Here is a 288,358-nt window from a genome sequence, read left to right as displayed (position 1 = left end):
TTAGGTTAGGTTGGGTTAGGTATTGTGAGGTAAGCACGTTTTTTGGATATTTTCGCAATGTCCATTTCTTTGATTTTGGTGATGGTTAGGTTCAGATGGGTGAGGTTTGGTAGGATAAGAACTTTTTGTGGATATTTTGCCAATGTGGAATTCTCTGACTTCGGTGATGGTTAGGTTAGGTTGGGTTAGGTATTGTGAGGTAAGCACGTTTTGTGGATATTTTTGCTATGTTTAATTCTTTGATTTCGGTGATGGTAAGGTTCAGATGGGTGACGTTTGGTAGGATAAGAACTTTTTGTGGATATTTTGCCAATGTGGAATTCTCTGACTTCGGTGATGGTTAGGTTAGGTTGGGTTAGGTATTGCTAGGTAAGCACGTTTTGTGGATAGTTAAGCAATGTCCAATTCTTTGATTTCGGTGATGGTAACGTTCAGATGGGTGAGGTTATGTAGGATAAGAACTTTTTGTGGATATTTTGGCAATGTCGAATTCTCTGACTTCGGTGATGGTTAGGTTAGGTTGGGTTAGGTATTGTGAGGTGGGCACGTTTTGTGGATATTTTAATAATGTCCAATTCTTTGATTTCGGTGATGGTAAGGTTCAGATGGGTGAGGTTTGGTAGGATAAGAACTTTTTGTGGATATTTTGGCAATGTCGAATTCTCTGACTTCGGTGATGGTTAGGTTAGGTTGGGTTAGGTATTGTGAGGTAAGCACGTTTTGTAGATATTTTAATAATGTCCAATTCTTTGATTTAGGTGATGGTTAGGTTAGGTTGGGTTAGGTATTGCTAGGTAAGCACGTTTTGTGGATAGTTAAGCAATGTCCAATTCTTTGATTTCGGTGATGGTAACGTTCAGATGGGTGAGGTTATGTAGGATAAGAACTTTTTGTGGATATTTTGGCAATGTCGAATTCTCTGACTTCGGTGATGGTTAGGTTAGGTTGGGTTAGGTATTGTGAGGTGGGCACGTTTTGTGGATATTTTAATAATGTCCAATTCTTTGATTTCGGTGATGGTAAGGTTCAGATGGGTGAGGTTTGGTAGGATAAGAACTTTTTGTGGATATTTTGGCAATGTCGAATTCTCTGACTTCGGTGATGGTTAGGTTAGGTTGGGTTAGGTATTGTGAGGTAAGCACGTTTTGTAGATATTTTAATAATGTCCAATTCTTTGATTTAGGTGATGGTTAGGTTCAGATGGGTGAGGTTTGGTAGGATAAGAACTTTTTGTGGATATTTTGGCAATGTCGAATTCTCTGAATTCAGTGATGGTTAGGTTAGGTTGGGTTAGGTATTGTGAAGTAAGCACGTTTTGTGGATATTTTAGCAATGTCCAATTCTTTGATTTCAGTGAAGGTTAGGTTCAGATGGGTGAGGTTTGGTAGGATAAGAACTTTTTGTGGATATTTTGGCAATGTCGAATTCTCTGACTTCGGTGATGGTTAGGTTATGTTGGGTTAGGTATTGTGAGGTAAGCACGTTTTGTGGATATTTTTGCAATGTTCAATTCTTTGATTTCGGTGATGGTAAGGTTCAGATGGGTGAGGTTTGGTAGGATAAGAACTTTTTGTGGATATTTTGGCAATGTCGAATTCTCTGACTTCGGTGATGGTTAGGTTAGGTTGGGTTAGGTATTGTGAGGTAAGCACGTTTTTTGGATATTTTATTAATGTCCAATTCTTTGATTTAGGTGATGGTTAGGTTCAGATGGGTGAGGTTTGGTAGGATAAGCACTTTTTGTGGATATTTTGGCAATGTCGAATTCTCTGACTTCAGTGATGGTTAGGTTAGGTTGGGTTAGGTATTGTGAGGTAAGCACGTTTTGTGGATATTTTGGTAATGTCGAATTCTCTGACTTCGGTGATGGTTAGGTTAGGTTGGGTAAGGTATTGTGAGGTAAGCACGTTTTGTGGATATTTTTGCTATGTTTAATTCTTTGATTTCGGTGATGGTAAGGTTCAGATGGGTGAGGTTTGGTAGGATAAGAACTTTTTGTGGATATTTTGCCAATGTGGAATTCTCTGACTTCGGTGATGGTTAGGTTAGGTTGGGTTAGGTATTGTGAGGTAAGCACGTTTTGTGGATATTTTTGCAATGTTCAATTCTTTGATTTCGGTGATGGTAAGGTTCAGATGGGTGAGGTTTGGTAGGATAAGAACTTTTTGTGGATATTTTGGCAATGTCGAATTCTCTGACTTCGGTGATGGTTAGGTTAGGTTGGGTTAGGTATTGTGAGGTAAGCACGTTTTGTGGATATTTTTGCTATGTTTATCTCTTTGATTTCGGTGATGGTAAGGTTCAGATGGGTGAGGTTTGGTAGGATAAGAACTTTTTGTGGATATTTTGGCAATGTCGAATTCTCTGACTTCGGTGATAGTTAGGTACGGTTGGGTTAGGTATTTTGAGGTAAGCACGTTTTGTGGATGATTTTGCTATGTTTAATTCTTTGATTTCGGTGATGGTAAGGTTCAGATGGGTGAGGTTTGGTAGGATAAGAACTTTTTGTGGATATTTTGCCAATGTGGAATTCTCTGACTTCGGTGATGGTTAGGTTAGGTTGGGTTAGGTATTGTGAGGTAAGCACGTTTTGTGGATATTTAATTAATGTCCAATTCTTTGATTTAGGTGATGGTTAGGTTCAGATGGGTGAGGTTTGGTAGGATAAGAACTTTTTGTGGATATTTTGGCAATGTCGAATTCTCTGAATTCCGTGATGGTTAGGTTAGGTTGGGTTAGGTATTGTGAGGTAAGCACGTTTTGTGGATATTTAAGCAATGACCAATTCTTTGATTTCGGTGAAGGTTAGGTTCAGATGGGTGAGGTTTGGTTGGATAAGAACTTTTTGTAAATATTTTGGCAATGTCGAATTCTCTGACTTCGGTCATGGTTGGGTTATGTTGGGCTAGGTATTGTGAGGTAAGCACGTTTTGTGGATATTTTTGCAATGTTTAATTCTTTGATTTCGGTGATGGTAAGGTTCAGATGGGTGAGGTTTGGTAGGATAAGAACTTTTTGTGGATATTTTGGCAATGTCGAATTCTCTGACTTCGGTGATGGTTAGGTTAGGTTGGGTTAGGTATTGTGAAGTAAGCACGTTTTGTGGATATTTTAGCAATGTCCAATTCTTTGATTTCGGTGAAGGTTAGGTTCAGATGGGTGAGGTTTGGTAGGATAAGAACTTTTTGTGGATATTTTGGCAATGTGGAATTCTCTGACTTCGGTGATGGTTAGGTTAGGTTGGGTTAGGTATTGTGAGGTAAGCACGTTTTGTGGATATTTTATTAATGTCCAATTCTTTGATTTAGGTGATGGTTAGGTTCAGATGGGTGAGGTTTGGTAGGATAAGAACTTTTTGTGGATATTTTGGCAATGTCGAATTCTCTGAATTCAGTGATGGTTAGGTTAGGTTGGGTTAGGTATTGTGAAGTAAGCACGTTTTGTGGATATTTAAGCAATGTCCAATTCTTTGATTTCGGTGAAGGTTAGGTTCAGATGGGTGAGGTTTGGTAGGATAAGAACTTTTTGTGGATATTTTGGCAATGTCGAATTCTCTGACTTTAGTGATTGTTAGGTTAGGTTGGGTTAGGTATTGTGAGGTTAGCACGTTTTGTGGATATTTTGGCAATGTCCAATTCTTCGATTTCGGTGATGGTTAGGTTCAGATGGGTGAGGTTTGGTGGGGTATGAACTTTTTGTGGATATTTTGGCAATGTTGAATTCTCTGACTTCGGTGATGGTAAGGTTAGGTTGGGTTAGGTATTGTGAGGTAAGCACGTTTTGTGGATATTTTCGCAATGTCCAATTCTTTGGTTTCCGTGATGGTTGGATTCAGATGGGTGAGGTTTGGTATGATAAGAACTTTTTGTGGATATTTTGGCAATGTCGAATTCTCTGACTTCGGTGATGGTTAGGTTAGATAAGGTTAGGTATTGTGAGGAAAGCACGTTTTGTGGATATTTTATTAATGTCCAATTCTTTGATTTCGGTGATGATTAGGTTCAGATGGGTGAGGTTTGGTAGGATAAGAACTTTTTGTGGATATTTTGGAAATGTCGAATTCTCTGACTTCGGTGATGGTTAGGTAAGGTTGGGTTAGGTATTGTGAGGTGGGCACGTTTTGTGGATATTTTATCAATATCCAATTCTTTGATTTCGGTGATGGTTAGGTTTAGATGGGTGAGGTTTGGTAGGATAAGAACTTTTTGTGGATATTTTGGCAATGTCGAATTCTCTGACTTCAGTGATGGTTAGGTTAGGTTGGGTTAGGTATTGTGAGGTAAGCACGTTTTGTGGATATTTTGGCAATGTCTAATTCTTCGATTTCGGTGATGGTTAGGTTCAGATGGGTGAGGTTTGGTAGGAAAAAACTTTTTGTGGATATTTTGGCAATGTCGAATTCTCTGACTTCGGTGATGGTTAGGTTATGTTGGGTTAGGTATTGTGAGGTAAGCACGTTTTGTGAATATTTTTGCAATGTTCAATTCTTTGATTTCGGTGATGGTAAGGTTCAGATGGGTGAGGTTTGGTAGGATAAGAACTTTTTGTGGATATTTTGGCAATGTCGAATTCTCTGACTTTAGTGATTGTTAGGTTAGGTTGGGTTAGGTATTGTGAGGTTAGCACGTTTTGTGGATATTTTCGCAATGTCCAATTCTTCGATTTCGGTGATGGTTAGGTTCAGATGGGTGAGGTTTGGTGGGGTATGAACTTTTTGTGGATATTTTGGCAATGTTGAATTCTCTGACTTCGGTGATGGTAAGGTTAGGTTGGGTTAGGTATTGTGAGGTAAGCACGTTTTGTGGATATTTAAGCAATGTCCAAATCTTTGATTTCGGTGATGGTTAGGTTCAGATGGGTGAGGTTATGTAGGATAAGAACTTTTTGTGGATATTTTGGCAATGTCGAATTCTCTGACTTCGGTGATGGTTAGGTTAGGTTGGGTTAGGTATTGTGAGGTAAGCACGTTTTGTGGATATTTTATAAATGTCCAATTCTTTAATTTCGGTGAAGGTTAGGTTCATATGGGTGAGGTTTGGTAGGAAAAAACTTTTTGTGGATATTTTGGCAATGTCGAATTCTCTGACTTCGGTGATGGTTAGGTTATGTTGGGTTAGGTATTGTGAGGTAAGCACGTTTTGTGAATATTTTTGCAATGTTCAATTCTTTGATTTCGGTGATGGTAAGGTTCAGATGGGTGAGGTTTGGTAGGATAAGAACTTTTTGTGGATATTTTGGCAATGTCGAATTCTCTGACTTTAGTGATTGTTAGGTTAGGTTGGGTTAGGTATTGTGAGGTTAGCACGTTTTGTGGATATTTTGGCAATGTCCAATTCTTCGATTTCGGTGATGGTTAGGTTCAGATGGGTGAGGTTTTGTGGGGTATGAACTTTTTGTGGATATTTTGGCAATGTTGAATTCTCTGACTTCGGTGATGGTAAGGTTAGGTTGGGTTAGGTATTGTGAGGTAAGCACGTTTTGTGGATATTTTCGCAATGTCCAATTCTTTGGTTTCCGTGATGGTTGGATTCAGATGGGTGAGGTTTGGTATGATAAGAACTTTTTGTGGATATTTTGGCAATGTCGAATTCTCTGACTTCGGTGATGGTTAGGTTAGATAAGGTTAGGTATTGTGAGGTAAGCACGTTTTGTGGATATTTTATTAATGTCCAATTCTTTGATTTCGGTGATGATTAGGTTCAGATGGGTGAGGTTTGGTAGGATAAGAACTTTTTGTGGATATTTTGGCAATGTCGAATTCTCTGACTTCGGTGATGGTTAGGTTAGGTTGGGTTAGGTATTGTGAGGTTAGCACGTTTTGTGGATATTTTGGCAATGTCCAATTCTTCGATTTCGGTGATGGTTAGGTTCAGATGGGTGAGGTTTGGTGGGGTATGAACTTTTTGTGGATATTTTGGCAATGTTGAATTCTCTGACTTCGGTGATGGTAAGGTAAGGTTGGGTTAGGTATTGTGAGGTAAGCACGTTTTGTGGATATTTTCGCAATGTCCAATTCTTTGGTTTCCGTGATGGTTGGATTCAGATGGGTGAGGTTTGGTATGATAAGAACTTTTTGTGGATATTTTGGCAATGTCGAATTCTCTGACTTCGGTGATGGTTAGGTTAGATAAGGTTAGGTATTGTGAGGTAAGCACGTTTTGTGGATATTTTATTAATGTCCAATTCTTTGATTTCGGTGATGATTAGGTTCAGATGGGTGAGGTTTGGTAGGATAAGAACTTTTTGTGGATATTTTGGAAATGTCGAATTCTCTGACTTCGGTGATGGTTAGGTAAGGTTGGGTTAGGTATTGTGAGGTGGGCACGTTTTGTGGATATTTTATCAATATCCAATTCTTTGATTTCGGTGATGGTTAGGTTTAGATGGGTGAGGTTTGGTAGGATAAGAACTTTTTGTGGATATTTTGGCAATGTCGAATTCTCTGACTTCAGTGATGGTTAGGTTAGGTTGGGTTAGGTATTGTGAGGTAAGCACGTTTTGTGGATATTTTGGCAATGTCTAATTCTTCGATTTCGGTGATGGTTAGGTTCAGATGGGTGAGGTTTGGTGGGGTATGAACTTTTTGTGGATATTTTGGCAATGTTGAATTCTCTGACTTTGGTGATGGTTAGGTTAGGTTGGGTTAGGTATTGTGAGGTAAGCACGTTTTGTGGATATTTTAGCAATGTCCAAATCTTTGATTTCGGTGATGGTTAGGTTCAGATGGGTGAGGTTATGTAGGATAAGAACTTTTTGTGGATATTTTGGCAATGTCGAATTCTCTGACTTCGGTGATGGTTAGGTTAGGTTGGGTTAGGTATTGTGAGGTAAGCACGTTTTGTGGATATTTTATAAATGTCCAATTCTTTAATTTCGGTGAAGGTTAGGTTCATATGGGTGAGGTTTGGTAGGAAAAAACTTTTTGTGGATATTTTGGCAATGTCGAATTCTCTGACTTCGGTGATGGTTAGGTTATGTTGGGTTAGGTATTGTGAGGTAAGCACGTTTTGTGAATATTTTTGCAATGTTCAATTCTTTGATTTCGGTGATGGTAAGGTTCAGATGGGTGAGGTTTGGTAGGATAAGAACTTTTTGTGGATATTTTGGCAATGTCGAATTCTCTGACTTTAGTGATTGTTAGGTTAGGTTGGGTTAGGTATTGTGAGGTTAGCACGTTTTGTGGATATTTTGGCAATGTCCAATTCTTCGATTTCGGTGATGGTTAGGTTCAGATGGGTGAGGTTTGGTGGGGTATGAACTTTTTGTGGATATTTTGGCAATGTTGAATTCTCTGACTTCGGTGATGGTAAGGTTAGGTTGGGTTAGGTATTGTGAGGTAAGCACGTTTTGTGGATATTTTCGCAATGTGCAATTCTTTAGTTTCCGTGATGGTTGGATTCAGATGGGTGAGGTTTGGTATGATAAGAACTTTTTGTGGATATTTTGGCAATGTCGAATTTTCTGACTTCGGTGATGGTTAGGTTAGATAAGGTTAGGTATTGTGAGGTAAGCACGTTTTGTGGATATTTAATTAATGTCCAATTCTTTGATTTCGGTGATGATTAGGTTCAGATGGGTGAGGTTTGGTAGGATAAGAACTTTTTGTGGATATTTTGCCAATGTGGAATTCTCTGACTTCGGTGATGGTTAGGTTAGGTTGGGTTAGGTATTGTGAGGTAAGCACGTTTTGTGGATATTTTATTAATGTCCAATCCTTTGATTTAGGTGATGGTTAGGTTCAGATGGGTGAGGTTTGGTAGGATAAGAACTTTTTGTGGATATTTTGGCAATGTCGAATTCTCTGAATTCAGTGATGGTTAGGTTAGGTTGGGTTAGGTATTGTGTAGTAAGCACGTATTGTGGATATTTTAGCAATGTCCAATTCTTTGATTTCGGTGAAGGTTAGGTTCAGATGGGTGAGGTTTGGTAGGATAAGAACTTTTTGTGGATATTTTGGCAATGTCGAATTCTCTGACTTCGGTGATGTTTAGGTTATGTTGGGTTAGGTATTGTGCGGTAAGCACGTTTTGTGGATATTTTTGCAATGTTCAATTCTTTGATTTCGGTGATGGTAAGGTTCAGATTGGTAAGGTTTGGTAGGATAAGAACTTTTTGTGGATATTTTGGCAATGTCGAATTCTCTGACTTTAGTGATTGTTAGGTTAGGTTGGGTAAGGTATTGTGAGGTGAGCACGTTTTGTGGATATTTTCGCAATGTCCAATTCTTTGGTTTCCGTGATGGTTGGATTCAGATGGGTGAGGTTTGGTATGATAAGAACTTTTTGTGGATATTTTGGCAATGTCGAATTCTCTGACTTTAGTGATTGTTAGGTTAGGTTGGGTAAGGTATTGTGAGGTGAGCACGTTTTGTAGATATTTTGGCAATGTCCAATTCTTCGATTTCGGTGATGGTTAGGTTGAGATGGGAGAGGTTTGTTTGGGTATGACCTTTTTTTGGATATTTTGGCAATGTCGAATTCTCTGACTTCGGTGATGGTTAGGTTAGGTTGAGTTAGGTATTGCTAGGTAAGCACGTTTTGTGGATATTTTAGCAATGTCCAATTCTTTGATTTAGGTGATGGTTAGGTTCAGATGGGTGATGTTTGGTAGGATAAGCACTTTTTGTGGATATTTTGGCAATGTCGAATTCTCTGACTTCGGTGATGGTTAGGTTAGGTTGGGTTAGGTATTGTGAGGAAAGCATGTTTTGTGGATATTTTGGCAATGTCCAATTCTTAAATTTCGGTGATGGTTAGGTTCAGATGGGTGAAGTTTGGTAGAATAAGAACTTTTTGTGGATATTTTGGCAATGTCGAATTCTCTGACTTCAGTGATGGTTAGGTTAGGTTGGGTTTGGTATTGTGAGGTAAGCACGTTTTGTGGATATTTTGGCAATGTCTAATTCTTCGATTTCGGTGATGGTTAGGTTCAGATGGGTGAGGTTTGGTGGGGTATGACCTTTTTTTGGATATTTTGGCAATGTTGAATTCTCTGACTTCGGTGATGGTTAGGTTAGGTTGGGTTAGGTATTGTGAGGTAAGCACGTTTTGTGGATATTTTCGCAATGTCCAATTCTTTGATTTCGGTGAAGGTTAGGTTCAGATGGGTGAGGTTTTGTAGGATAAGAACTTTTTGTGGATATTTTGGCAATGTCGAATTCTCTGACTTCGGTGATGGTTAGGTTAGGTTGGGTTTGGTATTGTGAGGTAAGCACGTTTTGTGGATATTTTGGCAATGTCTAATTCTTCGATTTCGGTGATGGTTAGGTTCAGATGGGTGAGGTTTGGTGGGGTATGACCTTTTTTTGGATATTTTGGCAATGTTGAATTCTCTGACTTCGGTGATGGTTAGGTTAGGTTGGGTTAGGTATTGTGAGGTAAGCACGTTTTGTGGATATTTTCGCAATGTCCAATTCTTTGATTTCGGTGAAGGTTAGGTTCAGATGGGTGAGGTTTTGTAGGATAAGAACTTTTTGTGGATATTTTGGCAATGTCGAATTCTCTGACTTCGGTGATGGTTAGGTTATGTTGGGTTAGGTATTGTGAGGTAAGCACGTTTTGTGAATATTTTTGCAATGTTCAATTCTTTGATTTCGGTGATGGTAAGGTTCAGATGGGTGAGGTTTGGTAGGATAAGAACTTTTTGTGGATATTTTGGCAATGTCGAATTCTCTGACTTTAGTGATTGTTAGGTTAGGTTGGGTAAGGTATTGTGAGGTGAGCACGTTTTGTGGATATTTTCGCAATGTCCAATTCTTTGGTTTCCGTGATGGTTGGATTCAGATGGGTGAGGTTTGGTATGATAAGAACTTTTTGTGGATATTTTGGCAATGTCGAATTCTCTGACTTCGGTGATGGTTAGGTTAGATTAGGTTAGGTATTGTGAGGTAAGCACGTTTTGTGGATATTTAATTAATGTCCAATTCTTTGATTTCGGTGATGATTAGGTTCAGATGGGTGAGGTTTGGTAGGATAAGAACTTTTTGTGGATATTTTGGAAATGTCGAATTCTCTGACTTCGGTGATGGTTAGGTTAGGTTGGGTTAGGTATTGTGAGGTGGGCACGTTTTGTGGATATTTTATCAATATCCAATTCTTTGATTTCGGTGATGGTTAGGTTTAGATGGGTGAGGTTTGGTAGGATAAGAACTTTTTGTGGATATTTTGGCAATGTCGAATTCTCTGACTTCGGTGATGGTTAGGTTATGTTGGGTTAGGTATTGTGAGGTAAGCATGTTTTGTGAATATTTTGCAATGTTCAATTCTTTGATTTCGGTGATGGTAAGGTTCAGATGGGTGATCTTTGGTAGGATAAGAACTTTTTGTGGATATTTTGGCAATGTCGAATTCTCTGACTTTAGTGATTGTTAGGTTAGGTTGGGTAAGGTATTGTGAGGTGAGCACGTTTTGTAGATATTTTGGCAATGTCCAATTCTTCGATTTCGGTGATGGTTAGGTTGAGATGGGAGAGGTTTGTTTGGGTATGACCTTTTTTTGGATATTTTGGCAATGTCGAATTCTCTGACTTCGGTGATGGTTAGGTTAGGTTGAGTTAGGTATTGCTAGGTAAGCACGTTTTGTGGATATTTTAGCAATGTCCAATTCTTTGATTTAGGTGATGGTTAGGTTCAGATGGGTGATGTTTGGTAGGATAAGCACTTTTTGTGGATATTTTGGCAATGTCGAATTCTCTGACTTCGGTGATGGTTAGGTTAGGTTGGGTTTGGTATTGTGAGGAAAGCATGTTTTGTGGATATTTTGGCAATGTCCAATTCTTAAATTTCGGTGATGGTTAGGTTCAGATGGGTGAAGTTTGGTAGAATAAGAACTTTTTGTGGATATTTTGGCAATGTCGAATTCTCTGACTTCAGTGATGGTTAGGTTAGGTTGGGTAAGGTATTGTGAGGTAAGCACGTTTTGTGGATATTTTGGCAATGTCCAATTCTTCGATTTCGGTGATGGTTAGGCTCAGATGGGTGAGGTTTGGTGGGGTATGAACTTTTTGTGGATATTTTGGCAATGTTGAATTCTCTGACTTCGGTGATGGTAAGGTTAGGTTGGGTTAGGTATTGAGAGGTAAGCACGTTTTGTGGATATTTTCGCAATGTCCAATTCTTTGGTTTCCGTGATGGTTGGATTCAGATGGGTGAGGTTTGGTATGATAAGAACTTTTTGTGGATATTTTGGCAATGTCGAATTCTCTGACTTCGGTGATGGTTAGGTTATGTTGGGTTAGGTATTGTGAGGTAAGCACGTTTTGTGAATATTTTTGCAATGTTCAATTCTTTGATTTCGGTGATGGTAAGGTTCAGATGGGTGAGGTTTGGTAGGATAAGAACTTTTTGTGGATATTTTGGCAATGTCGAATTCTCTGACTTTAGTGATTGTTAGGTTAGGTTGGGTAAGGTATTGTGAGGTGAGCACGTTTTGTGGATATTTTCGCAATGTCCAATTCTTTGATTTCGGTGAAGGTTAGGTTCAGATGGGTGAGGTTTTGTAGGATAAGAACTTTTTGTGGATATTTTGGCAATGTCGAATTCTCTGACTTCGGTGATGGTTAGGTTATGTTGGGTTAGGTATTGTGAGGTAAGCACGTTTTGTGAATATTTTTGCAATGTTCAATTCTTTGATTTCGGTGATGGTAAGGTTCAGATGGGTGAGGTTTGGTAGGATAAGAACTTTTTGTGGATATTTTGGCAATGTCGAATTCTCTGACTTTAGTGATTGTTAGGTTAGGTTGGGTAAGGTATTGTGAGGTGAGCACGTTTTGTGGATATTTTCGCAATGTCCAATTCTTTGGTTTCCGTGATGGTTGGATTCAGATGGGTGAGGTTTGGTATGATAAGAACTTTTTGTGGATATTTTGGCAATGTCGAATTCTCTGACTTCGGTGATGGTTAGGTTAGATTAGGTTAGGTATTGTGAGGTAAGCACGTTTTGTGGATATTTTATTAATGTCCAATTCTTTGATTTCGGTGATGATTAGGTTCAGATGGGTGAGGTTTGGTAGGATAAGAACTTTTTGTGGATATTTTGGAAATGTCGAATTCTCTGACTTCGGTGACGGTTAGGTTAGGTTGGGTTAGGTATTGTGAGGTGGGCACGTTTTGTGGATATTTTATCAATATCCAATTCTTTGATTTCGGTGATGGTTAGGTTTAGATGGGTGAGGTTTGGTAGGATAAGAACTTTTTGTGGATATTTTGGCAATGTCGAATTCTCTGACTTCGGTGATGGTTAGGTTAGGTTGGGTTAGGTATTGTGAGGTAAGCACGTTTTGTGGATATTTTATAAATGTCCAATTCTTTAATTTCGGTGAAGGTTAGGTTCATATGGGTGAGGTTTGGTAGGAAAAAACTTTTTGTGGATATTTTGGCAATGTCGAATTCTCTGACTTCGGTGATGGTTAGGTTATGTTGGGTTAGGTATTGTGAGGTAAGCACGTTTTGTGAATATTTTTGCAATGTTCAATTCTTTGATTTCGGTGATGGTAAGGTTCAGATGGGTGAGGTTTGGTAGGATAAGAACTTTTTGTGGATATTTTGGCAATGTCGAATTCTCTGACTTTAGTGATTGTTAGGTTAGGTTGGGTTAGGTATTGTGAGGTTAGCACGTTTTGTGGATATTTTGGCAATGTCCAATTCTTCGATTTCGGTGATGGTTAGGTTCAGATGGGTGAGGTTTGGTGGGGTATGAACTTTTTGTGGATATTTTGGCAATGTTGAATTCTCTGACTTCGGTGATGGTAAGGTTAGGTTGGGTTAGGTATTGTGAGGTAAGCACGTTTTGTGGATATTTTCGCAATGTGCAATTCTTTAGTTTCCGTGATGGTTGGATTCAGATGGGTGAGGTTTGGTATGATAAGAACTTTTTGTGGATATTTTGGCAATGTCGAATTTTCTGACTTCGGTGATGGTTAGGTTAGATAAGGTTAGGTATTGTGAGGTAAGCACGTTTTGTGGATATTTAATTAATGTCCAATTCTTTGATTTCGGTGATGATTAGGTTCAGATGGGTGAGGTTTGGTAGGATAAGAACTTTTTGTGGATATTTTGCCAATGTGGAATTCTCTGACTTCGGTGATGGTTAGGTTAGGTTGGGTTAGGTATTGTGAGGTAAGCACGTTTTGTGGATATTTTATTAATGTCCAATCCTTTGATTTAGGTGATGGTTAGGTTCAGATGGGTGAGGTTTGGTAGGATAAGAACTTTTTGTGGATATTTTGGCAATGTCGAATTCTCTGAATTCAGTGATGGTTAGGTTAGGTTGGGTTAGGTATTGTGTAGTAAGCACGTATTGTGGATATTTTAGCAATGTCCAATTCTTTGATTTCGGTGAAGGTTAGGTTCAGATGGGTGAGGTTTGGTAGGATAAGAACTTTTTGTGGATATTTTGGCAATGTCGAATTCTCTGACTTCGGTGATGTTTAGGTTATGTTGGGTTAGGTATTGTGCGGTAAGCACGTTTTGTGGATATTTTTGCAATGTTCAATTCTTTGATTTCGGTGATGGTAAGGTTCAGATTGGTAAGGTTTGGTAGGATAAGAACTTTTTGTGGATATTTTGGCAATGTCGAATTCTCTGACTTTAGTGATTGTTAGGTTAGGTTGGGTAAGGTATTGTGAGGTGAGCACGTTTTGTGGATATTTTCGCAATGTCCAATTCTTTGGTTTCCGTGATGGTTGGATTCAGATGGGTGAGGTTTGGTATGATAAGAACTTTTTGTGGATATTTTGGCAATGTCGAATTCTCTGACTTTAGTGATTGTTAGGTTAGGTTGGGTAAGGTATTGTGAGGTGAGCACGTTTTGTAGATATTTTGGCAATGTCCAATTCTTCGATTTCGGTGATGGTTAGGTTGAGATGGGAGAGGTTTGTTTGGGTATGACCTTTTTTTGGATATTTTGGCAATGTCGAATTCTCTGACTTCGGTGATGGTTAGGTTAGGTTGAGTTAGGTATTGCTAGGTAAGCACGTTTTGTGGATATTTTAGCAATGTCCAATTCTTTGATTTAGGTGATGGTTAGGTTCAGATGGGTGATGTTTGGTAGGATAAGCACTTTTTGTGGATATTTTGGCAATGTCGAATTCTCTGACTTCGGTGATGGTTAGGTTAGGTTGGGTTAGGTATTGTGAGGAAAGCATGTTTTGTGGATATTTTGGCAATGTCCAATTCTTAAATTTCGGTGATGGTTAGGTTCAGATGGGTGAAGTTTGGTAGAATAAGAACTTTTTGTGGATATTTTGGCAATGTCGAATTCTCTGACTTCAGTGATGGTTAGGTTAGGTTGGGTTTGGTATTGTGAGGTAAGCACGTTTTGTGGATATTTTGGCAATGTCTAATTCTTCGATTTCGGTGATGGTTAGGTTCAGATGGGTGAGGTTTGGTGGGGTATGACCTTTTTTTGGATATTTTGGCAATGTTGAATTCTCTGACTTCGGTGATGGTTAGGTTAGGTTGGGTTAGGTATTGTGAGGTAAGCACGTTTTGTGGATATTTTCGCAATGTCCAATTCTTTGATTTCGGTGAAGGTTAGGTTCAGATGGGTGAGGTTTTGTAGGATAAGAACTTTTTGTGGATATTTTGGCAATGTCGAATTCTCTGACTTCGGTGATGGTTAGGTTAGGTTGGGTTTGGTATTGTGAGGTAAGCACGTTTTGTGGATATTTTGGCAATGTCTAATTCTTCGATTTCGGTGATGGTTAGGTTCAGATGGGTGAGGTTTGGTGGGGTATGACCTTTTTTTGGATATTTTGGCAATGTTGAATTCTCTGACTTCGGTGATGGTTAGGTTAGGTTGGGTTAGGTATTGTGAGGTAAGCACGTTTTGTGGATATTTTCGCAATGTCCAATTCTTTGATTTCGGTGAAGGTTAGGTTCAGATGGGTGAGGTTTTGTAGGATAAGAACTTTTTGTGGATATTTTGGCAATGTCGAATTCTCTGACTTCGGTGATGGTTAGGTTATGTTGGGTTAGGTATTGTGAGGTAAGCACGTTTTGTGAATATTTTTGCAATGTTCAATTCTTTGATTTCGGTGATGGTAAGGTTCAGATGGGTGAGGTTTGGTAGGATAAGAACTTTTTGTGGATATTTTGGCAATGTCGAATTCTCTGACTTTAGTGATTGTTAGGTTAGGTTGGGTAAGGTATTGTGAGGTGAGCACGTTTTGTGGATATTTTCGCAATGTCCAATTCTTTGGTTTCCGTGATGGTTGGATTCAGATGGGTGAGGTTTGGTATGATAAGAACTTTTTGTGGATATTTTGGCAATGTCGAATTCTCTGACTTCGGTGATGGTTAGGTTAGATTAGGTTAGGTATTGTGAGGTAAGCACGTTTTGTGGATATTTAATTAATGTCCAATTCTTTGATTTCGGTGATGATTAGGTTCAGATGGGTGAGGTTTGGTAGGATAAGAACTTTTTGTGGATATTTTGGAAATGTCGAATTCTCTGACTTCGGTGATGGTTAGGTTAGGTTGGGTTAGGTATTGTGAGGTGGGCACGTTTTGTGGATATTTTATCAATATCCAATTCTTTGATTTCGGTGATGGTTAGGTTTAGATGGGTGAGGTTTGGTAGGATAAGAACTTTTTGTGGATATTTTGGCAATGTCGAATTCTCTGACTTCGGTGATGGTTAGGTTATGTTGGGTTAGGTATTGTGAGGTAAGCATGTTTTGTGAATATTTTGCAATGTTCAATTCTTTGATTTCGGTGATGGTAAGGTTCAGATGGGTGATCTTTGGTAGGATAAGAACTTTTTGTGGATATTTTGGCAATGTCGAATTCTCTGACTTTAGTGATTGTTAGGTTAGGTTGGGTAAGGTATTGTGAGGTGAGCACGTTTTGTAGATATTTTGGCAATGTCCAATTCTTCGATTTCGGTGATGGTTAGGTTGAGATGGGAGAGGTTTGTTTGGGTATGACCTTTTTTTGGATATTTTGGCAATGTCGAATTCTCTGACTTCGGTGATGGTTAGGTTAGGTTGAGTTAGGTATTGCTAGGTAAGCACGTTTTGTGGATATTTTAGCAATGTCCAATTCTTTGATTTAGGTGATGGTTAGGTTCAGATGGGTGATGTTTGGTAGGATAAGCACTTTTTGTGGATATTTTGGCAATGTCGAATTCTCTGACTTCGGTGATGGTTAGGTTAGGTTGGGTTTGGTATTGTGAGGAAAGCATGTTTTGTGGATATTTTGGCAATGTCCAATTCTTAAATTTCGGTGATGGTTAGGTTCAGATGGGTGAAGTTTGGTAGAATAAGAACTTTTTGTGGATATTTTGGCAATGTCGAATTCTCTGACTTCAGTGATGGTTAGGTTAGGTTGGGTAAGGTATTGTGAGGTAAGCACGTTTTGTGGATATTTTGGCAATGTCCAATTCTTCGATTTCGGTGATGGTTAGGCTCAGATGGGTGAGGTTTGGTGGGGTATGAACTTTTTGTGGATATTTTGGCAATGTTGAATTCTCTGACTTCGGTGATGGTAAGGTTAGGTTGGGTTAGGTATTGAGAGGTAAGCACGTTTTGTGGATATTTTCGCAATGTCCAATTCTTTGGTTTCCGTGATGGTTGGATTCAGATGGGTGAGGTTTGGTATGATAAGAACTTTTTGTGGATATTTTGGCAATGTCGAATTCTCTGACTTCGGTGATGGTTAGGTTATGTTGGGTTAGGTATTGTGAGGTAAGCACGTTTTGTGAATATTTTTGCAATGTTCAATTCTTTGATTTCGGTGATGGTAAGGTTCAGATGGGTGAGGTTTGGTAGGATAAGAACTTTTTGTGGATATTTTGGCAATGTCGAATTCTCTGACTTTAGTGATTGTTAGGTTAGGTTGGGTAAGGTATTGTGAGGTGAGCACGTTTTGTGGATATTTTCGCAATGTCCAATTCTTTGATTTCGGTGAAGGTTAGGTTCAGATGGGTGAGGTTTTGTAGGATAAGAACTTTTTGTGGATATTTTGGCAATGTCGAATTCTCTGACTTCGGTGATGGTTAGGTTATGTTGGGTTAGGTATTGTGAGGTAAGCACGTTTTGTGAATATTTTTGCAATGTTCAATTCTTTGATTTCGGTGATGGTAAGGTTCAGATGGGTGAGGTTTGGTAGGATAAGAACTTTTTGTGGATATTTTGGCAATGTCGAATTCTCTGACTTTAGTGATTGTTAGGTTAGGTTGGGTAAGGTATTGTGAGGTGAGCACGTTTTGTGGATATTTTCGCAATGTCCAATTCTTTGGTTTCCGTGATGGTTGGATTCAGATGGGTGAGGTTTGGTATGATAAGAACTTTTTGTGGATATTTTGGCAATGTCGAATTCTCTGACTTCGGTGATGGTTAGGTTAGATTAGGTTAGGTATTGTGAGGTAAGCACGTTTTGTGGATATTTTATTAATGTCCAATTCTTTGATTTCGGTGATGATTAGGTTCAGATGGGTGAGGTTTGGTAGGATAAGAACTTTTTGTGGATATTTTGGAAATGTCGAATTCTCTGACTTCGGTGACGGTTAGGTTAGGTTGGGTTAGGTATTGTGAGGTGGGCACGTTTTGTGGATATTTTATCAATATCCAATTCTTTGATTTCGGTGATGGTTAGGTTTAGATGGGTGAGGTTTGGTAGGATAAGAACTTTTTGTGGATATTTTGGCAATGTCGAATTCTCTGACTTTAGTGATTGTTAGGTTAGGTTGGGTAAGGTATTGTGAGGTGAGCACGTTTTGTGGATATTTTCGCAATGTCCAATTCTTTGGTTTCCGTGATGGTTGGATTCAGATGGGTGAGGTTTGGTATGATAAGAACTTTTTGTGGATATTTTGGCAATGTCGAATTCTCTGACTTCGGTGATGGTTAGGTTATGTTGGGTTAGGTATTGTGAGGTAAGCATGTTTTGTGAATATTTTTGCAATGTTCAATTCTTTGATTTCGGTGATGGTAAGGTTCAGATGGGTGATCTTTGGTAGGATAAGAACTTTTTGTGGATATTTTGGCAATGTCGAATTCTCTGACTTAAGTGATTGTTAGGTTAGGTTGGGTAAGGTATTGTGAGGTGAGCACGTTTTTTAGATATTTTGGCAATGTCCAATTCTTCGATTTCGGTGATGGTTAGGTTGAGATGGGAGAGGTTTGTTTGGGTATGACCTTTTTTTGGATATTTTGGCAATGTCGAATTCTCTGACTTCGGTGATGGTTAGGTTAGGTTGAGTTAGGTATTGCTAGGTAAGCACGTTTTGTGGATATTTTAGCAATGTCCAATTCTTTGATTTAGGTGATGGTTAGGTTCAGATGGGTGATGTTTGGTAGGATAAGCACTTTTTGTGGATATTTTGGCAATGTCGAATTCTCTGACTTCGGTGATGGTTAGGTTAGGTTGGGTTAGGTATTGTGAGGAAAGCATGTTTTGTGGATATTTTGGCAATGTCCAATTCTTAAATTTCGGTGATGGTTAGGTTCAGATGGGTGAAGTTTGGTAAGATAAGAACTTTTTGTGGATATTTTGGCAATGTCGAATTCTCTGACTTCAGTGATGGTTAGGTTAGGTTGGGTTTGGTATTGTGAGGTAAGCACGTTTTGTGGATATTTTGGCAATGTCTAATTCTTCGATTTCGGTGATGGTTAGGTTCAGATGGGTGAGGTTTGGTGGGGTATGACCTTTTTTTGGATATTTTGGCAATGTTGAATTCTCTGACTTCGGTGATGGTTAGGTTAGGTTGGGTTAGGTATTGTGAGGTAAGCACGTTTTGTGGATATTTTCGCAATGTCCAATTCTTTGATTTCGGTGAAGGTTAGGTTCAGATGGGTGAGGTTTTGTAGGATAAGAACTTTTTGTGGATATTTTGGCAATGTCGAATTCTCTGACTTCGGTGATGGTTAGGTTATGTTGGGTTAGGTATTGTGAGGTAAGCACGTTTTGTGAATATTTTTGCAATGTTCAATTCTTTGATTTCGGTGATGGTAAGGTTCAGATGGGTGAGGTTTGGTAGGATAAGAACTTTTTGTGGATATTTTGTCAATGTCGAATTCTCTGACTTTAGTGATTGTTAGGTTAGGTTGGGTAAGGTATTGTGAGGTGAGCACGTTTTGTGGATATTTTCGCAATGTCCAATTCTTTGATTTCGGTGAAGGTTAGGTTCAGATGGGTGAGGTTTTGTAGGATAAGAACTTTTTGTGGATATTTTGGCAATGTCGAATTCTCTGACTTCGGTGATGGTTAGGTTATGTTGGGTTAGGTATTGTGAGGTAAGCACGTTTTGTGAATATTTTTGCAATGTTCAATTCTTTGATTTCGGTGATGGTAAGGTTCAGATGGGTGAGGTTTGGTAGGATAAGAACTTTTTGTGGATATTTTGGCAATGTCGAATTCTCTGACTTTAGTGATTGTTAGGTTAGGTTGGGTAAGGTATTGTGAGGTGAGCACGTTTTGTGGATATTTTCGCAATGTCCAATTCTTTGGTTTCCGTGATGGTTGGATTCAGATGGGTGAGGTTTGGTATGATAAGAACTTTTTGTGGATATTTTGGCAATGTCGAATTCTCTGACTTCGGTGATGGTTAGGTTAGATTAGGTTAGGTATTGTGAGGTAAGCACGTTTTGTGGATATTTTATTAATGTCCAATTCTTTGATTTCGGTGATGATTAGGTTCAGATGGGTGAGGTTTGGTAGGATAAGAACTTTTTGTGGATATTTTGGAAATGTCGAATTCTCTGACTTCGGTGATGGTTAGGTTAGGTTGGGTTAGGTATTGTGAGGTGGGCACGTTTTGTGGATATTTTATCAATATCCAATTCTTTGATTTCGGTGATGGTTAGGTTTAGATGGGTGAGGTTTGGTAGGATAAGAACTTTTTGTGGATATTTTGGCAATGTCGAATTCTCTGACTTCGGTGATGGTTAGGTTATGTTGGGTTAGGTATTGTGAGGTAAGCATGTTTTGTGAATATTTTTGCAATGTTCAATTCTTTGATTTCGGTGATGGTAAGGTTCAGATGGGTGATCTTTGGTAGGATAAGAACTTTTTGTGGATATTTTGGCAATGTCGAATTCTCTGACTTTAGTGATTGTTAGGTTAGGTTGGGTAAGGTTTTGTGAGGTGAGCACGTTTTGTAGATATTTTGGCAATGTCCAATTCTTCGATTTCGGTGATGGTTAGGTTGAGATGGGAGAGGTTTGTTTGGGTATGACCTTTTTTTGGATATTTTGGCAATGTCGAATTCTCTGACTTCCGTGATGGTTAGGTTAGGTTGAGTAAGGTATTGCTAGGTAAGCACGTTTTGTGGATATTTTAGCAATGTCCAATTCTTTGATTTAGGTGATGGTTAGGTTCAGATGGGTGATGTTTGGTAGGATAAGCACTTTTTGTGGATATTTTGGCAATGTCGAATTCTCTGACTTCGGTGATGGTTAGGTTAGGTTGGGTTTGATATTGTGAGGAAAGCATGTTTTGTGGATATTTTGGCAATGTCCAATTCCTAAATTTCGGTGATGGTTAGGTTCAGATGGGTGAAGTTTGGTAGAATAAGAACTTTTTGTGGATATTTTGGCAATGTCGAATTCTCTGACTTCAGTGATGGTTAGGTTAGGTTGGGTAAGGTATTGTGAGGTAAGCACGTTTTGTGGATTATTTGGCAATGTCCAATTCTTCGATTTCGGTGATGGTTAGGCTCAGATGGGTGAGGTTTGGTGGGGTATGAACTTTTTGTGGATATTTTGGCAATGTTGAATTCTCTGACTTCGGTGATGGTAAGGTTAGGTTGGGTTAGGTATTGAGAGGTAAGCACGTTTTGTGGATATTTTCGCAATGTCCAATTCTTTGGTTTCCGTGATGGTTGGATTCAGATGGGTGAGGTTTGGTATGATAAGAACTTTTTGTGGATATTTTGGCAATGTCGAATTCTCTGACTTCGGTGATGGTTAGGTTAGATTAGGTTAGGTATTGTGAGGTAAGCACGTTTTGTGGATATTTAATTAATGTCCAATTCTTTGATTTCGGTGATGATTAGGTTCAGATGGGTGAGGTTTGGTAGGATAAGAACTTTTTGTGGATATTTTGGAAATGTCGAATTCTCTGACTTTGGTGATGGTTAGGTTAGGTTGGGTTAGGTATTGTGAGGTGGGCACGTTTTGTGGATATTTTAGCAATGTCTAATTCTTCGATTTCGGTGATGGTTAGGTTGAGATGGGAGAGGTTTGTTTGGGTATGACCTTTTTTTGGATATTTTGGCAATGTTGAATTCTCTGACTTCGGTGATGGTTAGGTTAGGTTGGGTTAGGTATTGCTAGGTAAGCACGTTTTGTGGATATTTGAGCAATGTCCAATTCTTTGATTTCGGTGAAGGTTAGGTTCAGATGGGTGAGGTTTGGTAGGATAAGAACTTTTTGTGGATATTTTGGCAATGTCGAATTCTCTGACTTCGGTGATGGTTAGGTTATGTTGGGTTAGGTATTGTGAGGTAAGCATGTTTTGTGAATATTTTTGCAATGTTCAATTCTTTGATTTCGGTGATGGTAAGGTTCAGATGGGTGAGCTTTGGTAGGATAAGAACTTTTTGTGGATATTTTGGCAATGTCGAATTCTCTGACTTTAGTGATTGTTAGGTTAGGTTGGGTAAGGTATTGTGAGGTGAGCACGTTTTGTGGATATTTTGGCAATGTCCAATTCTTCGATTTCGGTGATGGTTAGGTTTAGATGGGTGAGGTTTGGTGGGGTATGAACTTTTTGTGGATATTTTGGCAATGTTGAATTCTCTGACTTCGGTGATGGTAAGGTTAGGTTGGGTTAGGTATTGTGAGGTAAGCACGTTTTGTGGATATTTTCGCAATGTCCAATTCTTTGGTTTCTGTGGTGGTTGGATTCAGATGGGTGAGGTTTGGTAATATAAGAACTTTTTGTGGATATTTTGGCAATGTCGAAACATCTGACTTCGGTGATGGTTAGGTTAGATTGGGTTAGGAATTGTGAGGTAAGCACGTTTTGTGGATATTTTCGCAATGTCCAATTCTTCGGTTTCCGTGATGGTTAGGTTCAGAAGGGTGAGGTTTGGTGGGGTATGAACTTTTTGTGGATATTTTGGTAATGTTGAATTTTCTGACTTCGGTGATGTTTAGGTTAGGTTGAGTTAGGTATTGTAAGGTAAGAACGTTTTGTGGATATTTTAGCAATGTCCAATTCTTTGATTTCGGTGATGGTTAGGTTCAGATGGGTGAGGTTTGGTAGGATAAGCACTTTTTGTGGATATTTTGGCAATGTCGAATTCTCTATTTTCGGTGATGGTTAGGTTAGGTTGGGTTAGGTATTGTGAGGTAAGCACGTATTGTGGATATTTTTTTAATGTCCAATTCTTTGATTTCGGTGATGGTTAGGTTCGGATGGGTGAGGTTTGGTAGGATAAGAACTTTTTGTGAATATTTTGGCAATGTCGAAATCTCTGACTTCAGTGATGGTTAGGTTAGGTTAAGTTAGGTATTGTGAGGTAAGCACGTTTTGTGGATATTTACGCAATGTCCAATTTTTCGATTTCGGTGATAGTTAGGTTCAGATGGCTGAGGTTTGGTAAGGTATGAACTTTTTGTGGATATTTTGGCAATGTTGAATTTTCTGACTTCGGTGATGGTTAGGTTAGGTTGGGTTAGGTATTGTAAGGTAAGCTCGTTTTGTGGATATTTAAGCAATGTCCAATTCTTTGATTTCGGTGATGGTAAGGTTCAGATGGGTGAGGTTTGGTAGGATAAGAACTTTTTGTGGATATTTTGGCAATGTCGAATTCTCTGACTTCGGTGATGGTTAGGTTAGATTGGGTTAGGAATTGTGAGGTAAGCACGTTTTGTGGATATTTTATTAATGTCCAATTCTTTGATTTCGGTGATGATAAGGTTCAGATGGGTGAGGTTTGGTAGGATAAGAACTTTTTGTGGATATTTTGGCAATGTCGAATTCTCTGACTTCGGTGATGGTTAGGTTAGGTTGGGTTAGGTATTGTGAGGTAAGCACGTTTTGTGGATATTTTTGCAATGTTTAATTCTTCGATTTCGGTGATGGTTAGGTTCAGATGGGTGAGGTTTGGTGGGGTATGAACTTTTTGTGGATATTTTGGCAATGTTGAATTTTCTGACTTCAGTGATGTTTAGGTTAGGTTGGGTTAGGTATTGTGAGGTAAGCACGTTTTGTGGATATTTTGGCAATGTCTAATTCTTCGATTTCGGTGATGGTTAGGTTCAGATGGGTGAGGTTTGGTGGGGTATGACCTTTTTTTGGATATTTTGGCAATGTTGAATTCTCTGACTTCGGTGATGGTTAGGTTAGGTTGGGTTAGGTATTGCTAGGTAAGCACGTTTTGTGGATATTTTAGCAATGTCCAATTCTTTGATTTCGCCGATGGTAACGTTCAGATGGGTGAGGTTATGTATGAAAAGAACTTTTTGTGGATATTTTGGCAATGTCGAATTCTCCGACTTCGGTGATGGTTAGGTTAGGTTGGGTTAGGTATTGTGAGGTAAGCACGTTTTGTGGATATTTTCGCAATGTCCAATTCTTCGGTTTCCGTGATGGTTGGATTCAGATGGGTGAGGTTTGGTATGATAAGAACTTTTTGTGGATATTTTGGCAATGTTGAATTTTCTGACTTCGGTGATGGTTAGGTTAGGTTGGGTTAGGTATTGTAAGGTAAGCCCGTTTTGTGGATATTTAAGCAATGTCCAATTCTTTGATTTCGGTGATGGTAAGGTTCAGATGGGTGAGGTTTGGTAGGATAAGAACTTTTTGTGGATATTTTGGCAATGTCGAATTCTCTGACTTCGGTGATGGTTAGGTTATGTTAAGTTAGGTATTGTGAGGTAAGCACGTTTTGTGGATATTTTTGCAATGTTCAATTCTTTGATTTCGGTGATGGTAAGGTTCAGATGGGTGAGGTTTGGTAGGATAAGAACTTTTTGTGGATATTTTGGCAATGTCGAATTCTCTGACTTCGGTGATGGTTAGGTTAGGTTAGGTTAGGTATTGTGAGGTAAGCACGTTTTGTGGATATTTTATTAATGTCCAATTCTTTGATTTCGGTGATGATTAGGTTCAGATGGGTGAGGTTTGGTAGGATAAGAACTTTTTGTGGATATTTTGGAAATGTCGAATTCTCTGACTTCGGTGATGGTAAGCTTAGGTTGGGTTAGGTATTGTGAGGTAAGCACGTTTTTTGGATATTTTATTAATGTCCAATTCTTTGATTTAGGTGATGGTTAGGTTCAGATGGGTGAGGTTTGGTAGGATAAGCACTTTTTGTGGATATTTTGGCAATGTCGAATTCTCTGACTTCGGTGATGGTTAGGTTAGGTTGGGTTAGGTATTGTGAGGAAAGCATGTTTTGTGGATATTTTGGCAATGTCCAATTCTTAAATTTCGGTGATGATTTGGTCCAGATGGGTGAAGTTTGGTAGAATAAGATTTTTTTGTGGATATTTTGGCAATGTCGAATTCTCTGACTTCAGTGATGGTTAGGTTAGGTTGGGTTAGGTATTGTGAGGTAAGCACGTTTTGTGGATATTTTGGCAATGTCTAATTCTTCGATTTCGGTGATGGTTAGGTTGAGATGGGAGAGGTTTGTTTGGGTATGACCTTTTTTTGGATATTTTGGCAATGTTGAATTCTCTGACTTCGGTGATGGTTAGGTTAGGTTGGGTTAGGTATTGCTAGGTAAGCACGTTTTGTGGATATTTTAGCAATGTCCAATTCTTTGATTTCGGTGAAGGTTAGGTTCAGATGGGTGAGGTTTGGTAGGATAAGAACTTTTTGTGGATATTTTGGAAATGTCGAATTCTCTAACTTCGGTGATGGTAAGGTTAGGTTGGGTTAGGTATTGTGAGGTGGGCACGTTTTGTGGATATTTTGGCAATGTCTAATTCTTCGATTTCGGTGATGGTTAGGTTGAGATGGGAGAGGTTTGTTTGGGTATGACCTTTTTTTGGATATTTTGGCAATGTTGAATTCTCTGACTTCGGTGATGGTTAGGTTAGGTTGGGTTAGGTATTGCTAGGTAAGCACGTTTTGTGGATATTTGAGCAATGTCCAATTCTTTGATTTCGGTGAAGGTTAGGTTCAGATGGGTGAGGTTTGGTAGGATAAGAACTTTTTGTGGATATTTTGGCAATGTCGAATTCTCTGACTTCGGTGATGGTTAGGTTATGTTGGGTTAGGTATTGTGAGGTAAGCATGTTTTGTGAATATTTTTGCAATGTTCAATTCTTTGATTTCGGTGATGGTAAGGTTCAGATGGGTGAGCTTTGGTAGGATAAGAACTTTTTGTGGATATTTTGGCAATGTCGAATTCTCTGACTTTAGTGATTGTTAGGTTAGGTTGGGTAAGGTATTGTGAGGTGAGCACGTTTTGTGGATATTTTGGCAATGTCCAATTCTTCGATTTCGGTGATGGTTAGGATCAGATGGGTGAGGTTTGGTGGGGTATGAACTTTTTGTGGATATTTTGGCAATGTTGAATTCTCTGACTTCGGTGATGGTAAGGTTAGGTTGGGTTAGGTATTGTGAGGTAAGCACGTTTTGTGGATATTTTCGCAATGTCCAATTCTTTGGTTTCTGTGGTGGTTGGATTCAGATGGGTGAGGTTTGGTAATATAAGAACTTTTTGTGGATATTTTGGCAATGTCGAATTCTCTGACTTCGGTGATGGTTAGGTTAGATTGGGTAAGGTATTGTGAGGTGAGCACGTTTTGTGGATATTTTGGCAATGTCTAATTCTTCGATTTCGGTGATGGTTAGGTTGAGATGGGAGAGGTTTGTTTGGGTATGACCTTTTTTTGGATATTTTGGCAATGTTGAATTCTCTGACTTCGGTGATGGTTAGGTTAGGTTGGGTTAGGTATTGCTAGGTAAGCACGTTTTGTGGATATTTAAGCAATGTCCAATTCTTTGATTTCGGTGAAGGTTAGGTTCAGATGGGTGAGGTTTGGTAGGATAAGAACTTTTTGTGGATATTTTGGCAATGTCGAATTCTCTGACTTCGGTGATGGTTAGGTTATGTTGGGTTAGGTATTGTGAGGTAAGCATGTTTTGTGAATATTTTTGCAATGTTCAATTCTTTGATTTCGGTGATGGTAAGGTTCAGATGGGTGAGCTTTGGTAGGATAAGAACTTTTTGTGGATATTTTGGCAATGTCGAATTCTCTGACTTTAGTGATTGTTAGGTTAGGTTGGGTAAGGTATTGTGAGGTGAGCACCTTTTGTGGATATTTTGGCAATGTCCAATTCTTCGATTTCGGTGATGGTTAGGTTCAGATGGGTGAGGTTTGGTGGGGTATGAACTTTTTGTGGATATTTTGGCAATGTTGAATTCTCTGACTTCGGTGATGGTAAGGTTAGGTTGGGTTAGGTATTGTGAGGTAAGCACGTTTTGTGGATATTTTCGCAATGTCCAATTCTTTGGTTTCTGTGGTGGTTGGATTCAGATGGGTGAGGTTTGGTAATATAAGAACTTTTTGTGGATATTTTGGCAATGTCGAATTCTCTGACTTCGGTGATGGTTAGGTTAGATTGGGTTAGGAATTGTGAGGTAAGCACGTTTTGTGGATATTTTATTAATGTCCAATTCTTTGATTTCGGTGATGATTAGGTTCAGATGGGTGAGGTTTGGTAGGATAAGAACTTTTTGTGGATATTTTGGCAATGTCGAATTCTCTGACTTCGGTGATGGTTAGGTTAGGTTGGGTTAGGTATTTTGAGGTAAGCACGTTTTGTGGATATTTTTGCAATGTTTAATTCTTCGATTTCGGTGATGGTTAGGTTCAGATGGGTGAGGTTTGGTGGGGTATGAACTTTTTGTGGATATTTTGGCAATGTTGAATTTTCTGACTTCGGTGATGTTAAGGTTAGGTTGGGTTAGGTATTGTGAGGTAAGCACGTTTTGTGGATATTTTGGCAATGTCTAATTCTTCGATTTCGGTGATGGTTAGGTTCAGATGGGTGAGGTTTGGTGGGGTATGACCTTTTTTTGGATATTTTGGCAATGTTGAATTCTCTGACTTCGGTGATGGTTAGGTTAGGTTGGGTTAGGTATTGCTAGGTAAGCACGTTTTGTGGATATTTTAGCAATGTCCAATTCTTTGATTTCGGTGATGGTAACGTTCAGATGGGTGAGGTTATGTATGAAAAGAACTTTTTGTGGATATTTTGGCAATGTCGAATTCTCCGAATTCGGTGATGGTTAGGTTAGGTTGGGTTAGGTATTGTGAGGTAAGCACGTTTTGTGGATATTTTCGCAATGTCCAATTCTTCGGTTTCCGTGATGGTTGGATTCAGATGGGTGAGGTTTGGTATGATAAGAACTTTTTGTGGATATTTTGGCAATGTTGAATTTTCTGACTTCGGTGATGGTTAGGTTAGGTTGGGTTAGGTATTGTAAGGTAAGCCCGTTTTGTGGATATTTAAGCAATGTCCAATTCTTTGATTTCGGTGATGGTAAGGTTCAGATGGGTGAGGTTTGGTAGGATAAGAACTTTTTGTGGATATTTTGGCAATGTCGAATTCTCTGACTTCGGTGATGGTTAGGTTAGGTTAGGTTAGGTATTGTGAGGTAAGCACGTTTTGTGGATATTTTATTAATGTCCAATTCTTTGATTTCGGTGATGATTAGGTTCAGATGGGTGAGGTTTGGTAGGATAAGAACTTTTTGTGGATATTTTGGAAATGTCGAATTCTCTGACTTCGGTGATGGTTAGGTTAGGTTGGGTTAGGTATTGTGAGGTAAGCACGTTTTTTGGATATTTTATTAATGTCCAATTCTTTGATTTAGGTGATGGTTAGGTTCAGATGGGTGAGGTTTGGTAGGATAAGCACTTTTTGTGGATATTTTGGCAATGTCGAATTCTCTGACTTCGGTGATGGTTAGGTTAGGTTGGGTTAGGTATTGTGAGGAAAGCATGTTTTGTGGATATTTTGGCAATGTCCAATTCTTAAATTTCGGTGATGATTAGGTTCAGATGGGTGAAGTTTGGTAGAATAAGAACTTTTTGTGGATATTTTGGCAATGTCGAATTCTCTGACTTCAGTGATGGTTAGGTTAGGTTGGGTTAGGTATTGTGAGGTAAGCACGTTTTGTGGATATTTTGGCAATGTCTAATTCTTCGATTTCGGTGATGGTTAGGTTGAGATGGGAGAGGTTTGTTTGGGTATGACCTTTTTTTGGATATTTTGGCAATGTTGAATTCTCTGACTTCGGTGATGGTTAGGTTAGGTTGGGTTAGGTATTGCTAGGTTAGCACGTTTTGTGGATATTTTAGCAATGTCCAATTCTTTGATTTCGGTGAAGGTTAGGTTCAGATGGGTGAGGTTTGGTAGGATAAGAACTTTTTGTGGATATTTTGGCAATGTCGAATTCTCTGACTTCGGTGATGGTTAGGTTATGTTGGGTTAGGTATTGTGAGGTAAGCATGTTTTGTGAATATTTTTGCCATGTTCAATTCTTTGATTTCGGTGATGGTAAGGTTCAGATGGGTGAGCTTTGGTAGGATAAGAACTTTTTGTGGATATTTTGGCAATGTTGAATTCTCTGACTTCGGTGATGGTAAGGTTAGGTTGGGTTAGGTATTGTGAGGTAAGCACGTTTTGTGGATATTTTCGCAATGTCCAATTCTTTGGTTTCTGTGGTGGTTGGATTCAGATGGGTGAGGTTTGGTAATATAAGAACTTTTTGTGGATATTTTGGCAATGTCGAATTCTCTGACTTCGGTGATGGTTAGGTTAGATTGGGTTAGGAATTGTGAGGTAAGCACGTTTTGTGGATATTTTATTAATGTCCAATTCTTTGAATTCGGTGATGATAAGGTTCAGATGGGTGAGGTTTGGTAGGATAAGAACTTTTTGTGGATATTTTGGCAATGTCGAATTCTCTGACTTCGGTGATGGTTAGGTTAGGTTGGGTGAGGTATTGTGAGGTAAACACGTTTTGGGAATATTTTGGCAATGTCTAATTCTTCGATTTCGGTGATGGTTAGGTTCAGATGGGTGAGGTTTGGTGGGGTATGAACTTTTTGTGGATATTTTGGCAATGTTGAATTCTCTGACTTCGGTGATGTTAAGGTTAGGTTGGGTTAGGTATTAAGAGGTAAGCACGTTTTGTGGATATTTTCGCAATGTCCAATTCTTTGGTTTCCGTGGTGGTTGGATTCAGATGGGTGAGGTTTGGTGGGGTATGAACTTTTTGTGGATATTTTGGCAATGTTGAATTTTCTGACTTCGGTGATGGTAAGGTTAGGTTGGGTTAGGTATTGTAAGGTAAGCACGTTTTGTGGATATTTTAGCAATGTCCAATTCTTTGATTTCGGTGATGGTTAGGTTCAGATGGGTGAGGTTTGGTAGGATAAGCACTTTTTGTGGATATTTTGGCAATGTCGAATTCTCTGATTTCGGTGATGGTTAGGTTAGGTTGGGTTAGGTATTGTGAGGTAAGCACGTATTGTGGATATTTTATTAATGTCCAATTCTTTGATTTCGGTGATGGTTAGGTTCAGATGGGTGAGGTTTGGTAGGATAAAAACTTTTTGTGAATATTTTGGCAATGTCGAATTCTCTGACTTCAGTGATGGTTAGGTTAGGTTAAGTTAGGTATTGTGAGGTAAGCACGTTTGGTGGATATTTTGGCAATGTTGAATTTTCTGACTTCGGTGATGGTTAGGTTAGGTTGGGTTAGGTATTGTAAGGTAAGCCCGTTTTGTGGATATTTAAGCAATGTCCAATTCTTTGATTTCGGTGATGGTTAGGTTCAGATGGGTGAGGTTATGTAGGATAAGAACTTTTTGTGGATATTTTGGCAATGTCGAATTCTCTGACTTCGGTGATGGTTAGGTTAGGTTGGGTGAGGTATTGTGAGGTAAACACGTTTTGTGAATATTTTGGCAATGTCTAATTCTTCGATTTCGGTGATGGTTAGGTTCAGATGGGTGAGGTTTGGTGGGGTATGAACTTTTTGTGGATATTTTGGCAATGTTGAATTCTCTGACTTCGGTGATGGTAAGGTTAGGTTGGGTTAGGTATTGTGAGGTAAGCACGTTTTGTGGATATTTTCGCAATGTCCAATTCTTTGGTTTCCGTGGTGGTTGGATTCAGATGGGTGAGGTTTGGTAATATAAGAACTTTTTGTGGATATTTTGGCAATGTCGAATTCTCTGACTTCGGTGATGGTTAGTTTAGATTGGGTTAGGAATTGTGAGGTAAGCACGTTTTGTGGATATTTTATTAATGTCCAATTCTTTGATTTCGGTGATGATTAGGTTCAGATGGGTGAGGTTTGGTAGGATAAGAACTTTTTGTGGATATTTTGGAAATGTCGAATTCTCTGACTTCGGTGATGGTTAGGTTAGGTTGGGTTAGGTATTGTGAGGTGGGCACGTTTTGTGGATATTTTATCAATATCCAATTCTTTGATTTCGGTGATGGTTAGGTTTAGATGGGTGAGGTTTGGTAGGATAAGAACTTTTTGTGGATATTTTGGCAATGTCGAATTCTCTGACTTCAGTGATGGTTAGGTTAGGTTGGGTTAGGTATTGTGAGGTAAGCACGTTTTGTGGATATTTTGGCAATGTCTAATTCTTCGATTTCGGTGATGGTTAGGTTGAGATGGGAGAGGTTTGTTTGGGTATGACCTTTTTTTGGATATTTTGGCAATGTTGAATTCTCTGACTTCGGTGATGGTTAGTTTAGGTTGGGTTAGGTATTGCTAGGTAAGCACGTTTTGTGGATATTTTAGCAATGTCCAATTCTTTGATTTCGGTGAAGGTTAGGTTCAGATGGGTGAGGTTTTGTAGGATAAGAACTTTTTGTGGATATTTTGGCAATGTCGAATTCTCTGACTTCGGTGATGGTTAGGTTATGTTGGGTTAGGTATTGTGAGGTAAGCACGTTTTGTGAATATTTTTGCAATGTTCAATTCTTTGATTTCGGTGATGGTAAGGTTCAGATGGGTGAGGTTTGGTAGGATAAGAACTTTTTGTGGATATTTTGGCAATGTCGAATTCTCTGACTTTAGTGATTGTTAGGTTAGGTTGGGTAAGGTATTGTGAGGTTAGCACGTTTTGTGGATATTTTGGCAATGTCCAATTCTTCGATTTCGGTGATGGTTAGGTTCAGATGGGTGAGGTTTGGTGGGGTATGAACTTTTTGTGGATATTTTGGCAATGTTGAATTCTCTGACTTCGGTGATGGTAAGGTTAGGTTGGGTTAGGTATTGTGAGGTAAGCACGTTTTGTGGATATTTTCGCAATGTCCAATTCTTTGGTTTCCGTGATGGTTGGATTCAGATGGGTGAGGTTTGGTAGGATAAGAACTTTTTGTGGATATTTTGGCAATGTCGAAGTCTCTGACTTCGGTGATGGTTAGGTTAGATAAGGTTAGGTATTGTGAGGTAAGCACGTTTTGTGGATATTTTATTAATGTCCAATTCTTTGATTTCGGTGATGATTAGGTTCAGATGGGTGAGGTTTGGTAGGATAAGAACTTTTTGTGGATATTTTGGAAATGTCGAATTCTCTGACTTCGGTGATGGTTAGGTAAAGTTGGGTTAGGTATTGTGAGGTGGGCACGTTTTGTGGATATTTTATCAATATCCAATTCTTTGATTTCGGTGATGGTTAGGTTTAGATGGGTGAGGTTTGGTAGGATAAGAACTGTTTGTGGATATTTTGGCAATGTCGAATTCTCTGACTTCAGTGATGGTTAGGTTAGGTTGGGTTAGGTATTGTGAGGTAAGCACGTTTTGTGGATATTTTGGCAATGTCTAATTCTTCGATTTCGGTGATGGTTAGGTTCAGATGGGTGAGGTTTGGTGGGGTATGAACTTTTTGTGGATATTTTGGCAATGTTGAATTCTCTGACTTCGGTGATGGTTAGGTTATGTTGGGTTAGGTATTGTGAGGTAAGGATGTTTTGTGAATATTTTTGCAATGTTCAATTCTTTGATTTCGGTGATGGTAAGGTTCAGATGGGTGAGCTTTGGTAGGATAAGAACTTTTTGTGGATATTTTGGCAATGTCGAAATCTCTGACTTCGGTGATGGTTAGGTTAGGTTGGGTTAGGTATTGTGAGGTAAGCACGTTTTGTGGATATTTAAGCAATGTCCAAATCTTTGATTTCGGTGATGGTTAGGTTCAGATGGGTGAGGTTATGTAGGATAAGAACTTTTTGTGGATATTTTTGCAATGTCGAATTCTCTGACTTCGGTGATGGTTAGGTTAGGTTGGGTTAGGTATTGTGAGGTAAGCACGTTTTGTGGATATTTTATAAATGTCTAATTCTTTAATTTCGGTGAAGGTTAGGTTCATATGGGTGAGGTTTGGTAGGAAAAAACTTTTTGTGGATATTTTGGCAATGTCGAATTCTCTGACTTCGGTGATGGTTAGGTTATGTTGGGTTAGGTATTGTGAGGTAAGCACGTTTTGTGAATATTTTTGCAATGTTCAATTCTTTGATTTCGGTGATGGTAAGGTTCAGATGGGTGAGGTTTGGTAGGATAAGAACTTTTTGTGGATATTTTGGCAATGTCGAATTCTCTGACTTCAGTGATGGTTAGGTTAGGTTGGGTTAGGTATTGTGAGGTAAGCACGTTTTGTGGATATTTTGGCAATGTCTAATTCTTCGATTTCGGTGATGGTTAGGTTCAGATGGGTGAGGTTTGGTAGGAAAAAACTTTTTGTGGATATTTTGGCAATGTCGAATTCTCTGACTTCAGTGATGGTTAGGTTATGTTGGGTTAGGTATTGTGAGGTAAGCACGTTTTGTGAATATTTTTGCAATGTTCAATTCTTTGATTTCGGTGATGGTAAGGTTCAGATGGGTGAGGTTTGGTAGGATAAGAACTTTTTGTGGATATTTTGGCAATGTCGAATTCTCTGACTTTAGTGATTGTTAGGTTAGGTTGGGTTAGGTATTGTGAGGTTAGCACGTTTTGTGGATATTTTGGCAATGTCCAATTCTTCGATTTCGGTGATGGTTAGGTTCAGATGGGTGAGGTTTGGTGGGGTATGAACTTTTTGTGGATATTTTGGCAATGTTGAATTCTCTGACTTTGGTGATGGTAAGGTTAGGTTGGGTTAGGTATTGTGAGGTAAGCACGTTTTGTGGATATTTTAGCAATGTCCAAATCTTTAATTTCGGTGAAGGTTAGGTTCATATGGGTGAGGTTTGGTAGGAAAAAACTTTTTGTGGATATTTTGGCAATGTCGAATTCTCTGACTTCGGTGATGGTTAGGTTATGTTGGGTTAGGTATTGTGAGGTAAGCACGTTTTGTGAATATTTTTGCAATGTTCAATTCTTTGATTTCGGTGATGGTAAGGTTCAGATGGGTGAGGTTTGGTAGGATAAGAACTTTTTGTGGATATTTTGGCAATGTCGAATTCTCTGACTTTAGTGATTGTTAGGTTAGGTTGGGTTAGGTATTGTGAGGTTAGCACGTTTTGTGGATATTTTGGCAATGTCCAATTCTTCGATTTCGGTGATGGTTAGGTTCAGATGGGTGAGGTTTTGTGGGGTATGAACTTTTTGTGGATATTTTGGCAATGTTGAATTCTCTGACTTCGGTGATGGTAAGGTTAGGTTGGGTTAGGTATTGTGAGGTAAGCACGTTTTGTGGATATTTTCGCAATGTCCAATTCTTTGGTTTCCGTGATGGTTGGATTCAGATGGGTGAGGTTTGGTATGATAAGAACTTTTTGTGGATATTTTGGCAATGTCGAATTCTCTGACTTCGGTGATGGTTAGGTTAGATAAGGTTAGGTATTGTGAGGTAAGCACGTTTTGTGGATATTTTATTAATGTCCAATTCTTTGATTTCGGTGATGATTAGGTTCAGATGGGTGAGGTTTGGTAGGATAAGAACTTTTTGTGGATATTTTGGCAATGTCGAATTCTCTGACTTCGGTGATGGTTAGGTTATGTTGGGTTAGGTATTGTGAGGTGAGCACGTTTTGTGAATAATTTTGCAATGTTCAATTCTTTGATTTCGGTGATGGTAAGGTTCAGATGGGTGAGGTTTGGTAGGATAAGAACTTTTTGTGGATATTTTGGCAATGTCGAATTCTCTGACTTTAGTGATTGTTAGGTTAGGTTGGGTTAGGTATTGTGAGGTAAGCACGTTTTGTGGATATTTTGGCAATGTCTAATTCTTCGATTTCGGTGATGGTTAGGTTCAGATGGGTGAGGTTTGGTGGGATAAGAACTTTTTGTGGATATTTTGGAAATGTCGAATTCTCTGACTTCGGTGATGGTTAGGTAAGGTTGGGTTAGGTATTGTGAGGTGGGCACGTTTTGTGTATATTTTATCAATATCCAATTCTTTGATTTCGGTGATGGTTAGGTTTAGATGGGTGAGGTTTGGTAGGATAAGAACTTTTTGTGGATATTTTGGCAATGTCGAATTCTCTGACTTCAGTGATGGTTAGGTTAGGTTGGGTTAGGTATTGTGAGGTAAGCACGTTTTGTGGATATTTTGGCAATGTCTAATTCTTCGATTTCGGTGATGGTTAGGTTCAGATGGGTGAGGTTTGGTGGGGTATGAACTTTTTGTGGATATTTTGGCAATGTTGAATTCTCTGACTTCGGTGATGGTTAGGTTATGTTGGGTTAGGTATTGTGAGGTAAGCATGTTTTGTGAATATTTTTGCAATGTTCAATTCTTTGATTTCGGTGATGGTAAGGTTCAGATGGGTGAGCTTTGGTAGGATAAGAACTTTTTGTGGATATTTTGGCAATGTCGAAATCTCTGACTTCGGTGATGGTTAGGTTAGGTTGGGTTAGGTATTGTGAGGTAAGCACGTTTTGTGGATATTTTAGCAATGTCCAAATCTTTGATTTCGGTGATGGTTAGGTTCAGATGGGTGAGGTTATGTAGGATAAGAACTTTTTGTGGATATTTTGGCAATGTCGAATTCTCTGACTTCGGTGATGGTTAGGTTAGGTTGGGTTAGGTATTGTGAGGTAAGCACGTTTTGTGGATATTTTATAAATGTCCAATTCTTTAATTTCGGTGAAGGTTAGGTTCATATGGGTGAGGTTTGGTAGGAAAAAACTTTTTGTGGATATTTTGGCAATGTCGAATTCTCTGACTTCGGTGATGGTTAGGTTATGTTGGGTTAGGTATTGTGAGGTAAGCACGTTTTGTGAATATTTTTGCAATGTTCAATTCTTTGATTTCGGTGATGGTAAGGTTCAGATGGGTGAGGTTTGGTAGGATAAGAACTTTTTGTGGATATTTTGGCAATGTCGAATTCTCTGACTTTAGTGATTGTTAGGTTAGGTTGGGTTAGGTATTGTGAGGTTAGCACGTTTTGTGGATATTTTGGCAATGTCCAATTCTTCGATTTCGGTGATGGTTAGGTTCAGATGGGTGAGGTTTGGTGGGGTATGAACTTTTTGTGGATATTTTGGCAATGTTGAATTCTCTGACTTCGGTGATGGTAAGGTTAGGTTGGGTTAGGTATTGTGAGGTAAGCCCGTTTTGTGGATATTTTCGCAATGTGCAATTCTTTAGTTTCCGTGATGGTTGGATTCAGATGGGTGAGGTTTGGTATGATAAGAACTTTTTGTGGATATTTTGGCAATGTCGAATTTTCTGACTTCGGTGATGGTTAGGTTAGATAAGGTTAGGTATTGTGAGGTAAGCACGTTTTGTGGATATTTTATTAATGTCCAATTCTTTGATTTCGGTGATGATTAGGTTCAGATGGGTGAGGTTTGGTAGGATAAGAACTTTTTGTGGATATTTTGGAAATGTCGAATTCTCTGACTTCGGTGATGGTTAGGTAAGGTTGGGTTAGGTATTGTGAGGTGGGCACGTTTTGTGGATATTTTATCAATATCCAATTCTTTGATTTCGGTGATGGTTAGGTTTAGATGGGTGAGGTTTGGTAGGATAAGAACTTTTTGTGGATATTTTGGCAATGTCGAATTCTCTGACTTCAGTGATGGTTAGGTTAGGTTGGGTTAGGTATTGTGAAGTAAGCACGTTTTGTGGATATTTTGGCAATGTCTAATTCTTCGATTTCGGTGATGGTTAGGTTCAGATGGGTGAGGTTTGGTGGGGTATGAACTTTTTGTGGATATTTTGGCAATGTTGACTTCTCTGACTTCGGTGATGGTTAGGTTATGTTGGGTTAGGTATTGTGAGGTAAGCATGTTTTGTGAATATTTTTGCAATGTTCAATTCTTTGATTTCGGTGATGGTAAGGTTCAGATGGGTGAGCTTTGGTAGGATAAGAACTTTTTGTGGATATTTTGGCAATGTCGAAATCTCTGACTTCGGTGATGGTTAGGTTAGGTTGGGTTAGGTATTGTGAGGTAAGCACGTTTTGTGGATATTTAAGCAATGTCCAAATCTTTGATTTCGGTGATGGTTAGGTTCAGATGGGTGAGGTTATGTAGGATAAGAACTTTTTGTGGATATTTTGGCAATGTCGAATTCTCTGACTTTGGTGATGGTTAGGTTAGGTTGGGTTAGGTATTGTGAGGTAAGCACGTTTTGTGGATATTTTATAAATGTCCAATTCTTTAATTTCGGTGAAGGTTAGGTTCATATGGGTGAGGTTTGGTAGGAAAAAACTTTTTGTGGATATTTTGGCAATGTCGAAATCTCTGACTTCGGTGATGGTTAGGTTAGGTTGGTTTAGGTATTGTGAGGTAAGCACGTTTTGTGGATATTTTTGCAATGTTCAATTCTTTGATTTCGGTGATGGTAAGGTTCAGATGGGTGAGGTTTGGTAGGATAAGAACTTTTTGTGGATATTTTGGCAATGTCGAATTCTCTTACTTCGGTGATGGTTAGGTTAGGTTGGGTTAAGTATTTTGAGGTAAGCACGTTTTGTGGATATTTTTGCTATGTTTAATCTTTTGATTTCGGTGATGGTAAGGTTCAGATGGGTGAGGTTTGGTAGGATAAGAACTTTTTGTGGATATTTTGCCAATGTGGAATTCTCTGACTTCGGTGATGGTTAGGTTAGGTTGGGTTAGGTTTTGTGAGGTAAGCACGTTTTGTGGATATTTTATTAATGTCCAATCCTTTGATTTAGGTGATGGTTAGGTTCAGATGGGTGAGGTTTGGTAGGATAAGAACTTTTTGTGGATATTTTGGCAATGTCGAATTCTCTGAATTCAGTGATGGTTAGGTTAGGTTGGGTTAGGTATTGTGTAGTAAGCACGTTTTGTGGATATTTTATTAATGTCCAATCCTTTGATTTAGGTGATGGTTAGGTTCAGATGGGTGAGGTTTGGTAGGATAAGCACTTTTTGTGGATATTTTGGCAATGTCGAATTCTCTGACTTCGGTGATGGTTAGGTTAGGTTGTGTTAGGTATTGTGAGGAAAGCATGTTTTGTGGATATTTTGGCAATGTCCAATTCTTAAATTTCGGTGATGGTTAGGTTCAGATGGGTGAAGTTTGGTAGAATAAGAACTTTTTGTGGATATTTTGGCAATGTCGAATTCTCTGACTTCAGTGATGGTTAGGTTAGGTTGGGTTTGGTATTGTGAGGTAAGCACGTTTTGTGGATATTTTATCAATGTCTAATTCTTCGATTTCGGTGATGGTTAGGTTCAGATGGGTGAGGTTTGGTGGGGTATGACCTTTTTTTGGATATTTTGGCAATGTTGAATTCTCTGACTTCGGTGATGGTTAGGTTAGGTTGGGTTAGGTATTGCTAGGTAAGCACGTTTTGTGGATATTTTAGCAATGTCCAATTCTTTGATTTCGGTGAAGGTTAGGTTCAGATGGGTGAGGTTTTGTAGGATAAGAACTTTTTGTGGATATTTTGGCAATGTCGAATTCTCTGACTTCGGTGATGGTTAGGTTATGTTGGGTTAGGTATTGTGAGGTAAGCACGTTTTGTGAATATTTTTGCAATGTTCAATTCTTTGATTTCGGTGATGGTAAGGTTCAGATGGGTGAGGTTTGGTAGGATAAGAACTTTTTGTGGATATTTTGGCAATGTCGAATTCTCTGACTTTAGTGATTGTTAGGTTAGGTTGGGTAAGGTATTGTGAGGTGAGCACGTTTTGTGGATATTTTCGCAATGTCCAATTCTTTGGTTTCCGTGATGGTTGGATTCAGATGGGTGAGGTTTGGTATGATAAGAACTTTTTGTGGATATTTTGGCAATGTCGAATTCTCTGACTTCGGTGATGGTTAGGTTAGATTAGGTTAGGTATTGTGAGGTAAGCACGTTTTGTGGATATTTTATTAATGTCCAATTCTTTGATTTCGGTGATGATTAGGTTCAGATGGGTGAGGTTTGGTAGGATAAGAACTTTTTGTGGATATTTTGGAAATGTCGAATTCTCTGACTTCGGTGATGGTTAGGTTAGGTTGGGTTAGGTATTGTGAGGTGGGCACGTTTTGTGGATATTTTATCAATATCCAATTCTTTGATTTCGGTGATGGTTAGGTTTAGATGGGTGAGGTTTGGTAGGATAAGAACTTTTTGTGGATATTTTGGCAATGTCGAATTCTCTGACTTTAGTGATTGTTAGGTTAGGTTGGGTAAGGTATTGTGAGGTGAGCACGTTTTGTGGATATTTTCGCAATGTCCAATTCTTTGGTTTCCGTGATGGTTGGATTCAGATGGGTGAGGTTTGGTATGATAAGAACTTTTTGTGGATCTTTTGGCAATGTCGAATTCTCTGACTTCGGTGATGGTTAGGTTATGTTGGGTTAGGTATTGTGAGGTAAGCATGTTTTGTGAATATTTTTGCAATGTTCAATTCTTTGATTTCGGTGATGGTAAGGTTCAGATGGGTGATCTTTGGTAGGATAAGAACTTTTTGTGGATATTTTGGCAATGTCGAATTCTCTGACTTTAGTGATTGTTAGGTTAGGTTGGGTAAGGTATTGTGAGGTGAGCACGTTTTGTAGATATTTTGGCAATGTCCAATTCTTCGATTTCGGTGATGGTTAGGTTGAGATGGGAGAGGTTTGTTTGGGTATGACCTTTTTTTGGATATTTTGGCAATGTCGAATTCTCTGACTTCGGTGATGGTTAGGTTAGGTTGAGTTAGGTATTGCTAGGTAAGCACGTTTTGTGGATATTTTAGCAATGTCCAATTCTTTGATTTAGGTGATGGTGAGGTTCAGATGGGTGATGTTTGGTAGGATAAGCACTTTTTGTGGATATTTTGGCAATGTCGAATTCTCTGACTTCGGTGATGGTAAGGTTAGGTTGGGTTAGGTATTGTGAGGAAAGCATGTTTTGTGGATATTTTGGCAATGTCCAATTCTTAAATTTCGGTGATGGTTAGGTTCAGATGGGTGAAGTTTGGTAGAAGAGGAACTTTTTGTGGATATTTTGGCAATGTCGAATTCTCTGACTTCAGTGATGGTTAGGTTAGGTTGGGTTTGGTATTGTGAGGTAAGCACGTTTTGTGGATATTTTGGCAATGTCTAATTCTTCGATTTCGGTGATGGTTAGGTTCAGATGGGTGAGGTTTGGTGGGGTATGACCTTTTTTTGGATATTTTGGCAATGTTGAATTCTCTGACTTCGGTGATGGTTAGGTTAGGTTGGGTTAGGTATTGTGAGGTAAGCACGTTTTGTGGATATTTTCGCAATGTCCAATTCTTTGATTTCGGTGAAGGTTAGGTTCAGATGGGTGAGGTTTTGTAGGATAAGAACTTTTTGTGGATATTTTGGCAATGTCGAATTCTCTGACTTCGGTGATGGTTAGGTTATGTTGGGTTAGGTATTGTGAGGTAAGCACGTTTTGTGAATATTTTTGCAATGTTCAATTCTTTGATTTCGGTGATGGTAAGGTTCAGATGGGTGAGGTTTGGTAGGATAAGAACTTTTTGTGGATATTTTGGCAATGTCGAATTCTCTGACTTTAGTGATTGTTAGGTTAGGTTGGGTAAGGTATTGTGAGGTGAGCACGTTTTGTGGATATTTTCGCAATGTCCAATTCTTTGATTTCGGTGAAGGTTAGGTTCAGATGGGTGAGGTTTTGTAGGATAAGAACTTTTTGTGGATATTTTGGCAATGTCGAATTCTCTGACTTCGGTGATGGTTAGGTTATGTTGGGTTAGGTATTGTGAGGTAAGCACGTTTTGTGAATATTTTTGCAATGTTCAATTCTTTGATTTCGGTGATGGTAAGGTTCAGATGGGTGAGGTTTGGTAGGATAAGAACTTTTTGTGGATATTTTGGCAATGTCGAATTCTCTGACTTTAGTGATTGTTAGGTTAGGTTGGGTAAGGTATTGTGAGGTGAGCACGTTTTTTGGATATTTTCGCAATGTCCAATTCTTTGGTTTCCGTGATGGTTGGATTCAGATGGGTGAGGTTTGGTATGATAAGAACTTTTTGTGGATATTTTGGCAATGTCGAATTCTCTGACTTCGGTGATGGTTAGGTTAGATTAGGTTAGGTATTGTGAGGTAAGCACGTTTTGTGGATATTTTATTAATGTCCAATTCTTTGATTTCGGTGATGATTAGGTTCAGATGGGTGAGGTTTGGTAGGATAAGAACTTTTTGTGGATATTTTGGAAATGTCGAATTCTCTGACTTCGGTGATGGTTAGGTTAGGTTGGGTTAGGTATTGTGAGGTGGGCACGTTTTGTGGATATTTAATCAATATCCAATTCTTTGATTTCGGTGATGGTTAGGTTTAGATGGGTGAGGTTTGGTAGGATAAGAACTTTTTGTGGATATTTTGGCAATGTCGAATTCTCTGACTTTAGTGATTGTTAGGTTAGGTTGGGTAAGGTATTGTGAGGTGAGCACGTTTTGTGGATATTTTCGCAATGTCCAATTCTTTGGTTTCCGTGATGGTTGGATTCAGATGGGTGAGGTTTGGTATGATAAGAACTTTTTGTGGATATTTTGGCAATGTCGAATTCTCTGACTTCGGTGATGGTTAGGTTATGTTGGGTTAGGTATTGAGAGGTAAGCATGTTTTGTGAATATTTTTGCAATGTTCAATTCTTTGATTTCGGTGATGGTAAGGTTCAGATGGGTGATCTTTGGTAGGATAAGAACTTTTTGTGGATATTTTGGCAATGTCGAATTCTCTGACTTTAGTGATTGTTAGGTTAGGTTGGGTAAGGTATTGTGAGGTGAGCACGTTTTGTAGATATTTTGGCAATGTCCAATTCTTCGATTTCGGTGATGGTTAGGTTGAGATGGGAGAGGTTTGTTTGGGTATGACCTTTTTTTGGATATTTTGGCAATGTCGAATTCTCTGACTTCGGTGATGGTTAGGTTAGGTTGAGTTAGGTATTGCTAGGTAAGCACGTTTTGTGGATATTTTAGCAATGTCCAATTCTTTGATTTAGGTGATGGTTAGGTTCAGATGGGTGATGTTTGGTAGGATAAGCACTTTTTGTGGATATTTTGGCAATGTCGAATTCTCTGACTTCGGTGATGGTTAGGTTAGGTTGGGTTTGGTATTGTGAGGAAAGCACGTTTTGTGGATATTTTGGCAATGTCTAATTCTTCGATTTCGGTGATGGTTAGGTTCAGATGGGTGAGGTTTGGTGGGGTATGACCTTTTTTTGGATATTTTGGCAATGTTGAATTCTCTGACTTCGGTGATGGTTAGGTTAGGTTGGGTTAGGTATTGTGAGGTAAGCACGTTTTGTGGATATTTTCGCAATGTCCAATTCTTTGATTTCGGTGAAGGTTAGGTTCAGATGGGTGAGGTTTTGTAGGATAAGAACTTTTTGTGGATATTTTGGCAATGTCGAATTCTCTGACTTCGGTGATGGTTAGGTTATGTTGGGTTAGGTATTGTGAGGTAAGCACGTTTTGTGAATATTTTTGCAATGTTCAATTCTTTGATTTCGGTGATGGTAAGGTTCAGATGGGTGAGGTTTGGTAGGATAAGAACTTTTTGTGGATATTTTGGCAATGTCGAATTCTCTGACTTTAGTGATTGTTAGGTTAGGTTGGGTAAGGTATTGTGAGGTGAGCACGTTTTGTGGATATTTTCGCAATGTCCAATTCTTTGATTTCGGTGAAGGTTAGGTTCAGATGGGTGAGGTTTTGTAGGATAAGAACTTTTTGTGGATATTTTGGCAATGTCGATCTCTCTGACTTCGGTGATGGTAAGGTTATGTTGGGTTAGGTATTGTGAGGTAAGCACGTTTTGTGAATATTTTTGCAATGTTCAATTCTTTGATTTCGGTGATGGTAAGGTTCAGATGGGTGAGGTTTGGTAGGATAAGAACTTTTTGTGGATATTTTGGCAATGTCGAATTCTCTGACTTTAGTGATTGTTAGGTTAGGTTGGGTAAGGTATTGTGAGGTGAGCACGTTTTGTGGATATTTTCGCAATGTCCAATTCTTTGGTTTCCGAGATGGTTGGATTCAGATGGGTGAGGTTTGGTATGATAAGAACTTTTTGTGGATATTTTGGCAATGTCGAAATCTCTGACTTCGGTGATGGTTAGGTTAGATTAGGTTAGGTATTGTGAGGTAAGCACGTTTTGTGGATATTTTATTAATGTCCAATTCTTTGATTTCGGTGATGATTAGGTTCAGATGGGTGAGGTTTGGAAGGATAAGAACTTTTTGTGGATAATTTGGAAAAGTCGAATTCTCTGACTTCGGTGATGGTTAGGTTAGGTTAGGTTAGGTATTGTGAGGTGGGCACGTTTTGTGGATATTTTATCAATATCCAATTCTTTGATTTCGGTGATGGTTAGGTTTAGATGGGTGAGGTTTGGTAGGATAAGAACTTTTTGTGGATATTTTGGCAATGTCGAATTCTCTGACTTCGGTGATGGTTAGGTTATGTTGGGTTAGGTATTGTGAGGTAAGCATGTTTTGTGAATATTTTGCAATGTTCAATTCTTTGATTTCGGTGATGGTAAGGTTCAGATGGGTGATCTTTGGTAGGATAAGAACTTTTTGTGGATATTTTGGCAATGTCGAATTCTCTGACTTTAGTGATTGTTAGGTTAGGTTGGGTAAGGTATTGTGAGGTGAGCACGTTTTGTAGATATTTTGGCAATGTCCAATTCTTCGATTTCGGTGATGGTTAGGTTGAGATGGGAGAGGTTTGTTTGGGTATGACCTTTTTTTGGATATTTTGGCAATGTCGAATTCTCTGACTTCGGTGATGGTTAGGTTAGGTTGGGTTTGGTATTGTGAGGAAAGCATGTTTTGTGGATATTTTGGCAATGTCCAATTCTTAAATTTCGGTGATGGTTAGGTTCAGATGGGTGAAGTTTGGTAGAATAAGAACTTTTTGTGGATATTTTGGCAATGTCGAAATCTCTGACTTCAGTGATGGTTAGGTTAGGTTGGGTAAGGTATTGTGAGGTAAGCACGTTTTGTGGATATTTTGGCAATGTCCAATTCTTCGATTTCGGTGATGGTTAGGCTCAGATGGGTGAGGTTTGGTGGGGTATGAACTTTTTGTGGATATTTTGGCAATGTTGAATTCTCTGACTTCGGTGATGGTAAGGTTAGGTTGGGTTAGGTATTGAGAGGTAAGCACGTTTTGTGGATATTTTCGCAATGTCCAATTCTTTGGTTTCCGTGATGGTTGGATTCAGATGGGTGAGGTTTGGTATGATAAGAACTTTTTGTGGATATTTTGGCAATGTCGAATTCTCTGACTTCGGTGATGGTTAGGTTATGTTGGGTTAGGTATTGTGAGGTAAGCACGTTTTGTGAATATTTTTGCAATGTTCAATTCTTTGATTTCGGTGATGGTAAGGTTCAGATGGGTGAGGTTTGGTAGGATAAGAACTTTTTGTGGATATTTTGGCAATGTCGAATTCTCTGACTTTAGTGATTGTTAGGTTAGGTTGGGTAAGGTATTGTGAGGTAAGCACGTTTTGTGGATATTTGATTAATGTCCAATTCTTTGATTTCGGTGATGATTAGGTTCAGATGGGTGAGGTTTGGTAGGATAAGAACTTTTTGTGGATATTTTGGAAATGTCGAATTCTCTGACTTCGGTGATGGTTAGGTTAGGTTGGGTTAGGTATTGTGAGGTGGGCACGTTTTGTGGATATTTTATCAATATCCAATTCTTTGATTTCGGTGATGGTTAGGTTTAGATGGGTGAGGTTTGGTAGGATAAGAACTTTTTGTGGATATTTTGGCAATGTCGAATTCTCTGACTTCGGTGATGGTTAGGTTATGTTGGGTTAGGTATTGTGAGGTAAGCATGTTTTGTGAATATTTTGCAATGTTCAATTCTTTGATTTCGGTGATGGTAAGGTTCAGATGGGTGATCTTTGGTAGGATAAGAACTTTTTGTGGATATTTTGGCAATGTCGAATTCTCTGACTTTAGTGATTGTTAGGTTAGGTTGGATAAGGTATTGTGAGGTGAGCACGTTTTGTAGATATTTTGGCAATGTCCAATTCTTCGATTTCGGTGATGGTTAGGTTGAGATGGGAGAGGTTTGTTTGGGTATGACCTTTTTTTGGATATTTTGGCAATGTCGAATTCTCTGACTTCGGTGATGGTTAGGTTAGGTTGAGTTAGGTATTGCTAGGTAAGCACGTTTTGTGGATATTTTAGCAATGTCCAATTCTTTGATTTAGGTGATGGTTAGGTTCAGATGGGTGATGTTTGGTAGGATATGCACTTTTTGTGGATATTTTGGCAATGTCGAATTCTCTGACTTCGGTGATGGTTAGGTTAGGTTGGGTTTGGTATTGTGAGGAAAGCATGTTTTGTGGATATTTTGGCAATGTCCAATTCTTAAATTTCGGTGATGGTTAGGTTCAGATGGGTGAAGTTTGGTAGAATAAGAACTTTTTGTGGATATTTTGGCAATGTCGAATTCTCTGACTTCAGTGATGGTTAGGTTAGGTTGGGTAAGGTATTGTGAGGTAAGCACGTTTTGTGGATATTTTTGCAATGTTCAATTCTTTGATTTCGGTGATGGTAAGGTTCAGATGGGTGAGGTTTGGTAGGATAAGAACTTTTTGTGGATATTTTGGCAATGTCGAATTCTCTGACTTTAGTGATTGTTAGGTTAGGTTGGGTAAGGTATTGTGAGGTAAGCACGTTTTGTGAATATTTTTGCAATGTTCAATTCTTTGATTTCGGTGATGGTAAGGTTCAGATGGGTGAGGTTTGGTAGGATAAGAACTTTTTGTGGATATTTTGGCAATGTCGAATTCTCTGACTTTAGTGATTGTTAGGTTAGGTTGGGTAAGGTATTGTGAGGTAAGCACGTTTTGTGGATATTTGATTAATGTCCAATTCTTTGATTTCGGTGATGATTAGGTTCAGATGGGTGAGGTTTGGTAGGATAAGAACTTTTTGTGGATATTTTGGAAATGTCGAATTCTCTGACTTCGGTGATGGTTAGGTTATGTTGGGTTAGGTATTGTGAGGTAAGCACGTTTTGTGAATATTTTTGCAATGTTCAATTCTTTGATTTCGGTGATGGTAAGGTTCAGATGGGTGAGGTTTGGTAGGATAAGAACTTTTTGTGGATATTTTGGCAATGTCGAATTCTCTGACTTTAGTGATTGTTAGGTTAGGTTGGGTAAGGTATTGTGAGGTAAGCACGTTTTGTGGATATTTGATTAATGTCCAATTCTTTGATTTAGGTGATGGTTAGGTTCAGATGGGTGATGTTTGGTAGGATAAGCACTTTTTGTGGATATTTTGGCAATGTCGAATTCTCTGACTTCGGTGATGGTTAGGTTAGGTTGGGTTTGGTATTGTGAGGAAAGCATGTTTTGTGGATATTTTGGCAATGTCCAATTCTTAAATTTCGGTGATGGTTAGGTTCAGATGGGTGAAGTTTGGTAGAATAAGAACTTTTTGTGGATATTTTGGCAATGTCGAATTCTCTGACTTCAGTGATGGTTAGGTTAGGTTGGGTAAGGTATTGTGAGGTAAACACGTTTTGTGGATATTTTGGCAATGTCCAATTCTTCGATTTCGGTGATGGTTAGGCTCAGATGGGTGAGGTTTGGTGGGGTATGAACTTTTTGTGGATATTTTGGCAATGTTGAATTCTCTGACTTCGGTGATGGTAAGGTTAGGTTGGGTTAGGTATTGAGAGGTAAGCACGTTTTGTGGATATTTTCGCAATGTCCAATTCTTTGGTTTCCGTGATGGTTGGATTCAGATGGGTGAGGTTTGGTATGATAAGAACTTTTTGTGGATATTTTGGCAATGTCGAATTCTCTGACTTCGGTGATGGTTAGGTTATGTTGGGTTAGGTATTGTGAGGTTAGCACGTTTTGTGAATATTTTTGCAATGTTTAATTCTTTGATTTCGGTGATGGTAAGGTTCAGATGGGTGACGTTTGGTAGGATAAGAACTTTTTGTGGATATTTTGGCAATGTCGAATTCTCTGACTTTAGTGATTGTTAGGTTAGGTTGGGTAAGGTATTGTGAGGTGAGCACGTTTTGTGGATATTTTCGCAATGTCCAATTCTTTGATTTCGGTGAAGGTTAGGTTCAGATGGGTGAGGTTTTGTAGGATAAGAACTTTTTGTGGATATTTTGGCAATGTCGAATTCTCTGACTTCGGTGATGGTTAGGTTATGTTGGGTTAGGTATTGTGAGGTAAGCACGTTTTGTGAATATTTTTGCAATGTTCAATTCTTTGATTTCGGTGATGGTAAGGTTCAGATGGGTGAGGTTTGGTAGGATAAGAACTTTTTGTGGATATTTTGGCAATGTCGAATTCTCTGACTTTAGTGATTGTTAGGTTAGGTTGGGTAAGGTATTGTGAGGTGAGCACGTTTTGTGGATATTTTCGCAATGTCCAATTCTTTGGTTTCCGTGATGGTTGGATTCAGATGGGTGAGGTTTGGTATGATAAGAACTTTTTGTGGATATTTTGGCAATGTCGAATTCTCTGACTTCGGTGATGGTTAGGTTAGATAAGGTTAGGTATTGTGAGGTAAGCACGTTTTGTGGATATTTTATTAATGTCCAATTCTTTGATTTCGGTGATGATTAGGTTCAGATGGGTGAGGTTTGGTAGGATAAGAACTTTTTGTGGATATTTTGGAAATGTCGAATTCTCTGACTTCGGTGACGGTTAGGTTAGGTTGGGTTAGGTATTGTGAGGTGGGCACGTTTTGTGGATATTTTATCAATATCCAATTCTTTGATTTCGGTGATGGTTAGGTTTAGATGGGTGAGGTTTGGTAGGATAAGAACTTTTTGTGGATATTTTGGCAATGTCGAATTCTCTGACTTTAGTGATTGTTAGGTTAGGTTGGGTAAGGTATTGTGAGGTGAGCACGTTTTGTGGATATTTTCGCAATGTCCAATTCTTTGGTTTCCGTGATGGTTGGATTCAGATGGGTGAGGTTTGGTATGATAAGAACTTTTTGTGGATATTTTGGCAATGTCGAATTCTCTGACTTCGGTGATGGTTAGGTTATGTTGGGTTAGGTATTGTGAGGTAAGCATGTTTTGTGAATATTTTTGCAATGTTCAATTCTTTGATTTCGGTGATGGTAAGGTTCAGATGGGTGATCTTTGGTAGGATAAGAACTTTTTGTGGATATTTTGGCAATGTCGAATTCTCTGACTTTAGTGATTGTTAGGTTAGGTTGGGTAAGGTATTGTGAGGTGAGCACGTTTTTTAGATATTTTGGCAATGTCCAATTCTTCGATTTCGGTGATGGTTAGGTTGAGATGGGAGAGGTTTGTTTGGGTATGACCTTTTTTTGGATATTTTGGCAATGTCGAATTCTCTGACTTCGGTGATGGTTAGGTTAGGTTGAGTTAGGTATTGCTAGGTAAGCACGTTTTGTGGATATTTTAGCAATGTCCAATTCTTTGATTTAGGTGATGGTTAGGTTCAGATGGGTGATGTTTGGTAGGATAAGCACTTTTTGTGGATATTTTGGCAATGTCGAATTCTCTGACTTCGGTGATGGTTAGGTTAGGTTGGGTTAGGTATTGTGAAGAAAGCATGTTTTGTGGATATTTTGGCAATGTCCAATTCTTAAATTTCGGTGATGGTTAGGTTCAGATGGGTGAAGTTTGGTAAGATAAGAACTTTTTGTGGATATTTTGGCAATGTCGAATTCTCTGACTTCAGTGATGGTTAGGTTAGGTTGGGTTTGGTATTGTGAGGTAAGCACGTTTTGTGGATATTTTGGCAATGTCTAATTCTTCGATTTCGGTGATGGTTAGGTTCAGATGGGTGAGGTTTGGTGGGGTATGACCTTTTTTTGGATATTTTGGCAATGTTGAATTCTCTGACTTCGGTGATGGTTAGGTTAGGTTGGGTTAGGTATTGTGAGGTAAGCACGTTTTGTGGATATTTTCGCAATGTCCAATTCTTTGATTTCGGTGAAGGTTAGGTTCAGATGGGTGAGGTTTTGTAGGATAAGAATTTTTTGTGGATATTTTGGCAATGTCGAATTCTCTGACTTCGGTGATGGTTAGGTTATGTTGGGTTAGGTATTGTGAGGTAAGCACGTTTTGTGAATATTTTTGCAATGTTCAATTCTTTGATTTCGGTGATGGTAAGGTTCAGATGGGTGAGGTTTGGTAGGATAAGAACTTTTTGTGGATATTTTGGCAATGTCGAATTCTCTGACTTTAGTGATTGTTAGGTTAGGTTGGGTAAGGTATTGTGAGGTGAGCACGTTTTGTGGATATTTTCGCAATGTCCAATTCTTTGATTTCGGTGAAGGTTAGGTTCAGATGGGTGAGGTTTTGTAGGATAAGAACTTTTTGTGGATATTTTGGCAATGTCGAATTCTCTGACTTCGGTGATGGTTAGGTTATGTTGGGTTAGGTATTGTGAGGTAAGCACGTTTTGTGAATATTTTTGCAATGTTCAATTCTTTGATTTCGGTGATGGTAAGGTTCAGATGGGTGAGGTTTGGTAGGATAAGAACTTTTTGTGGATATTTTGGCAATGTCGAATTCTCTGACTTTAGTGATTGTTAGGTTAGGTTGGGTAAGGTATTGTGAGGTGAGCACGTTTTGTGGATATTTTCGCAATGTCCAATTCTTTGGTTTCCGTGATGGTTGGATTCAGATGGGTGAGGTTTGGTATGATAAGAACTTTTTGTGGATATTTTGGCAATGTCGAATTCTCTGACTTCGGTGATGGTTAGGTTAGATTAGGTTAGGTATTGTGAGGTAAGCACGTTTTGTGGATATTTTATTAATGTCCAATTCTTTGATTTTGGTGATGATTAGGTTCAGATGGGTGAGGTTTGGTAGGATAAGAACTTTTTGTGGATATTTTGGAAATGTCGAATTCTCTGACTTCGGTGATGGTTAGGTTAGGTTGGGTTAGGTATTGTGAGGTGGGCACGTTTTGTGGATATTTTATCAATACCCAATTCTTTGATTTCGGTGATGGTTAGGTTTAGATGGGTGAGGTTTGGTAGGATAAGAACTTTTTGTGGATATTTTGGCAATGTCGAATTCTCTGACTTCGGTGATGGTTAGGTTAGGTTGGGTTAGGTATTGTGAGGTAAGCACGTTTTGTGGATATTTTATCAATACCCAATTCTTTGATTTCGGTGATGGTTAGGTTTAGATGGGTGAGGTTTGGTAGGATAAGAACTTTTTGTGGATATTTTGGCAATGTCGAATTCTCTGACTTCAGTGATGGTTAGGTTAGGTTGGGTTTGGTATTGTGAGGTAAGCACGTTTTGTGGATATTTTGGCAATGTCTAATTCTTCGATTTCGGTGATGGTTAGGTTCAGATGGGTGAGGTTTGGTGGGGTATGACCTTTTTTTGGATATTTTGGCAATGTTGAATTCTCTGACTTCGGTGATGGTTAGGTTAGGTTGGGTTAGGTATTGTGAGGTAAGCACGTTTTGTGGATATTTTCGCAATGTCCAATTCTTTGATTTCGGTGAAGGTTAGGTTCAGATGGGTGAGGTTTTGTAGGATAAGAATTTTTTGTGGATATTTTGGCAATGTCGAATTCTCTGACTTCGGTGATGGTTAGGTTATGTTGGGTTAGGTATTGTGAGGTAAGCACGTTTTGTGAATATTTTTGCAATGTTCAATTCTTTGATTTCGGTGATGGTAAGGTTCAGATGGGTGAGGTTTGGTAGGATAAGAACTTTTTGTGGATATTTTGGCAATGTCGAATTCTCTGACTTTAGTGATTGTTAGGTTAGGTTGGGTAAGGTATTGTGAGGTGAGCACGTTTTGTGGATATTTTCGCAATGTCCAATTCTTTGATTTCGGTGAAGGTTAGGTTCAGATGGGTGAGGTTTTGTAGGATAAGAACTTTTTGTGGATATTTTGGCAATGTCGAATTCTCTGACTTCGGTGATGGTTAGGTTATGTTGGGTTAGGTATTGTGAGGTAAGCACGTTTTGTGAATATTTTTGCAATGTTCAATTCTTTGATTTCGGTGATGGTAAGGTTCAGATGGGTGAGGTTTGGTAGGATAAGAACTTTTTGTGGATATTTTGGCAATGTCGAATTCTCTGACTTTAGTGATTGTTAGGTTAGGTTGGGTAAGGTATTGTGAGGTGAGCACGTTTTGTGGATATTTTCGCAATGTCCAATTCTTTGGTTTCCGTGATGGTTGGATTCAGATGGGTGAGGTTTGGTATGATAAGAACTTTTTGTGGATATTTTGGCAATGTCGAATTCTCTGACTTCGGTGATGGTTAGGTTAGATTAGGTTAGGTATTGTGAGGTAAGCACGTTTTGTGGATATTTTATTAATGTCCAATTCTTTGATTTTGGTGATGATTAGGTTCAGATGGGTGAGGTTTGGTAGGATAAGAACTTTTTGTGGATATTTTGGAAATGTCGAATTCTCTGACTTCGGTGATGGTTAGGTTAGGTTGGGTTAGGTATTGTGAGGTGGGCACGTTTTGTGGATATTTTATCAATACCCAATTCTTTGATTTCGGTGATGGTTAGGTTTAGATGGGTGAGGTTTGGTAGGATAAGAACTTTTTGTGGATATTTTGGCAATGTCGAATTCTCTGACTTCGGTGATGGTTAGGTTATGTTGGGTTAGGTATTGTGAGGTAAGCATGTTTTGTGAATATTTTTGCAATGTTCAATTCTTTGATTTCGGTGATGGTAAGGTTCAGATGGGTGATCTTTGGTAGGATAAGAACTTTTTGTGGATATTTTGGCAATGTCGAATTCTCTGACTTTAGTGATTGTTAGGTTAGGTTGGGTAAGGTATTGTGAGGTGAGCACGTTTTGTAGATATTTTGGCAATGTCCAATTCTTCGATTTCGGTGATGGTTAGGTTGAGATGGGAGAGGTTTGTTTGGGTATGACCTTTTTTTGGATATTTTGGCAATGTCGAATTCTCTGACTTCGGTGATGGTTAGGTTAGGTTGAGTTAGGTATTGCTAGGTAAGCACGTTTTGTGGATATTTTAGCAATGTCCAATTCTTTGATTTAGGTGATGGTTAGGTTCAGATGGGTGATGTTTGGTAGGATAAGCACTTTTTGTGGATATTTTGGCAATGTCGAATTCTCTGACTTCGGTGATGGTTAGGTTAGGTTGGGTTTGGTATTGTGAGGAAAGCATGTTTTGTGGATATTTTGGCAATGTCCAATTCTTAAATTTCGGTGATGGTTAGGTTCAGATGGGTGAAGTTTGGTAGAATAAGAACTTTTTGTGGATATTTTGGCAATGTCGAATTCTCTGACTTCAGTGATGGTTAGGTTAGGTTGGGTAAGGTATTGTGAGGTAAGCACGTTTTGTGGATATTTTGGCAATGTCCAATTCTTCGATTTCGGTGATGGTTAGGCTCAGATGGGTGAGGTTTGGTGGGGTATGAACTTTTTGTGGATATTTTGGCAATGTTGAATTCTCTGACTTCGGTGATGGTAAGGTTAGGTTGGGTTAGGTATTGAGAGGTAAGCACGTTTTGTGGATATTTTCGCAATGTCCAATTCTTTGGTTTCCGTGATGGTTGGATTCAGATGGGTGAGGTTTGGTATGATAAGAACTTTTTGTGGATATTTTGGCAATGTCGAATTCTCTGACTTCGGTGATGGTTAGGTTATGTTGGGTTAGGTATTGTGAGGTAAGCACGTTTTGTGAATATTTTTGCAATGTTCAATTCTTTGATTTAAGTGATGGTAAGGTTCAGATGGGTGAGGTTTGGTAGGATAAGAACTTTTTGTGGATATTTTGGCAATGTCGAATTCTCTGACTTTAGTGATTGTTAGGTTAGGTTGGGTAAGGTATTGTGAGGTGAGCACGTTTTGTGGATATTTTCGCAATGTCCAATTCTTTGATTTCGGTGAAGGTTAGGTTCAGATGGGTGAGGTTTTGTAGGATAAGAACTTTTTGTGGATATTTTGGCAATGTCGAATTCTCTGACTTCGGTGATGGTTAGGTTATGTTGGGTTAGGTATTGTGAGGTAAGCACGTTTTGTGAATATTTTTGCAATGTTCAATTCTTTGATTTCGGTGATGGTAAGGTTCAGATGGGTGAGGTTTGGTAGGATAAGAACTTTTTGTGGATATTTTGGCAATGTCGAATTCTCTGACTTTAGTGATTGTTAGGTTAGGTTGGGTAAGGTATTGTGAGGTGAGCACGTTTTGTGGATATTTTCGCAATGTCCAATTCTTTGGTTTCCGTGATGGTTGGATTCAGATGGGTGAGGTTTGGTATGATAAGAACTTTTTGTGGATATTTTGGCAATGTCGAATTCTCTGACTTCGGTGATGGTTAGGTTAGATTAGGTTAGGTATTGTGAGGTAAGCACGTTTTGTGGATATTTTATTAATGTCCAATTCTTTGATTTCGGTGATGATTAGGTTCAGATGGGTGAGGTTTGGTAGGATAAGAACTTTTTGTGGATATTTTGGAAATGTCGAATTCTCTGACTTCGGTGACGGTTAGGTTAGGTTGGGTTAGGTATTGTGAGGTGGGCACGTTTTGTGGATATTTTATCAATATCCAATTCTTTGATTTCGGTGATGGTTAGGTTTAGATGGGTGAGGTTTGGTAGGATAAGAACTTTTTGTGGATATTTTGGCAATGTCGAATTCTCTGACTTTAGTGATTGTTAGGTTAGGTTGGGTAAGGTATTGTGAGGTGAGCACGTTTTGTGGATATTTTCGCAATGTCCAATTCTTTGGTTTCCGTGATGGTTGGATTCAGATGGGTGAGGTTTGGTATGATAAGAACTTTTTGTGGATATTTTGGCAATGTCGAATTCTCTGACTTCGGTGATGGTTAGGTTATGTTGGCTTAGGTATTGTGAGGTAAGCATGTTTTGTGAATATTTTTGCAATGTTCAATTCTTTGATTTCGGTGATGGTAAGGTTCAGATGGGTGATCTTTGGTAGGATAAGAACTTTTTGTGGATATTTTGGCAATGTCGAATTCTCTGACTTTAGTGATTGTTAGGTTAGGTTGGGTAAGGTATTGTGAGGTGAGCACGTTTTTTAGATATTTTGGCAATGTCCAATTCTTCGATTTCGGTGATGGTTAGGTTGAGATGGGAGAGGTTTGTTTGGGTATGACCTTTTTTTGGATATTTTGGCAATGTCGAATTCTCTGACTTCGGTGATGGTTAGGTTAGGTTGAGTTAGGTATTGCTAGGTAAGCACGTTTTGTGGATATTTTAGCAATGTCCAATTCTTTGATTTAGGTGATGGTTAGGTTCAGATGGGTGATGTTTGGTAGGATAAGCACTTTTTGTGGATATTTTGGCAATGTCGAATTCTCTGACTTCGGTGATGGTAAGGTTAGGTTGGGTTAGGTATTGTGAAGAAAGCATGTTTTGTGGATATTTTGGCAATGTCCAATTCTTAAATTTCGGTGATGGTTAGGTTCAGATGGGTGAAGTTTGGTAAGATAAGAACTTTTTGTGGATATTTTGGCAATGTCGAATTCTCTGACTTCAGTGATGGTTAGGTTAGGTTGGGTTTGGTATTGTGAGGTAAGCACGTTTTGTGGATATTTTGGCAATGTCTAATTGTTCGATTTCGGTGATGGTTAGGTTCAGATGGGTGAGGTTTGGTGGGGTATGACCTTTTTTTGGATATTTTGGCAATGTTGAATTCTCTGACTTCGGTGATGGTTAGGTTAGGTTGGGTTAGGTATTGTGAGGTAAGCACGTTTTGTGGATATTTTCGCAATGTCCAATTCTTTGATTTCGGTGAAGGTTAGGTTCAGATGGGTGAGGTTTTGTAGGATAAGAACTTTTTGTGGATATTTTGGCAATGTCGAATTCTCTGACTTCGGTGATGGTTAGGTTATGTTGGGTTAGGTATTGTGAGGTAAGCACGTTTTGTGAATATTTTTGCAATGTTCAATTCTTTGATTTCGGTGATGGTAAGGTTCAGATGGGTGAGGTTTGGTAGGATAAGAACTTTTTGTGGATATTTTGGCAATGTCGAATTCTCTGACTTTAGTGATTGTTAGGTTAGGTTGGGTAAGGTATTGTGAGGTGAGCACGTTTTGTGGATATTTTCGCAATGTCCAATTCTTTGATTTCGGTGAAGGTTAGGTTCAGATGGGTGAGGTTTTGTAGGATAAGAACTTTTTGTGGATATTTTGGCCATGTCGAATTCTCTGACTTCGGTGATGGTTAGGTTATGTTGGGTTAGGTATTGTGAGGTAAGCACGTTTTGTGAATATTTTTGCAATGTTCAATTCTTTGATTTCGGTGATGGTAAGGTTCAGATGGGTGAGGTTTGGTAGGATAAGAACTTTTTGTGGATATTTTGGCAATGTCGAATTCTCTGACTTTAGTGATTGTTAGGTTAGGTTGGGTAAGGTATTGTGAGGTGAGCACGTTTTGTGGATATTTTCGCAATGTCCAATTCTTTGGTTTCCGTGATGGTTGGATTCAGATGGGTGAGGTTTGGTATGATAAGAACTTTTTGTGGATATTTTGGCAATGTCGAATTCTCTGACTTCGGTGATGGTTAGGTTAGATTAGGTTAGGTATTGTGAGGTAAGCACGTTTTGTGGATATTTTATTAATGTCCAATTCTTTGATTTCGGTGATGATTAGGTTCAGATGGGTGAGGTTTGGTAGGATAAGAACTTTTTGTGGATATTTTGGAAATGTCGAATTCTCTGACTTCGGTGATGGTTAGGTTAGGTTGGGTTAGGTATTGTGAGGTGGGCACGTTTTGTGGATATTTTATCAATATCCAATTCTTTGATTTCGGTGATGGTTAGGTTAAGATGGGTGAGGTTTGGTAGGATAAGAACTTTTTGTGGATATTTTGGCAATGTCGAATTCTCTGACTTCGGTGATGGTTAGGTTATGTTGGGTTAGGTATTGTGAGGTAAGCATGTTTTGTGAATATTTTTGCAATGTTCAATTCTTTGATTTCGGTGATGGTAAGGTTCAGATGGGTGATCTTTGGTAGGATAAGAACTTTTTGTGGATATTTTGGCAATGTCGAATTCTCTGACTTTAGTGATTGTTAGGTTAGGTTGGGTAAGGTATTGTGAGGTGAGCACGTTTTGTAGATATTTTCGCAATGTCCAATTCTTCGATTTCGGTGATGGTTAGGTTAAGATGGGAGAGGTTTGTTTGGGTATGACCTTTTTTTGGATATTTTGGCAATGTCGAATTCTCTGACTTCGGTGATGGTTAGGTTAGGTTGAGTTAGGTATTGCTAGGTAAGCACGTTTTGTGGATATTTAAGCAATGTCCAATTCTTTGATTTAGGTGATGGTTAGGTTCAGATGGGTGATGTTTGGTAGGATAAGCACTTTTTGTGGATATTTTGGCAATGTCGAATTCTCTGACTTCGGTGATGGTTAGGTTAGGTTGGGTTTGATATTGTGAGGAAAGCATGTTTTGTGGATATTTTGGCAATGTCCAATTCTTAAATTTCGGTGATGGTTAGGTTCAGATGGGTGAAGTTTGGTAGAATAAGAACTTTTTGTGGATATTTTGGCAATGTCGAATTCTCTGACTTCAGTGATGGTTAGGTTAGGTTGGGTAAGGTATTGTGAGGTAAGCACGTTTTGTGGATATTTTGGCAATGTCCAATTCTTCGATTTCGGTGATGGTTAGGCTCAGATGGGTGAGGTTTGGTGGGGTATGAACTTTTTGTGGATATTTTGGCAATGTTGAATTCTCTGACTTCGGTGATGGTAAGGTTAGGTTGGGTTAGGTATTGAGAGGTAAGCACGTTTTGTGGATATTTTCGCAATGTCCAATTCTTTGGTTTCCGTGATGGTTGGATTCAGATGGGTGAGGTTTGGTATGATAAGAACTTTTTGTTGATATTTTGGCAATGTCGAATTCTCTGACTTCGGTGATGGTTAGGTTAGATTAGGTTAGGTATTGTGAGGTAAGCACGTTTTGTGGATATTTAATTAATGTCCAATTCTTTGATTTCGGTGATGATTAGGTTCAGATGGGTGAGGTTTGGTAGGATAAGAACTTTTTGTGGATATTTTGGAAATGTCGAATTCTCTGACTTCGGTGATGGTTAGGTTAGGTTGGGTTAGGTATTGTGAGGTGGGCACGTTTTGTGGATATTTTAGCAATGTCTAATTCTTCGATTTCGGTGATGGTTAGGTTGAGATGGGAGAGGTTTGTTTGGGTATGACCTTTTTTTGGATATTTTGGCAATGTTGAATTCTCTGACTTCGGTGATGGTTAGGTTAGGTTGGGTTAGGTATTGCTAGGTAAGCACGTTTTGTGGATATTTGAGCAATGTCCAATTCTTTGATTTCGGTGAAGGTTAGGTTCAGATGGGTGAGCTTTGGTAGGATAAGAACTTTTTGTGGATATTTTGGCAATGTCGAATTCTCTGACTTCGGTGATGGTTAGGTTATGTTGGGTTAGGTATTGTGAGGTAAGCATGTTTTGTGAATATTTTTGCAATGTTCAATTCTTTGATTTCGGTGATGGTAAGGTTCAGATGGGTGAGCTTTGGTAGGATAAGAACTTTTTGTGGATATTTTGGCAATGTCGAATTCTCTGACTTTAGTGATTGTTAGGTTAGGTTGGGTAAGGTATTGTGAGGTGAGCACGTTTTGTGGATATTTTGGCAATGTCCAATTCTTCGATTTCGGTGATGGTTAGGTTTAGATGGGTGAGGTTTGGTGGGGTATGAACTTTTTGTGGATATTTTGGCAATGTTGAATTCTCTGACTTCGGTGATGGTAAGGTTAGGTTGGGTTAGGTATTGTGAGGTAAGCACGTTTTGTGGATATTTTCGCAATGTCCAATTCTTTGGTTTCTGTGGTGGTTGGATTCAGATGGGTGAGGTTTGGTAATATAAGAACTTTTTGTGGATATTTTGGCAATGTCGAAACATCTAACTTCGGTGATGGTTAGGTTAGATTGGGTTAGGAATTGTGAGGTAAGCACGTTTTGTGGATATTTTCGCAATGTCCAATTCTTCGGTTTCCGTGATGGTTAGGTTCAGATGGGTGAGGTTTGGTGGGGTATGAACTTTTTGTGGATATTTTGGCAATGTTGAATTTTCTGACTTCGGTGATGTTTAGGTTAGGTTGGGTTAGGTATTGTAAGGTAAGAACGTTTTGTGGATATTTTAGCAATGTCCAATTCTTTGATTTCGGTGATGGTTAGGTTCAGATGGGTGAGGTTTGGTAGGATAAGCACTTTTTGTGGATATTTTGGCAATGTCGAATTCTCTATTTTCGGTGATGGTTAGGTTAGGTTGGGTTAGGTATTGTGAGGTAAGCACGTATTGTGGATATTTTTTTAATGTCCAATTCTTTGATTTCGGTGATGGTTAGGTTCGGATGGGTGAGGTTTGGTAGGATAAGAACTTTTTGTGAATATTTTGGCAATGTCGAAATCTCTGACTTCAGTGATGGTTAGGTTAGGTTAAGTTAGGTATTGTGAGGTAAGCACGTTTTGTGGATATTTTAGCAATGTCCAATTTTTCGATTTCGGTGATAGTTAGATTCAGATGGCTGAGGTTTGGTAAGGTATGAACTTTTTGTGGATATTTTGGCAATGTTGAATTTTCTGACTTCGGTGATGGTTAGGTTAGGTTGGGTTAGGTATTGTAAGGTAAGCTCGTTTTGTGGATATTTAAGCAATGTCCAATTCTTTGATTTCGGTGATGGTAAGGTTCAGATGGGTGAGGTTTGGTAGGATAAGAACTTTTTGTGGATATTTTGGCAATGTCGAATTCTCTGACTTCGGTGATGGTTAGGTTAGATTGGGTTAGGAATTGTGAGGTAAGCACGTTTTGTGGATATTTTATTAATGTCCAATTCTTTGATTTCGGTGATGATAAGGTTCAGATGGGTGAGGTTTGGTAGGATAAGAACTTTTTGTGGATATTTTGGCAATGTCGAATTCTCTGACTTCGGTGATGTTTAGGTTAGGTTGGGTTAGGTATTGTGAGGTAAGCACGTTTTGTGGATATTTTTGCAATGTTTAATTCTTCGATTTCGGTGATGGTTAGGTTCAGATGGGTGAGGTTTGGTGGGGTATGAACTTTTTGTGGATATTTTGGCAATGTTGAATTTTCTGACTTCGGTGATGTTTAGGTTAGGTTGGGTTAGGTATTGTGAGGTAAGCACGTTTTGTGGATATTTTGGCAATGTCTAATTCTTCGATTTCGGTGATGGTTAGGTTCAGATGGGTGAGGTTTGGTGGGGTATGACCTTTTTTTGGATATTTTGGCAATGTTGAATTCTCTGACTTCGGTGATGGTTAGGTTAGGTTGGGTTAGGTATTGTAAGGTAAGCCCGTTTTGTGGATATTTAAGCAATGTCCAATTCTTTGATTTCGGTGATGGTTAGGTTCAGATGGGTGAGGTTATGTAGGATAAGAACTTTTTGTGGATATTTTGGCAATGTCGAATTCTCTGACTTCGGTGATGGTTAGGTTAGGTTGGGTGAGGTATTGTGAGGTAAACACGTTTTGTGAATATTTTGGCAATGTCTAATTCTTCGATTTCGGTGATGGTTAGGTTCAGATGGGTGAGGTTTGGTAGGATAAGAACTTTTTGTGGATATTTTGGCAATGTCGAATTCTCTGACTTCAGTGATGGTAAAGTTAGGTTGGGTTAGGTATTGTGAGGTAAGCACGTTTTGTGGATATTTTATTAATGTCCAATTCTTTGATTTCGGTGATGGTTAGGTTCAGATGGGTGAGGTTTGGTAGGATAAGCACTTTTTGTGGATATTTTGGCAATATCGAATTCTCTGACTTCGGTGATGTTTAGGTTAGGTTGGGTTAGGTATTGTGAGGTAAGCCTGTTTTGTGGATATTTTCGCAATGTCCAATTCTTTGGTTTCCGTGATAGTTGGATTCAGATGGGTGAGGTTTGTTATGATAAGAACTTTTTGTGGATATTTTGGCAATGTCGAATTCTCTGACTTCGGTGATGGTTAGGTTAGATTGGGTTAGGTATTGTGAGGTAACCACGTTTTGTGGATATTTTATTAATGTCCAATTCTTTGATTTCGGTGATGATTAGGTTCAGATGGGTGAGGTTTGGTAGGATAAGAACTTTTTGTGGATATTTTGGCAATGTCGAATTCTCTGACTTTAGTGATTGTTAGGTTAGGTTGGGTAAGGTATTGTGAGGTTAGCACGTTTTGTGGATATTTTGGCAATGTCCAATTCTTCGATTTCGGTGATGGTAAGGTTCAGATGGGTGAGGTTTGGTAGGATAAGAACTTTTTGTGGATATTTTGGCAATGTCGAATTCTCTGACTTCGGTGATGGTTAGGTTAGGTTGGGTTAGGTATTGTGAGGTAAGCACGTTTTGTAGATATTTTAATAATGTCCAATTCTTTGATTTAGGTGATGGTTAGGTTCAGATGGGTGAGGTTTGGTAGGATAAGAACTTTTTGTGGATATTTTGGCAATGTCGAATTCTCTGACTTCGGTCATGGTTAGGTTAGGTTGGGTTAGGTATTGTGAGGTAAGCACGTTTTGTGGATATTTTTGCAATGTTTAATTCTTTGATTTCGGTGATGGTAAGGTTCAGATGGGTGAGGTTTGGTAGGATAAGAACTTTTTGTGGATATTTTGGCAATGTCGAATTCTCTGACTTCGGTGATGGTTAGGTTAGGTTGGGTTAGGTATTGTGAGGTAAGCACGTTTTGTAGATATTTTAATAATGTCCAATTCTTTGATTTAGGTGATGGTTAGGTTCAGATGGGTGAGTTTTGGTAGGATAAGAACTTTTTGTGGATATTTTGGCAATGTCGAATTCTCTAAATTCAGTGATGGTTAGGTTAGGTTGGGTTAGGTATTGTGAAGTAAGCACGTTTTGTGGATATTTTAGCAATGTCCAATTCTTTGATTTCGGTGAAGGTTAGGTTCAGATGGGTGAGGTTTGGTAGGATAAGAACTTTTTGTGGATATTTTGGCAATGTTGAATTTTCTGACTTCGGTGATGGTTAGGTTAGGTTGGGTTAGGTATTGTAAGGTAAGCACGTTTTGTGGATATTTAAGCAATGTCCAATTCTTTGATTTCGGTGATGGTTAGGTTCAGATGGGTGAGGTTTGGTAGGATAAGCACTTTTTGTGGATATTTTGGCAATGTCGAATTCTCTGATTTCGGTGATGGTTAGGTTAGGTTGGGTTAGGTATTGTGAGGTAAGCACGTTTTGTGGATATTTTTGCAATGTTTAATTCTTTGATTTCGGTGATGGTAAGGTTCAGATGGGTGAGGTTTGGTAGGAAAAGAACTTTTTGTGGATATTTTGGCAATGTCGAATTCTCTGACTTCGGTGATGGTAAGGTTAGGTTGGGTTAGGTATTGTGAGGTAAGCACGTTTTGTAGATATTTTAATAATGTCCAATTCTTTGATTTAGGTGATGGTTAGGTTCAGATGGGTGAGGTTTGGTAGGATAAGAACTTTTTGTGGATATTTTGGCAATGTCGAATTCTCTGACTTCGGTGATGGTTAGGTTAGGTTGGGTGAGGTATTGTGAGGTAAACACGTTTTGTGAATATTTTGGCAATGTCTAATTTTTCGATTTCGGTGATGGTTAGGTTCAGATGGGTGAGGTTTGGTGGGGTATGAACTTTTTGTGGATATGTTGGCAATGTCGAATTCTCTGACTTCGGTGATGGTTAGGTTAGGTTGGGTTAGGTATTGTAAGGTAAGCCCGTTTTGTGGATATTTAAGCAATGTCCAATTCTTTGATTTCGGTGATGGTTAGGTTCAGATGGGTGAGGTTTGGTGGGGTATGAACTTTTTGTGGATATTTTGGCAATGTCGAATTCTCTGACTTCGGTGATGGTTAGGTTAGGTTGGGTTAGGTATTGTGAGGTAAGCACGTTTTCTGGATATTTTCGCAATGTCCAATTCTTTAGTTTCCGTGATGGTTGGGTTCAGATGGGTGAGGTTTGGTAGGATAAGAACTTTTTGTGGATATTTTGGCAATGTCGAATTCTCTGACTTCGGTGATGGTTAGGTTAGGTTGGGTTAGGTATTTTGAGGTAAGCACGTTTTCTGGATATTTTCGCAATGTCCAATTCTTTAGTTTCCGTGATGGTTGGATTCAGATGGGTGAGGTTTGGTATGATAAGAACTTTTTGTGGATATTTTGGCAATGTCGAATTCTCTGACTTCGGTGATGGTTAGGTTAGATTGGGTTAGGTATTGTGAGGTAACCACGTTTTGTGGATATTTTATTCATGTCCAATTCTTTGATTTCGGTGATGATTAGGTTCAGATGGGTGAGGTTTGGTAGGATAAGAACTTTTTGTGGATATTTTGGCAATCTCGAATTCTCTGACTTCAGTGATGGTTAGGTTAGGTTGGGTTAGGTATTGTGAGGTAAGCACGTTTTGTGGATATTTTATTAATGTCCAATTCTTTGATTTCGGTGATGGTTAGGTTCAGATGGGTGAGGTTTGGTAGGATAAGCACTTTTTGTGGATATTTTGGCAATGTCGAATTCTCTGACTTCGGTGATGGTTAGGTTAGGTTGGGTTAGGTATTGTGAGGTAAGCACGTTTTGTGGATATTTTCGCAATGTCCAATTCTTTGGTTTCTGTGATGGTTGGATTCAGATGGGTGAGGTTTGGTATGATAAGAACTTTTTGTGGATATTTTGGCAATGTCGAATTCTCTGACTTCGGTGATGGTTAGGTTAGATTGGGTTAGGTATTGTGAGGTAACCACGTTTTGTGGATATTTTATTAATGTCCAATTCTTTGATTTCGGTGATGATTAGGTTCAGATGGGTGAGGTTTGGTAGGATAAGAACTTTTTGTGGATATTTTGGCAATGTCGAATTCTCTGACTTCGGTAATGGTGAGGTTAGGTTGGGTTAGGTATTGTGAGGTAAGCACGTTTTGTGGATATTTTCGCAATGTCCAATTCTTTGGTTTCCGTGATAGTTGGATTCAGATGGGTGAGGTTTGGTATGATAAGAACTTTTTGTGGATATTTTGGCAATGTCGAATTCTCTGACTTCGGTGATGGTTAGGTTAGATTAGGTTAGGTATTGTGAGGTAAGCACGTTTTGTGGATATTTTATTAATGTCCAATTCTTTGATTTCGGTGATGATTAGGTTCAGATGGGTGAGGTTTGGTAGGATAAGAACTTTTTGTGGATATTTTGGCAATGTCGAATTCTCTGACTTTAGTGATTGTTAGGTTAGGTTGGGTAAGGTATTGTGAGGTTAGCACGTTTTGTGGATATTTTGGCAATGTCCAATTCTTCGATTTCGGTGATGGTAAGGTTCAGATGGGTGAGGTTTGGTAGGATAAGAACTTTTTGTGGATATTTTGGCAATGTCGAATTCTCTGACTTCGGTGATGGTTAGGTTAGGTTGGGTTAGGTATTGTGAGGTAAGCACGTTTTGTAGATATTTTAATAATGTCCAATTCTTTGATTTAGGTGATGGTTAGGTTCAGATGGGTGAGGTTTGGTAGGATAAGAACTTTTTGTGGATATTTTGGCAATGTCGAATTCTCTGACTTCGGTCATGGTTAGGTTAGGTTGGGTTAGGTATTGTGAGATAAGCACGTTTTGTGGATATTTTTGCAATGTTTAATTCTTTGATTTCGGTGATGGTAAGGTTCAGATGGGTGAGGTTTGGTAGGATAAGAACTTTTTGTGGATATTTTGGCAATGTCGAATTCTCTGACTTCGGTGATGGTTAGGTTAGGTTGGGTTAGGTATTGTGAGGTAAGCACGTTTTGTAGATATTTTAATAATGTCCAATTCTTTGATTTAGGTGATGGTTAGGTTCAGATGGGTGAGTTTTGGTAGGATAAGAACTTTTTGTGGATATTTTGGCAATGTCGAATTCTCTAAATTCAGTGATGGTTAGGTTAGGTTGGGTTAGGTATTGTGAAGTAAGCACGTTTTGTGGATATTTTAGCAATGTTCAATTCTTTGATTTCGGTGAAGGTTAGGTTCAGATGGGTGAGGTTTGGTAGGATAAGAACTTTTTGTGGATATTTTGGCAATGTTGAATTTTCTGACTTCGGTGATGGTTAGGTTAGGTTGGGTTAGGTATTGTAAGGTAAGCACGTTTTGTGGATATTTGAGCAATGTCCAATTCTTTGATTTCGGTGATGGTTAGGTTCAGATGGGTGAGGTTTGGTAGGATAAGCACTTTTTGTGGATATTTTGGCAATGTCGAATTCTCTGATTTCGGTGATGGTTAGGTTAGGTTGGGTTAGGTATTGTGAGGTAAGCACGTTTTGTGGATATTTTTGCAATGTTTAATTCTTTGATTTCGGTGATGGTAAGGTTCAGATGGGTGAGGTTTGGTAGGAAAAGAACTTTTTGTGGATATTTTGGCAATGTCGAATTCTCTGACTTCGGTGATGGTTAGGTTAGGTTGGGTTAGGTATTGTGAGGTAAGCACGTATTGTGGATATTTTATTAATGTCCAATTCTTTGATTTCGGTGATGGTTAGGTTCAGATGTGTGAGGTTTGGTAGGATAAGAACTTTTTGTGAATATTTTGGCAATGTCGAATTCTCTGACTTCAGTGATGGTTAGGTTAGGTTAAGTTAGGTATTGTGAGGTAAGCACGTTTTGTGGATATTTTGGCAATGTTCAATTCTTTGATTTCGGTGATAGTTAGGTTCAGATGGGTGAGGTTTGGTAAGGTATGAACTTTTTGTGGATATTTTGTCAATGTTGAATTTTCTGACTTCGGTGATGGTTAGGTTAGGTTGGGTTAGGTATTGTAAGGTAAGCCCGTTTTGTGGATATTTACGCAATGTCTAATTCTTTGATTTCGGTGATGGTTAGGTTCAGATGGGTGAGGTTATGTAGGATAAGAACTTTTTGTGGATATTTTGGCAATGTCGAATTCTCTGACTTCGGTGATGGTTAGGTTAGGTTGGGTGAGGTATTGTGAGGTAAACACGTTTTGTGAATATTTTGGCAATGTCTAATTTTTCGATTTCGGTGATGGTTAGGTTCAGATGGGTGAGGTTTGGTGGGGTATGAACTTTTTGTGGATATGTTGGCAATGTCGAATTCTCTGACTTCGGTGATGGTTAGGTTAGGTTGGGTTAGGTATTGTAAGGTAAGCCCGTTTTGTGGATATTTAAGCAATGTCCAATTCTTTGATTTCGGTGATGGTTAGGTTCAGATGGGTGAGGTTTGGTGGGGTATGAACTTTTTGTGGATATTTTGGCAATGTCGAATTCTCTGACTTCGGTGATGGTTAGGTTAGGTTGGGTTAGGTATTGTGAGGTAAGCACGTTTTCTGGATATTTTCGCAATGTCCAATTCTTTAGTTTCCGTGATGGTTGGGTTCAGATGGGTGAGGTTTGGTAGGATAAGAACTTTTTGTGGATATTTTGGCAATGTCGAATTCTCTGACTTCGGTGATGGTTAGGTTAGGTTGGGTTAGGTATTTTGAGGAAAGCACGTTTTCTGGATATTTTCGCAATGTCCAATTCTTTAGTTTCCGTGATGGTTGGATTCAGATGGGTGAGGTTTGGTATGATAAGAACTTTTTGTGGATATTTTGGCAATGTCGAATTCTCTGACTTCGGTGATGGTTAGGTTAGATTGGGTTAGGTATTGTGAGGTAACCACGTTTTGTGGATATTTTATTAATGTCCAATTCTTTGATTTCGGTGATCATTAGGTTCAGATGGGTGAGGTTTGGTAGGATAAGAACTTTTTGTGGATATTTTGGCAATCTCGAATTCTCTGACTTCAGTGATGGTTAGGTTAGGTTGGGTTAGGTATTGTGAGGTAAGCACGTTTTGTGGATATTTTATTAATGTCCAATTCTTTGATTTCGGTGATGGTTAGGTTCAGATGGGTGAGGTTTGGTAGGATAAGCACTTTTTGTGGATATTTTGGCAATGTCGAATTCTCTGACTTCGGTGATGGTTAGGTTAGGTTGGGTTAGGTATTGTGAGGTAAGCACGTTTTGTGGATATTTTCGCAATGTCCAATTCTTTGGTTTCTGTGATGGTTGGATTCAGATGGGTGAGGTTTGGTATGATAAGAACTTTTTGTGGATATTTTGGCAATGTCGAATTCTCTGACTTCGGTGATGGTTAGGTTAGATTGGGTTAGGTATTGTGAGGTAACCACGTTTTGTGGATATTTTATTAATGTCCAATTCTTTGATTTCGGTGATGATTAGGTTCAGATGGGTGAGGTTTGGTAGGATAAGAACTTTTTGTGGATATTTTGGCAATGTCGAATTCTCTGACTTCGGTAATGGTGAGGTTAGGTTGGGTTAGGTATTGTGAGGTAAGCACGTTTTGTGGATATTTTCGCAATGTCCAATTCTTTGGTTTCCGTGATGGTTGGATTCAGATGGGTGAGGTTTGGTATGATAAGAACTTTTTGTGGATATTTTGGCAATGTCGAATTCTCTGACTTCGGTGATGGTTAGGTTAGGTTGAGTTAGGTATTGCTAGGTAAGCACGTTTTGTGGATATTTTAGCAATGTCCAATTCTTTGATTTAGGTGATGGTTAGGTTCAGATGGGTGATGTTTGGTAGGATAAGCACTTTTTGTGGATATTTTGGCAATGTCGAATTCTCTGACTTCGGTGATGGTTAGGTTAGGTTGGGTTAGGTATTGTGAGGAAAGCATGTTTTGTGGATATTTTGGCAATGTCCAATTCTTAAATTTCGGTGATGGTTAGGTTCAGATGGGTGAAGTTTGGTAGAAGAGGAACTTTTTGTGGATATTTTGGCAATGTCGAATTCTCTGACTTCAGTGATGGTTAGGTTAGGTTGGGTTTGGTATTGTGAGGTAAGCACGTTTTGTGGATATTTTGGCAATGTCTAATTCTTCGATTTCGGTGATGGTTAGGTTCAGATGGGTGAGGTTTGGTGGGGTATGACCTTTTTTTGGATATTTTGGCAATGTTGAATTCTCTGACTTCGGTGATGGTTAGGTTAGGTTGGGTTAGGTATTGTGAGGTAAGCACGTTTTGTGGATATTTTCGCAATGTCCAATTCTTTGATTTCGGTGAAGGTTAGGTTCAGATGGGTGAGGTTTTGTAGGATAACAACTTTTTGTGGATATTTTGGCAATGTCGAATTCTCTGACTTCGGTGATGGTTAGGTTATGTTGGGTTAGGTATTGTGAGGTAAGCACGTTTTGTGAATATTTTTGCAATGTTCAATTCTTTGATTTCGGTGATGGTAAGGTTCAGATGGGTGAGGTTTGGTAGGATAAGAACTTTTTGTGGATATTTTGGCAATGTCGAATTCTCTGACTTTAGTGATTGTTAGGTTAGGTTGGGTAAGGTATTGTGAGGTGAGCACGTTTTGTGGATATTTTCGCAATGTCCAATTCTTTGATTTCGGTGAAGGTTAGGTTCAGATGGGTGAGGTTTTGTAGGATAAGAACTTTTTGTGGATATTTTGGCAATGTCGAATTCTCTGACTTCGGTGATGGTTAGGTTATGTTGGGTTAGGTATTGTGAGGTAAGCACGTTTTGTGAATATTTTTGCAATGTTCAATTCTTTGATTTCGGTGATGGTAAGGTTCAGATGGGTGAGGTTTGGTAGGATAAGAACTTTTTGTGGATATTTTGGCAATGTCGAATTCTCTGACTTTAGTGATTGTTAGGTTAGGTTGGGTAAGGTATTGTGAGGTGAGCACGTTTTGTGGATATTTTCGCAATGTCCAATTCTTTGGTTTCCGTGATGGTTGGATTCAGATGGGTGAGGTTTGGTATGATAAGAACTTTTTGTGGATATTTTGGCAATGTCGAATTCTCTGACTTCGGTGATGGTTAGGTTAGATTAGGTTAGGTATTGTGAGGTAAGCACGTTTTGTGGATATTTTATTAATGTCCAATTCTTTGATTTCGGTGATGATTAGGTTCAGATGGGTGAGGTTTGGTAGGATAAGAACTTTTTGTGGATATTTTGGAAATGTCGAATTCTCTGACTTCGGTGATGGTTAGGTTAGGTTGGGTTAGGTATTGTGAGGTGGGCACGTTTTGTGGATATTTTATCAATATCCAATTCTTTGATTTCGGTGATGGTTAGGTTTAGATGGGTGAGGTTTGGTAGGATAAGAACTTTTTGTGGATATTTTGGCAATGTCGAATTCTCTGACTTTAGTGATTGTTAGGTTAGGTTGGGTAAGGTATTGTGAGGTGAGCACGTTTTGTGGATATTTTCGCAATGTCCAATTCTTTGGTTTCCGTGATGGTTGGATTCAGATGGGTGAGGTTTGGTATGATAAGAACTTTTTGTGGATATTTTGGCAATGTCGAATTCTCTGACTTCGGTGATGGTTAGGTTATGTTGGGTTAGGTATTGAGAGGTAAGCATGTTTTGTGAATATTTTTGCAATGTTCAATTCTTTGATTTCGGTGATGGTAAGGTTCAGATGGGTGATCTTTGGTAGGATAAGAACTTTTTGTGGATATTTTGGCAATGTCGAATTCTCTGACTTTAGTGATTGTTAGGTTAGGTTGGGTAAGGTATTGTGAGGTGAGCACGTTTTGTAGATATTTTGGCAATGTCCAATTCTTCGATTTCGGTGATGGTTAGGTTGAGATGGGAGAGGTTTGTTTGGGTATGACCTTTTTTTGGATATTTTGGCAATGTCGAATTCTCTGACTTCGGTGATGGTTAGGTTAGGTTGAGTTAGGTATTGCTAGGTAAGCACGTTTTGTGGATATTTTAGCAATGTCCAATTCTTTGATTTAGGTGATGGTTAGGTTCAGATGGGTGATGTTTGGTAGGATAAGCACTTTTTGTGGATATTTTGGCAATGTCGAATTCTCTGACTTCGGTGATGGTTAGGTTAGGTTGGGTTTGGTATTGTGAGGAAAGCACGTTTTGTGGATATTTTGGCAATGTCTAATTCTTCGATTTCGGTGATGGTTAGGTTCAGATGGGTGAGGTTTGGTGGGGTATGACCTTTTTTTGGATATTTTGGCAATGTTGAATTCTCTGACTTCGGTGATGGTTAGGTTAGGTTGGGTTAGGTATTGTGAGGTAAGCACGTTTTGTGGATATTTTCGCAATGTCCAATTCTTTGATTTCGGTGAAGGTTAGGTTCAGATGGGTGAGGTTTTGTAGGATAAGAACTTTTTGTGGATATTTTGGCAATGTCGAATTCTCTGACTTCGGTGATGGTTAGGTTATGTTGGGTTAGGTATTGTGAGGTAAGCACGTTTTGTGGATATTTTCGCAATGTCCAATTCTTTGGTTTCCGTGATGGTTGGATTCAGATGGGTGAGGTTTGGTATGATAAGAACTTTTTGTGGATATTTTGGCAATGTCGAATTCTCTGACTTCGGTGATGGTTAGGTTAGGTTGGGTTAGGTATTGTGAGGTAAGCACGTTTTGTGGATATTTTCGCAATGTCCAATTCTTTGGTTTCCGTGATGGTTGGATTCAGATGGGTGAGGTTTGGTATGATAAGAACTTTTTGTGGATATTTTGGCAATGTCGAATTCTCTGACTTCGGTGATGGTTAGGTTAGGTTGAGTTAGGTATTGCTAGGTAAGCACGTTTTGTGGATATTTTAGCAATGTCCAATTCTTTGATTTAGGTGATGGTTAGGTTCAGATGGGTGATGTTTGGTAGGATAAGCACTTTTTGTGGATATTTTGGCAATGTCGAATTCTCTGACTTCGGTGATGGTTAGGTTAGGTTGGGTTAGGTATTGTGAGGAAAGCATGTTTTGTGGATATTTTGGCAATGTCCAATTCTTAAATTTCGGTGATGGTTAGGTTCAGATGGGTGAAGTTTGGTAGAAGAGGAACTTTTTGTGGATATTTTGGCAATGTCGAATTCTCTGACTTCAGTGATGGTTAGGTTAGGTTGGGTTTGGTATTGTGAGGTAAGCACGTTTTGTGGATATTTTGGCAATGTCTAATTCTTCGATTTCGGTGATGGTTAGGTTCAGATGGGTGAGGTTTGGTGGGGTATGACCTTTTTTTGGATATTTTGGCAATGTTGAATTCTCTGACTTCGGTGATGGTTAGGTTAGGTTGGGTTAGGTATTGTGAGGTAAGCACGTTTTGTGGATATTTTCGCAATGTCCAATTCTTTGATTTCGGTGAAGGTTAGGTTCAGATGGGTGAGGTTTTGTAGGATAACAACTTTTTGTGGATATTTTGGCAATGTCGAATTCTCTGACTTCGGTGATGGTTAGGTTATGTTGGGTTAGGTATTGTGAGGTAAGCACGTTTTGTGAATATTTTTGCAATGTTTAATTCTTTGATTTCGGTGATGGTAAGGTTCAGATGGGTGAGGTTTGGTAGGATAAGAACTTTTTGTGGATATTTTGGCAATGTCGAATTCTCTGACTTTAGTGATTGTTAGGTTAGGTTGGGTAAGGTATTGTGAGGTGAGCACGTTTTGTGGATATTTTCGCAATGTCCAATTCTTTGATTTCGGTGAAGGTAAGGTTCAGATGGGTGAGGTTTTGTAGGATAAGAACTTTTTGTGGATATTTTGGCAATGTCGAATTCTCTGACTTCGGTGATGGTTAGGTTATGTTGGGTTAGGTATTGTGAGGTAAGCACGTTTTGTGAATATTTTTGCAATGTTCAATTCTTTGATTTCGGTGATGGTAAGGTTCAGATGGGTGAGGTTTGGTAGGATAAGAACTTTTTGTGGATATTTTGGCAATGTCGAATTCTCTGACTTTAGTGATTGTTAGGTTAGGTTGGGTAAGGTATTGTGAGGTGAGCACGTTTTGTGGATATTTTCGCAATGTCCAATTCTTTGGTTTCCGTGATGGTTGGATTCAGATGGGTGAGGTTTGGTATGATAAGAACTTTTTGTGGATATTTTGGCAATGTCGAATTCTCTGACTTCGGTGATGGTTAGGTTAGATTAGGTTAGGTATTGTGAGGTAAGCACGTTTTGTGGATATTTTATTAATGTCCAATTCTTTGATTTCGGTGATGATTAGGTTCAGATGGGTGAGGTTTGGTAGGATAAGAACTTTTTGTGGATATTTTGGAAATGTCGAATTCTCTGACTTCGGTGATGGTTAGGTTAGGTTGGGTTAGGTATTGTGAGGTGGGCACGTTTTGTGGATATTTTATCAATATCCAATTCTTTGATTTCGGTGATGGTTAGGTTTAGATGGGTGAGGTTTGGTAGGATAAGAACTTTTTGTGGATATTTTGGCAATGTCGAATTCTCTGACTTTAGTGATTGTTAGGTTAGGTTGGGTAAGGTATTGTGAGGTGAGCACGTTTTGTGGATATTTTCGCAATGTCCAATTCTTTGGTTTCCGTGATGGTTGGATTCAGATGGGTGAGGTTTGGTATGATAAGAACTTTTTGTGGATATTTTGGCAATGTCGAATTCTCTGACTTCGGTGATGGTTAGGTTATGTTGGGTTAGGTATTGAGAGGTAAGCATGTTTTGTGAATATTTTTGCAATGTTCAATTCTTTGATTTCGGTGATGGTAAGGTTCAGATGGGTGATCTTTGGTAGGATAAGAACTTTTTGTGGATATTTTGGCAATGTCGAATTCTCTGACTTTAGTGATTGTTAGGTTAGGTTGGGTAAGGTATTGTGAGGTGAGCACGTTTTGTAGATATTTTGGCAATGTCCAATTCTTCGATTTCGGTGATGGTTAGGTTGAGATGGGAGAGGTTTGTTTGGGTATGACCTTTTTTTGGATATTTTGGCAATGTCGAATTCTCTGACTTCGGTGATGGTTAGGTTAGGTTGAGTTAGGTATTGCTAGGTAAGCACGTTTTGTGGATATTTTAGCAATGTCCAATTCTTTGATTTAGGTGATGGTTAGGTTCAGATGGGTGATGTTTGGTAGGATAAGCACTTTTTGTGGATATTTTGGCAATGTCGAATTCTCTGACTTCGGTGATGGTTAGGTTAGGTTGGGTTTGGTATTGTGAGGAAAGCACGTTTTGTGGATATTTTGGCAATGTCTAATTCTTCGATTTCGGTGATGGTTAGGTTCAGATGGGTGAGGTTTGGTGGGGAATGACCTTTTTTTGGATATTTTGGCAATGTTGAATTCTCTGACTTCGGTGATGGTTAGGTTAGGTTGGGTTAGGTATTGTGAGGTAAGCACGTTTTGTGGATATTTTCGCAATGTCCAATTCTTTGATTTCGGTGAAGGTTAGGTTCAGATGGGTGAGGTTTTGTAGGATAAGAACTTTTTGTGGATATTTTGGCAATGTCGAATTCTCTGACTTCGGTGATGGTTAGGTTATGTTGGGTTAGGTATTGTGAGGTAAGCACGTTTTGTGGATATTTTCGCAATGTCCAATTCTTTGGTTTCCGTGATGGTTGGATTCAGATGGGTGAGGTTTGGTATGATAAGAACTTTTTGTGGATATTTTGGCAATGTCGAATTCTCTGACTTCGGTGATGGTTAGGTTAGGTTGGGTTAGGTATTGTGAGGTAAGCACGTTTTGTGGATATTTTCGCAATGTCCAATTCTTTGGTTTCCGTGATGGTTGGATTCAGATGGGTGAGGTTTGGTATGATAAGAACTTTTTGTGGATATTTTGGCAATGTCGAATTCTCTGACTTCGGTGATGGTTAGGTTAGGTTGAGTTAGGTATTGCTAGGTAAGCACGTTTTGTGGATATTTTAGCAATGTCCAATTCTTTGATTTAGGTGATGGTTAGGTTCAGATGGGTGATGTTTGGTAGGATAAGCACTTTTTGTGGATATTTTGGCAATGTCGAATTCTCTGACTTCGGTGATGGTTAGGTTAGGTTGGGTTAGGTATTGTGAGGAAAGCATGTTTTGTGGATATTTTGGCAATGTCCAATTCTTAAATTTCGGTGATGGTTAGGTTCAGATGGGTGAAGTTTGGTAGAAGAGGAACTTTTTGTGGATATTTTGGCAATGTCGAATTCTCTGACTTCAGTGATGGTTAGGTTAGGTTGGGTTTGGTATTGTGAGGTAAGCACGTTTTGTGGATATTTTGGCAATGTCTAATTCTTCGATTTCGGTGATGGTTAGGTTCAGATGGGTGAGGTTTGGTGGGGTATGACCTTTTTTTGGATATTTTGGCAATGTTGAATTCTCTGACTTCGGTGATGGTTAGGTTAGGTTGGGTTAGGTATTGTGAGGTAAGCACGTTTTGTGGATATTTTCGCAATGTCCAATTCTTTGATTTCGGTGAAGGTTAGGTTCAGATGGGTGAGGTTTTGTAGGATAACAACTTTTTGTGGATATTTTGGCAATGTCGAATTCTCTGACTTCGGTGATGGTTAGGTTATGTTGGGTTAGGTATTGTGAGGTAAGCACGTTTTGTGAATATTTTTGCAATGTTCAATTCTTTGATTTCGGTGATGGTAAGGTTCAGATGGGTGAGGTTTGGTAGGATAAGAACTTTTTGTGGATATTTTGGCAATGTCGAATTCTCTGACTTTAGTGATTGTTAGGTTAGGTTGGGTAAGGTATTGTGAGGTGAGCACGTTTTGTGGATATTTTCGCAATGTCCAATTCTTTGATTTCGGTGAAGGTTAGGTTCAGATGGGTGAGGTTTTGTAGGATAAGAACTTTTTGTGGATATTTTGGCAATGTCGAATTCTCTGACTTCGGTGATGGTTAGGTTATGTTGGGTTAGGTATTGTGAGGTAAGCACGTTTTGTGAATATTTTTGCAATGTTCAATTCTTTGATTTCGGTGATGGTAAGGTTCAGATGGGTGAGGTTTGGTAGGATAAGAACTTTTTGTGGATATTTTGGCAATGTCGAATTCTCTGACTTTAGTGATTGTTAGGTTAGGTTGGGTAAGGTATTGTGAGGTGAGCACGTTTTGTGGATATTTTCGCAATGTCCAATTCTTTGGTTTCCGTGATGGTTGGATTCAGATGGGTGAGGTTTGGTATGATAAGAACTTTTTGTGGATATTTTGGCAATGTCGAATTCTCTGACTTCGGTGATGGTTAGGTTAGATTAGGTTAGGTATTGTGAGGTAAGCACGTTTTGTGGATATTTTATTAATGTCCAATTCTTTGATTTCGGTGATGATTAGGTTCAGATGGGTGAGGTTTGGTAGGATAAGAACTTTTTGTGGATATTTTGGAAATGTCGAATTCTCTGACTTCGGTGATGGTTAGGTTAGGTTGGGTTAGGTATTGTGAGGTGGGCACGTTTTGTGGATATTTTATCAATATCCAATTCTTTGATTTCGGTGATGGTTAGGTTTAGATGGGTGAGGTTTGGTAGGATAAGAACTTTTTGTGGATATTTTGGCAATGTCGAATTCTCTGACTTTAGTGATTGTTAGGTTAGGTTGGGTAAGGTATTGTGAGGTGAGCACGTTTTGTGGATATTTTCGCAATGTCCAATTCTTTGGTTTCCGTGATGGTTGGATTCAGATGGGTGAGGTTTGGTATGATAAGAACTTTTTGTGGATATTTTGGCAATGTCGAATTCTCTGACCTCGGTGATGGTTAGGTTATGTTGGGTTAGGTATTGAGAGGTAAGCATGTTTTGTGAATATTTTTGCAATGTTCAATTCTTTGATTTCGGTGATGGTAAGGTTCAGATGGGTGATCTTTGGTAGGATAAGAACTTTTTGTGGATATTTTGGCAATGTCGAATTCTCTGACTTTAGTGATTGTTAGGTTAGGTTGGGTAAGGTATTGTGAGGTGAGCACGTTTTGTAGATATTTTGGCAATGTCCAATTCTTCGATTTCGGTGATGGTTAGGTTGAGATGGGAGAGGTTTGTTTGGGTATGACCTTTTTTTGGATATTTTGGCAATGTCGAATTCTCTGACTTCGGTGATGGTTAGGTTAGGTTGAGTTAGGTATTGCTAGGTAAGCACGTTTTGTGGATATTTTAGCAATGTCCAATTCTTTGATTTAGGTGATGGTTAGGTTCAGATGGGTGATGTTTGGTAGGATAAGCACTTTTTGTGGATATTTTGGCAATGTCAAATTCTCTGACTTCGGTGATGGTTAGGTTAGGTTGGGTTTGGTATTGTGAGGAAAGCACGTTTTGTGGATATTTTGGCAATGTCTAATTCTTCGATTTCGGTGATGGTTAGGTTCAGATGGGTGAGGTTTGGTGGGGTATGACCTTTTTTTGGATATTTTGGCAATGTTGAATTTTCTGACTTCGGTGATGGTTAGGTTAGGTTGGGTTAGGTATTGTGAGGTAAGCACGTTTTGTGGATATTTTCGCAATGTCCAATTCTTTGATTTCGGTGAAGGTTAGGTTCAGATGGGTGAGGTTTTGTAGGATAAGAACTTTTTGTGGATATTTTGGCAATGTCGAATTCTCTGACTTCGGTGATGGTTAGGTTATGTTGGGTTAGGTATTGTGAGGTAAGCACGTTTTGTGAATATTTTTGCAATGTTCAATTCTTTGATTTCGGTGATGGTAAGGTTCAGATGGGTGAGGTTTGGTAGGATAAGAACTTTTTGTGGATATTTTGGCAATGTCGAATTCTCTGACTTTAGTGATTGTTAGGTTAGGTTGGGTAAGGTATTGTGAGGTGAGCACGTTTTGTGGATATTTTCGCAATGTCCAATTCTTTGATTTCGGTGAAGGTTAGGTTCAGATGGGTGAGGTTTTGTAGGATAAGAACTTTTTGTGGATATTTTGGCAATGTGTATCTCTCTGACTTCGGTGATGGTTAGGTTATGTTGGGTTAGGTATTGTGAGGTAAGCACGTTTTGTGAATATTTTTGCAATGTTCAATTCTTTGATTTCGGTGATGGTAAGGTTCAGATGGGTGAGGTTTGGTAGGATAAGAACTTTTTGTGGATATTTTGGCAATGTCGAATTCTCTGACTTTAGTGATTGTTAGGTTAGGTTGGGTAAGGTATTGTGAGGTGAGCACGTTTTGTGGATATTTTCGCAATGTCCAATTCTTTGGTTTCCGTGATGGTTGGATTCAGATGGGTGAGGTTTGGTATGATAAGAACTTTTTGTGGATATTTTGGCAATGTCGAATTCTCTGACTTCGGTGATGGTTAGGTTAGATTAGGTTAGGTATTGTGAGGTAAGCACGTTTTGTGGATATTTTATTAATGTCCAATTCTTTGATTTCGGTGATGATTAGGTTCAGATGGGTGAGGTTTGGTAGGATAAGAACTTTTTGTGGATAATTTGGAAAAGTCGAATTCTCTGACTTCGGTGATGGTTAGGTTAGGTTGGGTTAGGTATTGTGAGGTGGGCACGTTTTGTGGATATTTTATCAATATCCAATTCTTTGATTTCGGTGATGGTTAGGTTTAGATGGGTGAGGTTTGGTAGGATAAGAACTTTTTGTGGATATTTTGGCAATGTCGAATTCTCTGACTTCGGTGATGGTTAGGTTATGTTGGGTTAGGTATTGTGAGGTAAGCATGTTTTGTGAATATTTTGCAATGTTCAATTCTTTGATTTCGGTGATGGTAAGGTTCAGATGGGTGATCTTTGGTAGGATAAGAACTTTTTGTGGATATTTTGGCAATGTCGAATTCTCTGACTTTAGTGATTGTTAGGTTAGGTTGGGTAAGGTATTGTGAGGTGAGCACGTTTTGTAGATATTTTGGCAATGTCCAATTCTTCGATTTCGGTGATGGTTAGGTTGAGATGGGAGAGGTTTGTTTGGGTATGACCTTTTTTTGGATATTTTGGCAATGTCGAATTCTCTGACTTCGGTGATGGTTAGGTTAGGTTGAGTTAGGTATTGCTAGGTAAGCACGTTTTGTGGATATTTTAGCAATGTCCAATTCTTTGATTTAGGTGATGGTTAGGTTCAGATGGGTGATGTTTGGTAGGATAAGCACTTTTTGTGGATATTTTGGCAATGTCGAATTCTCTGACTTCGGTGATGGTTAGGTTAGGTTGGGTTTGGTATTGTGAGGAAAGCATGTTTTGTGGATATTTTGGCAATGTCCAATTCTTAAATTTCGGTGATGGTTAGGTTCAGATGGGTGAAGTTTGGTAGAATAAGAACTTTTTGTGGATATTTTGGCAATGTCGAATTCTCTGACTTCAGTGATGGTTAGGTTAGGTTGGGTAAGGTATTGTGAGGTAAGCACGTTTTGTGGATATTTTGGCAATGTCCAATTCTTCGATTTCGGTGATGGTTAGGCTCAGATGGGTGAGGTTTGGTGGGGTATGAACTTTTTGTGGATATTTTGGCAATGTTGAATTCTCTGACTTCGGTGATGGTAAGGTTAGGTTGGGTTAGGTATTGAGAGGTAAGCACGTTTTGTGGATATTTTCGCAATGTCCAATTCTTTGGTTTCCGTGATGGTTGGATTCAGATGGGTGAGGTTTGGTATGATAAGAACTTTTTGTGGATATTTTGGCAATGTCGAATTCTCTGACTTCGGTGATGGTTAGGTTATGTTGGGTTAGGTATTGTGAGGTAAGCACGTTTTGTGAATATTTTTGCAATGTTCAATTCTTTGATTTCGGTGATGGTAAGGTTCAGATGGGTGAGGTTTGGTAGGATAAGAACTTTTTGTGGATATTTTGGCAATGTCGAATTCTCTGACTTTAGTGATTGTTAGGTTAGGTTGGGTAAGGTATTGTGAGGTAAGCACGTTTTGTGGATATTTTATTAATGTCCAATTCTTTGATTTCGGTGATGATTAGGTTCAGATGGGTGAGGTTTGGTAGGATAAGAACTTTTTGTGGATATTTTGGAAATGTCGAATTCTCTGACTTCGGTGATGGTTAGGTTAGGTTGGGTTAGGTATTGTGAGGTGGGCACGTTTTGTGGATATTTTATCAATATCCAATTCTTTGATTTCGGTGATGGTTAGGTTTAGATGGGTGAGGTTTGGTAGGATAAGAACTTTTTGTGGATATTTTGGCAATGTCGAATTCTCTGACTTCGGTGATGGTTAGGTTAGGTTGGGTTTGGTATTGTGAGGAAAGCATGTTTTGTGGATATTTTGGCAATGTCCAATTCTTAAATTTCGGTGATGGTTAGGTTCAGATGGGTGAAGTTTGGTAGAATAAGAACTTTTTGTGGATATTTTGGCAATGTCGAATTCTCTGACTTCAGTGATGGTTAGGTTAGGTTGGGTAAGGTGTTGAGAGGTAAGCACGTTTTGTGGATATTTTGGAAATGTCCAATTCTTCGATTTCGGTGATGGTTAGGCTCAGATGGGTGAGGTTTGGTGGGGTATGAACTTTTTGTGGATATTTTGGCAATGTTGAATTCTCTGACTTCGGTGATGGTAAGGTTAGGTTGGGTTAGGTATTGAGAGGTAAGCACGTTTTGTGGATATTTTCGCAATGTCCAATTCTTTGGTTTCCGTGATGGTTGGATTCAGATGGGTGAGGTTTGGTATGATAAGAACTTTTTGTGGATATTTTGGCAATGTTGAATTCTCTGACTTCGGTGATGGTTAGGTTATGTTGGGTTAGGTATTGTGAGGTAAGCACGTTTTGTGAATATTTTTGCAATGTTCAATTCTTTGATTTCGGTGATGGTAAGGTTCAGATGGGTGAGGTTTGGTAGGATAAGAACTTTTTGTGGATATTTTGGCAATGTCGAATTCTCTGACTTTAGTGATTGTTAGGTTAGGTTGGGTAAGGTATTGTGAGGTGAGCACGTTTTGTGGATATTTTCGCAATGTCCAATTCTTTGATTTCGGTGAAGGTTAGGTTCAGATGGGTGAGGTTTTGTAGGATAAGAACTTTTTGTGGATATTTTGGCAATGTCGAATTCTCTGACTTCGGTGATGGTTAGGTTATGTTGGGTTAGGTATTGTGAGGTAAGCACGTTTTGTGAATATTTTTGCAATGTTCAATTCTTTGATTTCGGTGATGGTAAGGTTCAGATGGGTGAGGTTTGGTAGGATAAGAACTTTTTGTGGATATTTTGGCAATGTCGAATTCTCTGACTTTAGTGATTGTTAGGTTAGGTTGGGTAAGGTATTGTGAGGTGAGCACGTTTTGTGGATATTTTCGCAATGTCCAATTCTTTGGTTTCCGTGATGGTTGGATTCAGATGGGTGAGGTTTGGTATGATAAGAACTTTTTGTGGATATTTTGGCAATGTCGAATTCTCTGACTTCGGTGATGGTTAGGTTAGATTAGGTTAGGTATTGTGAGGTAAGCACGTTTTGTGGATATTTTATTAATGTCCAATTCTTTGATTTCGGTGATGATTAGGTTCAGATGGGTGAGGTTTGGTAGGATAAGAACTTTTTGTGGATATTTTGGAAATGTCGAATTCTCTGACTTCGGTGACGGTTAGGTTAGGTTGGGTTAGGTATTGTGAGGTGGGCACGTTTTGTGGATATTTTATCAATATCCAATTCTTTGATTTCGGTGATGGTTAGGTTTAGATGGGTGAGGTTTGGTAGGATAAGAACTTTTTGTGGATATTTTGGCAATGTCGAATTCTCTGACTTTAGTGATTGTTAGGTTAGGTTGGGTAAGGCATTGTGAGGTGAGCACGTTTTGTGGATATTTTCGCAATGTCGAATTCTTTGGTTTCCGTGATGGTTGGATTCAGATGGGTGAGGTTTGGTATGATAAGAACTTTTTGTGGATATTTTGGCAATGTCGAATTCTCTGACTTCGGTGATGGTTAGGTTATGTTGGGTTAGGTATTGTGAGGTAAGCATGTTTTGTGAATATTTTTGCAATGTTCAATTCTTTGATTTCGGTGATGGTAAGGTTCAGATGGGTGATCTTTGGTAGGATAAGAACTTTTTGTGGATATTTTGGCAATGTCGAATTCTCTGACTTTAGTGATTGTTAGGTTAGGTTGGGTAAGGTATTGTGAGGTGAGCACGTTTTTTAGATATTTTGGCAATGTCCAATTCTTCGATTTCGGTGATGGTTAGGTTGAGATGGGAGAGGTTTGTTTGGGTATGACCTTTTTTTGGATATTTTGGCAATGTCGAATTCTCTGACTTCGGTGATGGTTAGGTTAGGTTGAGTTAGGTATTGCTAGGTAAGCACGTTTTGTGGATATTTTAGCAATGTCCAATTCTTTGATTTAGGTGATGGTTAGGTTCAGATGGGTGATGTTTGGTAGGATAAGCACTTTTTGTGGATATTTTGGCAATGTCGAATTCTCTGACTTCGGTGATGGTTAGGTTAGGTTGGGTTAGGTATTGTGAAGAAAGCATGTTTTGTGGATATTTTGGCAATGTCCAATTCTTAAATTTCGGTGATGGTTAGGTTCAGATGGGTGAAGTTTGGTAAGATAAGAACTTTTTGTGGATATTTTGGCAATGTCGAATTCTCTGACTTCAGTGATGGTTAGGTTAGGTTGGGTTTGGTATTGTGAGGTAAGCACGTTTTGTGGATATTTTGGCAATGTCTAATTCTTCGATTTCGGTGATGGTTAGGTTCAGATGGGTGAGGTTTGGTGGGGTATGACCTTTTTTTGGATATTTTGGCAATGTTGAATTCTCTGACTTCGGTGATGGTTAGGTTAGGTTGGGTTAGGTATTGTGAGGTAAGCACGTTTTGTGGATATTTTCGCAATGTCCAATTCTTTGATTTCGGTGAAGGTTAGGTTCAGATGGGTGAGGTTTTGTAGGATAAGAACTTTTTGTGGATATTTTGGCAATGTCGAATTCTCTGACTTCGGTGATGGTTAGGTTATGTTGGGTTAGGTATTGTGAGGTAAGCACGTTTTGTTAAAATTTTTGCAATGTTCAATTCTTTGATTTCGGTGATGGTAAGGTTCAGATGGGTGAGGTTTGGTAGGATAAGAACTTTTTGTGGATATTTTGGCAATGTCGAATTCTCTGACTTTAGTGATTGTTAGGTTAGGTTGGGTAAGGTATTGTGAGGTGAGCACGTTTTGTGGATATTTTCGCAATGTCCAATTCTTTGATTTCGGTGAAGGTTAGGTTCAGATGGGTGAGGTTTTGTAGGATAAGAACTTTTTGTGGATATTTTGGCAATGTCGAATTCTCTGACTTCGGTGATGGTTAGGTTATGTTGGGTTAGGTATTGTGAGGTAAGCACGTTTTGTGAATATTTTTGCAATGTTCAATTCTTTGATTTCGGTGATCGTAAGGTTCAGATGGGTGAGGTTTGGTAGGATAAGAACTTTTTGTGGATATTTTGGCAATGTCGAATTCTCTGACTTTAGTGATTGTTAGGTTAGGTTGGGTAAGGTATTGTGAGGTGAGCACGTTTTGTGGATATTTTCGCAATGTCCAATTCTTTGATTTCGGTGAAGGTTAGGTTCAGATGGGTGAGGTTTTGTAGGATAAGAACTTTTTGTGGATATTTTGGCAATGTCGATCTCTCTGACTTCGGTGATGGTTAGGTTATGTTGGGTTAGGTATTGTGAGGTAAGCACGTTTTGTGAATATTTTTGCAATGTTCAATTCTTTGATTTCGGTGATGGTAAGGTTCAGATGGGTGAGGTTTGGTAGGATAAGAACTTTTTGTGGATATTTTGGCAATGTCGAATTCTCTGACTTTAGTGATTGTTAGGTTAGGTTGGGTAAGGTATTGTGAGGTGAGCACGTTTTGTGGATATTTTCGCAATGTCCAATTCTTTGGTTTCCGTGATGGTTGGATTCAGATGGGTGAGGTTTGGTATGATAAGAACTTTTTGTGGATATTTTGGCAATGTCGAATTCTCTGACTTCGGTGATGGTTAGGTTAGATTAGGTTAGGTATTGTGAGGAAAGCACGTTTTGTGGATATTTTATTAATGTCCAATTCTTTGATTTCGGTGATGATTAGGTTCAGATGGGTGAGGTTTGGTAGGATAAGAACTTTTTGTGGATAATTTGGAAAAGTCGAATTCTCTGACTTCGGTGATGGTTAGGTTAGGTTGGGTTAGGTATTGTGAGGTGGGCACGTTTTGTGGATATTTTATCAATATCCAATTCTTTGATTTCGGTGATGGTTAGGTTTAGATGGGTGAGGTTTGGTAGGATAAGAACTTTTTGTGGATATTTTGGCAATGTCGAATTCTCTGACTTCGGTGATGGTTAGGTTATGTTGGGTTAGGTATTGTGAGGTAAGCATGTTTTGTGAATATTTTGCAATGTTCAATTCTTTGATTTCGGTGATGGTAAGGTTCAGATGGGTGATCTTTGGTAGGATAAGAACTTTTTGTGGATATTTTGGCAATGTCGAATTCTCTGACTTTAGTGATTGTTAGGTTAGGTTGGGTAAGGTATTGTGAGGTGAGCACGTTTTGTAGATATTTTGGCAATGTCCAATTCTTCGATTTCGGTGATGGTTAGGTTGAGATGGGAGAGGTTTGTTTGGGTATGACCTTTTTTTGGATATTTTGGCAATGTCGAATTCTCTGACTTCGGTGATGGTTAGGTTAGGTTGAGTTAGGTATTGCTAGGTAAGCACGTTTTGTGGATATTTTAGCAATGTCCAATTCTTTGATTTAGGTGATGGTTAGGTTCAGATGGGTGATGTTTGGTAGGATAAGCACTTTTTGTGGATATTTTGGCAATGTCGAATTCTCTGACTTCGGTGATGGTTAGGTTAGGTTGGGTTTGGTATTGTGAGGAAAGCATGTTTTGTGGATATTTTGGCAATGTCCAATTCTTAAATTTCGGTGATGGTTAGGTTCAGATGGGTGAAGTTTGGTAGAATAAGAACTTTTTGTGGATATTTTGGCAATGTCGAATTCTCTGACTTCAGTGATGGTTAGGTTAGGTTGGGTAAAGTATTGTGAGGTAAGCACGTTTTGTGGATATTTTGGCAATGTCCAATTCTTCGATTTCGGTGATGGTTAGGCTCAGATGGGTGAGGTTTGGTGGGGTATGAACTTTTTGTGGATATTTTGGCAATGTTGAATTCTCTGACTTCGGTGATGGTAAGGTTAGGTTGGGTTAGGTATTGAGAGGTAAGCACGTTTTGTGGATATTTTCGCAATGTCCAATTCTTTGGTTTCCGTGATGGTTGGATTCAGATGGGTGAGGTTTGGTATGATAAGAACTTTTTGTGGATATTTTGGCAATGTCGAATTCTCTGACTTCGGTGATGGTTAGGTTATGTTGGGTTAGGTATTGTGAGGTAAGCACGTTTTGTGAATATTTTTGCAATGTTCAATTCTTTGATTTCGGTGATGGTAAGGTTCAGATGGGTGAGGTTTGGTAGGATAAGAACTTTTTGTGGATATTTTGGCAATGTCGAATTCTCTGACTTTAGTGATTGTTAGGTTAGGTTGGGTAAGGTATTGTGAGGTAAGCACGTTTTGTGGATATTTTATTAATGTCCAATTCTTTGATTTCGGTGATGATTAGGTTCAGATGGGTGAGGTTTGGTAGGATAAGAACTTTTTGTGGATATTTTGGAAATGTCGAATTCTCTGACTTCGGTGATGGTTAGGTTAGGTTGGGTTAGGTATTGTGAGGTGGGCACGTTTTGTGGATATTTTATCAATATCCAATTCTTTGATTTCGGTGATGGTTAGGTTTAGATGGGTGAGGTTTGGTAGGATAAGAACTTTTTGTGGATATTTTGGCAATGTCGAATTCTCTGACTTCGGTGATGGTTAGGTTAGGTTGGGTTTGGTATTGTGAGGAAAGCATGTTTTGTGGATATTTTGGCAATGTCCAATTCTTAAATTTCGGTGATGGTTAGGTTCAGATGGGTGAAGTTTGGTAGAATAAGAACTTTTTGTGGATATTTTGGCAATGTCGAATTCTCTGACTTCAGTGATGGTTAGGTTAGGTTGGGTAAGGTGTTGAGAGGTAAGCACGTTTTGTGGATATTTTGGCAATGTCCAATTCTTCGATTTCGGTGATGGTTAGGCTCAGATGGGTGAGGTTTGGTGGGGTATGAACTTTTTGTGGATATTTTGGCAATGTTGAATTCTCTGACTTCGGTGATGGTAAGGTTAGGTTGGGTTAGGTATTGAGAGGTAAGCACGTTTTGTGGATATTTTCGCAATGTCCAATTCTTTGGTTTCCGTGATGGTTGGATTCAGATGGGTGAGGTTTGGTATGATAAGAACTTTTTGTGGATATTTTGGCAATGTCGAATTCTCTGACTTCGGTGATGGTTAGGTTATGTTGGGTTAGGTATTGTGAGGTAAGCACGTTTTGTGAATATTTTTGCAATGTTCAATTCTTTGATTTCGGTGATGGTAAGGTTCAGATGGGTGAGGTTTGGTAGGATAAGAACTTTTTGTGGATATTTTGGCAATGTCGAATTCTCTAACTTTAGTGATTGTTAGGTTAGGTTGGGTAAGGTATTGTGAGGTGAGCACGTTTTGTGGATATTTTTGCAATGTCCAATTCTTTGATTTCGGTGAAGGTTAGGTTCAGATGGGTGAGGTTTTGTAGGATAAGAACTTTTTGTGGATATTTTGGCAATGTCGAATTCTCTGACTTCGGTGATGGTTAGGTTATGTTGGGTTAGGTATTGTGAGGTAAGCACGTTTTGTGAATATTTTTGCAATGTTCAATTCTTTGATTTCGGTGATGGTAAGGTTCAGATGGGTGAGGTTTGGTAGGATAAGAACTTTTTGTGGATATTTTGGCAATGTCGAATTCTCTGACTTTAGTGATTGTTAGGTTAGGTTGGGTAAGGTATTGTGAGGTGAGCACGTTTTGTGGATATTTTCGCAATGTCCAATTCTTTGGTTTCCGTGATGGTTGGATTCAGATGGGTGAGGTTTGGTATGATAAGAACTTTTTGTGGATATTTTGGCAATGTCGAATTCTCTGACTTCGGTGATGGTTAGGTTAGATTAGGTTAGGTATTGTGAGGTAAGCACGTTTTGTGGATATTTTATTAATGTCCAATTCTTTGATTTCGGTGATGATTAGGTTCAGATGGGTGAGGTTTGGTAGGATAAGAACTTTTTGTGGATATTTTGGAAATGTCGAATTCTCTGACTTCGGTGACGGTTAGGTTAGGTTGGGTTAGGTATTGTGAGGTGGGCACGTTTTGTGGATATTTTATCAATATCCAATTCTTTGATTTCGGTGATGGTTAGGTTTAGATGGGTGAGGTTTGGTAGGATAAGAACTTTTTGTGGATATTTTGGCAATGTCGAATTCTCTGACTTTAGTGATTGTTAGGTTAGGTTGGGTAAGGTATTGTGAGGTGAGCACGTTTTGTGGATATTTTCGCAATGTCGAATTCTTTGGTTTCCGTGATGGTTGGATTCAGATGGGTGAGGTTTGGTATGATAAGAACTTTTTGTGGATATTTTGGCAATGTCGAATTCTCTGACTTCGGTGATGGTTAGGTTATGTTGGGTTAGGTATTGTGAGGTAAGCATGTTTTGTGAATATTTTTGCAATGTTCAATTCTTTGATTTCGGTGATGGTAAGGTTCAGATGGGTGATCTTTGGTAGGATAAGAACTTTTTGTGGATATTTTGGCAATGTCGAATTCTCTGACTTTAGTGATTGTTAGGTTAGGTTGGGTAAGGTATTGTGAGGTGAGCACGTTTTTTAGATATTTTGGCAATGTCCAATTCTTCGATTTCGGTGATGGTTAGGTTGAGATGGGAGAGGTTTGTTTGGGTATGACCTTTTTTTGGATATTTTGGCAATGTCGAATTCTCTGACTTCGGTGATGGTTAGGTTAGGTTGAGTTAGGTATTGCTAGGTAAGCACGTTTTGTGGATATTTTAGCAATGTCCAATTCTTTGATTTAGGTGATGGTTAGGTTCAGATGGGTGATGTTTGGTAGGATAAGCACTTTTTGTGGATATTTTGGCAATGTCGAATTCTCTGACTTCGGTGATGGTTAGGTTAGGTTGGGTTAGGTATTGTGAAGAAAGCATGTTTTGTGGATATTTTGGCAATGTCCAATTCTTAAATTTCGGTGATGGTTAGGTTCAGATGGGTGAAGTTTGGTAAGAAAAGAACTTTTTGTGGATATTTTGGCAATGTCGAATTCTCTGACTTCAGTGATGGTTAGGTTAGGTTGGGTTTGGTATTGTGAGGTAAGCACGTTTTGTGGATATTTTGGCAATGTCTAATTCTTCGATTTCGGTGATGGTTAGGTTCAGATGGGTGAGGTTTGGTGGGGTATGACCTTTTTTTGGATATTTTGGCAATGTTGAATTCTCTGACTTCGGTGATGGTTAGGTTAGGTTGGGTTAGGTATTGTGAGGTAAGCACGTTTTGTGGATATTTTCGCAATGTCCAATTCTTTGATTTCGGTGAAGGTTAGGTTCAGATGGGTGAGGTTTTGTAGGATAAGAACTTTTTGTGGATATTTTGGCAATGTCGAATTCTCTGACTTCGGTGATGGTTAGGTTATGTTGGGTTAGGTATTGTGAGGTAAGCACGTTTTGTTAATATTTTTGCAATGTTCAATTCTTTGATTTCGGTGATGGTAAGGTTCAGATGGGTGAGGTTTGGTAGGATAAGAACTTTTTGTGGATATTTTGGCAATGTCGAATTCTCTGACTTAAGTGATTGTTAGGTTAGGTTGGGTAAGGTATTGTGAGGTGAGCACGTTTTGTGGATATTTTCGCAATGTCCAATTCTTTGATTTCGGTGAAGGTTAGGTTCAGATGGGTGAGGTTTTGTAGGATAAGAACTTTTTGTGGATATTTTGGCAATGTCGAATTCTCTGACTTCGGTGATGGTTAGGTTATGTTGGGTTAGGTATTGTGAGGTAAGCACGTTTTGTGAATATTTTTGCAATGTTCAATTCTTTGATTTCGGTGATGGTAAGGTTCAGATGGGTGAGGTTTGGTAGGATAAGAACTTTTTGTGGATATTTTGGCAATGTCGAATTCTCTGACTTTAGTGATTGTTAGGTTAGGTTGGGTAAGGTATTGTGAGGTGAGCACGTTTTGTGGATATTTTCGCAATGTCCAATTCTTTGGTTTCCGTGATGGTTGGATTCAGATGGGTGAGGTTTGGTATGATAAGAACTTTTTGTGGATATTTTGGCAATGTCGAATTCTCTGACTTCGGTGATGGTTAGGTTAGATTAGGTTAGGTATTGTGAGGTAAGCACGTTTTGTGGATATTTTATTAATGTCCAATTCTTTGATTTCGGTGATGATTAGGTTCAGATGGGTGAGGTTTGGTAGGATAAGAACTTTTTGTGGATATTTTGGAAATGTCGAATTCTCTGACTTCGGTGATGGTTAGGTTAGGTTGGGTTAGGTATTGTGAGGTGGGCACGTTTTGTGGATATTTTATCAATATCCAATTCTTTGATTTCGGTGATGGTTAGGTTTAGATGGGTGAGGTTTGGTAGGATAAGAACTTTTTGTGGATATTTTGGCAATGTCGAATTCTCTGACTTCGGTGATGGTTAGGTTATGTTGGGTTAGGTATTGTGAGGTAAGCATGTTTTGTGAATATTTTTGCAATGTTCAATTCTTTGATTTCGGTGATGGTAAGGTTCAGATGGGTGATCTTTGGTAGGATAAGAACTTTTTGTGGATATTTTGGCAATGTCGAATTCTCTGACTTTAGTGATTGTTAGGTTAGGTTGGGTAAGGTATTGTGAGGTGAGCACGTTTTGTAGATATTTTGGCAATGTCCAATTCTTCGATTTCGGTGATGGTTAGGTTGAGATGGGAGAGGTTTGTTTGGGTATGACCTTTTTTTGGATATTTTGGCAATGTCGAATTCTCTGACTTCGGTGATGGTTAGGTTAGGTTGAGTTAGGTATTGCTAGGTAAGCACGTTTTGTGGATATTTTAGCAATGTCCAATTCTTTGATTTAGGTGATGGTTAGGTTCAGATGGGTGATGTTTGGTAGGATAAGCACTTTTTGTGGATATTTTGGCAATGTCGAATTCTCTGACTTCGGTGATGGTTAGGTTAGGTTGGGTTTGGTATTGTGAGGAAAGCATGTTTTGTGGATATTTTGGCAATGTCCAATTCTTAAATTTCGGTGATGGTTAGGTTCAGATGGGTGAAGTTTGGTAGAATAAGAACTTTTTGTGGATATTTTGGCAATGTCGAATTCTCTGACTTCAGTGATGGTTAGGTTAGGTTGGGTAAGGTATTGTGAGGTAAGCACGTTTTGTGGATATTTTGGCAATGTCCAATTCTTCGATTTCGGTGATGGTTAGGCTCAGATGGGTGAGGTTTGGTGGGGTATGAACTTTTTGTGGATATTTTGGCAATGTTGAATTCTCTGACTTCGGTGATGGTAAGGTTAGGTTGGGTTAGGTATTGAGAGGTAAGCACGTTTTGTGGATATTTTCGCAATGTCCAATTCTTTGGTTTCCGTGATGGTTGGATTCAGATGGGTGAGGTTTGGTATGATAAGAACTTTTTGTGGATATTTTGGCAATGTCGAATTCTCTGACTTCGGTGATGGTTAGGTTATGTTGGGTTAGGTATTGTGAGGTAAGCACGTTTTGTGAATATTTTTGCAATGTTCAATTCTTTGATTTCGGTGATGGTAAGGTTCAGATGGGTGAGGTTTGGTAGGATAAGAACTTTTTGTGGATATTTTGGCAATGTCGAATTCTCTGACTTTAGTGATTGTTAGGTTAGGTTGGGTAAGGTATTGTGAGGTGAGCACGTTTTGTGGATATTTTCGCAATGTCCAATTCTTTGATTTCGGTGAAGGTTAGGTTCAGATGGGTGAGGTTTTGTAGGATAAGAACTTTTTGTGGATATTTTGGCAATGTCGAATTCTCTGACTTCGGTGATGGTTAGGTTATGTTGGGTTAGGTATTGTGAGGTAAGCACGTTTTGTGAATATTTTTGCAATGTTCAATTCTTTGATTTCGGTGATGGTAAGGTTCAGATGGGTGAGGTTTGGTAGGATAAGAACTTTTTGTGGATATTTTGGCAATGTCGAATTCTCTGACTTTAGTGATTGTTAGGTTAGGTTGGGTAAGGTATTGTGAGGTGAGCACGTTTTGTGGATATTTTCGCAATGTCCAATTCTTTGGTTTCCGTGATGGTTGGATTCAGATGGGTGAGGTTTGGTATGATAAGAACTTTTTGTGGATATTTTGGCAATGTCGAATTCTCTGACTTCGGTGATGGTTAGGTTAGATTAGGTTAGGTATTGTGAGGTAAGCACGTTTTGTGGATATTTTATTAATGTCCAATTCTTTGATTTCGGTGATGATTAGGTTCAGATGGGTGAGGTTTGGTAGGATAAGAACTTTTTGTGGATATTTTGGAAATGTCGAATTCTCTGACTTCGGTGACGGTTAGGTTAGGTTGGGTTAGGTATTGTGAGGTGGGCACGTTTTGTGGATATTTTATCAATATCCAATTCTTTGATTTCGGTGATGGTTAGGTTTAGATGGGTGAGGTTTGGTAGGATAAGAACTTTTTGTGGATATTTTGGCAATGTCGAATTCTCTGACTTTAGTGATTGTTAGGTTAGGTTGGGTAAGGTATTGTGAGGTGAGCACGTTTTGTGGATATTTTCGCAATGTCCAATTCTTTGGTTTCCGTGATGGTTGGATTCAGATGGGTGAGGTTTGGTATGATAAGAACTTTTTGTGGATATTTTGGCATTGTCGAATTCTCTGACTTCGGTGATGGTTAGGTTATGTTGGGTTAGGTATTGTGAGGTAAGCATGTTTTGTGAATATTTTTGCAATGTTCAATTCTTTGATTTCGGTGATGGTAAGGTTCAGATGGGTGATCTTTGGTAGGATAAGAACTTTTTGTGGATATTTTGGCAATGTCGAATTCTCTGACTTTAGTGATTGTTAGGTTAGGTTGGGTAAGGTATTGTGAGGTGAGCACGTTTTTTAGATATTTTGGCAATGTCCAATTCTTCGATTTCGGTGATGGTTAGGTTGAGATGGGAGAGGTTTGTTTGGGTATGACCTTTTTTTGGATATTTTGGCAATGTCGAATTCTCTGACTTCGGTGATGGTTAGGTTAGGTTGAGTTAGGTATTGCTAGGTAAGCACGTTTTGTGGATATTTTAGCAATGTCCAATTCTTTGATTTAGGTGATGGTTAGGTTCAGATGGGTGATGTTTGGTAGGATAAGCACTTTTTGTGGATATTTTGGCAATGTCGAATTCTCTGACTTCGGTGATGGTTAGGTTAGGTTGGGTTAGGTATTGTGAAGAAAGCATGTTTTGTGGATATTTTGGCAATGTCCAATTCTTAAATTTCGGTGATGGTTAGGTTCAGATGGGTGAAGTTTGGTAAGATAAGAACTTTTTGTGGATATTTTGGCAATGTCGAATTCTCTGACTTCAGTGATGGTTAGGTTAGGTTGGGTTTGGTATTGTGAGGTAAGCACGTTTTGTGGATATTTTGGCAATGTCTAATTCTTCGATTTCGGTGATGGTTAGGTTCAGATGGGTGAGGTTTGGTGGGGTATGACCTTTTTTTGGATATTTTGGCAATGTTGAATTCTCTGACTTCGGTGATGGTTAGGTTAGGTTGGGTTAGGTATTGTGAGGTAAGCACGTTTTGTGGATATTTTCGCAATGTCCAATTCTTTGATTTCGGTGAAGGTTAGGTTCAGATGGGTGAGGTTTTGTAGGATAAGAACTTTTTGTGGATATTTTGGCAATGTCGAATTCTCTGACTTCGGTGATGGTTAGGTTATGTTGGGTTAGGTATTGTGAGGTAAGCACGTTTTGTGAATATTTTTGCAATGTTCAATTCTTTGATTTCGGTGATGGTAAGGTTCAGATGGGTGAGGTTTGGTAGGATAAGAACTTTTTGTGGATATTTTGGCAATGTCGAATTCTCTGACTTTAGTGATTGTTAGGTTAGGTTGGGTAAGGTATTGTGAGGTGAGCACGTTTTGTGGATATTTTCGCAATGTCCAATTCTTTGATTTCGGTGAAGGTTAGGTTCAGATGGGTGAGGTTTTGTAGGATAAGAACTTTTTGTGGATATTTTGGCAATGTCGAATTCTCTGACTTCGGTGATGGTTAGGTTATGTTGGGTTAGGTATTGTGAGGTAAGCACGTTTTGTGAATATTTTTGCAATGTTCAATTCTTTGATTTCGGTGATGGTAAGGTTCAGATGGGTGAGGTTTGGTAGGATAAGAACTTTTTGTGGATATTTTGGCAATGTCGAATTCTCTGACTTTAGTGATTGTTAGGTTAGGTTGGGTAAGGTATTGTGAGGTGAGCACGTTTTGTGGATATTTTCGCAATGTCCAATTCTTTGGTTTCCGTGATGGTTGGATTCAGATGGGTGAGGTTTGGTATGATAAGAACTTTTTGTGGATATTTTGGCAATGTCGAATTCTCTGACTTCGGTGATGGTTAGGTTAGATTAGGTTAGGTATTGTGAGGTAAGCACGTTTTGTGGATATTTTATTAATGTCCAATTCTTTGATTTCGGTGATGATTAGGTTCAGATGGGTGAGGTTTGGTAGGATAAGAACTTTTTGTGGATATTTTGGAAATGTCGAATTCTCTGACTTCGGTGATGGTTAGGTTAGGTTTGGTTAGGTATTGTGAGGTGGGCACGTTTTGTGGATATTTTATCAATATCCAATTCTTTGATTTCGGTGATGGTTAGGTTTAGATGGGTGAGGTTTGGTAGGATAAGAACTTTTTGTGGATATTTTGGCAATGTCGAATTCTCTGACTTCGGTGATGGTTAGGTTATGTTGGGTTAGGTATTGTGAGGTAAGCATGTTTTGTGAATATTTTTGCAATGTTCAATTCTTTGATTTCGGTGATGGTAAGGTTCAGATGGGTGATCTTTGGTAGGATAAGAACTTTTTGTGGATATTTTGGCAATGTCGAATTCTCTGACTTTAGTGATTGTTAGGTTAGGTTGGGTAAGGTATTGTGAGGTGAGCACGTTTTGTAGATATTTTGGCAATGTCCAATTCTTCGATTTCGGTGATGGTTAGGTTAAGATGGGAGAGGTTTGTTTGGGTATGACCTTTTTTTGGATATTTTGGCAATGTCGAATTCTCTGACTTCGGTGATGGTTAGGTTAGGTTGAGTTAGGTATTGCTAGGTAAGCACGTTTTGTGGATATTTAAGCAATGTCCAATTCTTTGATTTAGGTGATGGTTAGGTTCAGATGGGTGATGTTTGGTAGGATAAGCACTTTTTGTGGATATTTTGGCAATGTCGAATTCTCTGACTTCGGTGATGGTTAGGTTAGGTTGGGTTTGATATTGTGAGGAAAGCATGTTTTGTGGATATTTTGGCAATGTCCAATTCTTAAATTTCGGTGATGGTTAGGTTCAGATGGGTGAAGTTTGGTAGAATAAGAACTTTTTGTGGATATTTTGGCAATGTCGAATTCTCTGACTTCAGTGATGGTTAGGTTAGGTTGGGTAAGGTATTGTGAGGTAAGCACGTTTTGTGGATATTTTGGCAATGTCCAATTCTTCGATTTCGGTGATGGTTAGGCTCAGATGGGTGAGGTTTGGTGGGGTATGAACTTTTTGTGGATATTTTGGCAATGTTGAATTCTCTGACTTCGGTGATGGTAAGGTTAGGTTGGGTTAGGTATTGAGAGGTAAGCACGTTTTGTGGATATTTTCGCAATGTCCAATTCTTTGGTTTCCGTGATGGTTGGATTCAGATGGGTGAGGTTTGGTATGATAAGAACTTTTTGTGGATATTTTGGCAATGTCGAATTCTCTGACTTCGGTGATGGTTAGGTTAGATTAGGTTAGGTATTGTGAGGTAAGCACGTTTTGTGGATATTTAATTAATGTCCAATTCTTTGATTTCGGTGATGATTAGGTTCAGATGGGTGAGGTTTGGTAGGATAAGAACTTTTTGTGGATATTTTGGAAATGTCGAATTCTCTGACTTCGGTGATGGTTAGGTTAGGTTGGGTTAGGTATTGTGAGGTGGGCACGTTTTGTGGATATTTTAGCAATGTCTAATTCTTCGATTTCGGTGATGGTTAGGTTGAGATGGGAGAGGTTTGTTTGGGTATGACCTTTTTTTGGATATTTTGGCAATGTTGAATTCTCTGACTTCGGTGATGGTTAGGTTAGGTTGGGTTAGGTATTGCTAGGTAAGCACGTTTTGTGGATATTTGAGCAATGTCCAATTCTTTGATTTCGGTGAAGGTTAGGTTCAGATGGGTGAGGTTTGGTAGGATAAGAACTTTTTGTGGATATTTTGGCAATGTCGAATTCTCTGACTTCGGTGATGGTTAGGTTATGTTGGGTTAGGTATTGTGAGGTAAGCATGTTTTGTGAATATTTTTGCAATGTTCAATTCTTTGATTTCGGTGATGGTAAGGTTCAGATGGGTGAGCTTTGGTAGGATAAGAACTTTTTGTGGATATTTTGGCAATGTCGAATTCTCTGACTTTAGTGATTGTTAGGTTAGGTTGGGTAAGGTATTGTGAGGTGAGCACGTTTTGTGGATATTTTGGCAATGTCCAATTCTTCGATTTCGGTGATGGTTAGGTTTAGATGGGTGAGGTTTGGTGGGGTATGAACTTTTTGTGGATATTTTGGCAATGTTGAATTCTCTGACTTCGGTGATGGTAAGGTTAGGTTGGGTTAGGTATTGTGAGGTAAGCACGTTTTGTGGATATTTTCGCAATGTCCAATTCTTTGGTTTCTGTGGTGGTTGGATTCAGATGGGTGAGGTTTGGTAATATAAGAACTTTTTGTGGATATTTTGGCAATGTCGAAACATCTGACTTCGGTGATGGTTAGGTTAGATTGGGTTAGGAATTGTGAGGTAAGCACGTTTTGTGGATATTTTCGCAATGTCCAATTCTTCGGTTTCCGTGATGGTTAGGTTCAGATGGGTGAGGTTTGGTGGGGTATGAACTTTTTGTGGATATTTTGGCAATGTTGAATTTTCTGACTTCGGTGATGTTTAGGTTAGGTTGGGTTAGGTATTGTAAGGTAAGAACGTTTTGTGGATATTTTAGCAATGTCCAATTCTTTGATTTCGGTGATGGTTAGGTTCAGATGGGTGAGGTTTGGTAGGATAAGCACTTTTTGTGGATATTTTGGCAATGTCGAATTCTCTATTTTCGGTGATGGTTAGGTTAGGTTGGGTTAGGTATTGTGAGGTAAGCACGTATTGTGGATATTTTTTTAATGTCCAATTCTTTGATTTCGGTGATGGTTAGGTTCGGATGGGTGAGGTTTGGTAGGATAAGAACTTTTTGTGAATATTTTGGCAATGTCGAAATCTCTGACTTCAGTGATGGTTAGGTTAGGTTAAGTTAGGTATTGTGAGGTAAGCACGTTTTGTGGATATTTTAGCAATGTCCAATTTTTCGATTTCGGTGATAGTTAGGTTCAGATGGCTGAGGTTTGGTAAGGTATGAACTTTTTGTGGATATTTTGGCAATGTTGAATTTTCTGACTTCGGTGATGGTTAGGTTAGGTTGGGTTAGGTATTGTAAGGTAAGCTCGTTTTGTGGATATTTAAGCAATGTCCAATTCTTTGATTTCGGTGATGGTAAGGTTCAGATGGGTGAGGTTTGGTAGGATAAGAACTTTTTGTGGATATTTTGGCAATGTCGAATTCTCTGACTTCGGTGATGGTTAGGTTAGATTGGGTTAGGAATTGTGAGGTAAGCACGTTTTGTGGATATTTTATTAATGTCCAATTCTTTGATTTCGGTGATGATAAGGTTCAGATGGGTGAGGTTTGGTAGGATAAGAACTTTTTGTGGATATTTTGGCAATGTCGAATTCTCTGACTTCGGTGATGGTTAGGTTAGGTTGGGTTAGGTATTGTGAGGTAAGCACGTTTTGTGGATATTTTTGCAATGTTTAATTCTTCGATTTCGGTGATGGTTAGGTTCAGATGGGTGAGGTTTGGTGGGGTATGAACTTTTTGTGGATATTTTGGCAATGTTGAATTTTCTGACTTCGGTGATGTTTAGGTTAGGTTGGGTTAGGTATTGTGAGGTAAGCACGTTTTGTGGATATTTTGGCAATGTCTAATTCTTCGATTTCGGTGATGGTTAGGTTCAGATGGGTGAGGTTTGGTGGGGTATGACCTTTTTTTGGATATTTTGGCAATGTTGAATTCTCTGACTTCGGTGATGGTTAGGTTAGGTTGGGTTAGGTATTGCTAGGTAAGCACGTTTTGTGGATATTTTAGCAATGTCCAATTCTTTGATTTCGCCGATGGTAACGTTCAGATGGGTGAGGTTATGTATGAAAAGAACTTTTTGTGGATATTTTGGCAATGTCGAATTCTCCGACTTCGGTGATGGTTAGGTTAGGTTGGGTTAGGTATTGTGAGGTAAGCACGTTTTGTGGATATTTTCGCAATGTCCAATTCTTCGGTTTCCGTGATGGTTGGATTCAGATGGGTGAGGTTTGGTATGATAAGAACTTTTTGTGGATATTTTGGCAATGTTGAATTTTCTGACTTCGGTGATGGTTAGGTTAGGTTGGGTTAGGTATTGTAAGGTAAGCCCGTTTTGTGGATATTTAAGCAATGTCCAATTCTTTGATTTCGGTGATGGTAAGGTTCAGATGGGTGAGGTTTGGTAGGATAAGAACTTTTTGTGGATATTTTGGCAATGTCGAATTCTCTGACTTCGGTGATGGTTAGGTTATGTTAGGTTAGGTATTGTGAGGTAAGCACGTTTTGTGGATATTTTTGCAATGTTCAATTCTTTGATTTCGGTGATGGTAAGGTTCAGATGGGTGAGGTTTGGTAGGATAAGAACTTTTTGTGGATATTTTGGCAATGTCGAATTCTCTGACTTCGGTGATGGTTAGGTTAGGTTAGGTTAGGTATTGTGAGGTAAGCACGTTTTGTGGATATTTTATTAATGTCCAATTCTTTGATTTCGGTGATGATTAGGTTCAGATGGGTGAGGTTTGGTAGGATAAGAACTTTTTGTGGATATTTTGGAAATGTCGAATTCTCTGACTTCGGTGATGGGAAGGTTAGGTTGGGTTAGGTATTGTGAGGTAAGCACGTTTTTTGGATATTTTATTAATGTCCAATTCTTTGATTTAGGTGATGGTTAGGTTCAGATGGGTGAGGTTTGGTAGGATAAGCACTTTTTGTGGATATTTTGGCAATGTCGAATTCTCTGACTTCGGTGATGGTTAGGTTAGGTTGGGTTAGGTATTGTGAGGAAAGCATGTTTTGTGGATATTTTGGCAATGTCCAATTCTTAAATTTCGGTGATGATTAGGTCCAGATGGGTGAAGTTTGGTAGAATAAGATTTTTTTGTGGATATTTTGGCAATGTCGAATTCTCTGACTTCAGTGATGGTTAGGTTAGGTTGGGTTAGGTATTGTGAGGTAAGCACGTTTTGTGGATATTTTGGCAATGTCTAATTCTTCGATTTCGGTGATGGTTAGGTTGAGATGGGAGAGGTTTGTTTGGGTATGACCTTTTTTTGGATATTTTGGCAATGTTGAATTCTCTGACTTCGGTGATGGTTAGGTTAGGTTGGGTTAGGTATTGCTAGGTAAGCACGTTTTGTGGATATTTTAGCAATGTCCAATTCTTTGATTTCGGTGAAGGTTAGGTTCAGATGGGTGAGGTTTGGTAGGATAAGAACTTTTTGTGGATATTTTGGCAATGTCGAATTCTCTGACTTCGGTGATGGTAAGGTTATGTTGGGCTAGGTATTGTGAGGTAAGCATGTTTTGTGAATATTTTTGCCATGTTCAATTTTTTGATTTCGGTGATGGTAAGGTTCAGATGGGTGAGCTTTGGTAGGATAAGAACTTTTTGTGGATATTTTGGCAATGTTGAATTCTCTGACTTCGGTGATGGTAAGGTTAGGTTGGGTTAGGTATTGTGAGGTAAGCACGTTTTGTAGATATTTTCGCAATGTCCAATTCTTTGGTTTCTGTGGTGGTTGGATTCAGATGGGTGAGGTTTGGTAATATAAGAACTTTTTGTGGATATTTTGGCAATGTCGAATTCTCTGACTTCGGTGATGGTTAGGTTAGATTGGGTTAGGTATTGTGAGGTAAGCACGTTTTGTGGATATTTTTGCAATGTTCAATTCTTCGATTTCGGTGATAATTAGGTTCAGATGGGTGAGGTTTGGTGGGGTATGAACTTTTTGTGGATATTTTGGCAATGTTGAATTTTCTGACTTCGGTGATGTTTAGGTTAGGTTGGGTTAGGTATTGTGAGGTAAGCACGTTTTGTGGATATTTTGGCAATGTCTAATTCTTCGATTTCGGTGATGGTTAGGTTCAGATGGGTGAGGTTTGGTGGGGTATGACCTTTTTTTGGATATTTTGGCAATGTTGAATTCTCTGACTTCGGTGATGGTTAGGTTAGGTTGGGTTAGGTATTGCTAGGTAAGCACGTTTTGTGGATATTTTATTAATGTCCAATTCTTTGATTTCGGTGATGATAAGGTTCAGATGGGTGAGGTTTGGTAGGATAAGAACTTTTTGTGGATATTTTGGCAATGTCGAATTCTCTGACTTCGGTGATGGTTAGGTTAGGTTGGGTTAGGTATTGTGAGGTAAGCACGTTTTGTGGATATTTTTGCAATGTTTAATTCTTCGATTTCGGTGATGGTTAGGTTCAGATGGGTGAGGTTTGGTGGGGTATGAACTTTTTGTGGATATTTTGGCAATGTTGAATTTTCTGACTTCGGTGATGTTTAGGTTAGGTTGGGTTAGGTATTGTGAGGTAAGCACGTTTTGTGGATATTTTGGCAATGTCTAATTCTTCGATTTCGGTGATGGTTAGGTTCAGATGGGTGAGGTTTGGTGGGGTATGACCTTTTTTTGGATATTTTGGCAATGTTGAATTCTCTGACTTCGGTGATGGTTAGGTTAGATTAGGTTAGATATTGTGAGGTAAGCACGTTTTGTGGATATTTTATTAATGTCCAATTCTTTGATTTCGGTGATGATTAGGTTCAGATGGGTGAGGTTTGGTAGGATAAGAACTTTTTGTGGATATTTTTGAAATGTCGAATTCTCTGACTTCGGTGATGGTTAGGTTAGGTTGGGTTAGGTATTGTGAGGTGGGCACGTTTTGTGGATATTTTATCAATATCCAATTCTTTGATTTCGGTGATGATTAGGTTCAGATGGGTGAGGTTTGGTAGGATAAGAACTTTTTGTGGATATTTTGGAAATGTCGAATTCTCTGACTTCGGTGATGGTTAGGTTAGGTTGGGTTAGGTATTGTGAGGTGGGCACGTTTTGTGGATATTTGAACAATATCCAATTCTTTGATTTCGGTGATGGTTAGGTTTAGATGGGTGAGGTTTGGTCGGATAAGAACTTTTTGTGGATATTTTGGCAATGTCGAATTCTCTGACTTCAGTGATGGTTAGGTTAGGTTGGGTTAGGTATTATGAGGTAAGCACGTTTTGTGGATATTTTGGCAATGTCTAATTCTTCGATTTCGGTGATGGTTAGGTTGAGATGGGAGAGGTTTGTTGGGGTATGACCTTTTTGTGGATATTTTGGCAATGTCGAATTCTCTGACTTCGGTGATGGTTAGGTTAGGTTGGGTTAGGTATTGTGAGGTAAGCACGTTTTGTGGATATTTTTGCAATGTTCAATTCTTCGATTTCGGTGATAATTAGGTTCAGATGGGTGAGGTTTGGTGGGGTATGAACTTTTTGTGGATATTTTGGCAATGTTGAATTTTCTGACTTCGGTGATGTTTAGGTTAGGTTGGGTTAGGTATTGTGAGGTAAGCACGTTTTGTGGATATTTTGGCAATGTCTAATTCTTCGATTTCGGTGATGGTTAGGTTCAGATGGGTGAGGTTTGGTGGGGTATGACCTTTTTTTGGATATTTTGGCAATGTTGAATTCTCTGACTTCGGTGATGGTTAGGTTAGGTTGGGTTAGGTATTGCTAGGTAAGCACGTTTTGTGGATATTTTAGCAATGTCCAATTCTTTGATTTCGCCGATGGTAACGTTCAGATGGGTGAGGTTATGTATGAAAAGAATTTTTTGTGGATATTTTGGCAATGTCGAATTCTCCGACTTCGGTGATGGTTAGGTTAGGTTGGGTTAGGTATTGTGAGGTAAGCACGTTTTGTGGATATTTTCGCAATGTCCAATTCTTCGGTTTCCGTGATGGTTGGATTCAGATGGGTGAGGTTTGGTATGATAAGAACTTTTTGTGGATATTTTGGCAATGTTTAATTCTTTGATTTCGGTGATGGTAAGGTTCAGATGGGTGAGGTTTGGTAGGATAAGAACTTTTTGTGGATATTTTGCCAATGTGGAATTCTCTGACTTCGGTGATGGTTAGGTTAGATTAGGTTAGGTATTGTGAGGTAAGCACGTTTTGTGGATATTTTATTAATGTCCAATTCTTTGATTTCGGTGATGATTAGGTTCAGATGGGTGAGGTTTGGTAGGATAAGAACTTTTTGTGGATATTTTTGAAATGTCGAATTCTCTGACTTCGGTGATGGTTAGGTTAGGTTGGGTTAGGTATTGTGAGGTGGGCACGTTTTGTGGATATTTTATCAATATCCAATTCTTTGATTTCGGTGATGATTAGGTTCAGATGGGTGAGGTTTGGTAGGATAAGAACTTTTTGTGGATATTTTGGAAATGTCGAATTCTCTGACTTCGGTGATGGTTAGGTTAGGTTGGGTTAGGTATTGTGAGGTGGGCACGTTTTGTGGATATTTTATCAATATCCAATTCTTTGATTTCGGTGATGATAAGGTTCAGATGGGTGAGGTTTGGTAGGATAAGAACTTTTTGTGGATATTTTGGAAATGTCGAATTCTCTGACTTCAGTGATGGTTAGGTTAGGTTGGGTTAGGTATTGTGAGGTAAGCACGTTTTGTGGATATTTTAGCAATGTCTAATTCTTCGATTTCGGTGATGGTTAGGTTGAGATGGGAGAGGTTTGTTGGGGTATGACCTTTTTTTGGATATTCTGGCAATGTTGAATTCTCTGACTTCGGTGATGGTTAGGTTAGGTTGGGTTAGGTATTGCTAGGTAAGCACGTTTTGTTGATATTTTAGCAATGTCCAATTCTTTGATTTCGGTGAAGGTTAGGTTCAGATGGGTGAGGTTTGGTAGGATAAGAACTTTTTGTGGATATTTTGGCAATGTCGAATTCTCTGACTTCGGTGATGGTTAGGTTATGTTGGGTTAGGTATTGTGAGGTAAGCACGTTTTGTGGATATTTTTGCAATGTTCAATTCTTTGATTTCGGTGATGGTAAGGTTCAGATGGGTGAGGTTTGGTAGGATAAGAACTTTTTGTGGATATTTTGGCAATGTCGAATTCTCTGACTTTAGTGATTGTTAGGTTAGGTTACGTAAGGTATTGTGAGGTTAGCACGTTTTGTGGATATTTTGGCAATGTCCAATTCTTCGATTTCGGTGATGGTTAGGTTCAGATGGGTGAGGTTTGGTGGGGTATGAACTTTTTGTGGATATTTTGGCAATGTTGAATTCTCTGACTTCGGTGATGGTAAGGTTAGGTTGGGTTAGGTATTGTGAGGTAAGCACGTTTTGTGGATATTTTCGCAATGTCCAATTCTTTGGTTTCTGTGGTGGTTGGATTCAGATGGGTGAGGTTTGGTAATATAAGAACTTTTTGTGGATATTTTGGCAATGTCGAATTCTCTGACTTCGGTGATGGTTAGGTTAGATTGGGTTAGGAATTGTGAGGTAAGCACGTTTTGTGGATATTTTATTAATATCCAATACTTTGATTTCGGTGATGATTAGGTTCAGATGGGTGAGGTTTGGTAGGATAAGAACTTTTTGTGGATATTTTGGCAATGTCGAATTCTCTGACTTCGGTGATGGTTAGGTTAGGTTGGGTTAGGTATTGTGAGGAAAGCACGTTTTGTGGATATTTTTGCAATGTTCAATTCTTCGATTTCGGTGATGGTTAGGTTCAGATGGGTGAGGTTTGGTGGGGTATGAACTTTTTGTGGATATTTTGGCAATGTTGAATTTTCTGACTTCGGTGATGTTTAGGTTAGGTTGGGTTAGGTATTGTAAGGTAAGCACGTTTTTTGGATATTTAAGCAATGTCCAATTCTTTGATTTCGGTGATGGTAAGGTTCAGATGGGTGAGGTTTGGTAGGATAAGCACTTTTTGTGGATATTTTGGCAATGTCGAATTCTCTGATTTCGGTGATGGTTAGGTTAGGTTGGGTTAGGTATTGTGAGGTAAGCACGTTTTGTGGATATTTTTGCAATGTTTAATTCTTTGATTTCGGTGATGGTAAGGTTCATATGGGTGAGGTTTGGTAGGATAAGAACTTTTTGTGGATATTTTGGCAATGTCGAATTCTCTGACTTCGGTGATGGTTAGGTTAGGTTGGGTGAGGTATTGTGAGGTAAACACGTTTTGGGAATATTTTGGCAATGTCTAATTCTTCGATTTCGGTGATGGTTAGGTTCAGATGGGTGAGGTTTGGTGGGGTATGAACTTTTTGTGGATATTTTGGCAATGTTGAATTCTCTGACTTCGGTGATGGTAAGGTTAGGTTGGGTTAGGTATTGTGAGGTAAGCACGTTTTGTGGATATTTTCGCAATGTCCAATTCTTTGGTTTCCGTGGTGGTTGGATTCAGATGGGTGAGGTTTGGTGGGGTATGAACTTTTTGTGGATATTTTGGCAATGTTGAATTTTCTGACTTCGGTGATGGTTAGGTTAGGTTGGGTTAGGTATTGTGAGGTAAGCACGTTTTGTGGATATTTTCGCAATGTCCAATTCTTTGGTTTCCGTGGTGGTTGGATTCAGATGGGTGAGGTTTGGTAATATAAGAACTTTTTGTGGATATTTTGGCAATGTCGAATTCTCTGACTTCGGTGATGGTTAGTTTAGATTGGGTTAGGAATTGTGAGGTAAGCACGTTTTGTGGATATTTTATTAATGTCCAATTCTTTGATTTCGGTGATGATTAGGTTCAGATGGGTGAGGTTTGGTAGGATAAGAACTTTTTGTGGATATTTTGGCAATGTCGAATTCTCTGACTTCGGTGATGGTTAGGTTAGGTTGGGTTAGGTATTGTGAGGTAAGCACGTTTTGTGGATATTTTTGCAATGTTTAATTCTTCGATTTCGGTGATGGTTAGGTTCAGATGGGTGAGGTTTGGTGGGGTATGAACTTTTTGTGGATATTTTGGCAATGTTGAATTTTCTGACTTCGGTGATGTTTAGGTTAGGTTGGGTTAGGTATTGTGAGGTAAGCACGTTTTGTGGATATTTTGGCAATGTCTAATTATTCGATTTCGGTGATGGTTAGGTTCAGATGGGTGAGGTTTGGTGGGGTATGACCTTTTTTTGGATATTTTGGCAATGTTGAATTCTCTGACTTCGGTGATGGTTAGGTTAGATTAGGTTAGATATTGTGAGGTAAGCACGTTTTGTGGATATTTTATTAATGTCCAATTCTTTGATTTCGGTGATGATTAGGTTCAGATGGGTGAGGTTTGGTAGGATAAGAACTTTTTGTGGATATTTTTGAAATGTCGAATTCTCTGACTTCGGTGATGGTTAGGTTAGGTTGGGTTAGGTATTGTGAGGTGGGCACGTTTTGTGGATATTTTATCAATATCCAATTCTTTGATTTCGGTGATGATTAGGTTCAGATGGGTGAGGTTTGGTAGGATAAGAACTTTTTGTGGATATTTTGGAAATGTCGAATTCTCTGACTTCGGTGATGGTTAGGTTAGGTTGGGTTAGGTATTGTGAGGTGGGCACGTTTTGTGGATATTTGAACAATATCCAATTCTTTGATTTCGGTGATGGTTAGGTTTAGATGGGTGAGGTTTGGTCGGATAAGAACTTTTTGTGGATATTTTGGCAATGTCGAATTCTCTGACTTCAGTGATGGTTAGGTTAGGTTGGGTTAGGTATTATGAGGTAAGCACGTTTTGTGGATATTTTGGCAATGTCTAATTCTTCGATTTCGGTGATGGTTAGGTTGAGATGGGAGAGGTTTGTTGGGGTATGACCTTTTTGTGGATATTTTGGCAATGTCGAATTCTCTGACTTCGGTGATGGTTAGGTTAGGTTGGGTTAGGTATTGTGAGGTAAGCACGTTTTGTGGATATTTTTGCAATGTTCAATTCTTCGATTTCGGTGATAATTAGGTTCAGATGGGTGAGGTTTGGTGGGGTATGAACTTTTTGTGGATATTTTGGCAATGTTGAATTTTCTGACTTCGGTGATGTTTAGGTTAGGTTGGGTTAGGTATTGTGAGGTAAGCACGTTTTGTGGATATTTTGGCAATGTCTAATTCTTCGATTTCGGTGATGGTTAGGTTCAGATGGGTGAGGTTTGGTGGGGTATGACCTTTTTTTGGATATTTTGGCAATGTTGAATTCTCTGACTTCGGTGATGGTTAGGTTAGGTTGGGTTAGGTATTGCTAGGTAAGCACGTTTTGTGGATATTTTAGCAATGTCCAATTCTTTGATTTCGCCGATGGTAACGTTCAGATGGGTGAGGTTATGTATGAAAAGAATTTTTTGTGGATATTTTGGCAATGTCGAATTCTCCGACTTCGGTGATGGTTAGGTTAGGTTGGGTTAGGTATTGTGAGGTAAGCACGTTTTGTGGATATTTTCGCAATGTCCAATTCTTCGGTTTCCGTGATGGTTGGATTCAGATGGGTGAGGTTTGGTATGATAAGAACTTTTTGTGGATATTTTGGCAATGTTTAATTCTTTGATTTCGGTGATGGTAAGGTTCAGATGGGTGAGGTTTGGTAGGATAAGAACTTTTTGTGGATATTTTGCCAATGTGGAATTCTCTGACTTCGGTGATGGTTAGGTTAGATTAGGTTAGGTATTGTGAGGTAAGCACGTTTTGTGGATATTTTATTAATGTCCAATTCTTTGATTTCGGTGATGATTAGGTTCAGATGGGTGAGGTTTGGTAGGATAAGAACTTTTTGTGGATATTTTTGAAATGTCGAATTCTCTGACTTCGGTGATGGTTAGGTTAGGTTGGGTTAGGTATTGTGAGGTGGGCACGTTTTGTGGATATTTTATCAATATCCAATTCTTTGATTTCGGTGATGATTAGGTTCAGATGGGTGAGGTTTGGTAGGATAAGAACTTTTTGTGGATATTTTGGAAATGTCGAATTCTCTGACTTCGGTGATGGTTAGGTTAGGTTGGGTTAGGTATTGTGAGGTGGGCACGTTTTGTGGATATTTAATCAATATCCAATTCTTTGATTTCGGTGATGATAAGGTTCAGATGGGTGAGGTTTGGTAGGATAAGAACTTTTTGTGGATATTTTGGAAATGTCGAATTCTCTGACTTCAGTGATGGTTAGGTTAGGTTGGGTTAGGTATTGTGAGGTAAGCACGTTTTGTGGATATTTTAGCAATGTCTAATTCTTCGATTTCGGTGATGGTTAGGTTGAGATGGGAGAGGTTTGTTGGGGTATGACCTTTTTTTGGATATTCTGGCAATGTTGAATTCTCTGACTTCGGTGATGGTTAGGTTAGGTTGGGTTAGGTATTGCTAGGTAAGCACGTTTTGTTGATATTTTAGCAATGTCCAATTCTTTGATTTCGGTGAAGGTTAGGTTCAGATGGGTGAGGTTTGGTAGGATAAGAACTTTTTGTGGATATTTTGGCAATGTCGAATTCTCTGACTTCGGTGATGGTTAGGTTATGTTGGGTTAGGTATTGTGAGGTAAGCACGTTTTGTGGATATTTTTGCAATGTTCAATTCTTTGATTTCGGTGATGGTAAGGTTCAGATGGGTGAGGTTTGGTAGGATAAGAACTTTTTGTGGATATTTTGGCAATGTCGAATTCTCTGACTTTAGTGATTGTTAGGTTAGGTTACGTAAGGTATTGTGAGGTTAGCACGTTTTGTGGATATTTTGGCAATGTCCAATTCTTCGATTTCGGTGATGGTTAGGTTCAGATGGGTGAGGTTTGGTGGGGTATGAACTTTTTGTGGATATTTTGGCAATGTTGAATTCTCTGACTTCGGTGATGGTAAGGTTAGGTTGGGTTAGGTATTGTGAGGTAAGCACGTTTTGTGGATATTTTCGCAATGTCCAATTCTTTGGTTTCTGTGGTGGTTGGATTCAGATGGGTGAGGTTTGGTAATATAAGAACTTTTTGTGGATATTTTGGCAATGTCGAATTCTCTGACTTCGGTGATGGTTAGGTTAGATTGGGTTAGGAATTGTGAGGTAAGCACGTTTTGTGGATATTTTATTAATATCCAATACTTTGATTTCGGTGATGATTAGGTTCAGATGGGTGAGGTTTGGTAGGATAAGAACTTTTTGTGGATATTTTGGCAATGTCGAATTCTCTGACTTCGGTGATGGTTAGGTTAGGTTGGGTTAGGTATTGTGAGGAAAGCACGTTTTGTGGATATTTTTGCAATGTTCAATTCTTCGATTTCGGTGATGGTTAGGTTCAGATGGGTGAGGTTTGGTGGGGTATGAACTTTTTGTGGATATTTTGGCAATGTTGAATTTTCTGACTTCGGTGATGTTTAGGTTAGGTTGGGTTAGGTATTGTAAGGTAAGCACGTTTTTTGGATATTTAAGCAATGTCCAATTCTTTGATTTCGGTGATGGTTAGGTTCAGATGGGTGAGGTTTGGTAGGATAAGCACTTTTTGTGGATATTTTGGCAATGTCGAATTCTCTGATTTCGGTGATGGTTAGGTTAGGTTGGGTTAGGTATTGTGAGGTAAGCACGTTTTGTGGATATTTTTGCAATGTTTAATTCTTTGATTTCGGTGATGGTAAGGTTCATATGGGTGAGGTTTGGTAGGATAAGAACTTTTTGTGGATATTTTGGCAATGTCGAATTCTCTGACTTCGGTGATGGTTAGGTTAGGTTGGGTGAGGTATTGTGAGGTAAACACGTTTTGGGAATATTTTGGCAATGTCTAATTCTTCGATTTCGGTGATGGTTAGGTTCAGATGGGTGAGGTTTGGTGGGGTATGAACTTTTTGTGGATATTTTGGCAATGTTGAATTCTCTGACTTCGGTGATGGTAAGGTTAGGTTGGGTTAGGTATTGTGAGGTAAGCACGTTTTGTGGATATTTTCGCAATGTCCAATTCTTTGGTTTCCGTGGTGGTTGGATTCAGATGGGTGAGGTTTGGTGGGGTATGAACTTTTTGTGGATATTTTGGCAATGTTGAATTTTCTGACTTCGGTGATGGTTAGGTTAGGTTGGGTTAGGTATTGTGAGGTAAGCACGTTTTGTGGATATTTTCGCAATGTCCAATTCTTTGGTTTCCGTGGTGGTTGGATTCAGATGGGTGAGGTTTGGTAATATAAGAACTTTTTGTGGATATTTTGGCAATGTCGAATTCTCTGACTTCGGTGATGGTTAGTTTAGATTGGGTTAGGAATTGTGAGGTAAGCACGTTTTGTGGATATTTTATTAATGTCCAATTCTTTGATTTCGGTGATGATTAGGTTCAGATGGGTGAGGTTTGGTAGGATAAGAACTTTTTGTGGATATTTTGGCAATGTCGAATTCTCTGACTTCGGTGATGGTTATGTTAGGTTGGGTTAGGTATTGTGAGGTAAGCACGTTTTGTGGATATTTTTGCAATGTTCAATTCTTTGATTTCGGTGATGGTAAGGTTCAGATGGGTGATGTTTGGTAGGATAAGCACTTTTTGTGGATATTTTGGCAATGTCGAATTCTCTGATTTCGGTGATGGTTAGGTTAGGTAAGGTTAGGTATTGTGAGGTAAGCACGTTTTGTGGATATTTTTGCAATGTTTAATTCTTTGATTTCGGTGATGGTAAGGTTCAGATGGGTGAGGTTTGGTAGGAAAAGAACTTTTTGTGGATATTTTGGCAATGTCGAATTCTCTGACTTCGGTGATGGTTAGGTTAGGTTGGGTTAGGTATTGTGAGGTAAGCACGTATTGTGGATATTTTATTAATGTCCAATTCTTTGATTTCGGTGATGGTTAGGTTCAGATGGGTGAGGTTTGGTAGGATAAGAACTTTTTGTGAATATTTTGGCAATGTCGAATTCTCTGACTTCAGTGATGGTTAGGTTAGGTTAAGTTAGGTATTGTGAGGTAAGCACGTTTTGTGGATATTTTGGCAATGTCCACTTCTTCGATTTCGGTGATAGTTAGGTTCAGATGGGTGAGGTTTGGTAAGGTATGAACTTTTTGTGGATATTTTGTCAATGTTGAATTTTCTGACTTCGGTGATGGTTAGGTTAGGTTGGGTTAGGTATTGTAAGGTAAGCCCGTTTTGTGGATATTTAAGCAATGTCCAATTCTTTGATTTCGGTGATGGTTAGGTTCAGATGGGTGAGGTTATGTAGGATAAGAACTTTTTGTGGATATTTTGGCAATGTCAAATTCTCTGACTTCGGTGATGGTTAGGTTAGGTTGGGTGAGGTATTGTGAGGTAAACACGTTTTGTGAATATTTTGGCAATGTCTAATTCTTCGATTTCGGTGATGGTTAGGTTCAGATGGGTGAGGTTTGGTAGGATAAGAACTTTTTGTGGATATTTTGGCAATGTCGAATTCTCTGACTTCAGTGATGGTAAAGTTAGGTTGGGTTAGGTATTGTGAGGTAAGCACGTTTTGTGGATATTTTATTAATGTCCAATTCTTTGATTTCGGTGATGGTTAGGTTCAGATGGGTGAGGTTTGGTAGGTTAAGCACTTTTTGTGGATATTTTGGCAATATCGAATTCTCTGACTTCGGTGATGTTTAGGTTAGGTTGGGTTAGGTATTGTGAGGTAAGCCTGTTTTGTGGATATTTTCGCAATGTCCAATTCTTTGGTTTCCGTGATAGTTGGATTCAGATGGGTGAGGTTTGTTATGATAAGAACTTTTTGTGGATATTTTGGCAATGTCGAATTCTCTGACTTCGGTGATGGTTAGGTTAGATTGGGTTAGGTATTGTGAGGTAACCACGTTTTGTGGATATTTTATTAATGTCCAATTCTTTGATTTAGGTGATGGTTAGGTTCAGATGGGTGAGTTTTGGTAGGATAAGAACTTTTTGTGGATATTTTGGCAATGTCGAATTCTCTAAATTCAGTGATGGTTAGGTTAGGTTGGGTTAGGTATTGTGAAGTAAGCACGTTTTGTGGATATTTTAGCAATGTCCAATTCTTTGATTTCGGTGAAGGTTAGGTTCAGATGGGTGAGGTTTGGTAGGATAAGAACTTTTTGTGGATATTTTGGCAATGTTGAATTTTCTGACTTCGGTGATGGTTAGGTTAGGTTGGGTTAGGTATTGTAAGGTAAGCACGTTTTGTGGATATTTTAGCAATGTCCAATTCTTTGATTTCGGTGATGGTTAGGTTCAGATGGGTGAGGTTTGGTAGGATAAGCACTTTTTGTGGATATTTTGGCAATGTCGAATTCTCTGATTTCGGTGATGGTTAGGTTAGGTTGGGTTAGGTATTGTGAGGTAAGCACGTATTGTGGATATTTTATTAATGTCCAATTCTTTGATTTCGGTGATGGTTAGGTTCAGATGTGTGAGGTTTGGTAGGATAAGAACTTTTTGTGAATATTTTGGCAATGTCGAATTCTCTGACTTCAGTGATGGTTAGGTTAGGTTAAGTTAGGTATTGTGAGGTAAGCACGTTTTGTGGATATTTTGGCAATGTTCAATTCTTTGATTTCGGTGATAGTTAGGTTCAGATGGGTGAGGTTTGGTAAGGTATGAACTTTTTGTGGATATTTTGTCAATGTTGAATTTTCTGACTTCGGTGATGGTTAGGTTAGGTTGGGTTAGGTATTGTAAGGTAAGCCCGTTTTGTGGATATTTACGCAATGTCTAATTCTTTGATTTCGGTGATGGTTAGGTTCAGATGGGTGAGGTTATGTAGGATAAGAACTTTTTGTGGATATTTTGGCAATGTCGAATTCTCTGACTTCGGTGATGGTTAGGTTAGGTTGGGTGAGGTATTGTGAGGTAAACACGTTTTGTGAATATTTTGGCAATGTCTAATTTTTCGATTTCGGTGATGGTTAGGTTCAGATGGGTGAGGTTTGGTGGGGTATGAACTTTTTGTGGATATGTTGGCAATGTCGAATTCTCTGACTTCGGTGATGGTTAGGTTAGGTTGGGTTAGGTATTGTAAGGTAAGCCCGTTTTGTGGATATTTAAGCAATGTCCAATTCTTTGATTTCGGTGATGGTTAGGTTCAGATGGGTGAGGTTTGGTGGGGTATGAACTTTTTGTGGATATTTTGGCAATGTCGAATTCTCTGACTTCGGTGATGGTTAGGTTAGGTTGGGTTAGGTATTGTGAGGTAAGCACGTTTTCTGGATATTTTCGCAATGTCCAATTCTTTAGTTTCCGTGATGGTTGGGTTCAGATGGGTGAGGTTTGGTAGGATAAGAACTTTTTGTGGATATTTTGGCAATGTCGAATTCTCTGACTTCGGTGATGGTTAGGTTAGGTTGGGTTAGGTATTTTGAGGTAAGCACGTTTTCTGGATATTTTCGCAATGTCCAATTCTTTAGTTTCCGTGATGGTTGGATTCAGATGGGTGAGGTTTGGTATGATAAGAACTTTTTGTGGATATTTTGGCAATGTCGAGTTCTCTGACTTCGGTGATGGTTAGGTTAGATTGGGTTAGGTATTGTGAGGAAACCACGTTTTGTGGATATTTTATTAATGTCCAATTCTTTGATTTCGGTGATGATTAGGTTCAGATGGGTGAGGTTTGGTAGGATAAGAACTTTTTGTGGATATTTTGGCAATCTCGAATTCTCTGACTTCGGTGATGGTTAGGTTAGGTTGGGTTAGGTATTGTGAGGTAAGCACGTTTTGTGGATATTTTCGCAATGTCCAATTCTTTGGTTTCTGTGATGGTTGGATTCAGATGGGTGAGGTTTGGTATGATAAGAACTTTTTGTGGATATTTTGGCAATGTCGAATTCTCTGACTTCGGTGATGGTTAGGTTAGATTGGGTTAGGTATTGTGAGGTAACCACGTTTTGTGGATATTTTATTAATGTCCAATTCTTTGATTTCGGTGATGATTAGGTTCAGATGGGTGAGGTTTGGTAGGATAAGAACTTTTTGTGGATATTTTGGCAATGTCGAATTCTCTGACTTTAGTGATTGTTAGGTTAGGTTGGGTAAGGTATTGTGAGGTTAGCACGTTTTGTGGATATTTTGGCAATGTCCAATTCTTCGATTTCGGTGATGGTAAGGTTCAGATGGGTGAGGTTTGGTAGGATAAGAACTTTTTGTGGATATTTTGGCAATGTCGAATTCTCTGACTTCGGTGATGGTTAGGTTAGGTTGGGTTAGGTATTGTGAGGTAAGCACGTTTTGTAGATATTTTAATAATGTCCAATTCTTTGATTTAGGTGATGGTTAGGTTCAGATGGGTGAGGTTTGGTAGGATAAGAACTTTTTGTGGATATTTTGGCAATGTCGAATTCTCTGACTTCGGTCATGGTTAGGTTAGGTTGGGTTAGGTATTGTGAGGTAAGCACGTTTTGTGGATATTTTTGCAATGTTTAATTCTTTGATTTCGGTGATGGTAAGGTTCAGATGGGTGAGGTTTGGTAGGATAAGAACTTTTTGTGGATATTTTGGCAATGTCGAATTCTCTGACTTCGGTGATGGTTAGGTTAGGTTGGGTTAGGTATTGTGAGGTAAGCACGTTTTGTAGATATTTTAATAATGTCCAATTCTTTGATTTAGGTGATGGTTAGGTTCAGATGGGTGAGTTTTGGTAGGATAAGAACTTTTTGTGGATATTTTGGCAATGTCGAATTCTCTAAATTCAGTGATGGTTAGGTTAGGTTGGGTTAGGTATTGTGAAGTAAGCACGTTTTGTGGATATTTTAGCAATGTCCAATTCTTTGATTTCGGTGAAGGTTAGGTTCAGATGGGTGAGGTTTGGTAGGATAAGAACTTTTTGTGGATATTTTGGCAATGTTGAATTTTCTGACTTCGGTGATGGTTAGGTTAGGTTGGGTTAGGTATTGTAAGGTAAGCACGTTTTGTGGATATTTTAGCAATGTCCAATTCTTTGATTTCGGTGATGGTTAGGTTCAGATGGGTGAGGTTTGGTAGGATAAGCACTTTTTGTGGATATTTTGGCAATGTCGAATTCTCTGATTTCGGTGATGGTTAGGTTAGGTTGGGTTAGGTATTGTGAGGTAAGCACGTTTTGTGGATATTTTTGCAATGTTTAATTCTTTGATTTCGGTGATGGTAAGGTTCAGATGGGTGAGGTTTGGTAGGAAAAGAACTTTTTGTGGATATTTTGGCAATGTCGAATTCTCTGACTTCGGTGATGGTTAGGTTAGGTTGGGTTAGGTATTGTGAGGTAAGCACGTATTGTGGATATTTTATTAATGTCCAATTCTTTGATTTCGGTGATGGTTAGGTTAGGTTAAGTTAGGTATTGTGAGGTAAGCACGTTTTGTGGATATTTTGGCAATGTTCAATTCTTTGATTTCGGTGATAGTTAGGTTCAGATGGGTGAGGTTTGGTAAGGTATGAACTTTTTGTGGATATTTTGTCAATGTTGAATTTTCTGACTTCGGTGATGGTTAGGTTAGGTTGGGTTAGGTATTGTAAGGAAAGCCCGTTTTGTGGATATTTACGCAATGTCTAATTCTTTGATTTCGGTGATGGTTAGGTTCAGATGGGTGAGGTTATGTAGGATAAGAACTTTTTGTGGATATTTTGGCAATGTCGAATTCTCTGACTTCGGTGATGGTTAGGTTAGGTTGGGTGAGGTATTGTGAGGTAAACACGTTTTGTGAATATTTTGGCAATGTCTAATTTTTCGATTTCGGTGATGGTTAGGTTCAGATGGGTGAGGTTTGGTGGGGTATGAACTTTTTGTGGATATGTTGGCAATGTCGAATTCTCTGACTTCGGTGATGGTTAGGTTAGGTTGGGTTAGGTATTGTAAGGTAAGCCCGTTTTGTGGATATTTAAGCAATGTCCAATTCTTTGATTTCGGTGATGGTTAGGTTCAGATGGGTGAGGTTTGGTGGGGTATGAACTTTTTGTGGATATTTTGGCAATGTCGAATTCTCTGACTTCGGTGATGGTTAGGTTAGGTTGGGTTAGGTATTGTGAGGTAAGCACGTTTTCTGGATATTTTCGCAATGTCCAATTCTTTAGTTTCCGTGATGGTTGGGTTCAGATGGGTGAGGTTTGGTAGGATAAGAACTTTTTGTGGATATTTTGGCAATGTCGAATTCTCTGACTTCGGTGATGGTTAGGTTAGGTTGGGTTAGGTATTTTGAGGTAAGCACGTTTTCTGGATATTTTCGCAATGTCCAATTCTTTAGTTTCCGTGATGGTTGGATTCAGATGGGTGAGGTTTGGTATGATAAGAACTTTTTGTGGATATTTTGGCAATGTCGAATTCTCTGACTTCGGTGATGGTTAGGTTAGATTGGGTTAGGTATTGTGAGGTAACCACGTTTTGTGGATATTTTATTAATGTCCAATTCTTTGATTTCGGTGATGATTAGGTTCAGATGGGTGAGGTTTGGTAGGATAAGAACTTTTTGTGGATATTTTGGCAATCTCGAATTCTCTGACTTCAGTGATGGTTAGGTTAGGTTGGGTTAGGTATTGTGAGGTAAGCACGTTTTGTGGATATTTTATTAATGTCCAATTCTTTGATTTCGGTGATGGTTACGTTCAGATGGGTGAGGTTTGGTAGGATAAGCACTTTTTGTGGATATTTTGGCAATGTCGAATTCTCTGACTTCGGTGATGGTTAGGTTAGGTTGGGTTAGGTATTGTGAGGTAAGCACGTTTTGTGGATATTTTCGCAATGTCCAATTCTTTGGTTTCTGTGATGGTTGGATTCAGATGGGTGAGGTTTGGTATGATAAGAACTTTTTGTGGATATTTTGGCAATGTCGAATTCTCTGACTTCGGTGATGGTTAGGTTAGATTGGGTTAGGTATTGTGAGGTAACCACGTTTTGTGGATATTTTATTAATGTCCAATTCTTTGATTTCGGTGATGATTAGGTTCAGATGGGTGAGGTTTGGTAGGATAAGAACTTTTTGTGGATATTTTGGCAATGTCGAATTCTCTGACTTCGGTAATGGTGAGGTTAGGTTGGGTTAGGTATTGTGAGGTAAGCACGTTTTGTGGATATTTTCGCAATGTCCAATACTTTGGTTTCCGTGATGGTTGGATTCAGATGGGTGAGGTTTGGTATGATAAGAACTTTTTGTGGATATTTTGGCAATGTCGAATTCTCTGACTTCGGTGATGGTTAGGTTAGATTAGGTTAGGTATTGTGAGGTAAGCACGTTTTGTGGATATTTTATTAATGTCCAATTCTTTGATTTCGGTGATGATTAGGTTCAGATGGGTGAGGTTTGGTAGGATAAGAACTTTTTGTGGATATTTTGGCAATGTCGAATTCTCTGACTTCGGTGATGGTTAGGTTATGTTGGGTTAGGTATTGTGAGGTAAGCACGTTTTGTGGATATTTTGGCAATGTCCAATTCTTCGATTTCGGTGATGGTTAGGTTCAGATGGGTGAGGTTTGGTGGGGTATGAACTTTTTGTGGATATTTTGGCAATGTTGAATTCTCTGACTTCGGTGATGGTAAGGTTAGGTTGGGTTAGGTATTGTGAGGTAAGCACGTTTTGTGGATATTTTCGCAATGTCCAATTCTTTGGTTTCTGTGGTGGTTGGATTCAGATGGGTGAGGTTTGGTAATATAAGAACTTTTTGTGGATATTTTGGCAATGTCGAATTCTCTGACTTCGGTGATGGTTAGGTTAGATTGGGTTAGGAATTGTGAGGTAAGCACGTTTTGTGGATATTTTATTAATATCCAATACTTTGATTTCGGTGATGATTAGGTTCAGATGGGTGAGGTTTGGTAGGATAAGAACTTTTTGTGGATATTTTGGCAATGTCGAATTCTCTGACTTCGGTGATGGTTAGGTTAGGTTGGGTTAGGTATTGTGAGGAAAGCACGTTTTGTGGATATTTTTGCAATGTTCAATTCTTCGATTTCGGTGATGGTTAGGTTCAGATGGGTGAGGTTTGGTGGGGTATGAACTTTTTGTGGATATTTTGGCAATGTTGAATTTTCTGACTTCAGTGATGTTTAGGTTAGGTTGGGTTAGGTATTGTAAGGTAAGCACGTTTTTTGGATATTTAAGCAATGTCCAATTCTTTGATTTCGGTGATGGTTAGGTTCAGATGGGTGAGGTTTGGTAGGATAAGCACTTTTTGTGGATATTTTGGCAATGTCGAATTCTCTGACTTCGGTGATGGTTAGGTTAGATTAGGTTAGGTATTGTGAGGTAAGCACGTTTTGTGGATATTTTATTAATGTCCAATTCTTTGATTTCGGTGATGATTAGGTTCAGATGGGTGAGGTTTGGTAGGATAAGAACTTTTTGTGGATATTTTGGCAATGTCGAATTCTCTGACTTCGGTAATGGTGAGGTTAGGTTGGGTTAGGTATTGTGAGGTAAGCACGTTTTGTGGATATTTTCGCAATGTCCAATACTTTGGTTTCCGTGATGGTTGGATTCAGATGGGTGAGGTTTGGTATGATAAGAACTTTTTGTGGATATTTTGGCAATGTCGAATTCTCTGACTTCGGTGATGGTTAGGTTAGATTAGGTTAGGTATTGTGAGGTAAGCACGTTTTGTGGATATTTTATTAATGTCCAATTCTTTGATTTCGGTGATGATTAGGTTCAGATGGGTGAGGTTTGGTAGGATAAGAACTTTTTGTGGATATTTTGGCAATGTCGAATTCTCTGACTTCGGTGATGGTTAGGTTATGTTGGGTTAGGTATTGTGAGGTAAGCACGTTTTGTGGATATTTTTGCAATGTTCAATTCTTTGATTTCGGTGATGGTAAGGTTCAGATGGGTGAGGTTTGGTAGGATAAGAACTTTTTGTGGATATTTTGGCAATGTCGAATTCTCTGACTTTAGTGATTGTTAGGTTAGGTTACGTAAGGTATTGTGAGGTTAGCACGTTTTGTGGATATTTTGGCAATGTCCAATTCTTCGATTTCGGTGATGGTTAGGTTCAGATGGGTGAGGTTTGGTGGGGTATGAACTTTTTGTGGATATTTTGGCAATGTTGAATTCTCTGACTTCGGTGATGGTAAGGTTAGGTTGGGTTAGGTATTGTGAGGTAAGCACGTTTTGTGGATATTTTCGCAATGTCCAATTCTTTGGTTTCTGTGGTGGTTGGATTCAGATGGGTGAGGTTTGGTAATATAAGAACTTTTTGTGGATATTTTGGCAATGTCGAATTCTCTGACTTCGGTGATGGTTAGGTTAGATTGGGTTAGGAATTGTGAGGTAAGCACGTTTTGTGGATATTTTATTAATATCCAATACTTTGATTTCGGTGATGATTAGGTTCAGATGGGTGAGGTTTGGTAGGATAAGAACTTTTTGTGGATATTTTGGCAATGTCGAATTCTCTGACTTCGGTGATGGTTAGGTTAGGTTGGGTTAGGTATTGTGAGGAAAGCACGTTTTGTGGATATTTTTGCAATGTTCAATTCTTCGATTTCGGTGATGGTTAGGTTCAGATGGGTGAGGTTTGGTGGGGTATGAACTTTTTGTGGATATTTTGGCAATGTTGAATTTTCTGACTTCAGTGATGTTTAGGTTAGGTTGGGTTAGGTATTGTAAGGTAAGCACGTTTTTTGGATATTTAAGCAATGTCCAATTCTTTGATTTCGGTGATGGTTAGGTTCAGATGGGTGAGGTTTGGTAGGATAAGCACTTTTTGTGGATATTTTGGCAATGTCGAATTCTCTGATTTCGGTGATGGTTAGGTTAGGTTGGGTTAGGTATTGTGAGGTAAGCACGTGTTGTGGATATTTTTGCAATGTTTAATTCTTTGATTTCGGTGATGGTAAGGTTCATATGGGTGAGGTTTGGTAGGATAAGAACTTTTTGTGGATATTTTGGCAATGTCGAATTCTCTGACTTCGGTGATGGTTAGGTTAGGTTGGGTGAGGTATTGTGAGGTAAACACGTTTTGGGAATATTTTGGCAATGTCTAATTCTTCGATTTCGGTGATGGTTAGGTTCAGATGGGTGAGGTTTGGTGGGGTATGAACTTTTTGTGGATATTTTGGCAATGTTGAATTCTCTGACTTCGGTGATGGTAAGGTTTGGTTGGGTTAGGTATTGTGAGGTAAGCACGTTTTGTGGATATTTTCGCAATGTCCAATTCTTTGGTTTCCGTGGTGGTTGGATTCAGATGGGTGAGGTTTGGTGGGGTATGAACTTTTTGTGGATATTTTGTCAATGTTGAATTTTCTGACTTCGGTGATGGTTAGGTTAGGTTGGGTTAGGTATTGTGAGGTAAGCACGTTTTGTGGATATTTTCGCAATGTCCAATTCTTTGGTTTCCGTGGTGGTTGGATTCAGATGGGTGAGGTTTGGTAATATAAGAACTTTTTGTGGATATTTTGGCAATGTCGAATTCTCTGACTTCGGTGATGGTTAGTTTAGATTGGGTTAGGAATTGTGAGGTAAGCACGTTTTGTGGATATTTAATTAATGTCCAATTCTTTGATTTCGGTGATGATTAGGTTCAGATGGGTGAGGTTTGGTAGGATAAGAACTTTTTGTGGATATTTTGGCAATGTCGAATTCTCTGACTTCGGTGATGGTTATGTTAGGTTGGGTTAGGTATTGTGAGGTAAGCACGTTTTGTGGATATTTTTGCAATGTTCAATTCATTGATTTCGGTGATGGTAAGGTTCAGATGGGTGATGTTTGGTAGGATAAGCACTTTTTGTGGATATTTTGGCAATGTCGAATTCTCTGATTTCGGTGATGGTTAGGTTAGGTAAGGTTAGGTATTGTGAGGTAAGCACGTTTTGTGGATATTTTTGCAATGTTTAATTCTTTGATTTCGGTGATGGTAAGGTTCAGATGGGTGAGGTTTGGTAGGAAAAGAACTTTTTGTGGATATTTTGGCAATGTCGAATTCTCTGACTTCGGTGATGGTTAGGTTAGGTTGGGTTAGGTATTGTGAGGTAAGCACGTATTGTGGATATTTTATTAATGTCCAATTCTTTGATTTCGGTGATGGTTAGGTTCAGATGGGTGAGGTTTGGTAGGATAAGAACTTTTTGTGAATATTTTGGCAATGTCGAATTCTCTGACTTCAGTGATGGTTAGGTTAGGTTAAGTTAGGTATTGTGAGGTAAGCACGTTTTGTGGATATTTTGGCAATGTCCACTTCTTCGATTTCGGTGATAGTTAGGTTCAGATGGGTGAGGTTTGGTAAGGTATGAACTTTTTGTGGATATTTTGTCAATGTTGAATTTTCTGACTTCGGTGATGGTTAGGTTAGGTTGGGTTAGGTATTGTAAGGTAAGCCCGTTTTGTGGATATTTAAGCAATGTCCAATTCTTTGATTTCGGTGATGGTTAGGTTCAGATGGGTGAGGTTATGTAGGATAAGAACTTTTTGTGGATATTTTGGCAATGTCGAATTCTCTGACTTCGGTGATGGTTAGGTTAGGTTGGGTGAAGTATTGTGAGGTAAACACGTTTTGTGAATATTTTAGCAATGTCTAATTCTTCGATTTCGGTGATGGTTAGGTTCAGATGGGTGAGGTTTGGTAGGATAAGAACTTTTTGTGGATATTTTGGCAATGTCGAATTCTCTGACTTCAGTGATGGTAAAGTTAGGTTGGGTTAGGTATTGTGAGGTAAGCACGTTTTGTGGATATTTTATTAATGTCCAATTCTTTGATTTCGGTGATGGTTAGGTTCAGATGGGTGAGGTTTGGTAGGATAAGCACTTTTTGTGGATATTTTGGCAATGTCGAATTCTCTGACTTCGGTGATGTTTAGGTTAGGTTGGGTTAGGTATTGTGAGGTAAGCCTGTTTTGTGGATATTTTCGCAATGTCCAATTCTTTGGTTTCCGTGATAGTTGGATTCAGATGGGTGAGGTTTGTTATGATAAGAACTTTTTGTGGATATTTTGGCAATGTCGAATTCTCTGACTTCGGTGATGGTTAGGTTAGATTGGGTTAGGTATTGTGAGGTAACCACGTTTTGTGGATATTTTATTAATGTCCAATTCTTTGATTTCGGTGATGATTAGGTTCAGATGGGTGAGGTTTGGTAGGATAAGAACTTTTTGTGGATATTTTGGCAATGTCGAATTCTCTGACTTTAGTGATTGTTAGGTTAGGTTGGGTAAGGTATTGTGAGGTTAGCACGTTTTGTGGATATTTTGGCAATGTCCAATTCTTCGATTTCGGTGATGGTAAGGTTCAGATGGGTGAGGTTTGGTAGGATAAGAACTTTTTGTGGATATTTTGGCAATGTCGAATTCTCTGACTTCGGTGATGGTTAGGTTAGGTTGGGTTAGGTTATGTAGGATAAGAACTTTTTGTGGATATTTTGGCAATGTCGAATTCTCTGACTTCGGTGATGGTTAGGTTAGGTTGGGTGAAGTATTGTGAGGTAAACACGTTTTGTGAATATTTTAGCAATGTCTAATTCTTCGATTTCGGTGATGGTTAGGTTCAGATGGGTGAGGTTTGGTAGGATAAGAACTTTTTGTGGATATTTTGGCAATGTCGAATTCTCTGACTTCAGTGATGGTAAAGTTAGGTTGGGTTAGGTATTGTGAGGTAAGCACGTTTTGTGGATATTTTATTAATGTCCAATTCTTTGATTTCGGTGATGGTTAGGTTCAGATGGGTGAGGTTTGGTAGGATAAGCACTTTTTGTGGATATTTTGGCAATGTCGAATTCTCTGACTTCGGTGATGTTTAGGTTAGGTTGGGTTAGGTATTGTGAGGTAAGCCTGTTTTGTGGATATTTTCGCAATGTCCAATTCTTTGGTTTCCGTGATAGTTGGATTCAGATGGGTGAGGTTTGTTATGATAAGAACTTTTTGTGGATATTTTGGCAATGTCGAATTCTCTGACTTCGGTGATGGTTAGGTTAGATTGGGTTAGGTATTGTGAGGTAACCACGTTTTGTGGATATTTTATTAATGTCCAATTCTTTGATTTCGGTGATGATTAGGTTCAGATGGGTGAGGTTTGGTAGGATAAGAACTTTTTGTGGATATTTTGGCAATGTCGAATTCTCTGACTTTAGTGATTGTTAGGTTAGGTTGGGTAAGGTATTGTGAGGTTAGCACGTTTTGTGGATATTTTGGCAATGTCCAATTCTTCGATTTCGGTGATGGTAAGGTTCAGATGGGTGAGGTTTGGTAGGATAAGAACTTTTTGTGGATATTTTGGCAATGTCGAATTCTCTGACTTCGGTGATGGTTAGGTTAGGTTGGGTTAGGTATTGTGAGGTAAGCACGTTTTGTAGATATTTTAATAATGTCCAATTCTTTGATTTAGGTGATGGTTAGGTTCAGATGGGTGAGGTTTGGTAGGATAAGAACTTTTTGTGGATATTTTGGCAATGTCGAATTCTCTGACTTCGGTCATGGTTAGGTTAGGTTGGGTTAGGTATTGTGAGGTAAGCACGTTTTGTGGATATTTTTGCAATGTTTAATTCTTTGATTTCGGTGATGGTAAGGTTCAGATGGGTGAGGTTTGGTAGGATAAGAACTTTTTGTGGATATTTTGGCAATGTCGAATTCTCTGACTTCGGTGATGGTTAGGTTAGGTTGGGTTAGGTATTGTGAGGTAAGCACGTTTTGTAGATATTTTAATAATGTCCAATTCTTTGATTTAGGTGATGGTTAGGTTCAGATGGGTGAGTTTTGGTAGGATAAGAACTTTTTGTGGATATTTTGGCAATGTCGAATTCTCTAAATTCAGTGATGGTTAGGTTAGGTTGGGTTAGGTATTGTGAAGTAAGCACGTTTTGTGGATATTTTAGCAATGTCCAATTCTTTGATTTCGGTGAAGGTTAGGTTCAGATGGGTGAGGTTTGGTAGGATAAGAACTTTTTGTGGATATTTTGGCAATGTTGAATTTTCTGACTTCGGTGATGGTTAGGTTAGGTTGGGTTAGGTATTGGAAGGTAAGCACGTTTTGTGGATATTTTAGCAATGTCCAATTCTTTGATTTCGGTGATGGTTAGGTTCAGATGGGTGAGGTTTGGTAGGATAAGCACTTTTTGTGGATATTTTGGCAATGTCGAATTCTCTGATTTCGGTGATGGTTAGGTTAGGTTGGGTTAGGTATTGTGAGGTAAGCACGTTTTGTGGATATTTTTGCAATGTTTAATTCTTTGATTTCGGTGATGGTAAGGTTCAGATGGGTGAGGTTTGGTAGGAAAAGAACTTTTTGTGGATATTTTGGCAATGTCGAATTCTCTGACTTCGGTGATGGTTAGGTTAGGTTGGGTTAGGTATTGTGAGGTAAGCACGTATTGTGGATATTTTATTAATGTCCAATTCTTTGATTTCGGTGATGGTTAGGTTCAGATGTGTGAGGTTTGGTAGGATAAGAACTTTTTGTGAATATTTTGGCAATGTCGAATTCTCTGACTTCAGTGATGGTTAGGTTAGGTTAAGTTAGGTATTGTGAGGTAAGCACGTTTTGTGGATATTTTGGCAATGTTCAATTCTTTGATTTCGGTGATAGTTAGGTTCAGATGGGTGAGGTTTGGTAAGGTATGAACTTTTTGTGGATATTTTGGCAATGTCGAATTCTCTGACTTCGGTGATGGTTAGGTTAGGTTGGGTTAGGTATTTTGAGGTAAGCACGTTTTCTGGATATTTTCGCAATGTCCAATTCTTTAGTTTCCGTGATGGTTGGATTCAGATGGGTAAGGTTTGGTATGATAAGAACTTTTTGTGGATATTTTGGCAATGTCGAATTCTCTGACTTCGGTGATGGTTAGGTTAGATTGGGTTAGGTATTGTGAGGTAACCACGTTTTGTGGATATTTTATTAATGTCCAATTCTTTGATTTCGGTGATGATTAGGTTCAGATGGGTGAGGTTTGGTAGGATAAGAACTTTTTGTGGATATTTTGGCAATCTCGAATTCTCTGACTTCAGTGATGGTTAGGTTAGGTTGGGTTAGGTATTGTGAGGTAAGCACGTTTTGTGGATATTTTATTAATGTCCAATTCTTTGATTTCGGTGATGGTTAGGTTCAGATGGGTGAGGTTTGGTAGGATAAGCACTTTTTGTGGATATTTTGGCAATGTCGAATTCTCTGACTTCGGTGATGGTTAGGTTAGGTTGGGTTAGGTATTGTGAGGTAAGCACGTTTTGTGGATATTTTCGCAATGTCCAATTCTTTGGTTTCTGTGATGGTTGGATTCAGATGGGTGAGGTTTGGTATGATAAGAACTTTTTGTGGATATTTTGGCAATGTCGAATTCTCTGACTTCGGTGATGGTTAGGTTAGATTGGGTTAGGTATTGTGAGGTAACCACGTTTTGTGGATATTTAATTTATGTCCAATTCTTTGATTTCGGTGATGATTAGGTTCAGATGGGTGAGGTTTGGTAGGATAAGAACTTTTTGTGGATATTTTGGCAATGTCGAATTCTCTGACTTCGGTAATGGTGAGGTTAGGTTGGGTTAGGTATTGTGAGGTAAGCACGTTTTGTGGATATTTTCGCAATGTCCAATTCTTTGGTTTCCGTGATGGTTGGATTCAGATGGGTGAGGTTTGGTATGATAAGAACTTTTTGTGGATATTTTGGCAATGTCGAATTCTCTGACTTCGGTGATGGTTAGGTTAGATTAGGTTAGGTATTGTGAGGTAAGCACGTTTTGTGGATATTTTATTAATGTCCAATTCTTTGATTTCGGTGATGATTAGGTTCAGATGGGTGAGGTTTGGTAGGATAAGAACTTTTTGTGGATATTTTGGAAATGTCGAATTCTCTGACTTCGGTGATGGTAAGGTAAGGTTGGATTAGGTATTGTGAGGTAAGCACGTTTTGTTGATATTTTTGCAATGTTCAATTCTTTGATTTCGGTGATGGTAAGGTTCAGATGGGTGAGGTTTGGTAGGATAAGAACTTTTTGTGGATATTTTGGCAATGTCGAATTCTCTGACTTCGGTGATGGTTATGTTAGGTTGGGTTAGGTATTGTGAGGTAAGCACGTTTTGTGGATATTTTTGCAATGTTCAATTCTTCGATTTCGGTGATGGTAAGGTTCAGATGGGTGAGGTTTGGTGGGGTATGAACTTTTTGTGGATATTTTGGCAATGTATAATTCTCTGACTTCGGTGATGGTTAGGTTAGGTTGGGTTAGGTATTGTGAGGTAAGCACGTTTTTTGGATATTTTGGCAATGTCTAATTCTTCGATTTCGGTGATAGTTAGGTTCAGATGGGTGAGGTTTGGTAGGATAAGAACTTTTTGTGGATATTTTGGCAATGTCGAATTCTCTGACTTCGGTAATGGTGAGGTTAGGTTGGGTTAGGTATTGTGAGGTAAGCACGTTTTGTGGATATTTTCGCAATGTCCAATTCTTTGGTTTCCGTGATGGTTGGATTCAGATGGGTGAGGTTTGGTATGATAAGAACTTTTTGTGGATATTTTGGCAATGTCGAATTCTCTGACTTCGGTGATGGTTAGGTTAGATTAGGTTAGGTATTGTGAGGTAAGCACGTTTTGTGGATATTTTATTAATGTCCAATTCTTTGATTTCGGTGATGATTAGGTTCAGATGGGTGAGGTTTGGTAGGATAAGAACTTTTTGTGGATATTTTGGAAATGTCGAATTCTCTGACTTCGGTGATGGTAAGGTAAGGTTGGATTAGGTATTGTGAGGTAAGCACGTTTTGTTGATATTTTTGCAATGTTCAATTCTTTGATTTCGGTGATGGTAAGGTTCAGATGGGTGAGGTTTGGTAGGATAAGAACTTTTTGTGGATATTTTGGCAATGTCGAATTCTCTGACTTCGGTGATGGTTATGTTAGGTTGGGTTAGGTATTGTGAGGTAAGCACGTTTTGTGGATATTTTTGCAATGTTCAATTCTTCGATTTCGGTGATGGTAAGGTTCAGATGGGTGAGGTTTGGTGGGGTATGAACTTTTTGTGGATATTTTGGCAATGTATAATTCTCTGACTTCGGTGATGGTTAGGTTAGGTTGGGTTAGGTATTGTGAGGTAAGCACGTTTTTTGGATATTTTGGCAATGTCTAATTCTTCGATTTCGGTGATAGTTAGGTTCAGATGGGTGAGGTTTGGTAAGGTATGAACTTTTTGTGGATATTTTGGCAATGTTGAATTTTCTGACTTCGGTGATGGTTAGGTTAGGTTGGGTTAGGTATTGTAAGGAAAGCCCGTTTTGTGGATATTTAAGCAATGTCCAATTCTTTGATTTCGGTGATGGTTAGGTTCAGATGGGTGAGGTTTGGTAGGATAAGAACTTTTTGTGGATATTTTGGCAATGTCGAATTCTCTGACTTCGGTGATGGTTAGGTTAGGTTGGGTGAGGTATTGTGAGGTAAACACGTTTTGGGAATATTTTGGCAATGTCTAATTCTTCGATTTCGGTGATGGTTAGGTTCAGATGGGTGAGGTTTGGTGGAGTATGAACTTTTTGTGGATATTTTGGCAATGTTGAATTCTCTGACTTCGGTGATAATAAGGTTAGGTTGGGTTAGGTATTGTGAGGTAAGCACGTTTTGTGGATATTTTCGCAATGTCCAATTCTTTGGTTTCCGTGGTGGTTGGATTCAGATGGGTGAGGTTTGGTGGGGTATGAACTTTTTGTGGATATTTTGGCAATGTTGAATTTTCTGACTTCGGTGATGGTTAGGTTAGGTTGGGTTAGGTATTGTGAGGTAAGCACGTATTGTGGATATTTTATTAATGTCCAATTCTTTGATTTCGGTGATGGTTTGGTTCAGATGGGTAAGGTTTGGTAGGATAAGAACTTTTTGTGAATATTTTGGCAATGTCGAATTCTCTGACTTCAGTGATGGTTAGGTAAGGTTAAGTTAGGTATTGTGAGGTAAGCACGTTTTGTGGATATTTTGGCAATGTTGAATTTTCTGACTTCGGTGATGGTTAGGTTAGGTTGGGTTAGGTATTGTAAGGTAAGCCCGTTTTGTGGATATTTAAGCAATGTCCAATTCTTTGATTTCGGTGATGGTTAGGTTCAGATGGGTGAGGTTATGTAGGATAAGAACTTTTTGTGGATATTTTGGCAATGTCGAATTCTCTGACTTCGGTGATGGTTAGTTTAGATTGGGTTAGGAATTGTGAGGTAAGCACGTTTTGTGGATATTTTATTAATGTCCAATTCTTTGATTTCGGTGATGATTAGGTTCAGATGGGTGAGGTTTGGTAGGATAAGAACTTTTTGTGGATATTTTGGCAATGTCGAATTCTCTGACTTCGGTGATGGTTATGTTAGGTTGGGTTAGGTATTGTGAGGTAAGCACGTTTTGTGGATATTTTTGCAATGTTCAATTCTTTGATTTCGGTGATGGTTAGGTTCAGATGGGTGAGGTTTGGTGGGGTATGAACTTTTTGTGGATATTTTGGCAATGTTGAATTTTCTGACTTCGGTGATGGTTAGGTTAGGTTGGGTTAGGTATTGTGAGGTAACCACGTTTTGTGGATATTTTATTAATGTCCAATTCTTTGATTTCGGTGATGATTAGGTTCAGATGGGTGAGGTTTGGTAGGATAAGAACTTTTTGTGGATATTTTGGCAATGTCGAATTCTCTGACTTCGGTGATGGTTATGTTAGGTTGGGTTAGGTATTGTGAGGTAAGCACGTTTTGTGGATATTTTTGCAATGTTCAATTCTTCGATTTCGGTGATGGTTAGGTTCAGATGGGTGAGGTTTGGTGGGGTATGAACTTTTTGTGGATATTTTGGCAATGTCGAATTCTCTGACTTCGGTGATGGTTAGGTTAGATTGGGTTAGGTATTGTGAGGTAACCACGTTTTGTGGATATTTTATTAATGTCCAATTCTTTGATTTCGGTGATGATTAGGTTCAGATGGGTGAGGTTTGGTAGGATAAGAACTTTTTGTGGATATTTTGGCAATGTCGAATTCTCTGACTTTAGTGATTGTTAGGTTAGGTTGGGTAAGGTATTGTGAGGTTAGCACGTTTTGTGGATATTTTGGCAATGTCCAATTCTTCGATTTCGGTGATGGTAAGGTTCAGATGGAAGAGGTTTGGTAGGATAAGAACTTTTTGTGGATATTTTGGCAATGTCGAATTCTCTGACTTCGGTGATGGTAAGGTTAGGTTGGGTTAGGTATTGTGAGGTAAGCACGTTTTGTAGATATTTTAATAATGTCCAATTCTTTGATTTAGGTGATGGTTAGGTTCAGATGGGTGAGGTTTGGTAGGATAAGAACTTTTTGTGGATATTTTGGCAATGTCGAATTCTCTAAATTCAGTGATGGTTAGGTTAGGTTGGGTTAGGTATTGTGAAGTAAGCACGTTTTGTGGATATTTTAGCAATGTCCAATTCTTTGATTTCGGTGAAGGTTAGGTTCAGATGGGTGAGGTTTGGTAGGATAAGAACTTTTTGTGGATATTTTGGCAATGTCGAATTCTCTGACTTCGGTGATGGTTAGGTTAGGTTGGGTTAGGTATTGTGAGGTAAGCACGTTTTGTAGATATTTTAATAATGTCCAATTCTTTGATTTAGGTGATGGTTAGGTTCAGATGGTTGAGTTTTGGTAGGATAAGAACTTTTTGTGGATATTTTGGCAATGTCGAATTCTCTGACTTCAGTGATTGTTAGGTTTGGTTGGTTAAGGTATTGTGAGGTAAGCACGTTTTGTGGATATTTTGGCAATGTCCAATTCTTCGATTTCGGTGATGGTTAGGTTCAGATGGGTGAGGTTTGGTGGGGTATGAACTTTTTGTGGATATTTTGGCAATGTTGAATTCTCTGACTTCGGTGATGGTAAGGTGAGGTTGGGTTAGGTATTGTGAGGTAAGCACGTTTTGTGGATATTTTCGCAATGTACAATTCTTTGGTTTCCCTGGTGGTTGGATTCAGATGGGTGAGGTTTGGTAATATAAGAACTTTTTGTGGATATTTTGGCAATGTCGAATTCTCTGACTTCGGTGATGGTTAGGTTAGATTGGGTTAGGAATTGTGAGGTAAGCACGTTTTGTGGATATTTTATTAATGTCCAATTCTTTGATTTCGGTGATGATTAGGTTCAGATGGGTGAGGTTTGGTAGGATAAGAACTTTTTGTGGATATTTTGGCAATGTCGAATTCTCTAACTTCGGTGATGGTTATGTTAGGTTGGGTTAGGTATTGTGAGGTAAGCACGTTTTGTGGATATTTTTGCAATGTTCAATTCTTCGATTTCGGTGATGGTTAGGTTCAGATGGGTGAGGTTTGGTGGGGTATGAACTTTTTGTGGATATTTTGGCAATGTATAATTCTCTGACTTCGGTGATGGTTAGGTTAGGTTGGGTTAGGTATTGTGAGGTAAGCACGTTTTTTGGATATTTTGGCAATGTCCAATTCTTCGATTTCGGTGATAGTTAGGTTCAGATGGGTGAGGTTTGGTAGGATAAGAACTTTTTGTGGATATTTTGGCAATGTCGAATTCTCTGACTTCGGTGATGGTTATGTTAGGTTGGGTTAGGTATTGTGAGGTAAGCACGTTTTGTGGATATTTTTGCAATGTTCAATTCTTCGATTTCGGTGATGGTTAGGTTCAGATGGGTGAGGTTTGGTGGGGTATGAACTTTTTGTGGATATTTTGGCAATGTCGAATTCTCTGACTTCGGTGATGGTTAGGTTAGATTGGGTTAGGTATTGTGAGGTAACCACGTTTTGTGGATATTTTATTAATGTCCAATTCTTTGATTTCGGTGATGATTAGGTTCAGATGGGTGAGGTTTGGTAGGATAAGAACTTTTTGTGGATATTTTGGCAATGTCGAATTCTCTGACTTTAGTGATTGTTAGGTTAGGTTGGGTAAGGTATTGTGAGGTTAGCACGTTTTGTGGATATTTTGGCAATGTCCAATTCTTCGATTTCGGTGATGGTAAGGTTCAGATGGAAGAGGTTTGGTAGGATAAGAACTTTTTGTGGATATTTTGGCAATGTCGAATTCTCTGACTTCGGTGATGGTAAGGTTAGGTTGGGTTAGGTATTGTGAGGTAAGCACGTTTTGTAGATATTTTAATAATGTCCAATTCTTTGATTTAGGTGATGGTTAGGTTCAGATGGGTGAGGTTTGGTAGGATAAGAACTTTTTGTGGATATTTTGGCAATGTCGAATTCTCTAAATTCAGTGATGGTTAGGTTAGGTTGGGTTAGGTATTGTGAAGTAAGCACGTTTTGTGGATATTTTAGCAATGTCCAATTCTTTGATTTCGGTGAAGGTTAGGTTCAGATGGGTGAGGTTTGGTAGGATAAGAACTTTTTGTGGATATTTTGGCAATGTCGAATTCTCTGACTTCGGTGATGGTTAGGTTAGGTTGGGTTAGGTATTGTGAGGTAAGCACGTTTTGTAGATATTTTAATAATGTCCAATTCTTTGATTTAGGTGATGGTTAGGTTCAGATGGTTGAGTTTTGGTAGGATAAGAACTTTTTGTGGATATTTTGGCAATGTCGAATTCTCTGACTTCAGTGATTGTTAGGTTTGGTTGGTTAAGGTATTGTGAGGTAAGCACGTTTTGTGGATATTTTGGCAATGTCCAATTCTTCGATTTCGGTGATGGTTAGGTTCAGATGGGTGAGGTTTGGTGGGGTATGAACTTTTTGTGGATATTTTGGCAATGTTGAATTCTCTGACTTCGGTGATGGTAAGGTGAGGTTGGGTTAGGTATTGTGAGGTAAGCACGTTTTGTGGATATTTTCGCAATGTACAATTCTTTGGTTTCCCTGGTGGTTGGATTCAGATGGGTGAGGTTTGGTAATATAAGAACTTTTTGTGGATATTTTGGCAATGTCGAATTCTCTGACTTCGGTGATGGTTAGGTTAGATTGGGTTAGGAATTGTGAGGTAAGCACGTTTTGTGGATATTTTATTAATGTCCAATTCTTTGATTTCGGTGATGATTAGGTTCAGATGGGTGAGGTTTGGTAGGATAAGAACTTTTTGTGGATATTTTGGCAATGTCGAATTCTCTAACTTCGGTGATGGTTATGTTAGGTTGGGTTAGGTATTGTGAGGTAAGCACGTTTTGTGGATATTTTTGCAATGTTCAATTCTTCGATTTCGGTGATGGTTAGGTTCAGATGGGTGAGGTTTGGTGGGGTATGAACTTTTTGTGGATATTTTGGCAATGTATAATTCTCTGACTTCGGTGATGGTTAGGTTAGGTTGGGTTAGGTATTGTGAGGTAAGCACGTTTTTTGGATATTTTGGCAATGTCCAATTCTTCGATTTCGGTGATAGTTAGGTTCAGATGGGTGAGGTTTGGTAAGGTATGAACTTTTTGTGGATATTTTGGCAATGTTGAATTTTCTGACTTCGGTGATGGTTAGGTTAGGTTGGGTTAGGTATTGTAAGGAAAACCCGTTTTGTGGATATTTGAGCAATGTCCAATTCTTTGATTTCGGTGATGGTTAGGTTCAGATGGGTGAGGTTTGGTAGGATAAGAACTTTTTGTGGATATTTTGGCAATGTCGAATTCTCTGACTTCGGTGATGGTTAGGTTAGGTTGGGTGAGGTATTGTGAGGTAAACACGTTTTGGGAATATTTTGGCAATGTCTAATTCTTCGATTTCGGTGATGGTTAGGTTCAGATGGGTGAGGTTTGGTGGGGAATGAACTTTTTGTGGATATTTTGGCAATGTTGAATTCTCTGACTTCGGTGATGGTAAGGTTAGGTTGGGTTAGGTTATGTGAGGTAAGCACGTTTTGTGGATATTTTCGCAATGTCCAATTCTTTGGTTTCCGTGGTGGTTGGATTCAGATGGGTGAGGTTTGGTGGGGTATGAACTTTTTGTGGATATTTTGGCAATGTTGAATTTTCTGACTTCGGTGATGGTTAGGTTAGGTTGGGTTAGGTATTGTAAGGTAAGCACGTTTTGTGGATATTTTAGCAATGTCCAATTCTTTGATTTCGGTGATGGTTAGGTTCAGATGGGTGAGGTTTGGTAGGATAAGCACTTTTTGTGGATATTTTGGCAATGTCGAATTCTCTGATTTCGGTGATGGTTAGGTTAGGTTGGGTTAGGTATTGTGAGGTAAGCACGTATTGTGAATATTTTATTAATGTCCAATTCTTTGATTTCGGTGATGGTTAGGTTCAGATGGGTGAGGTTTGGTAGGATAAGAACTTTTTGTGAATATTTTGGCAATGTCGAATTCTCTGACTTCAGTGATGGTTAGGTTAGGTTAAGTTAGGTATTGTGAGGTAAGCACGTTTTGTGGATATTTTGGCAATGTTGAATTTTCTGACTTCGGTGATGGTTAGGTTAGGTTGGGTTAGGTATTGTAAGGTAAGCCCGTTTTGTGGATATTTAAGCAATGTCCAATTCTTTGATTTCGGTGATGGTTAGGTTCAGATGGGTGAGGTTATGTAGGATAAGAACTTTTTGTGGATATTTTGGCAATGTCGAATTCTCTGACTTCGGTGATGGTTAGGTTAGGTTGGGTGAGGTATTGTGAGGTAAACACGTTTTGTGAATATTTTGGCAATGTCTAATTCTTCGATTTCGGTGATGGTTAGGTTCAGATGGGTGAGGTTTGGTGGGGTATGAACTTTTTGTGGATATTTTGGCAATGTTGAATTCTCTGACTTCGGTGATGTTAAGGTTAGGTTGGGTTAGGTATTGTGAGGTAAGCACGTTTTGTGGATATTTTCGCAATGTCCAATTCTTTGGTTTCCGTGGTGGTTGGATTCAGATGGGTGAGGTTTGGTAATATAAGAACTTTTTGTGGATATTTTGGCAATGTCGAATTTTCTGACTTCGGTGATGGTTAGTTTAGATTGGGTTAGGAATTGTGAGGTAAGCACGTTTTGTGGATATTTTATTAATGTCCAATTCTTTGATTTCGGTGATGATTAGGTTCAGATGGGTGAGGTTTGGTAGGATAAGAACTTTTTGTGGATATTTTGGCAATGTCGAATTCTCTGACTTCGGTGATGGTTATGTTAGGTTGGGTTAGGTATTGTGAGGTAAGCACGTTTTGTGGATATTTTTGCAATGTTCAATTCTTCGATTTCGGTGATGGTTAGGTTCAGATGGGTGAGGTTTGGTGGGGTATGAACTTTTTGTGGATATTTTGGCAATGTTGAATTTTCTGACTTCGGTGATGGTTAGGTTAGGTTGGGTTAGGTATTGTGAGGTAAGCACGTTTTTTGGATATTTTGGCAATGTCTAATTCTTCGATTTCGGTGATAGTTAGGTTCAGATGGGTGAGGTTTGGTAAGGTATGAACTTTTTGTGGATATTTTGGCAATGTTGAATTTTCTGACTTCGGTGATGGTTAGGTTAGGTTGGGTTAGGTATTGTAAGGAAAGCCCGTTTTGTGGATATTTAAGCAATGTCCAATTCTTTGATTTCGGTGATGGTTAGGTTCAGATGGGTGAGGTTTGGTAGGATAAGAACTTTTTGTGGATATTTTGGCAATGTCGAATTCTCTGACTTCGGTGATGGTTAGGTTAGGTTGGGTGAGGTATTGTGAGGTAAACACGTTTTGGGAATATTTTGGCAATGTCTAATTCTTCGATTTCGGTGATGGTTAGGTTCAGATGGGTGAGGTTTGGTGGGGTATGAACTTTTTGCGGATATTTTGGCAATGTTGAATTTTCTGACTTCGGTGATGGTTAGGTTAGGTTGGGTTAGGTATTGTGAGGTAAGCACGTATTGTGGATATTTTATTAATGTCCAATTCTTTGATTTCGGTGATGGTTAGGTTCAGATGGGTGAGGTTTGGTAGGATAAGAACTTTTTGTGAATATTTTGGCAATGTCGAATTCTCTGACTTCAGTGATGGTTAGGTTAGGTTAAGTTAGGTATTGTGAGGTAAGCACGTTTTGTGGATATTTTGGCAATGTTGAAATTTCTGACTTCGGTGATGGTTAGGTTAGGTTGGGTTAGGTATTGTAAGGTAAGCCCGTTTTGTGGATATTTAAGCAATGTCCAATTCTTTGATTTCGGTGATGGTTAGGTTCAGATGGGTGAGGTTATGTAGGATAAGAACTTTTTGTGGATATTTTGGCAATGTCGAATTCTCTGACTTTGGTGATGGTTAGGTTAGGTTGGGTGAGGTATTGTGAGGTAAACACGTTTTGTGAATATTTTGGCAATGTCTAATTTTTTGATTTCGGTGATGGTTAGGTTCAGATGGGTGAGGTTTGGTGGGGTATGAACTTTTTGTGGATATGTTGGCAATGTCGAATTCTCTGACTTCGGTGATGGTTAGGTTAGGTTGGGTTAGGTATTGTAAGGTAAGCCCGTTTTGTGGATATTTAAGCAATGTCCAATTCTTTGATTTCGGTGATGGTTAGGTTCAGATGGGTGAGGTTTGGTAGGATAAGAACTTTTTGTGAATATTTTGGCAATGTCGAATTCTCTGACTTCAGTGATGGTTAGGTTAGGCTTAGTTAGGTATTGTGAGGTAAGCACGTTTTGTGGATATTTTGGCAATGTTCAATTCTTCGATTTCGGTGATAGTTAGGTTCAGATGGGTGAGGTTTGGTAAGGAATGAACTTTTTGTGGATATTTTGTCAATGTTGAATTTTCTGACTTCGGTGATGGTAAGGTTAGGTTGGGTTAGGTATTGTAAGGTAAGCCCGATTTGTGGATATTTACGCAATGTCTAATTCTTTGATTTCGGTGATGGTTAGGTTCAGATGGGTGAGGTTATGTAGGATAAGAACTTTTTGTGGATATTTTGGCAATGTCGAATTCTCTGACTTCGGTGATGGTTAGGTTAGGTTGGGTGAGGTATTGTGAGGTAAACACGTTTTGTGAATATTTTGGCAATGTCTAATTTTTTGATTTCGGTGATGGTTAGGTTCAGATGGGTGAGGTTTGGTGGGGTATGAACTTTTTGTGGATATGTTGGCAATGTCGAATTCTCTGACTTCGGTGATGGTTAGGTTAGGTTGGGTTAGGTATTGTAAGGTAAGCCCGTTTTGTGGATATTTAAGCAATGTCCAATTCTTTGATTTCGGTGATGGTTAGGTTCAGATGGGTGAGGTTATGTAGGATAAGAACTTTTTGTGGATATTTTGGCAATGTCGAATTCTCTGACTTCGGTGATGGTTAGGTTAGGTTGGGTGAGGTATTGTGAGGTAAACACGTTTTGTGAATATTTTGGCAATGTCTAATTCTTCGATTTCGGTGATGGTTAGGTTCAGATGGGTGAGGTTTGGTGGGGTATGAACTTTTTGTGGATATTTTGGCAATGTCGAATTCTCTGACTTCGGTGATGGTTAGGTTAGGTTGGGTTAGGTATTGTGAGGTAAGCACGTTTTCTGGATATTTTCGCAATGTCCAATTCTTTAGTTTCCGTGATGGTTGGGTTCAGATGGGTGAGGTTTGTTATGATAAGAACTTTTTGTGGATATTTTGGCAATGTCGAATTCTCTGACTTCGGTGATGGTAAGGTTAGATTGGGTTAGGTATTGTGAGGTAACCACGTTTTGTGGATATTTTATTAATGTCCAATTCTTTGATTTCGGTGATGATTAGGTTCAGATGGGTGAGGTTTGGTAGGATAAGCACTTTTTGTGGATATTTTGGCAATGTCGAATTCTCTGACTTCGGTGATGTTTAGGTTAGGTTGGGTTAGGTATTGTGAGGTTAGCACATTTTGTGGATATTTTCGCAATGTCCAATTCTTTGGTTTCCGTGATGGTTGGATTCAGATGGGTGAGGTTTGTTATGATAAGAACTTTTTGTGGATATTTTGGCAATGTCGAATTCTCTGACTTCGGTGATGGTTAGGTTAGATTGGGTTAGGTATTGTGAGGTAACCACGTTTTGTGGATATTTTATTAATGTCCAATTCTTTGATTTCGGTGATGATTAGGTTCAGATGGGTGAGGTTTGGTAGGATAAGAACTTTTTGTGGATATTTTGGCAATGTCGAATTCTCTGACTTTAGTGATTGTTAGGTTAGGTTGGGTAAGGTATTCTGAGGTTAGCACGTTTTGTGGATATTTTGGCAATGTCCAATTCTTCGATTTCGGTGATGGTAAGGTTCAGATGGGTGAGGTTTGGTAGGATAAGAACTTTTTGTGGATATTTTGGCAATGTCGAAGTCTCTAAATTCAGTGATGGTTAGGTTAGGTTGGGTTAGGTATTCTGAAGTAAGCACGTTTTGTGGATATTTTAGCAATGTCCAATTCTTCGATTTCGGTGAAGGTTAGGTTCAGATGGGTGAGGTTTGGTAGGATAAGAACTTTTTGTGGATATTTTGGCAATGTCGAATTCTCTGACTTCGGTCATGGTTAGGTTATGTTGGGTTAGGTATTGTGAGGTAAGCACGTTTTGTGGATATTTTTGCAATGTTTAATTCTTTGATTTCGGTGATGGTAAGGTTCAGATGGGTGAGGTTTGGTAGGATAAGAACTTTTTGTGGATATTTTGGCAATGTCGAATTCTCTGACTTCGGTGATGGTTAGGTTAGGTTGGGTAAGGTATTGTGAGGTAAGCACGTTTTGTAGATATTTTAATAATGTCCAATTCTTTGATTTAGGTGATGGTTAGGTTCAGATGGGTGAGGTTTGGTAGGATAAGAACTTTTTGTGGATATTTTGGCAATGTCGAATTCTCTAAATTCAGTGATGGTTAGGTTAGGTTGGTTTAGGTATTGTGAAGTAAGCACGTTTTGTGGATATTTTAGCAATGTCCAATTCTTTGATTTCGGTGAAGGTTAGGTTCAGATGGGTGAGGTTTGGTAGGATAAGAACTTTTTGTGGATATTTTGGCAATGTCGAATTCTCTGACTTCGGTCATGGTTAGGTTATGTTAGGTTAGGTATTGTAAGGAGGGCACGTTTTGTGGATATTTTTGCAATGTTTAATTCTTTGATTTCGGTGATGGTAAGGTTCAGATGGGTGAGGTTTGGTAGGATAAGAACTTTTTGTGGATATTTTGGCAATGTCGAATTCTCTGACTTCGGTGATGGTTAGGTTAGGTTGGGTTAGGTATTGTGAGGTAAGCACGTTTTGTAGATATTTTTATAATGTCCAATTCTTTGATTTAGGTGATGGTTAGGTTCAGATGGGTGAGGTTTGGTAGGATAAGAACTTTTTGTGGATATTTTGGCAATGTCGAATTCTCTGACTTTAGTGATGGTTAGGTTATGTTGGGTTAGGTATTGTGAGGAAAGCACGTTTTGTGGATATTTTTGCAATGTTCAATTCTTTGATTTCGGTGATGGTAAGGTTCAGATGGGTGAGGTTTGGTAGGAAAAGAACTTTTTGTGGATATTTTGGCAATGTCGAATTCTCTGACTTCGGTGATGGTTAGGTTAGGTTGGGTTAGGTATTGTGAGGTAAGCACGTATTGTGGATATTTTATTAATGTCCAATTCTTTGATTTCGGTGATGGTTAGGTTCAGATGGGTGAGGTTTGGTAGGATAAGAACTTTTTGTGAATATTTTGGCAATGTCGAATTCTCTGACTTCAGTGATGGTTAGGTTAGGCTTAGTTAGGTATTGTGAGGTAAGCACGTTTTGTGGATATTTTGGCAATGTTCAATTCTTCGATTTCGGTGATAGTTAGGTTCAGATGGGTGAGGTTTGGTAAGGTATGAACTTTTTGTGGATATTTTGTCAATGTTGAATTTTCTGACTTCGGTGATGGTTAGGTTAGGTTGGGTTAGGTATTGTAAGGTAAGCCCGATTTGTGGATATTTACGCAATGTCTAATTCTTTGATTTCGGTGATGGTTAGGTTCAGATGGGTGAGGTTATGTAGGATAAGAACTTTTTGTGGATATTTTGGCAATGTCGAATTCTCTGACTTCGGTGATGGTTAGGTTAGGTTGGGTGAGGTATTGTGAGGTAAACACGTTTTGTGAATATTTTGGCAATGTCTAATTTTTTGATTTCGGTGATGTTTAGGTTCAGATGGGTGAGGTTTGGTGGGGTATGAACTTTTTGTGGATATGTTGGCAATGTCGAATTCTCTGACTTCGGTGATGGTTAGGTTAGGTTGGGTTAGGTATTGTAAGGTAAGCCCGTTTTGTGGATATTTAAGCAATGTCCAATTCTTTGATTTCGGTGATGGTTAGGTTCAGATGGGTGAGGTTATGTAGGATAAGAACTTTTTGTGGATATTTTGGCATTGTCGAATTCTCTGACTTCGGTGATGGTTAGGTTAGGTTGGGTGAGGTATTGTGAGGTAAACACGTTTTGTGAATATTTTGGCAATGTCTAATTCTTCGATTTCGGTGATGGTTAGGTTCAGATGGGTGAGGTTTGGTGGGGTATGAACTTTTTGTGGATATTTTGGCAATGTCGAATTCTCTGACTTCGGTGATGGTTAGGTTAGGTTGGGTTAGGTATTGTGAGGTAAGCACGTTTTCTGGATATTTTCGCAATGTCCAATTCTTTAGTTTCCGTGATGGTTGGGTTCAGATGGGTGAGGTTTGTTATGATAAGAACTTTTTGTGGATATTTTGGCAATGTCGAATTCTCTGACTTCGGTGATGGTTAGGTTAGATTGGGTTAGGTATTGTGAGGTAACCACGTTTTGTGGATATTTTATTAATGTCCAATTCTTTGATTTCGGTGATGATTAGGTTCAGATGGGTGAGGTTTGGTAGGATAAGCACTTTTTGTGGATATTTTGGCAATGTCGAATTCTCTGACTTCGGTGATGTTTAGGTTAGGTTGGGTTAGGTATTGTGAGGTTAGCACATTTTGTGGATATTTTCGCAATGTCCAATTCTTTGGTTTCCGTGATGGTTGGATTCAGATGGGTGAGGTTTGTTATGATAAGAACTTTTTGTGGATATTTTGGCAATGTCGAATTCTCTGACTTCGGTGATGGTTAGGTTAGATTGGGTTAGGTATTGTGAGGTAACCACGTTTTGTGGATATTTTATTAATGTCCAATTCTTTGATTTCGGTGATGATTAGGTTCAGATGGGTGAGGTTTGGTAGGATAAGAACTTTTTGTGGATATTTTGGCAATGTCGAATTCTCTGACTTTAGTGATTGTTAGGTTAGGTTGGGTAAGGTATTCTGAGTTAAGCACGTTTTGTGGATATTTTGGCAATGTCCAATTCTTCGATTTCGGTGATGGTAAGGTTCAGATGGGTGAGGTTTGGTAGGATAAGAACTTTTTGTGGTTATTTTGGCAATGTCGAATTCTCTAAATTCAGTGATGGTTAGGTTAGGTTGGGTTAGGTATTCTGAAGTAAGCACGTTTTGTGGATATTTTAGCAATGTCCAATTCTTCGATTTCGGTGAAGGTTAGGTTCAGATGGGTGAGGTTTGGTAGGATAAGAACTTTTTGTGGATATTTTGGCAATGTCGAATTCTCTGACTTCGGTCATGGTTAGGTTATGTTGGGTTAGGTATTGTGAGGTAAGCACGTTTTGTGGATATTTTTGCAATGTTTAATTCTTTGATTTCGGTGATGGTAAGGTTCAGATGGGTGAGGTTTGGTAGGATAAGAACTTTTTGTGGATATTTTGGCAATGTCGAATTCTCTGACTTCGGTGATGGTTAGGTTAGGTTGGGTAAGGTATTGTGAGGTAAGCACGTTTTGTAGATATTTTAATAATGTCCAATTCTTTGATTTAGGTGATGGTTAGGTTCAGATGGGTGAGGTTTGGTAGGATAAGAACTTTTTGTGGATATTTTGGCAATGTCGAATTCTCTAAATTCAGTGATGGTTAGGTTAGGTTGGTTTAGGTATTGTGAAGTAAGCACGTTTTGTGGATATTTTAGCAATGTCCAATTCTTTGATTTCGGTGAAGGTTAGGTTCAGATGGGTGAGGTTTGGTAGGATAAGAACTTTTTGTGGATATTTTGGCAATGTCGAATTCTCTGACTTCGGTCATGGTTAGGTTATGTTATGTTAGGTATTGTAAGGAGGGCACGTTTTGTGGATATTTTTGCAATGTTTAATTCTTTGATTTCGGTGATGGTAAGGTTCAGATGGGTGAGGTTTGGTAGGATAAGAACTTTTTGTGGATATTTTGGCAATGTCGAATTCTCTGACTTCGGTGATGGTTAGGTTAGGTTGGGTTAGGTATTGTGAGGTAAGCACGTTTTGTAGATATTTTAATAATGTCCAATTCTTTGATTTAGGTGATGGTTAGGTTCAGATGGGTGAGGTTTGGTAGGATAAGAACTTTTTGTGGATATTTTGGCAATGTCGAATTCTCTGACTTTAGTGATGGTTAGGTTATGTTGGGTTAGGTATTGTGAGGAAAGCACGTTTTGTGGATATTTTTGCAATGTTCAATTCTTTGATTTCGGTGATGGTAAGGTTCAGATGGGTGAGGTTTGGTAGGATAAGAACTTTTTGTGGATATTTTGGCAATGTCGAATTCTCTGACTTCGGTGATGGTTAGGTTAGGTTGGGTTAGGTATTGTGAGGTAAGCACGTTTTGTAGATATTTTAATAATGTCCAATTCTTTGATTTCGGTGATGGTAAGGTTCAGATGGGTGAGGTTTGGTAGGATACGAACTTTTTGTGGATATTTTGGCAATGTCGAATTCTCTGACTTCGGTGATGGTTAGGTTAGGTTGGGTTAGGTATTGTGAGGTAAGCACGTTTTGTAGATATTTTAATAATGTCCAATTCTTTGATTTAGGTGATGGTTAGGTTCAGATGGGTGAGGTTTGGTAGGATAAGAACTTTTTGTGGATATTTTGGCAATGTCGAATTCTCTGACTTCGGTGATGGTTAGGTTAGGTTGGGTTAGGTATTGTGAGGTAAGCACGTATTGTGGATATTTTATTAATGTCCAGTTCTTTGATTTCGGTGATGGTTAGGTTCAGATGGGTGAGGTTTGGTAGGATAAGAACTTTTTGTGGATATTTTGGCAATGTCGAATTCTCTGACTTTAGTAATTGTTAGGTTAGGTTGGGTAAGGTATTGTGAGGTTAGCACGTTTTGTGGATATTTTGGCAATGTCCAATTCTTCGATTTCGGTGATGGTAAGGTTCAGATGGGTGAGGTTTGGTAGGATAAGAACTTTTTGTGGATATTTTGGCAATGTCGAATTCTCTAAATTCAGTGATGGTTAGGTTAGGTTGGGTTAGGTATTCTGAAGTAAGCACGTTTTGTGGATATTTTAGCAATGTCCAATTCTTCGATTTCGGTGAAGGTTAGGTTCAGATGGGTGAGGTTTGGTAGGATAAGAACTTTTTGTGGATATTTTGGCAATGTTGAATTCTCTGACTTCGGTCATGGTTAGGTTATGTTGGGTTAGGTATTGTGAGGTAAGCACGTTTTGTGGATATTTTTGCAATGTTTAATTCTTTGATTTCGGTGATGGTAAGGTTCAGATGGGTGAGGTTTGGTAGGATAAGAACTTTTTGTGGATATTTTGGCAATGTCGAATTCTCTGACTTCGGTGATGGTTAGGTTAGGTTGGGTTAGGTATTGTGAGGTAAGCACGTTTTGTAGATATTTTAATAATGTCCAATTCTTTGATTTAGGTGATGGTTAGGTTCAGATGGGTGAGGTTTGGTAGGATAAGAACTTTTTGTGGATATTTTGGCAATGTCGAATTCTCTGACTTTAGTGATGGTAAGGTTATGTTGGGTTAGGTATTGTGAGGAAAGCACGTTTTGTGGATATTTTTGCAATGTTCAATTCTTCGATTTCGGTGATGGTTAGGTTCAGATGGGTGAGGTTTGGTGGGGTATGAACTTTTTGTGGATATTTTGGCAATGTTGAATTTTCTAAATTCAGTGATGGTTAGGTTAGGTTGGGTTAGGTATTCTGAAGTAAGCACGTTTTGTGGATATTTTAGCAATGTCCAATTCTTCGATTTCGGTGAAGGTTAGGTTCAGATGGGTGAGGTTTGGTAGGATAAGAACTTTTTGTGGATATTTTGGCAATGTCGAATTCTCTAAATTCAGTGATGGTTAGGTTAGGTTGGGTTAGGTATTCTGAAGTAAGCACGTTTTGTGGATATTTTAGCAATGTCCAATTCTTCGATTTCGGTGAAGGTTAGGTTCAGATGGGTGAGGTTTGGTAGGATAAGAACTTTTTGTGGATATTTTGGCAATGTTGAATTCTCTGACTTCGGTCATGGTTAGGTTATGTTGGGTTAGGTATTGTGAGGTAAGCACGTTTTGTGGATATTTTTGCAATGTTTAATTCTTTGATTTCGGTGATGGTAAGGTTCAGATGGGTGAGGTTTGGTAGGATAAGAACTTTTTGTGGATATTTTGGCAATGTCGAATTCTCTGACTTCGGTGATGGTTAGGTTAGGTTGGGTTAGGTATTGTGAGGTAAGCACGTTTTGTAGATATTTTAATAATGTCCAATTCTTTGATTTAGGTGATGGTTAGGTTCAGATGGGTGAGGTTTGGTAGGATAAGAACTTTTTGTGGATATTTTGGCAATGTCGAATTCTCTGACTTTAGTGATGGTTAGGTTATGTTGGGTTAGGTATTGTGAGGAAAGCACGTTTTGTGGATATTTTTGCAATGTTCAATTCTTCGATTTCGGTGATGGTTAGGTTCAGATGGGTGAGGTTTGGTGGGGTATGAACTTTTTGTGGATATTTTGGCAATGTTGAATTTTCTAAATTCAGTGATGGTTAGGTTAGGTTGGGTTAGGTATTCTGAAGTAAGCACGTTTTGTGGATATTTTAGCAATGTCCAATTCTTCGATTTCGGTGAAGGTTAGGTTCAGATGGGTGAGGTTTGGTAGGATAAGAACTTTTTGTGGATATTTTGGCAATGTCGAATTCTCTGACTTCGGTGATGGTTAGGTTAGGTTGGGTTAGGTATTGTGAGGTAAGCACGTTTTGTAGATATTTTAATAATGTCCAATTCTTTGATTTAGGTGATGGTTAGGTTCAGATGGGTGAGGTTTGGTAGGATAAGAACTTTTTGTGGATATTTTGGCAATGTCGAATTCTCTGACTTCGGTGATGGTTAGGTTAGGTTGGGTTAGGTATTGTGAGGTAAGCACGTATTGTGGATATTTAATTAATGTCCAGTTCTTTGATTTCGGTGATGGTTAGGTTCAGATGGGTGAGGTTTGGTAGGATAAGAACTTTTTGTGGATATTTTGGCAATGTCGAATTCTCTGACTTTAGTGATTGTTAGGTTAGGTTGGGTAAGGTATTGTGAGGTTAGCACGTTTTGTGGATATTTTGGCAATGTCCAATTCTTCGATTTCGGTGATGGTAAGGTTCAGATGGGTGAGGTTTGGTAGGATAAGAACTTTTTGTGGATATTTTGGCAATGTCGAATTCTCTAAATTCAGTGATGGTTAGGTTAGGTTAGGTTAGGTATTCTGAAGTAAGCACGTTTTGTGGATATTTTAGCAATGTCCAATTCTTCGATTTCGGTGAAGGTTAGGTTCAGATGGGTGAGGTTTGGTAGGATAAGAACTTTTTGTGGATATTTTGGCAATGTTGAATTCTCTGACTTCGGTCATGGTTAGGTTATGTTGGGTTAGGTATTGTGAGGTAAGCACGTTTTGTGGATATTTTTGCAATGTTTAATTCTTTGATTTCGGTGATGGTAAGGTTCAGATGGGTGAGGTTTGGTAGGATAAGAACTTTTTGTGGATATTTTGGCAATGTCGAATTCTCTGACTTCGGTGATGGTTAGGTTAGGTTGGGTTAGGTATTGTGAGGTAAGCACGTTTTGTAGATATTTTAATAATGTCCAATTCTTTGATTTAGGTGATGGTTAGGTTCAGATGGGTGAGGTTTGGTAGGATAAGAACTTTTTGTGGATATTTTGGCAATGTCGAATTCTCTGACTTTAGTGATGGTTAGGTTATGTTGGGTTAGGTATTGTGAGGAAAGCACGTTTTGTGGATATTTTTGCAATGTTCAATTCTTCGATTTCGGTGATGGTTAGGTTCAGATGGGTGAGGTTTGGTGGGGTATGAACTTTTTGTGGATATTTTGGCAATGTTGAATTTTCTAAATTCAGTGATGGTTAGGTTAGGTTGGGTTAGGTATTCTGAAGTAAGCACGTTTTGTGGATATTTTAGCAATGTCCAATTCTTCGATTTCGGTGAAGGTTAGGTTCAGATGGGTGAGGTTTGGTAGGATAAGAACTTTTTGTGGATATTTTGGCAATGTCGAATTCTCTGACTTCGGTCATGGTTAGGTTATGTTGGGTTAGGTATTGTGAGGTAAGCACGTTTTGTGGATATTTTTGCAATGTTTAATTCTTTGATTTCGGTGATGGTAAGGTTCAGATGGGTGAGGTTTGGTAGGATAAGAACTTTTTGTGGATATTTTGGCAATGTCGAATTCTCTGACTTCGGTGATGGTTAGGTTAGGTTGGGTAAGGTATTGTGAGGTAAGCACGTTTTGTAGATATTTTAATAATGTCCAATTCTTTGATTTAGGTGATGGTTAGGTTCAGATGGGTGAGGTTTGGTAGGATAAGAACTTTTTGTGGATATTTTGGCAATGTCGAATTCTCTAAATTCAGTGATGGTTAGGTTAGGTTGGTTTAGGTATTGTGAAGTAAGCACGTTTTGTGGATATTTTAGCAATGTCCAATTCTTTGATTTCGGTGAAGGTTAGGTTCAGATGGGTGAGGTTTGGTAGGATAAGAACTTTTTGTGGATATTTTGGCAATGTCGAATTCTCTGACTTCGGTCATGGTTAGGTTATGTTAGGTTAGGTATTGTAAGGAGGGCACGTTTTGTGGATATTTTTGCAATGTTTAATTCTTTGATTTCGGTGATGGTAAGGTTCAGATGGGTGAGGTTTGGTAGGATAAGAACTTTTTGTGGATATTTTGGCAATGTCGAATTCTCTGACTTCGGTGATGGTTAGGTTAGGTTGGGTTAGGTATTGTGAGGTAAGCACGTTTTGTAGATATTTAAATAATGTCCAATTCTTTGATTTAGGTGATAGTTAGGTTCAGATGGGTGAGGTTTGGTAGGATAAGAACTTTTTGTGGATATTTTGGCAATGTCGAATTCTCTGACTTTAGTGATGGTTAGGTTATGTTGGGTTAGGTATTGTGAGGAAAGCACGTTTTGTGGATATTTTTGCAATGTTCAATTCTTTGATTTCGGTGATGGTAAGGTTCAGATGGGTGAGGTTTGGTAGGATAAGAACTTTTTGTGGATATTTTGGCAATGTCGAATTCTCTGACTTCGGTGATGGTTAGGTTAGGTTGGGTTAGGTATTGTGAGGTAAGCACGTTTTGTAGATATTTTAATAATGTCCAATTCTTTGATTTCGGTGATGGTAAGGTTCAGATGGGTGAGGTTTGGTAGGATAAGAACTTTTTGTGGATATTTTGGCAATGTCGAATTCTCTGACTTCGGTGATGGTTAGGTTAGGTTGGGTTAGGTATTGTGAGGTAAGCACGTTTTGTAGATATTTTAATAATGTCCAATTCTTTGATTTAGGTGATGGTTAGGTTCAGATGGGTGAGGTTTGGTAGGATAAGACCTTTTTGTGGATATTTTGGCAATGTCGAATTCTCTGACTTCGGTGATGGTTAGGTAAGGTTGGGTTAGGTATTGTGAGGTAAGCACGTATTGTGGATATTTTATTAATGTCCAGTTCTTTGATTTCGGTGATGGTTAGGTTCAGATGGGTGAGGTTTTGTAGGATAAGAACTTTTTGTGGATATTTTGGCAATGTCGAATTCTCTGACTTTAGTGATTGTTAGGTTAGGTTGGGTAAGGTATTGTGAGGTTAGCACGTTTTGTGGATATTTTGGCAATGTCCAATTCTTCGATTTCGGTGATGGTAAGGTTCAGATGGGTGAGGTTTGGTAGGATAAGAACTTTTTGTGGATATTTTGGCAATGTCGAATTCTCTAAATTCAGTGATGGTTAGGTTAGGTTGGGTTAGGTATTCTGAAGTAAGCACGTTTTGTGGATATTTTAGCAATGTCCAATTCTTCGATTTCGGTGAAGGTTAGGTTCAGATGGGTGAGGTTTGGTAGGATAAGAACTTTTTGTGGATATTTTGGCAATGTTGAATTCTCTGACTTCGGTCATGGTTAGGTTATGTTGGGTTAGGTATTGTGAGGTAAGCACGTTTTGTGGATATTTTTGCAATGTTTAATTCTTTGATTTCGGTGATGGTAAGGTTCAGATGGGTGAGGTTTGGTAGGATAAGAACTTTTTGTGGATATTTTGGCAATGTCGAATTCTCTGACTTCGGTGATGGTTAGGTTAGGTTGGGTTAGGTATTGTGAGGTAAGCACGTTTTGTAGATATTTTAATAATGTCCAATTCTTTGATTTAGGTGATGGTTAGGTTCAGATGGGTGAGGTTTTGTAGGATAAGAACTTTTTGTGGATATTTTGGCAATGTCGAATTCTCTGACTTTAGTGATTGTTAGGTTAGGTTGGGTAAGGTATTGTGAGGTTAGCACGTTTTGTGGATATTTTGGCAATGTCCAATTCTTCGATTTCGGTGATGGTAAGGTTCAGATGGGTGAGGTTTGGTAGGATAAGAACTTTTTGTGGATATTTTGGCAATGTCGAATTCTCTAAATTCAGTGATGGTTAGGTTAGGTTGGGTTAGGTATTCTGAAGTAAGCACGTTTTGTGGATATTTTAGCAATGTCCAATTCTTCGATTTCGGTGAAGGTTAGGTTCAGATGGGTGAGGTTTGGTAGGATAAGAACTTTTTTTGGATATTTTGGCAATGTTGAATTCTCTGACTTCGGTCATGGTTAGGTTATGTTGGGTTAGGTATTGTGAGGTAAGCACGTTTTGTGGATATTTTTGCAATGTTTAATTCTTTGATTTCGGTGATGGTAAGGTTCAGATGGGTGAGGTTTGGTAGGATAAGAACTTTTTGTGGATATTTTGGCAATGTCGAATTCTCTGACTTTAGTGATGGTTAGGTTATGTTGGGTTAGGTATTGTGAGGAAAGCACGTTTTGTGGATATTTTTGCAATGTTCAATTCTTCGATTTCGGTGATGGTTAGGTTCAGATGGGTGAGGTTTGGTGGGGTATGAACTTTTTGTGGATATTTTGGCAATGTTGAATTTTCTAAATTCAGTGATGGTTAGGTTAGGTTGGGTTAGGTATTCTGAAGTAAGCACGTTTTGTGGATATTTTAGCAATGTCCAATTCTTCGATTTCGGTGAAGGTTAGGTTCAGATGGGTGAGGTTTGGTAGGATAAGAACTTTTTGTGGATATTTTGGCAATGTCGAATTCTCTGACTTCGGTGATGGTTAGGTTAGGTTGGGTTAGGTATTGTGAGGTAAGCACGTTTTGTAGATATTTTAATAATGTCCAATTCTTTGATTTAGGTGATGGTTAGGTTCAGATGGGTGAGGTTTGGTAGGATAAGAACTTTTTGTGGATATTTTGGCAATGTCGAATTCTCTGACTTCGGTGATGGTTAGGTTAGGTTGGGTTAGGTATTGTGAGGTAAGCACGTATTGTGGATATTTTATTAATGTCCAGTTCTTTGATTTCGGTGATGGTTAGGTTCAGATGGGTGAGGTTTGGTAGGATAAGAACTTTTTGTGGATATTTTGGCAATGTCGAATTCTCTGACTTTAGTGATTGTTAGGTTAGGTTGGGTAAGGTATTGTGAGGTTAGCACGTTTTGTGGATATTTTGGCAATGTCCAATTCTTCGATTTCGGTGATGGTAAGGTTCAGATGGGTGAGGTTTGGTAGGATAAGAACTTTTTGTGGATATTTTGGCAATGTCGAATTCTCTAAATTCAGTGATGGTTAGGTTAGGTTGGGTTAGGTATTCTGAAGTAAGCACGTTTTGTGGATATTTTAGCAATGTCCAATTCTTCGATTTCGGTGAAGGTTAGGTTCAGATGGGTGAGGTTTGGTAGGATAAGAACTTTTTGTGGATATTTTGGCAATGTTGAATTCTCTGACTTCGGTCATGGTTAGGTTATGTTGGGTTAGGTATTGTGAGTTAAGCACGTTTTGTGGATATTTTTGCAATGTTTAATTCTTTGATTTCGGTGATGGTAAGGTTCAGATGGGTGAGGTTTGGTAGGATAAGAACTTTTTGTGGATATTTTGGCAATGTCGAATTCTCTGACTTCGGTGATGGTTAGGTTAGGTTGGGTTAGGTATTGTGAGGTAAGCACGTTTTGTCGATATTTTAATAATGTCCAATTCTTTGATTTAGGTGATGGTTAGGTTCAGATGGGTGAGGTTTTGTAGGATAAGAACTTTTTGTGGATATTTTGGCAATGTCGAATTCTCTGACTTTAGTGATTGTTAGGTTAGGTTGGGTAAGGTATTGTGAGGTTAGCACGTTTTGTGGATATTTTGGCAATGTCCAATTCTTCGATTTCGGTGATGGTAAGGTTCAGATGGGTGAGGTTTGGTAGGATAAGAACTTTTTGTGGATATTTTGGCAATGTCGAATTCTCTAAATTCAGTGATGGTTAGGTTAGGTTGGGTTAGGTATTCTGAAGTAAGCACGTTTTGTGGATATTTTAGCAATGTCCAATTCTTCGATTTCGGTGAAGGTTAGGTTCAGATGGGTGAGGTTTGGTAGGATAAGAACTTTTTGTGGATATTTTGGCAATGTTGAATTCTCTGACTTCGGTCATGGTTAGGTTATGTTGGGTTAGGTATTGTGAGGTAAGCACGTTTTGTGGATATTTTTGCAATGTTTAATTCTTTGATTTCGGTGATGGTAAGGTTCAGATGGGTGAGGTTTGGTAGGATAAGAACTTTTTGTGGATATTTTGGCAATGTCGAATTCTCTGACTTTAGTGATGGTTAGGTTATGTTGGGTTAGGTATTGTGAGGAAAGCACGTTTTGTGGATATTTTTGCAATGTTCAATTCTTCGATTTCGGTGATGGTTAGGTTCAGATGGGTGAGGTTTGGTGGGGTATGAACTTTTTGTGGATATTTTGGCAATGTTGAATTTTCTAAATTCAGTGATGGTTAGGTTAGGTTGGGTTAGGTATTCTGAAGTAAGCACGTTTTGTGGATATTTTAGCAATGTCCAATTCTTCGATTTCGGTGAAGGTTAGGTTCAGATGGGTGAGGTTTGGTAGGATAAGAACTTTTTGTGGATATTTTGGCAATGTCGAATTCTCTGACTTCGGTGATGGTTAGGTTAGGTTGGGTTAGGTATTGTGAGGTAAGCACGTTTTGTAGATATTTTAATAATGTCCAATTCTTTGATTTAGGTGATGGTTAGGTTCAGATGGGTGAGGTTTGGTAGGATAAGAACTTTTTGTGGATATTTTGGCAATGTCGAATTCTCTGACTTCGGTGATGGTTAGGTTAGGTTGGGTTAGGTATTGTGAGGTAAGCACGTATTGTGGATATTTTATTAATGTCCAGTTCTTTGATTTCGGTGATGGTTAGGTTCAGATGGGTGAGGTTTGGTAGGATAAGAACTTTTTGTGGATATTTTGGCAATGTCGAATTCTCTGACTTTAGTGATTGTTAGGTTAGGTTGGGTAAGGTATTGTGAGGTTAGCACGTTTTGTGGATATTTTGGCAATGTCCAATTCTTCGATTTCGGTGATGGTAAGGTTCAGATGGGTGAGGTTTGGTAGGATAAGAACTTTTTGTGGATATTTTGGCAATGTCGAATTCTCTGACTTCGGTGATGGTTAGGTTAGGTTGGGTTAGGTATTGTGAGGTAAGCACGTTTTGTAGATATTTTAATAATGTCCAATTCTTTGATTTAGGTGATGGTTAGGTTCAGATGGGTGAGGTTTGGTAGGATAAGAACTTTTTGTGGATATTTTGGCAATGTCGAATTCTCTGACTTTAGTGATGGTTAGGTTATGTTGGGTTAGGTATTGTGAGGAAAGCACGTTTTGTGGATATTTTTGCAATGTTCAATTCTTTGATTTCGGTGATGGTAAGGTTCAGATGGGTGAGGTTTGGTAGGATAAGAACTTTTTGTGGATATTTTGGCAATGTCGAATTCTCTGACTTCGGTGATGGTTAGGTTAGGTTGGGTTAGGTATTGTGAGGTAAGCACGTTTTGTAGATATTTTAATAATGTCCAATTCTTTGATTTAGGTGATGGTTAGGTTCAGATGGGTGAGGTTTGGTAGGATAAGAACTTTATGTGGATATTTTGGCAATGTCGAATTCTCTGACTTTAGTGATGGTAAGGTTATGTTGGGTTAGGTATTGTGAGGAAAGCACGTTTTGTGGATATTTTTGCAATGTTCAATTCTTTGATTTCGGTGATGGTAAGGTTCAGATGGGTGAGGTTTGGTAGGATAAGAACTTTTTGTGGATATTTTGGCAATGTCGAATTCTCTGACTTCGGTGATGGTTAGGTTAGGTTGGGTTAGGTATTGTGAGGTGAGCACGTTTTGTAGATATTTTAATAATGTCCAATGCTTTGATTTAGGTGATAGTTAGGTTCAGATGGGTGAGGTTTGGTAGGATAAGAACTTTTTGTGGATATTTTGGCAATGTCGAATTCTCTGACTTCGGTGATGGTTAGGTTAGGTTGGGTTAGGTATTGTGAGGTAAGCACGTATTGTGGATATTTTATTAATGTCCAATTCTTTGATTTCGGTGATGGTAAGGTTCAGATGGGTGAGGTTTGGTAGGATAAGAACTTTTTGTGGATATTTTGGCAATGTCGAATTCTCTGACTTCGGTGATGGTTAGGTTAGGTTGGGTTAGGTATTGTGAGGTAAGCACGTTTTGTAGATATTTTAATAATGTCCAATTCTTTGATTTAGGTGATGGTTAGGTTCAGATGGGTGAGTTTTGGTAGGATAAGAACTTTTTGTGGATATTTTGGCAATGTCGAATTCTCTAAATTCAGTGATGGTTAGGTTAGGTTGGGTTAGGTATTGTGAAGTAAGCACGTTTTGTGGATATTTTAGCAATGTCCAATTCTTTGATTTCGGTGAAGGTTAGGTTCAGATGGGTGAGGTTTGGTAGGATAAGAACTTTTTGTGGATATTTTGGCAATGTTGAATTTTCTGACTTCGGTGATGGTTAGGTTAGGTTGGGTTAGGTATTGGAAGGTAAGCACGTTTTGTGGATATTTTAGCAATGTCCAATTCTTTGATTTCGGTGATGGTTAGGTTCAGATGGGTGAGGTTTGGTAGGATAAGCACTTTTTGTGGATATTTTGGCAATGTCGAATTCTCTGATTTCGGTGATGGTTAGGTTAGGTTGGGTTAGGTATTGTGAGGTAAGCACGTTTTGTGGATATTTTTGCAATGTTTAATTCTTTGATTTCGGTGATGGTAAGGTTCAGATGGGTGAGGTTTGGTAGGAAAAGAACTTTTTGTGGATATTTTGGCAATGTCGAATTCTCTGACTTCGGTGATGGTTAGGTTAGGTTGGGTTAGGTATTGTGAGGTAAGCACGTATTGTGGATATTTTATTAATGTCCAATTCTTTGATTTCGGTGATGGTTAGGTTCAGATGTGTGAGGTTTGGTAGGATAAGAACTTTTTGTGAATATTTTGGCAATGTCGAATTCTCTGACTTCAGTGATGGTTAGGTTAGGTTAAGTTAGGTATTGTGAGGTAAGCACGTTTTGTGGATATTTTGGCAATGTTCAATTCTTTGATTTCGGTGATAGTTAGGTTCAGATGGGTGAGGTTTGGTAAGGTATGAACTTTTTGTGGATATTTTGGCAATGTCGAATTCTCTGACTTCGGTGATGGTTAGGTTAGGTTGGGTTAGGTATTTTGAGGTAAGCACGTTTTCTGGATATTTTCGCAATGTCCAATTCTTTAGTTTCCGTGATGGTTGGATTCAGATGGGTGAGGTTTGGTATGATAAGAACTTTTTGTGGATATTTTGGCAATGTCGAATTCTCTGACTTCGGTGATGGTTAGGTTAGATTGGGTTAGGTATTGTGAGGTAACCACGTTTTGTGGATATTTTATTAATGTCCAATTCTTTGATTTCGGTGATGATTAGGTTCAGATGGGTGAGGTTTGGTAGGATAAGAACTTTTTGTGGATATTTTGGCAATCTCGAATTCTCTGACTTCAGTGATGGTTAGGTTAGGTTGGGTTAGGTATTGTGAGGTAAGCACGTTTTGTGGATATTTTATTAATGTCCAATTCTTTGATTTCGGTGATGGTTAGGTTCAGATGGGTGAGGTTTGGTAGGATAAGCACTTTTTGTGGATATTTTGGCAATGTCGAATTCTCTGACTTCGGTGATGGTTAGGTTAGGTTGGGTTAGGTATTGTGAGGTAAGCACGTTTTGTGGATATTTTCGCAATGTCCAATTCTTTGGTTTCTGTGATGGTTGGATTCAGATGGGTGAGGTTTGGTATGATAAGAACTTTTTGTGGATATTTTGGCAATGTCGAATTCTCTGACTTCGGTGATGGTTAGGTTAGATTGGGTTAGGTATTGTGAGGTAACCACGTTTTGTGGATATTTAATTAATGTCCAATTCTTTGATTTCGGTGATGATTAGGTTCAGATGGGTGAGGTTTGGTAGGATAAGAACTTTTTGTGGATATTTTGGCAATGTCGAATTCTCTGACTTCGGTAATGGTGAGGTTAGGTTGGGTTAGGTATTGTGAGGTAAGCACGTTTTGTGGATATTTTCGCAATGTCCAATTCTTTGGTTTCCGTGATGGTTGGATTCAGATGGGTGAGGTTTGGTATGATAAGAACTTTTTGTGGATATTTTGGCAATGTCGAATTCTCTGACTTCGGTGATGGTTAGGTTAGATTAGGTTAGGTATTGTGAGGTAAGCACGTTTTGTGGATATTTTATTAATGTCCAATTCTTTGATTTCGGTGATGATTAGGTTCAGATGGGTGAGGTTTGGTAGGATAAGAACTTTTTGTGGATATTTTGGAAATGTCGAATTCTCTGACTTCGGTGATGGTAAGGTAAGGTTGGGTTAGGTATTGTGAGGTAAGCACGTTTTGTTGATATTTTTGCAATGTTCAATTCTTTGATTTCGGTGATGGTAAGGTTCAGATGGGTGAGGTTTGGTAGGATAAGAACTTTTTGTGGATATTTTGGCAATGTCGAATTCTCTGACTTCGGTGATGGTTAGGTTAGGTTGGGTGAGGTATTGTGAGGTAAACACGTTTTGGGAATATTTTGGCAATGTCTAATTCTTCGATTTCGGTGATGGTTAGGTTCAGATGGGTGAGGTTTGGTGGGGTATGAACTTTTTGTGGATATTTTGGCAATGTTGAATTCTCTGACTTCGGTGATAGTAAGGTTAGGTTGGGTTAGGTATTGTGAGGTAAGCACGTTTTGTGGATATTTTCGCAATGTCCAATTCTTTGGTTTCCGTGGTGGTTGGATTCAGATGGGTGAGGTTTGGTGGGGTATGAACTTTTTGTGGATATTTTGGCAATGTATAATTCTCTGACTTCGGTGATGGTTAGGTTAGGTTGGGTTAGGTATTGTGAGGTAAGCACGTTTTTTGGATATTTTGGCAATGTCTAATTCTTCGATTTCGGTGATAGTTAGGTTCAGATGGGTGAGGTTTGGTATGATAAGAACTTTTTGTGGATATTTTGGCAATGTCGAATTCTCTGACTTCGGTGATGGTTAGGTTAGATTAGGTTAGGTATTGTGAGGTAAGCACGTTTTGTGGATTTTTTATTAATGTCCAATTCTTTGATTTCGGTGATGATTAGGTTCAGATGGGTGAGGTTTGGTAGGATAAGAACTTTTTGTGGATATTTTGGCAATGTTGAATTTTCTGACTTCGGTGATGGTTAGGTTAGGTTGGGTTAGGTATTGTAAGGAAAGCCCGTTTTGTGGATATTTAAGCAATGTCCAATTCTTTGATTTCGGTGATGGTTAGGTTCAGATGGGTGAGGTTTGGTAGGATAAGAACTTTTTGTGGATATTTTGGCAATGTCGAATTCTCTGACTTCGGTGATGGTTAGGTTAGGTTGGGTGAGGTATTGTGAGGTAAACACGTTTTGGGAATATTTTGGCAATGTCTAATTCTTCGATTTCGGTGATGGTTAGGTTCAGATGGGTGAGGTTTGGTGGGGTATGAACTTTTTGTGGATATTTTGGCAATGTTGAATTCTCTGACTTCGGTGATAGTAAGGTTAGGTTGGGTTAGGTATTGTGAGGTAAGCACGTTTTGTGGATATTTTCGCAATGTCCAATTCTTTGGTTTCCGTGGTGGTTGGATTCAGATGGGTGAGGTTTGGTGGGGTATGAACTTTTTGTGGATATTTTGGCAATGTTGAATTTTCTGACTTCGGTGATGGTTAGGTTAGGTTGGGTTAGGTATTGTGAGGTAAGCACGTATTGTGGATATTTTATTAATGTCCAATTCTTTGATTTCGGTGATGGTTTGGTTCAGATGGGTAAGGTTTGGTAGGATAAGAACTTTTTGTGAATATTTTGGCAATGTCGAATTCTCTGACTTCAGTGATGGTTAGGTAAGGTTAAGTTAGGTATTGTGAGGTAAGCACGTTTTGTGGATATTTTGGCAATGTTGAATTTTCTGACTTCGGTGATGGTTAGGTTAGGTTGGGTTAGGTATTGTAAGGTAAGCCCGTTTTGTGGATATTTAAGCAATGTCCAATTCTTTGATTTCGGTGATGGTTAGGTTCAGATGGGTGAGGTTATGTAGGATAAGAACTTTTTGTGGATATTTTGGCAATGTCGAATTCTCTGACTTCGGTGATGGTTATGTTAGGTTAGGTTAGGTATTGTGAGGTAAGCACGTTTTGTGGATATTTTTGCAATGTTCAATTCTTTGATTTCGGTGATGGTTAGGTTCAGATGGGTGAGGTTTGGTGGGGTATGAACTTTTTGTGGATATTTTGGCAATGTTGAATTTTCTGACTTCGGTGATGGTTAGGTTAGGTTGGGTTAGGTATTGTGAGGTAACCACGTTTTGTGGATATTTTATTAATGTCCAATTCTTTGATTTCGGTGATGATTAGGTTCAGATGGGTGAGGTTTGGTAGAATAAGAACTTTTTGTGGATATTTTGGCAATGTCGAATTCTCTGACTTCGGTGATGGTTATGTTAGGTTGGGTTAGGTATTGTGAGGTAAGCACGTTTTGTGGATATTTTTGCAATGTTCAATTCTTCGATTTCGGTGATGGTTAGGTTCAGATGGGTGAGGTTTGGTGGGGTATGAACTTTTTGTGGATATTTTGGCAATGTCGAATTCTCTGACTTCGGTGATGGTTAGGTTAGATTGGGTTAGGTATTGTGAGGTAACCACGTTTTGTGGATATTTTATTAATGTCCAATTCTTTGATTTCGGTGATGATTAGGTTCAGATGGGTGAGGTTTGGTAGGATAAGAACTTTTTGTGGATATTTTGGCAATGTCGAATTCTCTGACTTTAGTGATTGTTAGGTTAGGTTGGGTAAGGTATTGTGAGGTTAGCACGTTTTGTGGATATTTTGGCAATGTCCAATTCTTCGATTTCGGTGATGGTAAGGTTCAGATGGGTGAGGTTTGGTAGGATAAGAACTTTTTGTGGATATTTTGGCAATGTCGAATTCTCTGACTTCGGTGATGGTTAGGTTAGGTTGGGTTAGGTATTGTGAGGTAAGCACGTTTTGTAGATATTTTAATAATGTCCAATTCTTTGATTTAGGTGATGGTTAGGTTCAGATGGGTGAGGTTTGGTAGGATAAGAACTTTTTGTGGATATTTTGGCAATGTCGAATTCTCTAAATTCAGTGATGGTTAGGTTAGGTTGGGTTAGGTATTGTGAAGTAAGCACGTTTTGTGGATATTTTAGCAATGTCCAATTCTTTGATTTCGGTGAAGGTTAGGTTCAGATGGGTGAGGTTTGGTAGGATAAGAACTTTTTGTGGATATTTTGGCAATGTCGAATTCTCTGACTTCGGTCATGGTTAGGTTAGGTTTGGTTAGGTATTGTGAGGTAAGCACGTTTTGTGGATATTTTTGCAATGTTTAATTCTTTGATTTCGGTGATGGTAAGGTTCAGATGGGTGAGGTTTGGTAGGATAAGAACTTTTTGTGGATATTTTGGCAATGTCGAATTCTCTGACTTCGGTGATGGTTAGGTTAGGTTGGGTTAGGTATTGTGAGGTAAGCACGTTTTGTAGATATTTTAATAATGTCCAATTCTTTGATTTAGGTGATGGTTAGGTTCAGATGGTTGAGTTTTAGTAGGATAAGAACTTTTTGTGGATATTTTGGCAATGTCGAATTCTCTGACTTCAGTGATTGTTAGGTTTGGTTGGTTAAGGTATTGTGAGGTAAGCACGTTTTGTGGATATTTTGGCAATGTCCAATTCTTCGATTTCGGTGATGGTTAGGTTCAGATGGGTGAGGTTTGGTGGGGTATGAACTTTTTGTGGATATTTTGGCAATGTTGAATTCTCTGACTTCGGTGATGGTAAGGTGAGGTTGGGTTAGGTATTGTGAGGTAAGCACGTTTTGTGGATATTTTCGCAATGTACAATTCTTTGGTTTCCCTGGTGGTTGGATTCAGATGGGTGAGGTTTGGTAATATAAGAACTTTTTGTGGATATTTTGGCAATGTCGAATTCTCTGACTTCGGTGATGGTTAGGTTAGATTGGGTTAGGAATTGTGAGGTAAGCACGTTTTGTGGATATTTTATTAATGTCCAATTCTTTGATTTCGGTGATGATTAGGTTCAGATGGGTGAGGTTTGGTAGGATAAGAACTTTTTGTGGATATTTTGGCAATGTCGAATTCTCTAACTTCGGTGATGGTTATGTTAAGTTGGGTTAGGTATTGTGAGGTAAGCACGTTTTGTGGATATTTTTACAATGTTCAATTCTTCGATTTCGGTGATGGTTAGGTTCAGATGGGTGAGGTTTGGTGGGGTATGAACTTTTTGTGGATATTTTGGCAATGTATAATTCTCTGACTTCGGTGATGGTTAGGTTAGGTTGGGTTAGGTATTGTGAGGTAAGCACGTTTTTTGGATATTTTGGCAATGTCCAATTCTTTGGTTTCCGTGGTGGTTGGATTCAGATGGGTGAGGTTTGGTGGGGTATGAACTTTTTGTGGATATTTTGGCAATGTTGAATTTTCTGACTTCGGTGATGGTTAGGTTAGGTTGGGTTAGGTATTGTAAGGTAAGCACGTTTTGTGGATATTTTAGCAATGTCCAATTCTTTGATTTCGGTGATGGTTAGGTTCAGATGGGTGAGGTTTGGTAGGATAAGCACTTTTTGTGGATATTTTGGCAATGTCGAATTCTCTGATTTCGGTGATGGTTAGGTTAGGTTGGGTTAGGTATTGTGAGGTAAGCACGTATTGTGGATATTTTATTAATGTCCAATTCTTTGATTTCGGTGATGGTTAGGTTCAGATGGGTGAGGTTTGGTAGGATAAGAACTTTTTGTGAATATTTTGGCAATGTCGAATTCTCTGACTTCGGTGATGGTTAGGTTAGGTTGGGTGAGGTATTGTGAGGTAAACACGTTTTGTGAATATTTTGGCAATGTCTAATTCTTCGATTTCGGTGATGGTTAGGTTCAGATGGGTGAGGTTTGGTGGGGTATGAACTTTTTGTGGATATTTTGGCAATGTTGAATTCTCTGACTTCGGTGATGTTAAGGCTAGGTTGGGTTAGGTATTGTGAGGTAAGCACGTTTTGTGGATATTTTCGCAATGTCCAATTCTTTGGTTTCCGTGGTGGTTGGATTCAGATGGGTGAGGTTTGGTAATATAAGAACTTTTTGTGGATATTTTGGCAATGTCGAATTTTCTGACTTCGGTGATGGTTAGTTTAGATTGGGTTAGGAATTGTGAGGTAAGCACGTTTTGTGGATATTTTATTAATGTCCAATTCTTTGATTTCGGTGATGATTAGGTTCAGATGGGTGAGGTTTGGTAGGATAAGAACTTTTTGTGGATATTTTGGCAATGTCGAATTCTCTGACTTCGGTGATGGTTATGTTAGGTTGGGTTAGGTATTGTGAGGTAAGCACGTTTTGTGGATATTTTTGCAATGTTCAATTCTTCGATTTCGGTGATGGTTAGGTTCAGATGGGTGAGGTTTGGTGGGGTATGAACTTTTTGTGGATATTTTGGCAATGTTGAATTTTCTGACTTCGGTGATGGTTAGGTTAGGTTGGGTTAGGTATTGTGAGGTAAGCACGTTTTTTGGATATTTTGGCAATGTCTAATTCTTCGATTTCGGTGATAGTTAGGTTCAGATGGGTGAGGTTTGGTAAGGTATGAACTTTTTGTGGATATTTTGGCAATGTTGAATTTTCTGACTTCGGTGATGGTGAGGTTAGGTTGGGTTAGGTATTGTAAGGAAAGCCCGTTTTGTGGATATTTAAGCAATGTCCAATTCTTTGATTTCGGTGATGGTTAGGTTCAGATGGGTGAGGTTTGGTAGGATAAGAACTTTTTGTGGATATTTTGGCAATGTCGAATTCTCTGACTTCGGTGATGGTTAGGTTAGGTTGGGTGAGGTATTGTGAGGTAAACACGTTTTGGGAATATTTTGGCAATGTCTAATTCTTCGATTTCGGTGATGGTTAGGTTCAGATGGGTGAGGTTTGGTGGGGTATGAACTTTTTGTGGATATTTTGGCAATGTTGAATTCTCTGACTTCGGTGATGGTAAGGTTAGGTTGGGTTAGGTATTGTGAGGTAAGCACGTTTTGTGGATATTTTCGCAATGTCCAATTCTTTGGTTTCCGTGGTGGTTGGATTCAGATGGGTGAGGTTTGGTGGGGTATGAACTTTTTGTGGATATTTTGGCAATGTTGAATTTTCTGACTTCGGTGATGGTTAGGTTAGGTTGGGTTAGGTATTGTGAGGTAAGCACGTATTGTGGATATTTTATTAATGTCCAATTCTTTGATTTCGGTGATGGTTAGGTTCAGATGGGTGAGGTTTGGTAGGATAAGAACTTTTTGTGAATATTTTGGCAATGTCGAATTCTCTGACTTCAGTGATGGTTAGGTTAGGTTAAGTTAGGTATTGTGAGGTAAGCACGTTTTGTGGATATTTTGGCAATGTTGAATTTTCTGACTTCGGTGATGGTTAGGTTAGGTTGGGTTAGGTATTGTAAGGTAAGCCCGTTTTGTGGATATTTAAGCAATGTCCAATTCTTTGATTTCGGTGATGGTTAGGTTCAGATGGGTGAGGTTATGTAGGATAAGAACTTTTTGTGGATATTTTGGCAATGTCGAATTCTCTGACTTCGGTGATGGTTAGGTTAGGTTGGGTGAGGTATTGTGAGGTAAACACGTTTTGTGAATATTTTGGCAATGTCTAATTTTTTGATTTCGGTGATGGTTAGGTTCAGATGGGTGAGGTTTGGTGGGGTATGAACTTTTTGTGGATATGTTGGCAATGTCGAATTCTCTGACTTCGGTGATGGTTAGGTTAGGTTGGGTTAGGTATTGTAAGGTAAGCCCGTTTTGTGGATATTTAAGCAATGTCCAATTCTTTGATTTCGGTGATGGTTAGGTTCAGATGGGTGAGGTTTGGTAGGATAAGAACTTTTTGTGAATATTTTGGCAATGTCGAATTCTCTGACTTCAGTGATGGTTAGGTTAGGCTTAGTTAGGTATTGTGAGGTAAGCACGTTTTGTGGATATTTTGGCAATGTTCAATTCTTCGATTTCGGTGATAGTTAGGTTCAGATGGGTGAGGTTTGGTAAGGTATGAACTTTTTGTGGATATTTTGTCAATGTTGAATTTTCTGACTTCGGTGATGGTAAGGTTAGGTTGGGTTAGGTATTGTAAGGTAAGCCCGATTTGTGGATATTTACGCAATGTCTAATTCTTTGATTTCGGTGATGGTTAGGTTCAGATGGGTGAGGTTATGTAGGATAAGAACTTTTTGTGGATATTTTGGCAATGTCGAATTCTCTGACTTCGGTGATGGTTAGGTTAGGTTGGGTGAGGTATTGTGAGGTAAACACGTTTTGTGAATATTTTGGCAATGTCTAATTTTTTGATTTCGGTGATGGTTAGGTTCAGATGGGTGAGGTTTGGTGGGGTATGAACTTTTTGTGGATATGTTGGCAATGTCGAATTCTCTGACTTCGGTGATGGTTAGGTTAGGTTGGGTTAGGTATTGTAAGGTAAGCCCGTTTTGTGGATATTTAAGCAATGTCCAATTCTTTGATTTCGGTGATGGTTAGGTTCAGATGGGTGAGGTTATGTAGGATAAGAACTTTTTGTGGATATTTTGGCAATGTCGAATTCTCTGACTTCGGTGATGGTTAGGTTAGGTTGGGTGAGGTATTGTGAGGTAAACACGTTTTGTGAATATTTTGGCAATGTCTAATTCTTCGATTTCGGTGATGGTTAGGTTCAGATGGGTGAGGTTTGGTGGGGTATGAACTTTTTGTGGATATTTTGGCAATGTCGAATTCTCTGACTTCGGTGATGGTTAGGTTAGGTTGGGTTAGGTATTGTGAGGTAAGCACGTTTTCTGGATATTTTCGCAATGTCCAATTCTTTAGTTTCCGTGATGGTTGGGTTCAGATGGGTGAGGTTTGTTATGATAAGAACTTTTTGTGGATATTTTGGCAATGTCGAATTCTCTGACTTCGGTGATGGTTAGGTTAGATTGGGTTAGGTATTGTGAGGTAACCACGTTTTGTGGATATTTTATTAATGTCCAATTCTTTGATTTCGGTGATGATAAGGTTCAGATGGGTGAGGTTTGGTAGGATAAGCACTTTTTGTGGATATTTTGGCAATGTCGAATTCTCTGACTTCGGTGATGTTTAGGTTAGGTTGGGTTAGGTATTGTGAGGTTAGCACATTTTGTGGATATTTTCGCAATGTCCAATTCTTTGGTTTCCGTGATGGTTGGATTCAGATGGGTGAGGTTTGTTATGATAAGAACTTTTTGTGGATATTTTGGCAATGTCGAATTCTCTGACTTCGGTGATGGTTAGGTTAGATTGGGTTAGGTATTGTGAGGTAACCACGTTTTGTGGATATTTTATTAATGTCCAATTCTTTGATTTCGGTGATGATTAGGTTCAGATGGGTGAGGTTTGGTAGGATAAGAACTTTTTGTGGATATTTTGGCAATGTCGAATTCTCTAAATTCAGTGATGGTTAGGTTAGGTTGGGTTAGGTATTCTGAAGTAAGCACGTTTTGTGGATATTTTGGCAATGTCCAATTCTTCGATTTCGGTGATGGTAAGGTTCAGATGGGTGAGGTTTGGTAGGATAAGAACTTTTTGTGGATATTTTGGCAATGTCGAATTCTCTAAATTCAGTGATGGTTAGGTTAGGTTGGGTTAGGTATTCTGAAGTAAGCACGTTTTGTGGATATTTTAGCAATGTCCAATTCTTCGATTTCGGTGAAGGTTAGGTTCAGATGGGTGAGGTTTGGTAGGATAAGAACTTTTTGTGGATATTTTGGCAATGTCGAATTCTCTGACTTCGGTCATGGTTAGGTTATGTTGGGTTAGGTATTGTGAGGTAAGCACGTTTTGTGGATATTTTTGCAATGTTTAATTCTTTGATTTCGGTGATGGTAAGGTTCAGATGGGTGAGGTTTGGTAGGATAAGAACTTTTTGTGGATATTTTGGCAATGTCGAATTCTCTGACTTCGGTGATGGTTAGGTTAGGTTGGGTAAGGTATTGTGAGGTAAGCACGTTTTGTAGATATTTTAATAATGTCCAATTCTTTGATTTAGGTGATGGTTAGGTTCAGATGGGTGAGGTTTGGTAGGATAAGAACTTTTTGTGGATATTTTGGCAATGTCGAATTCTCTAAATTCAGTGATGGTTAGGTTAGGTTGGTTTAGGTATTGTGAAGTAAGCACGTTTTGTGGATATTTTAGCAATGTCCAATTCTTTGATTTCGGTGAAGGTTAGGTTCAGATGGGTGAGGTTTGGTAGGATAAGAACTTTTTGTGGATATTTTGGCAATGTCGAATTCTCTGACTTCGGTCATGGTTAGGTTATGTTAGGTTAGGTATTGTAAGGAGGGCACGTTTTGTGGATATTTTTGCAATGTTTAATTCTTTGATTTCGGTGATGGTAAGGTTCAGATGGGTGAGGTTTGGTAGGATAAGAACTTTTTGTGGATATTTTGGCAATGTCGAATTCTCTGACTTCGGTGATGGTTAGGTTAGGTTGGGTTAGGTATTGTGAGGTAAGCACGTTTTGTAGATATTTTAATAATGTCCAATTCTTTGATTTAGGTGATGGTTAGGTTCAGATGGGTGAGGTTTGGTAGGATAAGAACTTTTTGTGGATATTTTGGCAATGTCGAATTCTCTGACTTTAGTGATGGTTAGGTTATGTTGGGTTAGGTATTGTGAGGAAAGCACGTTTTGTGGATATTTTTGCAATGTTCAATTCTTTGATTTCGGTGATGGTAAGGTTCAGATGGGTGAGGTTTGGTAGGAAAAGAACTTTTTGTGGATATTTTGGCAATGTCGAATTCTCTGACTTCGGTGATGGTTAGGTTAGGTTGGGTTAGGTATTGTGAGGTAAGCACGTATTGTGGATATTTTATTAATGTCCAATTCTTTGATTTCGGTGATGGTTAGGTTCAGATGGGTGAGGTTTGGTAGGATAAGAACTTTTTGTGAATATTTTGGCAATGTCGAATTCTCTGACTTCAGTGATGGTTAGGTTAGGCTAAGTTAGGTATTGTGAGGTAAGCACGTTTTGTGGATATTTTGGCAATGTTCAATTCTTCGATTTCGGTGATAGTTAGGTTCAGATGGGTGAGGTTTGGTAAGGTATGAACTTTTTGTGGATATTTTGTCAATGTTGAATTTTCTGACTTCGGTGATGGTTAGGTTAGGTTGGGTTAGGTATTGTAAGGTAAGCCCGATTTGTGGATATTTACGCAATGTCTAATTCTTTGATTTCGGTGATGGTTAGGTTCAGATGGGTGAGGTTATGTAGGATAAGAACTTTTTGTGGATATTTTGGCAATGTCGAATTCTCTGACTTCGGTGATGGTTAGGTTAGGTTGGGTGAGGTATTGTGAGGTAAACACGTTTTGTGAATATTTTGGCAATGTCTAATTTTTTGATTTCGGTGATGGTTAGGTTCAGATGGGTGAGGTTTGGTGGGGTATGAACTTTTTGTGGATATGTTGGCAATGTCGAATTCTCTGACTTCGGTGATGGTTAGGTTAGGTTGGGTTAGGTATTGTAAGGTAAGCCCGTTTTGTGGATATTTAAGCAATGTCCAATTCTTTGATTTCGGTGATGGTTAGGTTCAGATGGGTGAGGTTATGTAGGATAAGAACTTTTTGTGGATATTTTGGCAATGTCGAATTCTCTGACTTCGGTGATGGTTAGGTTAGGTTGGGTGAGGTATTGTGAGGTAAACACGTTTTGTGAATATTTTGGCAATGTCTAATTCTTCGATTTCGGTGATGGTTAGGTTCAGATGGGTGAGGTTTGGTGGGGTATGAACTTTTTGTGGATATTTTGGCAATGTCGAATTCTCTGACTTCGGTGATGGTTAGGTTAGGTTGGGTTAGGTATTGTGAGGTAAGCACGTTTTCTGGATATTTTCGCAATGTCCAATTCTTTAGTTTCCGTGATGGTTGGGTTCAGATGGGTGAGGTTTGTTATGATAAGAACTTTTTGTGGATATTTTGGCAATGTCGAATTCTCTGACTTCGGTGATGGTTAGGTTAGATTGGGTTAGGTATTGTGAGGTAACCACGTTTTGTGGATATTTTATTAATGTCCAATTCTTTGATTTCGGTGATGATTAGGTTCAGATGGGTGAGGTTTGGTAGGATAAGCACTTTTTGTGGATATTTTGGCAATGTCGAATTCTCTGACTTCGGTGATGTTTAGGTTAGGTTGGGTTAGGTATTGTGAGGTTAGCACATTTTGTGGATATTTTCGCAATGTCCAATTCTTTGGTTTCCGTGATGGTTGGATTCAGATGGGTGAGGTTTGTTATGATAAGAACTTTTTGTGGATATTTTGGCAATGTCGAATTCTCTGACTTCGGTGATGGTTAGGTTAGATTGGGTTAGGTATTGTGAGGTAACCACGTTTTGTGGATATTTTATTAATGTCCAATTCTTTGATTTCGGTGATGATTAGGTTCAGATGGGTGAGGTTTGGTAGGATAAGAACTTTTTGTGGATATTTTGGCAATGTCCAATTCTTCGATTTCGGTGATGGTAAGGTTCAGATGGGTGAGGTTTGGTAGGATAAGAACTTTTTGTGGTTATTTTGGCAATGTCGAATTCTCTAAATTCAGTGATGGTTAGGTTAGGTTGGGTTAGGTATTCTGAAGTAAGCACGTTTTGTGGATATTTTAGCAATGTCCAATTCTTCGATTTCGGTGAAGGTTAGGTTCAGATGGGTGAGGTTTGGTAGGATAAGAACTTTTTGTGGATATTTTGGCAATGTCGAATTCTCTGACTTCGGTGATGGTTAGGTTAGGTTGGGTAAGGTATTGTGAGGTAAGCACGTTTTGTAGATATTTTAATAATGTCCAATTCTTTGATTTAGGTGATGGTTAGGTTCAGATGGGTGAGGTTTGGTAGGATAAGAACTTTTTGTGGATATTTTGGCAATGTCGAATTCTCTAAATTCAGTGATGGTTAGGTTAGGTTGGTTTAGGTATTGTGAAGTAAGCACGTTTTGTGGATATTTTAGCAATGTCCAATTCTTTGATTTCGGTGAAGGTTAGGTTCAGATGGGTGAGGTTTGGTAGGATAAGAACTTTTTGTGGATATTTTGGCAATGTCGAATTCTCTGACTTCGGTCATGGTTAGGTTATGTTATGTTAGGTATTGTAAGGAGGGCACGTTTTGTGGATATTTTTGCAATGTTTAATTCTTTGATTTCGGTGATGGTAAGGTTCAGATGGGTGAGGTTTGGTAGGATAAGAACTTTTTGTGGATATTTTGGCAATGTCGAATTCTCTGACTTCGGTGATGGTTAGGTTAGGTTGGGTTAGGTATTGTGAGGTAAGCACGTTTTGTAGATATTTTAATAATGTCCAATTCTTTGATTTAGGTGATGGTTAGGTTCAGATGGGTGAGGTTTGGTAGGATAAGAACTTTTTGTGGATATTTTGGCAATGTCGAATTCTCTGACTTTAGTGATGGTTAGGTTATGTTGGGTTAGGTATTGTGAGGAAAGCACGTTTTGTGGATATTTTTGCAATGTTCAATTCTTTGATTTCGGTGATGGTAAGGTTCAGATGGGTGAGGTTTGGTAGGATAAGAACTTTTTGTGGATATTTTGGCAATGTCGAATTCTCTGACTTCGGTGATGGTTAGGTTAGGTTGGGTTAGGTATTGTGAGGTAAGCACGTTTTGTAGATATTTTAATAATGTCCAATTCTTTGATTTCGGTGATGGTAAGGTTCAGATGGGTGAGGTTTGGTAAGATACGAACTTTTTGTGGATATTTTGGCAATGTCGAATTCTCTGACTTCGGTGATGGTTAGGTTAGGTTGGGTTAGGTATTGTGAGGTAAGCACGTTTTGTAGATATTTTAATAATGTCCAATTCTTTGATTTAGGTGATGGTTAGGTTCAGATGGGTGAGGTTTGGTAGGATAAGAACTTTTTGTGGATATTTTGGCAATGTCGAATTCTCTGACTTCGGTGATGGTAAGGTTAGGTTGGGTTAGGTATTGTGAGGTAAGCACGTATTGTGGATATTTTATTAATGTCCAGTTCTTTGATTTCGGTGATGGTTAGGTTCAGATGGGTGAGGTTTGGTAGGATAAGAACTTTTTGTGGATATTTTGGCAATGTCGAATTCTCTGACTTTAGTAATTGTTAGGTTAGGTTGGGTAAGGTATTGTGAGGTTAGCACGTTTTGTGGATATTTTGGCAATGTCCAATTCTTCGATTTCGGTGATGGTAAGGTTCAGATGGGTGAGGTTTGGTAGGATAAGAACTTTTTGTGGATATTTTGGCAATGTCGAATTCTCTAAATTCAGTGATGGTTAGGTTAGGTTGGGTTAGGTATTCTGAAGTAAGCACGTTTTGTGGATATTTTAGCAATGTCCAATTCTTCGATTTCGGTGAAGGTTAGGTTCAGATGGGTGAGGTTTGGTAGGATAAGAACTTTTTGTGGATATTTTGGCAATGTTGAATTCTCTGACTTCGGTCATGGTTAGGTTATGTTGGGTTAGGTATTGTGAGGTAAGCACGTTTTGTGGATATTTTTGCAATGTTTAATTCTTTGATTTCGGTGATGGTAAGGTTCAGATGGGTGAGGTTTGGTAGGATAAGAACTTTTTGTGGATATTTTGGCAATGTCGAATTCTCTGACTTCGGTGATGGTTAGGTAAGGTTGGGTTAGGTATTGTGAGGTAAGCACGTTTTGTAGATATTTTAATAATGTCCAATTCTTTGATTTAGGTGATGGTTAGGTTCAGATGGGTGAGGTTTGGTAGGATAAGAACTTTTTGTGGATATTTTGGCAATGTCGAATTCTCTGACTTTAGTGATGGTAAGGTTATGTTGGGTTAGGTATTGTGAGGAAAGCACGTTTTGTGGATATTTTTGCAATGTTCAATTCTTCGATTTCGGTGATGGTTAGGTTCAGATGGGTGAGGTTTGGTGGGGTATGAACTTTTTGTGGATATTTTGGCAATGTTGAATTTTCTAAATTCAGTGATGGTTAGGTTAGGTTGGGTTAGGTATTCTGAAGTAAGCACGTTTTGTGGATATTTTAGCAATGTCCAATTCTTCGATTTCGGTGAAGGTTAGGTTCAGATGGGTGAGGTTTGGTAGGATAAGAACTTTTTGTGGATATTTTGGCAATGTCGAATTCTCTAAATTCAGTGATGGTTAGGTTAGGTTGGGTTAGGTATTCTGAAGTAAGCACGTTTTGTGGATATTTAAGCAATGTCCAATTCTTCGATTTCGGTGAAGGTTAGGTTCAGATGGGTGAGGTTTGGTAGGATAAGAACTTTTTGTGGATATTTTGGCAATGTTGAATTCTCTGACTTCGGTCATGGTTAGGTTATGTTGGGTTAGGTATTGTGAGGTAAGCACGTTTTGTGGATATTTTTGCAATGTTTAATTCTTTGATTTCGGTGATGGTAAGGTTCAGATGGGTGAGGTTTGGTAGGATAAGAACTTTTTGTGGATATTTTGGCAATGTCGAATTCTCTGACTTTAGTGATGGTTAGGTTATGTTGGGTTAGGTATTGTGAGGAAAGCACGTTTTGTGGATATTTTTGCAATGTTCAATTCTTCGATTTCGGTGATGGTTAGGTTCAGATGGGTGAGGTTTGGTGGGGTATGAACTTTTTGTGGATATTTTGGCAATGTTGAATTTTCTAAATTCAGTGATGGTTAGGTTAGGTTGGGTTAGGTATTCTGAAGTAAGCACGTTTTGTGGATATTTAAGCAATGTCCAATTCTTCGATTTCGGTGAAGGTTAGGTTCAGATGGGTGAGGTTTGGTAGGATAAGAACTTTTTGTGGATATTTTGGCAATGTCGAATTCTCTGACTTCGGTGATGGTTAGGTTAGGTTGGGTTAGGTATTGTGAGGTAAGCACGTTTTGTAGATATTTTAATAATGTCCAATTCTTTGATTTAGGTGATGGTTAGGTTCAGATGGGTGAGGTTTGGTAGGATAAGAACTTTTTGTGGATATTTTGGCAATGTCGAATTCTCTGACTTCGGTGATGGTTAGGTTAGGTTGGGTGAGGTATTGTGAGGTAAACACGTTTTGTGAATATTTTGGCAATGTCTAATTTTTTGATTTCGGTGATGGTTAGGTTCAGATGGGTGAGGTTTGGTGGGGTATGAACTTTTTGTGGATATGTTGGCAATGTCGAATTCTCTGACTTCGGTGATGGTTAGGTTAGGTTGGGTTAGGTATTGTAAGGTAAGCCCGTTTTGTGGATATTTAAGCAATGTCCAATTCTTTGATTTCGGTGATGGTTAGGTTCAGATGGGTGAGGTTATGTAGGATAAGAACTTTTTGTGGATATTTTGGCAATGTCGAATTCTCTGACTTCGGTGATGGTTAGGTTAGGTTGGGTGAGGTATTGTGAGGTAAACACGTTTTGTGAATATTTTGGCAATGTCTAATTCTTCGATTTCGGTGATGGTTAGGTTCAGATGGGTGAGGTTTGGTGGGGTATGAACTTTTTGTGGATATTTTGGCAATGTCGAATTCTCTGACTTCGGTGATGGTTAGGTTAGGTTGGGTTAGGTATTGTGAGGTAAGCACGTTTTCTGGATATTTTCGCAATGTCCAATTCTTTAGTTTCCGTGATGGTTGGGTTCAGATGGGTGAGGTTTGTTATGATAAGAACTTTTTGTGGATATTTTGGCAATGTCGAATTCTCTGACTTCGGTGATGGTTAGGTTAGATTGGGTTAGGTATTGTGAGGTAACCACGTTTTGTGGATATTTTATTAATGTCCAATTCTTTGATTTCGGTGATGATTAGGTTCAGATGGGTGAGGTTTGGTAGGATAAGCACTTTTTGTGGATATTTTGGCAATGTCGAATTCTCTGACTTCGGTGATGTTTAGGTTAGGTTGGGTTAGGTATTGTGAGGTTAGCACATTTTGTGGATATTTTCGCAATGTCCAATTCTTTGGTTTCCGTGATGGTTGGATTCAGATGGGTGAGGTTTGTTATGATAAGAACTTTTTGTGGATATTTTGGCAATGTCGAATTCTCTGACTTCGGTGATGGTTAGGTTAGATTGGGTTAGGTATTGTGAGGTAACCACGTTTTGTGGATATTTTATTAATGTCCAATTCTTTGATTTCGGTGATGATTAGGTTCAGATGGGTGAGGTTTGGTAGGATAAGAACTTTTTGTGGATATTTTGGCAATGTCCAATTCTTCGATTTCGGTGATGGTAAGGTTCAGATGGGTGAGGTTTGGTAGGATAAGAACTTTTTGTGGTTATTTTGGCAATGTCGAATTCTCTAAATTCAGTGATGGTTAGGTTAGGTTGGGTTAGGTATTCTGAAGTAAGCACGTTTTGTGGATATTTTAGCAATGTCCAATTCTTCGATTTCGGTGAAGGTTAGGTTCAGATGGGTGAGGTTTGGTAGGATAAGAACTTTTTGTGGATATTTTGGCAATGTCGAATTCTCTGACTTCGGTCATGGTTAGGTTATGTTGGGTTAGGTATTGTGAGGTAAGCACGTTTTGTGGATATTTTTGCAATGTTTAATTCTTTGATTTCGGTGATGGTAAGGTTCAGATGGGTGAGGTTTGGTAGGATAAGAACTTTTTGTGGATATTTTGGCAATGTCGAATTCTCTGACTTCGGTGATGGTTAGGTTAGGTTGGGTAAGGTATTGTGAGGTAAGCACGTTTTGTAGATATTTTAATAATGTCCAATTCTTTGATTTAGGTGATGGTTAGGTTCAGATGGGTGAGGTTTGGTAGGATAAGAACTTTTTGTGGATATTTTGGCAATGTCGAATTCTCTAAATTCAGTGATGGTTAGGTTAGGTTGGTTTAGGTATTGTGAAGTAAGCACGTTTTGTGGATATTTTAGCAATGTCCAATTCTTTGATTTCGGTGAAGGTTAGGTTCAGATGGGTGAGGTTTGGTAGGATAAGAACTTTTTGTGGATATTTTGGCAATGTCGAATTCTCTGACTTCGGTCATGGTTAGGTTATGTTATGTTAGGTATTGTAAGGAGGGCACGTTTTGTGGATATTTTTGCAATGTTTAATTCTTTGATTTCGGTGATGGTAAGGTTCAGATGGGTGAGGTTTGGTAGGATAAGAACTTTTTGTGGATATTTTGGCAATGTCGAATTCTCTGACTTCGGTGATGGTTAGGTTAGGTTGGGTTAGGTATTGTGAGGTAAGCACGTTTTGTAGATATTTTAATAATGTCCAATTCTTTGATTTAGGTGATGGTTAGGTTCAGATGGGTGAGGTTTGGTAGGATAAGAACTTTTTGTGGATATTTTGGCAATGTCGAATTCTCTGACTTTAGTGATGGTTAGGTTATGTTGGGTTAGGTATTGTGAGGAAAGCACGTTTTGTGGATATTTTTGCAATGTTCAATTCTTTGATTTCGGTGATGGTAAGGTTCAGATGGGTGAGGTTTGGTAGGATAAGAACTTTTTGTGGATATTTTGGCAATGTCGAATTCTCTGACTTCGGTGATGGTTAGGTTAGGTTGGGTTAGGTATTGTGAGGTAAGCACGTTTTGTAGATATTTTAATAATGTCCAATTCTTTGATTTCGGTGATGGTAAGGTTCAGATGGGTGAGGTTTGGTAGGATACGAACTTTTTGTGGATATTTTGGCAATGTCGAATTCTCTGACTTCGGTGATGGTTAGGTTAGGTTGGGTTAGGTATTGTGAGGTAAGCACGTTTTGTAGATATTTTAATAATGTCCAATTCTTTGATTTAGGTGATGGTTAGGTTCAGATGGGTGAGGTTTGGTAGGATAAGAACTTTTTGTGGATATTTTGGCAATGTCGAATTCTCTGACTTCGGTGATGGTAAGGTTAGGTTGGGTTAGGTATTGTGAGGTAAGCACGTATTGTGGATATTTTATTAATGTCCAGTTCTTTGATTTCGGTGATGGTTAGGTTCAGATGGGTGAGGTTTGGTAGGATAAGAACTTTTTGTGGATATTTTGGCAATGTCGAATTCTCTGACTTTAGTAATTGTTAGGTTAGGTTGGGTAAGGTATTGTGAGGTTAGCACGTTTTGTGGATATTTTGGCAATGTCCAATTCTTCGATTTCGGTGATGGTAAGGTTCAGATGGGTGAGGTTTGGTAGGATAAGAACTTTTTGTGGATATTTTGGCAATGTCGAATTCTCTAAATTCAGTGATGGTTAGGTTAGGTTGGGTTAGGTATTCTGAAGTAAGCACGTTTTGTGGATATTTTAGCAATGTCCAATTCTTCGATTTCGGTGAAGGTTAGGTTCAGATGGGTGAGGTTTGGTAGGATAAGAACTTTTTGTGGATATTTTGGCAATGTTGAATTCTCTGACTTCGGTCATGGTTAGGTTATGTTGGGTTAGGTATTGTGAGGTAAGCACGTTTTGTGGATATTTTTGCAATGTTTAATTCTTTGATTTCGGTGATGGTAAGGTTCAGATGGGTGAGGTTTGGTAGGATAAGAACTTTTTGTGGATATTTTGGCAATGTCGAATTCTCTGACTTCGGTGATGGTTAGGTAAGGTTGGGTTAGGTATTGTGAGGTAAGCACGTTTTGTAGATATTTTAATAATGTCCAATTCTTTGATTTAGGTGATGGTTAGGTTCAGATGGGTGAGGTTTGGTAGGATAAGAACTTTTTGTGGATATTTTGGCAATGTCGAATTCTCTGACTTTAGTGATGGTAAGGTTATGTTGGGTTAGGTATTGTGAGGAAAGCACGTTTTGTGGATATTTTTGCAATGTTCAATTCTTCGATTTCGGTGATGGTTAGGTTCAGATGGGTGAGGTTTGGTGGGGTATGAACTTTTTGTGGATATTTTGGCAATGTTGAATTTTCTAAATTCAGTGATGGTTAGGTTAGGTTGGGTTAGGTATTCTGAAGTAAGCACGTTTTGTGGATATTTTAGCAATGTCCAATTCTTCGATTTCGGTGAAGGTTAGGTTCAGATGGGTGAGGTTTGGTAGGATAAGAACTTTTTGTGGATATTTTGGCAATGTCGAATTCTCTAAATTCAGTGATGGTTAGGTTAGGTTGGGTTAGGTATTCTGAAGTAAGCACGTTTTGTGGATATTTAAGCAATGTCCAATTCTTCGATTTCGGTGAAGGTTAGGTTCAGATGGGTGAGGTTTGGTAGGATAAGAACTTTTTGTGGATATTTTGGCAATGTTGAATTCTCTGACTTCGGTCATGGTTAGGTTATGTTGGGTTAGGTATTGTGAGGTAAGCACGTTTTGTGGATATTTTTGCAATGTTTAATTCTTTGATTTCGGTGATGGTAAGGTTCAGATGGGTGAGGTTTGGTAGGATAAGAACTTTTTGTGGATATTTTGGCAATGTCGAATTCTCTGACTTTAGTGATGGTTAGGTTATGTTGGGTTAGGTATTGTGAGGAAAGCACGTTTTGTGGATATTTTTGCAATGTTCAATTCTTCGATTTCGGTGATGGTTAGGTTCAGATGGGTGAGGTTTGGTGGGGTATGAACTTTTTGTGGATATTTTGGCAATGTTGAATTTTCTAAATTCAGTGATGGTTAGGTTAGGTTGGGTTAGGTATTCTGAAGTAAGCACGTTTTGTGGATATTTAAGCAATGTCCAATTCTTCGATTTCGGTGAAGGTTAGGTTCAGATGGGTGAGGTTTGGTAGGATAAGAACTTTTTGTGGATATTTTGGCAATGTCGAATTCTCTGACTTCGGTGATGGTTAGGTTAGGTTGGGTTAGGTATTGTGAGGTAAGCACGTTTTGTAGATATTTTAATAATGTCCAATTCTTTGATTTAGGTGATGGTTAGGTTCAGATGGGTGAGGTTTGGTAGGATAAGAACTTTTTGTGGATATTTTGGCAATGTCGAATTCTCTGACTTCGGTGATGGTTAGGTTAGGTTGGGTTAGGTATTGTGAGGTAAGCACGTATTGTGGATATTTTATTAATGTCCAGTTCTTTGATTTCGGTGATGGTTAGGTTCAGATGGGTGAGGTTTGGTAGGATAAGAACTTTTTGTGGATATTTTCGCAATGTCGAATTCTCTGACTTTAGTGATTGTTAGGTTAGGTTGGGTAAGGTATTGTGAGGTTAGCACGTTTTGTGGATATTTTGGCAATGTCCAATTCTTCGATTTCGGTGATGGTAAGGTTCAGATGGGTGAGGTTTGGTAGGATAAGAACTTTTTGTGGATATTTTGGCAATGTCGAATTCTCTAAATTCAGTGATGGTTAGGTTAGGTTGGGTTAGGTATTCTGAAGTAAGCACGTTTTGTGGATATTTTAGCAATGTCCAATTCTTCGATTTCGGTGAAGGTTAGGTTCAGATGGGTGAGGTTTGGTAGGATAAGAACTTTTTGTGGATATTTTGGCAATGTTGAATTCTCTGACTTCGGTCATGGTTAGGTTATGTTGGGTTAGGTATTGTGAGGTAAGCACGTTTTGTGGATATTTTTGCAATGTTTAATTCTTTGATTTCGGTGATGGTAAGGTTCAGATGGGTGAGGTTTGGTAGGATAAGAACTTTTTGTGGATATTTTGGCAATGTCGAATTCTCTGACTTCGGTGATGGTTAGGTTAGGTTGGGTTAGGTATTGTGAGGTAAGCACGTTTTGTAGATATTTTAATAATGTCCAATTCTTTGATTTAGGTGATGGTTAGGTTCAGATGGGTGAGGTTTGGTAGGATAAGAACTTTTTGTGGATATTTTGGCAATGTCGAATTCTCTGACTTTAGTGATGGTTAGGTTATGTTGGGTTAGGTATTGTGAGGAAAGCACGTTTTGTGGATATTTTTGCAATGTTCAATTCTTTGATTTCGGTGATGGTAAGGTTCAGATGGGTGAGGTTTGGTAGGATAAGAACTTTTTGTGGATATTTTGGCAATGTCGAATTCTCTGACTTCGGTGATGGTTAGGTTAGGTTGGGTTAGGTATTGTGAGGTAAGCACGTTTTGTAGATATTTTAATAATGTCCAATTCTTTGATTTAGGTGATGGTTAGGTTCAGATGGGTGAGGTTTGGTAGGATAAGAACTTTATGTGGATATTTTGGCAATGTCGAATTCTCTGACTTTAGTGATGGTAAGGTTATGTTGGGTTAGGTATTGTGAGGAAAGCACGTTTTGTGGATATTTTTGCAATGTTCAATTCTTTGATTTCGGTGATGGTAAGGTTCAGATGGGTGAGGTTTGGTAGGATAAGAACTTTTTGTGGATATTTTGGCAATGTCGAATTCTCTGACTTCGGTGATGGTTAGGTTAGGTTGGGTTAGGTATTGTGAGGTAAGCACGTTTTGTAGATATTTTAATAATGTCCAATGCTTTGATTTAGGTGATAGTTAGGTTCAGATGGGTGAGGTTTGGTAGGATAAGAACTTTTTGTGGATATTTTGGCAATGTCGAATTCTCTGACTTCGGTGATGGTTAGGTTAGGTTGGGTTAGGTATTGTGAAGTAAGCACGTATTGTGGATATTTTATTAATGTCCAATTCTTTGATTTTGGTGATGGTTAGGTTCAGATGGGTGAGGTTTGGTAGGATAAGAACTTTTTGTGAATATTTTGGCAATGTCGAATTCTCTGACTTCAGTGATGGTTAGGTTAGGTTAAGTTAGGTATTGTGAGGTAAGCACTATTTGTGGATATTTTGGCAATGTCCAATTCTTCGATTTCGGTGATAGTTAGGTTCAGATGGGTGAGGTTTGGTAAGGTATAAACTTTTTGTGGATATTTTGTCAATGTTGAATTTTCTGACTTCGGTGATGGTTAGGTAAGGTTGGGTTAGGTATTGTAAGGTAAGCCCGTTTTGTGGATATTTAAGCAATGTCCAATTCTTTGATTTCGGTGATGGTTAGTTTCAGATGGGTGAGGTTATGTAGGATAAGAACTTTTTGTGGATATTTTGGCAATGTCGAATTCTCTGACTTCGGTGATGGTAAGGTTAGGTTGGGTTAGGTATTGTGGGGTAAGCACGTTTTGTAGATATTTTAATAATGTCCAATTCTTTGATTTAGGTGATGGTTAGGTTCAGATGGGTGAGGTTTGGTAGGATAAGAACTTTTTGTGGATATTTTGGCAATGTCGAATTCTCTAAATTCAGTGATGGTTAGGTTAGGTTGGGTTAGGTATTGTGAAGTAAGCACGTTTTGTGGATATTTAAGCAATGTCCAATTCTTTGATTTCGGTGAAGGTTAGGTTCAGATGGGTGAGGTTTGGTAGGATAAGAACTTTTTGTGGATATTTTGGCAATGTCGAATTCTCTGACTTCGGTCATGGTTAGGTTATGTTGGGTTAGGTATTGTGAGGTAAGCACGTTTTGTGGATATTTTTGCAATGTTTAATTCTTTGATTTCGGTGATGGTAAGGTTCAGATGGGTGAGGTTTGGTAGGATAAGAACTTTTTGTGGATATTTTGGCAATGTCGAATTCTCTGACATCGGTGAAGGTTAGGTTAGGTTGGGTTAGGTATTGTGAGGTAAGCACGTTTTGTAGATATTTTAATAATGTCAAATTCTTTGATTTAGGTGATGGTTAGGTTCAGATGGGTGAGGTTTGGTAGGATAAGAACTTTTTGTGGATATTTTGGCAATGTCGAATTCTCTGACTTTAGTGATGGTTAGGTTATGTTGGGTTAGGTGTTGTGAGGAAAGCACGTTTTGTGGATATTTTTGCAAAGTTCCATTTTTTTGATTTCGGTGATGGTAAGGTTCAGATGGGTGAGGTTTGGTAGGATAAGAACTTTTTGTGGATATTTTGGCAATGTCGAATTCTCTGACTTCGGTGATGGTTAGGTTAGGTTGGGTTAGGTATTGTGAGGTAAGCACGTTTTGTAGATATTTTAATAATGTCCAATTCTTTGATTTAGGTGATGGTTAGGTTCAGATGGGTGAGGTTTGGTAGGATAAGAACTTTTTGTGGATATTTTGGCAATGTCGAATTCTCTGACTTCGGTGATGGTTAGGTTAGGTTGGGTGAGGTATTGTGAGGTAAACACGTTTTGTGAATATTTTAGCAATGTCTAATTCTTCGATTTCGGTGATGGTTAGGTTCAGATGGGTGAGGTTTGGTGGGGTATGAACTTTTTGTGGATATTTTGGCAATGTCGAATTCTCTGACTTCGGTGATGGTTAGGTTAGGTTGGGTTAGGTATTGTGAGGTAAGCACGTTTTCTGGATATTTTCGCAATGTCCAATTCTTTGGTTTCCGTGATGGTTGGGTTCAGATGGGTGAGGTTTGGTAGGATAAGAACTTTTTGTGGATATTTTGGCAATGTCGAATTCTCTGACTTCGGTGATGGTTAGGTTAGGTTGGGTTAGGTATTTTGAGGTAAGCACGTTTTGTGGATATTTTATTAATGTCCAATTCTTTCATTTCGGTGATGGTTAGGTTCAGATGGGTGAAATTTGGTAGGATAAGAACTTTTTGTGGATATTTTGGCAATGTCGAATTCTCTGACTTCAGTGAGGGTTAGGTTAGGTTGGGTTAGGTATTGTGAGGTAAGCACGTTTTGTGGATATTTTATTAATGTCCAATTCTTTGATTTCGGTGATGGTTAGGTTCAGATGGGTGAGGTTTGGTAGGATAAGCACTTTTTGTGGATATTTTGGCAATGTCGAATTCTCTGACTTCGGTGATGGTTAGGTTAGGTTGGGTTAGGTATTGTGAGGTAAGCACGTTTTGTGGATATTTTCGCAATGTCCAATTCTTTAGTTTCCGTGATGGTTGGATTCAGATGGGTGAGGTTTGTTATGATAAGAACTTTTTGTGGATATTTTGGCAATGTCGAATTCTCTGACTTCGGTGATGGTTAGGTTAGATTGGGTTAGGTATTGTGAGGTAACCACGTTTTGTGGATATTTTATTAATGTCCAATTCTTTGATTTCGGTGATGATTAGGTTCAGATGGGTGAGGTTTGGTAGGATAAGAACTTTTTGTGGATATTTTGGCAATGTCGAATTCTCTGACTTTAGTGATTGTTAGGTTAGGTTGGGTAAGGTATTGTGAGGTTAGCACGTTTTGTGGATATTTTGGCAATGTCCAATTCTTCGATTTCGGTGATGGTAAGGTTCAGATGGGTGAGGTTTGGTAGGATAAGAACTTTTTGTGGATATTTTGGCAATGTCGAATTCTCTAAATTCAGTGATGGTTAGGTTAGGTTGGGTTAGGTATTGTGAAGTAAGCATGTTTTGTAGATAATTTAGCAATGTTTAATTCTTTGATTTCGGTGAAGGTTAGGTTCAGATGGGTGAGGTTTGGTAGGATAAGAACTTTTTGTGGATATTTTGGCAATGTCGAATTCTCTGACTTCGGTCATGGTTAGGTTATGTTGGGTTAGGTATTGTGAGGTAAGCACGTTTTGTGGATATTTTTGCAATGTTTAATCCTTTGATTTCGGTAATGGTAAGGTTCAGATGGGTGAGGTTTGGTAGGATAAGAACTTTTTGTGGATATTTTGGCAATGTCGAATTCTCTGACTTCGGTGATGGTTAGGTTAGGTTGGGTTAGGTATTGTGAGGTAAGCACGTTTTGTAGATATTTTTATAATGTCCAATTCTTTGATTTAGGTGATGGTTAGGTTCAGATGGGTGAGGTTTGGTATCATAAGAACTTTTTGTGGATATTTTGGCAATGTCGAATTCTCTAAATTCAGTGATGGTAAGGTTAGGTTGGGTTAGGTATTGTGAAGTAAGCACGTTTTGTGGATATTTTAGCAATGTCCAATTCTTTGATTTCGGTGAAGGTTAGGTTCAGATGGGTGAGGTTTGGTAGGATAAGAACTTTTTGTGGATATTTTGGCAATGTCGAATTCTCTGACTTCGGTCATGGTTAGGTTATGTTGGGTTAGGTATTGTGAGGTAAGCACGTTTTGTAGATATTTTAATAATGTCCAATTCTTTGATTTAGGTGATGGTTAGGTTCAGATGGGTGAGGTTTGGTAGGATAAGAACTTTTTGTGGATATTTTGGCAATGTCGAATTCTCTGACTTTAGTGATGGTTAGGTTATGTTGGGTTAGGTATTGTGAGGAAAGCACGTTTTGTGGATATTTTAGCAATGTCTAATTCTTTGATTTCGGTGATGGTAACGTTCAGATGGGTGAGGTTATGTAGGATAAGAACTTTTTGTGGATATTTTGGCAATGTCGAATTCTCTGACTTCGGTGATGGTTAGGTTAGGTTGGGTTAGGTATTGCTAGGTAAGCACGTTTTGTGGATATTTTAGCAATGTCCAATTCTTTGATTTCGGTGATGGTAACGTTCAGATGGGTGAGGTTATGTAGGATAAGAACTTTTTGTGGATATTTTGGCAATGTCGAATTCTCTGACTTCGGTGATGGTTAGGTTAGGTTGGGTTAGGTATTGTGAGGTAAGCACGTTTTGTGGATATTTTTGCAATGTCCAATTCTTTGGTTTCCGTGATGGTTGGATTCAGATGGGTGAGGTTTGGTATGATAAGAACTTTTTGTGGATATTTTGGCAATGTCGAATTCTCTGACTTCAGTGATGGTTAGGTTAGGTTAAGTTAGGTATTGTGAGGTAAGCACGTTTTGTGGATATTTTGGAAATGTCGAATTCTCTGACTTCGGTGATGGTAAGGTTAGGTTGGGTTAGGTATTGTGAGGTGGGCACGTTTTGTGGATATTTTATCAATATCCAATTCTTTGATTTCGGTGATGGTTAGGTTTAGATGGGTGAGGTTTGGTAGGATAAGAACTTTTTGTGGATATTTTGGCAATGTCGAATTCTCTGACTTCGGTGATGGTTAGGTTAGGTTGGGTTAGGTATTGTGAGGTAAGCACGTTTTGTAGATATTTTAATAATGTCCAATTCTTTGATTTAGGTGATGGTTAGGTTCAGATGGGTGAGGTTTGGTAGGATAAGAACTTTTTGTGGATATTTTGGCAATGTCGAATTCTCTGACTTCGGTGATGGTTAGGTTAGGTTGGGTTAGGTATTGTGGGGTAAGCACGTTTTGTAGATATTTTAATAATGTCCAATTCTTTGATTTAGGTGATGGTTAGGTTCAGATGGGTGAGGTTTGGTAGGATAAGAACTTTTTGTGGATATTTTGGCAATGTCGAATTCTCTAAATTCAGTGATGGTTAGGTTAGGTTGGGTTAGGTATTGTGAAGTAAGCACGTTTTGTGGATATTTTAGCAATGTCCAATTCTTTGATTTCGGTGAAGGTTAGGTTCAGATGGGTGAGGTTTGGTAGGATAAGAACTTTTTGTGGATATTTTGGCAATGTCGAATTCTCTGACTTCGGTCATGGTTAGGTTATGTTGGGTTAGGTATTGTGAGGTAAGCACGTTTTGTGGATATTTTTGCAATGTTTAATTCTTTGATTTCGGTGATGGTAAGGTTCAGATGGGTGAGGTTTGGTAGGATAAGAACTTTTTGTGGATATTTTGGCAATGTCGAATTCTCTGACATCGGTGAAGGTTAGGTTAGGTTGGGTTAGGTATTGTGAGGTAAGCACGTTTTGTAGATATTTTAATAATGTCCAATTCTTTGATTTAGGTGATGGTTAGGTTCAGATGGGTGAGGTTTGGTAGGATAAGAACTTTTTGTGGATATTTTGGCAATGTCGAATTCTCTGACTTTAGTGATGGTTAGGTTATGTTGGGTTAGGTATTGTGAGGAAAGCACGTTTTGTGGATATTTTTGCAATGTTCCATTTTTTTGATTTCGGTGATGGTAAGGTTCAGATGGGTGAGGTTTGGTAGGATAAGAACTTTTTGTGGATATTTTGGCAATGTCGCATTCTCTGACTTCGGTGATGGTTAGGTTAGGTTGGGTTAGGTATTGTGAGGTAAGCACGTTTTGTAGATATTTTAATAATGTCCAATTCTTTGATTTAGGTGATGGTTAGGTTCAGATGGGTGAGGTTTGGTAGGATAAGAACTTTTTGTGGATATTTTGGCAATGTCGAATTCTCTGACTTCGGTGATGGTTAGGTTAGGTTGGGTTAGGTATTGTGAGGTAAGCACGTATTGTGGATATTTTATTAATGTCCAATTCTTTGATTTCGGTGATGGTTAGGTTCAGATGGGTGAGGTTTGGTAGGATAAGAACTTTTTGTGAATATTTTGGCAATGTCGAATTCTCTGACTTCAGTGATGGTTAGGTTAGGTTAAGTTAGGTATTGTGAGGTAAGCACGTTTTGTGGATATTTTGGCAATGTCCAATTCTTCGATTTCGGTGATAGTTAGGTTCAGATGGGTGAGGTTTGGTAAGGTATGAACTTTTTGTGGATATTTTGTCAATGTTGAATTTTCTGACTTCGGTGATGGTTAGGTTAGGTTGGGTTAGGTATTGTAAGGTAAGCCCGTTTTGTGGATATTTAAGCAATGTCCAATTCTTTGATTTCGGTGATGGTTAGGTTCAGATGGGTGAGGTTATGTAGGATAAGAATTTTTTGTGGATATTTTGGCAATGTCGAATTCTCTGACTTCGGTGATGGTTAGGTTAGGTTGGGTGAGGTATTGTGAGGTAAACACGTTTTGTGAATATTTTGGCAATGTCTAATTCTTCGATTTCGGTGATGGTTAGGTTCAGATGGGTGAGGTTTGGTGGGGTATGAACTTTTTGTGGATATTTTGGCAATGTCGAATTCTCTGACTTCGGTGATGGTAAGGTTAGGTTGGGTTAGGTATTGTGAGGTAAGCACGTTTTCTGGATATTTTCGCAATGTCCAATTCTTTGGTTTCCGTGATGGTTGGGTTCAGATGGGTGAGGTTTGGTAGGATAAGAACTTTTTGTGGATATTTTGGCAATGTCGAATTCTCTGACTTCGGTGATGGTTAGGTTAGGTTGGGTTAGGTATTTTGAGGTAAGCACGTTTTGTGGATATTTTATTAATGTCCAATTCTTTCATTTCGGTGATGGTTAGGTTCAGATGGGTGAAGTTTGGTAGGATAAGAACTTTTTGTGGATATTTTGGCAATGTCGAATTCTCTGACTTCAGTGATGGTTAGGTTAGGTTGGGTTAGGTATTGTGAGGTAAGCACGTTTTGTGGATATTTTATTAATTTCCAATTCTTTGATTTCGGTGATGGTTAGGTTCAGATGGGTGAGGTTTGGTAGGATAAGCACTTTTTGTGGATATTTTGGCAATGTCGAATTCTCTGACTTCGGTGATGGTTAGGTTAGGTTGGGTTAGGTATTGTGAGGTAAGCACGTTTTGTAGATATTTTAATAATGTCCAATTCTTTGATTTAGGTGATGGTTAGGTTCAGATGGGTGAGGTTTGGTAGGATAAGAACTTTTTGTGGATATTTTGGCAATGTCGAATTCTCTGACTTCGGTGATGGTTAGGTTAGGTTGGGTAAGGTATTGTGAGGTAAGCACGTTTTGTGGATATTTTTGCAATGTCCAATTCTTTGGTTTCCGTGATGGTTGGATTCAGATGGGTGAGGTTTGGTATGATAAGAACTTTTTGTGGATATTTTGGCAATGTCGAATTCTCTGACTTCGGTGATGGTTAGGTTAGATTAGGTTAGGTATTGTGAGGTAAGCACGTTTTGTGGATATTTTATTAATGTCCAATACTTTGATTTCGGTGATGATTAGGTTCAGATGGGTGAGGTTTGGTGGGATAAGAACTTTTTGTGGATATTTTGGAAATGTCGAATTCTCTGACTTCGGTGATGGTAAGGTTAGGTTGGGTTAGGTATTGTGAGGTGGGCACGTTTTGTGGATATTTTATCAATATCCAATTCTTTGATTTCGGTGATGGTTAGGTTTAGATGGGTGAGGTTTGGTAGGATAAGAACTTTTTGTGGATATTTTGGCAATGTCGAATTCTCTGACTTCGGTGATGGTTAGGTTAGGTTGGGTTAGGTATTGTGAGGTAAGCACGTTTTGTAGATATTTTAATAATGTCCAATTCTTTGATTTAGGTGATGGTTAGGTTCAGATGGGTGAGGTTTGGTAGGATAAGAACTTTTTGTGGATATTTTGGCAATGTCGAATTCTCTGACTTCGGTGATGGTTAGGTTAGGTTGGGTTAGGTATTGTGAGGTAAGCACGTATTGTGGATATTTTATTAATGTCCAATTCTTTGATTTCGGTGATGGTTAGGTTCAGATGGGTGAGGTTTGGTAGGATAAGAACTTTTTGTGGATATTTTGGCAATGTCGAATTCTCTGACTTTAGTGATTGTTAGGTTAGGTTGGGTAAGGTATTGTGAGGTTAGCACGTTTTGTGGATATTTTGGCAATGTCCAATTCTTCGATTTCGGTGATGGTAAGGTTCAGATGGGTGAGGTTTGGTAGGATAAGAACTTTTTGTGGATATTTTGGCAATGTCGAATTCTCTAAATTCAGTGATGGTTAGGTTAGGTTGGGTTAGGTATTCTGAAGTAAGCACGTTTTGTGGATATTTTAGCAATGTCCAATTCTTCGATTTCGGTGAAGGTTAGGTTCAGATGGGTGAGGTTTGGTAGGATAAGAACTTTTTGTGGATATTTTGGCAATGTCGAATTCTCTGACTTCGGTCATGGTTAGGTTATGTTGGGTTAGGTATTGTGAGGTAAGCACGTTTTGTGGATATTTTTGCAATGTTTAATTCTTTGATTTCGGTGATGGTAAGGTTCAGATGGGTGAGGTTTGGTAGGATAAGAACTTTTTGTGGATATTTTGGCAATGTCGAATTCTCTGACTTCGGTGATGGTTAGGTTAGGTTGGGTTAGGTATTGTGAGGTAAGCACGTTTTGTAGATATTTTAATAATGTCCAATTCTTTGATTTAGGTGATGGTTAGGTTCAGATGGGTGAGGTTTGGTAGGATAAGAACTTTTTGTGGATATTTTGGCAATGTCGAATTCTCTGACTTTAGTGATGGTTAGGTTATGTTGGGTTAGGTATTGTGAGGAAAGCACGTTTCGTGGATATTTTTGCAATGTTCAATTCTTTGATTTCGGTGATGGTAAGGTTCAGATGGGTGAGGTTTGGTAGGATAAGAACTTTTTGTGGATATTTTGGCAATGTCGAATTCTCTGACTTCGGTGATGGTTAGGTTAGGTTGGGTTAGGTATTGTGAGGTAAACACGTATTGTGGATATTTTATTAATGTCCAATTCTTTGATTTCGGTGATGGTTAGGTTCAGATGGGTGAGGTTTGGTAGGATAAGAACTTTTTGTGAATATTTTGGCAATGTCGAATTCTCTGACTTCAGTGATGGTTAGGTTAGGTTAAGTTAGGTATTGTGAGGTAAGCACGTTTTGTGGATATTTTGGCAATGTCCAATTCTTCGATTTCGGTGATAGTTAGGTTCAGATGGGTGAGGTTTGGTAAGGTATGAACTTTTTGTGGATATTTTGTCAATGTTGAATTTTCTGACTTCGGTGATGGTTAGGTTAGGTTGGGTTAGGTATTGTAAGGTAAGCCCGTTTTGTGGATATTTAAGCAATGTCCAATTCTTTGATTTCGGTGATGGTTAGGTTCAGATGGGTGAGGTTATGTAGGATAAGAACTTTTTGTGGATATTTTGGCAATGTCGAATTCTCTGACTTCGGTGATGGTTAGGTTAGGTTGGGTTAGGTATTGTGGGGTAAGCACGTTTTGTAGATATTTTAATAATGTCCAATTCTTTGATTTAGGTGATGGTTAGGTTCAGATGGGTGAGGTTTGGTAGGATAAGAACTTTTTGTGGATATTTTGGCAATGTCGAATTCTCTAAATTCAGTGATGGTTAGGTTAGGTTGGGTTAGGTATTGTGAAGTAAGCACGTTTTGTGGATATTTTAGCAATGTCCAATTCTTTGATTTCGGTGAAGGTTAGGTTCAGATGGGTGAGGTTTGGTAGGATAAGAACTTTTTGTGGATATTTTGGCAATGTCGAATTCTCTGACTTCGGTCATGGTTAGGTTATGTTGGGTTAGGTATTGTGAGGTAAGCACGTTTTGTGGATATTTTTGCAATGTTTAATTCTTTGATTTCGGTGATGGTAAGGTTCAGATGGGTGAGGTTTGGTAGGATAAGAACTTTTTGTGGATATTTTGGCAATGTCGAATTCTCTGACATCGGTGAAGGTTAGGTTAGGTTGGGTTAGGTATTGTGAGGTAAGCACGTTTTGTAGATATTTTAATAATGTCCAATTCTTTGATTTAGGTGATGGTTAGGTTCAGATGGGTGAGGTTTGGTAGGATAAGAACTTTTTGTGGATATTTTGGCAATGTCGAATTCTCTGACTTTAGTGATGGTTAGGTTATGTTGGGTTAGGTATTGTGAGGAAAGCACGTTTTGTGGATATTTTTGCAATGTTCCATTTTTTGATTTCGGTGATGGTAAGGTTCAGATGGGTGAGGTTTGGTAGGATAAGAACTTTTTGTGGATATTTTGGCAATGTCGAATTCTCTGACTTCGGTGATGGTTAGGTTAGGTTGGGTTAGGTATTGTGAGGTAAGCACGTTTTGTAGATATTTTAATAATGTCCAATTCTTTGATTTAGGTGATGGTTAGGTTCAGATGGGTGAGGTTTGGTAGGATAAGAACTTTTTGTGGATATTTTGGCAATGTCGAATTCTCTGACTTCGGTGATGGTTAGGTTAGGTTGGGTTAGGTATTGTGAGGTAAGCACGTATTGTGGATATTTTATTAATGTCCAATTCTTTGATTTCGGTGATGGTTAGGTTCAGATGGGTGAGGTTTGGTAGGATAAGAACTTTTTGTGAATATTTTGGCAATGTCGAATTCTCTGACTTCAGTGATGGTTAGGTTAGGTTAAGTTAGGTATTGTGAGGTAAGCACGTTTTGTGGATATTTTGGCAATGTCCAATTCTTCGATTTCGGTGATAGTTAGGTTCAGATGGGTGAGGTTTGGTAAGGTATGAACTTTTTGTGGATATTTTGTCAATGTTGAATTTTTTGACTTCGGTGATGGTTAGGTTAGGTTGGGTTAGGTATTGTAAGGTAAGCCCGTTTTGTGGATATTTAAGCAATGTCCAATTCTTTGATTTCGGTGATGGTTAGGTTCAGATGGGTGAGGTTATGTAGGATAAGAACTTTTTGTGGATATTTTGGCAATGTCGAATTCTCTGACTTCGGTGATGGTTAGGTTAGGTTGGGTGAGGTATTGTGAGGTAAACACGTTTTGTGAATATTTTGGCAATGTCTAATTCTTCGATTTCGGTGATGGTTAGGTTCAGATGGGTGAGGTTTGGTGGGGTATGAACTTTTTGTGGATATTTTGGCAATGTCGAATTCTCTGACTTCGGTGATGGTTAGGTTAGGTTGGGTTAGGTATTGTGAGGTAAGCACGTTTTCTGGATATTTTCGCAATGTCCAATTCTTTGGTTTCCGTGATGGTTGGGTTCAGATGGGTGAGGTTTGGTAGGATAAGAACTTTTTGTGGATATTTTGGCAATGTCGAATTCTCTGACTTCGGTGATGGTAAGGTTAGGTTGGGTTAGGTATTTTGAGGTAAGCACGTTTTGTGGATATTTTATTAATGTCCAATTCTTTCATTTCGGTGATGGTTAGGTTCAGATGGGTGAAGTTTGGTAGGATAAGAACTTTTTGTGGATATTTTGGCAATGTCGAATTCTCTGACTTCAGTGATGGTTAGGTTAGGTTGGGTTAGGTATTGTGAGGTAAACACGTTTTGTGGATATTTTATTAATGTCCAATTCTTTGATTTCGGTGATGGTTAGGTTCAGATGGGTGAGGTTTGGTAGGATAAGCACTTTTTGTGGATATTTTGGCAATGTCGAATTCTCTGACTTCGGTGATGGTTAGGTTAGGTTGGGTTAGGTATTGTGAGGTAAGCACGTTTTGTGGATATTTTCGCAATGTCCAATTCTTTAGTTTCCGTGATGGTTGGATTCAGATGGGTGAGGTTTGTTATGATAAGAACTTTTTGTGGATATTTTGGCAATGTCGAATTCTCTGACTTCGGTGATGGTTAGGTTAGATTGGGTTAGGTATTGTGAGGTAACCACGTTTTGTGGATATTTTATTAATGTCCAATTCTTTGATTTCGGTGATGATTAGGTTCAGATGGGTGAGGTTTGGTAGGATAAGAACTTTTTGTGGATATTTTGGCAATGTCGAATTCTCTGACTTTAGTGATTGTTAGGTTAGGTTGGGAAAGGTATTGTGAGGTTAGCACGTTTTGTGTATATATTGTGGCAATGTCTAATTCTTCGATTTCGGTGATGGTAAGGTTCAGATGGGTGAGGTTTGGTAGGATAAGAACTTTTTGTGGATATTTTGGCAATGTCGAATTCTCTAAATTCAGTGATGGTTAGGTTAGGTTGGGTTAGGTATTGTGAAGTAAGCATGTTTTGTGGATATTTTAGCAATGTCCAATTCTTTGATTTCGGTGAAGGTTAGGTTCAGATGGGTGAGGTTTGGTAGGATAAGAACTTTTTGTGGATATTTTGGCAATGTCGAATTCTCTGACTTCGGTCATGGTTAGGTTATGTTGGGTTAGGTATTGTGAGGTAAGCACGTTTTGTGGATATTTTTGCAATGTTTAATCTTTTGATTTCGGTAATGGTAAGGTTCAGATGGGTGAGGTTTGGTAGGATAAGAACTTTTTGTGGATATTTTGGAAATGTCGAATTCTCTGACTTCGGTGATGGTTAGGTTAGGTTGGGTTAGGTATTGTGAATTAAGCACGTTTTGTAGATATTTTAATAATGTCCAATTCTTTGATTTAGGTGATGGTTAGGTTCAGATGGGTGAGGTTTGGTATCATAAGAACTTTTTGTGGATATTTTGGCAATGTCGAATTCTCTAAATTCAGTGATGGTTAGGTTAGGTTGGGTTAGGTATTGTGAAGTAAGCACGTTTTGTGGATATTTTAGCAATGTCCAATTCTTTGTTTTCGGTGAAGGTTAGGTTCAGATGGGTGAGGTTTGGTAGGATAAGAACTTTTTGTGGATATTTTGGCAATGTCGAATTCTCTGACTTTGGTCATGGTTAGGTTATGTTGGGTTAGGTATTGTGAGGTAAGCACGTTTTGTGGATATTTTTGCAATGTTTAATTCTTTGATTTCGGTGATGGTAAGGTTCAGATGGGTGAGGTTTGGTAGGATAAGAACTTTTTGTGGATATTTTGGCAATGTCGAATTCTCTGACTTCGGTGATGGTTAGGTTAGGTTGGGTTAGGTATTGTGAGGTAAGCACGTTTTGTAGATATTTTAATTATGTCCAATTCTTTGATTCAGGTGATGGTTAGGTTCAGATGGGTGAGGTTTGGTAGGATAAGAACTTTTTGTGGATATTTTGGCAATGTCGAATTCTCTAAATTCAGTGATGGTTAGGTTAGGTTGGGTTAGGTATTCTGAAGTAAGCACGTTTTGTGGATATTTTAGCAATGTCCAATTCTTCGATTTCGGTGAAGGTTAGGTTCAGATGGGTGAGGTTTGGTAGGATAAGAACTTTTTGTGGATATTTTGGCAATGTCGAATTCTCTGACTTCGGTCATGGTTAGGTTATGTTGGGTTAGGTATTGTGAGGTAAGCACGTTTTGTGGATATTTTTGCAATGTTTAATTCTTTGATTTCGGTGATGGTAAGGTTCAGATGGGTGAGGTTTGGTAGGATAAGAACTTTTTGTGGATATTTTGGCAATGTCGAATTCTCTGACTTCGGTGATGGTTAGGTTAGGTTGGGTTAGGTATTGTGAGGTAAGCACGTTTTGTAGATATTTTAATAATGTCCAATTCTTTGATTTAGGTGATGGTTAGGTTCAGATGGGTGAGGTTTGGTAGGATAAGAACTTTTTGTGGATATTTTGGCAATGTCGAATTCTCTGACTTTAGTGATGGTTAGGTTATGTTGGGTTAGGTATTGTGAGGAAAGCACGTTTTGTGGATATTTTTGCAATGTTCAATTCTTTGATTTCGGTGATGGTAAGGTTCAGATGGGTGAGGTTTGGTAGGATAAGAACTTTTTGTGGATATTTTGGCAATGTCGAATTCTCTGACTTCGGTGATGGTTAGGTTAGGTTGGGTTAGGTATTGTGAGGTAAACACGTATTGTGGATATTTTATTAATGTCCAATTCTTTGATTTCGGTGATGGTTAGGTTCAGATGGGTGAGGTTTGGTAGGATAAGAACTTTTTGTGAATATTTTGGCAATGTCGAATTCTCTAAATTCAGTGATGGTTAGGTTAGGTTGGGTTAGGTATTCTGAAGTAAGCACGTTTTGTGGATATTTTAGTAATGTCCAATTCTTCGATTTCGGTGAAGGTTAGGTTCAGATGGGTGAGGTTTGGTAGGATAAGAACTTTTTGTGGATATTTTGGCAATGTCGAATTCTCTGACTTCGGTCATGGTTAGGTTATGTTGGGTTAGGTATTGTGAGGTAAGCACGTTTTGTGGATATTTTTGCAATGTTTAATTCTTTGATTTCGGTGATGGTAAGGTTCAGATGGGTGAGGTTTGGTAGGATAAGAACTTTTTGTGGATATTTTGGCAATGTCGAATTCTCTGACTTCGGTGATGGTTAGGTTAGGTTGGGTTAGGTATTGTGAGGTAAGCACGTTTTGTAGATATTTTAATAATGTCCAATTCTTTGATTTAGGTGATGGTTAGGTTCAGATGGGTGAGGTTTGGTAGGATAAGAACTTTTTGTGGATATTTTGGCAATGTCGAATTCTCTGACTTTAGTGATGGTTAGGTTATGTTGGGTTAGGTATTGTGAGGAAAGCACGTTTTGTGGATATTTTTGCAATGTTCAATTCTTTGATTTCGGTGATGGTAAGGTTCAGATGGGTGAGGTTTGGTAGGATAAGAACTTTTTGTGGATATTTTGGCAATGTCGAATTCTCTGACTTCGGTGATGGTTAGGTTAGGTTGGGTTAGGTATTGTGAGGTAAACACGTATTGTGGATATTTTATTAATGTCCAATTCTTTGATTTCGGTGATGGTTAGGTTCAGATGGGTGAGGTTTGGTAGGATAAGAACTTTTTGTGAATATTTTGGCAATGTCGAATTCTCTGACTTCAGTGATGGTTAGGTTAGGTTAAGTTAGGTATTGTGAGGTAAGCACGTTTTGTGGATGTTTTGACAATGTCCAATTCTTCGATTTCGGTGATAGTTAGGTTCAGATGGGTGAGGTTTGGTAAGTTAGAACTTTTTGTGGATATTTTGTCAATGTTGAATTTTCTGACTTCGGTGATGGTTAGGTTAGGTTGGGTTAGGTATTGTAAGGTAAGCCTGTTTTGTGGATATTTAAGCAATGTCCAATTCTTTGATTTCGGTGATGGTTAGGTTCAGATGGGTGAGGTTATGTAGGATAAGAACTTTTTGTGGATATTTTGGCAATGTCGAATTCTCTGACTTCGGTGATGGTTAGGTTAGGTTGGGTTAGGTATTGTGGGGTAAGCACGTTTTGTAGATATTTTAATAATGTCCAATTCTTTGATTTAGGTGATGGTTAGGTTCAGATGGGTGAGGTTTGGTAGGATAAGAACTTTTTGTGGATATTTTGGCAATGTCGAATTCTCTAAATTCAGTGATGGTTAGGTTAGGTTGGGTTAGGTATTGTGAAGTAAGCACGTTTTGTGGATATTTTAGCAATGTCCAATTCTTTGATTTCGGTGAAGGTTAGGTTCAGATGGGTGAGGTTTGGTAGGATAAGAACTTTTTGTGGATATTTTGGCAATGTCGAATTCTCTGACTTCGGTCATGGTTAGGTTATGTTGGGTTAGGTATTGTGAGGTAAGCACGTTTTGTGGATATTTTTGCAATGTTTAATTCTTTGATTTCGGTGATGGTAAGGTTCAGATGGGTGAGGTTTGGTAGGATAAGAACTTTTTGTGGATATTTTGGCAATGTCGAATTCTCTGACATCGGTGAAGGTTAGGTTAGGTTGGGTTAGGTGTTGTGAGGTAAGCACGTTTTGTAGATATTTTAATAATGTCCAATTCTTTGATTTAGGTGATGGTTAGGTTCAGATGGGTGAGGTTTGGTAGGATAAGAACTTTTTGTGGATATTTTGGCAATGTCGAATTCTCTGACTTCGGTGATGGTTAGGTTAGGTTGGGTTAGGTATTGTGAGGTAAGCACGTATTGTGGATATTTTATTAATGTCCAATTCTTTGATTTCGGTGATGGTTAGGTTCAGATGGGTGAGGTTTGGTAGGATAAGAACTTTTTGTGAATATTTTGGCAATGTCGAATTCTCTGACTTCAGTGATGGTTAGGTTAGGTTAAGTTAGGTATTGTGAGGTAAGCACGTTTTGTGGATATTTTGGCAATGTCCAATTCTTCGATTTCGGTGATAGTTAGGTTCAGATGGGTGAGGTTTGGTAAGGTATGAACTTTTTGTGGATATTTTGTCAATGTTGAATTTTTTGACTTCGGTGATGGTTAGGTTAGGTTGGGTTAGGTATTGTAAGGTAAGCCCGTTTTGTGGATATTTAAGCAATGTCCAATTCTTTGATTTCGGTGATGGTTAGGTTCAGATGGGTGAGGTTATGTAGGATAAGAACTTTTTGTGGATATTTTGGCAATGTCGAATTCTCTGACTTCGGTGATGGTTAGGTTAGGTTGGGTGAGGTATTGTGAGGTAAACACGTTTTGTGAATATTTTGGCAATGTCTAATTCTTCGATTTCGGTGATGGTTAGGTTCAGATGGGTGAGGTTTGGTGGGGTATGAACTTTTTGTGGATATTTTGGCAATGTCGAATTCTCTGACTTCGGTGATGGTTAGGTTAGGTTGGGTTAGGTATTGTGAGGTAAGCACGTTTTGTAGATATTTTAATAATGTCTTATTCTTTGATTTAGGTGATGGTTAGGTTCAGATGGGTGAGGTTTGGTATCATAAGAACTTTTTGTGGATATTTTGGCAATGTCGAATTCTCTGACTTCGGTGATGGTTAGGTTAGGTTGGGTTAGGTATTGTGAGGTAAGCACGTATTGTGGATATTTTATTAATGTCCAATTCTTTGATTTAAGTGATGGTTAGGTTCAGATGGGTGAGGTTTGGTAGGATAAGAACTTTTTGTGGATATTTTGGCAATGTCGAATTCTCTGACTTCAGTGATGGTTAGGTTAGGTTAAGTTAGGTATTGTGAGGTAAGCACGTTTTGTGGATGTTTTGACAATGTCCAATTCTTCGATTTCGGTGATAGTTAGGTTCAGATGGGTGAGGTTTGGTAAGTTAGAACTTTTTGTGGATATTTTGTCAATGTTGAATTTTCTGACTTCGGTGATGGTTAGGTTAGGTTGGGTTAGGTATTGTAAGGTAAGCCTGTTTTGTGGATATTTAAGCAATGTCCAATTCTTTGATTTCGGTGATGGTTAGGTTCAGATGGGTGAGGTTATGTAGGATAAGAACTTTTTGTGGATATTTTGGCAATGTCGAATTCTCTGACTTCGGTGATGGTTAGGTTAGGTTGGGTTAGGTATTGTGGGGTAAGCACGTTTTGTAGATATTTTAATAATGTCCAATTCTTTGATTTAGGTGATGGTTAGGTTCAGATGGGTGAGGTTTGGTAGGATAAGAACTTTTTGTGGATATTTTGGCAATGTCGAATTCTCTAAATTCAGTGATGGTTAGGTTAGGTTGGGTTAGGTATTGTGAAGTAAGCACGTTTTGTGGATATTTTAGCAATGTCCAATTCTTTGATTTCGGTGAAGGTTAGGTTCAGATGGGTGAGGTTTGGTAGGATAAGAACTTTTTGTGGATATTTTGGCAATGTCGAATTCTCTGACTTCGGTCATGGTTAGGTTATGTTGGGTTAGGTATTGTGAGGTAAGCACGTTTTGTGGATATTTTTGCAATGTTTAATTCTTTGATTTCGGTGATGGTAAGGTTCAGATGGGTGAGGTTTGGTAGGATAAGAACTTTTTGTGGATATTTTGGCAATGTCGAATTCTCTGACATCGGTGAAGGTTAGGTTAGGTTGGGTTAGGTGTTGTGAGGTAAGCACGTTTTGTAGATATTTTAATAATGTCCAATTCTTTGATTTAGGTGATGGTTAGGTTCAGATGGGTGAGGTTTGGTAGGATAAGAACTTTTTGTGGATATTTTGGCAATGTCGAATTCTCTGACTTCGGTGATGGTTAGGTTAGGTTGGGTTAGGTATTGTGAGGTAAGCACGTATTGTGGATATTTTATTAATGTCCAATTCTTTGATTTCGGTGATGGTTAGGTTCAGATGGGTGAGGTTTGGTAGGATAAGAACTTTTTGTGAATATTTTGGCAATGTCGAATTCTCTGACTTCAGTGATGGTTAGGTTAGGTTAAGTTAGGTATTGTGAGGTAAGCACGTTTTGTGGATATTTTGGCAATGTCCAATTCTTCGATTTCGGTGATAGTTAGGTTCAGATGGGTGAGGTTTGGTAAGGTATGAACTTTTTGTGGATATTTTGTCAATGTTGAATTTTTTGACTTCGGTGATGGTTAGGTTAGGTTGGGTTAGGTATTGTAAGGTAAGCCCGTTTTGTGGATATTTAAGCAATGTCCAATTCTTTGATTTCGGTGATGGTTAGGTTCAGATGGGTGAGGTTATGTAGGATAAGAACTTTTTGTGGATATTTTGGCAATGTCGAATTCTCTGACTTCGGTGATGGTTAGGTTAGGTTGGGTGAGGTATTGTGAGGTAAACACGTTTTGTGAATATTTTGGCAATGTCTAATTCTTCGATTTCGGTGATGGTTAGGTTCAGATGGGTGAGGTTTGGTGGGGTATGAACTTTTTGTGGATATTTTGGCAATGTCGAATTCTCTGACTTCGGTGATGGTTAGGTTAGGTTGGGTTAGGTATTGTGAGGTAAGCACGTTTTGTAGATATTTTAATAATGTCTTATTCTTTGATTTAGGTGATGGTTAGGTTCAGATGGGTGAGGTTTGGTATCATAAGAACTTTTTGTGGATATTTTGGCAATGTCGAATTCTCTGACTTCGGTGATGGTTAGGTTAGGTTGGGTTAGGTATTGTGAGGTAAGCACGTATTGTGGATATTTTATTAATGTCCAATTCTTTGATTTAAGTGATGGTTAGGTTCAGATGGGTGAGGTTTGGTAGGATAAGAACTTTTTGTGGATATTTTGGCAATGTCGAATTCTCTGACTTCGGTGATGGTTAGGTTAGATTAGGTTAGGTATTGTGAGGTAAGCACATTTTGTGGATATTTTATTAATGTCCAATTCTTTGATTTCGGTGATGATTAGGTTCAGATGGGTGAGGTTTGGTAGGATAAGAACTTTTTGTGGATATTTTGGCAATGTCGAATTCTCTGACTTCGGTGATGGTTAGTTTAGGTTGGGTTAGGTATTGTGAGGTAAGCACGTTTTGTGGATATTTTTGCAATGTTCAATTCTTCGATTTCGGTGATGGTTAGGTTCAGATGGGTGAGGTTTGGTGGGGTATGAACTTTTTGTGGATATTTTGGCAATGTTGAATTTTCTGACTTCGGTGATGTTTAGGTTAGGTTGGGTTAGGTATTGTAAGGCAAGCACGTTTTGTGGATATTTTAGCAATGTCCAATTCTTTGATTTCGGTGATGGTTAGGTTCAGATGGGTGAGGTTTGGTAGGATAAGCACTTTTTGTGGATATTTTGGCAATGTCGAATTCTCTAATTTCGGTGATGGTTAGGTTAGGTTGGGTTAGGTATTGTGAGGTAAGCACGTTTTGTGGATATTTTTGCAATGTTTAATTCTTTGATTTCCGTGATGGTTGGATTCAGATGGGTGAGGTTTGGTATGATAAGAACTTTTTGTGGATATTTTGGCAATGTCGAATTCTCTGACTTCGGTGATGGTTAGGTTAGATTAGGTTAGGTATTGTGAGGTAAGCACGTTTTGTGGATATTTTATTAATGTCCAATTCTTTGATTTCGGTGATGATTAGGTTCAGATGGGTGAGGTTTGGTAGGATAAGAACTTTTTGTGGATATTTTGGAAATGTCGAATTCTCTGACTTCGGTGATGGTAAGGTTAGGTTGGGTTAGGTATTGTGAGGTGGGCACGTTGTGTGGATATTTTATCAATATCCAATTCTTTGATTTCGGTGATGGTTAGGTTTAGATGGGTGAGGTTTGGTAGGATAAGAACTTTTTGTGGATATTTTGGCAATGTCGAATTCTCTGACTTCAGTGATGGTTAGGTTAGGTTGGGTTAGGTATTGTGAGGTAAGCACGTTTTGTGGATAATTTGGCAATGTCTAATTCTTCGATTTCGGTGATGGTTAGGTTCACATGGGTGAGGTTTGGTGGGGTATGACCTTTTTTTGGATATTTTGGCAATGTTGAATTCTCTGACTTCGGTGATGGTTAGGTTAGGTTGGGTTAGGTATTGCTAGGTAAGCACGTTTTGTGGATATTTTAGCAATGTCCAATTCTTTGATTTCGGTGATGGTAACGTTCAGATGGGTGAGGTTATGTAGGATAAGAACTTTTTGTGGATATTTTGGCAATGTCGAATTCTCTGACTTCGGTGATGGTTAGGTTAGGTTGGGTTAGGTATTGTGAGGTAAGCACGTTTTGTGGATATTTTTGCAATGTCCAATTCTTTGGTTTCCGTGATGGTTGGATTCAGATGGGTGAGGTTTGGTATGATAAGAACTTTTTGTGGATATTTTGGCAATGTCGAATTCTCTGACTTCGGTGATGGTTAGGTTAGATTAGGTTAGGTATTGTGAGGTAAGCACGTTTTGTGGATATTTTATTAATGTCCAATTCTTTGATTTCGGTGATGATTAGGTTCAGATGGGTGAGGTTTGGTGGGATAAGAACTTTTTGTGGATATTTTGGAAATGTCGAATTCTCTGACTTCGGTGATGGTAAGGTTAGGTTGGGTTAGGTATTGTGAGGTGGGCACGTTTTGTGGATATTTTATCAATATCCAATTCTTTGATTTCGGTGATGGTTAGGTTTAGATGGGTGAGGTTTGGTAGGATAAGAACTTTTTGTGGATATTTTGGCAATGTCGAATTCTCTGACTTCGGTGATGGTTAGGTTAGGTTGGGTTAGGTATTGTGAGGTAAGCACGTTTTGTAGATATTTTAATAATGTCCAATTCTTTGATTTAGGTGATGGTTAGGTTCAGATGGGTGAGGTTTGGTAGGATAAGAACTTTTTGTGGATATTTTGGCAATGTCGAATTCTCTGAATTTAGTGATGGTTAGGTTATGTTGGGTTAGGTATTGTGAGGAAAGCACGTTTTGTGGATATTTTAGCAATGTCCAATTCTTTGATTTCGGTGATGGTAACGTTCAGATGGGTGAGGTTATGTAGGATAAGAACTTTTTGTGGATATTTTGGCAATGTCAAATTCTCTGACTTCGGTGATGGTTAGGTTAGGTTGGGTTAGGTATTGTGAGGTAAGCACGTTTTGTGGATATTTTCGCAATGTCCAATTTTTTGGTTTCCGTGATGGTTGGATTCAGATGGGTGAGGTTTGGTATGATAAGAACTTTTTGTGGATATTTTGGCAATGTCGAATTCTCTGACTTCGGTGATGGTTAGGTTAGATTAGGTTAGGTATTGTGAGGTAAGCACGTTTTGTGGATATTTTATTAATGTCCAATTTTTTGATTTCGGTGATGATTAGGTTCAGATGGGTGAGGTTTTGTAGGATAAGAACTTTTTGTGGATATTTTGGAAATGTCGAATTCTCTGACTTCGGTGATGGTTAGGTTAGGTTGGGTTAGGTATTGTGTGGTGGGCACGTTTTGTGGATATTTTATCAATATCCAATTCTTTGATTCCGGTGATGGTTAGGTTTAGATGGGTGAGGTTTGGTAGGATAAGAACTTTTTGTGGATATTTTGGCAATGTCGAATTCTCTGACTTCAGTGATGGTTAGGTTAGGTTGGGTTAGGTATTGTGAGGTAAGCACGTTTTGTGGATATTTTGGCAATGTCTAATTCTTCGATTTCGGTGATGGTTAGGTTGAGATGGGAGAGGTTTGTTGGGGTATGACCTTTTTTTGGATATTTTGGCAATGTTGAATTCTCTGACTTCGGTGATGGTTAGGTTAGGTTGGGTTAGGTATTGCTAGGTAAGCACGTTTTTTGGATATTTTAGCAATGTCCAATTCTTTGATTTCGGTGAAGGTTAGGTTCAGATGGGTGAGGTTTGGTAGGATAAGAACTTTTTGTGGATATTTTGGCAATGTCGAATTCTCTGACTTCGGTGATGGTTAGGTTATGTTGGGTTAGGTATTGTGAGGTAAGCACGTTTTGTGGATATTTTTGCAATGTTCAATTCTTTGATTTCGGTGATGGTAAGGTTCAGATGGGTGAGGTTTGGTAGGATAAGAACTTTTTGTGGATATTTTGGCAATGTCGATTTCTCTGATTTTAGTGATTGTTAGGTTAGGTTGGGTAGAGTATTGTGAGGTTAGCACGTTTTGTGGATATTTTGGCAATGTCCAATTCTACGATTTCGGTGATGGTTTGGTTCAGATGGGTGAGGTTTGGTGGGGTATGAACTTTTTGTGGATATTTTGGCAATGTTGAATTCTCTGACTTCGGTGATGGTAAGGTTAGGTTGGGTTAGGTATTGTGAGGTGGGCACGTTGTGTGGATATTTTATTAATATCCAATTCTTTGATTTCGGTGATGGTTAGGTTTAGATGGGTGAGGTTTGGTAGGATAAGAACTTTTTGTGGATATTTTGGCAATGTCGAATTCTCTGACTTCAGTGATGGTTAGGTTAGGTTGGGTTAGGTATTGTGAGGTAAGCACGTTTTGTGGATAATTTGGCAATGTCTAATTCTTCGATTTCGGTGATGGTTAGGTTCACATGGGTGAGGTTTGGTGGGGTATGACCTTTTTTTGGATATTTTGGCAATGTTGAATTCTCTGACTTCGGTGATGGTTAGGTTAGGTTGGGTTAGGTATTGCTAGGTAAGCACGTTTTGTGGATATTTTAGCAATGTCCAATTCTTTGATTTCGGTGATGGTAACGTTCAGATGGGTGAGGTTATGTAGGATAAGAACTTTTTGTGGATATTTTGGCAATGTCGAATTCTCTGACTTCGGTGATGGTTAGGTTAGGTTGGGTTAGGTATTGTGAGGTAAGCACGTTTTGTGGATATTTTCGCAATGTCCAATTCTTTGGTTTCCGTGATGGTTGGATTCAGATGGGTGAGGTTTGGTATGATAAGAACTTTTTGTGGATATTTTGGCAATGTCGAATTCTCTGACTTCGGTGATGGTTAGGTTAGATTAGGTTAGGTATTGTGAGGTAAGCACGTTTTGTGTTTTTTTTATTAATGTCCAATTCTTTGATTTCGGTGATGATTAGGTTCAGATGGGTGAGGTTTGGTGGGATAAGAACTTTTTGTGGATATTTTGGAAATGTCGAATTCTCTGACTTCGGTGATGGTTAGGTTAGGTTGGGTTAGGTATTGTGAGGTGGACACGTTTTGTGGATATTTTATCAATATCCACTTCTTTGATTTCGGTGATGGTTAGGTTTAGATGGGTGAGGTTTGGTAGGATAAGAACTTTTTGTGGATATTTTGGCAATGTCGAATTCTCTGACTTCAGTGATGGTTAGGTTAGGTTGGGTTAGGTATTGTGAGGTAAGCACGTTTTGTGGATATTTTGGCAATGTCTAATTCTTCGATTTCGGTGATGGTTAGGTTGAGATGGGAGAGGTTTGTTGGGGTATGACCTTTTTTTGGATATTTTGGCAATGTTGAATTCTCTGACTTCGGTGATGGTTAGGTTAGGTTGGGTTAGGTATTGCTAGGTAAGCACGTTTTGTGGATATTTAAGCAATGTCCAATTCTTTGATTTCGGTGAAGGTTAGGTTCAGTTGGGTGAGGTTTGGTAGGATAAGAACTTTTTGTGGATATTTTGGCAATGTCGAATTCTCTGACTTCGGTGATGGTTAGGTTATGTTGGGTTAGGTATTGTGAGGTAAGCACGTTTTGTGGATATTTTTGCAATGTTCAATTCTTTGATTTCGGTGATGGTAAGGTTCAGTTGGGTGAGGTTTGGTAGGATAAGAACTTTTTGTGGATATTTTGGCAATGTCGAATTCTCTGACTTCGGTGATGGTTAGGTTAGATTGGGTTAGGAATTGTGAGGTAAGCACGTTTTGTGGATATTTTATTAATGTCCAATTCTTTGATTTCGGTGATGATTAGGTTCAAATGGGTGAGGTTTGGTAGGATAAGAACTTTTTGTGGATATTTTGGCAATGTCGAATTCTCTGACTTCGGTGATGGTTAGGTTAGGTTGGGTTAGGTATTGTGAGGTAAGCACGTTTTGTGGATATTTTTGCAATGTTCAATTCTTCGATTTCGGTGATGGTTAGGTTCAGATGGGTGAGGTTTGGTGGGGTATAAACTTTTTGTGGATATTTTGGCAATGTCGAATTCTCTGACTTCGGTGATGGTTAGGTTAGATTAGGTTAGGTATTGTGAGGTAAGCACGTTTTGTGGATATTTTATTAATGTCCAATTCTTTGATTTCGGTGATGATTAGGTTCAGATGGGTGAGGTTTGGTAGGATAAGAACTTTTTGTGGATATTTTGGAAATGTCGAATTCTCTGACTTCGGTGATGGTTAGGTTAGGTTGGGTTAGGTATTGTGAGGTGGGCACGTTGTGTGGATATTTTATCAATATCCAATTCTTTGATTTCGGTGATGGTTAGGTTTAGATGGGTGAGGTTTGGTAGGATAAGAACTTTTTGTGGATATTTTGGCAATGTCGAATTCTCTGACTTCAGTGATGGTTAGGTTAGGTTGGGTTAGGTATTGTGAGGTAAGCACGTTTTGTGGATAATTTGGCAATGTCTAATTCTTCGATTTCGGTGATGGTTAGGTTCACATGGGTGAGGTTTGGTGGGGTATGACCTTTTTTTGGATATTTTGGCAATGTTGAATTCTCTGACTTCGGTGATGGTTAGGTTAGGTTGGGTTAGGTATTGCTAGGTAAGCACGTTTTGTGGATATTTTAGCAATGTCCAATTCTTTGATTTCGGTGATGGTAACGTTCAGATGGGTGAGGTTATGTAGGATAAGAACTTTTTGTGGATATTTTGGCAATGTCGAATTCTCTGACTTCGGTGATGGTTAGGTTAGGTTGGGTTAGGTATTGTGAGGTAAGCACGTTTTGTGGATATTTTCGCAATGTCCAATTCTTTGGTTTCCGTGATGGTTGGATTCAGATGGGTGAGGTTTGGTAGGATAAGAACTTTTTGTGGATATTTTGGCAATGTCGATTTCTCTGACTTTAGTGATTGTTAGGTTAGGTTGGGTAGAGTATTGTGAGGTTAGCACGTTTTGTGGATATTTTGGCAATGTCCAATTCTACGATTTCGGTGATGGTTTGGTTCAGATGGGTGAGGTTTGGTGGGGTATGAACTTTTTGTGGATATTTTGGCAATGTTGAATTCTCTGACTTCGGTGATGGTAAGGTTAGGTTGGGTTAGGTATTGTGAAGTAAGCACGTTTTGTGGATATTTTCGCAATGTCCAATTCTTTGGTTTCTGTGGTGGTTGGATTCAGATGGGTGAGGTTTGGTAATATAAGAACTTTTTGTGGATATTTTGGCAATGTCGAATTCTCTGACTTCGGTGATGGTTAGGTTAGATTGGGTTAGGAATTGTGAGGTAAGCACGTTTTGTGGATATTTTATTAATGTCCAATTCTTTGATTTCGGTGATGATTAGGTTCAGATGGGTGAGGTTTGGTAGGATAAGAACTTTTTGTGGATATTTTGGCAATGTCGAATTCTCTGACTTCGGTGATGGTTAGTTTAGGTTGGGTTAGGTATTGTGAGGTAAGCACGTTTTGTGGATATTTTTGCAATGTTCAATTCTTCGATTTCGGTGATGGTTAGGTTCAGATGGGTGAGGTTTGGTGGGGTATAAACTTTTTGTGGATATTTTGGCAATGTCGAATTCTCTGACTTCGGTGATGGTTAGGTTAGATTAGGTTAGGTATTGTGAGGTAAGCACGTTTTGTGGATATTTTATTAATGTCCAATTCTTTGATTTCGGTGATGATTAGGTTCAGATGGGTGAGGTTTGGTAGGATAAGAACTTTTTGTGGATATTTTGGAAATGTCGAATTCTCTGACTTCGGTGATGGTTAGGTTAGGTTGGGTTAGGTATTGTGAGGTGGGCACGTTGTGTGGATATTTTATCAATATCCAATTCTTTGATTTCGGTGATGGTTAGGTTTAGATGGGTGAGGTTTGGTAGGATAAGAACTTTTTGTGGATATTTTGGCAATGTCGAATTCTCTGACTTCAGTGATGGTTAGGTTAGGTTGGGTTAGGTATTGTGAGGTAAGCACGTTTTGTGGATAATTTGGCAATGTCTAATTCTTCGATTTCGGTGATGGTTAGGTTCACATGGGTGAGGTTTGGTGGGGTATGACCTTTTTTTGGATATTTTGGCAATGTTGAATTCTCTGACTTCGGTGATGGTTAGGTTAGGTTGGGTTAGGTATTGCTAGGTAAGCACGTTTTGTGGATATTTAAGCAATGTCCAATTCTTTGATTTCGGTGATGGTAACGTTCAGATGGGTGAGGTTATGTAGGATAAGAACTTTTTGTGGATATTTTGGCAATGTCGAATTCTCTGACTTCGGTGATGGTTAGGTTAGGTTGGGTTAGGTATTGTGAGGTAAGCACGTTTTGCGGATATTTTCGCAATGTCCAATTCTTTGGTTTCCGTGATGGTTGGATTCAGATGGGTGAGGTTTGGTATGATAAGAACTTTTTGTGGATATTTTGGCAATGTCGAATTCTCTGACTTCGGTGATGGTTAGGTTAGATTAGGTTAGGTATTGTGAGGTAAGCACGTTTTGTGTTTTTTTTATTAATGTCCAATTCTTTGATTTCGGTGATGATTAGGTTCAGATGGGTGAGGTTTGGTGGGATAAGAACTTTTTGTGGATATTTTGGAAATGTCGAATTCTCTGACTTCGGTGATGGTTAGGTTAGGTTGGGTTAGGTATTGTGAGGTGGACACGTTTTGTGGATATTTTATCAGTATCCACTTCTTTGATTTCGGTGATGGTTAGGTTTAGATGGGTGAGGTTTGGTAGGATAAGAACTTTTTGTGGATATTTTGGCAATGTCGAATTCTCTGACTTCAGTGATGGTTAGGTTAGGTTGGGTTAGGTATTGTGAGGTAAGCACGTTTTGTGGATATTTTGGCAATGTCTAATTCTTCGATTTCGGTGATGGTTAGGTTGAGATGGGAGAGGTTTGTTGGGGTATGACCTTTTTTTGGATATTTTGGCAATGTTGAATTCTCTGACTTCGGTGATGGTTAGGTTAGGTTGGGTTAGGTATTGCTAGGTAAGCACGTTTTGTGGATATTTAAGCAATGTCCAATTCTTTGATTTCGGTGAAGGTTAGGTTCAGTTGGGTGAGGTTTGGTAGGATAAGAACTTTTTGTGGATATTTTGGCAATGTCGAATTCTCTGACTTCGGTGATGGTTAGGTTATGTTGGGTTAGGTATTGTGAGGTAAGCACGTTTTGTGGATATTTTTGCAATGTTCAATTCTTTGATTTCGGTGATGGTAAGGTTCAGTTGGGTGAGGTTTGGTAGGATAAGAACTTTTTGTGGATATTTTGGCAATGTCGAATTCTCTGACTTCGGTGATGGTTAGGTTAGATTGGGTTAGGAATTGTGAGGTAAGCACGTTTTGTGGATATTTTATTAATGTCCAATTCTTTGATTTCGGTGATGATTAGGTTCAGATGGGTGAGGTTTGGTAGGATAAGAACTTTTTGTGGATATTTTGGCAATGTCGAATTCTCTGACTTCGGTGATGGTTAGGTTAGGTTGGGTTAGGTATTGTGAGGTAAGCACGTTTTGTGGATATTTTTGCAATGTTCAATTCTTCGATTTCGGTGATGGTTAGGTTCAGATGGGTGAGGTTTGGTGGGGTATAAACTTTTTGTGGATATTTTGGCAATGTCGAATTCTCTGACTTCGGTGATGGTTAGGTTAGATTAGGTTAGGTATTGTGAGGTAAGCACGTTTTGTGGATATTTTATTAATGTCCAATTCTTTGATTTCGGTGATGATTAGGTTCAGATGGGTGAGGTTTGGTAGGATAAGAACTTTTTGTGGATATTTTGGAAATGTCGAATTCTCTGACTTCGGTGATGGTTAGGTTAGGTTGGGTTAGGTATTGTGAGGTGGGCACGTTGTGTGGATATTTTATCAATATCCAATTCTTTGATTTCGGTGATGGTTAGGTTTAGATGGGTGAGGTTTGGTAGGATAAGAACTTTTTGTGGATATTTTGGCAATGTCGAATTCTCTGACTTCAGTGATGGTTAGGTTAGGTTGGGTTAGGTATTGTGAGGTAAGCACGTTTTGTGGATAATTTGGCAATGTCTAATTCTTCGATTTCGGTGATGGTTAGGTTCACATGGGTGAGGTTTGGTGGGGTATGACCTTTTTTTGGATATTTTGGCAATGTTGAATTCTCTGACTTCGGTGATGGTTAGGTTAGGTTGGGTTAGGTATTGCTAGGTAAGCACGTTTTGTGGATATTTTAGCAATGTCCAATTCTTTGATTTCGGTGATGGTAACGTTCAGATGGGTGAGGTTATGTAGGATAAGAACTTTTTGTGGATATTTTGGCAATGTCGAATTCTCTGACTTCGGTGATGGTTAGGTTAGGTTGGGTTAGGTATTGTGAGGTAAGCACGTTTTGTGGATATTTTCGCAATGTCCAATTCTTTGGTTTCCGTGATGGTTGGATTCAGATGGGTGAGGTTTGGTATGATAAGAACTTTTTGTGGATATTTTGGCAATGTCGAATTCTCTGACTTCGGTGATGGTTAGGTTAGATTAGGTTAGGTATTGTGAGGTAAGCACGTTTTGTGTTTTTTTTATTAATGTCCAATTCTTTGATTTCGGTGATGATTAGGTTCAGATGGGTGAGGTTTGGTGGGATAAGAACTTTTTGTGGATATTTTGGAAATGTCGAATTCTCTGACTTCGGTGATGGTTAGGTTAGGTTGGGTTAGGTATTGTGAGGTGGACACGTTTTGTGGATATTTTATCAATATCCACTTCTTTGATTTCGGTGATGGTTAGGTTTAGATGGGTGAGGTTTGGTAGGATAAGAACTTTTTGTGGATATTTTGGCAATGTCGAATTCTCTGACTTCAGTGATGGTTAGGTTAGGTTGGGTTAGGTATTGTGAGGTAAGCACGTTTTGTGGATATTTTGGCAATGTCTAATTCTTCGATTTCGGTGATGGTTAGGTTGAGATGGGAGAGGTTTGTTCGGGTATGACCTTTTTTTGGATATTTTGGCAATGTTGAATTCTCTGACTTCGGTGATGGTTAGGTTAGGTTGGGTTAGGTATTGCTAGGTAAGCACGTTTTGTGGATATTTAAGCAATGTCCAATTCTTTGATTTCGGTGAAGGTTAGGTTCAGTTGGGTGAGGTTTGGTAGGATAAGAACTTTTTGTGGATATTTTGGCAATGTCGAATTCTCTGACTTCGGTGATGGTTAGGTTATGTTGGGTTAGGTATTGTGAGGTAAGCACGTTTTGTGGATATTTTTGCAATGTTCAATTCTTTGATTTCGGTGATGGTAAGGTTCAGATGGGTGAGGTTTGGTAGGATAAGAACTTTTTGTGGATATTTTGGCAATGTCGAATTCTCTGATTTTAGTGATTGTTAGGTAAGGTTGGGTAAGGAATTGTGAGGTTAGCACGTTTTGTGGATATTTTGGCAATGTCCAATTCTTCGATTTCGGCGATGGTTAGGTTCAGATGGGTGAGGTTTGGTGGGGTATGAACTTTTTGTGGATATTTTGGCAATGTTGAATTCTCTGACTTCGGTGATGGTAAGGTTAGGTTGGGTTAGGATTGTGAGGAAAGCACGTTTTGTGGATATTTTCGCAATGTCCAATTCTTTGGTTTCTGTGGTGGTTGGATTTAGATGGGTGAGGTTTGGTAATATAAGAACTTTTTGCGGATATTTTGGCAATGTCGAATTCTCTGACTTCGGTGATGGTTAGGTTAGATTGGGTTAGGAATTGTGAGGTAAGCACGTTTTGTGGATATTTTATTAATGTCCAATTCTTTGATTTCGGTGATGATTAGGTTCAGATGGGTGAGGTTTGGTAGGATAAGAACTTTTTGTGGATATTTTGGAAATGTCGAATTCTCTGACTTCGGTGATGGTTAGGTTAGGTTGGGTTAGGTATTGCTAGGTAAGCACGTTTTGTGGATATTTAAGCAATGTCCAATTCTTTGATTTCGGTGATGGTAACGTTCAGATGGGTGAGGTTATGTAGGATAAGAACTTTTTGTGGATATTTTGGCAATGTTGAATTTTCTGACTTCGGTGATGGTTAGGTTAGGTTGGGTTAGGTATTGTAAGGTAAGCCCGTTTTGTGGATATTTAAGCAATGTCCAATTCTTTGATTTCGGTGATGGTTAGGTTCAGATGGGTGAGGTTTGGTAGGATAAGAACTTTTTGTGGATATTTTGGCAATGTCGAATTCTCTGACTTCGGTGATGGTTAGGTTATGTTGGGTTAGGTATTGTGAGGTAAGCACGTTTTGTGGATATTTTTGCAATGTTCAATTCTTTGATTTCGGTGATGGTAAGGATCAGATGGGTGAGGTTTGGTAGGATAAGAACTTTTTGTGGATATTTTGGCAATGACGAATTCTCTGACTTCGGTGATGGTTAGGTTAGGTTGGGTTAGGTATTGTGAGGTAAGCACGTTTTTTGGATATTTTATTAATGTCCAATTCTTTGATTTAGGTGATGGTTAGGTTCAGATGGGTGAGGTTTGGTAGGATAAGAACTTTTTGTGGATATTTTGGCAATGTCGAATTCTCTGACTTCAGTGATGGTTAGGTAAGGTTGGGTTAGGTATTGTGAGGTAAGCACGTTTTGTGGATATTTTGGCAATGTCTAATTCTTCGATTTCGGTGATGGTTAGGTTGAGATGGGAGAGGTTTGTTGGGGTATGACCTTTTTTTGGATATTTTGGCAATGTTGAATTCTCTGACTTCGGTGATGGTTAGGTTAGGTTGGGTTAGGTATTGCTAGGTAAGCACGTTTTGTGGATATTTTAGCAATGTCCAATTCTTTGATTTCGGTGAAGGTTAGGTTCAGATGGGTGAGGTTTGGTAGGATAAGAACTTTTTGTGGATATTTTGGCAATGTCGAATTCTCTGACTTCGGTGATGGTTAGGTTATGTTGGGTTAGGTATTGTGAGGTAAGCACGTTTTGTGGATATTTTTGCAATGTTCAATTCTTTGATTTCGGTGATGGTAACGTTCAGATGGGTGAGGTTATGTAGGATAAGAACTTTTTGTGGATATTTTGGCAATGTCGAATTCTCTGACTTCGGTGATGGTTAGGTTAGGTTGGGTTAGGTATTGTGAGGTAAGCACGTTTTGTGGATATTTTCGCAATGTCCAATTCTTTGGTTTCCGTGATGGTTGGATTCAGATGGGTGAGGTTTGGTATGATAAGAACTTTTTGTGGATATTTTGGCAATGTCGAATTCTCTGACTTCGGTGATGGTTAGGTTAGATTAGGTTAGGTATTGTGAGGTAAGCACGTTTTGTGTTTTTTTTATTAATGTCCAATTCTTTGATTTCGGTGATGATTAGGTTCAGATGGGTGAGGTTTGGTGGGATAAGAACTTTTTGTGGATATTTTGGAAATGTCGAATTCTCTGACTTCGGTGATGGTTAGGTTAGGTTGGGTTAGGTATTGTGAGGTGGGCACGTTTTGTGGATATTTTATCAATATCCAATTCTTTGATTTCGGTGATGGTTAGGTTTAGATGGGTGAGGTTTGGTAGGATAAGAACTTTTTGTGGATATTTTGGCAATGTCGAATTCTCTGACTTCAGTGATGGTTAGGTTAGGTTGGGTTAGGTATTGTGAGGTAAGCACGTTTTGTGGATATTTTGGCAATGTCTAATTCTTCGATTTCGGTGATGGTTAGGTTGAGATGGGAGAGGTTTGTTGGGGTATGACCTTTTTTTGGATATTTTGGCAATGTTGAATTCTCTGACTTCGGTGATGGTTAGGTTAGGTTGGGTTAGGTATTGCTAGGTAAGCACGTTTTGTGGATATTTTAGCAATGTCCAATTCTTTGATTTCGGTGAAGGTTAGGTTCAGATGGGTGAGGTTTGGTAGGATAAGAACTTTTTGTGGATATTTTGGCAATGTCGAATTCTCTGACTTCGGTGATGGTTAGGTTATGTTGGGTTAGGTATTGTGAGGTAAGCACGTTTTGTGGATATTTTTGCAATGTTCAATTCTTTGATTTCGGTGATGGTAACGTTCAGATGGGTGAGGTTATGTAGGATAAGAACTTTTTGTAGATATTTTGGCAATGTCGAATTCTCTGACTTCGGTGATGGTTAGGTTAGGTTGGGTTAGGTATTGTGAGGTAAGCACGTTTTGTGGATATTTTCGCAATGTCCAATTCTTCGATTTCGGTGATGGTTAGGTTTAGATGGGTGAGGTTTGGTAGGATAAGAACTTTTTGTGGATATTTTGGCAATGTCGAATTCTCTGACTTCAGTGATGGTTAGGTTAGGTTGGGTTAGGTATTGTGAGGTAAGCACGTTTTTTGGATATTTTATTAATGTCCAATTCTTTGATTTAGGTGATGGTTAGGTTCAGATGGGTGAGGTTTGGTGGGGTATGAACTTTTTGTGGATATTTTGGCAATGTCGAATTCTCTGACTTCGGTGATGGTTAGGTTAGGTTGGGTTAGGTATTGCTAGGTAAGCACGTTTTGTGGATATTTTAGCAATGTCCAATTCTTTGATTTCGGTGAAGGTTAGGTTCAGATGGGTGAGGTTTGGTAGGATAAGAACTTTTTGTGGATATTTTGGCAATGTCGAATTCTCTGACTTCGGTGATGGTTAGGTTATGTTGGGTTAGGTATTGTGAGGTAAGCACGTTTTGTGGATATTTTTGCAATGTTCAATTCTTTGATTTCGGTGATGGTAACGTTCAGATGGGTGAGGTTATGTAGGATAAGAACTTTTTGTGGATATTTTGGCAATGTTGAATTCTCTGACTTCGGTGATGGTAAGGTTAGGTTGGGTTAGGATTGTGAGGAAAGCACGTTTTGTGGATATTTTCGCAATGTCCAATTCTTTGGTTTCTGTGGTGGTTGGATTCAGATGGGTGAGGTTTGGTAATATAAGAACTTTTTGCGGATATTTTGGCAATGTCGAATTCTCTGACTTCGGTGATGGTTAGGTTAGATTGGGTTAGGATTTGTGAGGTAAGCACGTTTTGTGGATATTTTATTAATGTCCAATTCTTTGATTTCGGTGATGATAAGGTTCAGATGGGTGAGGTTTGGTAGGATAAGAACTTTTTGTGGATATTTTGGAAATGTCGAATTCTCTGACTTCGGTGATGGTTAGGTTAGGTTGGGTTAGGTATTGCTAGGTAAGCACGTTTTGTGGATATTTAAGCAATGTCCAATTCTTTGATTTCGGTGATGGTAACGTTCAGATGGGTGAGGTTATGTAGGATAAGAACTTTTTGTGGATATTTTGGCAATGTTGAATTTTCTGACTTCGGTGATGGTTAGGTTAGGTTGGGTTAGGTATTGTAAGGTAAGCCCGTTTTGTGGATATTTAAGCAATGTCCAATTCTTTGATTTCGGTGATGGTTAGGTTCAGATGGGTGAGGTTTGGTAGGATAAGAACTTTTTGTGGATATTTTGGCAATGTCGAATTCTCTGACTTCGGTGATGGTTAGGTTATGTTGGGTTAGGTATTGTGAGGTAAGCACGTTTTGTGGATATTTTTGCAATGTTCAATTCTTTGATTTCGGTGATGGTAAGGATCAGATGGGTGAGGTTTGGTAGGATAAGAACTTTTTGTGGATATTTTGGCAATGTCGAATTCTCTGACTTCGGTGATGGTTAGGTTAGGTTGGGTTAGGTATTGTGAGGTAAGCACGTTTTTTGGATATTTTATTAATGTCCAATTCTTTGATTTAGGTGATGGTTAGGTTCAGATGGGTGAGGTTTGGTAGGATAAGAACTTTTTGTGGATATTTTGGCAATGTCGAATTCTCTGACTTCAGTGATGGTTAGGTTAGGTTGGGTTAGGTATTGTTAGGTAAGCACGTTTTGTGGATATTTTGGCAATGTCTAATTCTTCGATTTCGGTGATGGTTAGGTTGAGATGGGAGAGGTTTGTTGGGGTATGACCTTTTTTTGGATATTTTGGCAATGTTGAATTCTCTGACTTCGGTGATGGTTAGGTTAGGTTGGGTTAGGTATTGCTAGGTAAGCACGTTTTGTGGATATTTTAGCAATGTCCAATTCTTTGATTTCGGTGAAGGTTAGGTTCAGATGGGTGAGGTTTGGTAGGATAAGAACTTTTTGTGGATATTTTGGCAATGTCGAATTCTCTGACTTCGGTGATGGTTAGGTTATGTTGGGTTAGGTATTGTGAGGTAAGCACGTTTTGTGGATATTTTTGCAATGTTCAATTCTTTGATTTCGGTGATGGTAACGTTCAGATGGGTGAGGTTATGTAGGATAAGAACTTTTTGTGGATATTTTGGCAATGTCGAATTCTCTGACTTCGGTGATGGTTAGGTTAGGTTGGGTTAGGTATTGTGAGGTAAGCACGTTTTGTGGATATTTTCGCAATGTCCAATTCTTTGGTTTCCGTGATGGTTGGATTCAGATGGGTGAGGTTTGGTATGATAAGAACTTTTTGTGGATATTTTGGCAATGTCGAATTCTCTGACTTCGGTGATGGTTAGGTTAGATTAGGTTAGGTATTGTGAGGTAAGCACGTTTTGTGTTTTTTTTATTAATGTCCAATTCTTTGATTTCGGTGATGATTAGGTTCAGATGGGTGAGGTTTGGTGGGATAAGAACTTTTTGTGGATATTTTGGAAATGTCGAATTCTCTGACTTCGGTGATGGTTAGGTTAGGTTGGGTTAGGTATTGTGAGGTGGGCACGTTTTGTGGATATTTTATCAATATCCAATTCTTTGATTTCGGTGATGGTTAGGTTTAGATGGGTGAGGTTTGGTAGGATAAGAACTTTTTGTGGATATTTTGGCAATGTCGAATTCTCTGACTTCAGTGATGGTTAGGTTAGGTTGGGTTAGGTATTGTGAGGTAAGCACGTTTTGTGGATATTTTGGCAATGTCTAATTCTTCGATTTCGGTGATGGTTAGGTTGAGATGGGAGAGGTTTGTTGGGGTATGACCTTTTTTTGGATATTTTGGCAATGTTGAATTCTCTGACTTCGGTGATGGTTAGGTTAGGTTGGGTTAGGTATTGCTAGGTAAGCACGTTTTGTGGATATTTAAGCAATGTCCAATTCTTTGATTTCGGTGAAGGTTAGGTTCAGATGGGTGAGGTTTGGTAGGATAAGAACTTTTTGTGGATATTTTGGCAATGTCGAATTCTCTGACTTCGGTGATGGTTAGGTTAGGTTGGGTTAGGTATTGTGAGGTAAGCACGTTTTGTGGATATTTTCGCAATGTCCAATTCTTCGATTTCGGTGATGGTTAGGTTTAGATGGGTGAGGTTTGGTAGGATAAGAACTTTTTGTGGATATTTTGGCAATGTCGAATTCTCTGACTTCAGTGATGGTTAGGTTAGGTTGGGTTAGGTATTGTGAGGTAAGCACGTTTTTTGGATATTTTATTAATGTCCAATTCTTTGATTTAGGTGATGGTTAGGTTCAGATGGGTGAGGTTTGGTAGGATAAGAACTTTTTGTGGATATTTTGGCAATGTCGAATTCTCTGACTTCGGTGATGGTTAGGTTAGGTTGGGTTAGGTATTGCTAGGTAAGCACGTTTTGTGGATATTTTAGCAATGTCCAATTCTTTGATTTCGGTGAAGGTTAGGTTCAGATGGGTGAGGTTTGGTAGGATAAGAACTTTTTGTGGATATTTTGGCAATGTCGAATTCTCTGACTTCGGTGATGGTTAGGTTATGTTGGGTTAGGTATTGTGAGGTAAGCACGTTTTGTGGATATTTTTGCAATGTTCAATTCTTTGATTTCGGTGATGGTAACGTTCAGATGGGTGAGGTTATGTAGGATAAGAACTTTTTGTGGATATTTTGGCAATGTTGAATTCTCTGACTTCGGTGATGGTAAGGTTAGGTTGGGTTAGGATTGTGAGGAAAGCACGTTTTGTGGATATTTTCGCAATGTCCAATTCTTTGGTTTCTGTGGTGGTTGGATTCAGATGGGTGAGGTTTGGTAATATAAGAACTTTTTGCGGATATTTTGGCAATGTCGAATTCTCTGACTTCGGTGATGGTTAGGTTAGATTGGGTTAGGAATTGTGAGGTAAGCACGTTTTGTGGATATTTTATTAATGTCCAATTCTTTGATTTCGGTGATGATTAGGTTCAGATGGGTGAGGTTTGGTAGGATAAGAACTTTTTGTGGATATTTTGGAAATGTCGAATTCTCTGACTTCGGTGATGGTTAGGTTAGGTTGGGTTAGGTATTGCTAGGTAAGCACGTTTTGTGGATATTTAAGCAAAGTCCAATTCTTTGATTTCGGTGATGGTAACGTTCAGATGGGTGAGGTTATGTAGGATAAGAACTTTTTGTGGATATTTTGGCAATGTTGAATTTTCTGACTTCGGTGATGGTTAGGTTAGGTTGGGTTAGGTATTGTAAGGTAAGCCCGTTTTGTGGATATTTAAGCAATGTCCAATTCTTTGATTTCGGTGATGGTTAGGTTCAGATGGGTGAGGTTTGGTAGGATAAGAACTTTTTGTGGATATTTTGGCAATGTCGAATTCTCTGACTTCGGTGATGGTTAGGTTATGTTGGGTTAGGTATTGTGAGGTAAGCACGTTTTGTGGATATTTTTGCAATGTTCAATTCTTTGATTTCGGTGATGGTAAGGATCAGATGGGTGAGGTTTGGTAGGATAAGAACTTTTTGTGGATATTTTGGCAATGTCGAATTCTCTGACTTCGGTGATGGTTAGGTTAGGTTGGGTTAGGTATTGTGAGGTAAGCACGTTTTTTGGATATTTTATTAATGTCCAATTCTTTGATTTAGGTGATGGTTAGGTTCAGATGGGTGAGGTTTGGTAGGATAAGAACTTTTTGTGGATATTTTGGCATTGTCGAATTCTCTGACTTCGGTCATGGTTAGGTTATGTTGGGTTAGGTATTGTGAGGTAAGCACGTTTTGTGGATATTTTTGCAATGTTTAATTCTTTGATTTCGGTGATGGTAAGGTTCAGATGGGTGAGGTTTGGTAGGATAAGAACTTTTTGTGGATATTTTGGCAATGTCGAATTCTCTGACTTTAGTGATGGTTAGGTTATGTTGGGTTAGGTATTGTGAGGAAAGCACGTTTTGTGGATATTTTAGCAATGTCCAATTCTTTGATTTCGGTGATGGTAACGTTCAGATGGGTGAGGTTATGTAGGATAAGAACTTTTTGTGGATATTTTGGCAATGTCGAATTCTCTGACTTCGGTGATGGTTAGGTTAGGTTGGGTTAGGTATTGTGAGGTAAGCACGTTTTGTGGATATTTTCGCAATGTCCAATTCTTTTGTTTCCGTGATGGTTGGATTCAGATGGGTGAGGTTTGGTATGATAAGAACTTTTTGTGGATATTTTGGCAATGTCGAATTCTCTGACTTCGGTGATGGTTAGGTTAGATTAGGTTAGGTATTGTGAGGTAAGCACGTTTTGTGGATATTTTATTAATGTCCAATTTTTTGATTTTGGTGATGATTAGGTTCAGATGGGTGAGGTTTGGTAGGATAAGAACTTTTTGTGGATATTTTGGAAATGTCGAATTCTCTGACTTCGGTGATGGTTAGGTTAGGTTGGGTTAGGTATTGTGTGGTGGGCACGTTTTGTGGATATTTTATCAATATCCAATTCTTTGATTTCGGTGATGGTTAGGTTTAGATGGGTGAGGTTTGGTAGGATAAGAACTTTTTGTGGATATTTTGGCAATGTCGAATTCTTCGATTTCGGTGATGGTTAGGTTGAGATGGGAGAGGTTTGTTGGGGTATGACCTTTTTTTGGATATTTTGGCAATGTTGAATTCTCTGACTTCGGTGATGGTTAGGTTAGGTTGGGTTAGGTATTGCTAGGTAAGCACGTTTTTTGGATATTTTAGCAATGTCCAATTCTTTGATTTCGGTGAAGGTTAGGTTCAGATGGGTGAGGTTTGGTAGGATAAGAACTTTTTGTGGATATTTTGGCAATGTCGAATTCTCTGACTTCGGTGATGGTTAGGTTATGTTGGGTTAGGTATTGTGAGGTAAGCACGTTTTGTGGATATTTTTGCAATGTTCAATTCTTTGATTTCGGTGATGGTAAGGTTCAGATGGGTGAGGTTTGGTAGGATAAGAACTTTTTGTGGATATTTTGGCAATGTCGAATTCTCTGACTTTAGTGATTGTTAGGTTAGGTTGGGTAAGGTATTGTGAGGTTAGCACGTTTTGTGGATATTTTGGCAATGTCCAATTCTTCGATTTCGGTGATGGTTAGGTTCAGATGGGTGAGGTTTGGTGGGGTATGAACTTTTTGTGGATATTTTGGCAATGTTGAATTCTCTGACTTCGGTGATGGTAAGGTTAGGTTGGGTTAGGTATTGTGAGGTAAGCACGTTTTGTGGATATTTTCGCAATGTCCAATTCTTTGGTTTCTGTGGTGGTTGGATTCAGATGGGTGAGGTTTGGTAATATAAGAACTTTTTGTGGATATTTTGGCAATGTCGAATTCTCTGACTTCGGTGATGGTTAGGTTAGATTGGGTTAGGAATTGTGAGGTAAGCACGTTTTGTGGATATTTTATTAATGTCCAATTCTTTGATTTCGGTGATGATTAGGTTCAGATGGGTGAGGTTTGGTAGGATAAGAACTTTTTGTGGATATTTTGGCAATGTCGAATTCTCTGACTTCGGTGATGGTTAGGTTAGGTTGGGTTAGGTATTGTGAGGTAAGCACGTTTTGTGGATATTTTTGCAATGTTCAATTCTTCGATTTCGGTGATGGTTAGGTTCAGATGGGTGAGGTTTGGTGGGGTATGAACTTTTTGTGGATATTTTGGCAATGTCGAATTCTCTGACTTCGGTGATGGTAAGGTTAGATTAGGTTAGGTATTGTGAGGTAAGCACGTTTTGTGGATATTTTATTAATGTCCAATTCTTTGATTTCGGTGATGATTAGGTTCAGATGGGTGAGGTTTGGTAGGATAAGAACTTTTTGTGGATATTTTGGAAATGTCGAATTCTCTGACTTCGGTGATGGTTAGGTTAGGTTGGGTTAGGTATTGTGAGGTAAGCACGTTGTGTGGATATTTTATTAATATCCAATTCTTTGATTTCGGTGATGGTTAGGTTTAGATGGGTGAGGTTTGGTAGGATAAGAACTTTTTGTGGATATTTTGGCAATGTCGAATTCTCTGACTTCAGTGATGGTTAGGTTAGGTTGGGTTAGGTATTGTGAGGAAAGCACGTTTTGTGGATAATTTGGCAATGTCTAATTCTTCGATTTCGGTGATGGTTAGGTTCACATGGGTGAGGTATGGTGGGGTATGACCTTTTTTTGGATATTTTGGCAATGTTGAATTCTCTGACTTCGGTGATGGTTAGGTTAGGTTGGGTTAGGTATTGCTAGGTAAGCACGTTTTGTGGATATTTTAGCAATGTCCAATTCTTTGATTTCGGTGATGGTAACGTTCAGATGGGTGAGGTTATGTAGGATAAGAACTTTTTGTGGATATTTTGGCAATGTCGAATTCTCTGACTTCGGTGATGGTAAGGTTAGGTTGGGTTAGGTATTGTGAGGTAAGCACGTTTTGTGGATATTTTCGCAATGTCCAATTCTTTGGTTTCCGTGATGGTTGGATTCAGATGGGTGAGGTTTGGTATGATAAGAACTTTTTGTGGATATTTTGGCAATGTCGAATTCTCTGACTTCGGTGATGGTTAGGTTAGATTAGGTTAGGTATTGTGAAGTAAGCACGTTTTGTGTTTTTTTTATTAATGTCCAATTCTTTGATTTCGGTGATGATTAGGTTCAGATGGGTGAGGTTTGGTGGGATAAGAACTTTTTGTGGATATTTTGGAAATGTCGAATTCTCTGACTTCGGTGATGGTTAGGTTAGGTTGGGTTAGGTATTGTGAGGTGGGCACGTTTTGTGGATATTTTATCAATATCCAATTCTTTGATTTCGGTGATGGTTAGGTTAAGATGGGTGAGGTTTGGTAGGATAAGAACTTTTTGTGGATATTTTGGCAATGTCGAATTCTCTGACTTCAGTGATGGTTAGGTTAGGTTGGGTTAGGTATTGTGAGGTAAGCACGTTTTGTGGATATTTTGGCAATGTCTAATTCTTCGATTTCGGTGATGGTTAGGTTGAGATGGGAGAGGTTTGTTGGGGTATGACCTTTTTTTGGATATTTTGGCAATGTTGAATTCTCTGACTTCGGTGATGGTTAGGTTAGGTTGGGTTAGGTATTGCTAGGTAAGCACGTTTTGTGGATATTTTAGCAATGTCCAATTCTTTGATTTCGGTGAAGGTTAGGTTCAGATGGGTGAGGTTTGGTAGGATAAGAACTTTTTGTGGATATTTTGGCAATGTCGAATTCTCTGATTTTAGTGATTGTTAGGTTAGGTTGGGTAAGGTATTGTGAGGTAAGCACGTTTTGTGGATATTTTGGCAATGTCCAATTCTTCGATTTTGGTGATGGTTAGGTTCAGATGGGTGAGGTTTGGTGGGGTATGAACTTTTTGTGGATATTTTGGCAATGTTGAATTCTCTGACTTCGGTGATGGTAAGGTTAGGTTGGGTTAGGATTGTGAGGAAAGCACGTTTTGTGGATATTTTCGCAATGTCCAATTCTGTGGTTTCTGTGGTGGTTGGATTCAGATGGGTGAGGTTTGGTAATATAAGAACTTTTTGCGGATATTTTGGCAATGTCGAATTCTCTGACTTCGGTGATGGTTAGGTTAGATTGGGTTAGGAATTGTGAGGTAAGCACGTTTTTTGGATATTTTATTAATGTCCAATTCTTTAATTTCGGTGATGATTAGGTTCAGATGGGTGAGGTTTGGTAGGATAAGAACTTTTTGTGGATATTTTGGAAATGTCGAATTCTCTGACTTCGGTGATGGTTAGGTTAGGTTGGGTTAGGTATTGCTAGGTAAGCACGTTTTGTGGATATTTAAGCAATGTCCAATTTTTTGATTTCGGTGATGGTAACGTTCAGATGGGTGAGGTTATGTAGGATAAGAACTTTTTGTGGATATTTTGGCAATGTTGAATTTTCTGACTTCGGTGATGGTTAGGTTAGGTTGGGTTAGGTATTGTAAGGTTAGCCCGTTTTGTGGATATTTAAGCAATGTCCAATTCTTTGATTTCGGTGATGGTTAGGTTCAGATGGGTGAGGTTTGGTAGGATAAGAACTTTTTGTGGATATTTTGGCAATGTCGAATTCTCTGACTTCGGTGATGGTTAGGTTATGTTGGGTTAGGTATTGTGAGGTAAGCACGTTTTATGGATATTTTTGCAATGTTCAATTCTTTGATTTCGGTGATGGTAAGGATCAGATGGGTGAGGTTTGGTAGGATAAGAACTTTTTGTGGATATTTTGGCAATGTCGAATTCTCTGACTTCGGTGATGGTTAGGTTAGGTTGGGTTAGGTATTGTGAGGTAGGCACGTTTTTTGGATATTTTATTAATGTCCAATTCTTTGATTTAGGTGATGGTTAGGTTCAGATGGGTGAGGTTTGGTAGGATAAGCACTTTTTGTGGATATTTTGGCAATGTCGAATTCTCTGACTTCGGTGATGGTTAGGTTAGGTTGGGTTAGGTATTGTGAGAAAAGCATGTTTTGTGGATATTTTGGCAATGTCGAATTCTTAAATTTCGGTGATGGTTAGGTTCAGATGGGTGAAGTTTGGTAGAATAAGAACTTTTTGTGGATATTTTGGCAATGTCGAATTCTCTGACTTCGGTGATGGTAAGGTTAGGTTAAGTTAGGTATTGTGAGGTAAGCACGTTTTGTGGATATTTTTGCAATGTTCAATTCTTCGATTTCGGTGATGGTTAGGTTCAGATGGGTGAGGTTTGGTGGGGTATGACCTTTTTTTGAATATTTTGGCAATGTCGAATTCTCTGACTTCGGTGATGGTTAGGTTAGGTTGGGTTAGGTATTGTGAGGTAAGCACGTTTTGTGGTTTTTTTTGCAATGTCCAATTCTTTGGTTTCCGTGATGGTTGGATTCAGATGGGTGAGGTTTGGTTTGATAAGAACTTTTTGTGGATATTTTGGCAATGTCGAATTCTCTGACTTCGGTGATGGTTAGGTTAAATTAGGTTAGGTATTGTGAGGTAAGCACGTTTTGTGGATATTTTATTAATGTCCAATTCTTTGATTTCGGTGATGGTTAGGTTCAGATGGGTGAGGTTTGGTAGGATAAGAACTTTTTGTGGATATTGTGGCAATGTCGAATTCTCTGACTTCGGTGATGGTTAGGATATGTTGGGTTAGGTATTGTGAGGTAAGCACGTTTTGTGGATATTTTTGCAATGTTCAATTCTTTGATTTCGGTGATGGTAAGGATCAGATGGGTGAGGTTTGGTAGGATAAGAACTTTTTGTGGATATTTTGGCAATGTCGAATTCTCTGACTTCGGTGATGGTTAGGTTAGGTTGGGTTAGGTATTGTGAGGTACGCACGTTTTTTGGATATTTTATTAATGTCCAATTCTTTGATTTAGGTGATGGTTAGGTTCAGATGGGTGAGGTTTGGTAGGATAAGCACTTTTTGTAGATATTTTGGCAATGTCGAATTCTCTGACTTCGGTGATGGTTAGGTTAGGTTGGGTTAGGTATTGTGAGGTAAGCACGTTTTGTGGATATTTTCGCAATGTCCAATTCTTTGGTTTCCGTGATGGTTGGATTCAGATGGGTGAGGTTTGGTATGATAAGAACTTTTTGTGGATATTTTGGCAATGTCGAATTCTCTGACTTCGGTGATGGTTAGGTTAGATTAGGTTAGGTATTGTGAGGTAAGCACGTTTTGTGTTTTTTTTATTAATGTCCAATTCTTTGATTTCGGTGATGATTAGGTTCAGATGGGTGAGGTTTGGTGGGATAAGAACTTTTTGTGGATATTTTGGAAATGTCGAATTCTCTGACTTCGGTGATGGTTAGGTTAGGTTAAGTTAGGTATTGTGAGGTGGACACGTTTTGTGGATATTTTATCAATATCCAATTCTTTGATTTCGGTGATGGTTAGGTTTAGATGGGTGAGGTTTGGTAGGATAAGAACTTTTTGTGGATATTTTGGCAATGTCGAATTCTCTGACTTCAGTGATGGTTAGGTTAGGTTAGGTTAGGTATTGTGAGGTAAGCACGTTTTGTGGATATTTTGGCAATGTCTAATTCTTCGATTTCAGTGATGGTTAGGTTGAGATGGGAGAGGTTTGTTGGGGTATGACCTTTTTTTGGATATTTTGGCAATGTTGAATTCTCTGACTTCGGTGATGGTTAGGTTAGGTTGGGTTAGGTATTGCTAGGTAAGCACGTTTTGTGGATATTTGAGCAATGTCCAATTCTTTGATTTCGGTGAAGGTTAGGTTCAGATGGGTGAGGTTTGGTAGGATAAGAACTTTTTGTGGATATTTTGGCAATGTCGAATTCTCTGACTTCGGTGATGGTTAGGTTATGTTGGGTTAAGTATTGTGAGGTAAGCACGTTTTGTGGATATTTTTGCAATGTTCAATTCTTTGATTTCGGTGATGGTAAGGTTCAGATGGGTGAGGTTTGGTAGGATAAGAACTTTTTGTGGATATTTTGGCAATGTCGAATTCTCTGATTTTAGTGATTGTTAGGTTAGGTTGGGTAAGGTATTGTGAGGTTAGCACGTTTTGTGGATATTTTGGCAATGTCCAATTCTTCGATTTCGGTGATGGTTAGGTTCAGATGGGTGAGGTTTGGTGGGGTATGAACTTTTTGTGGATATTTTGGCAATGTTGAATTCTCTGACTTCGGTGATGGTAAGGTTAGGTTGGGTTAGGATTGTGAGGAAAGCACGTTTTGTGGATATTTTATTAATGTCCAATTCTTTGATTTCGGTGATGATTAGGTTCAGATGGGTGAGGTTTGGTAGGATAAGAATTTTTTGTGGATATTTTGGAAATGTCGAATTCTCTGACTTCGGTGATGGTTAGGTTAGGTTGGGTTAGGTATTGCTAGGTAAGCACGTTTTGTGGATATTTAAGCAATGTCCAATTCTTTGATTTCGGTGATGGTAACGTTCAGATGGGTGAGGTTATGTAGGATAAGAACTTTTTGTGGATATTTTGGCAATGTTGAATTTTCTGACTTCGGTGATGGTTAGGTTAGGTTGGGTTAGGTATTGTAAGGTAAGCCCGTTTTGTGGATATTTAAGCAATGTCCAATTCTTTGATTTCGGTGATGGTTAGGTTCAGATTGGTGAGGTTTGGTAGGATAAGAACTTTTTGTGGATATTTTGGCAATGTCGAATTCTCTGACTTCGGTGATGGTTAGGTTATGTTGGGTTAGGTATTGTGAGGTAAGCACGTTTTGTGGATATTTTTGCAATGTTCAATTCTTTGATTTCGGTGATGGTAAGGATCAGATGGGTGAGGTTTGGTAGGATAAGAACTTTTTGTGGATATTTTGGCAATGTCGAATTCTCTGACTTCGGTGATGGTTAGGTTAGGTTGGGTTAGGTATTGTGAGGTAAGCACGTTTTTTGGATATTTTATTAATGTCCAATTCTTTGATTTAGGTGATGGTTAGGTTCAGATGGGTGAGGTTTGGTAGGATAAGAACTTTTTGTGGATATTTTGGCAATGTCGAATTCTCTGACTTCAGTGATGGTAAGGTTAGGTTGGGTTAGGTATTGTGAGGTAAGCACGTTTTGTGGATATTTTGGCAATGTCTAATTCTTCGATTTCGGTGATGGTTAGGTTGAGATGGGAGAGGTTTGTTGGGGTATGACCTTTTTTTGGATATTTTGGCAATGTTGAATTCTCTGACTTCGGTGATGGTTAGGTTAGGTTGGGTTAGGTATTGCTAGGTAAGCACGTTTTGTGGATATTTAAGCAATGTCCAATTCTTTGATTTCGGTGAAGGTTAGGTTCAGATGGGTGAGGTTTGGTAGGATAAGAACTTTTTGTGGATATTTTGGCAATGTCGAATTCTCTGACTTCGGTGATGGTTAGGTTATGTTGGGTTAGGTATTGTGAGGTAAGCACGTTTTGTGGATATTTTTGCAATGTTCAATTCTTTGATTTCGGTGATGGTAACGTTCAGATGGGTGAGGTTATGTAGGATAAGAACTTTTTGTGGATATTTTGGCAATGTCGAATTCTCTGACTTCGGTGATGGTTAGGTTAGGTTGGGTTAGGTATTGTGAGGTAAGCACGTTTTGTGGATATTTTCGCAATGTCCAATTCTTTGGTTTCCGTGATGGTTGGATTCAGATGGGTGAGGTTTGGTATGATAAGAACTTTTTGTGGATATTTTGGCAATGTCGAATTCTCTGACTTCGGTGATGGTTAGGTTAGATTAGGTTAGGTATTGTGAGGTAAGCACGTTTTGTGTTTTTTTTATTAATGTCCAATTCTTTGATTTCGGTAATGATTAGGTTCAGATGGGTGAGGTTTGGTGGGATAAGAACTTTTTGTGGATATTTTGGAAATGTCGAATTCTCTGACTTCGGTGATGGTTAGGTTAGGTTGGGTTAGGTATTGTGAGGTGGGCACGTTTTGTGGATATTTTATCAATATCCAATTCTTTGATTTCGGTGATGGTTAGGTTTAGATGGGTGAGGTTTGGTAGGATAAGAACTTTTTGTGGATATTTTGGCAATGTCGAATTCTCTGACTTCAGTGATGGTTAGGTTAGGTTGGGTTAGGTATTGTGAGGTAAGCACGTTTTGTGGATATTTTGGCAATGTCTAATTCTTCGATTTCGGTGATGGTTAGGTTGAGATGGGAGAGGTTTGTTGGGGTATGACCTTTTTTTGGATATTTTGGCAATGTTGAATTCTCTGACTTCGATGATGGTTAGGTTAGGTTGGGTTAGGTATTGCTAGGTAAGCACGTTTTGTGGATATTTTAGCAATGTCCAATTCTTTGATTTCGGTGAAGGTTAGGTTCAGATGGGTGAGGTTTGGTAGGATAAGAACTTTTTGTGGATATTTTGGCAATGTCGAATTCTCTGATTTTAGTGATTGTTAGGTTAGGTTGGGTAAGGTATTGTGAGGTAAGCACGTTTTGTGGATATTTTGGCAATGTCCAATTCTTCGATTTCGGTGATGGTTAGGTTCAGATGGGTGAGGTTTGGTGGGGTATGAACTTTTTGTGGATATTTTGGCAATGTTGAATTCTCTGACTTCGGTGATGGTAAGATTAGGTTGGGTTAGGATTGTGAGGAAAGCACGTTTTGTGGATATTTTCGCAATGTCCAATTCTTTGGTTTCTGTGGTGGTTGGATTCAGATGGGTGAGGTTTGGTAATATAAGAACTTTTTGCGGATATTTTGGCAATGTCGAATTCTCTGACTTCGGTGATGGTTAGGTTAGATTGGGTTAGGAATTGTGAGGTAAGCACGTTTTTTGGATATTTTATTAATGTCCAATTCTTTAATTTCGGTGATGATTAGGTTCAGATGGGTGAGGTTTGGTAGGATAAGAACTTTTTGTGGATATTTTGGAAATGTCGAATTCTCTGACTTCGGTGATGGTTAGGTTAGGTTGGGTTAGGTATTGCTAGGTAAGCACGTTTTGTGGATATTTAAGCAATGTCCAATTCTTTGATTTCGGTGATGGTAACGTTCAGATGGGTGAGGTTATGTAGGATAAGAACTTTTTGTGGATATTTTGGCAATGTTGAATTTTCTGACTTCGGTGATGGTTAGGTTAGGTTGGGTTAGGTATTGTAAGGTAAGCCCGTTTTGTGGATATTTAAGCAATGTCCAATTCTTTGATTTCGGTGATGGTAAGGTTCAGATGGGTGAGGTTTGGTAGGATAAGAACTTTTTGTGGATATTTTGGCAATGTCGAATTCTCTGACTTCGGTGATGGTTAGGTTATGTTGGGTTAGGTATTGTGAGGTAAGCACGTTTTGTGGATATTTTTGCAATGTTCAATTCTTTGATTTCGGTGATGGTAAGGATCAGATGGGTGAGGTTTGGTAGGATAAGAACTTTTTGTGGATATTTTGGCAATGTCGAATTCTCTGACTTCGGTGATGGTTAGGTTAGGTTGGGTTAGGTATTGTGAGGTAAGCACGTTTTTTGGATATTTTATTAATGTCCAATTCTTTGATTTAGGTGATGGTTAGGTTCAGATGGGTGAGGTTTGGTAGGATAAGCACTTTTTGTGGATATTTTGGCAATGTCGAATTCTCTGACTTCGGTGATGGTTAGGTTAGGTTGGGTTAGGTATTGTGAGAAAAGCATGTTTTGTGGATATTTTGGCAATGTCGAATTCTTAAATTTCGGTGATGGTTAGGTTCAGATGGGTGAAGTTTGGTAGAATAAGAACTTTTTGTGGATATTTTGGCAATGTCGAATTCTCTGACTTCGGTGATGGTTAGGTTAGGTTAAGTTAGGTATTGTGAGGTAAGCACGTTTTGTGGATATTTTTGCAATGTTCAATTCTTCGATTTCGGTGATGGTTAGGTTCAGATGGGTGAGGTTTGGTGGGGTATGACCTTTTTTTGAATATTTTGGCAATGTCGAATTCTCTGACTTCGGTGATGGTTAGGTTAGGTTGGGTTAGGTATTGTGAGGTAAGCACGTTTTGTGGATATTTTCGCAATGTCCAATTCTTTGGTTTCCGTGATGGTTGGATTCAGATGGGTGAGGTTTGGTTTGATAAGAACTTTTTGTGGATATTTTGGCAATGTCGAATTCTCTGACTTCGGTGATGGTTAGGTTAAATTAGGTTAGGTATTGTGAGGTAAGCACGTTTTGTGGATATTTTATTAATGTCCAATTCTTTGATTTCGGTGATGGTTAGGTTCAGATGGGTGAGGTTTGGTAGGATAAGAACTTTTTGTGGATATTGTGGCAATGTCGAATTCTCTGACTTCGGTGATGGTTAGGATATGTTGGGTTAGGTATTGTGAGGTAAGCACGTTTTGTGGATATTTTTGCAATGTTCAATTCTTTGATTTCGGTGATGGTAAGGATCAGATGGGTGAGGTTTGGTAGGATAAGAACTTTTTGTGGATATTTTGGCAATGTCGAATTCTCTGACTTCGGTGATGGTTAGGTTAGGTTGGGTTAGGTATTGTGAGGTACGCACGTTTTTTGGATATTTTATTAATGTCCAATTCTTTGATTTAGGTGATGGTTAGGTTCAGATGGGTGAGGTTTGGTAGGATAAGAACTTTTTGTGGATATTTTGGAAATGTCGAATTCTCTGACTTCGGTGATGGTTAGGTTAGGTTAAGTTAGGTATTGTGAGGTGGACACGTTTTGTGGATATTTTATCAATATCCAATTCTTTGATTTCGGTGATGGTTAGGTTTAGATGGGTGAGGTTTGGTAGGATAAGAACTTTTTGTGGATATTTTGGCAATGTCGAATTCTCTGACTTCAGTGATGGTTAGGTTAGGTTAGGTTAGGTATTGTGAGGTAAGCACGTTTTGTGGATATTTTGGCAATGTCTAATTCTTCGATTTCGGTGATGGTTAGGTTGAGATGGGAGAGGTTTGTTGGGGTATGACCTTTTTTTGGATATTTTGGCAATGTTGAATTCTCTGACTTCGGTGATGGTTAGGTTAGGTTGGGTTAGGTATTGCTAGGTAAGCACGTTTTGTGGATATTTGAGCAATGTCCAATTCTTTGATTTCGGTGAAGGTTAGGTTCAGATGGGTGAGGTTTGGTAGGATAAGAACTTTTTGTGGAAATTTTGGCAATGTCGAATTCTCTGACTTCGGTGATGGTTAGGTTATGTTGGGTTAGGTATTGTGAGGTAAGCACGTTTTGTGGATATTTTTGCAATGTTCAATTCTTTGATTTCGGTGATGGTAAGGTTCAGATGGGTGAGGTTTGGTAGGATAAGAACTTTTTGTGGATATTTTGGCAATGTCGAATTCTCTGATTTTAGTGATTGTTAGGTTAGGTTGGGTAAGGTATTGTGAGGTTAGCACGTTTTGTGGATATTTTGGCAATGTCCAATTCTTCGATTTCGGTGATGGTTAGGTTCAGATGGGTGAGGTTTGGTGGGGTATGAACTTTTTGTGGATATTTTGGCAATGTTGAATTCTCTGACTTCGGTGATGGTAAGGTTAGGTTGGGTTAGGATTGTGAGGAAAGCACGTTTTGTGGATATTTTATTAATGTCCAATTCTTTGATTTCGGTGATGATTAGGTTCAGATGGGTGAGGTTTGGTAGGATAAGAACTTTTTGTGGATATTTTGGAAATGTCGAATTCTCTGACTTCGGTGATGGTTAGGTTAGGTTGGGTTAGGTATTGCTAGGTAAGCACGTTTTGTGGATATTTAAGCAATGTCCAATTCTTTGATTTCGGTGATGGTAACGTTCAGATGGGTGAGGTTATGTAGGATAAGAACTTTTTGTGGATATTTTGGCAATGTTGAATTTTCTGACTTCGGTGATGGTTAGGTTAGGTTGGGTTAGGTATTGTAAGGTAAGCCCGTTTTGTGGATATTTAAGCAATGTCCAATTCTTTGATTTCGGTGATGGTTAGGTTCAGATTGGTGAGGTTTGGTAGGATAAGAACTTTTTGTGGATATTTTGGCAATGTCGAATTCTCTGACTTCGGTGATGGTTAGGTTATGTTGGGTTAGGTATTGTGAGGTAAGCACGTTTTGTGGATATTTTTGCAATGTTCAATTCTTTGATTTCGGTGATGGTAACGTTCAGATGGGTGAGGTTTGGTAGGATAAGAACTTTTTGTGGATATTTTGGAAATGTCGAATTCTCTGACTTCGGTGATGGTTAGGTTAGGTTAAGTTAGGTATTGTGAGGTGGACACGTTTTGTGGATATTTTATCAATATCCAATTCTTTGATTTCGGTGATGGTTAGGTTTAGATGGGTGAGGTTTGGTAGGATAAGAACTTTTTGTGGATATTTTGGCAATGTCGAATTCTCTGACTTCGGTGATGGTTAGGTTAGGTTGGGTTAGGTATTGCTAGGTAAGCACGTTTTGTGGATATTTAAGCAATGTCCAATTCTTTGATTTCGGTGATGGTAACGTTCAGATGGGTGAGGTTATGTAGGATAAGAACTTTTTGTGGATATTTTGGCAATGTTGAATTTTCTGACTTCGGTGATGGTTAGGTTAGGTTGGGTTAGGTATTGTAAGGTAAGCCCGTTTTGTGGATATTTAAGCAATGTCCAATTCTTTGATTTCGGTGATGGTTAGGTTCAGATTGGTGAGGTTTGGTAGGATAAGAACTTTTTGTGGATATTTTGGCAATGTCGAATTCTCTGACTTCGGTGATGGTTAGGTTAGGTTGGGTTAGGTATTGTAAGGTACGCACGTTTTTTGGATATTTTATTAATGTCCAATTCTTTGATTTAGGTGATGGTTAGGTTCAGATGGGTGAGGTTTGGTAGGATAAGAACTTTTTGTGGATATTTTGGAAATGTCGAATTCTCTGACTTCGGTGATGGTTAGATTAGGTTAAGTTAGGTATTGTGAGGTGGACACGTTTTGTGGATATTTTATCAATATCCAATTCTTTGATTTCGGTGATGGTTAGGTTTAGATGGGTGAGGTTTGGTAGGATAAGAACTTTTTGTGGATATTTTGGCAATGTCGAATTCTCTGACTTCAGTGATGGTTAGGTTAGGTTAGGTTAGGTATTGTGAGGTAAGCACGTTTTGTGGATATTTTGGCAATGTCTAATTCTTCGATTTCGGTGATGGTTAGGTTGAGATGGGAGAGGTTTGTTGGGGTATGACCTTTTTTTGGATATTTTGGCAATGTTGAATTCTCTGACTTCGGTGATGGTAAGGTTAGGTTGGGTTAGGATTGTGAGGAAAGCACGTTTTGTGGATATTTTATTAATGTCCAATTCTTTGATTTCGGTGATGATTAGGTTCAGATGGGTGAGGTTTGGTAGGATAAGAACTTTTTGTGGATATTTTGGAAATGTCGAATTCTCTGACTTCGGTGATGGTTAGGTTAGGTTGGGTTAGGTATTGCTAGGTAAGCACGTTTTGTGGATATTTAAGCAATGTCCAATTCTTTGATTTCGGTGATGGTAACGTTCAGATGGGTGAGGTTATGTAGGATAAGAACTTTTTGTGGATATTTTGGCAATGTTGAATTTTCTGACTTCGGTGATGGTTAGGTTAGGTTGGGTTAGGTATTGTAAGGTAAGCCCGTTTTGTGGATATTTAAGCAATGTCCAATTCTTTGATTTCGGTGATGGTTAGGTTCAGATTGGTGAGGTTTGGTAGGATAAGAACTTTTTGTGGATATTTTGGCAATGTCGAATTCTCTGACTTCGGTGATGGTTAGGTTATGTTGGGTTAGGTATTGTGAGGTAAGCACGTTTTGTGGATATTTTTGCAATGTTCAATTCTTTGATTTCGGTGATGGTAACGTTCAGATGGGTGAGGTTTGGTAGGATAAGAACTTTTTGTGGATATTTTGGAAATGTCGAATTCTCTGACTTCGGTGATGGTTAGGTTAGGTTTAGTTAGGTATTGTGAGGTGGACACGTTTTGTGGATATTTTATCAATATCCAATTCTTTGATTTCGGTGATGGTTAGGTTTAGATGGGTGAGGTTTGGTAGGATAAGAACTTTTTGTGGATATTTTGGCAATGTCGAATTCTCTGACTTCGGTGATGGTTAGGTTAGGTTGGGTTAGGTATTGCTAGGTAAGCACGTTTTGTGGATATTTAAGCAATGTCCAATTCTTTGATTTCGGTGATGGTAACGTTCAGATGGGTGAGGTTATGTAGGATAAGAACTTTTTGTGGATATTTTGGCAATGTTGAATTTTCTGACTTCGGTGATGGTTAGGTTAGGTTGGGTTAGGTATTGTAAGGTAAGCCCGTTTTGTGGATATTTGAGCAATGTCCAATTCTTTGATTTCGGTGATGGTTAGGTTCAGATTGGTGAGGTTTGGTAGGATAAGAACTTTTTGTGGATATTTTGGCAATGTCGAATTCTCTGACTTCGGTGATGGTTAGGTTAGGTTGGGTTAGGTATTGTGAGGTACGCACGTTTTTTGGATATTTTATTAATGTCCAATTCTTTGATTTAGGTGATGGTTAGGTTCAGATGGGTGAGGTTTGGTAGGATAAGAACTTTTTGTGGATATTTTGGAAATGTCGAATTCTCTGACTTCGGTGATGGTTAGGTTAGGTTAAGTTAGGTATTGTGAGGTGGACACGTTTTGTGGATATTTTATCAATATCCAATTCTTTGATTTCGGTGATGGTTAGGTTTAGATGGGTGAGGTTTGGTAGGATAAGAACTTTTTGTGGATATTTTGGCAATGTCGAATTCTCTGACTTCAGTGATGGTTAGGTTAGGTTAGGTTAGGTATTGTGAGGTAAGCACGTTTTGTGGATATTTTGGCAATGTCTAATTCTTCGATTTCGGTGATGGTTAGGTTGAGATGGGAGAGGTTTGTTGGGGTATGACCTTTTTTTGGATATTTTGGCAATGTTGAATTCTCTGACTTCGGTGATGGTTAGGTTAGGTTGGGTTAGGTATTGCTAGGTAAGCACGTTTTGTGGATATTTGAGCAATGTCCAATTCTTTGATTTCGGTGAAGGTTAGGTTCAGATGGGTGAGGTTTGGTAGGATAAGAACTTTTTGTGGAAATTTTGGCAATGTCGAATTCTCTGACTTCGGTGATGGTTAGGTTATGTTGGGTTAGGTATTGTGAGGTAAGCACGTTTTGTGGATATTTTTGCAATGTTCAATTCTTTGATTTCGGTGATGGTAAGGTTCAGATGGGTGAGGTTTGGTAGGATAAGAACTTTTTGTGGATATTTTGGCAATGTCGAATTCTCTGATTTTAGTGATTGTTAGGTTAGGTTGGGTAAGGTATTGTGAGGTTAGCACGTTTTGTGGATATTTTGGCAATGTCCAATTCTTCGATTTCGGTGATGGTTAGGTTCAGATGGGTGAGGTTTGGTGGGGTATGAACTTTTTGTGGATATTTTGGCAATGTTGAATTCTCTGACTTCGGTGATGGTAAGGTTAGGTTGGGTTAGGATTGTGAGGAAAGCACGTTTTGTGGATATTTTATTAATGTCCAATTCTTTGATTTCGGTGATGATTAGGTTCAGATGGGTGAGGTTTGGTAGGATAAGAACTTTTTGTGGATATTTTGGAAATGTCGAATTCTCTGACTTCGGTGATGGTTAGGTTAGGTTGGGTTAGGTATTGCTAGGTAAGCACGTTTTGTGGATATTTAAGCAATGTCCAATTCTTTGATTTCGGTGATGGTAACGTTCAGATGGGTGAGGTTATGTAGGATAAGAACTTTTTGTGGATATTTTGGCAATGTTGAATTTTCTGACTTCGGTGATGGTTAGGTTAGGTTGGGTTAGGTATTGTGAGGTAAGCACGTTTTTTGGATATTTTATTAATGTCCAATTCTTTGATTTAGGTGATGGTTAGGTTCAGATGGGTGAGGTTTGGTAGGATAAGAACTTTTTGTGGATATTTTGGCAATGTCGAATTCTCTGACTTCAGTGATGGTAAGGTTAGGTTGGGTTAGGTATTGTGAGGTAAGCACGTTTTGTGGATATTTTGGCAATGTCTAATTCTTCGATTTCGGTGATGGTTAGGTTGAGATGGGAGAGGTTTGTTGGGGTATGACCTTTTTTTGGATATTTTGGCAATGTTGAATTCTCTGACTTCGGTGATGGTTAGGTTAGGTTGGGTTAGGTATTGCTAGGTAAGCACGTTTTGTGGATATTTAAGCAATGTCCAATTCTTTGATTTCGGTGAAGGTTAGGTTCAGATGGGTGAGGTTTGGTAGGATAAGAACTTTTTGTGGATATTTTGGCAATGTCGAATTCTCTGACTTCGGTGATGGTTAGGTTATGTTGGGTTAGGTATTGTGAGGTAAGCACGTTTTGTGGATATTTTTGCAATGTTCAATTCTTTGATTTCGGTGATGGTAACGTTCAGATGGGTGAGGTTATGTAGGATAAGAACTTTTTGTGGATATTTTGGCAATGTCGAATTCTCTGACTTCGGTGATGGTTAGGTTAGGTTGGGTTAGGTATTGTGAGGTAAGCACGTTTTGTGGATATTTTCGCAATGTCCAATTCTTTGGTTTCCGTGATGGTTGGATTCAGATGGGTGAGGTTTGGTATGATAAGAACTTTTTGTGGATATTTTGGCAATGTCGAATTCTCTGACTTCGGTGATGGTTAGGTTAGATTAGGTTAGGTATTGTGAGGTAAGCACGTTTTGTGTTTTTTTTATTAATGTCCAATTCTTTGATTTCGGTGATGATTAGGTTCAGATGGGTGAGGTTTGGTGGGATAAGAACTTTTTGTGGATATTTTGGAAATGTCGAATTCTCTGACTTCGGTGATGGTTAGGTTAGGTTGGGTTAGGTATTGTGAGGTGGGCACGTTTTGTGGATATTTTATCAATATCCAATTCTTTGATTTCGGTGATGGTTAGGTTTAGATGGGTGAGGTTTGGTAGGATAAGAACTTTTTGTGGATATTTTGGCAATGTCGAATTCTCTGACTTCAGTGATGGTTAGGTTAGGTTGGGTTAGATATTGTGAGGTAAGCACGTTTTGTGGATATTTTGGCAATGTCTATTTCTTCGATTTCGGTGATGGTTAGGTTGAGATGGGAGAGGTTTGTTGGGGTATGACCTTTTTTTGGATATTTTGGCAATGTTGAATTCTCTGACTTCGGTGATGGTTAGGTTAGGTTGGGTAAGGTATTGCTAGGTAAACACGTTTTGTGGATATTTTAGCAATGTCCAATTCTTTGATTTCGGTGAAGGTTAGGTTCAGATGGGTGAGGTTTGGTAGGATAAGAACTTTTTGTGGATATTTTGGCAATGTCGAATTCTCTGACTTCGGTGATGGTTAGGTTATGTTGGGTTAGGTATTGTGAGGTAAGCACGTTTTGTGGATATTTTTGCAATGTTCAATTCTTTGATTTCGGTGATGGTAACGTTCAGATGGGTGAGGTTATGTAGGATAAGAACTTTTTGTGGATATTTTGGCAATGTCGAATTCTCTGACTTCGGTGATGGTTAGGTTAGGTTGGGTTAGGTATTGTGAGGTAAGCACGTTTTGTGGATATTTTCGCAATGTCCAATTCTTCGATTTCGGTGATGGTTAGGTTTAGATGGGTGAGGTTTGGTAGGATAAGAACTTTTTGTGGATATTTTGGCAATGTCGAATTCTCTGACTTCGGTGATGGTTAGGTTATGTTGGGTTAGGTATTGTAAGGTAAGCACGTTTTGTGGATATTTTTGCAATGTTCAATTCTTTGATTTCGGTGATGGTAAGGATCAGATGGGTGAGGTTTGGTAGGATAAGAACTTTTTGTGGATATTTTGGCAATGTCGAATTCTCTGACTTCGGTGATGGTTAGGTTAGGTTGGGTTAGGTATTGTGAGGTAAGCACGTTTTTTGGATATTTTATTAATGTCCAATTCTTTGATTTAGGTGATGGTTAGGTTCAGATGGGTGAGGTTTGGTAGGATAAGAACTTTTTGTGGATATTTTGGCAATGTCGAATTCTCTGACTTCAGTGATGGTAAGGTTAGGTTGGGTTAGGTATTGTGAGGTAAGCACGTTTTGTGGATATTTTGGCAATGTCTAATTCTTCGACTTCGGTGATGGTTAGGTTGAGATGGGAGAGGTTTGTTGGGGTATGACCTTTTTTTGGATATTTTGGCAATGTTGAATTCTCTGACTTCGGTGATGGTTAGGTTAGGTTGGGTTAGGTATTGCTAGGTAAGCACGTTTTGTGGATATTTAAGCAATGTCCAATTCTTTGATTTCGGTGAAGGTTAGGTTCAGATGGGTGAGGTTTGGTAGGATAAGAACTTTTTGTGGATATTTTGGCAATGTCGAATTCTCTGACTTCGGTGATGGTTAGGTTATGTTGGGTTAGGTATTGTGAGGTAAGCACGTTTTGTGGATATTTTTGCAATGTTCAATTCTTTGATTTCGGTGATGGTAACGTTCAGATGGGTGAGGTTATGTAGGATAAGAACTTTTTGTGGATATTTTGGCAATGTCGAATTCTCTGACTTCGGTGATGGTTAGGTTAGGTTGGGTTAGGTATTGTGAGGTAAGCACGTTTTGTGGATATTTTCGCAATGTCCAATTCTTTGGTTTCCGTGATGGTTGGATTCAGATGGGTGAGGTTTGGTATGATAAGAACTTTTTGTGGATATTTTGGCAATGTCGAATTCTCTGACTTCGGTGATGGTTAGGTTAGATTAGGTTAGGTATTGTGAGGTAAGCACGTTTTGTGTTTTTTTTATTAATGTCCAATTCTTTGATTTCGGTGATGATTAGGTTCAGATGGGTGAGGTTTGGTGGGATAAGAACTTTTTGTGGATATTTTGGAAATGTCGAATTCTCTGACTTCGGTGATGGTTAGGTTAGGTTGGGTTAGGTATTGTGAGGTGGGCACGTTTTGTGGATATTTAATCAATATCCAATTCTTTGATTTCGGTGATGGTTAGGTTTAGATGGGTGAGGTTTGGTAGGATAAGAACTTTTTGTGGATATTTTGGCAATGTCGAATTCTCTGACTTCAGTGATGGTTAGGTTAGGTTAGGTTAGGTATTGCTAGGTAAACACGTTTTGTGGATATTTTGGCAATGTCTAATTCTTCGATTTCGGTGATGGTTAGGTTGAGATGGGAGAGGTTTGTTGGGGTATGACCTTTTTTTGGATATTTTGGCAATGTTGAATTCTCTGACTTCGGTGATGGTTAGGTTAGGTTGGGTTAGGTATTGCTAGGTAAACACGTTTTTTGGATATTTTAGCAATGTCCAATTCTTTGATTTCGGTGAAATTTAGGTTCAGATGGGTGAGGTTTGGTAGGATAAGAACTTTTTGTGGATATTTTGGCAATGTCGAATTCTCTGACTTCGGTGATGGTTAGGTTATGTTGGGTTAGGTATTGTGAGGTAAGCACGTTTTGTGGATATTTTTGCAATGTTCAATTCTTTGATTTCGGTGATGGTAACGTTCAGATGGGTGAGGTTATGTAGGATAAGAACTTTTTGTGGATATTTTGGCAATGTCGAATTCTCTGACTTCGGTGATGGTTAGGTTAGGTTAGGTTAGGTATTGTGAGGTAAGCACGTTTTGTGGATATTTTCGCAATGTCCAATTCTTCGATTTCGGTGATGGTTAGGTTTAGATGGGTGAGGTTTGGTAGGATAAGAACTTTTTGTGGATATTTTGGCAATGTCGAATTCTCTGACTTCAGTGATGGTTAGGTTAGGTTGGGTTAGGTATTGTGAGGTAAGCACGTTTTTTGGATATTTTATTAATGTCCAATTCTTTGATTTAGGTGATGGTTAGGTTCAGATGGGTGAGGTTTGGTAGGATAAGAACTTTTTGTGGATATTTTGGCAATGTCGAATTCTCTGACTTCGGTGATGGTTAGGTTAGGTTGGGTTAGGTATTGTGAGGTAAGCACGTTTTTTGGATATTTTATTAATGTCCAATTCTTTGATTTAGGTGATGGTTAGGTTCAGATGGGTGAGGTTTGGTAGGATAAGAACTTTTTGTGGATATTTTGGCAATGTCGAATTCTCTGACTTCAGTGATGGTTAGGTTAGGTTGGGTTAGGTATTGTGAGGTAAGCACGTTTTGTGGATATTTTGGCAATGTCTAATTCTTCGATTTCGGTGATGGTTAGGTTGAGATGGGAGAGGTTTGTTGGGGTATGACCTTTTTTTGGATATTTTGGCAATGTTGAATTCTCTGACTTCGGTGATGGTTAGGTTAGGTTGGGTTAGGTATTGCTAGGTAAGCACGTTTTGTGGATATTTTAGCAATGTCCAATTCTTTGATTTCGGTGAAGGTTAGGTTCAGATGGGTGAGGTTTGGTAGGATAAGAACTTTTTGTGGATATTTTGGCAATGTCGAATTCTCTGACTTCGGTGATGGTTAGGTTATGTTGGGTTAGGTATTGTGAGGAAGGCACGTTTTGTGGATATTTTTGCAATGTTCAATTCTTTGATTTCGGTGATGGTAACGTTCAGATGGGTGAGGTTATGTAGGATAAGAACTTTTTGTGGATATTTTGGCAATGTCGAATTCTCTGACTTCGGTGATGGTTAGGATAGGTTGGGTAAGGTATTGTGAGGTAAGCACGTTTTGTGGATATTTTCGCAATGTCCAATTCTTCGATTTCGGTGATGGTTAGGTTTAGATGGGTGAGGTTTGGTAGGATAAGAACTTTTTGTGGATATTTTGGCAATGTCGAATTCTCTGACTTCAGTGATGGTTAGGTTAGGTTGGGTTAGGTATTGTGAGGTAAGCACGTTTTGTGGATATTTTGGCAATGTCTAATTCTTCGATTTCGGTGATGGTTAGGTTGAGATGGGAGAGGTTTGTTGGGGTATGACCTTTTTTTGGATATTTTGGCAATGTTGAATTCTCTGACTTCGGTGATGGTTAGGTTAGGTTGGGTTAGGTATTGCTAGGTAAGCACGTTTTGTGGATATTTTAGCAATGTCTAATTCTTTGATTTCGGTGAAGGTTAGGTTCAGATGGGTGAGGTTTGGTAGGATAAGAACTTTTTGTGGATATTTTGGCAATGTCGAATTCTCTGACTTCGGTGATGGTTAGGTTATGTTGGGTTAGGTATTGTGAGGTAAGCACGTTTTGTGGATATTTTTGCAATGTTCAATTCTTTGATTTCGGTGATGGTAACGTTCAGATGGGTGAGGTTATGAAGGATAAGAACTTTTTGTGGATATTTTGGCAATGTTGAATTCTCTGACTTCGGTGATGGTAAGGTTAGGTTGGGTTAGGATTGTGAAGAAAGCACGTTTTGTGGATATTTTCGCAATGTCCAATTCTTTGGTTTCTGTGGTGGTTGGATTCAGATGGGTGAGGTTTGGTAATATAAGAACTTTTTGCGGATATTTTGGCAATGTCGAATTCTCTGACTTCGGTGATGGTTAGGTTAGATTGGGTTAGGAATTTTGAGGTAAGCACGTTTTGTGGATATTTTATTAATGTCCAATTCTTTGATTTCGGTGATGATAAGGTTCAGATGGGTGAGGTTTGGTAGGATAAGAACTTTTTGTGGATATTTTGGAAATGTCGAATTCTCTGACTTCGGTGATGGTTAGGTTAGGTTGGGTTAGGTATTGCTAGGTAAGCACGTTTTGTGAATATTTAAGCAATGTCCAATTCTTTGATTTCGGTGATGGTAACGTTCAGATGGGTGAGGTTATGTAGGATAAGAACTTTTTGTGGATATTTTGGCAATGTTGAATTTTCTGACTTCGGTGATGGTTAGGTTAGGTTGGGTTAGGTATTGTAAGGTAAGCCCGTTTTGTGGATATTTAAGCAATGTCCAATTCTTTGATTTCGGTGATGGTTAGGTTCAGATGGGTGAGGTTTGGTAGGATAAGAACTTTTTGTGGATATTTTGGCAATGTCGAATTCTCTGACTTCGGTGATGGTTAGGTTATGTTGGGTTAGGTATTGTGAGGTAAGCACGTTTTGTGGATATTTTTGCAATGTTCAATTCTTTGATTTCGGTGATGGTAAGGATCAGATGGGTGAGGTTTGGTAGGATAAGAACTTTTTGTGGATATTTTGGCAATGTCGAATTCTCTGACTTCGGTGATGGTTAGGTTAGGTTGGGTTAGGTATTGTGAGGTAAGCACGTTTTTTGGATATTTTATTAATGTCCAATTCTTTGATTTAGGTGATGGTTAGATTCAGATGGGTGAGGTTTGGTAGGATAAGAACTTTTTGTGGATATTTTGGCAATGTCGAATTCTCTGACTTTAGTGATGGTTAGGTTATGTTGGGTTAGGTATTGTGAGGAAAGCACGTTTTGTGGATATTTTGGCAATGTCCAATTCTTCGATTTCGGTGATGGTTAGGTTCAGATGGGTGAGGTTATGTAGGATAAGAACTTTTTGTGGATATTTTGGCAATGTTGAATTTTCTGACTTCGGTGATGGTTAGGTTAGGTTGGGTTAGGTATTGTAAGGTAAGCCCGTTTTGTGGATATTTAAGCAATGTCCAATTCTTTGATTTCGGTGATGGTTAGGTTCAGATGGGTGAGGTTTGGTAGGATAAGAACTTTTTGTGGATATTTTGGCAATGTCGAATTCTCTGACTTCGGTGATGGTTAGGTTATGTTGGGTTAGGTATTGTGAGGTAAGCACGTTTTGTGGATATTTTTGCAATGTTCAATTCTTTGATTTCGGTGATGGTAAGGATCAGATGGGTGAGGTTTGGTAGGATAAGAACTTTTTGTGGATATTTTGGCAATGTCGAATTCTCTGACTTCGGTGATGGTTAGGTTAGGTTGGGTTAGGTATTGTGAGGTAAGCACGTTTTTTGGATATTTTATTAATGTCCAATTCTTTGATTTAGGTGATGGTTAGGTTCAGATGGGTGAGGTTTGGTAGGATAAGAACTTTTTGTGGATATTTTGGCAATGTCGAATTCTCTGACTTCGGTGATGGTTAGGTTAGGTTGGGTAAGGTATTGTGAGGTAAGCACGTTTTGTGGATATTTTCGCAATGTCCAATTCTTTGGTTTCCGTGATGGTTGGATTCAGATGGGTGAGGTTTGGTATGATAAGAACTTTTTGTGGATATTTTGGCAATGTCGAATTCTCTGACTTCGGTGATGGTTAGGTTAGATTAGGTTAGGTATTGTGAGGTAAGCACGTTTTGTGGATATTTGATTAATGTCCAATTTTTTGATTTTGGTGATGATTAGGTTCAGATGGGTGAGGTTTGGTAGGATAAGAACTTTTTGTGGATATTTTGGAAATGTCGAATTCTCTGACTTCGGTGATGGTTAGGTTAGGTTGGGTTAGGTATTGTGTGGTGGGCACGTTTTGTGGATATTTTATCAATATCCAATTCTTTGATTTCGGTGATGGTTAGGTTTAGATGGGTGAGGTTTGGTAGGATAAGAACTTTTTGTGGATATTTTGGCAATGTCGAATTCTTCGATTTCGGTGATGGTTAGGTTGAGATGGGAGAGGTTTGTTGGGGTATGACCTTTTTTTGGATATTTTGGCAATGTTGAATTCTCTGACTTCGGTGATGGTTAGGTTAGGTTGGGTTAGGTATTGCTAGGTAAGCACGTTTTTTGGATATTTTAGCAATGTCCAATTCTTTGATTTCGGTGAAGGTTAGGTTCAGATGGGTGAGGTTTGGTAGGATAAGAACTTTTTGTGGATATTTTGGCAATGTCGAATTCTCTGACTTCGGTGATGGTTAGGTTATGTTGGGTTAGGTATTGTGAGGTAAGCACGTTTTGTGGATATTTTTGCAATGTTCAATTCTTTGATTTCGGTGATGGTAAGGTTCAGATGGGTGAGGTTTGGTAGGATAAGAACTTTTTGTGGATATTTTGGCAATGTCGAATTCTCTGACTTTAGTGATTGTTAGGTTAGGTTGGGTAAGGTATTGTGAGGTTAGCACGTTTTGTGGATATTTTGGCAATGTCCAATTCTTCGATTTCGGTGATGGTTAGGTTCAGATGGGTGAGGTTTGGTGGGGTATGAACTTTTTGTGGATATTTTGGCAATGTTGAATTCTCTGACTTCGGTGATGGTAAGGTTAGGTTGGGTTAGGTATTGTGAGGTAAGCACGTTTTGTGGATATTTTTGCAATGTTCAATTCTTTGATTTCGGTGATGGTAAGGTTCAGATGGGTGAGGTTTGGTAGGATAAGAACTTTTTGTGGATATTTTGGCAATGTCGAATTCTCTGACTTTAGTGATTGTTAGGTTAGGTTGGGTAAGGTATTGTGAGGTTAGCACGTTTTGTGGATATTTTGGCAATGTCCAATTCTTCGATTTCGGTGATGGTTAGGTTCAGATGGGTGAGGTTTGGTGGGGTATGAACTTTTTGTGGATATTTTGGCAATGTCGAATTCTCTGACTTCGGTGATGGTTAGGTTATGTTGGGTTAGGTATTGTGAGGTAAGCACGTTTTGTGGATATTTTTGCAATGTTCAATTCTTTGATTTCGGTGATGGTAAGGTTCAGATGGGTGAGGTTTGGTAGGATAAGAACTTTTTGTGGATATTTTGGCAATGTCGAATTCTCTGACTTTAGTGATTGTTAGGTTAGGTTGGGTAAGGTATTGTGAGGTTAGCACGTTTTGTGGATATTTTGGCAATGTCCAATTCTTCGATTTCGGTGATGGTTAGGTTCAGATGGGTGAGGTTTGGTGGGGTATGAACTTTTTGTGGATATTTTGGCAATGTTGAATTCTCTGACTTCGGTGATGGTTAGGTTAGGTTGGGTTAGGTATTGTGAGGTAAGCACGTTGTGTGGATATTTTATCAATATCCAATTCTTTGATTTCGGTGATGGTTAGGTTTAGATGGGTGAGGTTTGGTAGGATAAGAACTTTTTGTGGATATTTTGGCAATGTCGAATTCTCTGACTTCAGTGATGGTTAGGTTAGGTTGGGTTAGGTATTGTGAGGTAAGCACGTTTTGTGGATAATTTGGCAATGTCTAATTCTTCGATTTCGGTGATGGTTAGGTTCACATGGGTGAGGTTTGGTGGGGTATGACCTTTTTTTGGATATTTTGGCAATGTTGAATTCTCTGACTTCGGTGATGGTTAGGTTAGGTTGGGTTAGGTATTGCTAGGTAAGCACGTTTTGTGGATATTTTAGCAATGTCCAATTCTTTGATTTCGGTGATGGTAACGTTCAGATGGGTGAGGTTATGTAGGATAAGAACTTTTTGTGGATATTTTGGCAATGTCGAATTCTCTGACTTCGGTGATGGTTAGGTTAGGTTGGGTTAGGTATTGTGAGGTAAGCACGTTTTGTGGATATTTTCGCAATGTCCAATTCTTTGGTTTCCGTGATGGTTGGATTCAGATGGGTGAGGTTTGGTATGATAAGAACTTTTTGTGGATATTTTGGCAATGTCGAATTCTCTGACTTCGGTGATGGTTAGGTTAGATTAGGTTAGGTATTGTGAGGTAAGCACGTTTTGTGTTTTTTTTATTAATGTCCAATTCTTTGATTTCGGTGATGGTTAGGTTTAGATGGGTGAGGTTTGGTAGGATAAGAACTTTTTGTGGATATTTTGGCAATGTCGAATTCTCTGACTTCAGTGATGGTTAGGTTAGGTTGGGTTAGGTATTGTGAGGTAAGCACGTTTTGTGGATATTTTGGCAATGTCTAATTCTTCGATTTCGGTGATGGTTAGGTTGAGATGGGAGAGGTTTGTTGGGGTATGACCTTTTTTTGGATATTTTGGCAATGTTGAATTCTCTGACTTCGGTGATGGTTAGGTTAGGTTGGGTTAGGTATTGCTAGGTAAGCACGTTTTGTGGATATTTTAGCAATGTCCAATTCTTTGATTTCGGTGAAGGTTAGGTTCAGATGGGTGAGGTTTGGTAGGATAAGAACTTTTTGTGGATATTTTGGCAATGTCGAATTCTCTGACTTCGGTGATGGTTAGGTTATGTTGGGTTAGGTATTGTGAGGTAAGCACGTTTTGTGGATATTTTTGCAATGTTCAATTCTTTGATTTCGGTGATAATAAGGTTCAGATGGGTGAGGTTTGGTAGGATAAGAACTTTTTGTGGATATTTTGGCAATGTCGAATTCTCTGATTTTAGTGATTGTTAGGTTAGGTTGGGTAAGGTATTGTGAGGTAAGCACGTTTTGTGGATATTTTGGCAATGTCCAATTCTTCGATTTCGGTGATGGTAAGGTTCAGATGGGTGAGGTTTGGTGGGGTATGAACTTTTTGTGGATATTTTGGCAATGTTGAATTCTCTGACTTCGGTGATGGTAAGGTTAGGTTGGGTTAGGATTGTGAGGAAAGCACGTTTTGTGGATATTTTCGCAATGTCCAATTCTTTGGTTTCTGTGGTGGTTGGATTCAGATGGGTGAGGTTTGGTAATATAAGAACTTTTTGCGGATATTTTGGCAATGTCGAATTCTCTGACTTCGGTGATGGTTAGGTTAGATTGGGTTAGGAATTGTGAGGTAAGCACGTTTTGTGGATATTTTATTAATGTCCAATTCTTTAATTTCGGTGATGATTAGGTTCAGATGGGTGAGGTTTGGTAGGATAAGAACTTTTTGTGGATATTTTGGAAATGTCGAATTCTCTGACTTCGGTGATGGTTAGGTTAGGTTGGGTTAGGTATTGCTAGGTAAGCACGTTTTGTGGATATTTAAGCAATGTCCAATTCTTTGATTTCGGTGATGGTAACGTTCAGATGGGTGAGGTTATGTAGGATAAGAACTTTTTGTGGATATTTTGGCAATGTTGAATTTTCTGACTTCGGTGATGGTTAGGTTAGGTTGGGTTAGGTATTGTAAGGTAAGCCCGTTTTGTGGATATTTAAGCAATGTCCAATTCTTTGATTTCGGTGATGGTTAGGTTCAGATGGGTGAGGTTTGGTAGGATAAGAACTTTTTGTGGATATTTTGGCAATGTCGAATTCTCTGACTTCGGTGATGGTAAGGTTATGTTGGGTTAGGTATTGTGAGGTAAGCACGTTTTGTGGATATTTTTGCAATGTTCAATTCTTTGATTTCGGTGATGGTAAGGATCAGATGGGTGAGGTTTGGTAGGATAAGAACTTTTTGTGGATATTTTGGCAATGTCGAATTCTCTGACTTCGGTGATGGTAAGGTTAGGTTGGGTTAGGTATTGTGAGGTAAGCACGTTTTTTGGATATTTTATTAATGTCCAATTCTTTGATTTAGGTGATGGTTAGGTTCAGATGGGTGAGGTTTGGTGGGGTATGACCTTTTTTTGGATATTTTGGCAATGTCGAATTCTCTGACTTCGGTGATGGTTAGGTTAGGTTGGGTTAGGTATTGTGAGGTAAGCACGTTTTTTGGATATTTTATTAATGTCCAATTCTTTGATTTAGGTGATGGTTAGGTTCAGATGGGTGAGGTTTGGTAGGATAAGCACTTTTTGTGGATATTTTGGCAATGTCGAATTCTCTGACTTCGGTGATGGTTAGGTTAGGTTAAGTTAGGTATCGTGAGGAAAGCACGTTTTGTGGATATTTTTGCAATGTTCAATTCTTCGATTTCGGTGATGGTTAGGTTCAGATGGGTGAGGTTTGGTGGGGTATGACCTTTTTTTGAATATTTTGGCAATGTCGAATTCTCTGACTTCGGTGATGGTTAGGTTAGGTTGGGTTAGGTATTGTGAGGTAAGCACGTTTTGTGGATATTTTCGCAATGTCCAATTCTTTGGTTTCCGTGATGGTTGGATTCAGATGGGTGAGGTTTGGTATGATAAGAACTTTTTGTGGATATTTTGGCAATGTCGAATTCTCTGACTTCGGTGATGGTTAGGTTAAATTAGGTTAGGTATTGTGAGGTAAGCACGTTTTGTGGATATTTTATTAATGTCCAATTCTTTGATTTCGGTGATGATTAGGTTTAGATGGGTGAGGTTTGGTAGGATAAGAACTTTTTGTGGATATTTTGGAAATGTCGAATTCTCTGACTTCGGTGATAGTTAGGTTAGGTTGGGTTAGGTATTGCTAGGTAAGCACGTTTTGTGGATATTTAAGCAATGTCCAATTCTTTGATTTCGGTGATGGTAACGTTCAGATGGGTGAGGTTATGTAGGATAAGAACTTTTTGTGGATATTTTGGCAATGTTGAATTTTCTGACTTCGGTGATGGTTAGGTTAGGTTGGGTTAGGTATTGTAAGGTAAGCCCGTTTTGTGGATATTTAAGCAATGTCCAATTCTTTGATTTCGGTGATGGTTAGGTTCAGATGGGTGAGGTTTGGTAGGATAAGAACTTTTTGTGGATATTGTGGCAATGTCGAACTCTCTGACTTCGGTGATGGTTAGGTTAGGTTGGGTTAGGTATTGTGAGGGAAGCATGTTTTTTGGATATTTTATTAATGTCCAATTCTTTGATTTAGGTGATGGTTAGGTTCAGATGGGTGAGGTTTGGTAGGATAAGCACTTTTTGTGGATATTTTGGCAATGTCGAATTCTCTGACTTCGGTGATGGTTTGGTTAGGTTGGGTTAGGTATTGTGAGGGAAGCATGTTTTTTGGATATTTTGGCAATGTCCAATTCTTAAATTTCGGTGATGGTTAGGTTCAGATGGGTGAAGTTTGGTAGAATAAGAATTTTTTGTGGATATTTTGGCAATGTCGAATTCTCTGACTTCAGTGATGGTTAGGTTAGGTTGGGTTAGGTATTGTGAGGTAAGCACGTTTTGTGGATATTTTGGCAATGTCTAATTCTTCGATTTCGGTGATGGTTAGGTTCAGATGGGTGAGGTTTGGTGGGGTATGACCTTTTTTTGGATATTTTGGCAATGTTGAATTCTCTGACTTCGGTGAAGGTTAGGTTAGGTTGGGTTAGGTATTGCTAGGTAAGCACGTTTTGTGGATATTTAAGCAATGTCCAATTCTTTGATTTCGGTGATGGTAACGTTCAGATGGGTGAGGTTATGTAGGATAAGAACTTTTTGTGGATATTTTGGCAATGGCGAATTCTCTGACTTCGGTGATGGTTAGGTTAGGTTGGGTTAGGTATTGTGAGGTAAGCACGTTTTGTGGATCTTTTTGCTATGTTTAATTCTTTGATTTCGGTGATGGTAAGGTTCAGATGGGTGAGGTTTGGTAGGATAAGAACTTTTTGTGGATATTTTGCCAATGTGGAATTCTCTGACTTCGGTGATGGTTAGGTTAGGTTGGGTTAGGTATTGTGAGGTAAGCACGTTTTGTGGATATTTTATTAATGTCCAATTCTTTGATTTAGGTGATGGTTAGGTTCAGATGGGTGAGGTTTGGTAGGATAAGAACTTTTTGTGGATATTTTGGCAATGTCGAATTCTCTGAATTTAGTGATGGTAAGGTTAGGTTGGGTTAGGTATTGTGAGGTAAGCACGTTTTGTGGATATTTTGGCAATGTCTAATTCTTCGATTTCGGTGATGGTTAGGTTCAGATGGGTGAGGTTTGGTGGGGTATGACCTTTTTTTGGATATTTTGGCAATGTTGAATTCTCTGACTTCGGTGATGGTTAGGTTAGGTTGGGTTAGGTATTGCTAGGTAAGCACGTTTTGTGGATATTAAAGCAATGTCCAATTCTTTGATTTCGGTGATGGTAACGTTCAGATGGGTGAGGTTATGTAGGATAAGAACTTTTTGTGGATATTTTGGCAATGTCGAATTCTCTGACTTCGGTGATGGTTAGGTTAGGTTAAGTTAGGTATTGTGAGGAAAGCACGTTTTGTGGATATTTTTGCAATGTTCAATTCTTCGATTTCGGTGATGGTTAGGTTCAGATGGGTGAGGTTTGGTGGGGTATGACCTTTTTTTGAATATTTTGGCAATGTCGAATTCTCTGACTTCGGTGATGGTTAGGTTAGGTTGGGTTAGGTATTGTGAGGTAAGCACGTTTTGTGGATATTTTCGCAATGTCCAATTCTTTGGTTTCCGTGATGGTTGGATTCAGATGGGTGAGGTTTGGTATGATAAGAACTTTTTGTGGATATTTTGGCAATGTCGAATTCTCTGACTTCGGTGATGGTTAGGTTAAATTAGGTTAGGTATTGTGAGGTAAGCACGTTTTGTGGATATTTTATTAATGTCCAATTCTTTGATTTCGGTGATGATTAGGTTTAGATGGGTGAGGTTTGGTAGGATAAGAACTTTTTGTGGATATTTTGGAAATGTCGAATTCTCTGACTTCGGTGATAGTTAGGTTAGGTTGGGTTAGGTATTGCTAGGTAAGCACGTTTTGTGGATATTTAAGCAATGTCCAATTCTTTGATTTCGGTGATGGTAACGTTCAGATGGGTGAGGTTATGTAGGATAAGAACTTTTTGTGGATATTTTGGCAATGTTGAATTTTCTGACTTCGGTGATGGTTAGGTTAGGTTGGGTTAGGTATTGTAAGGTAAGCCCGTTTTGTGGATATTTAAGCAATGTCCAATTCTTTGATTTCGGTGATGGTTAGGTTCAGATGGGTGAGGTTTGGTAGGATAAGAACTTTTTGTGGATATTGTGGCAATGTCGAATTCTCTGACTTCGGTGATGGTTAGGTTAGGTTGGGTTAGGTATTGTGAGGGAAGCATGTTTTTTGGATATTTTATTAATGTCCAATTCTTTGATTTAGGTGATGGTTAGGTTCAGATGGGTGAGGTTTGGTAGGATAAGCACTTTTTGTGGATATTTTGGCAATGTCGAATTCTCTGACTTCGGTGATGGTTAGGTTAGGTTGGGTTAGGTATTGTGAGGGAAGCATGTTTTTTGGATATTTTGGCAATGTCCAATTCTTAAATTTCGGTGATGGTTAGGTTCAGATGGGTGAAGTTTGGTAGAATAAGAACTTTTTGTGGATATTTTGGCAATGTCGAATTCTCTGACTTCAGTGATGGTTAGGTTAGGTTGGGTTAGGTATTGTGAGGTAAGCACGTTTTGTGGATATTTTGGCAATGTCTAATTCTTCGATTTCGGTGATGGTTAGGTTCAGATGGGTGAGGTTTGGTGGGGTATGACCTTTTTTTGGATATTTTGGCAATGTTGAATTCTCTGACTTCGGTGAAGGTTAGGTTAGGTTGGGTTAGGTATTGCTAGGTAAGCACGTTTTGTGGATATTTAAGCAATGTCCAATTCTTTGATTTCGGTGATGGTAACGTTCAGATGGGTGAGGTTATGTAGGATAAGAACTTTTTGTGGATATTTTGGCAATGGCGAATTCTCTGACTTCGGTGATGGTTAGGTTAGGTTGGGTTAGGTATTGTGAGGTAAGCACGTTTTCTGGATCTTTTTGCTATGTTTAATTCTTTGATTTCGGTGATGGTAAGGTTCAGATGGGTGAGGTTTGGTAGGATAAGAACTTTTTGTGGATATTTTGCCAATGTGGAATTCTCTGACTTCGGTGATGGTTAGGTTAGGTTGGGTTAGGTATTGTGAGGTAAGCACGTTTTGTGGATATTTTATTAATGTCCAATTCTTTGATTTAGGTGATGGTTAGGTTCAGATGGGTGAGGTTTGGTAGGATAAGAACTTTTTGTGGATATTTTGGCAATGTCGAATTCTCTGAATTTAGTGATGGTAAGGTTAGGTTGGGTTAGGTATTGTGAGGTAAGCACGTTTTGTGGATATTTTGGCAATGTCTAATTCTTCGATTTCGGTGATGGTTAGGTTCAGATGGGTGAGGTTTGGTGGGGTATGACCTTTTTTTGGATATTTTGGCAATGTTGAATTCTCTGACTTCGGTGATGGTTAGGTTAGGTTGGGTTAGGTATTGCTAGGTAAGCACGTTTTGTGGATATTAAAGCAATGTCCAATTCTTTGATTTCGGTGATGGTAACGTTCAGATGGGTGAGGTTATGTAGGATAAGAACTTTTTGTGGATATTTTGGCAATGTCGAATTCTCTGACTTCGGTGATGGTTAGGTTAGGTTGGGTTAGGTATTGTGAGGTAAGCACGTTTTGTGGATATTTTTGCTATGTTTAATTCTTTGATTTCGGTAATGGTAAGGTTCAGATGGGTGAGGTTTGGTAGGATAAGAACTTTTTGTGGATATTTTGGCAATGTCGAATTCTCTGACTTCGGTGATGGTTAGGTTAAGTTGGGTTAGGTATTGTGAGGTAAGCACGTTTTGTGGATATTTTATTAATGTCCAATTCTTTAATTTCGGTGAAGGTTAGGTTCATATGGGTGAGGTTTGGTAGGAAAAAACTTTTTGTGGATATTTTGGCAATGTCGAAATCTCTGACTTCGGTGATGGTTAGGTTAGGTTGGTTTAGGTATTGTGAGGTAAGCACGTTTTGTGGATATTTTTGCAATTTTTAATTCTTTGATTTCGGTGATGGTAAGGTTCAGATGGGTGAGGTTTGGTAGGATAAGAACTTTTTGTGGATATTTTGGAAATGTCGAATTCTCTGACTTCGGTGATGGTTAGGTTAGGTTGGGTTAGGTATTGTGAGGTGGGCACGTTTTGTGGATATTTTATCAATATCCAATTCTTTGATTTCGGTGATGGTTAGGTTTAGATGGGTGAGGTTTGGTAGGATAAGAACTTTTTGTGGATATTTTGGCAATGTCGAATTCTCTGACTTCAGTGATGGTTAGGTTAGGTTGGGTTAGGTATTGTGAGGTAAGCATGTTTTGTGGATATTTTGGCAATGTCTAATTCTTCGATTTCGGTGATGGTTAGGTTGAGATGGGAGAGGTTTGTTGGGGTATGACCTTTTTTTGGATATTTTGGCAATGTTGAATTCTCTGACTTCGGTGATGGTTAGGTTAGGTTGGGTTAGGTATTGCTAGGTAAGTACGTTTTGTGGATATTTTAGCAATGTCCAATTCTTTGATTTCGGTGAAGGTTAGGTTCAGATGGGTGAGGTTTGGTAGGATAAGAACTTTTTGTGGATATTTTGGCAATGTCGAATTCTCTGACTTCGGTGATGGTTAGGTTATGTTGGGTTAGGTATTGTGAGGTAAGCACGTTTTGTGGATATTTTTGCAATGTTCAATTCTTTGATTTCGGTGATGGTAAGGTTCAGATGGGTGAGGTTTGGTAGGATAAGAACTTTTTGTGGATATTTTGGCAATGTCGAATTCTCTGACTTTAGTGATTGTTAGGTTAGGTGAGGTAAGGTATTGTGAGGTTAGCACGTTTTGTGGATATTTTGGCAATGTCCAATTCTTCGATTTCGGTGATGGTTAGGTTCAGATGGGTGAGGTTTGGTGGGGTATGAACTTTTTGTGGATATTTTGGCAATGTTGAATTCTCTGACTTCGGTGATGGTAAGGTTAGGTTGGGTTAGGATTGTGAGGTAAGCACGTTTTGTGGATATTTTCGCAATGTCCAATTCTTTGGTTTCTGTGGTGGTTGGATTCAGATGGGTGAGGTTTGGTAATATAAGAACTTTTTGCGGATATTTTGGCAATGTCGAATTCTCTGACTTCGGTGATGGTTAGGTTAGATTGGGTTAGGAATTGTGAGGTAAGCACGTTTTGTGGATATTTTATTAATGTCCAATTCTTTGATTTCGGTGATGATTAGGTTCAGATGGGTGAGGTTTGGTAGGATAAGAACTTTTTGTGGATATTTTGGAAATGTCGAATTCTCTGACTTCGGTGATGGTTAGGTTAGGTTGGGTTAGGTATTGCTAGGTAAGCACGTTTTGTGGATATTTAAGCAATGTCCAATTCTTTGATTTCGGTGATGGTAACGTTCAGATGGGTGAGGTTATGTAGGATAAGAACTTTTTGTGGATATTTTGGCAATGTTGAATTTTCTGACTTCGGTGATGGTTAGGTTAGGTTGGGTTAGGTATTGTAAGGTAAGCCCGTTTTGTGGATATTTAAGCAATGTCCAATTCTTTGATTTCGGTGATGGTTAGGTTCAGATGGGTGAGGTTTGGTAGGATAAGAACTTTTTGTGGATATTTTGGCAATGTCGAATTCTCTGACTTCGGTGATGGTTAGGTTATGTTGGGTTAGGTATTGTGAGGTAAGCACGTTTTGTGGATATTTTTGCAATGTTCAATTCTTTGATTTCGGTGATGGTAAGGATCAGATGGGTGAGTTTTGGTAGGATAAGAACTTTTTGTGGATATTTTGGCAATGTCGAATTCTCTGACTTCGGTGATGGTTAGGTTAGGTTGGGTTAGGTATTGTGAGGTAAGCACGTTTTTTGGATATTTTATAAATGTCAAATTCTTTGATTTAGGTGATGGTTAGGTTCAGATGGGTGAGGTTTGGTAGGATAAGCACTTTTTGTGGATATTTTGGCAATGTCGAATTCTCTGACTTCGGTGATGGTTAGGTTAGGTTGGGTTAGGTATTGTGAGAAAAGCATGTTTTGTGGATATTTTAAAATGTCCAATTCTTAAATTTCGGTGATGGTTAGGTTCAGATGGGTGAAGTTTGGTAGAATAAGAACTTTTTGTGGATATTTTGGCAATGTCGAATTCTCTGACTTCAGTGATGGTTAGGTTAGGTTGGGTTAGGTATTGTGAGGTAAGCACGTTTTGTGGATATTTTGGCAATGTCTAATTCTTCGATTTCGGTGATGGTTAGGTTGAGATGGGAGAGGTTTGTTGGGGTATGACCTTTTTTTGGATATTTTGGCAATGTTGAATTCTCTGACTTCGGTGAGGGTTAGGTTAGGTTGGGTTAGGTATTGCTAGGTAAGCACGTTTTGTGGATATTTTAGCAATGTCCAATTCTTTGATTTCGGTGAAGGTTAGGTTCAGATGGGTGAGGTTTGGTAGGATAAGAACTTTTTGTGGATATTTTGGCAATGTCGAATTCTCTGACTTCGGTGATGGTTAGGTTATGTTGGGTTAGGTATTGTGAGGTAAGCACGTTTTGTGGATATTTTTGCAATGTTCAATTCTTTGATTTCGGTGATGGTAAGGTTCAGATGGGTGAGGTTTGGTAGGATAAGAACTTTTTGTGGATATTTTGGCAATGTCGAATTCTCTGACTTTAGTGATTGTTAGGTTAGGTTGGGTAAGGTATTGTGAGGTTAGCACGTTTTGTGGATATTTTGGCAATGTCCAATTCTTCGATTTCGGTGATGGTTAGGTTCAGATGGGTGAGGTTTGGTGGGGTATGAACTTTTTGTGGATATTTTGGCAATGTTGAATTCTCTGACTTCGGTGATGGTAAGGTTAGGTTGGGTTAGGATTGTGAGGTAAGCACGTTTTGTGGATATTTTCGCAATGTCCAATTCTTTGGTTTCTGTGGTGGTTGGATTCAGATGGGTGAGGTTTGGTAATATAAGAAATTTTTGCGGATATTTTGGCAATGTCGAATTCTCTGACTTCGGTGATGGTTAGGTTAGATTGGGTTAGGAATTGTGAGGTAAGCACGTTTTGTGGATATTTTATTAATGTCCAATTCTTTGATTTCGGTAATGATTAGGTTCAGATGGGTGAGGTTTGGTAGGATAAGAACTTTTTGTGGATATTTTGGAAATGTCGAATTCTCTGACTTCGGTGATGGTTAGGTTAGGTTGGGTTAGGTATTGCTAGGTAAGCACGTTTTGTGGATATTTAAGCAATGTCCAATTCTTTGATTTCGGTGATGGTAACGTTCAGATGGGTGAGGTTATGTAGGATAAGAACTTTTTGTGGATATTTTGGCAATGTTGAATTTTCTGACTTCGGTGATGGTTAGGTTAGGTTGGGTTAGGTATTGTAAGGTAAGCCCGTTTTGTGGATATTTAAGCAATGTCCAATTCTTTGATTTCGGTGATGGTTAGGTTCAGATGGGTGAGGTTTGGTAGGATAAGAACTTTTTGTGGATATTTTGGCAATGTCGAATTCTCTGACTTCGGTGATGGTTAGGTTATGTTGGGTTAGGTATTGTGAGGTAAGCACGTTTTGTGGATATTTTTGCAATGTTCAATTCTTTGATTTCGGTGATGGTAAGGATCAGATGGGTGAGGTTTGGTAGGATAAGAACTTTTTGTGGATATTTTGGCAATGTCGAATTCTCTGACTTCGGTGATGGTTAGGTTAGGTTGGGTTAGGTATTGTGAGAAAAGCATGTTTTGTGGATATTTTAAAATGTCCAATTCTTAAATTTCGGTGATGGTTAGGTTCAGATGGGTGAAATTTGGTAGAATAAGAACTTTTTGTGGATATTTTGGCAATGTCGAATTCTCTGACTTCGGTGATGGTTAGGTTAGGTTAAGTTAGGTATTGTGAGGTAAGCACGTTTTGTGGATATTTTTGCAATGTTCAATTCTTCGATTTCGGTGATGGTTAGGTTCAGATGGGTGAGGTTTGGTGGGGTATGACCTTTTTTTGAATATTTTGGCAATGTCGAATTCTCTGACTTCGGTGATGGTTAGGTTAGGTTGGGTTAGGTATTGTGAGGTAAGCACGTTTTGTGGATATTTTCGCAATGTCCAATTCTTTGGTTTCCGTGATGGTTGGATTCAGATGGGTGAGGTTTGGTATGATAAGAACTTTTTGTGGATATTTTGGCAATGTCGAATTCTCTGACTTCGGTGATGGTTAGGTTAAATTAGGTTAGGTATTGTGAGGTAAGCACGTTTTGTGGATATTTTATTAATGTCCAATTCTTTGATTTCGGTGATGATTAGGTTTAGATGGGTGAGGTTTGGTAGGATAAGAACTTTTTGTGGATATTTTGGAAATGTCGAATTCTCTGACTTCGGTGATAGTTAGGTTAGGTTGGGTTAGGTATTGCTAGGTAAGCACGTTTTGTGGATATTTAAGCAATGTCCAATTCTTTGATTTCGGTGATGGTAACGTTCAGATGGGTGAGGTTATGTAGGATAAGAACTTTTTGTGGATATTTTGGCAATGTTGAATTTTCTGACTTCGGTGATGGTTAGGTTAGGTTGGGTTAGGTATTGTAAGGTAAGCCCGTTTTGTGGATATTTAAGCAATGTCCAATTCTTTGATTTCGGTGATGGTTAGGTTCAGATGGGTGAGGTTTGGTAGGATAAGAACTTTTTGTGGATATTGTGGCAATGTCGAATTCTCTGACTTCGGTGATGGTTAGGTTATGTTGGGTTAGGTATTGTGAGGTAAGCACGTTTTGTGGATATTTTTGCAATGTTCAATTCTTTGATTTCGGTGATGGTAAGGATCAGATGGGTGAGGTTTGGTAGGATAAGAACTTTTTGTGGATATTTTGGAATTGTCGAATTCTCTGACTTCGGTGATGGTTAGGTTAGGTTGGGTTAGGTATTGTGAGGTACGCACGTTTTTTGGATATTTTATTAATGTCCTCTTCTTTGATTTAGGTGATGGTTAGGTTCAGATGGGTGAGGTTTGGTAGGATAAGCACTTTTTGTGGATATTTTGGCAATGTCGAATTCTCTGACTTCGGTGATGGTTAGGTTAGGTTGGGTTAGGTATTGTGAGGGAAGCATGTTTTTTGGATATTTTGGCAATGTCCAATTCTTAAATTTCGGTGATGGTTAGGTTCAGATGGGTGAAGTTTGGTAGAATAAGAACTTTTTGTGGATATTTTGGCAATGTCGAATTCTCTGACTTCAGTGATGGTTAGGTTAGGTTGGGTTAGGTATTGTGAGGTAAGCACGTTTTGTGGATATTTTGGCAATGTCTAATTCTTCGATTTCGGTGATGGTTAGGTTCAGATGGGTGAGGTTTGGTGGGGTATGACCTTTTTTTGGATATTTTGGCAATGTTGAATTCTCTGACTTCGGTGATGGTTAGGTTAGGTTGGGTTAGGTATTGCTAGGTAAGCACGTTTTGCGGATATTTAAGCAATGTCCAATTCTTTGATTTCGGTGATGGTAACGTTCAGATGGGTGAGGTTATGTAGGATAAGAACTTTTTGTGGATATTTTGGCAATGTCGAATTCTCTGACTTCGGTGATGGTTAGGTTAGGTTGGGTTAGGTATTGTGAGGTAAGCACGTTTTTTGGATATTTTTGCTATGTTTAATTCTTTGATTTCGGTGATGGTAAGGTTCAGATGGGTGAGGTTTGGTAGGATAAGAACTTTTTGTGGATATTTTGCCAATGTGGAATTCTCTGACTTCGGTGATGGTTAGGTTAGGTTGGGTTAGGTATTGTGAGGTAAGCACGTTTTGTGGATATTTTATTAATGTCCAATTCTTTGATTTCGGTGAAAATGAGGTTCAGTTGGGTGAGGTTTGGTAGGATTAGAACTTTTTGTGGATATTTTGGCAATGTCGAATTCTCTGACTTCGGTGATGGTTAGGTTATGTTGGGTTAGGTATTGTGAGGTAAGCACGTTTTGTGGATATTTTTGCAATGTTCAATTCTTTGATTTCGGTGATGGTAAGGTTCAGATGGGTGAGGTTTGGTAGGATAAGAACTTTTTGTGGATATTTTGGCAATGTCGAACTCTCTGACTTCAGTGATGGTTAGGTTAGGTTGGGTTAGGTATTGTGAGGTAAGCACGTTTTGTAAATATTTTATTATTGTCCAATTTTTTAATTTCGGTGATGGTTAGGTTCAGATGGGTGAGGTTTGGTAGGATAAGAACTTTTTGTGGATATTTTGGCAATGTCGAATTCTCTGACTTCGGTGATGGTTAGGTTAGGTTGGGTTAGGTATTGTGAGGTAAGCACGTTTTGTGAATATTTTAGCAATGTCCAAATCTTTTATTTCGGTGATGGTTAGGTTCAGATGGGTGAGGTTATGTAGGATAAGAACTTTTTGTGGATATTTTGGCAATGTCGAATTCTCTGACTTCGGTGATGGTTAGGTTAAGTTGGGTTAGGTATTGTGAGGTAAGCACGTTTTGTGGATATTTTATTAATGTCCAATTCTTTAATTTCGGTGAAGGTTAGGTTCATATGGGTGAGGTTTGGTAGGAAAAAACTTTTTATGGATATTTTGGCAATGTCGAAATCTGTGACTTCGGTGATGGTTAGGTTAGGTTGGTTTAGGTATTGTGAGGTAAGCACGTTTTGTGGATATTTTTGCAATTTTCAATTCTTTGATTTCGGTGATGGTAAGGTTCAGATGGGTGAGGTTTGGTAGGATAAGAACTTTTTGTGGATATTTTGGCAATGTCGAATTCTCTGACTTCGGTGATGGTTAGGTTAGATTAGGTTAGGTATTGTGAGGTAAGCCCGTTTTGTGGATATTTTATAAATGTCCAATTCTTTGATTTCGGTGATTATTAGGTTCAGATGGGTGAGGTTTGGTGGGATAAGAACTTTTTGTGGATATTTTGGAAATGTCGAATTCTCTGACTTCGGTGATGGTTAGGTTAGGTTGGGTTAGGTATTGTGAGGTGGGCACGTTTTGTGGATATTTTATCAATATCCAATTCTTTGATTTCGGTGATGGTTAGGTTTAGATGGGTGAGGTTTGGTAGGATAAGAACTTTTTGTGGATATTTTGGCAATGTCGAATTCTCTGACTTCAGTGATGGTTAGGTTAGGTTGGGTTAGGTATTGTGAGGTAAGCACGTTTTGTGGATATTTTGGCAATGTCTAATTCTTTGATTTCGGTGATGGTTAGGTTGAGATGGGTGAGGTTTGGTAGGATAAGAACTTTTTGTGGATATTTTGGAAATGTCGAATTCTCTGACTTCGGTGATAGTTAGGTTAGGTTGGGTTAGGTATTGCTAGGTAAGCACGTTTTGTGGATATTTAAGCAATGTCCAATTCTTTGATTTCGGTGATGGTAACGTTCAGATGGGTGAGGTTATGTAGGATAAGAACTTTTTGTGGATATTTTGGCAATGTTGAATTTTCTGACTTCGGTGATGGTTAGGTTAGGTTGGGTTAGGTATTGTAAGGTAAGCCCGTTTTGTGGATATTTAAGCAATGTCCAATTCTTTGATTTCGGTGATGGTTAGGTTCAGATGGGTGAGGTTTGGTAGGATAAGAACTTTTTGTGGATATTGTGGCAATGTCGAATTCTCTGACTTCGGTGATGGTTAGGTTATGTTGGGTTAGGTATTGTGAGGTAAGCACGTTTTGTGGATATTTTTGCAATGTTCAATTCTTTGATTTCGGTGATGGTAAGGATCAGATGGGTGAGGTTTGGTAGGATAAGAACTTTTTGTGGATATTTTGGAATTGTCGAATTCTCTGACTTCGGTGATGGTTAGGTTAGATTGGGTTAGGTATTGTGAGGTACGCACGTTTTTTGGATATTTTATATATGTCCAATTCTTTGATTTAGGTGATGGTTAGGTTCAGATGGGTGAGGTTTGGTAGGATAAGCACTTTTTGTGGATATTTTGGCAATGTCGAATTCTCTGACTTCGGTGATGGTTAGGTTAGGTTGGGTTAGGTATTGTGAGGGAAGCATGTTTTTTGGATATTTTGGCAATGTCCAATTCTTAAATTTCGGTGATGGTTAGGTTCAGATGGGTGAAGTTTGGTAGAATAAGAACTTTTTGTGGATATTTTGGCAATGTCGAATTCTCTGACTTCGGTGATGGTTAGGTTAGATTAGGTTAGGTATTGTGAGGTAAGCACGTTTTGTGGATATTTTATTAATGTCCAATTCTTTGATTTCGGTGATTATTAGGTTCAGATGGGTGAGGTTTGGTGGGATAAGAACTTTTTGTGGATATTTTGGAAATGTCGAATTCTCTGACTTCGGTGATGGTTAGGTTAGGTTGGGTTAGGTATTGTGAGGTGGGCACGTTTTGTGGATATTTTATCAATATCCAATTCTTTGATTTCGGTGATGGTTAGGTTTAGATGGGTGAGGTTTGGTAGGATAAGAACTTTTTGTGGATATTTTGGCAATGTCGAATTCTCTGACTTCAGTGATGGTTAGGTTAGGTTGGGTTAGGTATTGTGAGGTAAGCACGTTTTGTGGATATTTTGGCAATGTCTAATTCTTTGATTTCGGTGATGGTTAGGTTGAGATGGGAGAGGTTTGTTGGGGTATGACCTTTTTTTGGATATTTTGGCAATGTTGAATTCTCTGACTTCGGTGATGGTAAGGTTAGGTTGGGTTCGGTATTGCTAGGAAAGCACGTTTTGTAGATATTTTAGCAATGTCCAATTTTTTGATTTCGGTGAAGGTTAGGTTCAGATGGGTGAGGTTTGGTAGGATAAGAACTTTTTGTGGATATTTTGGCAATGTCGAATTCTCTGACTTCGGTGATGGTTAGGTTATGTTGGGTTAGGTATTGTGAAGTAAGCACGTTTTGTGGATATTTTTGCAATGTTCAATTCTTTGATTTCGGTGATGGTAAGGTTCAGATGGGTGAGGTTTGGTAGGATAAGAACTTTTTGTGGATATTTTGGCAATGTCGAATTCTCTGACTTTAGTGATTGTTAGGTTAGGTTGGGTAAGGTATTGTGAGGTTAGCACGTTTTGTGGATATTTTGGCAATGTCCAATTCTTCGATTTCGGTGATGGTTAGGTTCAGATGGGTGAGGTTTGGTGGGGTATGAACTTTTTGTGGATATTTTGGCAATGTTGAATTCTCTGACTTCGGTGATGGTAAGGTTAGGTTGGGTTAGGATTGTGAGGTAAGCACGTTTTGTGGATATTTTCGCAATGTCCAATTCTTTGGTTTCTGTGGTGGTTGGATTCAGATGGGTGAGGTTTGGTAATATAAGAACTTTTTGCGGATATTTTGGCAATGTCGAATTCTCTGACTTCGGTGATGGTTAGGTTAGATTGGGTTAGGAATTGTGAGGTAAGCACGTTTTGTGGATATTTTAATAATGTCCAATTCTTTGATTTCGGTGATGATTAGGTTCAGATGGGTGAGGTTTGGTAGGATAAGAACTTTTTGTGGATATTTTGGAAATGTCGAATTCTCTGACTTCGGTGATGGTTAGGTTAGGTTGGGTTAGGTATTGCTAGGTAAGCACGTTTTGTGGATATTTAAGCAATGTCCAATTCTTTGATTTCGGTGATGGTAACGTTCAGATGGGTGAGGTTATGTAGGATAAGAACTTTTTGTGGATATTTTGGCAATGTTGAATTTTCTGACTTCGGTGATGGTTAGGTTAGGTTGGGTTAGGTATTGTAAGGTAAGCCCGTTTTGTGGATATTTAAGCAATGTCCAATTCTTTGATTTCGGTGATGGTTAGGTTCAGATGGGTGAGGTTTGGTAGGATAAGAACTTTTTGTGGATATTTTGGCAATGTCGAATTCTCTGACTTCGGTGATGGTGAGGTTAGGTTGGGTTAGGTATTGTGAGGTAAGCACGTTTTTTCGATATTTTATTAATGTCCAATTCTTTGATTTAGGTGATGGTTAGGTTCAGATGGGTGAGGTTTGGTAGGATAAGCACTTTTTGTGGATATTTTGGCAATGTCGAATTCTCTGACTTCGGTGATGGTTAGGTTAGGTTGGGTTAGGTATTGTGAGAAAAGCATGTTTTGTGGATATTTTGGCAATGTCAAATTCTTAAATTTCGGTGATGGTTAGGTTCAGATGGGTGAAGTTTGTTGAATAAGAACTTTTTGTGGATATTTTGGCAATGTCGAATTCTCTGACTTCGGTGATGGTTAGGTTAGGTTAAGTTAGGTATTGTGAGGTAAGCACGTTTTGTGGATATTTTTGCAATGTTCAATTCTTCGATTTCGGTGATGGTTAGGTTCAGATGGGTGAGGTTTGGTGGGGTATGACCTTTTTTTGAATATTTTGGCAATGTCGAATTCTCTGACTTCGGTGATGGTTAGGTTAGGTTGGGTTAGGTATTGTGAGGTAAGCACGTTTTGTGGATATTTTGGCAATGTCTAATTCTTCGATTTCGGTGATCGTTAGGTTCAGATGGGTGAGGTTTGGTGGGGTATGACCTTTTTTTGGATATTTTGGCAATGTTGAATTCTCTGACTTCGGTGATGGTTAGGTTAGGTTGGGTTAGGTATTGCTAGGTAAGCACGTTTTGTGGATATTTAAGCAATGTCCAATTCTTTGATTTCGGTGATGGTAACGTTCAGATGGGTGAGGTTATGTAGGATAAGAACTTTTTGTGGATATTTTGGCAATGTCGAATTCTCTGACTTCGGTGATGGTTAGGTTAGGTTGGGTTAGGTATTGTGAGGTAAGCACGTTTTGTGGATATTTTTGCTATGTTTAATTCTTTGATTTCGGTGATGGTAAGGTTCAGATGGGTGAGGTTTGGTAGGATAAGAACTTTTTGTGGATATTTTGCCAATGTGGAATTCTCTGACTTCGGTGATGGTTAGGTTAGGTTGGGTTAGGTATTTTGAGGTAAGCACGTTTTGTGGATATTTTATTAATGTCCAATTCTTTGATTTAGGTGATGGTTAGGTTCAGATGGGTGAGGTTTGGTAGGATAAGAACTTTTTGTGGATATTTTGGCAATGTCGAATTCTCTGAATTTAGTGATGGTAAGGTTAGGTTGGGTTAGGTATTGTGAAGTAAGCACGTTTTGTGGATATTTAAGCAATGTCCAATTCTTTGATTTCGGTGAAAATGAGGTTCAGTTGGGTGAGGTTTGGTAGGATTAGAACTTTTTGTGGATATTTTGGCAATGTCGAATTCTCTGACTTCGGTGATGGTTAGGTTATGTTGGGTTAGGTATTGTGAGGTAAGCACGTTTTGTGGATATTTTTGCAATGTTCAATTCTTTGATTTCGGTGATGGTAAGGTTCAGATGGGTGAGGTTTGGTAGGATAAGAACTTTTTGTGGATATTTTGGCAATGTCGAACTCTCTGACTTCAGTGATGGTTAGGTTAGGTTGGGTTAGGTATTGTGAGGTAAGCACGTTTTGTAAATATTTTATTATTGTCCAATTTTTTAATTTCGGTGATGGTTAGGTTCAGATGGGTGAGGTTATGTAGGATAAGAACTTTTTGTGGATATTTTGGCAATGTCGAATTCTCTGACTTCGGTGATGGTTAGGTTAAGTTGGGTTAGGTATTGTGAGGTAAGCTGGTTTTGTGTATATTTTATTAATGTCCAATTCTTTAATTTCGGTGAAGGTTAGGTTCATATGGGTGAGGTTTGGTAGGAAAAAACTTTTTGTGGATATTTTGGCAATGTCGAAATCTCCGACTTCGGTGATAGTTAGGTTAGGTTGGTTTAGGAATTGTGAGGTAAGCACGTTTTTTGGATATTTTTGCTATGTTTAATTCTTTGATTTCGGTGATGGTAAGGTTCAGATGGGTGAGGTTTGGTAGGATAAGAAATTTTTGTGGATATTTTGCCAATGTGGAATTCTCTGACTTCGGTGATGGTTAGGTTAGGTTGGGTTAGGTATTGTGAGGTAAGCACGTTTTGTGGATATTTTATTAATGTCCAATTCTTTGATTTAGGTGATGGTTAGGTTCAGATGGATGAGGTTTGGTAGGATAAGAACTTTTTGTGGATATTTTGGCAATGTCGAATTCTCTGAATTCAGTGATGGTTAGGTTAGGTTGGGTTAGGTATTGTGAAGTAAGCACGTTTTGTGGATATTTAAGCAATGTCCAATTGTTTGATTTCGGTGAAAATGAGGTTCAGTTGGGTGAGGTTTGGTAGGATTAGAACTTTTTGTGGATATTTTGGCAATGTCGAATTCTCTGACTTCGGTGATGGTTAGGTTAGGTTGGGTTAGGTATTGTGAGGTAAGCACGTTTTGTGGATATTTTAATAATGTCCAATTCTTTGATTTAGGTGATGGTTAGGTTCAGATGGGTGAGGTTTGGTAGGATAAGAACTTTTTGTGGATATTTTGGCAATGTCGAATTCTCTGAATTCAGTGATGGTTAGGTTAGGTTGGGTTAGGTATTGTGAAGTAAGCACGTTTTGTGGATCTTTTAGCAATGTCCAATTCTTTGATTTCGGTGAAGGTTAGGTTCAGATGGGTGAGGTTTGGTAGGATAAGAATTTTTTGTGGATATTTTGGCAATGTCGAATTCTCTGACTTCGGTGATGGTTAGGTTAGGTTGGGTTAGGTATTGTGAGGTAAGCACGTTTTGTGGATATTTTATTAATGTCCAATTCTTTGATTTAGGTGATGGTTAGGTTCAGATGGGTGAGGTTTGGTAGGATAAGCACTTTTTGTGGATATTTTGGCAATGTCGAATTCTCTGACTTCGGTGATGGTTAGGTTAGGTTGGGTTAGGTATTGTGAGGGAAGCATGTTTTTTGGATATTTTGGCAATGTCCAATTCTTAAATTTCGGTGATGGTTAGGTTCAGATGGGTGAAGTTTGGTAGAATAAGAACTTTTTGTGGATATTTTGGCAATGTCGAATTCTCTGACTTCAGTGATGGTTAGGTTAGGTTGGGTTAGGTATTGTGAGGTAAGCACGTTTTGTGGATATTTTGGCAATGTCTAATTCTTCGATTTCGGTGATGGTTAGGTTCAGATGGGTGAGGTTTGGTGGGGTATGACCTTTTTTTGGATATTTTGGCAATGTTGAATTCTCTGACTTCGGTGATGGTTAGGTTAGGTTGGGTTAGGTATTGCTAGGTAAGCACGTTTTGTGGATATTTAAGCAATGTCCAATTCTTTGATTTCGGTGATGGTAACGTTCAGATGGGTGAGGTTATGTAGGATAAGAACTTTTTGTGGATATTTTGGCAATGTTGAATTTTCTGACTTCGGTGATGGTTAGGTTAGGTTGGGTTAGGTATTGTAAGGTAAGCCCGTTTTGTGGATATTTAAGCAATGTCCAATTCTTTGATTTCGGTGATGGTTAGGTTCAGATGGGTGAGGTTTGGTAGGATAAGAACTTTTTGTGGATATTGTGGCAATGTCGAATTCTCTGACTTCGGTGATGGATAGGTTATGTTGGGTTAGGTATTGTGAGGTAAGCACGTTTTGTGGATATTTTTGCAATGTTCAATTCTTTGATTTCGGTGATGGTAAGGATCAGATGGGTGAGGTTTGGTAGGATAAGAACTTTTTGTGGATATTTTGGAATTGTCGAATTCTCTGACTTCGGTGATGGTTAGGTTAGGTTGGGTTAGGTATTGTGAGGTACGCACGTTTTTTGGATATTTTATTAATGTCCAATTCTTTGATTTAGGTGATGGTTAGGTTCAGATGGGTGAGGTTTGGTAGGATAAGCACTTTTTGTGGATATTTTGGCAATGTCGAATTCTCTGACTTCGGTGATGGTTAGGTTAGGTTGGGTTAGGTATTGTGAGGGAAGCATGTTTTTTGGATATTTTGGCAATGTCCAATTCTTAAATTTCGGTGATGGTTAGGTTCAGATGGGTGAAGTTTGGTAGAATAAGAACTTTTTGTGGATATTTTGGCAATGTCGAATTCTCTGACTTCAGTGATGGTTAGGTTAGGTTGGGTTAGGTATTGTGAGGTAAGCACGTTTTGTGGATATTTTGGCAATGTCTAATTCTTCGATTTCGGTGATGGTTAGGTTCAGATGGGTGAGGTTTGGTGGGGTATGACCTTTTTTTGGATATTTTGGCAATGTTGAATTCTCTGACTTCGGTGATGGTTAGGTTAGGTTGGGTTAGGTATTGCTAGGTAAGCACGTTTTGCGGATATTTAAGCAATGTCCAATTCTTTGATTTCGGTGATGGTAACGTTCAGATGGGTGAGGTTATGTAGGATAAGAACTTTTTGTGGATATTTTGGCAATGTCGAATTCTCTGACTTCGGTGATGGTAAGGTTAGGTTGGGTTAGGTATTGTGAGATAAGCACGTTTTGTGGATATTTTTGCTATGTTAAATTCTCTGATTTCGGTGATGGTAAGGTTCAGATGGGTGAGGTTTGGTAGGATAAGAACTTTTTGTGGATATTTTGCCAATGTGGAATTCTCTGACTTCGGTGATGGTTAGGTTAGGTTGGGTTAGGTATTGTGAGGTAAGCACGTTTTGTGGATATTTTATTAATGTCCAATTCTTTGATTTCGGTGAAAATGAGGTTCAGTTGGGTGAGGTTTGGTAGGATTAGAACTTTTTGTGGATATTTTGGCAATGTCGAATTCTCTGACTTCGGTGATGGTTAGGTTATATTGGGTTAGGTTTTGTGAGGTAAGCACGTTTTGTGGATATTTTTGCAATGTTCAATTCTTTGATTTCGGTGATGGTAAGGTTCAGATGGGTGAGGTTTGGTAGGATAAGAACTTTTTGTGGATATTTTGGCAATGTCGAACTCTCTGACTTCAGTGATGGTTAGGTTAGGTTGGGTTAGGTATTGTGAGGTAAGCACGTTTTGTAAATATTTTATTATTGTCCAATTTTTTAATTTCGGTGATGGTTAGGTTCAGATGGGTGAGGTTTGGTAGGATAAGAACTTTTTGTGGATATTTTGGCAATGTCGAATTCTCTGACTTCGGTGATGGTTAGGTTAGGTTGGGTTAGGTATTGTGAGGTAAGCACGTTTTGTGGATATTTTAGCAATGTCCAAATCTTTTATTTCGGTGATGGTTAGGTTCAGATGGGTGAGGTTATGTAGGATAAGAACTTTTTGTGGATATTTTGGCAATGTCGAATTCTCTGACTTCGGTGATGGTTAGGTTAAGTTGGGTTAGGTATTGTGAGGTAAGCACGTTTTGTGGATATTTTATTAATGTCCAATTCTTTAATTTCGATGAAGGTTATGTTCATATGGGTGAGGTTTGGTAGGAAAAAACTTTTTATGGATATTTTGGCAATGTCGAAATCTCTGACTTCGGTGATGGTTAGGTTAGGTTGGTTTAGGTATTGTGAGGTAAGCACGTTTTGTGGATATTTTTGCAATTTTCAATTCTTTGATTTCGGTGATGGTAAGGTTCAGATGGGTGAGGTTTGGTAGGATAAGAACTTTTTGTGGATATTTTGGCAATGTCGAATTCTCTGACTTCAGTGATGGTTAGGTTAGGTTGGGTTAGGTATTGTGAGGTAAGCACGTTTTGTGGATATTTTGGCAATGTCTAATTCTTTGATTTCGGTGATGGTTAGGTTGAGATGGGAGAGGTTTGTTGGGGTATGACCTTTTTTTGGATATTTTGGCAATGTTGAATTCTCTGACTTCGGTGATGGTTAGGTTAGGTTGGGTTAGGTATTGCTAGGAAAGCACGTTTTGTAGATATTTTAGCAATGTCCAATTCTTTGATTTCGGTGAAGGTTAGGTTCAGATGGGTGAGGTTTGGTAGGATAAGAACTTTTTGTGGATATTTTGGCAATGTCGAATTCTCTGACTTCGGTGATGGTTAGGTTATGTTGGGTTAGGTATTGTGAAGTAAGCACGTTTTGTGGATATTTTTGCAATGTTCAATTCTTTGATTTCGGTGATGGTAAGGTTCAGATGGGTGAGGTTTGGTAGGATAAGAACTTTTTGTGGATATTTTGGCAATGTCGAATTCTCTGACTTAAGTGATTGTTAGGTTAGGTTGGGTAAGGTATTGTGAGGTTAGCACGTTTTGTGGATATTTTGGCAATGTCCAATTCTTCGATTTCGGTGATGGTTAGGTTCAGATGGGTGAGGTTTGGTGGGGTATGAACTTTTTGTGGATATTTTGGCAATGTTGAATTCTCTGACTTCGGTGATGGTAAGGTTAGGTTGGGTTAGGATTGTGAGGTAAGCACGTTTTGTGGATATTTTCGCAATGTCCAATTCTTTGGTTTCTGTGGTGGTTGGATTCAGATGGGTGAGGTTTGGTAATATAAGAACTTTTTGCGGATATTTTGGCAATGTCGAATTCTCTGACTTCGGTGATGGTTAGGTTAGATTGGGTTAGGAATTGTGAGGTAAGCACGTTTTGTGGATATTTTAATAATGTCCAATTCTTTGATTTCGGTGATGATTAGGTTCAGATGGGTGAGGTTTGGTAGGATAAGAACTTTTTGTGGATATTTTGGAAATGTCGAATTCTCTGACTTCGGTGATGGTTAGGTTAGGTTGGGTAAGGTATTGCTAGGTAAGCACGTTTTGTGGATATTTAAGCAATGTCCAATTCTTTGATTTCGGTGATGGTAACGTTCAGATGGGTGAGGTTATGTAGGATAAGAACTTTTTGTGGATATTTTGGCAATGTTGAATTTTCTGACTTCGGTGATGGTTAGGTTAGGTTGGGTTAGGTATTGTAAGGTAAGCCCGTTTTGTGGATATTTAAGCAATGTCCAATTCTTTGATTTCGGTGATGGTTAGGTTCAGATGGGTGAGGTTTGGTAGGATAAGAACTTTTTGTGGATATTTTGGCAATGTCGAATTCTCTGACTTCGGTGATGGTTAGGTTAGGTTGGGTTAGGTATTGTGAGGTAAGCACGTTTTTTGGATATTTTATTAATGTCCAATTCTTTGATTTAGGTGATGGTTAGGTTCAGATGGGTGAGGTTTGGTAGGATAAGCACTTTTTGTGGATATTTTGGCAATGTCGAATTCTCTGACTTCGGTGATGGTTAGGTTAGGTTGGGTTAGGTATTGTGAGAAAAGCATGTTTTGTGGATATTTTGGCAATGTCCAATTCTTAAATTTCGGTGATGGTTAGGTTCAGATGGGTGAAGTTTGGTAGAATAAGAACTTTTTGTGGATATTTTGGCAATGTTGAATTCTCTGACTTCGGTGATGGTTAGGTTAGGTTGGGTTAGGTATTGCTAGGTAAGCACGTTTTGTGGATATTTGAGCAATGTCCAATTCTTTGATTTCGGTGATGGTAACGTTCAGATGGGTGAGGTTATGTAGGATAAGAACTTTTTGTGGATATTTTGGCAATGTCGAATTCTCTGACTTCGGTGATGGTTAGGTTAGGTTGGGTTAGGTATTGTGAGGTGGGCACGTTTTGTGGATATTTTTGCTATGTTTAATTCTTTGATTTCGGTGATGGTAAGGTTCAGATGGGTGAGGTTTGGTAGGATAAGAACTTTTTGTGGATATTTTGCCAATGTGGAATTCTCTGACTTCGGTGATGGTTAGGTTAGGTTGGGTTAGGTATTTTGAGGTAAGCACGTTTTGTGGATATTTTATTAATGTCCAATTCTTTGATTTAGGTGATGGTTAGGTTCAGATGGGTGAGGTTTGGTAGGATAAGAACTTTTTGTGGATATTTTGGCAATGTCGAATTCTCTGAATTTAGTGATGGTAAGGTTAGGTTGGGTTAGGTATTGTGAAGTAAGCACGTTTTGTGGATATTTAAGCAATGTCCAATTCTTTGATTTCGGTGAAAATGAGGTTCAGTTGGGTGAGGTTTGGTAGGATTAGAACTTTTTGTGGATATTTTGGCAATGTCGAATTCTCTGACTTCGGTGATGGTTAGGTTATGTTGGGTTAGGTATTGTGAGGTAAGCACGTTTTGTGGATATTTTTGCAATGTTCAATTCTTTGATTTCGGTGATGGTAAGGTTCAGATGGGTGAGGTTTGGTAGGATAAGAACTTTTTGTGGATATTTTGGCAATGTCGAACTCTCTGACTTCAGTGATGGTTAGGTTAGGTTGGGTTAGGTATTGTGAGGTAAGCACGTTTTGTAAATATTTTATTATTGTCCAATTTTTTAATTTCGGTGATGGTTAGGTTCAGATGGGTGAGGTTATGTAGGATAAGAACTTTTTGTGGATATTTTGGCAATGTCGAATTCTCTGACTTCGGTGATGGTTAGGTTAAGTTGGGTTAGGTATTGTGAGGTAAGCTGGTTTTGTGGATATTTTATTAATGTCCAATTCTTTAATTTCGGTGAAGGTTAGGTTCATATGGGTTAGGTTTGGTAGGAAAAAACTTTTTGTGGATATTTTGGCAATGTCGAAATCTCTGACTTCGGTGATGGTTAGGTTAGGTTGGTTTAGGTATTGTGAGGTAAGCACGTTTTGTGGATATTTTTGCAATTTTCAATTCTTTGATTTCGGTGATGGTAAGGTTCAGATGGGTGAGGTTTGGTAGGATGAGAACTTTTTGTGGATATTTTGGCAATGTCGAATTCTCTGACTTCGGTGATGGTTAGGTTAGGTTGGGTTAGGTATTGTGAGGTAAGCACGTTTTTTGGATATTTTTGCTATGTTTAATTCTTTGATTTCGGTGATGGTAAGGTTCAGATGGGTGAGGTTTGGTAGGATAAGAAATTTTTGTGGATATTTTGCCAATGTGGAATTCTCTGACTTCGGTGATGGTTAGGTTAGGTTGGGTTAGGTATTGTGAGGTAAGCACGTTTTGTGGATATTTTATTAATGTCCAATTCTTTGATTTAGGTGATGGTTAGGTTCAGATGGGTGAGGTTTGGTAGGATAAGAACTTTTTGTGGATATTTTGGCAATGTCGAATTCTCTGAATTCAGTGATGGTTAGGTTAGGTTGGGTTAGGTATTGTGAAGTAAGCACGTTTTGTGGATATTTAAGCAATGTCCAATTGTTTGATTTCGGTGAAAATGAGGTTCAGTTGGGTGAGGTTTGGTAGGATTAGAACTTTTTGTGGATATTTTGGCAATGTCGAATTCTCTGACTTCGGTGATGGTTAGGTTAGGTTGGGTTAGGTATTGTGAAGTAAGCACGTTTTGTGGATATTTTATTAATGTCCAATTCTTTGATTTAGGTGATGGTTAGGTTCAGATGGGTGAGGTTTGGTAGGATAAGCACTTTTTGTGGATATTTTGGCAATGTCGAATTCTCTGACTTAAGTGATTGTTAGGTTAGGTTGGGTAAGGTATTGTGAGGTTAGCACGTTTTGTGGATATTTTGGCAATGTCCAATTCTTCGATTTCGGTGATGGTTAGGTTGAGATGGGAGAGGTTTGTTGGGGTATGACCTTTTTTTGGATATTTTGGCAATGTTGAATTCTCTGACTTCGGTGATGGTTAGGTTAGGTTGGGTTAGGTATTGCTAGGAAAGCACGTTTTGTAGATATTTTAGCAATGTCCAATTCTTTGATTTCGGTGAAGGTTAGGTTCAGATGGGTGAGGTTTGGTAGGATAAGAACTTTTTGTGGATATTTTGGCAATGTCGAATTCTCTGACTTCGGTGATGGTTAGGTTATGTTGGGTTAGGTATTGTGAAGTAAGCACGTTTTGTGGATATTTTTGCAATGTTCAATTCTTTGATTTCGGTGATGGTAAGGTTCAGATGGGTGAGGTTTGGTAGGATAAGAACTTTTTGTGGATATTTTGGCAATGTCGAATTCTCTGACTTAAGTGATTGTTAGGTTAGGTTGGGTAAGGTATTGTGAGGTTAGCACGTTTTGTGGATATTTTGGCAATGTCCAATTCTTCGATTTCGGTGATGGTTAGGTTCAGATGGGTGAGGTTTGGTGGGGTATGAACTTTTTGTGGATATTTTGGCAATGTTGAATTCTCTGACTTCGGTGATGGTAAGGTTAGGTTGGGTTAGGATTGTGAGGTAAGCACGTTTTGTGGATATTTTCGCAATGTCCAATTCTTTGGTTTCTGTGGTGGTTGGATTCAGATGGGTGAGGTTTGGTAATATAAGAACTTTTTGCGGATATTTTGGCAATGTCGAATTCTCTGACTTCGGTGATGGTTAGGTTAGATTGGGTTAGGAATTGTGAGGTAAGCACGTTTTGTGGATATTTTAATAATGTCCAATTCTTTGATTTCGGTGATGATTAGGTTCAGATGGGTGAGGTTTGGTAGGATAAGAACTTTTTGTGGATATTTTGGAAATGTCGAATTCTCTGACTTCGGTGATGGTTAGGTTAGGTTGGGTAAGGTATTGCTAGGTAAGCACGTTTTGTGGATATTTAAGCAATGTCCAATTCTTTGATTTCGGTGTTGGTAACGTTCAGATGGGTGAGGTTATGTAGGATAAGAACTTTTTGTGGATATTTTGGCAATGTTGAATTTTCTGACTTCGGTGATGGTTAGGTTAGGTTGGGTTAGGTATTGTAAGGTAAGCCCGTTTTGTGGATATTTAAGCAATGTCCAATTCTTTGATTTCGGTGATGGTTAGGTTCAGATGGGTGAGGTTTGGTAGGATAAGAACTTTTTGTGGATATTTTGGCAATGTCGAATTCTCTGACTTCGGTGATGGTTAGGTTAGGTTGGGTTAGGTATTGTGAGGTAAGCACGTTTTTTGGATATTTTATTAATGTCCAATTCTTTGATTTAGGTGATGGTTAGGTTCAGATGGGTGAGGTTTGGTAGGATAAGCACTTTTTGTGGATATTTTGGCAATGTCGAATTCTCTGACTTCGGTGATGGTTAGGTTAGGTTGGGTTAGGTATTGTGAGAAAAGCATGTTTTGTGGATATTTTGGCAATGTCCAATTCTTAAATTTCGGTGATGGTTAGGTTCAGATGGGTGAAGTTTGGTAGAATAAGAACTTTTTGTGGATATTTTGGCAATGTTGAATTCTCTGACTTCGGTGATGGTTAGGTTAGGTTGGGTTAGGTATTGCTAGGTAAGCACGTTTTGTGGATATTTGAGCAATGTCCAATTCTTTGATTTCGGTGATGGTAACGTTCAGATGGGTGAGGTTATGTAGGATAAGAACTTTTTGTGGATATTTTGGCAATGTCGAATTCTCTGACTTCGGTGATGGTTAGGTTAGGTTGGGTTAGGTATTGTGAGGTGGGCACGTTTTGTGGATATTTTTGCTATGTTTAATTCTTTGATTTCGGTGATGGTAAGGTTCAGATGGGTGAGGTTTGGTAGGATAAGAACTTTTTGTGGATATTTTGCCAATGTGGAATTCTCTGACTTCGGTGATGGTTAGGTTAGGTTGGGTTAGGTATTTTGAGGTAAGCACGTTTTGTGGATATTTTATTAATGTCCAATTCTTTGATTTAGGTGATGGTTAGGTTCAGATGGGTGAGGTTTGGTAGGATAAGAACTTTTTGTGGATATTTTGGCAATGTCGAATTCTCTGAATTTAGTGATGGTAAGGTTAGGTTGGGTTAGGTATTGTGAAGTAAGCACGTTTTGTGGATATTTAAGCAATGTCCAATTCTTTGATTTCGGTGAAAATGAGGTTCAGTTGGGTGAGGTTTGGTAGGATTAGAACTTTTTGTGGATATTTTGGCAATGTCGAATTCTCTGACTTCGGTGATGGTTAGGTTATGTTGGGTTAGGTATTGTGAGGTAAGCACGTTTTGTGGATATTTTTGCAATGTTCAATTCTTTGATTTCGGTGATGGTAAGGTTCAGATGGGTGAGGTTTGGTAGGATAAGAACTTTTTGTGGATATTTTGGCAATGTCGAACTCTCTGACTTCAGTGATGGTTAGGTTAGGTTGGGTTAGGTATTGTGAGGTAAGCACGTTTTGTAAATATTTTATTATTGTCCAATTTTTTAATTTCGGTGATGGTTAGGTTCAGATGGGTGAGGTTATGTAGGATAAGAACTTTTTGTGGATATTTTGGCAATGTCGAATTCTCTGACTTCGGTGATGGTTAGGTTAAGTTGGGTTAGGTATTGTGAGGTAAGCTGGTTTTGTGGATATTTTATTAATGTCCAATTCTTTAATTTCGGTGAAGGTTAGGTTCATATGGGTTAGGTTTGGTAGGAAAAAACTTTTTGTGGATATTTTGGCAATGTCGAAATCTCTGACTTCGGTGATGGTTAGGTTAGGTTGGTTTAGGTATTGTGAGGTAAGCACGTTTTGTGGATATTTTTGCAATTTTCAATTCTTTGATTTCGGTGATGGTAAGGTTCAGATGGGTGAGGTTTGGTAGGATGAGAACTTTTTGTGGATATTTTGGCAATGTCGAATTCTCTGACTTCGGTGATGGTTAGGTTAGGTTGGGTTAGGTATTGTGAGGTAAGCACGTTTTTTGGATATTTTTGCTATGTTTAATTCTTTGATTTCGGTGATGGTAAGGTTCAGATGGGTGAGGTTTGGTAGGATAAGAAATTTTTGTGGATATTTTGCCAATGTGGAATTCTCTGACTTCGGTGATGGTTAGGTTAGGTTGGGTTAGGTATTGTGAGGTAAGCACGTTTTGTGGATATTTTATTAATGTCCAATTCTTTGATTTAGGTGATGGTTAGGTTCAGATGGGTGAGGTTTGGTAGGATAAGAACTTTTTGTGGATATTTTGGCAATGTCGAATTCTCTGAATTCAGTGATGGTTAGGTTAGGTTGGGTTAGGTATTGTGAAGTAAGCACGTTTTGTGGATATTTAAGCAATGTCCAATTGTTTGATTTCGGTGAAAATGAGGTTCAGTTGGGTGAGGTTTGGTAGGATTAGAACTTTTTGTGGATATTTTGGCAATGTCGAATTCTCTGACTTCGGTGATGGTTAGGTTAGGTTGGGTTAGGTATTGTGAAGTAAGCACGTTTTGTGGATATTTTATTAATGTCCAATTCTTTGATTTAGGTGATGGTTAGGTTCAGATGGGTGAGGTTTGGTAGGATAAGCACTTTTTGTGGATATTTTGGCAATGTCGAATTCTCTGACTTCGGTGATGGTTAGGTTAGGTTGGGTTAGGTATTGTGAGGGAAGCATGTTTTTTGGATATTTTGGCAATGTCCAATTCTTAAATTTCGGTGATGGTTAGGTTCAGATGGGTGAAGTTTGGTAGAATAAGAACTTTTTGTGGATATTTTGGCAATGTCGAATTCTCTGACTTCAGTGATGGTTAGGTTAGGTTGGGTTAGGTATTGTGAGGTAAGCACGTTTTGTGGATATTTTGGCAATGTCTAATTCTTCGATTTCGGTGATGGTTAGGTTCAGATGGGTGAGGTTTGGTAGGGTATGACCTTTTTTTGGATATTTTGGCAATGTTGAATTCTCTGACTTCGGTGATGGTTAGGTTAGGTTGGGTTAGGTATTGCTAGGTAAGCACGTTTTGTGCATATTTAAGCCATTTCCAATTCTTTGATTTCGGTGATGGTAACGTTCAGATGGGTGAGGTTATGTAGGATAAGAACTTTTTGTGGATATTTTGGCAATGTCGAATTCTCTGACTTCGGTGATGGTTAGGTTAGGTTGGGTTAGGTATTGTGAGGTAAGCACGTTTTGTGGATATTTTTGCAATGTTCAATTCTTTGATTTCGGTGATGGTAAGGTTCAGATGGGTGAGGTTTGGTAGGATAAGAACTTTTTGTGGATATTTTGCCAATGTGGAATTCTCTGACTTCGGTGATGGTTAGGTTAGGTTGGGTTAGGTATTGTGAGGTAAGCACGTTTTGTGGATATTTTATTAATGTCCAATTCTTTGATTTCGGTGAAAATGAGGTTCAGTTGGGTGAGGTTTGGTAGGATTAGAACTTTTTGTGGATATTTTGGCAATGTCGAATTCTCTGACTTCGGTGATGGTTAGGTTATGTTGGGTTAGGTATTGTGAGGTAAGCACGTTTTGTGGATATTTTTGCAATGTTCAATTCTTTGATTTCGGTGATGGTAAGGTTCAGATGGGTGAGGTTTGGTAGGATAAGAACTTTTTGTGGATATTTTGGCAATGTCGAACTCTCTGACTTCAGTGATGGTTAGGTTAGGTTGGGTTAGGTATTGTGAAGTAAGCACGTTTTGTAAATATTTAATTATTGTCCAATTTTTTAATTTCGGTGATGGTTAGGTTCAGATGGGTGAGGTTTGGTAGGATAAGAACTTTTTGTGGATATTTTGGCAATGTCGAATTCTCTGACTTCGGTGATGGTTAGGTTAGGTTGGGTTAGGTATTGTGAGGTAAGCACGTTTTGTGGATATTTTAGCAATGTCCAAATCTTTTATTTCGGTGATGGTTAGGTTCAGATGGGTGAGGTTATGTAGGATAAGAACTTTTTGTGGATATTTTGGCAATGTCGAATTCTCTGACTTCGGTGATGGTTAGGTTAAGTTGGGTTAGGTATTGTGAGGTAAGCACGTTTTGTGGATATTTTTGCTATGTTTAATTCTTTGATTTCGGTGATGGTAAGGTTCAGATGGGTGAGGTTTGGTAGGATAAGAACTTTTTGTGGATATTTTGCCAATGTGGAATTCTCTGACTTCGGTGATGGTTAGGTTAGGTTGGGTTAGGTGTTTTGAGGTAAGCACGTTTTGTGGATATTTTATTAATGTCCAATTCTGTGATTTAGGTGATGGTTAGGTTCAGATGGGTGAGGTTTGGTAGGATAAGAACTTTTTGTGGATATTTTGGCAATGTCGAATTCTCTGAATTTAGTGATGGTAAGGTTAGGTTGGGTTAGGTATTGTGAAGTAAGCACGTTTTGTGGATATTTAAGCAATGTCCAATTCTTTGATTTCGGTGAAAATGAGGTTCAGTTGGGTGAGGTTTGGTAGGATTAGAACTTTTTGTGGATATTTTGGCAATGTCGAATTCTCTGACTTCGGTGATGGTTAGGTTATGTTGGGTTAGGTATTGTGAGGTAAGCACGTTTTGTGGATATTTTTGCAATGTTCAATTCTTTGATTTCGGTGATGGTAAGGTTCAGATGGGTGAGGTTTGGTAGGATAAGAACTTTTTGTGGATATTTTGGCAATGTCGAACTCTCTGACTTCGGTGATGGTTAGGTTAGGTTGGGTTAGGTATTGTGAGGTAAGCACGTTTTGTGGATATTTTAATAATGTCCAATTCTTTGATTTAGGTGATGGTTAGGTTCAGATGGGTGAGGTTTGGTAGGATAAGAACTTTTTGTGGATATTTTGGCAATGTCGAATTTTCTGAATTCAGTGATGGTTAGGTTAGGTTGGGTTAGGTATTGTGAAGTAAGCACGTTTTGTGGATATTTTAGCAATGTCCAATTCTTTGATTTCGGTGAAGGTTAGGTTCAGATGGGTGAGGTTTGGTAGGATAAGAATTTTTTGTGGATATTTTGGCAATGTCGAATTCTCTGACTTCGGTGATGGTTAGGTTAGGTTGGGTTAGGTATTGTGAGGTAAGCACGTTTTGTGGATATTTTTGCTATGTTTAATTCTTTGATTTCGGTGATGGTAAGGTTCAGATGGGTGAGGTTTGATAGGATAAGAACTTTTTGTGGATATTTTGGCAATGTCGAATTCTCTGACTTCGGTGATGGTTAGGTTAGATTAGGTTAGGTATTGTGAGGTAAGCACGTTTTGTGGATATTTTATTAATGTCCAATTCTTTGATTTCGGTGATGATTAGGTTCAGATGGGTGAGGTTTGGTAGGATAAGAACTTTTTGTGGATATTTTGGAAATGTCGAATTCTCTGACTTCGGTGATGGTAAGGTTAGGTTAGGTTAGGTATTGTGAGGTGGGCACGTTTTGTGGATATTTTAATAATGTCTAATTCTTTGATTTCGGTGATGGTAAGGTTCAGATGGGTGAGGTTTGGTAGGATAAGAACTTTTTGTGGATATTTTGGCAATGTCGAATTCTCTGACTTCGGTAATGGTTAGGTTAGGTTGGGTTAAGTATTGTGAGGTAAGCACGTTTTGTGGATATTTTTGCTATGTTTAATTCTTTGATTTCGGTGATGGTAAGGTTCAGATGGGTGAGGTTTGGTAGGATAAGAACTTTTTGTGGATATTTTGCCAATGTGGAATTCTCTGACTTCGGTGATGGTTAGGTTAGGTTGGGTTAGGTATTGTGAGGTAAGCACGTTTTGTGGATATTTTTGCAATGTTCAATTCTTTGATTTCGGTGATGGTAAGGTTCAGATGGGTGAGGTTTGGTAGGATAAGAACTTTTTGTGGATATATTGGCAATGTCGAATTCTCTGACTTCGGTGATGGTTAGGTTAGGTTGGGTTAGGTATTGTGAGGTAAGCACGTTTTGTGGATATTTTATTAATGTCCAATTCTTTGATTTAGGTGATGGTTAGGTTCAGATGGGTGAGGTTTGGTAGGATAAGAACTTTTTGTGGATATTTTGGCAATGTCGAATTCTCTGAATTCAGTGATGGTTAGGTTAGGTTGGGTTAGGTATTGTGAGGTAAGCACGTTTTGTGGATATTTTATTAATGTCCAATTCTTTGATTTAGGTGATGGTTAGGTTCAGATGGGTGAGGTTTGGTAGGATAAGAACTTTTTGTGGATATTTTGGCAATGTCGAATTCTCTTAATTCAGTGATGGTTAGGTTAGGTTGGGTTAGGTATTGTGAAGTAAGCACGTTTTGTGGATATTTTAGCAATGTCCAATTCTTTGATTTCGGTAAAAATGAGGTTCAGTTGGGTGAGGTTTGGTAGGATTAGAACTTTTTGTGGATATTTTGGCAATGTCGAATTCTCTGACTTCGGTGATGGTTAGGTTATGTTGGGTTAGGTATTGTGAGGTAAGCACGTTTTGTGGATATTTTTGCAATGTTCAATTCTTTGATTTCGGTGATGGTAAGGTTCAGATGGGTGAGGTTTGGTAGGATAAGAACTTTTTGTGGATATATTGGCAATGTCGAATTCTCTGACTTCGGTGATGGTTAGGTTAGGTTGGGTTAGGTATTGTGAGGTAAGCACGTTTTGTGGATATTTTATTAATGTCCAATTCTTTGATTTAGGTGATGGTTAGGTTCAGATGGGTGAGGTTTGGTAGGATAAGAACTTTTTGTGGATATTTTGGCAATGTCGAATTCTCTGAATTCAGTGATGGTTAGGTTAGGTTGGGTTAGGTATTGTGAGGTAAGCACGTTTTGTGGATATTTTATTAATGTCCAATTCTTTGATTTAGGTGATGGTTAGGTTCAGATGGGTGAGGTTTGGTAGGATAAGAACTTTTTGTGGATATTTTGGCAATGTCGAATTCTCTGAATTCAGTGATGGTTAGGTTAGGTTGGGTTAGGTATTGTGAAGTAAGCACGTTTTGTGGATATTTTAGCAATGTCCAATTCTTTGATTTCGGTGATGGTAACGTTCAGATGGGTGAGGTTATGTAGGATAAGAACTTTTTGTGGATATTTTGGCAATGTCGAATTCTCTGACTTCGGTGATGGTTAGGTTAGGTTGGGTTAGGTATTGTGAGGAAAGCACGTTTTGTGGATATTTTCGCAATGTCCAATTCTTTGGTTTCCGTGATGGTTGGATTCAGATGGGTGAGGTTTGGTATGATAAGAACTTTTTGTGGATATTTTGGCAATGTCGAATTCTCTGACTTCGGTGATGGTTAGGTTAGATTAGGTTAGGTATTGTGAGGTAAGCACGTTTTGTGGATATTTTATTAATGTCCAATTCTTTGATTTCGGTGATGATTAGGTTCAGATGGGTGAGGTTTGGTAGGAAAAGAACTTTTTGTGGATATTTTGGAAATGTCGAATTCTCTGACTTCGGTGATGGTAAGGTTAGGTTAGGTTAGGTATTGTGAGGTGGGCACGTTTTGTGGATATTTTAATAATGTCCAATTCTTTGATTTCGGTGAAGGTTAGGTTCAGATGGGTGAGGTTTGGTAGGATAAGAATTTTTTGTGGATATTTTGGCAATGTCGAATTCTCTGACTTCGGTGATGGTTAGGTTAGGTTGGGTTAGGTATTGTGAGGTAAGCACGTTTTGTGGATATTTTTGCTATGTTTAATTCTTTGATTTCGGTGATGGTAAGGTTCAGATGGGTGAGGTTTGATAGGATAAGAACTTTTTGTGGATATTTTGGCAATGTCGAATTCTCTGACTTCGGTGATGGTTAGGTTAGATTAGGTTAGGTATTGTGAGGTAAGCACGTTTTGTGGATATTTTATTAATGTCCAATTCTTTGATTTCGGTGATGATTAGGTTCAGATGGGTGAGGTTTGGTAGGATAAGAACTTTTTGTGGATATTTTGGAAATGTCGAATTCTCTGACTTCGGTGATGGTAAGGTTAGGTTAGGTTAGGTATTGTGAGGTGGGCACGTTTTGTGGATATTTTAATAATGTCTAATTCTTTGATTTCGGTGATGGTAAGGTTCAGATGGGTGAGGTTTGGTAGGATAAGAACTTTTTGTGGATATTTTGGCAATGTCGAATTCTCTGACTTCGGTAATGGTTAGGTTAGGTTGGGTTAAGTATTGTGAGGTAAGCACGTTTTGTGGATATTTTTGCTATGTTTAATTCTTTGATTTCGGTGATGGTAAGGTTCAGATGGGTGAGGTTTGGTAGGATAAGAACTTTTTGTGGATATTTTGCCAATGTGGAATTCTCTGACTTCGGTGATGGTTAGGTTAGGTTGGGTTAGGTATTGTGAGGTAAGCACGTTTTGTGGATATTTTTGCAATGTTCAATTCTTTGATTTCGGTGATGGTAAGGTTCAGATGGGTGAGGTTTGGTAGGATAAGAACTTTTTGTGGATATATTGGCAATGTCGAATTCTCTGACTTCGGTGATGGTTAGGTTAGGTTGGGTTAGGTATTGTGAGGTAAGCACGTTTTGTGGATATTTTATTAATGTCCAATTCTTTGATTTAGGTGATGGTTAGGTTCAGATGGGTGAGGTTTGGTAGGATAAGAACTTTTTGTGGATATTTTGGCAATGTCGAATTCTCTGAATTCAGTGATGGTTAGGTTAGGTTGGGTTAGGTATTGTGAGGTAAGCACGTTTTGTGGATATTTTATTAATGTCCAATTCTTTGATTTAGGTGATGGTTAGGTTCAGATGGGTGAGGTTTGGTAGGATAAGAACTTTTTGTGGATATTTTGGCAATGTCGAATTCTCTGAATTCAGTGATGGTTAGGTTAGGTTGGGTTAGGTATTGTGAAGTAAGCACGTTTTGTGGATATTTTAGCAATGTCCAATTCTTTGATTTCGGTGAAAATGAGGTTCAGTTGGGTGAGGTTTGGTAGGATTAGAACTTTTTGTGGATATTTTGGCAATGTCGAATTCTCTGACTTCGGTGATGGTTAGGTTATGTTGGGTTAGGTATTGTGAGGTAAGCACGTTTTGTGGATATTTTTGCAATGTTCAATTCTTTGATTTCGGTGATGGTAAGGTTCAGATGGGTGAGGTTTGGTAGGATAAGAACTTTTTGTGGATATTTTGGCAATGTCGAACTCTCTGACTTCAGTGATGGTTAGGTTAGGTTGGGTTAGGTATTGTGAGGTAAGCACGTTTTGTAAATATTTTATTATTGTCCAATTTTTTAATTTCGGTGATGGTAAGGTTCAGATGGGTGAGGTTAGGTAGGATAAGAACTTTTTGTGGATATTTTGGCAATGTCGAATTCTCTGACTTCGGTAATGGTTAGGTTAGGTTGGGTTAAGTATTGTGAGGTAAGCACGTTTTGTGGATATTTTTGCTATGTTTAATTCTTTGATTTCGGTGATGGTAAGGTTCAGATGGGTGAGGTTTGGTAGGATAAGAACTTTTTGTGGATATTTTGCCAATGTGGAATTCTCTGACTTCGGTGATGGTTAGGTTAGGTTGGGTTAGGTATTGTGAGGTAAGCACGTTTTGTGGATATTTTTGCAATGTTCAATTCTTTGATTTCGGTGATGGTAAGGTTCAGATGGGTGAGGTTTGGTAGGATAAGAACTTTTTGTGGATATATTGGCAATGTCGAATTCTCTGAATTCAGTGATGGTTAGGTTAGGTTGGGTTAGGTATTGTGAAGTAAGCACGTTTTGTGGATATTTTAGCAATGTCCAATTCTTTGATTTCGGTGATGGTAACGTTCAGATGGGTGAGGTTATGTAGGATAAGAACTTTTTGTGGATATTTTGGCAATGTCGAATTCTCTGACTTCGGTGATGGTTAGGTTAGGTTGGGTTAGGTATTGTGAGGTAAGCACGTTTTGTGGATATTTTATTAATGTCCAATTCTTTGATTTAGGTGATGGTTAGGTTCAGATGGGTGAGGTTTGGTAGGATAAGAACTTTTTGTGGATATTTTGGCAATGTCGAATTCTCTGAATTCAGTGATGGTTAGGTTAGGTTGGGTTAGGTATTGTGAAGTAAGCACGTTTTGTGGATATTTTAGCAATGTCCAATTCTTTGATTTCGGTGATGGTAACGTTCAGATGGGTGAGGTTATGTAGGATAAGAACTTTTTGTGGATATTTTGGCAATGTCGAATTCTCTGACTTCGGTGATGGTTAGGTTAGGTTGGGTTAGGTATTGTGAGGAAAGCACGTTTTGTGGATATTTTCGCAATGTCCAATTCTTTGGTTTCCGTGATGGTTGGATTCAGATGGGTGAGGTTTGGTATGATAAGAACTTTTTGTGGATATTTTGGCAATGTCGAATTCTCTGACTTCGGTGATGGTTAGGTTAGATTAGGTTAGGTATTGTGAGGTAAGCACGTTTTGTGGATATTTTATTAATGTCCAATTCTTTGATTTCGGTGATGATTAGGTTCAGATGGGTGAGGTTTGGTAGGAAAAGAACTTTTTGTGGATATTTTGGAAATGTCGAATTCTCTGACTTCGGTGATGGTAAGGTTAGGTTAGGTTAGGTATTGTGAGGTGGGCACGTTTTGTGGATATTTTAATAATGTCCAATTCTTTGATTTCGGTGATGGTAAGGTTCAGATGGGTGAGGTTTGGAAGGATAAGAACTTTTTGTGGATATTTTGGCAATGTCGAATTCTCTGACTTCGGTGATGGTTAGGTTAGGTTGGGTTAGGTATTGTGAGGTAAGCACGTTTTTTGGATATTTTATTAATGTCCAATTCTTTGATTTAGGTGATGGTAACGTTCAGATGGGTGAGGTTATGTAGGATAAGAACTTTTTGTGGATATTTTGGCAATGTTGAATTTTCTGACTTCGGTGATGGTTAGGTTAGGTTGGGTTAGGTATTGTAAGGTAAGCCCGTTTTGTGGATATTTAAGCAATGTCCAATTCTTTGATTTCGGTGATGGTTAGGTTCAGATGGGTGAGGTTTGGTAGGATAAGAACTTTTTGTGGATATTTTGGCAATGTCGAATTCTCTGACTTCGGTGATGGTTAGGTTAGGTTGGGTTAGGTATTGTGATTTAAGCACGTTTTTTGGATATTTTATTAATGTCCAATTCTTTGATTTAGGTGATGGTTAGGTTCAGATGGGTGAGGTTTGGTAGGATAAGCACTTTTTGTGGATATTTTGGCAATGTCGAATTCTCTGACTTCGGTGATGGTTAGGTTAGGTTGGGTTAGGTATTGTGAGAAAAGCATGTTTTGTGGATATTTTGGCAATGTCCAATTCTTAAATTTCGGTGATGGTTAGGTTCAGATGGGTGAAGTTTGGTAGAATAAGAACTTTTTGTGGATATTTTGGCAATGTCGAATTCTCTGACTTCGGTGATGGTTAGGTTAGGTTAAGTTAGGTATTGTGAGGTAAGCACGTTTTGTGGATATTTTTGCAATGTTCAATTCTTCGATTTCGGTGATGGTTAGGTTCAGATGGGTGAGGTTTGGTGGGGTATGACCTTTTATTGAATATTTTGGCAATGTCGAATTCTCTGACTTCGGTGATGGTTAGGTTAGGTTGGGTTAGGTATTGTGAGGTAAGCACGTTTTGTGGATATTTTTGCAATGTCCAATTCTTTGGTTTCCGTGATGGTTGGATTCAGATGGGTGAGGTTTGGTATGATAAGAACTTTTTGTGGATATTTTGGCAATGTCGAATTCTCTGACTTCGGTGATGGTTAGGTTAAATTAGGTTAGGTATTGTGAGGTAAGCACGTTTTGTGGATATTTTATTAATGTCCAATTCTTTGATTTCGGTGATGATTAGGTTTAGATGGGTGAGGTTTGGTAGGATAAGAACTTTTTGTGGATATTTTGGAAATGTCGAATTCTCTGACTTCGGTGATAGTTAGGTTAGGTTGGGTTAGGTATTGCTAGGTAAGCACGTTTTGTGGATATTTAAGCAATGTCCAATTCTTTGATTTCGGTGATGGTAACGTTCAGATGGGTGAGGTTATGTAGGATAAGAACTTTTTGTGGATATTTTGGCAATGTTGAATTTTCTGACTTCGGTGATGGTTAGGTTAGGTTGGGTTAGGTATTGTAAGGTAAGCCCGTTTTGTGGATATTTAAGCAATGTCCAATTCTTTGATTTCGGTGATGGTTAGGTTCAGATGGGTGAGGTTTGGTAGGATAAGAACTTTTTGTGGATATTGTGGCAATGTCGAATTCTCTGACTTCGGTGATGGTTAGGTTATGTTGGGTTAGGTATTGTGAGGTAAGCACGTTTTGTGGATATTTTTGCAATGTTCAATTCTTTGATTTCGGTGATGGTAAGGATCAGATGGGTGAGGTTTGGTAGGATAAGAACTTTTTGTGGATATTTTGGCAATGTCGAATTCTCTGACTTCGGTGATGGTTAGGTTAGGTTGGGTTAGGTATTGTGAGGTACGCACGTTTTTTGGATATTTTATTAATGTCCAATTCTTTGATTTAGGTGATGGTTAGGTTCAGATGGGTGAGGTTTGGTAGGATAAGCACTTTTTGTGGATATTTTGGCAATGTCGAATTCTCTGACTTCAGTGATGGTTAGGTTAGGTTGGGTTAGGTATTGTGAGGTAAGCACGTTTTGTGGATATTTTGGCAATGTCTAATTCTTCGATTTCGGTGATCGTTAGGTTCAGATGGGTGAGGTTTGGTGGGGTATGACCTTTTTTTGGATATTTTGGCAATGTTGAATTTTCTGACTTCGGTGATGGTTAGGTTAGGTTGGGTTAGGTATTGCTAGGTAAGCACGTTTTGTGGATATTTAAGCAATGTCCAATTCTTTGATTTCGGTGATGGTAACGTTCAGATGGGTGAGGTTATGTAGGATAAGAACTTTTTGTGGATATTTTGGCAATGTCGAATTCTCTGACTTCGGTGATGGTTAGGTTAGGTTGGGTTAGGTATTGTGAGGTAAGCACGTTTTGTGGATATTTTGGCAATGTCTAATTCTTCGATTTCGGTGATCGTTAGGTTCAGATGGGTGAGGTTTGGTGGGGTATGACCTTTTTTTGGATATTTTGGCAATGTTGAATTCTCTGACTTCGGTGATGGTTAGGTTAGGTTGGGTTAGGTATTGCTAGGTAAGCACGTTTTGTGGATATTTAAGCAATGTCCAATTCTTTGATTTCGGTGATGGTAACGTTCAGATGGGTGAGGTTATGTAGGATAAGAACTTTTTGTGGATATTTTGGCAATGTCGAATTCTCTGACTTCGGTGATGGTTAGGTTAGGTTGGGTTAGGTATTGTGAGGTAAGCACGTTTTGTGGATATTTTTGCTATGTTTAATTCTTTGATTTCGGTGATGGTAAGGTTCAGATGGGTGAGGTTTGGTAGGATAAGAACTTTTTGTGGATATTTTGCCAATGTGGAATTCTCTGACTTCGGTGATGGTTAGGTTAGGTTGGGTTAGGTATTGTGAGGGAAGCATGTTTTTTGGATATTTTAGCAATGTCCAATTCTTAAATTTCGGTGATGGTTAGGTTCAGATGGGTGAAGTTTGGTAGAATAAGAACTTTTTGTGGATATTTTGGCAATGTCGAATTCTCTGACTTCAGTGATGGTTAGGTTAGGTTGGGTTAGGTATTGTGAGGTAAGCACGTTTTGTGGATATTTTGGCAATGTCTAATTCTTCGATTTCGGTGATCGTTAGGTTCAGATGGGTGAAGTTTGGTGGGGTATGACCTTTTTTTGGATATTTTGGCAATGTTGAATTCTCTGACTTCGGTGATGGTTAGGTTAGGTTGGGTTAGGTATTGCTAGGTAAGCACGTTTTGTGGATATTTAAGCAATGTCCAATTCTTTGATTTCGGTGATGGTAACGTTCAGATGGGTGAGGTTATGTAGGATAAGAACTTTTTGTGGATATTTTGGCAATGTCGAATTCTCTGACTTCGGTGATGGTTAGGTTAGGTTGGGTTAGGTATTGTGAGGTTAGCACGTTTTGTGGATATTTTTGCTATGTTTAATTCTTTGATTTCGGTGATGGTAAGGTTCAGATGGGTGAGGTTTGGTAGGATAAGAACTTTTTGTGGATATTTTGCCAATGTGGAATTCTCTGACTTCGGTGATGGTTAGGTTAGGTTGGGTTAGGTATTTTGAGGTAAGCACGTTTTGTGGATATTTTATTAATGTCCAATTCTTTGATTTAGGTGATGGTTAGGTTCAGATGGGTGAGGTTTGGTAGGATAAGAACTTTTTGTGGATATTTTGGCAATGTCGAATTCTCTGAATTTAGTGATGGTAAGGTTAGGTTGGGTTAGGTATTGTGAAGTAAACACGTTTTGTGGATATTTAAGCAATGTCCAATTCTTTGATTTCGGTGAAAATGAGGTTCAGTTGGGTGAGGTTTGGTAGGATTAGAACTTTTTGTGGATATTTTGGCAATGTCGAATTCTCTGACTTCGGTGATGGTTAGGTTATGTTGGGTTAGGTATTGTGAGGTAAGCACGTTTTGTGGATATTTTTGCAATGTTCAATTCTTTGATTTCGGTGATGGTAAGGTTCAGATGGGTGAGGTTTGGTAGGATAAGAACTTTTTGTGGATATTTTGGCAATGTCGAACTCTCTGACTTCAGTGATGGTTAGGTTAGGTTGGGTTAGGTATTGTGAGGTAAGCACGTTTTGTAAATATTTTATTATTGTCCAATTTTTTAATTTCGGTGATGGTTAGGTTCAGATGGGTGAGGTTATGTAGGATAAGAACTTTTTGTGGATATTTTGGCAATGTCGAATTCTCTGACTTCGGTGATGGTTAGGTTAAGTTGGGTTAGGTATTGTGAGGTAAGCACGTTTTGTGGATATTTTATTAATGTCCAATTCTTTAATTTCGGTGAAGGTTAGGTTCATATGGGTGAGGTTTGGTAGGAAAAAACTTTTTGTGGATATTTTGGCAATGTCGAAATCTCTGAATTCGGTGATGGTTAGGTTAGGTTGGTTTAGGTATTGTGAGGTAAGCACGTTTTGTGGATATTTTTGCAATTTTCAATTCTTTGATTTCGGTGATGGTAAGGTTCAGATGGGTGAGGTTTGGTAGGATAAGAACTTTTTGTGGATATTTTGGCAATGTCGAATTCTCTGACTTCGGTGATGGTTAGGTTAGGTTGGGTTAGGTATTGTGAGGTAAGCACGTTTTTTGGATATTTTTGCTATGTTTAATTCTTTGATTTCGGTGATGGTAAGGTTCAGATGGGTGAGGTTTGGTAGGATAAAAAATTTTTGTGGATATTTTGCCAATGTGGAATTCTCTGACTTCGGTGATGGTTAGGTTAGGTTGGGTTAGGTATTGTGAGGTAAACACGTTTTGTGGATATTTTATTAATGTCCAATTCTTTGATTTAGGTGATGGTTAGGTTCAGATGGGTGAGGTTTGGTAGGATAAGAACTTTTTGTGGATATTTTGGCAATGTCGAATTCTCTGAATTCAGTGATGGTTAGGTTAGGTTAGATTAGGTATTGTGAAGTAAGCACGTTTTGTGGATATTTAAGCAATGTCCAATTGTTTGATTTCGGTGAAAATGAGGTTCAGTTGGGTGAGGTTTGGTAGGATTAGAACTTTTTGTGGATATTTTGGCAATGTCGAATTCTCTGACTTCGGTGATGGTTAGGTTAGGTTGGGTTAGGTATTGTGAGGTAAGCACGTTTTGTGGATATTTTAATAATGTCCAATTCTTTGATTTAGGTGATGGTTAGGTTCAGATGGGTGAGGTTTGGTAGGATAAGAACTTTTTGTGGATATTTTGGCAATGTCGAATTCTCTGAATTCAGTGATGGTTAGGTTAGGTTGGGTTAGGTATTGTGAAGTAAGCAAGTTTTGTGGATATTTTAGCAATGTCCAATTCTTTGATTTCGGTGAAGGTTAGGTTCAGATGGGTGAGGTTTGGTAGGATAAGAATTTTTTGTGGATATTTTGGCAATGTCGAATTCTCTGACTTCGGTGATGGTTAGGTTAGGTTGGGTTAGGTATTGTGAGGTAAGCACGTTTTGTGGATATTTTGGCAATGTCTAATTCTTCGATTTCGGTGATCGTTAGGTTCAGATGGGTGAGGTTTGGTGGGGTATGACCTTTTTTTGGATATTTTGGCAATGTTGAATTCTCTGACTTCGGTGATGGTTAGGTTAGGTTGGGTTAGGTATTGCTAGGTAAGCACGTTTTGTGGATATTTAAGCAATGTCCAATTCTTTGATTTCGGTGATGGTAACGTTCAGATGGGTGAGGTTATGTTGGATAAGAACTTTTTGTGGATATTTTGGCAATGTCGAATTCTCTGACTTCGGTGATGGTTAGGTTAGGTTGGGTTAGGTATTGTGAGGTAAGCACGTTTTGTGGATATTTTTGCTATGTTTAATTCTTTGATTTCGGTGATGGTAAGGTTCAGATGGGTGAGGTTTGGTAGGATAAGAACTTTTTGTGGATATTTTGCCAATGTGGAATTCTCTGACTTCGGTGATGGTTAGGTTAGGTTGGGTTAGGTATTTTGAGGTAAGCACGTTTTGTGGATATTTTATTAATGTCCAATTCTTTGATTTAGGTGATGGTTAGGTTCAGATGGGTGAGGTTTGGTAGGATAAGAACTTTTTGTGGATATTTTGGCAATGTCGAATTCTCTGAATTTAGTGATGGTAAGGTTAGGTTGGGTTAGGTATTGTGAAGTAAACACGTTTTGTGGATATTTAAGCAATGTCCAATTCTTTGATTTCGGTGAAAATGAGGTTCAGTTGGGTGAGGTTTGGTAGGATTAGAACTTTTTGTGGATATTTTGGCAATGTCGAATTCTCTGACTTCGGTGATGGTTAGGTTATGTTGGGTTAGGTATTGTGAGGTAAGCACGTTTTGTGGATATTTTTGCAATGTTCAATTCTTTGATTTCGGTGATGGTAAGGTTCAGATGGGTGAGGTTTGGTAGGATAAGAACTTTTTGTGGATATTTTGGCAATGTCGAACTCTCTGACTTCAGTGATGGTTAGGTTAGGTTGGGTTAGGTATTGTGAGGTAAGCACGTTTTGTTAATATTTTATTATTGTCCAATTTTTTAATTTCGGTGATGGTTAGGTTCAGATGGGTGAGGTTATGTAGGATAAGAACTTTTTGTGGATATTTTGGCAATGTCGAATTCTCTGACTTCGGTGATGGTTAGGTTAAGTTGGGTTAGGTATTGTGAGGTAAGCACGTTTTGTGGATATTTTATTAATGTCCAATTCTTTAATTTCGGTGAAGGTTAGGTTCATATGGGTGAGGTTTGGTAGGAAAAAACTTTTTGTGGATATTTTGGCAATGTCGAAATCTCTGACTTCGGTGATGGTTAGGTTAGGTTGGTTTAGGTATTGTGAGGTAAGCACGTTTTGTGGATATTTTATTAATGTCCAATTCTTTGATTTAGGTGATGGTTAGGTTCAGATGGGTGAGGTTTGGTAGGATAAGAACTTTTTGTGGATATTTTGGCAATGTCGAATTCTCTGAATTCAGTGATGGTTAGGTTAGGTTGGGTTAGGTATTGTGAAGTAAGCACGTTTTGTGGATATTTAAGCAATGTCCAATTGTTTGATTTCGGTGAAAATGAGGTTCAGTTGGGTGAGGTTTGGTAGGATTAGAACTTTTTGTGGATATTTTGGCAATGTCGAATTCTCTGACTTCGGTGATGGTTAGGTTAGTTTGGGTTAGGTCTTGTGAGGTAAGCACGTTTTGTGGATATTTTTGCTATGTTTAATTCTTTGATTTCGGTGAAGGTTAGGTTCAGATGGGTGAGGTTTGGTAGGATAAGAATTTTTTGTGGATATTTTGGCAATGTCGAATTCTCTGACTTCGGTGATGGTTAGGTTAGGTTGGGTTAGGTATTGTGAGGTAAGCACGTTTTGTGGATATTTTGGCAATGTCTAATTCTTCGATTTCGGTGATCGTTAGGTTCAGATGGGTGAGGTTTGGTGGGGTATGACCTTTTTTTGGATATTTTGGCAATGTTGAATTCTCTGACTTCGGTGATGGTTAGGTTAGGTTGGGTTAGGTATTGCTAGGTAAGCACGTTTTGTGGATATTTAAGCAATGTCCAATTCTTTGATTTCGGTGATGGTAACGTTCAGATGGGTGAGGTTATGTAGGATAAGAACTTTTTGTGGATATTTTGGCAATGTCGAATTCTCTGACTTCGGTGATGGTTAGGTTAGGTTGGGTTAGGTATTGTGAGGTAAGCACGTTTTGTGGATATTTTTGCTATGTTTAATTCTTTGATTTCGGTGATGGTAAGGTTCAGATGGGTGAGGTTTGGTAGGATAAGAACTTTTTGTGGATATTTTGCCAATGTGGAATTCTCTGACTTCGGTGATGGTTAGGTTAGGTTGGGTTAGGTATTTTGAGGTAAGCACGTTTTGTGGATATTTTATTAATGTCCAATTCTTTGATTTAGGTGATGGTTAGGTTCAGATGGGTGAGGTTTGGTAGGATAAGAACTTTTTGTGGATATTTTGGCAATGTCGAATTCTCTGAATTTAGTGATGGTAAGGTTAGGTTGGGTTAGGTATTGTGAAGTAAACACGTTTTGTGGATATTTAAGCAATGTCCAATTCTTTGATTTCGGTGAAGGTTAGGTTCAGATGGGTGAGGTTTGGTAGGATAAGAATTTTTTGTGGATATTTTGGCAATGTCGAATTCTCTGACTTCGGTGATGGTAAGGTTAGGTTGGGTTAGGTATTGTGAGGTAAGCACGTTTTGTGGATATTTTGGCAATGTCTAATTCTTCGATTTCGGTGATCGTTAGGTTCAGATGGGTGAGGTTTGGTGGGGTATGACCTTTTTTTGGATATTTTGGCAATGTTGAATTCTCTGACTTCGGTGATGGTTAGGTTAGGTTGGGTTAGGTATTGCTAGGTAAGCACGTTTTGTGGATATTTAAGCAATGTCCAATTCTTTGATTTCGGTGATGGTAACGTTCAGATGGGTGAGGTTATGTAGGATAAGAACTTTTTGTGGATATTTTGGCAATGTCGAATTCTCTGACTTCGGTGATGGTTAGGTTAGGTTGGGTTAGGAATTGTGAGGTAAGCACGTTTTGTGGATATTTTTGCTATGTTTAATTCTTTGATTTCGGTGATGGTAAGGTTCAGATGGGTGAGGTTTGGTAGGATAAGAACTTTTTGTGGATATTTTGCCAATGTGGAATTCTCTGACTTCGGTGATGGTTAGGTTAGGTTGGGTTAGGTATTTTGAGGTAAGCACGTTTTGTGGATATTTTATTAATGTCCAATTCTTTGATTTAGGTGATGGTTAGGTTCAGATGGGTGAGGTTTGGTAGGATAAGAACTTTTTGTGGATATTTTGGCAATGTCGAATTCTCTGAATTTAGTGATGGTAAGGTTAGGTTGGGTTAGGTATTGTGAAGTAAACACGTTTTGTGGATATTTAAGCAATGTCCAATTCTTTGATTTCGGTGAAAATGAGGTTCAGTTGGGTGAGGTTTGGTAGGATTAGAACTTTTTGTGGATATTTTGGCAATGTCGAATTCTCTGACTTCGGTGATGGTTAGGTTATGTTGGGTTAGGTATTGTGAGGTAAGCACGTTTTGTGGATATTTTTGCAATGTTCAATTCTTTGATTTCGGTGATGGTAAGGTTCAGATGGGTGAGGTTTGGTAGGATAAGAACTTTTTGTGGATATTTTGGCAATGTCGAACTCTCTGACTTCAGTGATGGTTAGGTTAGGTTGGGTTAGGTATTGTGAGGTAAGCACGTTTTGTAAATATTTTATTATTGTCCAATTTTTTAATTTCGGTGATGGTTAGGTTCAGATGGGTGAGGTTATGTAGGATAAGAACTTTTTGTGGATATTTTGGCAATGTCGAATTCTCTGACTTCGGTGATGGTTAGGTTAAGTTGGGTTAGGTATTGTGAGGTAAGCACGTTTTGTGGATATTTTATTAATGTCCAATTCTTTAATTTCGGTGAAGGTTAGGTTCATATGGGTGAGGTTTGGTAGGAAAAAACTTTTTGTGGATATTTTGGCAATGTCGAAATCTCTGACTTCGGTGATGGTTAGGTTAGGTTGGTTTAGGTATTGTGAGGTAAGCACGTTTTGTGGATATTTTTGCAATTTTCAATTCTTTGATTTCGGTGATGGTAAGGTTCAGATGGGTGAGGTTTGGTAGGATAAGAACTTTTGTGGATATTTTGGCAATGTCGAATTCTCTGACTTCGGTGATGGTTAGGTTAGGTTGGGTTAGGTATTGTGAGGTAAGCACGTTTTTTGGATATTTTTGCTATGTTTAATTCTTTGATTTCGGTGATGGTAAGGTTCAGATGGGTGAGGTTTGGTAGGATAAAAAATTTTTGTGGACATTTTGCCAATGTGGAATTCTCTGACTTCGGTGATGGTTAGGTTAGGTTGGGTTAGGTATTGTGAGGTAAGCACGTTTTGTGGATATTTTATTAATGTCCAATTCTTTGATTTAGGTGATGGTTAGGTTCAGATGGGTGAGGTTTGGTAGGATAAGAACTTTTTGTGGATATTTTGGCAATGTCGAATTCTCTGAATTCAGTGATGGTTAGGTTAGGTTAGATTAGGTATTGTGAAGTAAGCACGTTTTGTGGATATTTAAGCAATGTCCAATTGTTTGATTTCGGTGAAAATGAGGTTCAGTTGGGTGAGGTTTGGTAGGATTAGAACTTTTTGTGGATATTTTGGCAATGTCGAATTCTCTGACTTCGGTGATGGTTAGGTTAGGTTGGGTTAGGTATTGTGAGGTAAGCACGTTTTGTGGATATTTTAATAATGTCCAATTCTTTGATTTAGGTGATGGTTAGGTTCAGATGGGTGAGGTTTGGTAGGATAAGAACTTTTTGTGGATATTTTGGCAATGTCGAATTCTCTGAATTCAGTGATGGTTAGGTTAGGTTGGGTTAGGTATTGTGAAGTAAGCACGTTTTGTGGATATTTTAGCAATGTCCAATTCTTTGATTTCGGTGAAGGTTAGGTTCAGATGGGTGAGGTTTGGTAGGATAAGAATTTTTTGTGGATATTTTGGCAATGTCGAATTCTCTGACTTCGGTGATGGTTAGGTTAGGTTGGGTTAGGTATTGTGAGGTAAGCACGTTTTGTGGATATTTTGGCAATGTCTAATTCTTCGATTTCGGTGATCGTTAGGTTCAGATGGGTGAGGTTTGGTGGGGTATGACCTTTTTTTGGATATTTTGGCAATGTTGAATTCTCTGACTTCGGTGATGGTTAGGTTAGGTTGGGTTAGGTATTGCTAGGTAAGCACGTTTTGTGGATATTTAAGCAATGTCCAATTCTTTGATTTAGGTGATGGTTAGGTTCAGATGGGTGAGGTTTGGTAGGATAAGAACTTTTTGTGGATATTTTGGCAATGTCGAATTCTCTGAATTTAGTGATGGTAAGGTTAGGTTGGGTTAGGTTTTGTGAAGTAAACACGTTTTGTGGATATTTAAGCAATGTCCAATTCTTTGATTTCGGTGAAGGTTAGGTTCAGATGGGTGAGGTTTGGTAGGATAAGAACTTTTTGTGGATATTTTGGCAATGTCGAATTCTCTGAATTCAGTGATGGTTAGGTTAGGTTGGGTTAGGTATTGTGAAGTAAGCACGTTTTGTGGATATTTTAGCAATGTCCAATTCTTTGATTTCGGTGAAGGTTAGGTTCAGATGGGTGAGGTTTGGTAGGATAAGAATTTTTTGTGGATATTTTGGCAATGTCGAATTCTCTGACTTCGGTGATGGTTAGGTTAGGTTGGGTTAGGTATTGTGAGGTAAGCACGTTTTGTGGATATTTTGGCAATGTCTAATTCTTCGATTTCGGTGATCGTTAGGTTCAGATGGGTGAGGTTTGGTGGGGTATGACCTTTTTTTGGATATTTTGGCAATGTTGAATTCTCTGACTTCGGTGATGGTTAGGTTAGGTTGGGTTAGGTATTGCTAGGTAAGCACGTTTTGTGGATATTTAAGCAATGTCCAATTCTTTGATTTCGGTGATGGTAACGTTCAGATGGGTGAGGTTATGTAGGATAAGAACTTTTTGTGGATATTTTGGCAATGTCGAATTCTCTGACTTCGGTGATGGTTAGGTTAGGTTGGGTTAGGTATTGTGAGGTAAGCACGTTTTGTGGATATTTTTGCTATGTTTAATTCTTTGATTTCGGTGATGGTAAGGTTCAGATGGGTGAGGTTTGGTAGGATAAGAACTTTTTGTGGATATTTTGCCAATGTGGAATTCTCTGACTTCGGTGATGGTTAGGTTAGGTTGGGTTAGGTATTTTGAGGTAAGCACGTTTTGTGGATATTTTATTAATGTCCAATTCTTTGATTTAGGTGATGGTTAGGTTCAGATGGGTGAGGTTTGGTAGGATAAGAACTTTTTGTGGATATTTTGGCAATGTCGAATTCTCTGAATTTAGTGATGGTAAGGTTAGGTTGGGTTAGGTATTGTGAAGTAAACACGTTTTGTGGATATTTAAGCAATGTCCAATTCTTTGATTTCGGTGAAGGTTAGGTTCAGATGGGTGAGGTTTGGTAGGATAAGAATTTTTTGTGGATATTTTGGCAATGTCGAATTCTCTGACTTCGGTGATGGTAAGGTTAGGTTGGGTTAGGTATTGTGAGGTAAGCACGTTTTGTGGATATTTTGGCAATGTCTAATTCTTCGATTTCGGTGATCGTTAGGTTCAGATGGGTGAGGTTTGGTGGGGTATGACCTTTTTTTGGATATTTTGGCAATGTTGAATTCTCTGACTTCGGTGATGGTTAGGTTAGGTTGGGTTAGGTATTGCTAGGTAAGCACGTTTTGTGGATATTTAAGCAATGTCCAATTCTTTGATTTCGGTGATGGTAACGTTCAGATGGGTGAGGTTATGTAGGATAAGAACTTTTTGTGGATATTTTGGCAATGTCGAATTCTCTGACTTCGGTGATGGTTAGGTTAGGTTGGGTTAGGTATTGTGAGGTAAGCACGTTTTGTGGATATTTTTGCTATGTTTAATTCTTTGATTTCGGTGATGGTAAGGTTCAGATGGGTGAGGTTTGGTAGGATAAGAACTTTTTGTGGATATTTTGCCAATGTGGAATTCTCTGACTTCGGTGATGGTTAGGTTAGGTTGGGTTAGGTATTTTGAGGTAAGCACGTTTTGTGGATATTTTATTAATGTCCAATTCTTTGATTTAGGTGATGGTTAGGTTCAGATGGGTGAGGTTTGGTAGGATAAGAACTTTTTGTGGATATTTTGGCAATGTCGAATTCTCTGAATTTAGTGATGGTAAGGTTAGGTTGGGTTAGGTATTGTGAAGTAAACACGTTTTGTGGATATTTAAGCAATGTCCAATTTATTGATTTCGGTGAAAATGAGGTTCAGTTGGGTGAGGTTTGGTAGGATTAGAACTTTTTGTGGATATTTTGGCAATGTCGAATTCTCTGACTTCGGTGATGGTTAGGTTATGTTGGGTTAGGTATTGTGAGGTAAGCACGTTTTGTGGATATTTTTGCAATGTTCAATTCTTTGATTTCGGTGATGGTAAGGTTCAGATGGGTGAGGTTTGGTAGGATAAGAACTTTTTGTGGATATTTTGGCAATGTCGAACTCTCTGACTTCAGTGATGGTTAGGTTAGGTTGGGTTAGGTATTGTGAGGTAAGCACGTTTTGTAAATATTTTATTATTGTCCAATTTTTTAATTTCGGTGATGGTTAGGTTCAGATGGGTGAGGTTATGTAGGATAAGAACTTTTTGTGGATATTTTGGCAATGTCGAATTCTCTGACTTCGGTGATGGTTAGGTTAAGTTGGGTTAGGTATTGTGAGGTAAGCACGTTTTGTGGATATTTTATTAATGTCCAATTCTTTAATTTCGGTGAAGGTTAGGTTCATATGGGTGAGGTTTGGTAGGAAAAAACTTTTTGTGGATATTTTGGCAATGTCGAAATCTCTGACTTCGGTGATGGTTAGGTTAGGTTGGTTTAGGTATTGTGAGGTAAGCACGTTTTGTGGATATTTTTGCAATTTTCAATTCTTTGATTTCGGTGATGGTAAGGTTCAGATGGGTGAGGTTTGGTAGGATAAGAACTTTTTGTGGATATTTTGGCAATGTCGAATTCTCTGACTTCGGTGATGGTTAGGTTAGGTTGGGTTAGGTATTGTGAGGTAAGCACGTTTTTTGGATATTTTTGCTATGTTTAATTCTTTGATTTCGGTGATGGTAAGGTTCAGATGGGTGAGGTTTGGTAGGATAAAAAATTTTTGTGGATATTTTGCCAATGTGGAATTCTCTGACTTCGGTGATGGTTAGGTTAGGTTGGGTTAGGTATTGTGAGGTAAGCACGTTTTGTGGATATTTTATTAATGTCCAATTCTTTGATTTAGGTGATGGTTAGGTTCAGATGGGTGAGGTTTGGTAGGATAAGAACTTTTTGTGGATATTTTGGCAATGTCGAATTCTCTGAATTCAGTGATGGTTAGGTTAGGTTGGGTTAGGTATTGTGAAGTAAGCACGTTTTGTGGATATTTAAGCAATGTCCAATTGTTTGATTTCGGTGAAAATGAGGTTCAGTTGGGTGAGGTTTGGTAGGATTAGAACTTTTTGTGGATATTTTGGCAATGTCGAATTCTCTGACTTCGGTGATGGTTAGGTTAGGTTGGGTTAGGTATTGTGAGGTAAGCACGTTTTGTGGATATTTTAATAATGTCCAATTCTTTGATTTAGGTGATGGTTAGGTTCAGATGGGTGAGGTTTGGTAGGATAAGAACTTTTTGTGGATATTTTGGCAATGTCGAATTCTCTGAATTCAGTGATGGTTAGGTTAGGTTGGGTTAGGTATTGTGAAGTAAGCACGTTTTGTGGATATTTAAGCAATGTCCAATTCTTTGATTTCGGTGAAGGTTAGGTTCAGATGGGTGAGGTTTGGTAGGATAAGAATTTTTTGTGGATATTTTGGCAATGTCGAATTCTCTGACTTCGGTGATGGTTAGGTTAGGTTGGGTTAGGTATTGTGAGGTAAGCACGTTTTGTGGATATTTTTGCTATGTTTAATTCTTTGATTTCGGTGATGGTAAGGTTCAGATGGGTGAGGTTTGATAGGATAAGAACTTTTTGTGGATATTTTGGCAATGTCGAATTCTCTGACTTCGGTGATGGTTAGGTTAGATTAGGTTAGGTATTGTGAGGTAAGCACGTTTTGTGGATATTTTATTAATGTCCAATTCTTTGATTTCGGTGATGATTAGGTTCAGATGGGTGAGGTTATGTAGGATAAGAACTTTTTGTGGATATTTTGGAAATGTCGAATTCTCTGACTTCGGTGATGGTAAGGTTAGGTTAGGTTAGGTATTGTGAGGTGGGCACGTTTTGTGGATATTTTAATAATGTCCAATTCTTTGATTTCGGTGATGGTAAGGTTCAGATGGGTGAGGTTTGGTAGGATAAGAACTTTTTGTGGATATTTTGGCAATGTCGAATTCTCTGACTTCGGTAATGGTTAGGTTAGGTTGGGTTAAGTATTGTGAGGTAAGCACGTTTTGTGGATATTTTTGCTATGTTTAATTCTTTGATTTCGGTGATGGTAAGGTTCAGATGGGTGAGGTTTGGTAGGATAAGAACTTTTTGTGGATATTTTGCCAATGTGGAATTCTCTGACTTCGGTGATGGTTAGGTTAGGTTGGGTTAGGTATTGTGAGGTAAGCACGTTTTGTGGATATTTTTGCAATGTTCAATTCTTTGATTTCGGTGATGGTAAGGTTCAGATGGGTGAGGTTTGGTAGGATAAGAACTTTTTGTGGATATATTGGCAATGTCGAATTCTCTGACTTCGGTGATGGTTAGGTTAGGTTGGGTTAGGTATTGTGAGGTAAGCACGTTTTGTGGATATTTTATTAATGTCCAATTCTTTGATTTAGGTGATGGTTAGGTTCAGATGGGTGAGGTTTGGTAGGATAAGAACTTTTTGTGGATATTTTGGCAATGTCGAATTCTCTGAATTCAGTGATGGTTAGGTTAGGTTGGGTTAGGTATTGTGAGGTAAGCACGTTTTGTGGATATTTTATTAATGTCCAATTCTTTGATTTAGGTGATGGTTAGGTTCAGATGGGTGAGGTTTGGTAGGATAAGAACTTTTTGTGGATATTTTGGCAATGTCGAATTCTCTGAATTCAGTGATGGTAAGGTTAGGTTGGGTTAGGTATTGTGAAGTAAGCACGTTTTGTGGATATTTTAGCAATGTCCAATTCTTTGATTTCGGTGAAAATGAGGTTCAGTTGGGTGAGGTTTGGTAGGATTAGAACTTTTTGTGGATATTTTGGCAATGTCGAATTCTCTGACTTCGGTGATGGTTTGGTTATGTTGGGTTAGGTATTGTGAGGTAAGCACGTTTTGTGGATATTTTTGCAATGTTCAATTCTTTGATTTCGGTGATGGTAAGGTTCAGATGGGTGAGGTTTGGTAGGATAAGAACTTTTTGTGGATATTTTGGCAATGTCGAACTCTCTGACTTCAGTGATGGTTAGGTTAGGTTGGGTTAAATATTGTGAGGTAAGCACGTTTTGTAAATATTTTATTATTGTCCAATTTTTTAATTTCGGTGATGGTAAGGTTCAGATGGGTGAGGTTTGGTAGGATAAGAACTTTTTGTGGATATTTTGCCAATGTGGAATTCTCTGACTTCGGTGATGGTTAGGTTAGGTTGGGTTAGGTATTGTGAGGTAAGCACGTTTTGTGGATATTTTATTAATGTCCAATTCTTTGATTTAGGTGATGGTTAGGTTCAGATGGGTGAGGTTTGGTAGGATAAGAACTTTTTGTGGATATTTTGGCAATGTCGAATTCTCTGAATTCAGTGATGGTTAGGTTAGGTTGGGTTAGGTATTGTGAAGTAAGCACGTTTTGTGGATATTTTAGCAATGTCCAATTCTTTGATTTCGGTGAAAATGAGGTTCAGTTGGGTGAGGTTTGGTAGGATTAGAACTTTTTGTGGATATTTTGGCAATGTCGAATTCTCTGACTTCGGTGATGGTTAGGTTATGTTGGGTTAGGTATTGTGAGGTAAGCACGTTTTGTGGATATTTTATTAATGTCCAATTCTTTGATTTCGGTGATGATTAGGTTCAGATGGGTGAGGTTTGGTAGGATAAGAACTTTTTGTGGATATTTTGGAAATGTCGAATTCTCTGACTTCGGTGATGGTAAGGTTAGGTTAGGTTAGGTATTGTGAGGTGGGCACGTTTTGTGGATATTTTAATAATGTCCAATTCTTTGATTTCGGTGATGGTAAGGTTCAGATGGGTGAGGTTTGGTAGGATAAGAACTTTTTGTGGATATTTTGGCAATGTCGAATTCTCTGACTTCGGTGATGGTTAGGTTAGGTTCGGTTAAGTATTGTGAGGTAAGCACGTTTTGTGGATATTTTTGCTATGTTTAATTCTTTGATTTCGGTGATGGTAAGGTTCAGATGGGTGAGGTTTGGTAGGATAAGAACTTTTTGTGGATATTTTGCCAATGTGGAATTCTCTGACTTCGGTGATGGTTAGGTTAGGTTGGGTTAGGTATTGTGAGGTAAGCACGTTTTGTGGATATTTTTGCAATGTTCAATTCTTTGATTTCGGTGATGGTAAGGTTCAGATGGGTGAGGTTTGGTAGGATAAGAACTTTTTGTGGATATTTTGGCAATGTCGAATTCTCTGACTTCGGTGATGGTTAGGTTAGGTTGGGTTAGGTATTGTGAGAAAAGCATGTTTTGTGGATATTTTGGCAATGTCCAATTCTTAAATTTCGGTGATGGTTAGGTTCAGATGGGTGAAGTTTGGTAGAATAAGAACTTTTTGTGGATATTTTGGCAATGTCGAATTCTCTGACTTCGGTGATGGTTAGGTTAGGTTAAGTTAGGTATTGTGAGGTAAGCACGTTTTGTGGATATTTTTGCAATGTTCAATTCTTCGATTTTGGTGATGGTTAGGTTCAGATGGGTGAGGTTTGGTGGGGTATGACCTTTTTTTGAATATTTTGGCAATGTCGAATTCTCTGACTTCGGTGATGGTTAGGTTAGGTTGGGTTAGGTATTGTGAGGTAAGCACGTTTTGTGGATATTTTTGCAATGTCCAATTCTTTGGTTTCCGTGATGGTTGGATTCAGATGGGTGAGGTTTGGTATGATAAGAACTTTTTGTGGATATTTTGGCAATGTCGAATTCTCTGACTTCGGTGATGGTTAGGTTAAATTAGGTTAGGTATTGTGAGGTAAGCACGTTTTGTGGTTATTTAATTAATGTCCAATTCTTTGATTTCGGTGATGATTAGGTTTAGATGGGTGAGGTTTGGTAGGATAAGAACTTTTTGTGGATATTTTGGAAATGCCGAATTCTCTGACTTCGGTGATAGTTAGGTTAGGTTGGGTTAGGTATTGCTAGGTAAGCACGTTTTGTGGATATTTAAGCAATGTCCAATTCTTTGATTTCGGTGATGGTAACGTTCAGATGGGTGAGGTTATGTAGGATAAGAACTTTTTGTGGATATTTTGGCAATGTCGAATTCTCTGACTTCGGTGATGGTTAGGTTAGGTTGGGTTAGGTATTGTGAGGTAAGCACGTTTTGTGGATATTTTCGCAATGTCCAATTCTTTGGTTACCGTGATGGTTGGATTCAGATGGGTGAGGTTTGGTATGATAAGAACTTTTTGTGGATATTTTGGCAATGTCGAATTCTCTGACTTCGGTGATGGTTAGGTTAGATTAGGTTAGGTATTGTGAGGTAAGCACGTTTTGTGGATATTCTATTAATGTCCAATTCTTTGATTTCGGTGATGATTAGGTTCAGATGGGTGAGGTTTGGTAGGATAAGAACTTTTTGTGGATATTTTGGAAATGTCGAATTCTCTGACTTCGGTG

This window comes from Arctopsyche grandis, chromosome 7 (genome assembly GCF_051622035.1).
Source record: "Arctopsyche grandis isolate Sample6627 chromosome 7, ASM5162203v2, whole genome shotgun sequence".
Lineage (NCBI taxonomy): Eukaryota > Metazoa > Arthropoda > Insecta > Trichoptera > Hydropsychidae > Arctopsyche > Arctopsyche grandis.
The sequence above is the reverse complement of the archived record's forward strand: the minus strand, read 5'-3'. Positions refer to the sequence as shown.